The sequence below is a fragment of the Bos grunniens genome, chromosome 11, assembly GCF_055505025.1.
Source record: "Bos grunniens cultivar Pamir isolate PY7600 chromosome 11, Bosgru_T2T1.0, whole genome shotgun sequence".
Taxonomy (NCBI): domain Eukaryota; kingdom Metazoa; phylum Chordata; class Mammalia; order Artiodactyla; family Bovidae; genus Bos; species Bos grunniens.
Window position 1 is genome coordinate 96,034,200 of NC_141175.1, and position 236,542 is coordinate 96,270,741.

At 48.9% G+C, this 236,542-nt stretch overlaps 2 protein-coding genes and 1 pseudogene across 14 annotated transcripts; 1 reads left to right on the forward strand and 2 right to left on the reverse strand.

Moving 5' to 3' along the window:
• Nucleotides 1-467: 467 nt before the first annotated feature.
• Nucleotides 468-129,825, reverse strand: SFXN5 (sideroflexin 5). 10 transcript variants are annotated; one of them, XR_015137278.1, is made up of 15 exons: nucleotides 129,717-129,825; nucleotides 118,557-118,625; nucleotides 106,921-106,998; nucleotides 88,638-88,664; nucleotides 88,061-88,115; nucleotides 85,661-85,686; nucleotides 65,093-65,146; nucleotides 64,069-64,125; nucleotides 62,675-62,740; nucleotides 48,442-48,532; nucleotides 47,984-48,037; nucleotides 28,758-28,873; nucleotides 26,710-26,795; nucleotides 19,274-19,391; nucleotides 468-3,477 (listed from the first exon to the last, which is right to left on the reverse strand). XR_015137278.1 is itself a non-coding variant. In XM_086327599.1 (14 exons), exons 1-14 carry the CDS (start codon nucleotides 129,816-129,818, stop codon nucleotides 3,400-3,402), a joined length of 1,023 nt encoding a protein of 340 aa, XP_086183725.1. In that variant the 5' UTR covers nucleotides 129,819-129,825; the 3' UTR covers nucleotides 468-3,399. The 10 variants fall into 10 exon arrangements, 9 of the variants coding, with proteins under 9 accessions (XP_086183725.1, XP_086183726.1, XP_086183728.1 ...); XM_086327599.1 differs by lacking the exon at nucleotides 47,984-48,037; XM_086327600.1 differs by lacking the exons at nucleotides 47,984-48,037; nucleotides 106,921-106,998.
• Nucleotides 129,826-131,760: 1,935 nt separating this feature from the next.
• On the reverse strand, nucleotides 131,761-175,217 carry RAB11FIP5 (RAB11 family interacting protein 5). 3 transcript variants are annotated; one of them, XM_086327597.1, is made up of 6 exons: nucleotides 174,594-175,187; nucleotides 149,179-149,615; nucleotides 148,385-149,084; nucleotides 137,951-139,960; nucleotides 134,236-134,425; nucleotides 131,761-133,936 (listed from the first exon to the last, which is right to left on the reverse strand). In XM_086327597.1, exons 1-6 carry the CDS (start codon nucleotides 175,022-175,024, stop codon nucleotides 133,733-133,735), a joined length of 3,972 nt encoding a protein of 1,323 aa, XP_086183723.1. In that variant the 5' UTR covers nucleotides 175,025-175,187; the 3' UTR covers nucleotides 131,761-133,732. The 3 variants fall into 3 exon arrangements, with proteins under 3 accessions (XP_086183723.1, XP_086183722.1, XP_086183724.1); XM_086327596.1 differs by having other exon boundaries at nucleotides 137,951-139,672; nucleotides 174,594-175,186; XM_086327598.1 differs by lacking the exon at nucleotides 137,951-139,960 and having other exon boundaries at nucleotides 174,594-175,217.
• A 29,936-nt stretch (nucleotides 175,218-205,153) lies between these two features.
• Nucleotides 205,154-205,691, forward strand: LOC147363585 (low molecular weight phosphotyrosine protein phosphatase pseudogene; annotated as a pseudogene). Its single transcript, XR_015137279.1, has one exon. The product of XR_015137279.1 is annotated as a low molecular weight phosphotyrosine protein phosphatase pseudogene (transcript).
• The last annotated feature ends 30,851 nt before the right edge of the window (nucleotides 205,692-236,542 follow it).

Here is a 236,542-nt window from a genome sequence, read left to right on the forward strand (position 1 = left end):
GTACCATGCACACAATGGTACATGTCAATGCCAGGTAGCTTTCGACCCGGCGCACACCTCTCCCTCTGAAGTCCCTCCTGGCCCCCAGGCAGTCCAGAATGCATCCCCCCCGCAATGCCTCCCTCCTGTCTTCCGGCTATCAGCAGCTGAGAATCTACCAGAATCCCTTTTCTACTCATTTCCTTGCAGTGGGCCCTTAGTAGGTGCTCCATTTAGCACCCACTTTGTAAAGGGTCCCTTGGCAGAGTTTCACCTCACCCCCTCGTCCAGCTTTCTGCCCTCTCCTGCTCCTCCATCCTTCTGTCTCTCTTTCCCTATGGGCCTCCCAGCAGGCCTGACCCTCCTAGAGGATAGGTTTGCACCGTCCTCAGGGCCTTCCCACAAAATTCTCAGTCAGCTGTTGGCTGGTTGCCACTGTTTCCCCACCCCCACCCTTCCCACCCACAATTCACAAAGCCAAACCCTGATGCCTTAAATCCATCATTTATTGCCCACAGCTCAATAGTATTACAGAAATCACAGAATTTGAGAAATTTTCTGAGAAGGTTAAAAAGACACTGCAGAGTACCCTGGGAGGGAACGCAGCATGTGTGCTGGTGCCTCGCTCACTCTGACCCAGGGCTGGAAAACCACCTTGCTTCCGTGCCCCGGCCCTTCTCCTCTCAGGCCATCAGGACAGGAGACCCGCTGGCTCACAGTCAGGGATTGAAACGGGGCCGGTCGGTCATCTCGACGTCTTGGGCTTTTAATCCCTGCGCGCTCAGATTACTCTCTGGGATAGCAGCAGGGTATCCCCCAGCCTGAGGGAATGTTTGAAGTGACCAGAGGAGGGTAGGCTGGGACATCAGGGCTCAAGAGTCAGTGGCAGGCATGCCCTGTGCTATGGCACAGCTGGGCCAGGCCCTGCCCTCAGTAGGTCCTGCCTCAGCCTCCATTCCAGATATGAACCAGTCTGCCCACGAGGCCTCTTGTCCTCTGGCCTCAGCAGGGTAGAGGGTGGATGCTGACCAAAAGTTTACCCTCACGGTATTTAATGCAGCCAGACCAGGACTCAGCAGCATGGCCACCTGAATCTCTGTCACTATTACCCTGAGCTATCAGGATCCTTTGCCACCCACCCCTCACTCCCCTCTCTCCAGGAGAAACCCTCTTAGCTCACATGAAATTGCATTGGGAGCATGACCAGAAATCACCCAGGAGACAATGTAAGTAGGATATGAGATGCCGAGGCCACAGGGCTCCCAGGGTTGGGGCAGCAAGCACACAGACCGAGTTGGAAAGACCCCCGTCTCTGCCAGGGCCCAGGAGGGGATGGGAGAGGGGCTGGGGTGGGCAGTTTTGGTCCCAAGGTAAAGTGCAAAAGAACAAGACCCTGTGAGAGGTGGGGCAAGGTGAGCTTGAAGTGAGCTTTTCAAGAGAGGCCCCAGACATGCCCAGCCCCGAGTAGTTGGCACATTCCCATTACAGGGGGATTAGCTGAAACCACCTGCCCGTCCAACACTGCTCATGCCCTCCATGCTTGTCTCCGCCTTCTGCCTTTACTGATGGGCTGCTCCTTTGGAAAGTGAGGAGCCCTCAGAGCAGTATCCTGCAGAGCTAGCTGGGGGGCATCAGGGTTTGGCTGGGAGGAGAGAGAAGCAGGGGCTTCTGGGGGTACGCGGTGTCAATGCCTGTGGGAGGCCCACCTCACAACCACCCTGCCCTAAAGACAGGAAGAGCCGCCCATGGCCACACACTTTCTGCCCCGCACTTGTCCTTTCCTGCCCCTGTGTGTGTTCATCTCTGGCCACGTCTCTCTCTCAGGGTGAAGTCACCAGGGGAGCATATCAAAGGCTCCACTCCAGCTAGGGCCAGGTGAGGGATGCCTGGAGGCCAGGCTTCCTCTTTGGGCCTTTCAGACGGGGGTGTGGCAGGGGGGTTATCCTGTTCATCTTCACCGCAGGCCCTGCTTCCCTCTGCAAAGCTCCTGCAGAGCTCTCCTCTTTCTGGCCTGCCAGTGGGAGCCAGCAGCAAGGGGCCTCAGAGACCTGTGCACAGTGAGAGGCGATGGCACGGGCACGTGTGCACACGCAGGCCCAGGCAGGCACTCTGCCCCCTGCTCCAGAACTGTGAGGTGTTTGGCAAAGGTCACGTGCTCCCAGGATGTTCACATACAGAAGGGCAAGGTTCCGGTGCTGAGGCCAACCGCTGGCCATTCCGAAGGAGCCTGCCCCATTCCCAGTCCAGTGTCCACACTGGGGATGTGCCTGGACTGCCCAGCCACTGAGCAGGACGGGCAAAGATGAAGTCTAGCTGAAACAGCAGGTGGGAACGCCTCCGTACAGTCCTCTGGTTCCAGACAGAGAGTGGAGACTCAGTGAAGGGAGTACACTTGTCCAAGGTCACACAGCCCATGAGTGCCAGAGCCAGGGCCCGCTGTTCCAGGGCTGACACTCTCAGGTCGATGCCTAGAGATCTGGGCTTTGGGCATAAGACCCTCCTGCTCGGGAAATGATGAGCTGGGTAGCCGACCTGGTGGCTGGAGATGACAGCAGGCAGCCTGGCTCCAGCCCCACCCTCGGCCCCAACACCCTGCTTCCAGCCTGTGCCTGGAAGGAAGACCTTCCCACAGAGGCCAGAATGCAGGCACAGTTTCCGCCAAATACTGCTCCTTCTTAGGGCCTCCTGCCTGGAGCCGGAACCATCTCGGGTCCCACGTGGATGAGGGCTCCATGTAGGGTGACAACAGCCTAAGTGTGTCACTGGGCTTCATGCAGAGGAACTGGTTTTGCAGGAGAGGCGTGAATGCAGGCTGGCCACACTCAGAGCCAGCTGCCCAAGGAATCTTCCAGTGCCCCTTGACTTCCTGGGCCACTTCCTGAGGAACTTCCTCACAGCTGGTTCATCTGCCTGCCTCCCCTCCCCAGCCCAGGCAGCCATCGGGCCTGGCCTCAGTAGCATCTTAAATCCAGCAGCCCAGCCACCAGGACCACCAGCTCCCAGGCCTTCTCCTCTTCCCACCACCTGCTGCCTCTGGGCAGCTGTAACCAAGGCTTGATTCTGATTAAAAATAAAAAAGAAACCAAGTATAAAAGGATCCTAACCCTACCCCGTGGGCACTCTACAATTTTTCAGCTTCACACATAATTGTGCTAAGTAGAGTTTTGACAACCCCACGTAAGGCCCAGAAATGCACTTGATTATTTTTTATAGTAAATGTGTCAGAATTCTTCTCCCTTATGTTAATTCATGAATAGATTAGTCTCCCTACCACTGTGGGGGGAGTGCTCCCCCAGGTGGCCTGGGACTAGGGGTGGGGGTCAGCTTGTCTCTCCCTGCAGGTGCAGCCCACAGGACTCCTTCCTTGCCCCCAACTCCGGGCCTGGACAACGCTCTGTCCCCAGGCCGGCCGGCCACTGCTCACAGTCCCTTGTTGTACACCACTGTCCGGCTGCTCGTGGCCTGGGCGATCTCAGGCTCTAACTGGCTTGTTTCGATCTGAGGAGAGAGTGAGAGCAGAGAGGAAAGGTGAGGGGACGGGAGGGAGGGGACAAGTGGGGAGCTGGGAGCAGCGGTCAGGACCTCCTGGTGCTGCCACTTCTCCTCTGCCCCCGGCCCCCAACCAGGGCCCATGCGTGCCACCTCGTGACGCATCTTCCTCTTTTCCTGCCCTTCTGCTTAGGGGCTCACGACACCCCTTCCAGCCAAAGCTGTACCTCACCCGCTGCCAGCACGTCCATGTAGGGGAAAGTCCTACCTTCTGAGTTCTCCGTCTCCCTCATCTCCAAGGACCTCGTCCCCCAGGGATGTTCCACCCAAACTCAAATCCAAACCCCACCCTCTTGCACTCCACCATCCTCTGTCCCTCCAAGCACCCTCCTCACTCTCCTATCTGCTTTCAGACCACCGACCCCAGCCCCAGACTCTCTAGAGCTGTCTTCACATCCTCCCCCTCCAGCTGGATGTGAGAGGCCACCACTTGAGCCTCTCCAAGCTGCAAGGCCCTTCACGCCTGACTGGCAGAAGGAGCAGCTCCATCACGCATCTACCTTCTCCCCACTTGAACCTGACCACCTAGCAGAGACTGCTCAGAGTTCACTGTCCTTGACTTTGGCTTGACCCTCACAGTGGCCAGAAAATCCCCACCCTTGGGCCATATGGTTGGTCAGCTCCATCTCCCATTCTCCGCAGAGGCCGCCTAAAGCCTCCTCTGCTCTCCTCAGCCTCCCCGCCCTCAGCTTCCCACTCATCTTCCTACCTTGGAGTGAAAACAGAAGGCCTCACGAGGCACCCCTCAGCTTCTTGTCAAACCCATGACCTACCTGTGTTCTCACTCTGCTCCGGATCTGCCCTCCTGCTGCCCCACTGTGGCTATCCCTGCCCCCGGAGGACCCCACACTGGAGACCACTGCCAGATGGCCCACCCTGTTGCCCACCTTTTCAGGGACTCCTGCTCATCAGCAGAGAACCTCCCATCTGACACCCTCCATTACCCCAGGTCGTGTTCCTGCTACCACTGGGGCTCTCTCCCCCCATAACAACCTCGCTTCTTTAAGGCACTGTCCACTCCTTTAAGGGCAGCTCCAGCTCCTCACCTCCCACTGATTTCCCAGCCCACTGCAAACCTGGCTTCTGTTTCCACTCCCCTCCACAAAAGTCTTTCTCTCCAAGCTTACTGCCAGCTCCCTTTTTGTGACACCTACTGGACGCTTCTCAGGGTCTGGGGGTCCCTCTTCCCTGCGCACAGCTCCATAGGTACTTCTACTCAACCCATCTAGAACAGAACTGAATTCCTCGTCTCTTCCTCCCCGACCCCAGCTTCACACCACCGTCCAACGGTGCTCTGGCCAGGGACCGCAGGTCTTCCAGACCTCCACTCTCTTTCCCTCCCCTCACTGTCTCACCCCTTCCAGCCCCTCTTCCACCACAGCCAGGGTGAGCCTTCTCAGCAGCAAGTCCGATCATGCCTCTCTTTGTTATGAAAGGGCTCACCTGCACCACTGCCCTCAGGGACCCAGACCCTGCCTCGCTCTCGCCACCCTGTCCGTGGGATTGGAGACACAGCACACCTGCCTATCACAGTGCCTCAGATACACTGGCTTATTCACACCCCGAGTCTTTGCCTGAGCTGCCCCTCTGCCTCTTCCTCGCCTGGCCTACTCTGAATCCCTGGTCCTCCGCTCAGCTTCCAGGCCGCTGCTTCAGATATCTTCCCTCATCCAGGCTGGGTGTGGCTACCTCTCCAGCCCCACACTTGCCTCCCTCTGTACACTTGTAGCACATGATTTGAGGCTGACTGCTTGCTCCTGCTCCTCTTCCCACGGTAGATCGCAAGCTCCATGAGGCAGCGAGTGCATGCTGCTGTGCATCCTGCTCCTCAAGGCCGGGAGACAGCAGGTGTTCTCAAGTGTTGAGTCAATGAGTGGAAAGAAGAAAGGCAGAAAGTACTGGGAGGGCGGGGTCCCCTGGGAGTCCCCACAGCAGCCCGGATGTTGACCCACAGCTCTGGGGGCTGAGCCAGTGGGGATGCCGGAGCCCCTAAACCTGAGGGAGCCAGGAGGGAGGCTCCGTGAGGAGCCCCAGCCTGACCCCTGCCCTGGGTTGAATCAGGAAGCACCAGTCAGCTCAGCTGAGCCTGGTCCCAGGTACGTGCTATATATCAAGACATGGCAGCCCTGGGGAGCAGGCAGGAGGTGCCATAGCCTGGCCCAGCTTTCGGAGAACTCAGGTCTGAGGCCAGACAAGAGTCCCTGTGGACTGCAGCTGGCAGGGACCCTCTCCCTGTGGTCTCTGGTACCCCGATACACAGCCCACTTGAGAAGGCCAAAGAGGCAAGAACCAGGCTCAGGGCCCAGGCCTCGTCCCCACCCGCTCTCCTCGAACCACCTCCTCCCTGCACACCCTGCTGGCCTCCGAGTCCTCTCCGCCCCACCGGCTCCCCTCGTCCCCATGCTGCCACTGACACAATGCACAGCGCCCACGCTTAAAAATCTAAATGCTTTTGAAAATGTTTAACCTAGTTAGACAAATTAGCAAAAATTTGTGCAAAACAATTTAGGTATTTAAAATATTCAATGTTTTTAAAAAACTGGAAAACTGTTCTTAGCTTTCAGCTGCAAAAACCAACAAAATATAACATCCCAGCAATCTTACCATGAGGTGTAACATAACCCTTCGGGAAAGCTGTTAAACAGCTACTGAGGCATCCTGGGAAATAGCACTTCATTTATTCAAATGCACATATGTCAGGCTTTTGCACCATATGTCATTCCAAGCTATTTACAGTAATAATTAAATCTTAATCAACGTTTAACCTCTGTAAAATGTTTGAAGAATCCTAATCACCCTTCAGACTGCACTAATGAAGGAGAAATATATAAACATAAAAGGAAAATGATGCATAGATATCACGCTGGAAAGAACAGTAATTGCAAAATTGTATTTCTTTTAAATATAATCAGTAAATGATGTAAAGTAAGCCAAGGAGTATTTTAAGTTAAGACATCTTGGATGTCAGAGGTGTGAGCAGCTAATTTTGTTCTGCTACCCATAACAGATGTAGCATATTTTATTTTAGTGCCATTATTAGCAACTTCCCATGCCGGCTTTCACTGAAGCACTGAGTCCCGCATTAAAATCAGAGAGGCTGCTCACCACCATGGTGGAGGACCACGGGCCAGGGCCACAGCCTCCTCGGCCCGTTCCCTGGAGAGCACTGGCCCTGGTGGAGACCGAGACCTCATCCTCTCAGTGGAGCTGTCGCAGACCCAGGCTCCCCCCTCCAGCTCCCCACTGAGCTGAGGACAGCAGGTAGGAGGGAAGCAGGGGGGAGACGCAGGCAATGGGAAGGCTGCCGGGGAGGGCGGTGGTCGAGGCCCTCAACTCAGGAGCAGGCACTTGGGGACAGATGGCATCTAAGGCTTTTCCTCTCATTTCAATTCAGTCGGCTCTTAAGTAGCGGATGCTTATGGCTGCCAACGCCATACACCAGGCTGGGCACACAGAGATGGACAAGACCAGCCCGTGCCCTTGAGAAGCTTCAAGTCTAGGGGAGGAGTCAGACAGGAAAGCAGATGGGTTCCAGAGAGACAAAGTGCCATGGCAACTGGGGAGGAGTTACCACGCATTGGGGGTTACCATGCACCGATGAAAGAACAGGAAAGGAAGACTTCTCAGGGGAGGGAAGCCAGGAAGAAATGGGCGTTTTGATGAGAGAGGGCAGAAAAAGCTTGCTGGGGAAGAGAAAAGCATTAGCTGGCCAGCATGGCATGTTTGGTGTGGGCAACGGTGGACAGGTTGGAATGTGGCGGAAATGGAGGCGGAGCTGGGACAGGCAGGCCCTCGTAGGCCACTTGAAGATGTCAGCATTTTATCTGAGGGCAAAGCCATGAGGCTTCTGAGCAGGGGTGGTCCAAGATCCCCATCTTGCTGGTGGGGGTGGGATGGAGGAGTAAGTGAGGCGGCAGCTTCAGGCATCAGAGAAAGGTGCCAGGTCTTCCCTAGGATGCCGCCAGTGGGGGCTGACGGGAGGGTGTGCGGGGATCCTTTCTGAAGACAAAAGCCATAGGAGTTGATGACCAATTCCACGTGGGGGTGAGAGGGAGGTGTGGAGGATGACTGTGCACTGGATGATTCCTAATTCTAGCTCGGGAGCCGGGGTGGCTGGTGACGCCATTCTCAGAGGAGGGGAATGTGGGGGGCGGGTCAGAGTGGGGGTGTGGTAGGCTTGGGTCTCCCAGGCTGAGGAGAGGGGGAGGCAGGCAGGTCTTGGGGGTGGAGCTCTGGGCAGGGCCCTGGGCAGAAGAGTGAGCCCTGGATGTGAGAGCACAGTCGAAGCCCCGGAGTAGAGGAGCTTGCCCAGAAGAGCAGATGGCAGGGGAGGGCGCCAGGCCGAGGGAACAGGCACATTTGAGGGGTGGGTGTAGGGAACAAGCCCATGATGGTGGCCTTGGGGGTCCAGCCCAAGGAGCAGAGACAGTGACGGAGGGCACCACAGACCACAGCAGCATGGACATCAGGCAAACAGAACGGCCCCGGCGAAGACTGAGAGGCTTCAGTCTTTGGTCTTGGCACCGGGATCTGGGTGGGATCTGGTGACCCCCTAGAATCCAGGAGGACTCCTAACCCTCACTTAGCCTCTCGCTTCTATCACGGGCCAGTTCAACTGGTCATTGCTTAAGGCCTCTCCAGTTCTCTGACCATAGCTGGGGCTTGAGCCAATGCCCCAGCATCTCGTGGACTCACGGATGCTGGGACCACTGGGGGTCCTCACCACTGGGCCCAGCAGGGGAGGCCGGGGCAGGGACCTCTGTGCTACCCACCCTTTGACGATCACCTCTCTGCGGTTGGTGGTGGGGGGTGGGGTGGGCCTGAGTCTCCTCCACAGAAATCATATCCAAGGCTGTGCTGGTAAATGAATGTGATTCAGGTACTGAGGGAGGGCAGCTAACCAGCTCCAGGGCCCCGAAGTAGAGACCGGGAATGTGTTCTCTGGGGCTCCCCCTGCTTCACGTGCTATGTCAGCAGCAGAACAAATGGTGTGATGGCCACACTGGCTCACAGGTGGGTTGTGGATGGAGGGAGAGGCCAAGGCCCAGTGAGAGGAGTGAGTGTAGCAAGCAGAGGCCACTAGCATCAGCCCAGAAGACTAGAATCCCTGGGGAGGGGGCCAAGGGCAGGGGCTTGACCACAGAGAAGCTCTGAAGGGCCTCCTCTGGGGAGGTGACAAGGAGAAAGAAGGCTGGACAAGGAGTGGCCACAGGGAGAAGGGTGACCCAGTGCAGGCAGCCCAGGGGGCCTGCAGGAACCTATGGGTCCCTTCCTTCATCTGACAAACCCCTCCCCAGGTGCCTGTCCACCAGCAGCCTGGGCCTCAAGAGAAGGGATGTCTAGGATGGGGAGCCAGAGCCCTGGCTGAAGTGATCCAGCAGCACTGGCTGATGGTATCCCACCCTAGAACTGGGGGTGTCAAGAAGAAATGGGTTGCTGGGAACAGCCCCACTTTGCCTTGAGATGAGCAGTGCTGTCCTGCTCACACTCAAGGACTGCCAGGCAGAACTGCACCCTGGCTCCCACAGCCTCATCCAGATGCCCTCCCCAGCCGAGGCCCCACCCTAGTCTCCAGACCCAGCTCAGACTCTGCTCCCCTTGGAGCAGATAGCCCCAGACTTCCAGCTACATCTAAGGTCAGAGGCAGCAAGCAGGAAGCACCAGCCTCCCCAGAGTACTCCCAGGCCCACTGGCCCCGGAGCACCCTAGAGCGGCCGGATGGGCTTCCTTGGTGGCGCTGGAAGGGTTAACCCTGAGCTATTTGCCTCTGTCTCCTGGCTCATCTTGGATGGGGGGCAGAGGCAGGAATGTATGTGGGGCCACCTCTGCCTCTGCAGCCTGGGAGCACACACACCTGCAGCCCGCAGCCAGCAGATAGTTTACATATTTGAACCTGGAGCTAAGGTGCTGAGACATAAACAGGAAACTGGATCCCCAGTCTGTGCCCCATTCTCTGGGGCTTTTACCTACTACAAAGAAGTTCCTCCTCCTTGCCTTTCTTCTGGTGGCTTTTCTGCCTCCCTTTCAAAGGCACTGGGCAGGGGGTGGGGTGATACGCATGACCCTGTGACATGGCTCAAAGCTGCCTCCTGCTCCTGGTCAGGGGTCTGGGCCTCTGAGGGTCTGCAGGTGGTGGCGACATTGACACAGATCCAAAGCCCAAGCCGGCACCAACTTGTCCAATTCTGCCAAGTATGGAACCAACTTGCCCACTGGGCAGCCGCAAACCACCCTCTCTCACCAAGGCTGGGCAGATCTCAGGTCCTGCTTAGATATGCACACCCAGGCCTGAGCATCACCCTGAGCATTCTCAGAGGACAGGGGTGTTAGGCCAGGGCTGGGAGCAGCTGGGGCCTGAGCCCAGATCCCTGGGTCAGGCCTCCAGTGGTGGCGCTGGGCCCCACTGCCTTCCCAATGAATGTCAGACTCATTGATTGGACACTCAAGGCCTTCTGCCACCTTCTCCTGCCTCCTCATCCACCAACTCCTCTCCATCATGTGTTCAAGCTTTGAGGCCTAATCCGCTAAGGCTGCCTGCCACCTCCAGGAAGCCTCCTCTGATCTTCTCAGACCAAACCCACTGCTGTCGCCCCTGGTGCCCCGGGCACTTGTTTCTTCTCCATCACACCCCCAGCTACGCACTGATTCGTACTCTTACCAGCTGTGAATCCTGGGTCCGCCCCCCACGTCAGTGTGAGCCATTCAGGGTAGTTTCGGTCACCCTGTGCATAGTCAGTCCTTGATAAAAGTTGAACCAAACTGAACTCCTCAAGTCTGGGAATCTTATGTTATGTTTTCCATCCCACCCCCCAACCCCCGCCAGGCAATGTGCATCCAGGGAATGTGCAGAGCTCCCTCCCCATTTGGAGCTCCTGAGGGGCCCCCTGGTGGGCCAATCTCAGAATCCTTCTACCGCCCCCATCTTCTTCAGGTCTCAGTTTCCCCGTATGTGTGGTGGGGAGATTTTCTACTCCTGGGGCTGCAATGTGGATAATACCAAGAAATGGATGAGAGAACCCTTTGGAGGCTTAGAAAACCTGCTTAAGGAAGGCAGGACTCCATGGTTATCCCATCACCAGCCTAGGTCTTGCTTACCTGTGTCTCCTCACGGCTCACAGGACTGAGCCCTTGCTGTGGGCCAGGTACACCCGCAACACTTCACATATACTGACCCGTTTAATTGTCTCCGCAAAAGCTTTGCATAACCAAGCCTCCTTCCTTCCTGGCCTCTATTTAGATAGGTGTTCTAGAAGGTCCTGGAAAGAACTGGGGAGGGATGGCCTGAGAGGTGGCCCTGCTGACGCCTGTCACCAGGGCACGTGTGTGCATGTTCGTGCACGTGCCCGTGTGTGGGCTTGCGTGCACGCGCAGGTTTGGGGTGGGGGTGTGCAGAACAGGCAACGTGACAGGTGGCGTTGGCGTTCCTGGGCTCCGAGCGGCTTTGCCATCCCCATCCATCCCTCCTGGGGGGTCCTGTGGGCAAACTCCAAGAAAGCAGCGGGCGGGGAGGCGGCAGATTTCTGATGGCAAAAATAGCCCGCTTCAGAGTTCAATAGGGACTGATTAAAGCAGTAAAGGAGAAAAGCCCCAAACAAACATCTCCAAGCAAAGTAGGAAATGGATTCGAGATTGGAGGGGAGGAAACACCTGCTCTGGGAGATGGTCAATCTTGGTGGACCTAAGAGGGACACGATGCCTCCTAGACATCGCTCTGGTCTCGTGTCAGCCCTGGAAGAGTGGGAAAAGCAGGAAGCAATCAAGTCAAGGTGAGCCCAGATAAGCCATGCTCTGCATTAGGTGTTGCTAAATAGCACCAGTTCTTAGCCTTAGCGATACCCGGAGACAGTACTACCATCCTGGGGAGGGAGTTGGGATGCAGGAAACATGTGACCAGAGTCTACACGTGTGGGGTGAGACAGATCCTAGTGGGGCTCATCAGGGAGGACTTCCTGGAGAAGGAACCTCTTCCAGAACAGCTTGCATGCTAAGTTCAGTCGTGTCTGACTCTTTGAGACCCTATGGATAGCCCACTAGGCCCCTCTGTCCATGGGATTCTCCAGGCAAGGATACTGCAGTGGGTTGCCATGCCCTCCTCCAAGGGATCTTCCTGACCCAGGGATCGAACCCATGTCTCTTACGTCTCCTGCATTGGCAGGCAGGTCCTTTACCGTTAGTTCCACCTGGAAAGACCTGAATATGAACCTGAGCTCATTCCCAACTCTTCTCCATTCTTGGTTGGGAATTCAAAGGCTTTCTCAGAGAAAAAGAGGCAAGCTAGGAGAGACATTTATTTCTGGCAGGTCACAGCTTCCAGCCAAGCTAGTTGCTATCATTTACTTTGGGGCTAGTGATGAGGAGAGAGATGGTGGAAGCTCTGGTACCCACTGGGGGTACCCATATTTTTTCCCATACAGGGATGGTGTGCCTCTTTGTTTCTTAACTATGGAAGCTGGGAGGGGGACCTGGGAGGAGTAGGGGAGTGAGCAGGGGCATGGCTAAGCTTGACCTTCAAACACCTCATCTAGAGCATGCACGTGAGCTCTAAAAGCCAATCTCTGAGACCAGGGTGACTAGAGTGAGGACATGGGAGGCCCTGAGCTTCTGGTGCCCTGGGCCCTCCAGGGCTGAGTTAAGGAAGGGCTCGGCTGAGAGGGAGAGGGTGGGGGTTAGCAGGGCTGATGGGGGAGCTCTGAGCAGGAAGCCCTGGGGGGCTCAGATGATGTCTTTTCTTCCTGTCAAGGTGTTTGGCAGAGCCTGGAGGGGCAGAGGGGGGGTTCCCTGCTGAGGTGTCGGGGCCAACAAACCAACAATCCACAGTAGCAACCACAGGGCAACAGCCCTCGCTGCTGGTGAACCGGACTCCTGGCCCCACACAGACCCTGCGAAGCTGGTGCGGGGGAGGGACAGAGACATGCAACCCTCACTGCTGGTGAACCGGACTCCTGGCCCCACACAGGCCCTGCGAAGCTGGTGCGGGGGAGGGACAGAGACATGCAACCCTCGCTGCTGGTGAACCGGACTCCTGGCCCCACACAGGCCCTGCGAAGCTGGTGCGGGGGAGGGACAGAGACATGCAACCCTCGCTGCTGGTGAACCGGACTCCTGGCCCCACACAGACCCTGCGAAGCTGGTGCAGGGGAGAGACAGAGACATGTACACACTTGGGGAGCCCCCGGCCCTATAGAAGCAGTCCAGCCACTCTTTCCTATGCTCCCACCCCTATTGCTGCGGGGAGGGCTAAGGAGCTGAGTCAGGGTCCAGGGGCCCCAAGGCATGTTCCAAGGAAGGTTCTGCCCATTCGCCACTCAGCACCATTCACAAGCCATGCCTGGCCCCAGAGGGTGGTGCACCCACACTACCAGAGAAGCACCCTACAGTCAGCATCTGACTTAAGGTCCTACAGCCCGCCATTGGCTCTCCTGGCTCCAGTACCAGGGCCCAGTTTCATGGGTTCACTTCCAGAATCTTAATGGACAGAACCAGGAGAAAGCTTACTTCCAACCCCTCATCTTGTGGCAAAGGAAATGGAGGTCTTGGGGTGAAGCCCAAACTCACACAGAGAGTTGAGGTGGGGGGATGCCAGGCAGAGGTGAGGAGGGCATACCCAGGGCACGTGGGGCAGCCCCCAGCCTGAACTCCACCTAGGGACAGGACAGAGCCCCCAGGGGCCCCTGGACCCCCGAGCCTGACTCGTCCACAGAAAAGCCCCACCTTTTCCTGTGGACACATTTCAACCTCACCAAACCAGCTAATTATTGACAGTTGGTGAAGAGGAGATCTCACTTTTTCCTCCTGTTAAACTGCTCCTAATTAGTTCCCTGTCACCACGGCTGGCTCGCCCGCCCGCCGCTCGCCGTCGCGGTAATCCCGCTGCACAGTGTCTCATTAACCTTTTGCTCCTCTCCTGCCGCCTGCCAACAAGATGAAGACAAAAACAGATTGTCGAACAATGGCTCCGGCTTGTATGTGCTGCCCGGTTCCCCAGCCCCCCAAGCTCCCGGGGGAACTGCGGGGGGAAGAGAGGGGAATGGGGTGGGGGAGAGCCCAGAGGAATCGAGGGAGAGAGGCACAAAGAGAGACAGAGACAGAGCGGGCAGGGCCACGGGCGGGGCACTTGGCAAAGGTGCTGCCTCTTGCTGTGGGGAGACAAGAGGTTCATTAAACGGGATTGGAAGTGCTCCCAGGTGGGGAACACTGGCTGTCAGAGCGGGAGGGACGTTCATCATCCCCAGGTCAGCCAAGCCCACGGGCCCGGAGACTGGACCTTGGACATCTCCCTTGAGGGACCCTAGGCACCAGCACGTGTGTGTGTGTGTGTGTGTGTGTGTGTGTGTGTGTGTATGTGTGTCTGGGGGAGGACAGAGCTGGCCACGTTGGCCTGGAGCCCAGAGCCCCAACCTCCAGAGAGGGTAGGGCCAGAAAGGTCAAAACAAACCAGGCCCCACACGCCACAGGGCGGCCTCTGCGACTGGCACAGCCCTGGGTGAGCTCCAGCACAGCACCCTGCTTTATTTCCATCTTAGCTGCGCTGCACCTGACATTCCTTGGTTATTGGGTTTCTATCTGCCTCCCCAGAACAGAGCTCCCTGAGAGCAGGGGCTATGACACGGGCCTCCGAATTACAAGGAAAGGGGAAAGCACCCCCAATATCTGCGGCAGGGATACAGATGGGCCCATCGCTGCCTGGGCACAGCCTGGCTGAGTTGGCCTTGGCCAAGCCTTAACCTGTAGGCTCCAGGGTCCACCAGGACACAGCCCACACTCCCTGTGACAGGACCGGGGCTCAGAAGGGAGGCCAGACCTTGCTTCCCCATTCTCACACTCAAGCTCCTAAGGAAGCTTCCTACCCAAACTGCTGGCCTATAGGCCCCCATCCCCACCTGACCTCAGCTCTGGGTTGGAGAACAAAGGCAGACTTCAGAAGGTCCCTGTGAATTGGACATGGATTCCCCATGAAGGAGGAGGGCTGGGGGAACACACTGGAAAGTTCCCACTGGCAAATTAGCAAGGAGCCCTCTGGGGTCCAGACCTGTGCCTTCTCACTTGACGGTAAGGTGGGGGTGGACTGGGAGGGCTCTCGAATCCTTCTGTGAATACAGAGCCCCTCCGTTATTACCAACTCGGGGCCTTGGGCACACTGCTTATATGCCTCAGTTTCCAGTTGTAAACATGGAGTAGTACTGGTCCTGCCTTGCAGGACTGTCATGTTCTGGAATCACACTTCACCACCATATCAACCAGGGCCCTCTGCTTACTGGACCCCAGGACCCCCGGGAGGCCAGGCCTTTCTGCCCTGGGCTGTACGACTCCTTCCCCATCACGGCCCTCTCCCCGGGCTCCCAACCCCCCATCTCACAGGACAGCGGCCACCCGATGTGTCCCATCCCTTGACCGTCTCACAGAACACTGGCAAGTGACACTTTCTTTGCTGTTCTCCAGTGGCTTCCCATCCCTGAGCTCATTGCTTGGAACAGAGACAGAATCCTGACCACCACTTTGCCTCCTCAGCTGCTTTGTCCAGCTACAGTCCCGGGCTGCCAAGCCTTGTCAACCCCTGCTAGTCTCCTCCGCAGCAGCTCACTTGCAGGGAGCCCCCTCCTCCTCAAAACGGCCTTGTCCTCAGGGTCCATGAAAACGCTCATCAGGTTTCTCCCCTGGCTGCTCCTGCCCTTTTTAAGACAGCTTTTTTTCCTCCCATGGCAACCTCGACACTTCTAGGGCTTTAGTCTCCCCCATGCATCAAAGGTTCCATGTTCCCCCACCAAAATCTCTCCCCAGAGCCTGAGACTCATATATCTAACTGTCTAGGCAGCACCCCTTGATAAACAGGAGTACTCCCTTGACTTAAGGAATATTAGGAAGATTTAATACAAGGCACTCAGAGACCCCAGCCTGCTGCCTGGCCCAGTAGATGTTTAGTAAATGGTAGCTATAATTATTATCATTTGCAATTTTAATTTTAAAATTAGCACCATTTTAATAGGCAGAAACACTAGTTTGAAAAGAGTAGACAAAACTTTCCCAGCGATTGAAGAGGGGATTGAAGTTGTTTCCTCAACTTCTGGGGTTAGTGGGTTGGAAACCCCACACCAATCACTGCAGGCCAGCCATTCTAGGAACCAGTTCCTAAATTCCATCTCCAGGTCACCTAATTAATTAATTAGTGTGCCAGCGATTACTCCTATTGACAGCCTTGGTGGCTCTTGGCAAGGTTGGGTCAGCCCAAGCAAGTCCAGACTCATTGTGGCAAATCCCATTGGCTTCTGGGATGTGAGACGTGATCCCCACACAGCAGAAGCAGCACCTCGTTAGAGAGAATTAATTGGGAGGAAGAAAGAGGGAACAAGGTCCTCTCAGCCTGATGGCCTTAGTGCCACAGGTCAGAGACAGCCCTCCAAACACCCCATAATGCACAGGCCAGCCTGCATTCTGTAGGGTTGATGCAGGCGAGGAGGAGGCTCTGAAAATCATGGCCCTACCCTCCTTTCCCAGAGAAAGTTCTAGAGATCTATTACAAAATGACTACATTCTTCTCAATCTAGAGAAAGAGGCGTGGGTTGCAACGAGATGGACTTTGGTTAGACACCCAGAACTAACTTTCATGCCTGTTTGTGGCAGGCATGGGGGAAGGAAGGAGCCTGGACGTCGCTCCCTTAGACCACCTCTCGGCAGCCAGAGCTGGAGGCTGGAGTGGCTGGACTGTGGCCATTTCTCTGTTACTTGTCCCAGAGCAGCACCCTCCAAAGACCTACAGCTCTAGACTCCACCACCACAGAGAGGCCCCAGCTCCCTCCTCTCTCACTGCCCCAGGGTAGGTGAAAAGAGAGAGAAAATCCCACGAAACAAGCAGATGCAACACTTCCTGGGAGCTCTGAACTGGAAGCCGGCATCTGCGGTGTTCTCCCACATCAGTTTCTGGCTTATCTGCGACTCTGGGCTGGACCCTCAGCTTCTCTGGGCCTCCATTTCCCCCCACAGAGAGCCAGGAGGGTGCTAAACTGGATGATCTTGAAAATCCTTCCAATGGGACAGGCTCCAGTTCCCTCGTGGGCTCTCTCTGCCCTGGGTCTCTCCCCTGTGCAGAGGGGTAGAGCTGTGGGAGCTACTGGAGGCTTCTGAACACAGGGGTGCTTGCAAGCACCTGGAGCACTCAACTCGTGCCCAGAACTGCACACGCGGCCCAACTGCACAGAGATGCAGTTCGTGACCATGGGGAGTGTGGGCTCAGGCCTTCCACATGGGGATGCTGGGACCACTAAGAAGTGCCCTCCCCGCCATCTTCAGAGCTTCCAGGCAACCTGGAACCCCCAGCTCCATTTAGAGTCCCTAAGCATCGGGATATAGCTGTTCAGCTTTGGGAGTGAGCTATAAGGTTTGGAAGGGTACCCCAGCTTTGTAGCAAGGCTGGGCCCGTGGGCGTGAGGATACTGCTTTCCATCCACCTGCCTTGGGCTGGCCCCCAAGACAGGAGACCCTTCCCATTATAGCTTCCTCCTAAAACTCTGGGACTCAGTGGAGGGAAGTGACGCCAGTCCATACCCTCCTTGGGGCCTGGAGGCTGGGTCACTTCCTCCTATTTTAAGACCCTATGTCTCCAGTCCTCACAGTCTAGGTGTAACACCCAGGACCTTATTTTCACCTTCCTCAACTTCCCTGGGGGAACCTGTACCCCTCGCACTCCCTCTGGCGAGGACTGAGCAGGGTCAGTGCTGCAGCCACAGCCGCCATCTTCCCATGAGTTCAGTGGTCGTTCTTTGCCTCCATAGGTCTGCCTCTGCACCAAACCTTGCTCTTCTCACTCAGCTTGCTAGTGCTTCTTCACCCCAACCCAGCTAAGATTCTGGAGTCCTCTGCTCCTCCTGAACTCATACCAGCCTCCCAAATGGCTCACCCAGCCAGACAAAACTGGAGCTGGCCCCGTATCTCTGGGTAGATGATCCCTGGCCACCCCCACAGCCCTGAACCCTCCCCCAGCCATCCCCTCCGCTGACCCCTGGCCCTGCCCTCCAGGTTCTCTGACTTCCTTGGTCCCCGGTCTCTCCTGCTCTTCCCTCTGAAGGTCTCCAGCCTTCTCCATGGCCCTCTGACTTCCCCTTCCCACTCTCCTCCTTCCTCTGCTCAGTCTTGAGACCCCAGGAGCTATCAGAACAACTTCCTTAACCTCCCACCCCTGAACTCCACCCCAACCACATCTGCCTCCCCCTACTGAAGGGGAGAGGGGTCACCACACCGAATGAATCCTCCGAACTGCTTTCTGTGCCCTGCCTCCCCCACTTCATGGACGTGCTCTTCATCCTCCCCCTCCAATGTCCTCCTTCTCTCCTGAGGTCTTCCCTTTGCATTTGCTCAAGCTCCAGTCTCTCCCATTTGTAAACAGTGAAAATAAAGCCTCTCTTGACCCTACATCTCATTCCAGTGGTGGGACTGCTTCTCTCTTTCCCCTTGGCTTCCTTTCTCTTCTCTCTTTTGCATCCCAAGCCTCTAGACCAAGCGGTCAGCCTGCCACCCCATTTCCTCACCCCCACCCCCCGCTGAGCCCCACTGATCCCTTGGGATGGGGTTTGCCTTCATGTCCAGAGATACCAATGACACTCTTCAACCTCACAGAGCTTGACCTCACAGGAAGGTCTGCTGTCTAAGGACGCCCCCACATCTCATCCCATTTGGCTCTATCCCTACCTCCCTGGCCACTCGTCCTTGGGCAGCACACTTCTGGAGGCCTCTATTCACCACACACTCCTTGACTGGTCCTACCCACTACCCTGGCTTCCATCACTGTTTAGGCTGGGGGCCCCTGCTTCTGTCCTTCCAGCCCAGGCCTCTTTCCTGGATTCTAGACCCAAAGCCAAATCCCACAGGGCATCTCCGTTCACGTGTTCCGCAGGCTCAAGCCCCATGCACGCATCCAGCTCCACTCGCTGTCCTCCCGCATGTCAGCACCTCCGTGTCTCCATCTTGTTAAGTAGTACCTACATCTGCCTGGTAGCCGGGCGCATATCCTGCCGGTTTCTTGTCTTCCCACCACATGCAGTTCTTCGTCAAATCCGGATAAAGCTGCTTCCTAACTCTATCTTCAAGGACCCACTTTTCTCCATGCTCACTGCCAACAGCCTGGTCCAAGCCACCATCCTCTCACTGGACGCGCGCCACTGCCTCCTGAAGGCTCCTTCTCCTCTGGAGCTGCAACCCAGCCTCACCATGCAAGCACAGGGACCATTCAAAATCAGGACTCTGGCCCTGCTCTGTACAGCTCTTCTGGTAACACTTACCCTCTGTGGTGGCTTCCAGCTTCCCAGTACCACCTGACCCTAGGCCCCCTTACCAGCCCCTCATCTTCCCCCTCTCCACCAGAAATGCAGGCCTCAGTTGCCTACCTTCACACCAGGTGACTTCAGCCTATGTGTCCTCTCACCTCTTACATGCCTGGGCAGCTCTAACCCATCCTTCAGGCCCCATGAAACGCCATGTCTCTCTAGGCGCCGTTTGGGCCCCTACTGTCCCCTCCCACAGCCGAACACCTCCCGTCCTCACACTACTCACCGTTCACTTGTTATTCCTTGTGTCATCGCTGTGTTCACTGCCTGACCTCGGCTCTTTGAGGTTAGAACCTGGGCCTGTCTCATTCATGTTCTAACCCCAGTGCCTAGTTAGCCCCTTGCTAAGGAGTCAGCACTAAGTATTGGTTTATAAATGACCAAACTGCAAACCTTCCCTGTCCTGCCCTTGAGCCCCTCCCTCCACTGACCTCTGACATCTGAGGGAAGAGGCTGATGGCCAGCGGCAGGGCCAGGCCGAAGGCTGCCAGGCACACAAGGCTTTGCACAGGGAGGAGCAGCCGGGGACGCGCCTGCAGGAGAGCTGTCCTGTGGAAGAGAGTAAAGGGGGAGCCATGAGACCAGGAGACAGAGTGAGCTGGCCACTAGCCACCACGCTGGGTCCCACTGGGCCCAAGGGCCAGTGCTAGCCAGTAGTCAAATAGCAATGGAGAAATTCTGTCTTGGGGACCTTCACCCATTGGCACCCATTTCCCCAGGCCCTGCCCTGAAGAACATTGCTGGTTGAACTCTCAACCACAGCTCATAAACGAGCACTTGTGGGGGCCCCACCCCACTGTATGTCCACTGTGGAAAGAAGACCCCGAATGGGGGAGACAATAGAGGAAGCTGCCGATCCCTGCTCCTGTGTAGGGGCTGGGGGGACCCCACGGGGATACAGCAGAGGAAGACGGTCCTTGAAGGCAGCACATAACAAATCACACATTCACGCGTCACGAACACGCATACACACATGTGCATAGCCAGGAGGGGATGATCCTCTTCTGGGTATGGGAAGATTACACGCCGCCTGGTCAACTTTGACCCAAAAGCCACAGAGGAAGACAGGGACTTGCCCAAGGCCAAGGCCAAGTCTGCAGGAGGCAGGCAGGGCTGCTATCTGGACTCCTGACTCCCAGCAAGTGCTGTCACTGAGCTGCTCCGGCTCCTGCCTGTGGACCCTCTGACCACATCATCGCCAGCTAACACCCCTCTCTGCAACGAGTGTCAGGAGGGATTCTTGGACAGGAAAGGGGTATGAAAGCCTCCTCCCTCTGGGGCCAGGTCCCCAGCCCCATGACAGAACAAGCTCTCCAGACAGAGTGGGGACCATAGTGGTTGGCAGGTCCACCTTCACTGTGTTGTCCATCAGAGCATCTCGTTCTGTATAATCCACTGGGTCCTAGTGAACACCACAGGCCATCTACCTGGGGGAGGCCTGGGGTGGGATGCACCAGCAGGATGGATTATTTGCCAAGGGATGTTGGGTGGGTACTAACGCTGCCCTCAGGAAGTGTCAGCCTTCACTGGAGGAAGACCGGTTCTGTGGGAAGAAGACGGAACTGAGACTCTTGCCCTCCTCTCCTGGAGTAGGTAGGGGAGGCCCTCCTGGGGGCTGTGCCTCAGTGTGTGGGCAGGCAAATCCCACACCACCTGTAATTACCTCCAGACACAAATCCCAAGAGTGACTCTGGCTCTAAGGGGACAGCAGAATTGGGAGCAGTGGTTTTCAAACTTGGTACCCAGGCTGGGGTTAAATCGGGCTCACCTCCATGAGATCCTGATTCTGTGGGTACCACACCTGGGAACCCTCCCTGAGTCTGAAACAGGTGATCCCCAGACCACACTCTGGGACACTGTGGCCCAGAATGTGCCTGCTAAGGTACCAATAATGATCCAATTACTTGTAAGTTCTATTCAGTAAAAGACGGGGACACACTAAGTGCTCAGTGAGGGGTGTTAGTGTTGCTATTGTTACTGCCCTTGTTTCCAGCTGGAAGGAGGTAGATCCTGGTGGCTGGGCTGTCCCCCAGCCCTCCCCACTGGCCTAGACCCCACCATCTGACCAGTTGTTGAATTAAGCCTGATTGATCTACTGGGGAGGGGAATTTCCATAGGATTAAGAGCAGTGGGACAGAATGGCCCAAATCAAACTCAAACCCTTCTGGCCTTCCCTCTGCCTCAGTCCAGGGGGCTTCTTAGGTGGTGCTGAGGGAGGAAAGGAATAGGCTGAGCTAACTCCATCTTGAAAAAGAGGGAAACTCCATCTTGCACTTTCAGTGAGCTTTGGACTACGTGCCTGGTAGAGTTAGGGGAAGCACACTGACTGAAACCGCCCACCCTGACCAGGCTCTCTAGTAACCATTCACACGAATTGTTTTACGACAGGAGGTCTTGGTAAGGAATACGGAACTAATAAGCCACCACCAACCGGAAGAGTTCGGGAAAGGTCAAAAAGAGACACCGCGTGTCTGTCCACTTCCCAGAATCCCTCTTGCTAGCATCCATCTTGGCTGAGCGATGCGTGTGCCACCAGGAAGGACTCTGAATCAGAATGATTGGCCACCTGGAAACTAATCCCATCACCAAAAAACCCGAGACTGCCAGCCACTTGGCAGAGCAGTTCTCCTGGGTTCCCTTACCCTACTCCTCTCCACCCGGGTGCCCTTTCCCAATAAAATCTCTTGCTTTGTCAGCACGTGTCTCCTCGGACAATTCTTTTCCGAGTATTAGACAAGAGCCTGCTCTTGGGGCCCTGGAGGGGAGGCCCCCTCTTCCTACAACAGTAGCAATGGGGATAACATACCTATGGCCGAACTGGCCGCCTCTTTTGGCAAAGATTTCCCATTGCCAAAAAGAATGTAATAATCCCCTACGCAGTCAATCACCTTTGTAATCTTTATGGCACCAATTGGTGTAGGCCACAATGTATAACCAGCTGACCCTTCTGATTATGAATCATGGCTGTAACCTGATTGTGTCTCCCTTTAACACTTTCCAAGGTTGATTTAAGGAATTTGGGGATGTGGGCTTGAGCAGCACATTTAAGGTATATGAGGTTTTCACAAAAGTCGGTCAGGCTAAAAGGAGACTCTGCCTTGGGCCTGCTGGTGTAATAAACTGCACTCCACTATCTGCATTGTCCTTCTGAGTGAGTGTGTTTCCTGGAACGTGTGGCTACAACAGCGCCAGTGATAAAGAGCCTGCTTGCCATTTCAGGAGACATAAAAAGACTTGGGTTCAACACCTGGATTGGGAAGATCCCCTGGAGGAGGGCGTGGCAACCCACTCCACTATTCTTGCCTGGAGAATCCCATGGACAGATGAACCTGGTGGGCTACAGTCCATAGAGTTGCAAAGAATCAGACATGACTGAAGAGATTTAACATGCACAACTTCTCCAGCAGGACCAGGAGAGGCAGTGACTGGGACCTCAGGCCCTGAGGGTGGCCAGAGCAAGGGGACAGACAGGAGGGTGTGTTTTCCCTGGAGGCACTGTCCCTCCCCCAGGGTCATGGAGGGAGGTTTCCTCCCTGACAGGTGAGGGGCAGGCCATGGGTTCATTCCAGTGGGGACACTGGACAGACCAGCCCCCTCCACGTGGGGCTGTGACCTCCGCTCCTCTTTCAAGGTGGCTGGCTGAGGTCTTCACTGTACAGGCCTGGCTCCCCACCCGGGAAGGAGGCAGGCTCAGACAGCAGCCAACAGTGGGCTCTGAAGCCCCAGCCCGGGAGGGAGAGTGAACACAGCAGGACAGGGGGAGGGGTGGAGGAGAGGGAAATGGCAGGGAGGAATTGGAAAGGCAGCTGGGGGAGTTAGAATATGCAGATGGAGAGATGTGCGAATGCCTGGGAGAGAGGAAAGACCCGGATCCCAGGGACTGAGGGAGGCTGGGGAGCGGCCTCAGGAACTACCGTGGAGGGTGTGGTCTGAACCGCAACCAGCTGAGACCCGTCCTGGGAGGGCAGTGAACCCAAGGCCCCAATCGAGGGCAGGGACGCAGGGCTGGAGGAGAGAGCCCCACACCTGCCTCTGAGTTGGGGGGATCACGTGGGGGTATGGGGCTGCTCTCCCAGCCCAGAGTCCAAAACCAATTTCCTCCCCAGGACGGTGGAGCTGGAGTGTGAGCCCCGACCTGAGAGGAGGGGTAGTGGAGGGTGAGGGGAGGGTGTGCAGCTCCTCAGAGGGGTGCCCTGCTCTGGTGCTAAAGGCTTCTTGGCTTCTGACTTGAGACTCCTTTCCTTTCAGTCTCAGAGACGGGACATCTGAACATGCCCCCCACCTGTGCTATCCTAGCTGGAAACCCAGGGACCTCGTCTCTGAGAGCTCCCCCGGAGAGGAGATACTGAGGCCCGCCACACAACAGCTTGTCTCCCCATTGTTGTGCATTCCCTCAGCACTTGGAGCAGTTTTACTTTGCGCTCCATTAATTTGCAAGTAGGCTGCTTTGTAAGTGTTCTTTTGTCTTTTTTCCCTGGCGGTCCTGACTCCCTCACCCAACCAGGGCTCCCAGGGTCGAGAGTCGAGAGTCAGGCTGCCTCCCCCAACAGCCTCCTCAGCAGAGGCCCCGTCATTAGCACCCTGCATGGGAAGGCTGTGGGGTGCTCGACAGGGGGGGGCCTGCTGGGTGGTGCAAAATGCCGACCTGTAGCAGACCAGATAGTCAGGGGGGCGGTGCAATGGTTCTCCAGGTGGGAAACTGACGAGCCAGACCCGGAAGCGGAAGTGGTGACGTGGAACCCCGCCTCCAGGAGTCTCTGTTGGTGCCTGCGCAGCCCGGCCCCCACCTCTGTCTGGCAGTTCCCCCTGTATGTGAGGTTAGTTATGTCTCTGAGGGTGCAAACTGAGTCTTGCCCACCTTATATTCCTGGGGCAATCCAGACTGGACTCTTTCTCTTCCCTCAGAGACCCTCCCACGAGCTTTGAGAAAGGACCAACCAAATACAAGGCTGCCTACTAACCCACTAACCTACCTGCCTTCGGGGCTTTTTCAGGACTCAGAGCTGAGTCAGACTCGGGGTGCCCGTAGTCCAGGCTGATTCCAGGCCAGGATGTTCAGAACTGGAACAATCTCACCCCATCTCCCTTGAAGCCTCCAACTCATGGGACACTAACCACCACTCCACTTACTGCAAACCCAGTTCAGATGTCACCAACATCCATCACATACATTTTCCCTCTGCAAATTTCAGGTTCAAGATTCAGTCGCCTTGAAGACAGAAGCCCCCCTACTTCCTCTTTGCCAGGTGGGGTCCTTGTGTGCACTTGTAGTCACTGGTATTTGGGGACAGCTTCAGGTCACCAGAGAGTTATGTCTACAGGGTCAGGGGCACCAAAGCAATCACTTCCAGGACTTATTTTCGCAACTTCTAGAGGAGATTAATTTTCTTAAATCTCAGTGTTCAATATGCCATCCCCACTCAGGTACTCACTCCCACCCTGCACCTCCCCTCTTCCAGGGGAGAAAGGGATCAGCCCCATAGCTGGACACAGGGCTCCTTTTCTTCTCCTAGGCTGGGCTCTCCAAGGTCCACACAACAGGCCCAATCTTGCCCCCAAAGCCTTCCTTTCTACCAAATCCTATCTTGATCTCAGAGTTGGCTGCAGCCCCTTTCCTCTGGACCAGACCCCCCTCAAGATCACCTTGACCCTGTTCACACACTGCTGGGTCCCACCCGCAGCTGACCTGTGTGTGGGTCTCCCCCTGTATCAAAACACAAGCTTTCTGAGACCAGGTCCCCAAATTTGCTCCTCCCTTGTCTCTATATGGGGTGGATTCCAAAGACGTGATTATGTGCTGGATCCAAAAACCCAAAACGCAGTCAGTGTGGTAGGAAGAGCCCAGCTTTGCAGTCATCTTCCTGGGTCATGCTTGGCTCTGCCATTTCCTAGTGAGTGACTGTAAGCAGATGATACACAACCTCTTTTTGCCTTCCTTTACTCATCTGTAAAATAGGGATACCATACTGACCTCATTGCACTGTTGTGAAGGTTAAATGAGATCATTCATTCATTCAACAAACACTGAACATCACTATTTGCCAGGAACTATGCTAGATACTGTGCCAGGCAGAAAACAAAAGGAATTTACCCACCTCCATGGTGACTCAGATGGTAAAGAATCCTCCTGCAATGCAGGAGTCTTGGGTTAGATCCCTGGGTTGGGAAGATTCCCTGGAGAAGGGAATAGCTACCCACTCCAGTATTCTGGCCCGGAGAAATCCATGGACAGTGTAGTCCATGGGGTCACAAAGAGTTGGACATGACTGAGTAACTTTAAAAACAAAAGTGTAGATGACATTCTAGTGAAGCAGACAGATAATATACAGCTAGAAAAAGAATCTCAGATATTGGTAAGTGCTGTGAGTAAAAATAAGTCAGTGTAGCCAGGGAAGGAGTCCTGGTGGCTGTCATTTCAATGGGGTGGTCAGGGAGGGCATCTTTGAGGAGATGGCATTTAGGTAGGGACCTGGCTGAGAGAGGACTGGGATGTAACAAGTGTTTAATAAGGGTTTGATGCTAATTGTCATTTGGTTTGTGAGAATAAGAAAGTCCTCAAACTGGGGAGAAGCCCCTAACCTACGCCTTCCATGGAGTGCCACCAACCCCATCCTTGTCCTACACAGCCCCAAGCCCATCTATAGCCTTGAGGTGCCCCCTTCCAGGCTGGGCCCCCAGAGGGAGGGAGCGATCACCTCTTCACTTCTACCTGTACCAGACCTCCAGGCCTTTGCTTATCTTCCTCCCTGCACCTAGAACCATTCCCTGCTTCTTGCCATCCTCCTAGACTTGCCCTCATCTTCAGGGATCTGCCTGCTTCTTCCCTCCTCCCCTCAGCCTCTCCTCCCAGCAGCATCCCCATCTTCATCATTCAGTTTTACCCTCATTAATTAATAGAATCACTACATCACTGTTCTTATTATTGTATCTCCTCTGTGCTGTGTTGTGCTTAGTCGCTCAGTAGAGTCTGACTCTGTGACCCCATGGGCTGTGGCCTGCCAGGTTTCTCTGGTACATGGGGATTCTCCAGGCCAGAACACTGGAGTGGGTTGCCTTTCCCTTCTCCAGGGGATCTTCCCAACCCAGGGATCGAACCCAGGTCTCCCTCCTTGCAGGTGGATTCTTTACTGTCTGAGCCACCAGGGAAGCCCAAGAATACTGGAGTGGGTAGCCTATCCCTTCTCCAGGGATCTTCCCGACCCAGGAATCAAACTGGGGTCTCCTGCATTGCAGGCGGATTCTTTACCAGCTGAGCTACCAGGGAAGCCCTTACAATGGGATATCACTTGTCAATTAAAAGGAACCAACTACCATAACAATTATATTAAGCAAAATATATCTTTTGCTTATAAAAAGCAGATATGTCTTTTAGAGACACAATCATGACTCCTGACTCTTTCTTTAGAGTCAGGACAAATATGTTCTCAGAACATCCCTCTGAGGGTGGCATGAAGGTTAATACTATTATTTTATAAATGGAGAAACTGAGGCATAGTGAGGTGGAGACTTGCCTCACTGCAGATACTTGAAAGGGGTATGCTGGGTCCAAGTGTAGTCTTCCCTCCACAGTCCTCAAACGCTCTCTCTATCACTGGTCCTATGCTGTGCACTAATAGAGTGCACACACACACACACACACACACACACACACACACACCCCTAAGAAGCGCCAGCCCTGCCTTGTGCATCAGGACCTCCCTCCCAGCTCCTAGCACAGGGTCCTGAGCAGGGAGAGTCCATTAATTCTCACAAGATGATTCCAGCAGTCCTTTCAAGGAGAGTCAGAACAAACTAGGGCCCTTGCCCTGGGCCAGCAGGGCCCCCTCCCCTCCACCTCCACGATGGCCGCCGTCCTGGCCCCACTCACTTCTCCAGCATGGACATGACGATCGGGGGTAGCACCAGGATGGGCATGGGGAGGACCACTCGTGTCAGCGCTGTCTCCAGCAGGGCCTGAGGGGCAAGCAGAGGCTTGGTGAGCAGGGGCTTCTGGGGGTGGGACAGCTGCCTGGCAGCAAAGCCCGCCCTGGAGCCCCTAGGTGTGTGAACTGCTGCTAAGCACATCTGGCTGAACGGAATAATTCATGGAATTGCTCGCTAAGCTGTATTCCCCACAACAGAAAAAAGCTCTCCCTGTCTTCCCATCACAGATTCCCATCACCTGCCACGTGTGGGGGAGGGGTGGCAATACAGAGGCAGTCCCAGGAAGAGGCCTGCGCCCAGGGAGGTGCCCGAGTTGGGGGTGGGGGGTGGTGCTGCGGCTGAGAGGAAGCACATGGAGGACTCGAGATGCTCAGAAACAAAGCAGGCGCTGGAAGGACCAGAACAAACTGCTGGGACCTGCTGAGCTGCCTGAGGTTCCTTGTGCCCAGTGAGAACAGAGGTTCCGGGACTGACTTTCTTTTTTGGGCCCTTAAAGCATCTCCTGGCTCTGGAGGAGAGTCTTTCTTAGCGACAAGAGGTCAACTTTGTAGTGGGAAAGGCTTCTGCTGAGTGTCTGTGGTCCCCATAAGGGGTCTGCCTGGGGCCTGGCTCGGGGGGTTCCCTCAGGATCCCCGGGCAGTGGCGGCTGTCGAGGTATAGCTCAGTGGCATCTCTGCATCCTGATGGTCGCTGTGATGCAGGCTCCTGGCTCTCAGAGAAGGCTCAAGGAATGCTTGTAACACGTGGGTCCCTGGAGTCTTTCTCCAGAATGGCAAGGGGCCGGCAGCCTCAAGACAAGGGAAGCCCAGGGCTGCAGAAGAGTTGGGGGTCCCTGCTGTTTGGACCACGTGAAGGAGCTGTCACTACTGGCCACCCTCTCAGGAAGTCAGGAAAGAGAATAGGGCTGGATAGGAGGTTAGGGTCAGGTGGGAAGTTGAGGCTAACTCCCCTCTGATGAGGGGCCGGGGGCTGAATATTTCTCCCAGGAACCTGGGTTCTTCATCATCAGCTGCAGGAAGGCCTGGGAGAGGGTCCCTTCAGTCTCCTGAACAGGTGTAAGGATGTGTGTGTGGGGGGGGGCAGGCACCCAGAGCCTGTGCAGAAAGCAGAGGATGTGGTGTGGACGCCAGCACCCTCGAGCTCCTTGCCCCTCACAAGCCGTGCACGGACACTTACTTTCCCAGTGGGGTCAGAGGCTTATGGAGATGGCCTCGCTGACAGCGCAGTGGCGGCCCCATGTGCAAGCTGATGAGGGAGAGGGGCTGGAGCAGAGGGGACCCAGCACTCGGAGGCTAGAGCAGGACATGACACTAGGTGCCATTAGGATGAAGGCCGGAAAGCACAGGGAGATATATACACAGACTGGAATTTTTTAAAAAATTGCTAGAGTGAGTGAGGCTGGTGAAAAGTGAAAGAAGTGAAAGAGGGCCTCCTGAAACAAAATACTCTTCCCCAAACCATCTCCATGGCTTCCTGCAAGCCTGAAATCCCTTCACCTTGGCCACACTCACTCCCTGGTGACGTATCACCTGCAGAAGTGCCTGTTAGCACAGAACCACAAATCATCCACTTCCACCTGTCCTCTTCTCACCCAGGGGGATATGAAGGCCCCAGGAGCAGGGCTCTAGGTCCTGGGGAAGGGAAAGAAAGCTCCAGGGCGCGGGCGGGGCGGGGCGCGGGGGGCCTCCTCTGCCCTCACCAATTAACAGGTCAGAGAAAGCAGGTCCTAAGGGGCTGGGATAAGAGATGGGGATGCTTCCCAGGGGTGAAGAGGTTGCTGCAGAGAAGCAAGGGTGTCCAAGAGGCAGGGCTGGCGAGGGCCAGACCTGAGGCCTGTGGTTCACATGGATGGGAGTGGGGGGCAGGGGCGGGGAGGCGTGCTCAAGAGGAAAGGCAAGGGCACGGTGGACAGAAACCCCTGGGGAATGATCATGTCAAGGGAAAACTAACCAGAGCCTCCCCACCAGCCCCCTGAGCCCCCAGATGACCCACATGTCTGGCGGCGATCTTGGAGGAGCCCACGAGGTTGCCATCACTGTCCAAAACGTCAATTCCCTCCTCCAGCTCCCCGTATCGCATCAGAACCACGTTGCAGATATTGGCGCTGGCTGGAGAGAGAGAAGGGAGCAGGAGTGAGGGGGGGAGGATGGCATTCTACCTTGTGGAGAAGACCACTGGGTTCCACCCACACCAAGCAACGAAGCTTCTGAATAAATGCCGGGTCTTCCCTGGTAGCTCAGCGGGTAAAGAATCCACCTGCAATGCAGGAGACCCCGGTTCCATTCCTGGGTTGGGAGGATCCCCTGGAGAAGATCCTCTCTGGGTACCCACTCCAGTATTCATGGGCTTCCCTGATAGCTCAGATGGTAAAGAATCCGCCTGCAAGGAAGGAAACCTGGGTTCGATCCCTGGGTTGAGAAGATCCCCTGGAGGAGGGCATGACAGCCCACTCCAGTATTCTTGCCTGGGAGAATTCCCATGGACAAAGGAGCCTGGTGGGCGACAGTCCATGGGGTCACAAAGAGTCGGACACGACTGAGTGACTAAGCACGGCACTGTTCCCATAGTGGGTGGAGGCATGGCTCTGCTGCCTATCAGCCTGGTGAAGGATGTGGGGCTCTTGGGAACCTGGAAAGCAAAGGTGGAAAATAAATAACCAGTGTGAGGGGGGAGGGGAAACTGTTCAGGGCTCAGAGAGCAGCCAGTTGTCCAGGACACTGCTTTCCTCTCCTCAGGGGCAGGCCCCACCGGCAGGCAAAGTGGATGCCCATCCAGGAGGGCTCTGTGGCTTGAAGGCCAATCCCCACTGGTGCCGGACCCTCCACTGTCAGCTCCTCAGTCCCTTGGCTGCCTTTCTGGGCATCCTCTTAAAATGCCAGCTGCCCCCCACACACTTAGCCCTTTGCTCCTCAGAGTGAATCAAGCTCGCAGAGACTTGCTTCCCTGACAGCAGGTGCCAGAGCAGGCAGGAACCTCAGTGCTCACCCAGCACCTCCCCCTCATCATATGGATGGAAGATTGAGGCTCAGAGAGGGGGGTGACTTATCTGAGGCCACACAGCAAAGTGGGACAGAGCTGAAAGGCTACAGTGCCCCATCCTCTGGGTACCCAGGAGATGGACGAGTTTGGGGTGAATGGCATGCCTTCTACATGCTTGATTCAGATGGTTGGGTTTCCATGCCTCCACATCTCAGCTGAGATCATGGGGACCCAGGCTGAGGGGACGGCTCTTAGCTCCTTACTTCAGCAGAGTGTGCCGACTTTGGGGGGCCACCCATCAGCTGGCTTCTCTCCCCTGGGATTCACATGGCTAGGTCTGGGCCCAGGGCCGGGTGTGGGTGCTGACCTCGCCTGAACCCTGGTTCTGCTCCAGGATGGAAGTGGGGGGACTTGGGGATGGTGGGAGGGTGGGCAGTTGGGGGGGTGACAAATGTGGAGCCCACCTGCTTCACTCCTCCCCCCAAAGCGCCTTGCTGTGTTTAAAGTTTTAATTTTTGCTAATTAATGTCAATTAATTTTGTATAATGAGTGTTTAATTTTGGGGAGTGTGTGAGCCTGGGAGCGACTGCAGTTCTGGGCTGTGAACGCTGATTAGCATCAACACCTGCTGCTTCCTCACTCCCTCCAGTGAGGGGGGGGGCGCCAGGGTTTGGGGAACTGGAGGGCGGCAGGGCCTAGTGGGCAGGTGGAGTAGGAGGACCGCAGATGCTCCTGGTGCCCAAGCCAATGCTAGGGAGCAGAGCGGGCCAGGGCGCTTGCAGTTGGGGGACCCGGCCCTGCAGGTGAGGGGCCGCTCGAAGCCCTGAGGGTCTCTGAGCCTCCGTCTCCTGTTTCAGTAAAGCAGGGAGGTGGAATAAACAGAGGGGAAGACCGAGGTACTCTGCAGCCTTTGGAGAAGAAAAGCAGGAGACCCAATACAGTTTTGAAACGTATTTACAGCACATATGCCGTCTCCGAGTAGCTCTCGTGTTTCCACACGACACACAGTCACAGTGGGAGCCATGGGCAGACCTTGTCGGCTTCAGTCCCTGCTGTCTCCACAGCAGCCACACTCCCCTGTCTCAAACAGGGGCTCTCAACCGGGGCTGATTTTGTGAGGCATTTGGCAAAGTTGGAGACATTTTTGATGATCACGATCTGGGGCGGGGGGGGGGGGCGGGCAGGGGTTGTTACTGGCATCTCTGGGTAGACCAGAGACTAAACATCCTTCAATGCACAGGACAGCTCCCGCAGCAAAGAATTATCCAGCCCAACACGTCAGTAGAGTTGATGCTGAAAAGCCCTTGTCTTAAACACACCCAGAGACTGAGAGTCAGGCAGGTGAATCTGAGGTAAGGGAGGAGAGAATGGGAGCCTGGGTTTCAGACCAGTTGGCCTTGGGTTCCAAGCCTGGCTCTGCATCTCCTGCTCCTCACCCTTAGAGGTGAGCTCCTGATAGCCCCAGGGTCCCTCTAGGGCTTAGGGTCCAGAAGGGCCCCTGGAGAGGCCTGGGGTAGGGGCACCTGGCCTGTGTTAGTGATTTGCCCTCTAGTGGTGGCAGCGATGTACTGCAACCTATCACACCCTTGGGACAGCCAGGCCCTTAAGTACTAGGAGACCCAAGAAAACCTTTGGAGATGATATTGGGGTTTTCTGCCCTGAAAGGCATTAATCTCTGCCCTCTGAGAATACATTCTACCACCACCACCACCACCATTCCAGGAAAGGCAAGGCCACAGGAATGTGGTTCAGGGGAGGAGCAGCTGCCTAAACTCACTCTATGAACTCTGCTCCCTGCCGGCCTCCCAAGTGTGAAAATGGGGATGCGTTTAGTGTGTCCGTGAATTTCTGGGTGCTGGCTGAGCTTACAGGCTTGTCCAGGTAGGGGGAAGCCAGGGACAGCTGAGACGTGTCAAGTCCGTCTATGTGCGTGTGTGTGTGTTGACGTGCACGCGCGAGACAGACAGACAAGAGAGAGCATGGTTTGGGAGGTGATGGAGTTGCTCCAGGCTGCGGTGGCATCTCTGCTTTCTGAAATTTCTGAATATGTGATGTGGCCTCAGAAGGATAGAGGAGGTCGTTGGTTCAAACACAAAGCCACTTGAGATGAAAGATAAAGCATGAAAGGAAGTGAAAACCCAGCCTCCTCCCTGTCTGGACCCTTTTGAGAACGACAATGTGCCCCTCTCATCTCAGCTGCGAGATGGAAAAGAGAGAAATCCCTGGAAGCCACTACAGAATGATGGCAACCCCAGGCTCCTCCTGGTGAACACCAACTTTCTTACTGTCAACTCAGACAGCACGTGCCCTGTAATCCCTTCTGTTGACTCTGTACAGTGGTTAGCCATTTACTGAGCACTTGCTGTATGCACCGGTTACTAGCCATCCCTACCTCTGAGCAACGAGAATGCCAGCCTGTTTCAGTGATTCCATTGTCTCTTCCAGAGCTTTAAGTTCTACTGTATTCCTTTCAAACCCTCCCAGATCGCTCTTATCCCGCTCCTGAAAAGTTCAGCTCTAGCAGCATTGTCACTGAGACTAAACAAATGAAAAGAGAGAGAGACCAACCGTGGGCTGCGGGTCTTCTTTCTATCGTACCAGCCAGATCCATTATTGATAGTATCAGCAGGTTAATTAAGCAGTCTGTTAGTGATAATGTTAAGAAAGCTGACACATTTTCAACTCAGATTGACACCATTCAAGACTCAGGCATAACTGATGTTGGAGCAGCGATGCTGGGAGATGTCAGTGGATGAGAGAGAAAGAGAGAGAGAGAAAGCGAGAGAGACTGCTTCATGCTGATGGCGAGCTCAGTGTCAAGGCCTGAGGAAAATATGCTCTTGACTACCGCAGATGTTCTCACATCAGGCACACCACGATGCAAAATCATGCAGATTGTGAACAGCTAATGAAGTGCCCGTGTGAAAAGGACAGCGTGGGGAGGAAGAAAGAGCAGCAGACAGAAAGACAAATGTGCAAGAAGGTTCTCAAAAAGAAGACTACAGGGGAGCTTGCCCCTTGAACTAGCACCAGAACAGAGGCATAGATCAATGGAGTTAATAGTCCCGAAACACTCCCAGCTGTAGGGGAAAGGAATTTCTGTAAATGCGGTTGTTATCAACTCACAGGGCAAGGGCCATTCAAAATATGGGGTGGGCTATTTATCTGGGAAAATCAAACACCATAACTGCTCTGTTCTAAGAAGCATTTTCTCATATTTTAACAGTGCAAAAATCACAATGTGCCTTACAATGCGTGTGGCAGGGGAGACCTTACTTGCTCTTCATCACAACTGCCTGTGCATGGGCGACCTTAGCCACGTGTAGAGGCATCTGTTCATCCAAGTGTCACCTCAGCTGCCCACAGCAATCCACACAGAATTTGAACTTAAACTTAGATTCCTAATTGTTGCCTAAAACATCTTTTTAAAACTTACACTATAATAGAGCATGGACATGAAAAGTTATTGTACATGCAGAAGATCGTCTGCCAGATACCAGGCAATGCAATTAAAGGCAGCAGAAATTGCCAAACCATAGATAGCTACCCTAAAGAAATGCTTGCCCATATGCACAAAGAGACATTTACAAGGATGTTAATTATAGCACTGTTTGTAACAGCAAATAATTAGAAACAGCCTAAATGTCCACCATTAGGGAACTCACACGGGGAGATCGCCAGAACAAACTTATGTGAGCAGACTTACTGAGCATGTACAGGGTGATTTACTGAACGTAAACCACATAACTGGTACACACACGTGTCTGCATAAATTCCTGGATAATGTTCTGGAAGGGTCACACCTCACCAAGTGATCCTCTTGGAAATTAGGGATTATTGAAGGACTTCTACTTTTTTACCCTAAATTTACCTAGACTTTGCATTTTTGCAAAGAGAATGTAACCAGGCTTTTCTTTTCTAAAAGTTGAAAAGGAAATGCCAAACTTCTTAAAGTAGATCAGAAAAATTTCAAACCCCAGCAGGAGTTGGTGTGACCTATGCATGGGTCCTGTACTTAGGCATCTGTTTCAAAAACTTCCTAAAGAAGCTGATTAACTTTAAAAATATTTTTTTCCCTCAAGTAAAGAATAAAATGAAACCACAAGTATAATAAAGTAGGAGTTGAAAAAAAAAACTCAATAATCTTTTATGTGCTTTGAAATTATCCTGTTAATTTAACAGGGACTAAAAAGGGTCAAGAGTAGAGGCAGAGCTTAGAAAAAGCAGTGCTGGTCATGATGCTGCATGTAACGATCAGTGCCCAAAACAGTATTGTACAATGTGGAAAAGGCTGAGATTCAGACTCTGTGATATTGAAAAAGTGATTTGGATTGAATGTGCATTATATGCTTATTTATTCCTTCAAATGAAATATAGTCCTCTCCTCTTCGGAAAGATTGTTACATTAATGCCTCACAGCTAAGGTATCTTAGAATTAAGAAACAATGGCATTTGATACCTATTTATGAACCATATTACAAGAAATGGGAAGCTTTAAAATATATTATATATGACAAAGGACTACTGATATGAAAGGTCTAATGGAGGGTCATGGTGACTGACTCCCCATAATTAAGTATAAAATCCTTCCCTTGATCTAGGATGGGATGTGTGACCAACTTAGACAATGAGGGGTGTCTGCAGGACTTCTGGGAAAGTCCTCCTCCCACTAAAAAAGAGGTGGTGGTCAGCAGAACCTTCTGTCCTCTGGACAGTGGTGGGTTTGGATATGAAGTTTGGAATTGCGGTTGCCATCTCACAACCATGAAGGGAGTAAGCCTGAAGATGAAGCCCCTGGCAGAGCAAAGGAAAGACTGGCCTTGATGCCTGAAGGGAGACTTGAGCTCTGTAAAGTAATCATTATTATTTAAGCCGGTTTGAGTTTGAGGGTTTCTGTTACTTTCAGCCAAAAATGATCACAAAATACATAAAGAGCTTTAACAATTATTAAGAAAAAGATATAGTGATTAACAGACTCAAAGAATGAACTTTAGGTTACCAGGGTCGGGGAAGGGTTGGGGGAGAACAGATTTGGAGTTTGGAATTGACATACACAAACTACTAATAATTAAATCAGATGACCAACACGGACCTACTGTATGGCACAGGGAACTCTGCTCAATATTCTGTAATAACCAAATAAATGGGAAAAGAATTAGAAAAAGAACAGATATATGTATATATATAACAGAATCACTATGGTGTGTATCTGAAACTAACACAACATTGTCAATCAACCATATTCCAATATAAGATAAAAATTAAAGAGAAAAATACAATGATCAAACTCACTGAAAAATATTTAAGTAAAAATTCATAAAAGAAATACTTTTAAATATTTTAAAATTCAATGAATGTGGACTTACAATAGTCAAAGACTGATTTTGAATCTAAGAAAAAAATTAACCTGCAAGAGTTCTTCATCTTTGGGTGCAAGCAAAAAATAAGGGAGTTTGACTCATTGGTTTAATGGTTTACAAATAGCTTGGGCTTGTTTTCTCACTTTGTTGATGGTGTCTTCTGTCATGCAGTTTAACACACATATGTGTTTGTGTATGCTCAGTCACGCAGTCATGTCTGACTCTTTTTGACCTCATGGACTATAGCCCACCTGGTTCCTCTGTCCATGGAATTTCCCAGGCAAGAATACTGCAGTGGTTTGTCATTTCCCATTCCAGGGGATCTTCCTGATCCAGGGATCAAACCCATGTTTCTTGTGTCTCCTGAACTGGCAGGCAGACTCTTTACCACTACACCACCTGGGAAGCCCTTTAACATACACTAGATCGTCATATATGTTGCCAAATAAGCAATCCTTTCCTCTCTGGTATATACTTTTTGTATTTCCAAGAAACTCTGTCCTTACTCCAAAAATGTTCATCTACATTTCCTTCTAGAAGCCTTAACATTTTACTGTGCACATTTAGGTCTTCAATCTGTCTGCAATTTGTTGGACTGCAAGGAGATCAAACCAGTCAATCCTAAAGGAAATCCATCCTTAATATTCATTGGAAGGACTGATGCTGAAGCTGAAGCTCCAATACTTTGGATACCTCATATAACAAGCTAACTCATTGGAAAAGACCCTAATGTTGGGAAAGATTGAGGCAAAAGAAGGAAGGGGTGGAAGAGGATGAGATGGTTAGCTAGCATCACCAAATCAACAGACATGAATTTGAGCAAACTCTAGGAGACAGTGAAGGACAGGGGAGCCTGGCATGCTGCAGTCCATGGGATCCCAAAGAACAGACAAGACTTAGCAACTGAACAATAAATGAAAAGAAATCTCCTTCTCTCTCTTCTATTTGGAAACCCAAATGCCCAGTGAAGTTAGGAAAAGATTCTCAACCATACTGTGAATTGGAAAGCGCAAATTAAAATGAGAAAGATCCATTTCAGATGGATAAAATTTAGTTTTAAAAATTGATAATAGGGGGGTTCAGAATGGGGAACACATGTATACCTGTGGTGGATTCATTTTGATATATGGCAAAACCAATACAATATTGTAAAGTTAAAAAATAAAATAATAAAAAAAATTGATAATAGCAAATGTTGAAGAAGATGTAGGGAAACAAAAATCACCCTTGCAGGCAGAGTAAAAGCCAGTCTGCTCATTTGGTGCAGGTAGAGTCTTGCTCCTTGGAAGAAAAGTTATGACCAATCTAGTTCAGTTTAGTTCAGTCACTCAGTCATGTCCAAATCTTTGCGACCCCATGGACCACAGCATGCCAGGCCTCCCTGTCCATCACCAACTCCCGGAGTTTACCCAAACTCATGTCCATCGAGTCGGTGATGCCATACAACTATCTCATCCTCTGTCATCCCCTTCTCCTCCCGCCTTCAACTTCCCAGCATCAGGGTCTTTTCCAATGAGTCAGCTCTTTGCATCAGGTGGCCAAAGTATTGGAGTTTCAGCTTCAACATCAGTCCTTCCAATGAACACTCAGGACTGATCTCCTTTAGGATGGATTGGTTGGACCTTCTTGCAATCCAAGGGACTCTCAAGAGTCTTCTCCAACACCACAGTTCAAAAGCATCAATTCTTCGGTGCTCAGCTTTCTTTATAGTCCAACTCTCACATCCATACATTACTACTGGAAAAACCACAGCCTTGACTAGATGGACCTTTGTTGGCAAAGTAATGTCTCTGCTTTTGAATATGCTATCTAGGTTGGTCATAACTTTCCTTCCAAGGAGTAAGCATCTTTTAATTTCATGGCTGCAGTCACCATCTGCAGTGATTTTGGAGCCCAAAAAAATAAAGTCAGCCACTGTTTGTACTGTTTTCCCCATCTATTTGCCATGAAGTGATGGGACCAGATGCCATGATCTTAGTTTTCTGAATGTTGAGCTTTAAGCCAACTTTTTCACTCTCCTCTTTCACGTTCATCAAGAGGCTCTTCAGTTCTTCACTTTCTGCCATAAGGGTGGTATCATCTGCATATCTGAGGTTAATGATATTTCTCCCAGCAATCTTGATTCCAGCTTGTGCTTCATCCCGCCCAGCGTTTCTCATGATGTATCTGAATATAAGTTAAATAAGCAGGGTGACAATATACAGCCTTGACGTAGTCCTTTTCCTATTTGGAACCAGTCTGTTTTTCCATGTCCAGTTCTAACTGTTGCTTCCTGACCTGCACACAAGTTTCTCCTGTATAGCAAGTCAGGTGGTCTGGTGTTCCCATCTCTTTCAGAATTGTCCACAGTTTATCATGATCCCCACAGTCAAAGGCTTTGGCATAGTCAATAAAGCAGAAATAGATGTTTTTCTGGAACTCTCTTGCTTTTTTGATGATCCAACGCATGTTGGCAATTTGATCATTGGTTCCTCTGCCTTTTCTAAATCCAGCTTGAACATCTTGAAGTTCACGGTTCACATATTGCTGAAACCTGGCTTGGAGAATTTTGAGCATTACTTTGCTAGCGTGTGAGATGAGTGCAATTGTGCGGTAGTTTGAGCATTCTTTGGCATTGCCTTTCTTTGGGATTGGAATGAAAACTGACCTTTTCTAGTCCTGCGGCCATTGCTGAGTTTTCTAAATTTGCTGGCATATTGAGTGCAGCACTTTAACAGCATCACCTTTTAGGATTTGAAATAGCTCTACTGGAATTCCATCACCCCCACTAGCTTTGTTCATAGTGGTGCTTCCTAAGGCCCACTTGATTTCATATTCCAGGATGTCTGACTCTAGGTGAGTGATAACACCATCGTGATTATCTGGGTCATGAAGATCTTTTTTGTACAGTTCTTCTGTGTATTCTTGCCACCTCTTCTTAATATCTTCTGCGTCTGTTAGGTCTATACCATTTCTGTCCTTTATTGTGCCCATCTTTGCATGGAATGTTCCCTCGGTATCTCTAATTTTCTTGAAGAGATCTCTAGTCTTTCCCATTCTATTATTTTCCTCTATTTCTTTGCAATGATCACTGATGAAGGCTTTCTTATCTCTCCTTGCTATTCTTTTGGAACTCTGCATTCAAATGGGTATATCTTTCCTTCTCTCCTTTGATTTTTGACTCTCTTCTTTTCACAGCTATCTGTAAGCCCTCCTCAGACAGCCATTTTGCTTTTTTTCATTTCTTTTTATTGGGAATGGTCTTGATCCCTGTCTTCTGCACAATGTCATGAACCTCCATCCATAGTTCATCAGGCACTCTGTCTATCAGATCTAGTCCCTTAAATCTATTTGTCACTTTCATTGTATAATCATAAGGGATTTTATTTAGGTCATACCTGAATGGTCTAGTGGTTTTCCCCACTTTCGTCAATTTAAGTCTGAATTTGGCAATAAGGAGTTTATGATCTGAGTGACAGTCAGCTCCCGGTCTTGTTTTTGCTGACTGTATAGAACTTCTCCATCTTTGGCTGCAAAGAATATAATCAGTCTGATTTCGGTGTTGGCCATCTGGTGATGTCCATGTGTAGAGTCTTCTCTAGTATTGTTGGAAGAGGATGTTTGCTATGACCAGTGCATTCTCTTGGCAAAACTCTATTAGCCTTTGTCCTGCTTCATTCTGTATTCCAAGACCAAATTTGCCTGTTACTCCAGGTGTTTCTTGACTTCCTACTTTTGCATTCAAGTCCCCTATAATGAAAAGGACATTGGGTGTTAGTTCTAGAAGGCCTTGTTGGTCTTCATAGAACCGTTCAACTTCAGCTTCTTCAGCATTACTGGTCAGGGCATAGACTTGGATTACTGTGATACTGAATGGTTTGCCTTGGAAATGAACAGAGATCATGCTGTCATTTTTGAGTCTGCATCCAAGCACTGCCTTTTGGACTCTTTTGTTGACCATGATGGCTACTCCATTTCTTTTAAGGGATTCCTGCCCACAGTAGTAGATATAATGGTCATCTGAGTTAAATTCACCCATTCCAGTCCATTTTAGTTCGCTGATTCCTAGAATGTAGATGTTCACTCTTGCCATCTCCTGTTTGACCACTTCCAATTTGCCTTGATTCATGGACCTAACATTCCAGGTTCCTATGCAATATTGCTCTTTACAGCCTTGGACCTTGCTTCTATCACAGTCACATCCACAACTGGGTGGTGTTTTCACTTTGGCTCCGTCCCTTCATCCTTTCTGGAGTTATTTCTCCACTGGTCTCCAGTAGCATATTGGGCACCTACCCACCTTGGGGGGGGGTTCATCTTTCATTGTCCCATCTTTTTGCCTTTTCATACTATTCATGGGGTTCTTAAGGCAGGAACACTGAAGTGGTTTGCCATTCCCTTCTCCAGTGGACCACATTTTGTCAGAACTCTCCACCATGACCTGACCATCTTGGGTGTCTCTATATGGCATGGCTTAGTTTCATTGAATTAGACAAGGCTGTGGTCCATGTGATCAGCTTGGCTAGTTCTCTGTGACCAACCTAGACAGCATATTAAAAAGCAGAGACATTACTTTGCTGACAAAGGTCTGTCTAGTAAAAGCTGTGGTTTTTCCAGTAGTCATGTATGGATGTGAGAGTTGGACTATAAAAAAGCGGAGAGCCAAAGAATTGATGCTTTTGAACTGTGGTGTTGGAGAAGACTCTTGAGAGTCCCTTGGACTGCAAGGAGATCAAACTAGTCAATTCTAAAGGAGATCAGTCCTGAATATTCTTTGGAACAACTGTTGCTGAAGCTGAAACTCCAATACTTTGGTCATCTGATGTGAAGAACTGACTCATTGGAAAAGACCCTGATGCTGGGAAAGATTGAAGGCAGGAGGAGAAGGGGATGACAGAGGATGAGATGGTTGGATGGCATCACCGACTCAATGGACATGAGTTTGAGCAAGCTCCGTGAGTTGGTGGTGGACCGGGAAACCTGACGTGCTGCAGTTCCTAGGGTCGCAAAGAGTTGGACACGACTGAGAGACTGAAGTGAACTGAACTGAGAGATGGGCATTACCTCTGACGTGATCATTCCACTTCTCTGTACTGACCCTCGACCGCTAATTCTCAGTACTGGCTGCACAACCGAAACCAAATCGGAGGAAGGACCCAGATGTCTGCATTGCTTTTTAAAGCTCCCAAGGTGGTTGTTTGAAACCTCTGGCCTAGAGAAGCTCCTACTCGTGTGCACATGGATGCGTGTACAAGGCTGGCTGGTGCAGTGCTACATATAATAGTGAGAAACTGCAAACAGCCTGGATGTTCCCAATTAGTCTTCAGAAGCTGAGATGAATGCATATGTATTAACACAGATAAATCTCAAAACCACAACGAAGAGCCAGTTTAAAAGGGTTCAGCACAACATAATGTAAACTTAACATATAAACAATACAATTTCTGGTTTATGATACAGACACATAAGATACAGTATAAAGACACAAATGGGGAAGGTGTAAGTCAATAGCCTTCGTCAAGAAAGAAGAAGGAAAACAGAATTAAAAAAGCAGAGGGCAGAGAAAGCTTTGGGTGCATCTAATATTTTATTCTCTATTTCCTATAATATTCCATATGTTTGAAAGAATATATCACAATCTTTAAAAAAGCCACAGATGAATTATTGTGGCTATTAAAAGGATAAGTTGGAATTTTATGACTGTCATGGAAAGACATCCAAAATTGATTGTGAAGTTAAAAAGAGATTTATGACGAGTATACACAGTATGATCCTACTTATATCAAATATATATTTATATTGGCATGTTTATAGTATATAAATACAATAAACAGGCAGAGATTCCTATAATTTGAGGTATTTATTTGAATTTGGAGGGATATATACCAAACTTATCTCTGAGGAGAGAAGTGAAATTGTTTAACTTATATAATAATCAAGTATTATCAGAAAAAAAAAGAACAATTTTTATTAAAACAAAACCCAAAACACTCTAGTGGAAATCAGGAGACTTGAGCTCCAAGCTCTCCAGACTCCACTTCTTCTCTCTTCTTATTTTGCAGGTAACAAGTGCATACAGTAAACAATCCAAATCACGAAAAAGAGTAAATAATAGAAAGTAAGTCTCCTTCCAGTCCCTGACCTTTAGTTTAGTCCCCTCCCCTTAGGCAGCCACTGTAGCCATATTCTCATGTCCCTGCCAGACATGGTCTATTTACAAGCAGACATGTATGTATTGATACATCATTCCTTATGTATACACACACACTTGAATCACACCAGACTATACAGCCTTGTCTTTGGAGGAGTGGCTATCAGATGGGAGTGTGTACCCTAATACTTGCTCGATTTCGTGATACCCCTCACATTCTGCCTGTGAGGCCGGGCTGTATGGCACATGTGTGGTATATTCACGCATGCTTCAGTTGCTTCAGTCGTGTCTGACTTTTAGAGACCCCATGGACTATAGCCCGCCAGCCTCCTCTGTCCATGGGATTCTCCAGGCAAGAATACTGGAGTGGGTTGCCATGCCCTCCTCCAGGGGATCTTCCCAACCCAGGGAAGATCAAACCCAGGTTTCTTCCGTCTCCTGCATTGCAGGTGGATTCTTTACCACTGAGCCACCAAGGAAGCCCTATGGCACATATTTTCTTTTAAATAGCATGAGAATTTGGGGAGAATTTCACAACCCATACTGAAGTGTCACAAACTCAGGACTAGGAATTTCTGGGTTGAAAAATCAGCCTGTAAATATAGGTATAGGCTGACTCTGAAGTTTGGGATCTCCTAACAAAAGATTTTTGTTGACACATTCATTTTCTGAAAAGCACCCTTTTATCACAGCTCCTCCCTAGCTGACGATTGTTCAATGATCCCCCATTAATCATAAACTAAAGCTTGAACTCTCAGCTAGTATTCAGGGCCTCAAAATGCCCTTTCCCTGCCTGGCCCACCACAACCAGGCCCCCTCCTTTCACATTCATAACCCCTCCTCCGCTGTCTTGGGCTTCCCCGCCTCTTCTACGTCTGATCGTCTCTGCCTTCCGGATTCCAGGAATTAGAAGATAACTGAATTGGAAGGTCACTCATTCAACAAGCACTCTCTAAGCACCTACTATATGCCAGGTTCTAAGCAATCTGCCCACAACAGGTGACTTGGTCACACATAAGTGCCTCTCTCAGATTTTTGTACCAAGCTGATACTCAGGTGCTTCTCTATCTCAGGAGTCAGGCAGCTCATTCCACCAATAGACTGTCAGTTTTTCAGAAGATCCTGCTACTCTTTTTGTCTCCACTCCCAGTGCTATTCTGCCTGTGTAGGATCTAGAACTAAAGAGACACCCTTGTTCTGGCCACTGTCTCTAACATGCAGCTGAAGCCAGGCAGCCTCATCAGAGCCACACACCACATGTCTGTATCTGTATGTTAGTTGCTCAGTCATGTCCAGCTCTTTAAGACCCCATAGACTGTAGCCCATCAGGCTCCTCTGTCCACGGATTCTCCAGGCAAGAATACTGGAGTGGGTTGCCATTTCCTTCTCCAGGGGACTTTCCCGACCCAGGGATCAAACCCGGGTCTCCCCCATTGCAGGCAGACGCTTTACCGTCTGAGTTACTAGGGAAGCCCAACACACCACTTGGGTGGACCTGTTTCAGGCATACAGTCCACAAAATCCCCAGGCGTTATCCTAAGTACCCCAATCAAATCAAGTTCAGCACCTCCACACTTGTGCAGCTGCATTTTTTGAATAGTGAGCCTTACATCAAACCTTGTGAGATCTTTTTGGACCCTGGTAGGTGGCTCAGTGGTAAAGAATCTGCCTGCCAATGCAGGATATGCAGAAGACCTGGGTTTGATCCCTGGGTTGAGAAGATCCCCTGGAGGAGGAAATGGCAACCCACTCCAGTATTCTTGCCTGGAGAATACCATGGATAGAGGAGCCTGGTGGGCTAGAGTTTATGGGGTCTCAAAGAGTTTAACATGACTGAATGAGTGCGCACACACACACCCTTGCCCATGAATTCATAATCATTGCCAAGTTGCTATCTCCATTCCTTGTGTGTGACCCCTTGACCTCCTCTGACCAAGGCAGGTATAAAATGAGTGAGGGGACAAGGCTGAAGGCGGAGCCCTAGAACACACCACTGGGGGGCTTCCCCTTGCTTGACTCGGGCCCACTGGCCCTGTCCTCTTGGGGCCTGACACACTCCAGGGCCCCATGCCAGTTCTAGGGCCCTGATCCTGGCACCCAGCCTGGCCCGCCTCCCCACCCAGATCCAAACAAGAAAGGCTGAAGAACGTGCCCAGGGTGACCGAGTCATCCACCCTAGGCCTGCCCACTGAGTGAATGACAGTGACCGCAAAAACTTGCACGAGAAAACAAAACGTTCCAAAAAAAAATTTTTTTTAAACACAGCACAATAAATTCTAAGCAGCCACAATGCGGCTACCAATGTCATCTAAGGTGACACAATGTGGTCACCAATGTCATCAGGGTGGAGTTTCACTTCTGGGTGCCCAGTTTCAAGCCATTTTTACTAAAACGTTCATCTGCTCACTGTACAAACCCACCCAGAACGCTAGGTGCCGAGCAAAGAGCGGGGCTGGGGGTTGGTGATGAATGAGATCCAGTCCCTGTCTTGGAGAGCTCACAGTCTGATGAGGGAGGCGGACTCAAAAACAAAATGAGCAGTTCCAGGACAGACCGAGGCACATGCAGGGTGCTGCGGTGTAATCCTGACTGGGGCTCCCAGGGAGGGCTTCCTGGAGAAGGTGGTGTCTGGAGTGAGAGATGAAGGCCTGGCAGCCAAGAGAAGGCAGAGAGTGGGAAGAGCAGGCACTCTAGTCAAACAGGGCCTTGTGCAAGGGCCTGAGGCCCAGACAGAAGGGGAGTCACAAGATTTGCCACAGTGCGACAGGGTTCGAGCAAGGCCAGAGGCCACGTCCAAAAGGTGACTCAGGGCCTTGAGGCTGCCTAAGGCGGGTGGATGCAACATTAAGTATCACTGAGCCAGACAGAGGGGGGGTAAGTCACAAGGCCCAGGACACAGCGGGCACAGGTGCACCCTGCTGCCTTCCAACCACAGGGATGGAGGAGGCGATGCCCAGGGATGGACCGCAGGGCTTGGGCACACTGCCAGGGCCACGTCCTGGTGAAGGAAGAGGGCGGATTGAGCACCAGGAGAAGAGCGGGAAAATGAAGGGGGAATCAATGACAGGAAGACCCGTGGTCTGGGGTGAAGGGAAGCATAGAGACGGGGGTGGAGGTGGGGCACTCTGGGTATGAAGCAACAGAAGACCTCCCCCAAAGGCTGCCCAGACACCCCGAGCAGCAGACTCCCTGCTGAACACAGAGACTTCTTCATGGCAGTGAAATAAGCTGTGACATTTAATGTAAGGGACTGCTGCCAACAGCACACGATGAAGTGACTTTCCACAAAGGGATAATTGAGGCTCCATGCAGGAGGGTTATTCCCGTGCAAGGAGCTGACCGGCTAGTACTGAGGCTCAGGCCTCCCCCATCGGGGGCTCAGGCCCAGAGGGTGCCCTGAGCACATGACACTACCTGTCCACTGCTCCACGCGGATGCAGCCAGGCAGCCTGGGGGTGACCTTCAGAGCCGCCTACCCTGCCCCACGCCACATCCACAGAGCCGGGCACACAGGTGCACTGCCAGGTAACATCCGGGCCTCCACCTCTCAGCTCCAGGCCACAGTCCCTGCCATGCCCACTTCTCACCAGGTGGGTCTATGCCTCTTCCCTGGTGTCCTATCATGGAACTAGCACCTGCCTCTGACCCTGCCTGCCACTCCTCCAGGCTCCCACCCCAAGGACTCACAAGAAGGCTGTTTGTGGAGCCCGCCTCCCCTGGAATGGACTCTGCTCGTGGAGACTGGTGGCTGGACCTGGGGGCGGGGGTATTTTTCCGACACCTCCTCGATTGACCTTTAATTACACTGTTTGCCCAGCTCCCCAAACCATTAACTTCCACCTCACAGCAATTGCACATCAATTAATGGAGGGCCTGCTCTGAGCTCCAGCTCCTCAACACAATTAAGCGTGACAGTCCACAAATAAGAAAGAACTGAAGAATTAATTAAGGTCTAAACAAATTAATTACCAGTCCCCAATCAATTCCAATGCCAGCACACATGCTCCTGGGCTCACCGGCTTTCCTAACATCTCCACATATAAATAGAAAGTGAGATTTCCCACATGATTGCTGTTCTAGACCAGGGCACGGCGAGGCTCCGAAACCACCTTGAGGGAGAGAATTGGCTGCAGTGAGTGTCCTTGGGGCTTCCCACGTACTCAGCACACACTCACGCACACACATCAGTCACACACATGTGTGCACAGCCCTAGCTGAAAAATGAGGGGAGAACTGGTGGAGTGCTCCAGGTGGCAGAGTGCTCCAGGTGGCAGAGTGCTCCTGGTGGCAGAGTGTCTGGGGCTTGGCACACCCAGGGAAGACCTGAGGTGACTGTCACGGAGGCCCCCACGGGGAAGGGCCGAAGCTCTGGCCTGATGCCAGAGAGGGGTGGGTGCGGCATGAATCAGGCGTCCTGTGCCCAGTCTCGAACCTCTCTCCTGGGCAGCAGTGGGGCACCTCCGGACTTCAAGGTGGATCAGGACAGGGCAAAGCAGTGGAAAGAAGCAGCTGGCCCCAAGAGCTTCCTTGCTCCCCAGAGCCTGAGTCCCCAGCCCACCCAGGGGAGAGGAGGGAGGGATGTGGCCGCTGAGCACAGGGCACCTGGGCCCTCTCAGGACCCTCTCTCACCCTGAATGGGAGACCCTCTGCTGCTCCACCCTCCCACCCCCACCCTGGCAATCAGGGCTTGATTTGATCACTTTCACTTGCCTCAACCTGCTCCCCATGTGCACTGAGGGCTCCATGAGTTCTGTCTCTCCATTAGTCCGGGGGTCCAGAGGACCAACAAGCTCTGAGAAGACTTGGTGGCCAGCCGAGAGGTGGACGCCTGGAGGGCCCTAGGCCCTGTCAGTGTGCAGTGGGGCAGACAGGTACTCTGTCTGGCTGGAGGCCCCAGGGGATAAGGTGCAGGAGGCCAAGTGCAGGAACTATTCAGTGGCCTAAGGGGACCAGGGGGCTTTTAAGCCCCTAGGGGGTGAGGTGCAATGCCTGTTTACCCTGAACACTACTGTGTCCGTCTCGGCTAGGGGAGTCAGCAAATGCCATTGCAGGTGGGCCTAGGATGGGCATTGGAGGCCAGAGAGATGGAAGCCCACATGTCGGAGAGGAGAAAAGGGGCAGGGTGTGGAAGGCAGGCACACAGCCAGGACTTGGACAGCAGTCTGAGGAAGCAGGCAGAAAGGGCCCATTGCTGTTAGGATCCTGGTGAGCTAGGACCATCAGGGCTGCAGACCTCACCATGAGCACCCCGTGCAACTGGCTAGGGACGCGCAGGGCTGCAAGACCCTCTGTGACGGCTGGACCAGACTCCGCCCCAGCAATAAGATAGGAGAGGAATTGGCTGGAGCCCAAAGAGGGACAGGTCAGAAAGCCTCGGAAAAGGTCAAACCTGAGAGCAGGGGCCCTTCTCCTGAGGGAGCCCCCAGAGAGGTTAAGACCACTTCCAAGGTCACACAGCAAGATAGCTGGCGGAGCAAGGCTGCAATGGGTCCCAGTAGAGTCCCTATCTGAAGTTTGGCTCAAGGACAGATTACATCTCAGCTGAGACCAAGATCCAGTCCAGTGCAGCTGAGAGCTGCCCCCTCCTCAGGCTGCATCTGACCCCGCAGCTCAGGACGGCGAGGAACACCAGATCGGCCGCTGTGTTCACGCAATTAGGCCCCTTAACAAAGTCAGATCTAAAGAGTTATTCCATTAATGGCCCACACCAGAAATAGCTGAGAGTTCATTAAAAGTGTGGAGTTGCTATAGCAATTATCTGGGTCGGCTGAGGATCAGCCGGGTGGCTGGTCCTGGGAGTTCGTTAGCCTCCGGGCCCAGGAGGAGGTGGGGCTGCTCAACAGTGATCTCTCACCTACTCACAGGGGCTTTTCAGGTGCTTCAAAGCCCTTTCTGAAGAACAGAGCTAGTCTGCGGTCTCATCTGCTCCTCACTCAGCTCAAGGCTGTGGAAAAGTAGGTACTGGTGCCCACATCTTACAGATGGGGAAGCTGAGCCCTGGAGGTGAAGAACAGGGTTGGGACCATGAGCTTGGGTCTCACACCCTGCTCTTCAGACCGAGTCTTGGCACCAGGGAGCTCACGGGACCTCTTGCCCCTTCTGGGCGTGCCCCAGCTTTGTCCTCTGGCATCAGATGGGGGCTCGATGTTGTGGTTCAAACACTTGTTTCTCCTCTTGTACCTTCTCCCCAAATAAACTGTAGGCTTCTTAGGAGCCTGGCTGCGCTTTATGGGATCTCAGGGCCCAGACCTGGGGCATCTATTGTGAATTCATGACTCCAAAACCAGCAAAGGCTCTGCTGAAAGCAAGTGAAAACACCTACACACATACACACGCACGCACACACACACTCACACACACACACACACACACACACACACACACACCTACCCATCCCTATGATTAGAGGCCCCTGAAACATAAAGGGCTTGGAGCACCAGATTTAGTGGGAGCCTTGAAACTTCTTTTGTGTCAGGAACCCGAGGCCCCTACACCCCTCTCCAAATAATGTCTCTAAAGTTCATGCTTTACAAGCCAAACAAGTGGGATTACAAGGAGATTATATTGAAATAAATTATCAAAATATTTTTTCAATTGTGATACAGTAAATAGATGTGCTTTTAAACTACTGAATTAAAAAAAAAACAAGATCTTTAAGTGGATCTATCAACTTATAATTTGGGGTTAGTGTTAAGCACAAATGGTATTTTTAAGATCTCTGTAACAACTGTAATAGGACATGAAAATACCTGTGATTTCTACTGGGGAGAGTCACGGTCCTGCTTTCTACTGCAATTTGCTGCCTATATTCACAATGGAAGGAAATGTTACATTTCAGTTTGTTGTTTACTTGCTGAGTCATGTCCGACCCTTTTGTGACCCCCTGGACTGTAGCCCACCAGGCTCCTCTGTCTGTGGGCTTTCCCAGGCAAGAACACTGGAGTGGGTTGCCGTTTCCTTCTCTGGGGGATCTTCCCGACCCAGGGATAGAACCTACATCTCCTGCGTTGGCAGGCGGATTCTTTACCCCATCACCCTTTCTTCTACCTGCATACATTTTCCTCCAGTTGCCGAAGGCAGAACTCCCCCCACCTCAGTGTCAAGAGAGGCTTGGAGGGGCCTTCCAGCTCCCCAGAGCCCAGCAGCCCACGTGCCCAGACATCCCTGTGCACACGTGCACAGAAGCTTCTCTCTGTGCAAGGCTTACCTACGGCAGGGAATGGCACAAATCTCTGGACGAGAAGGCGGGTGGCCGGGGTGAACTTGTTGGCTTTCTGAACCAGGACATTAAGGCCCACCTTCGAAAGAGAAAACAGAGAAAGTGTGTGCTGCTGCAGCGGCCTGGGGAGGAAGGGGCAGGCAGGGGAAGAGCAGAGAGTGAGGGCCACCGTCTTGCCCTACAACTGCACCCCAGACCCACATCCTCAGCCCCACCTGAGGCTGCCGAGCCCCAGTGCGGCTCCTTAAAGCATCACTGCCCAGGCGTCCCAGTGAACTGGCCTGGGAGATAGCTACACCACACGCACGCAGGCACACAGCCTCCTTGGGGACAGGACAAGAGATGGTAGCATGGTTGCTGTCAGAAAAATATATAAGCTGGAAGTAGGTGAAGTATAGGACGCCCCTCATTCCTACTCAGCTTCTTTTTTTTAACTTTTTATTTTATACTGGAGTGTGGGTGTGTGTGTTAAATCGCTTCAGTCGTATCCGACGCTTCTCGACCCAACAGAATAGACCACCAGGCTCTTCTGCCTACGGGATTCTCCAGGCAAGCATGCTGGAGTGGATTGCCATTTCCTTCTCCAGGGGATCTTCCTGAGCCAGGGATCAAACTCGCATTTCTCGTCTCCTGCATTGGCAGGCGGGTTCTTCACCACTAGAGCAGGCTGGGAAGCACGGCTGATGAAGAAAGTTGCGTTGGTTTCAGCTGTATAGTAATGTGATTCAGTTATACATATACATGTATCTATTCTTTTTCAAATTCTTCTCCCATTCAGATTGTTATATAATATTGAGAAGAGTTCCCTGTGCTATATAGTACGACCTTGTTGGTTATCCATTTTAAATATAGCAGTGGGTACATGTCAATCTCCCAGCCCCCCAACCTTTGCCCTCCCTGCCCAGTAGCTGTCAGTTCATTCTCTAAGTCCGTGAACCTTTTCTGTCTTCCAGCGTCTTAAGCACCACATTTCTGGGGTCCCACTGTGAGCCCAGCCATAGGCCTGGCCAGACTGAGAGGGCTCAACACAGGGACACCCATAGGTGACTGGAGAGCTAAGCAGAGCCGCCCAGAGCAGGATGGGGGCTCAGTGGATATCCTGGGCTCAGTGACCACCTTCAGACTCTAGCTCCCTTCACTCAGGCCGGGGCATCTGGGCCTGCCTTGCCTTTGCCATGGGCACTCCCAACTCCAGTCCACCCCCTACACTGACCCTCATCTTCCTAGAACACAGGTTCAATCATATCCACCTCCCCATGGCCTGTGAAAGAACTGCCATCTCCATGCAGCAGTCGTGGCCTTCATAACCTCCCTTCCCACTCCTCCAGCACCCCCTTCTCTCTCTCCACGATCCAGTCGGCTGGTGACCAACACCATCTGCGTTTCCCACCTCAGAGCCTTTGCCCGTGCTGGTCCCTGTGCCCCGAACTCCCTCCTTCCTCTGCTCAGTCCCCGCCTGTCCTGTAAGGCCCACCTCTGCACTCCACCTCCCGTGTCACTGACACTGGGAGTCATTTAACCTTTGTCTGCCTCGGCTTCCTTGTCTGCAAAAAGGAATGATAACATCTGACAGCACCCAGGGCTGCTGTGAGAACGTACGCATAGTGCCTGGCATGAGCCTGGCACATAAGAGGCCTCAGTGAAAGAATCTAGGTAGGAGTGACGTCACCTCTCCCAGCAGAAAGTCACTCCCTTGCACATCACTCCCCTCATCCCCAGCACTCACTACCCTGTGAGTCTGTGAGCCTGGCGCCCCGGCCAGACTGAGGGGGAGGGACTGCGCCTTCCTCACCTTCGGATGTCTGGGCACATAATACAGGCTCAGCAAAGCAGTGGCTGAGGAATAAATGCAAGAAACCAACAAACAAGTGGATGGATGGAGAGACCAGCAACAGCTGGAGGAGGAGCATCCTGGAGAAGGGGGGATTGGGCTGGGGAGGACTCCGGTGGGAAGACAAGCATGAGCACAGACACCGGGAGACAAAAGAGGAGCCTGTGGCCTAGATGAAGGGTGTGTAGAAGCCTCTGCTCCCCCAAACTGAGGCCACAGCCAGGCCTCCCCTGGGGGCCTCCTGGCCTGACAGGACCACGGACAGCCTGCTCTCTGTCTGGTACACCCGGCGGCTCAGCAGGCCACCCTGCACCCGCAGCCCTGGCTCTGGCCTCCACCTTCTGGGTTGTCGGGGAGAGGCAGAGCCTTGGGAAGGCCTCCAGGGCATCAGGGTGGATGCCACAGCAATCAAATCAAGCCATGGCCTGGTGCAAATGGCCCAGACCAGGCTGCAACTGTAAGACCCGGGAAGAGAGCAAGTGCCAGCCCACCAGCCGTGGGCAGCCCAAGACCCCACACCAGGAGCCAGAGTGCTGCCAGGCAAACCCAGCTTGGGCTCTCAGGGGCCTGGCTTCCATTTGAAGCCTCCAGCTGGTGGTCAGAGTCCAATTCTTGTCCTCTCTGTCTGCTCAAGGAGAGGCAGGGAGACGCACGGCAGGTTGGATGCACTTAGGGGGCAGGGCAGTGCAGGTGGGTAGGCTGAGGGGATGCCAGCCCACCCTGGGCCCCGCAACCCTGCTACACAGAGGGAACTCACCAAGGCCAGGTCTCCCCACTCTCAAACAGCAAGTGACTATTTTGGTGACTCAGAAATGGTCACCCCCAAGCCCTCCAAAATACCAGGGGATATGTTCTTACAGAATGCCAGTCTAGAAGGAGGACACAGGCAGACATAAGCGATGAGTAAGAAGGAGGAAAGGGGCAAGTGGAGATACCAGGCCAAGTGCTGAGCGTATCACATGAAACATCTTACTCCAATCCCCACTGCCAGCCTTAGAGACAGGGCATGTTGCTCTTGAACGGATTCAGGGAAGTTCAGGCAGATTCAGAGAGGTGAAGTAACTTTGCTCAAAGATGTCCTAGGTAACGCTAGGACTCAAATCCACAGTCTGCTAATTCCAAAGCTTTGCTCTTGGCCACGGTGCTATTTTCTTTCCAATTGTCTTCTATCTCAGTCAGGAATGTCTGACAGGACATTTTTTTAAATGACCACAAGCCATTTCAGACTGGCTGTCTATAGCGCAAAAGCCTCCCTGAAGAGACCTGGGCTGAGGCCCAGGTGAGCGGAAGGCAGCTGCAGGTAGAGAAGACAGGGCCCCTGAGCCACCTCTTAAACCTGGCAGCTAGAAAACTGAAGGTCTGGGTTCAAAACCCTCTGCATTTGTTTGGAAAGACGCAGGGAGTGCTGGAGGAATGGGGAGCAGGAGAAGCCAGCAGGGAGCTGGAGCCCTTCCCGAGGCAGCCTTCTGGGGACAGGCCGGGCTGGCGGTGGGGGAGGGCAGGAAGGAATAGGGGCCACTGGCTGGAGCAAACACTCAGACTTGCCTGCTCCCTCAACCCTTCCCCACACTTGGCTGACCAGCTGACGGTGCTTCCCAGAGGCTAGGATTAGCACAGCTCAGAATGGTGACCCAGCCTGTCTCCCCCAGGGAGGGGGCTGGGACCAGAGAGCTTTGGTATATGTAGTTGCAAGCTCGCTAGGAACCCATGAAGTCACTCTGACCACTCATCGAGGATGGGCCTGGTGGCAAGAAGGCATGAATACAGGTGAGGCCTCGACCCAGACCTTATTGTCCCAGCAATCAGGATGGCCACAGTCTGGGAAGGAACCAGGGTGGGCTGCAGACTGGGGGTTGGGAGCCCGTCTGTTCTGGTTCCTCGGGGACCCTTTGGCCTGGAACATTTGGTAGAGCCCATTAAAATTAAAAAGCCAAGTGGCTGATGGCTCTGAATGCCAGCTCACTTTCTCTGGCATGGTGGGTCCTGTTTAAGGGAACCAGCTGGCATTAATGGCACACAACTCATCACGAACAGCAGCTAGCGATCAGAAAAATCTGAGCTAATAATCGGGTTCGGGAAAGATAATGAGATATGGAACAGTCACTGCTGAGGGTCCCCCAGGGTTTGTTTTAACAGCCTCCAGATAAACCACAAAATAGAAATTAACCAAACAGGGGCTCCATTTTGGTGGAGGGGAGCACAAATAGGATGGGGATTTTGTATAAGAATTCCCCATGGGGCCAGCCGTAGGGGGCCTGGGAGAAGCCAGAGCCCAGGACCCGTGGACAGCATGTTGGGCTGAGAGAACAGGGGACCTACCTCTCTCCAAGCTCTGCTCCCAGGAGGCTGGATTTGCCATGGGCAGCTGAGAGCGCAGGAGGGGAAGGAGGGAAGTCTGGCAAACCCCCACAGTGGAGATAAATGCTGACCGGCACCAAGAACTGGGGAGGGGTGGGAGACCCACGTCCCAAGACCTTCAGTGTCTTCGGGGAACACAGCTGATAACTGTCTCCTTGAGTAGGAGGGGCCTTCCAGGCCAACACCAGCCTAGCTTCTGCGAGGCCAGAGATGAGACACCGGATGGGATTGGAACAATGCCTGTGTCCTCCACTCCAGCCCACTGACCCCCTGCAGGATGCCTCTATCTCCATGAGCTTCAGGCACTCCACCTGCACACACAGCAAATGAGGGTCATCTTGATCTTCCTCACCCACATCCTGTCTGCTTCTCCCATTCCCAGCTCAGCTCTTCAAGCCAGAATCTTAGGGGTCTACCTGGACAGGAGCCTCTGCTACCCGACACCCAGCTCTGTCTGCTGGGTGTCTTAAGTACAGCTATTTCTCTCTCTCTCTGCTCCCACCATTTAGCTCAAACACCCATCACTTCTCCCTGGACAACTGCCCACCTCCTAACTGGGCTCCCAATTTGCACTCTTGACCCTTCTAATCCACAGCAGCCAGAGTGGAATCAACACACGTAAGTCTCTCAGTGGTTTCACTGCATTTAAGCCCCACACGGCCCTACCTGACCACCTGGCCATGCTTGCAAGGCTCCGGTAACCTCAGCCCCGCCCTGCTCCTCCAATGAGCCAGTTCCCTCCCTCCTTCTCTCCCACCTTTTCTCGCAAGCCCTGCCCTCTTTCGGCTTCCTCACTTTTCCGCTTGAACATCAGGCCCTCAGAGAGGCCTCCTCTTCACTCAGGGCTCCCCTTTTACAGCCTCTGACAAAACCTGGAGCTCTTCTTTCCACATACCTATCACAGTCCCTAAGTACATTCATTTACTTCTTAAAATGTTGGGAATCAAAGTAACACGTGTGTATTATTTAAAACAGAATTATATGGAAATATTTTTATCTGTGGACACTTTACTAAACATCCGTCTCTCCCCATAGGCCCTAAAGTGCTGGGCACAGGGCTTGTGTACACTCTTATTCTTCATGGAATTTCTGGTGCCTGATGAAATGAGTAGGTGCTTCATAAATGTTTCTAGATAAATCAAGTGACTGATTTCTGAAGCAGAGAAAAAAAAAAAAAAAGAGCCGCAAATGAGACTTGCCTTGTGCAGCCACTGCTGTCCACCTCGGCAAACACAGCTCTATGGGGCCAGGTGCACCTGCAGGTCTAAGACCACCTGAGTGGATGGTATATCCACTCTGCCAGGAGGAGGGGCTTTGAGGGGGCATGCCCCCTCCCCCAGGGATATGAAGGTTTCTGAGAAAGGGGATGCCCAACTGAGCCCTTAGGGAGGGTAGGAGGCAGCCAGGTAAGAAGGGAGGGGGACTCTGCAGGCTGCAGAAACATGAAATACCAGGTTGTCTGCAGCCAGTTCTGCAGACTAACGGCACCTGCCATAAGGGTCCAAGGCACCCTGGAGGACAATAGACGGGGCATGTCTGAAAGGAGGGATGGCATGAGGTCAGAATTTAGGATCTACTTCTGGGTGGTGGATAATAAAATAACCAAGTGGTCATACAACCAAGTATGACAGTTGGACCATAAAGAAGGCTGAGCGCTCAAGAATTGTTGCTTTTGAACTATGGTGTTGGAGAAGACTCTTGAGAGTCCCTTGGACTGCAAGATCAAATCAGTCAATTCAAAAGCAAATCAACCCTGAACATTCATTGGAAGGACTGATACTGAAGCTGAAGCTCCAATACTTTGGCCACTTGATGGGAAGGGCTGACTCATTGGAAAAGACCCTGATGTTGGGAAAGGTTGAAGGGAGGAGAAGAAGGGGATGACAGAGGATGAGACAGTTGGATGGATCACCAACTCAATGGACATGAGTTTGAGCAAGCTCTGGAAGACGGTGAAGGACAGGGAAGCCTGGCGTGCTTCAGTCCATGGGGTCGCAAAGAGTCGGACACCACTGAGTGACTGAACAACAGCAACGAAGTGGTCAGGGGTTTCTGCGGGCCCTGGTGGAGCAACGGCTGGAACAGGTCAAGGAATAGCTGAGGTACCAAAATTGCCCACCAGAGGGCGTGCATTGATTCAATAGAATAAAATCTTGATAGCAAGCAGTGGACCCTGAGCCTCTATGGAGGTCAGTTTGTCCTGCAACCCCAATCAGGCTGTTTCTTGGCAACACGTTCAGGAGCAAAGGGCCAAGGTGGCCAGGACAGAGTTGTGCACAGGTTCAAATACCAGTCAGCTCCAGCCACAGCTGTGTAGCTTCTTTGCTAGCAATAGTGACCAACAATGACCCCTGAACCATGCCCCACAGGAACCTGCTGGCCACTTGCTGGAAAACCAGTTATATCAGACCCCTTCTGTCTAGGAAGGGACAACAACTTGTCCTCCCCAGGATAGATGTGGAGCCAATATCTGCGTCAGACTTGTCCCTGCCAGCATCACCATCTGCAGGCTTCCAGAACACTTCAGATTCTGATACAGGGTCCATACAATGGGCCCTCCAACCTGGAAGCCACACAGAGTGACAGAAGAGAGGCAAGAGTCTGGTCTGGATTCCCAGGCTGTTGGTCTCCTAACTCCAACAGGCTCAGAGAAGAGTATCTGGGCCTGAGCTACACCCTGGACCACAGAGGACACCCAGAGCTATACCCTGGATCGCAGATCATACCCTAAGCTACACTCTGGACCATGAGGACATCCTGAGCTACATCCAGAGCTACACCCTGGACCTCAGAGGACACCCTGAGCTACGCCCTGGACCACAGAGGACACCCTGAGCTACACACAGGACCACAGAGGACACCCAGAGCTACACCCTGGACCTCAGAGGATACCCTGAGCTACACCCTGGACCACAGAGGACACCCAGAGCTACACACGGGACCACAGAGGTCACCCAGAGCTACACCCTGAGCTACACCCTGAGCTACACCCTGAGCTTACCCTGGACCTCAGAGGACACCCTGAGCTATACCTTGGACCTCAGAGGACACCCTGAGCTACACCCTGGACCACAGAGGACACCCTGAGCTATACCCTGGACCTCAGAGGATACCCTGAGCTACACCCTGGACCACAGAGGACACCCTGAGCTACACCCTGGACCTCAGAGGACACCCTGAGCTACACCCTGGACCACAGAGGACACCCAGAGCTACACCCTGGACCTCAGAGGACACCCTGAGCTACACCCTGGACCTCAGAGGACACCCTGAGCTACACCCTGGACGACAGAGGACACCCTGGGCTACACCATGGACCACAGAGGACACCCAGAGCTACACCCAGAGCTACACCCTGGACCACAGAGGACACCCAGAGCTACACCCTGGACCACAGAGGACACCCAGAGCCACACCCTGGACCACAGAGGACACCTAGAGTTATACCCTGAGCTATACCCTGGACCACAGAGGACACCCAGAGCTACACCCTGGACCTCAGAGGACACCCTGAGCTACACCCTGGACGACAGAGGACACCCTGGGCTACACCATGGACCACAGAGGACACCCAGAGCTACACCCAGAGCTACACCCTGGACCACAGAGGACACCCAGAGCTACACCCTGAGCTACACCCTGGACCACAGAGGACACCCAGAGCCACACCCTGGACCACAGAGGACACCTAGAGTTATACCCTGAGCTACACCCTGGACCACAGAGGACACCTAGAGTTATACCCTGAGCTACACCCTGGACCACAGAGGACACCCTGAGCTACACCCTGGACTACAGAGGACACCCTGAGCTACACCCTGGACCACAGAGGACACCCTGAGCTACACCCTGGACCACAGAGGACACCCTGAGCTTACCCTGGACCACAGAGCACACCCTGAGCTATACTCTGGACCACAGAGGACACCCTGAGCTTACCCTGGACCACAGAGCACACCCTGAGCTACACCCTGGACCACAGAGGACACCCTGAGCTATACTCTGGACCACAGAGGACACCCTGAGCTTACCCTGGACTGCAGAGCACACCCTGAGCTACACCCTGGACTGCAGAGGACACCTGGAGCTACACCCTGGACCATGAAGACACCTGAAGCCACACCCTGGACCATGAGGACACCCGGAGCTACACCCTGGACCACAGAGCACACCCTGACCTACACTCTGGACCATGAAGACACCTGAAGCTACAACCTGGACCGCAGAACACACCCTGATCTACACCCTGGACCATGAGAACACCCAGAGTTACAACCTGGACCATGAAGACACCTGAAGCTACACCCTGGACCATACAGCACACCCTGACCTACACCCTGGACCATGAGGACACCCGGAGCTACACCCTGGACCAGAGCAAACCCTGACCTACACCCTGGACCATGAAGACACCTGAAGCTACACCCGGGACCATACAGCACACCCTGACCTACACCCTGGACCATGAGGACACCCTGACCTACACCCTGGACCATGCGGACACCCTGAGCTATACCCTGAACCACAGAGGACACCAGAGCTACACTGTGGACCGCAGAGGACACCCAAAGCTACACCCTGGACCACAGAGGACATCCTGAGCTACACCTTGGACCACAGAGGACACCCAGAGCTACGCCCTGGATTACAGAGGACACTCTGACCTACACCCTGGACCATGAGGACACCCAGAGCTACACCCTGGACTGCAGAGGGCACCTGGAGCTACACCCTGGACCATGAAGACACCTGAAGCTACATCCTGGACCATGAGGACACCCGGAGCTACACCCTGGACTGCTGAAGGCACCTGCTGAGGACGCTGATGAAGACACTGAGGCACAGAAGCCAAGTCAAGGACAGACACTATTTTACTGACTAAAGCCACTTTTTCCTTCCTGCCTCCCTGTGGTGTAGGGAGGTTGGAAAAGTCAAGCTGTGCTGTTGGCTCCCCACTGGAGGACTCTTACCCTGCCCCCTGGTAGACAAGTATCTCCCAGGTGCTCTGAGACCAGAGGGGACTGCAACAAAAATTTTGAGGGGCTCTTTAAGTGTAACAAGGGGTTGCACTCTACCCGCCTGCATACTTGGTTCCTGGGCGTTCTGCAAGACTACACCTGGCTCACTCTGTGCTTGAGCTGTAGCTCAGGGTGTCCTCCATGGTCCAGGGTGTAGCTTAGGGTGTGACTTAGGAGATGCCTGGCAAGTTGAAGGCATTCCATAAGTGTTACCCACTATGATTACTTGCCAGTCTGACTACCAGGGGGGCACGGAGCTCCAGTAAGCAAGGGGAACTGGGAGGGGTGGGGCTCAGCCCAGGCACCCCCGGGATACCTCCTTGTGCCCACTGTCTAGGTTAACAATCACTGCATCCTATACAGAAGGCAATGGCACCCCACTCCAGTACTCTTGCCTGGAAAATCCCATGGACGGAGGAGCCTGGTTGGCTGCAGTCCATGGGGTCGCTAAGAGTCAGACACGACTGAGCGACTTCACTTTCACTTTTCACTTTCATGCATTGAAGGAAATGGCAACCCACCCCAGTGTTCTTGCCTGGAGAATCCCAGGGGCAGGACAGCCTGGTGGGTTGACGTCTATGGGGTCACACAGAGTCAGACATGACTGAAGTGACTTAGCAGCATACAGAAGGGACCCTCCAGGGCCCAGGCCCTTTAGGAATAGAGGTCTGCATTTCTCCAACAGGGAAAGCCTTTGACCAGCGAAGACCTGGCTGAAGGTGAAGAGTTTGAGGATCAGGCATGAAGCGACGCTCATCCTCTGGCTCTGCCATCCAGCTCCTGACTGTTCACGTGAGCCTTTAGCCTTCCTCTCTGGCCCCAAGTCCACTCTTAACCAGGACCCCGTGTCCAGACAGGTGGTCCACCTACTGCCCTGCCAACCGCTCACAACTTCCCCTCCAACCCTCTTCTGTCCACACCCTCTGCAATGCCCCAGGCCCCTGAGCCCAGGCAGGGGTTCCTGGCAGGGCTCTCCTCACGACTGACAAGGCACTCATGGTGATTCATGGCCGGCCCTTGCTGCCCCACCCCCGCCCGCTTCATCGTCCCCCCATCACCATCACTCCTTCTACGGCAGCCATGCTCATTCCAGACAGCTTCCGGAGTCTGTCCTGCTCTCCTTCTCCTGGTGCCCCTTTGGGCGCTGTGCCCTCTTTCTGGAGCACCCAGGCCTGCCCTCACCCTCCAGCCTGTCTTAAAAGAGCCAGCCCTGCCCTCGCCCTCCAGCCTGTTTTACAAGAGTCAGCCCTGCCCTCCCCTCTCCAGCCTGTCTTACAAGTCAGCCCTGCCCTCACCCTCCAGCCTGTCTTACAAGAGCCAGCCCTGCCCTCACCCTCCAGCCTGTCTTACAAGTCAGCCCTGCCCTCACCCCCCAGTCAGCCCTGCCCTCACCCTCCAGCCTGTCTTACAAGTCAGCCCTGCCCTCACCCTCTAGCCTGTCTTACAAGAGCCAGCCCTGCCCTCCCCTCCAGCCTGTCTTACAAGAGCCAGCCCTGCCCTTGCCCTCCAGCCTGTCTTATAAGAGCCAGCCCTGCCCTCACCTCTGCAGCCTGTCTTACAAGTCAGCCCTGCCCTCGCCTTCCAGCCTGTCTTATAAGAGTCAGCCCTGTGTGAATTAGGACAGGGTCCTTCCCACCAAATCACTTTTATCATAATCATGGTGACAGCACAGAATATCCTCAGCTTCTTCCCCTCGAAGCACCTTAAAGGTCACACGGGTCTGTGCCATCCCCCAGCACTGGCGAAATGCCTGGCACTCCTGCACTCCTGAAGGGAATGACTGGGTCTCCCTCCGGTAGCCAGGACTCGGTGGGGGTGACCACAGAAACGCTCAACACAAACGCCCGAACTGAAGCACAGCGAGCACTGACAGAACTTCCTTTGTTAAAAGACAGCAAACTGCTAGATTTCAAAAATAACTTAAGACGAAATTTCTTTTTTATTCCCGAGTAAGAAGACAGACATTGCCAGATCTATTTAGAGGGTTCACCAAAAGGCTGCTAACCCCCCCACTGGTGGTCCTGCCACCAGTAGGAGGCTGCAGTTAGCGGGTGCACAGTGGGGACTGATTCTTGGGGCTGCCGCCCAAGGTCAGTGGCTCTTCTGAGAGGGGAAACGGGCTGTCCAGGTCCGGAGAGAGGGCTGGACTCACAGGGCCTGGCCTTGACTCAGCAGGTCCTCAAGTCTCTGGGATCTGCCCTTGGCTTGTCAGCCCTCATCCATGCCGCCTGCTTGTAGGACTCACTTTAATTAATGCCAGAACTGGGCCAACCACTGGGGCCGTGACACTTGTTTGCAGGTCATCTCCTCCTAACAGGCTCACCCTGGGGCAGGAGGGAGAGGGGTGGATTTGTCACTAATTGAAGCAGAGATCAGTTAATGAGGCCTCGAGGCCTGGGCTTCCAAAGAACAAGGGAAAAGGAAAATAAAATAAAGCCTCTTTCTTTGGAGGTTTCATGATTTACACACACAAAAGAAAAGCAAGCAAGCTGCAAATTTTCCAAGTCAGAAACTCCACTCCATCTGCTGGAGTTAGACCCTAACTGTGCGCAGACGTCAGGCGGGGGGACAAGCTGCTGGCGGGTGGAGCGCAGAGGGGCCTCCAAAGCCAACCATGGGTCAGCAACCTAATAACAAGTGATCATGGAGCACTGCTCCGCACCCTGCTCTGTGGGGGAGAAGACACGGGGCCTGTCCCTGTCCCTGGTAAATGTGAAATCCAGCAGAATGATGAGAGGACAGGACATGGGCTGTAACTGAGTGAGTGTATGAGAAAGAGAAGTTTCTAGGACTTGGGGCTGGCATAGAGGGAACACCTCCTCCAGGGGCCCTGCAGCTAGGAGGGGAGGGGAAGGAGGGTGTCCCCAGCACAGGGACACCCCCTGGGGGCTGTGACAGCCCAGCACAAGGCCCCATCCCCTGTGAGTAAGGCCCTGGCTCTGCAAGCCTGGAGGGCCCTAAGTCCCCAGGAACTCTGCAGCTTGGGCGTCAGAACCCTCACCCCACAATCTGGGCTGGATCCGGCCCTACAAAGTTGGGATGGAATGACTGAGGGCTGCAAGGGTGGGGCAGTGAGGACTGGGGGTGCAGAGAGCCCGGAGCCCTGAGAAGAAGCCATGTCCCCATCCCTGCAGCCCCAGGCCTGCTGGAGAGGGCTGTCCCCCAGGACAGTGAGCCCCTTGCACTACAGCCCAACCCAGCCCAGGCCACTCCCCGTGTGGCTTCCTCCTCCTGGCTCCTCCCCACCTCCCCTTACATCCCCTTACATCTCAAAGAAGGAACTTGGGATTTTCAAGCCACTAAAACAGGCACAGCCATGGGCCCCGTGTATCATAAGGAGCCGGAGGAAGGTGACAGAGTCCCTTCTCCTCTCTCACAAGGTCCCCTGACCCTGACCAGCAACCCCCAGAATCAAAGATCCCAATTAGTATGACCCTCAAAGATATGAAGTCCCATGCTGGGTTGCAGGACCACCAGGGTGGGTTAGCAGCCTCTTAATGAGTGATCTAAATGGATCTGGCAATTCTGGCTTCATGCTTGGGTAAGACGTAAGGAAAAGAGAGGGATCTTGGGCATGAAGTGGGGACCCCCGCCCCGACTCCTAACAGGTATTTGGAAGTGAGCCTGGTCCACGTGGGAACAGAGTAAATGAGGCCATCTCAGTACAGCCACAAATCCCTGTTTTGGAGAACGGTGAAATAAATGGTGGTGTGTGGTATCACCACAATACCATATGGGCATCACCCATACCAGTGGGTCAGTACACGGGTGTGAACCACTACATTTATTTAAAGACTTGGGAAAGATGCTACTGTGGCTGCTGCTAAGTCGCTTCAGTAGTGTCCGACTCTGTGCGACCCCATAGACAGCAGCCCACCAGGCTCCCGAGTCCCTGGGATTCTTCAGCCAAGAACACTGGAGTGGGTTGCCATTTCCTTCTCCAATGCGTGAAAGTGAAAAGTGAAAGTGAAGTTGCTCAGTCATGTCCGACTCTTAGCGACCCCATGGACTGCAGCCTTCCAGGCTCCTCCGTCCATGGGATTTTCCAGGCAAGAGTACTGGAGTGGGGTGCCATTGCCTTCTCCAATGGGAAAGGTGGGTTTTACAAAAAGATGAGTATATGCGAATTTTTATTAAGTGTAAATGTTTTTAATTTTGCATTTCCTGATTATTTTTCTTGCCAACTACCTGTACTTATTGGGTAATGAATAAAATAATGAAGTTGTAAAGTGACTCTTACCCTCCGGAGTGGGCTATGGGAGACCACCCAGCCAGGATGGAGAGAGGACCAAAGACAGGCGCAGGGGTGGGATGAACACGCCAAGGTCTTGGGAGCCTGATCTTCACTCTGGCTCTGGCTCAGGCCCTTCGCTGGGTTACCTGCCCTCTGCCTTCAACTGGGCAGATAGTCGATCTAACATAGTCAGTCTACAAACCTCCCCTGCTTAGTACCTGCGGTATTCTCAAAGCCCTGTGGGATTCAAAATGAGTCTATTGCCCCTGTCTTGAGGAATTCACAGAATTCCAGGAGGGCTTGGACATGTGACCACATGACCAAGGCCACCAAGAGGGGACCCAGGGAACACAGGCAAAGACTAAAGAGGAGCTGACATCTGGACCAGTCTTGGGGCTGGATTGCGAGGCCCTTCACTGCTGCATCAGCCACACTGCTGAGCTTCCTTTGAGGAAGGCGGCAGGTAAACACACATCCCCCTAGAGCAGGCTTCCTGCCCCGGCGGGCCTGTCAGCCCTTCACATGGCCGACGGGCACTGCCTCCCCTCCCCTCCTGTTCTCCGGAACCTGGAGCACCAGCCTGTGCTCTCCCTCTACAAAAGCGTCGCCTTCTCTACCTGTGGTCTACTTTCCTCTGCCTGACAGCCCCCACACAGAAACCTCTGCCTCCCGCGCTGCTTGCCCAGCCCTGACCCTCAGACAAGGTCTGGCCCAAAATGCTGAGGGGACAGCCGCAGAGCAGCAGGGTGGCGTGGATGGCGCGGGGTGGGGGCTACTCACAGCAATGGAGACGGCACTGATGACGGCTCCCAGGTAGCCCTGGATGAACTTGGATGCAGGTGAAGGCTGAAAGATACAGAATTTCAGGACCCCAGGTGCCCAAAACTCCCACCCTTGCAAACGGCCTCAGCCACGAGGGACATTCCTGCCCAGTAGCCTGAGGGGCAGGAGAAAAGGAAGGCCTCTGGGAGCCAAAGGGATCCATGCCTCCCTCAGCACAGCTCCGCACATGGAAACACGGGGCAGCTATGTCCAGGGAGACGCCAAAGGGCCCACTGCTCTTCTGCCTTATTCTAGAAAAGTCCTTGGCAGACATTTGACTGGAAGTAGAAAACAGCAAGGGCCAAAATGGCTGGGGCAAGCAGATCCAATTAGGAAAGCTAAATGTTGCGAATGGGCTGTTTGGCACCCAGAGTACGTTCTCAGTGGAAATGGCTATGTTGAGGTGGCCACAGCCTGACTGGCTCTCACAGGCCTTGTCAACCACGCAGGTCTTTCAGGCCAGTAGGAGGCTGTTGCTCCATATTTCTATGGGAAAGTGGATCCCAAATTGTGACACACAAAATTAAGCGAGAGCTGAGGAGCTACGACAGCAATTCTGGAGATGTTTGGTCTAAGGTGAACGGGAGCCAGCCAAGCAGAGCTGTCCAGGTGTGGAGCATTGGAGAGAGATGTGGGCCAAAGGTTTAGATGGGAGAAGGTGGCGATGTTCCCGGAGAATCAGGCCCAGAAGTTGTTCTGTTCATCCCAGCTCATGATTCCCCTGTCACTCCCCACCAAGGCTGTAAGTGCCCAGACCCTCTCCTCCCCAGACTGAAAGTCCCCAAGGGGACCTAGACTTCTCCTCTCCTCTGGTGCCTTTGGACGGAAGTGTAGGGCACTGACACGGGGAGAGAAAGCCTTGCCAGCGGAGTCCAGGAGCCCAGCCCTTCCTCGCCAAGAGAAGGATGACTGGGCCTCTGCTGTGAGCTCATCCAGGAGTGCAGGGCACTTTAGGGGGACAAGCTAGTCCTCTCAGACCCCTCACCCTCACAGGCAGCCCTTTACAAAGCTTTGCAGCCAGCGATCTTGGGGCACCGGGGCTGCTTCCAGGCAAACTTGGAGGCAGATTTAGAGGAATTCAGTCCTCATGTGGCTGATGCTGTCCTGATCCAAGGGCTGCCCTAGAAATGTTTAGAAACCAGCGGGGCTTATCCCTTTTGCCTTCTGCACCACACTCCCACGTGATGGGCCTTCGTCATGCTAGGTGAACAGCCCCTCCCTGGTGGGGCCCCTCCGGAAGGGCTGGCAGTAAAACCCCGAGGAGCAGCCCTGATGGAGGCATGCTACGTGGCAGAGAGGAGAGGGTCACCCTGCCTGCAGCCCACCGCCAGGCGATGGTCTGCCATGCTCACCTTGGTAGCGTTGCGGTTTGCATAGTTGACACAGGCGTTGTGGCTCTGGTTCAGCCACTGAAAGGCAAGGGGAAGGGGTGGGGGAGGAGAAGTCAGGAGAGCTGTGGTCACCTCCCTGGAAGCTAGGCCTGACCCTGGGAGGCCACAGTCCTCCAGAAAGACACAGGTCTCTATTCATGGTGGCTCCATCCACCCCCCAAGGTAGTGCGACCAGCCATCCTGATTTGCCGGGATGATGCAGGTTTCAGCACCGAAAGGCCCCATTCCTGGGAGACCCCTCAGTTCCTGGCAAACTAAGACACTGGCCCCATCCCACCCAGCTGTCCATCTCAGACCAGACCCGGCCCCCTCTCCCAGGATTCTAGGGTCCACGGCCCCAGATGGGCCCACTGCCTCTGTCGCATCATCCGTTTTACACTGATGACTGGACCAAAGGTAGACACCACTCCAGAAGGGCCCTGGAGCGGCTGGCAGCCTTCGGCCCCTTTCAGAATACCGCAGCCCAGTGTCCCGCACCACCTGCAGAGCCTAGACATGGACTCTATTAGGAGTTTTTTTCCCCTTCAGGAAGACTGTGACATTTTCTCCTGAAGACTAACAGGTTTTTCTTCCTGTCCTGCTTTGCCTACACAGACACACACAGAGCTACTCTTCTGAGACAGCCACAGCCCAGACTGCCTCCAAGGGCAGAGACCAGGGGCCGCAATGCTCTTTCACCCACCTCACTACCGTAGGGCTGAGGGTGGATTACCTCCCCCATAGATTTGGATGAGGCTGATGTCAAAATGAGGCTGAGGGCCTCAGGTCACTGGCCATGGAACAAGCATCCAGGTGAAGCCAGCCCTCATCCCCTCTGGCCCAAGGGCTGCTGGGACCTGCTCAGCAGGACCGAAGTCCCGGGGTTTCTCCCAGCGGCTTCTGGGTTGGGGAGGAGTCGGAATGGGGCAACTTTCCACAAGGGGACTAGAACCAGCACTTGTTGGGTGCCCTCTCAGGAGCCTTCTGTTCGCAGGGAAACTGTTACCTGCCAGAAGACAGTGGACGCCAATGTCTGATTGGGCAAGAGAAGACCAACAACCTACGAGAGAGAAAGAAAAGGCTAAGGAAGGCAGAAGAAACCCCCTATACTTTAGCAAAGAAAAAGGACACAGTCACGAACAAAAGTGAGCTCGATCTATACAAACTGATGTGCTTGATCTGTACAAACCAGTGCCCAAAGTGAGTTGACATACAATGAAGAAACCATGGTTGCAGAATTATATGACAGCATAATCCCATTTTTATAAAGGGAAAAAAACCTCACCATATATATCATATACACAAATACACATACATATACATATCTCCAAGCATCAAAAAAATCTTTAGCACAGCACGTAGATGTCCCTGCAGGTCAGTACTTCTTCACATTCTTCTTGAGTATTTCTGTATTCTTTTTAACAACAGACATGTGTATTTTCATAATTGGTGTCCAAGGGAACAATAAAAAGAAAGGAACACACAAAACAAGCCCCTTTACTTCCTCCCAGCTAACCTGGCTTCTTCGCACCCTAGCTGTCCAACAGAATTTTTGTGAGGACTCAATAATATTCATTTCAAAGGCTTTAAAGGAGATCAGTCCTGGGTGTTCATTGGAAGGACTGATGCTAAAGCTGAAACTCCAGTACTTTGGCCATCTCATGCGAAGAGTTGACTCATTGGAAAAGACCCTGCTGCTGGGAGGGATTGGGGGTAGGAGGAGAAGGGGACGACAGAGGATGAGACGGCTGGATGGCATCAGCGACTCGATGGACATGAGTTTGGGGGAACTCCAGGAGTTGGTGATGGACAGGGAGGCCTGGCGTGCTGCGATTCATGGGGTCACAAGGAGTCAGACACGACTGAGCAACTGAACTGAACTGAACTGAAAGGGTGTGTGCTCAGTCGTGTCTGACTCTTTGAGACCCCATTGACTGTATCCCACCAAACTCCTCTGTCCATGGAATTTTCTAAGCGAGAATACTTGAGTGGATTGCCATTTCCTCCTGCAGGGGATCTTCCCAACCCAGGGATCGAACCCACATCTCCTGAATTGGCAGGCGGATTCTTTACCACTGGTCCACTTGGGAAGCTCCATATTTAAAGGCCTTAAGTGTTTTAACAACACAAGTAGGGAAATTTATATATTATCTCTGGGCCCCCATGAAGCAAAACCTACACTATATTTAGGCTATTGAATGAAACATAGATGTCTAGTAAGTATTTGTTGAATGTGTGAATGAATGAATAAATACATACATATGACCAAGTCTGGTTACATTAAATGTGGACCCATTATTCCCAAAGCCCAAATATCACCTAAGACCTAGACCCAATGACTTTATTCTTTTGGTTTATGTCCAGATTAATTGCCTGATCTTGACACTGACCACATCTTAGACTTCAAGGATTCATGTGTGTCTGTGAGATTTACCTTTTGAGTGCTTGTGTGAAAAATAACATCTACCAAGTGCTGCTGCATATGGAAAAAATGTGCACAGCCATCCACATATTGACTTATTTATTATTCCTGTAGATAAAATGGCTCTTTGGCAAGAATTTCTGTAAGGAACAAGTATAAACATTCAATTCTATGCAGTAAATCAAATTCTAGACATCCTTAGCAGCATTAGTAAATCATGTTTTAAACATTAAAATGTTTTAAAACAGTGAAATGCATACACATTTATATTTATTGGCCCATATCAGTTTGAATAAAATTATATAATGTAAAGCCATTCCATAGCACCAATGAAGGATTGTCTTATGATATTTTTCTCCCCCAAGTAAGATCCCAACTCGATTTTTCTTCACAATGACAGCTTAGGGTGTTGGAGTGAGAATCAGGGACCTGGGGTCTCAGCTTTGGCTCTATTCCGGTGTGGTCTCCAGCAGAAGGCTTGCCCCTTTGGGGTTCTAGCTTTCTTCCCTGTAGGGTGAAGAGGTGACCTTGGATTTCCTATCTCAACTTAAATTCTATTCCCAGAGTCCAAGTAGTAGGTATGAAGCCAATACAGATGGTTCCATTGTCTGTAAAAGGGAATTTTCCCACCAGTCCTGCCAAGAAGGAACCCCAGGGGACCCAGGATCTCCTCCTAGTGCCCTAGGCAGGAGCCAGACCATAACGAGGAAGCTGAGCCTAGAGAGGCCAAAGCTGGGCAGACAAGTGAGCCCACGAGTGTGTGGTATGCATGTGTGTGTGTGTGTGTGTGTGTGTGTGTACATTCTCCTACCCTGGGATGTACATGTACGTATGTGTATGTCTGCCGGCCTCCTGAAGCCCAAGGAAATAAAAGCTATTTTCCACTGTTGGGAAACACATTCCCTTAACCCACCGGTTTACATAACACAGGTGTGTTATGAACTACATTGCATTCTCCCCCTCGGTTCCCTTTGCACCCCCTGAATTGCGCTTGGGTCACCAGGACCATCATAAGATGTGGCCCATGGGACTCACTGTATTTACCAGACAGCTGTTGTCCAGGACACTCACTGTCCATTACATTGGTCCCCTTTATGAATCCTCTTGGAGGAAATTTTCTGGTTTCAGGATCAGAAATTTATACTTCTGAACATCTGGTTTGCATCTATCTCATAGACACAGGGCATCCAACTGTGTCCCTCTTTGCACTGACTGTCAAGATGTCCAGGCTGGGTCTCCACAACCCACATCTGCCAAGGAGACAGACCACACTGCATGTGTCTTGTGTGAAGCTGGACTTATACCTTTATTTTATCTTTTCTTCTCTAACTTTCCTTTTGTCTCATTTTCAACTTACTTGTTTTTTCTATGGCATGCCTTTTTTATGTGATATTGAGTTATTTTTCAGAACAAACCTGCTAAGTCACTTCAGTCGTGTCCAACTCTGTGCGACCCCATAGACGGCAGCCCACCATCAGGCTCCGCCATCCCTGGGATTCTCCAGGCAAGAACACTGGAGTGGGTTGCCATTTCCTTCTCCAATGAGTGAAAAGTGAAAAGTTAAAGTGAAGTCGCTCAGTCATGTCAGGCTCATAGCGACCCCATGGACTGCAGCCTACCAGGCTCCTCCATCCATGGGATTTTCCAGGCAAGAGTACTGGAGCGGGGTGCCATTGCCTTCTCCAGTGGCACCCCACTCCAGTACTCTTGCCTGGAAAATCCCATGGATAAACCTAAACTAAAGCAAATTAGTACCCAGTCTATGCAATACACACACACACACACACACACACACACACACACACAGTGTAACCAGTGCGGTTTTCATCTGGTTGGCCAATCTGACCAGACTCCTGTCCCAAACTCCTGCACAGGCTGGGCACCTGTGCCTTGGCACACTTTCTTAAAGAGATAAATTAATTGATTGATTTCACCAAGCGTTTTTCCTTATGTCACTTTCAAGATCTTTATTATCACTTTGGGGTCCGAACAAAATAAAGATTACTTTCTATATTCTACAAATGGGGCAACTGAGGCTTAGACAAATTCAGTGATCTGCCAGAGGCTTCAAAGCAAGCTAGAGGGAGTCAGGTCTCTTGATTTCTGGCTTGGGAGCCCCACCTCTCTAGGGCTTCCTTCTCAAAGCTCAGCTGCCTGAGTACAAGGGAAAAGTCATATTATATGCCCATTTTCGAGCATCTTCTATGCACTGAGCTCCATCAGCTTCCGGAGGAGCCTACCAGAAGAGTTGAATATATAGCATCGAACCACAATAAACACAAAGACCAAACAGGAAAATGTATGGGGATGTCTTCTATAACTCCTGGGCATGGAAATGACTAGATGGTTTAAACAGGTATTTAGATGTGTGTAAAACTGATAAGTTCTCACATCCAAGCAGGAGGTGAGGAAAAGAGAGGTCTGGTTATCTGCCAAAGGAGGTGGTAGGCTGGAGCTGAGGTGTGCATGCATGTGCTCCTGGGAGCAGGAACAGCTGAGAGATGAGCTTCATTGGAGGCGGTTTAGGCAATCAGCAGATGGGAGTCCAGGGAGGGTGAGGTGAGAAGGCAGCAGAACACCAAGCCACACTGGCCAAAGGGGACGCAAGGGAGCCATCTGAGGCCGAGGCAAGAGGAACCGGGACCCGCCTTCCAGGTTCCTACCGTGGCTGGTGGGGCCGCAAGCACGCGGTGCCAGCCTCGCTCCCTATTAGGCAACACGCAGCACCATCTGCACAATCCCAGGAGCAAGAGCAGATATTTTATAACTTCCTTTTTTCTTTTTAAGTCTAAATTAAAAATAAATGTTCCTTCAGTTCTCAGATGTATATCTCTGGTGCAACCTGCCCACATTCCCTCACGCTGCCCTTTCCAGAACACGGCAGGGGAAAGGAGGAAAGAGATGAATAGAGAGAGGGAGCCAGTCCGCCGGCTTCAATGCCAGTGGATGGCACCTCTTCCAAGACGGAGATGCTTCAGTGTGGCCGCTCAGCGGGTAGAGAGCCCAGAAAGCGGCTGGGACCAGGGAACATGAAGGAGAGCCGACAGCCAGAATTCCCAGCCTGCACCCTATCTTGTCGCAGGACCTCGGCCAAATCGCACATCCTATCTTTGCTCCCATTTATAGTTCATAACACGACTGGGGTCCCCTCCACGGCTCCCGCCCCCTGGCAGCTGTCCTCTCTGCACATCTGTCTGCCTTTGCTTCCTCTTCCCCTTGGGTGGCCGGCCACAGGCCCTCGTGACCAGTGCTCAGGCTCTGGTGGTGGGAGGAGCTGGACTCCAATTCTGGTTCTTATATGTAGTGGCTGTGTGACCATGCACAAGTAACTTGAGGTCTTTGTGCCTCTGTTTTTTCATCTGTTAAATGGGGATGGTCGTGGTACGTCTCTGGATGATCAGGAGAAGTGAGGCATGGCAAGAATCGGGCACGGTGTCTGGAACGGAGCATGTGCTGCCTCCCCGCCCCAGGTGTTAGGTGTTAGTATCGTTCCTCTCCTTCTATCTCATTCTTTTCTAGTCTTTGCTGTTCTCTCATGTCTCTGACCTGCACAGTCTACATTACACAATTGAGCAACATTTAATCCACAAAAAGTAGTGAGCTCCTGATGATAGAATCAGGGCTTTTCTCTCTGATGTTCCCCAAAGCCCTCAGCACAAAGTTGGGCCCACAGCACACACTGGAAGAATATTGCTAACTTATCATTAAGGACATTAATTCATTCTTGGCCAAGGAAAAGATCTATGATGGATTGTGACAATGACCACCATCATCCATCTCTTTCTTACTCCTTTTATTAAAGTCTGATTGCATGAGGCTGTCAGCCTTTGATGAGGGGGCAGTTTGAGTTTGGTCCCTGCATCATACCCCTGCGAGGGGAGGAATTTGTTTCCAAGCTCTTGGTATTGCTCTGGCCAATGGCATGTGGGAGGAAGTAGCAGTGTGCCAGTTCGAAACCCAGGCCTCAGAGACCTTATTTATGCTGGCCCTCTGTGCTCCTAACATTGCCAAGAGGTGACACGCCCTGACTAGTGTTCTCATTCATCCAAGGAGGATAAGATGTGAGGAGCAGAGTCCAGCCTGGTTGAGCTGACTCCCAGTTGACCCCAGACCTGCAGTGAGAAGCAAAACTGCCTCAATCAAGCCCAGTCTAGAGCAGCCAAACTCCCGGGTAACTGCAGATCCCTAAGAATGAATGCTATGGCTGCCGCTGCAATTTTGTGGATGTTTGTTACACAGTACTACAGTAGCAATAGCTGATTGATACAGGGATTACTTCATATAAAGAGCGAATATGCTGTCCTTCCTGGGGAAAATTCTGTACCTCTACTAATGCACCTGTACCACCACTAATGTCTTCCCTAGTGATGCTGCTTCCTGAGCAGCCCAGCTTGTCAACCTACTCCAACTGGTGACCATTGGCCCAGTTCTGGGGCCACCCTGGCTGGTCCAGAAAGAAGGGAAGTTTGTAACTGAGCCTCATCTCAGGACAGAATGAGGAACAGGGCCGATTGTACCCCTATGCAACTGGCTCACAAGAAAAACCACAACTTCACTTCAGCCCTCCACCTTCAGAGTGTTCTAACCTCTGCAAAGAGAGGAGGTCTCAGGGTGGGAGACAGGCACCAAATATCCCTGTCTGCTTGGCCAGAAGGGGGGCATGAACAAGTGAAGACAAGGGCAAGGCAGCAAGTCTGCGGGTCACAGTTCTGGCCACTGTGATACTGGGACTCAGAACTGAGCAGCCTCCCACCCCTTGGGCTGGCACTCGTATGAAAGTGATTCAAGTGATAAGAAAAAGAAAACTTTAAATGTATAAAAACAAATTCAAAGGGGAAACAGGGTGTGTGTCTAAACAACTGAGTGGTGAAATTTAAGTCAGGGGAGACTACAGGGTACAGAATCGTCTTGCTTGGCAGGAGAGTGGCAGAAATACTAGCCCTGCCGCCCGCCACTCCATCCTCATTTGGCTAGTCCCTCCTCACCCTCTGGGTTTCAGGTCAGTTGTCACCTCCTCCAGGAAGCCCCCTCCAGCCCTCAAGATGACATGGGTCTCCTGTCACACGCTGTCTCAGCACCCTGCCTGCCCTCTTTGCAGTATTTATCTTGGTAGTAAATATATGTTTAAAATCTGTCTTCCTTGAGAGCTTCCAGATGCTTCAGAGGGATGAGACCACATAACATTCACTTCTCAAATCCCCGGGAGTCCTCGCCGGCAAAGCAACAGTTCTTTAGCATCACACGCTTCTCCTCCACACTGATGCGTTCATTTCTAAAATGTTTCTCTTCATTTTCAAAAGACCTTGCATGGGCTCTGGTACTCAACAAATTGCCTGCTTTTTCCTTCGACTTTGTCTCCATCTTCTGATCTCTACAGCTAGTAGTCTGAAAAGTAACACTCGGACGCATTAGGGGTGCCGCTATTTAAAGCAGCCCAACCATTTCAAGAAAATATCTTTTGTCAAATGAATGTTTGTCCCTGACTGGTCCATTCCAGTGTAACTGAACCCCACCTCTCGGATGGTGTAAACTAAGCCAGAGCTGCAGTGAGAAGCAAATCAGACACCAGCCATTTTGGTGTCTGATTACAATGGCCAGGAAGAAAATTGCGGTTGGGATTGAAATGTGTGAAAAAGTGGAGTCTGGGATGAAGAGGGTTAGGAGATGTGAGAAAGGCCCTGAGACTCAGCCAAATCCTCACGTAAGTGGACCCTCCACGGTCCACCCGTCCTCCCCACGGAGAGGATGTGACTTATACCAGCACCTTTGCAGAAATGGGGTTTCTAAGTTTCCATGATCATCTGCAGCATTAAAATGAAAGGGTTCAGAGTAGATAGGGCTCCTCATGTCCCAAGAAAATATCAGGTTTGAATGTAACCTGAGACCTCTGAATTCACCGACAGGATGCTCCTGGTCTGTCCTCCTCAGCCTCCCAGCTGGATATGAGGGGTTTCAGCCTTGAGTAGCGGGACTCCCAGAATGACAGGAGAGAGGAGAGAAGGACGGCAGTGTCAGGGAGCTCAGGATCGAGGAGGGAGACATAGAGGCTGCCTGGGAGAACCTCAGGCTCGCTGCCCTGAGACATTATGGGGGCCAAGGGTAGAGGCTGGCAGCTGGAGAAATGCAGAGAGGACAGGATGGGGGCCCACACCCTGGCCCTGCCTCTCCCAGCCACAGGTGCCCAGAAAGCACAGGGCTGCATATTTCTTGAAGGAAACCTGAGGACTTAGATGCCAATTGTCAGAAGCGATCACAGTTGCTGGGGGTCTTTCTGGGAAGGTACCTGAAAAAGGGGAGCCATGAACTGCACCCGCCTTGGGAACTGCCTTGGTGCACTGGCTTAGCCGCCATGCTTATGTATAAATTGGGATCTCTTTGCCACACATCAAAGGGGGAAAAGTTTCCATCTTCAAATGTTAAGCTTAAAATAAGACACTACATGGGTGCCAGTAGATCTGTGAAATCTGCTGACTAAACTGGCACCAGCTTCTGGGAGAAAACCAGCTCGTTTCTCCTGAGCTCTGGGAGTGAGCAGGATGGGGGCAGGGTTACTCTCAGGCAAGGTGGGAGCAGCATGGGTGGGGGGTGTCAAGTCAGGGATGCTCACCTGGGAAGGAGGTAATTTGGGTATTACTTCCAGATGCATCTTAGCCAAGACACCTGCCAGCCTGACTCACCCCTTCCCTTTATCACTCAGGGACCCAGTTCCTAGCACATTCGCTGGCACCCCATTTCTATTTTGGTAAGCATTTTAGTGGTTTCTGCATGTGTATATTTCTTACCCATTCTATCAGAGCAGGGGCTTCCCTAAGGCATGGACTGGAACCTTCACTCCCCTTCAGCCCACGCCCTTACTGAGATGATCAGTGCTCGCGGGAGACAGCAGGGTCTTAGGAGAGGTGATGTGGCTGGTGGAAGCCAGGCCAGGGGTTGAAGTGCCCAGACAATCACAGTGCTCCCTCCTTACTGGGCAAGGTGGTGGCCCCAAGAAGGGAATGGGACCAATGAGTCTTCATGTTGCTTATCCACACCAAAGTGCCCAGATAGAAGGCCACAGGTTCTCCACAACCAGCGGCTCCTCCTGGGACCTGGCCTCTGGTCCAGCTGTTCTGAATCCTGGGATACAGCTACTTGGGGCTAAGAAGTGAGTCTCACCTAGGGAGGCTAGGTGAGTATTGTCATTTTGCTCCAGCTGCCACTGAGACCATCCCAGGTCACGTTGCCCATTAATCCCAATCATGTGTTCATACAGAGTGTCAGAGGCTAGGATTCCTATTCTCACATCCTACACATTTCTTTGCAGAGGGATGTTTGCTCCAGGCTGGGAGGGACTGGTCCTGGTAGGACATTCAGTGTCTACTTCAGCAGTAAAGCCTTGAGCAACACGGGAATCAGCACCACGTTCCTACAATGCCTACAAGCCCGTAGTGGCCCTGGGGTGATTGATTTGTCTTAGGAAGAGGAGAGAGAGGAAAACTATGGGCGTCCTCAATAACACTTGTGAACTAGAGAGAGTGTGGACATCCCTTGGGTTGGCTAGATTATACCAGTTGATGGCAGCCATTAATTTTGAAAGGGTCCAGTTGACCTATGAGGAATAAGCCCCAAACTCAACTTCTGTGGTTTGAGAGAGACGATACTGCCAAATGATACAGCTCTTTATTTTTAAGCATTGATGGAATATTTATTAAAAATTATTATGGAAGATCCTTGTTTGACTACCTATAGCTATTCTTCTCTTCTTTCTCACTAACAAATCCCTATAATTGGGGATTGACTATATATATCCAGCTGATTTCTAATGTAATGTAAACAAAACTGTTGTGTGACACTCTGAAGAGGACTACTTAAAGGAAAGTGACTCACATAAGAGGTACATCTTTTTAGTTCTCCCTTCTTTCTCCTCCCTGGGATGTAGATGTGATGACTGGAACTTCAGCAGCCATCCTGGGCTATGAAGTTACTGACACTAGAAGCCAGCACTGAGAATGATGTAGAAAAGCAGAAGTCTGGATTCACAATGACTGTGGGTTCTGCCTATCTCCAAAATTCTTTAATCTGAGAGGGAAATAAATTATTTTGTTTAAACTAGTATTGTTTTGAACTTTTTGTTATATACAAATGATCCTACTTCAATAATTTCAAAGTTATTTCAAAAATAAAAATATAGATCATTGTATGAAAACATATTAGACATAGCCAAGTACCTGATATACTCAGAAGCAAAGTCAGAATCCTAAAGAGTTTTTCATTAGAAGGAAAGAATGAGAATAAATAAGAATAAATTCAAAGCAATAAGTTAAAAAAAGCCAGCCATAACAAATCAAAGAGGAAAAGTGGATATTATGAAAATAAGAAATGAATAAATTAGAAAATAAAAACAGAAGAATTGATAAACACATCTAAGAGCTGATTCCTAGACACAACTCTCAAAAATCCAGTTATCTTAATAAAGGAGATGGAGGTGAGAAGTGAGGACAAGACTCAAAGCTCAATCCTAGGAAAGACCATTATATTTTAAGAATCAATATTTAAAACTTTTCTACCAAAGACACCAGAGAGTAAAGAAAGAATGGTTAGGAGAAGAGATTTGCAATATATATAATTCAAAGGGTTAATATTCAAATATATAAGGAATTGGGGAAGGAAATGGCAACCCACTCCAGTACTCTTGCCTGGAAAATCCCATGGACAGAGGAGTCTGGTAGGCTGCAGTCCATGGGGTCGTTAAGAGTCGGACAAAACGTCACTTTCACTTTTCGCTTCCATACATTGGAGAAGGAAATGGCAACCCACTCCAGTATTCTTGCCTGGAGAATCCCAGGGACGGCGGAGCCTGGTGGGCTGCCGTCTATGGGGTCTCACAGAGTTGGACATGACTGAAGCGACTTAGCAGCAGCAGCAGCATATAAGCAATACTTACAAATTAATTAGAAAAATATAGTCAATGGAAGAATGGACAAAGGATGTTAACAGCTAATTCATAATAGAAGAAATGTGAATAGTCAATAAATATATGAACAGAAGTGACATCTTTTGTTGTTCAGGGAAATTGTGCATTGCCTTTTACACAGGAAGCTCAGTTTCTGGAATGGGCCCTTAAGAAATCCTCATACTTGTACAAAAAAAGCTTTATAAGGATTTTCCCACAGCACTGTTATTTCTAATAGAAAATTATCAGAAACAATCTAAATCCATCACTATGGGAGAGAATGTTACTCAGCAGGAAAAATGGAACGAGGAGGGAAGGAAGGAAAGAGATCTTTACATAGGCAAATTGCTAAGTGTAATTAAGCTATTTGTAGATAAATAAGTATATTTTTGTATTTTTAATGGAAAAAATACAAAACAAAACAAAAATTTTAGTGATGATTCATATTTATGCAAATACCTAGGAAAAAATCCTGAAAGTTCACATTAAACTTCTCACAGAGGTTACTTCTGTGAGCAGATTTGAAGTTCAGGATTGTCAGAGGAACTTGAATATTTTTTTGCATTGTTTGAATTCTGAGTTGAGAGAACATATTCATGTATTACTTGTATAACTTTAAAAATATTCTTTAAAAAATTCTTAGTGATATTTTTGAATTCCAAAGAACATATTCATGTATTACTTGTATAATTTTATAAAATATATGGAGAAGATTTTTTTAATCCTAAGTATATTTCTGCACTCCAAAGATAAAGAGAAAAAATACCAAAAGATCCCAAAGGGAATGGGGGAGGTTTACCTATAAAGAAAAAGAGAATCAGGCCAACTATTGTTCATGTATAAGATGGAAAAAAAATCATTTCAGATATGCAAGGACTCAGAAAGTATTGCCCACACACTCTTAATATTATTCAAAAAAGTACTCTAGCCAAGCATAGAGAACACACGCACACACACACACATGCAGCCTAAATACTTGTGAAGTTTAATATAGGTGTTAAGGAAGGGTTCAAAAAGCTGGTGAGATTCCAGACTATATACAAAATCTGGGCAAGTGTATATGAATGAAATGGTATAAAACAGGGTAAGATGGTGTGCTAAAAATCTCTTCCTCTATGAGTAGGATTGGGGAGGTCCTATTTCCTATTCAGTTATTGATATTGATAAGGCAAATACAATGAAATCTCTCTATAACACATTACAGGTGAATGGTAACTAGAGAGGATCAAGATGCTCCCCTTCCAAACTACTTAAGAAACAAAAAGGACCAATAAAAATTCAGTCTAGTATAAATCAGGAAAATAAATGGAAACAGTAACAAACTTACTACTGGATGGCTGGGATAAGTGCTCACAATAACCAGTGGCAGAATAAATATGAGTAAGTTCCATTAATTATTGACGTTAAAGAGTTTCTCAAAGTGGGTTAGGAAAAAAAGTAGAATTCAGTTCAGTTTTGTCTACGAGAGACATATACACAGAAATATCACTCTACTGAAAACGTGTAGGCAACAATTTACAAGTCGAACAAACAAAAAGGGAATAGAAATATTAACATGAGATGAAGTAGAATTCAAGACAACGATATTCAAAGAAACAGATATTTCGTGTGTGTGTGTGTATGTGTACATCTGTGAGACAAAGAGAGAGGTGGGAAGGTGGAGATTATAACCTCAAGAAGATAAAAATGTCATGAACCATCCAAACCCCACTGCACTGAAATACACACAGCAGCAACCATGAGAAATGCAAGGAAATTAAACACACACAGTTATGGTGGGAGAGGTTTATAATACTTTCTCAGACTATTTCAGAATAATGTAGAAGTTTCAGGGAAACTACAAATGGATAGAGATGAGAATGATTCCTGAACATGCTGATACATATTTAAAATACATGCATAAAATGAAAGATTTCAAGTGTACAGAGAAGTCCAGAGGATAGTATAATGAACAGCCACATACTGCCAAATCTAATTATTTTGTTAAATTTTTGTGAAGATTTTCTTTTTAAAAGATGAAACATAAAAGATACAAGTGAAGCTCCTCCTGTTCAGCTAGACCCCACTGCCGCTCTCTCCAGAGGTACGTAGTATCATGAATCTGTCGCTGAGTGTTCCCGTGAATGTTTGTATGACTCCATGAAAAATATACCCATAAATATATATTATTATATATTATGTTATATATTAATATATAGTATATATAATATTGCTTTATGTATTAAAACATTACATAAATTACATCAGACAGTATTATTACTCTGCTACTTTTTTTTTCATTCATCATTGTTTTTGAGATTTATCAGTACTGACAAATGTAGCCCTGTTCATTTTTTTCTTTCCTGTATTAAGTTTTCTAAAGTATGACTAAATCATGACTTATTTTTCCATTCTCTTGTTGATGGGCACTTCAGTGGTTTCCTTTATTTTGCTGTTATAAACAGTGTTGCAAGTATTTTCTTTTCATATAGAAAGTGTTTTGTGTATGAGGTGAAATCTAACTTTATTTCTTCTCCATATAGGTAGCATCATTTGTTAAAAGGTCCATCTTTTTCTCCACTGAACTGTCAAATATCAAGACTCCATATGGGTATGGACATATTTCCAAACTTTCTATTCCACTCCAATGACCTATTTGCTTATCCCCAAACCCAAACGAAAACTCAGTTGGTAAAGAATCCACCTGCAATGCTGGAGACCCCAGTCTGATTCCTGGGTCGGGAAGATCCACTGGAGAAGGGATAGGCTTCCCACTGCAGTATTCTGGCTTGGAGAATTCCATGGATTGTATAGTCCACGGGGTTGCAAAGAGCCAGACACGACTGAGTGACTTTCACTTTCACTTTTATACTACTTCCTAGAGTGACTCTCTTGTTACCACATTCTTGAAAATTGTCTTGGCTGTTCTTGGCCTGTAGCCTGTTCATTAATTTTTAGTATCAATTTGTTAAGTTCCATGAAAAATCCTGTTATTTGGATTGGAATTATATGCAATATAATTTGAAGAAAATGAGTATCTTCATGATTACAACTACTTCTACCCAAGGTGATATATTAATCCATTTATTTAGTTGAAGGGTTCCAGTGGCCTTCAATAAAGTGCTGTAAGTTTTTCCATAAAAGTCTTGCATATCCTTTCTTGAATTCATTTTGGGTAATTTATTTTTTCTTGAATTTATTTTGGGTAACTTATCATTCTAAGTGCTATTTTAAATGTTTTTTTTTTTAATAAAAATCTAAATGTTTGCTATAGGCTTATAGGCAGACATTACTTTGCCAACAAAGGTCCGTCTAGTCAAGGCTATGGTTTTTCCAGTGGTCATGTATGGATGTGAAAGTTGGACTATATAGAAAGCTGAGCACCGAAGAATTAATGCTTTTGAACTGTGGTTGGACTTCCCTTGGACTGCAAGGAGATCCAACCAGTCCATCCTAAAGGAGATCAGTCCTGGGTATTCATTGGAAGGACTGATGCTGAAGCTGAAACTCCAATACTTTGGCCACCTGATGCAAAGAGCTGGCTCATTTGAAAAGACCCTGATGCTGGGAAAGATTGAGGGCAGGAGGAGAAGGGGACGACAGAGGATGAGATGGTTGGATGGCATCACCGACTCAATGGACATGGGTTTGGGTGGACTCCAGGAGTTGGTGATAGACGGGAGGCCTGGCGTGCTGCGATTCATGGGGTCACAAAGAGTTGGACACGACTGAGCAACTGAACTGAACAGAACTATAGGCATATAGCAATGATTTTATATATTTGTCCTACATCCAGAAATCTTATAAAATAGTAGTTCCAATAGTTTGCCTATTCTCATGAATACTTGTGTTTATTCCTTTCCAATCCTAATATTTTTCATGTCTTATTCTACTTGTTAGTCTCTTAGGAAAATGACGGATAGAAGCTCTATTGTCAAACATTCTTACTCTGTCCCAGACATTAAGATTTTACCTTTATTTGATTCATCTTTAAGAATGGTACTTGCAACAGACAACTCAATCAAATAATGGGTGGAACTCAAGAGGGAGGGAATATATGTATACTTATAGCTGATTCACATTGTTGTACAGCAGAAACCAACATAACATTGTAAAGCAATATCCTCCAATTAAAAAAAAATTAATGGGTGGAAGACTTAAACAGATATTTCTCCAAAGAAGACATACAGATGGCCAACAAACTCATGAAAAGTTGTTCAACATTGCTCATTATTAAGAAATGCAAATCAAAACTACAGTGAGGTATCACCTCACACTAGTCAGAATGGCCATCATCAAAAAAATCTACAAATAATAAATGCTGGAGAGGATGTGGAAAAAAGGGAACCTTCTTGCCCTATTGGTGAGAATATACATTGATACAGCACTATGGAAAGCTGTATGGAGCCTTACAAAACTAGGAATAAAACTACCATATGACCCAGCAATCTCACCACTGGGCGTATACCCTGAGAAAACAATAATTCAAAAAGACACCTGTGCCCTAATGTTCACAGCAGCACTATGTGTGACAGTTAGGACACGGAAACGACCTAGATGTCCATCAATAGATGAATGGATAAAGAAGCTTTTATACATTATGTTGCTGTTGTTGTTCAGTCGCTAAGTCATGTCCAACTCTTTTGTGACCCCGTGGACCGTGGCCCACCAGGCTCCTCTGTCCATGGGATTCCCCAGGCAAGAATACTGGAGTGGGTTGCCATTTCCTTCTCCAGGGCATCTTCCTAACCCGGGGAGTGAAGCCACATTTCCTGCATTGGCAGGTAGATTCTTTACTACTGAGCCACCAGGGAAGTCCCACAATGGAATGTTACTCAGTCATAAAACAGAATGAATTTGAATCAGTTAAAGTGAGGTGGATGAACCTACAGCCTATTATACAGAATGAAGAAAGTTTGAAAGAGAAAAACAAATATTGCATATTAGCGAATATACATGGAATCCAGAAAAATGGTATTGATGAACCTATTTCCAGGGCAGGAGTAGAGACACAGACATAGAGAATGAACTTGTGGACACAGTGGGGGAAGGAGACGAACTGAGACAGTAGCATTGACATATACACTCCCACGTGTGAAATAGCTCGCTGGCAGGAAGCAGCTGTCGACCACAGGGAACTCAGCTCAGTGCTGTGTGATGACCTAGAGAGCTGGGATGGGGGTAGGGTGGGAGGGAAGCTCAAAAGGGAGGGGACGTATGTATACTCAATGCTGATTCATGTACATCAGAAACCAACGCAAAATAGCAAAGCAATTATCCTCCAAATAAAAAAATGTTTTAAAGAATAGTACTTGCTATGGGGTTTGGTGGTTTTTCTCTTTTTTGACAGATATTCTATTAAGTTAATGAACTTCCCTTCTAGATCTAAATAATCTTTTTTTAATAATTATAAATGGAGTTATATTGTATCAAATGATTTTTCTGTATCTAAGTTATCATTTCTCCTTCAATTTGTTAAAGTGATAAACTACATGAATACATTCTCTAATGTTACCATTTTTGGTAAATATTATATGATATATTGTAATACATTGCTGGATTCAACTTGTTATTATTTCATTTAGACTATTTATGTATAATTTCATAAGTGATATTGGCCTAAAATTTTTCTTTCTTATATCTACTTACTTGGTATCGGTCTCAAAGTGCCTCATAAATGAACTGGGGAACATTTCCTCTTTTTTATTCTCTTTAAAGAGTTTTTTAAAGATTGAATTTGGCTATTCCTTTAGTGTATTCACCTGAAAGATCATAGGAGCCTAGTGGTAACTTCTGGTTTGTTTGTTACTTCTTTGGTGCATACATTTTAAGCAACTGATCTAATTTCTTTCTCTTTACAGGTCTTTTCAAATCCTGTATTTCATCTTGTTAGGCAGCTTTTGGTAATCTACACTTTTTTAGAAAAGTATCCATTTTTTCTAAGTCTTCAAATTTACTGCCTCAGATTGCTCAATGCATTCTGATCTTTTTTTTTTTTTCCTCTAATCTTTTTTTTTTTTTTAAACTTTACAATATTGTATTAGTTTTGCCAAATATCAAAATGAATCCACCACAGGTATACCCGAGTTCCCCATCCTGAACCCTCCTCCCTCTTCCCTCCCCTACCCTCCCTCTGGGTCGTCCCAGTGCACCAGCCCCAAGCATCCAGTACCGTGCATCGAACCTGGACTGGCGACTCGTTTCATACATGATATTATACATGTTTCAATGCTATTCTCCCAAATCTCCCCACCCTCTCCCTCTCCCACAGAGTCCATAAGACTGATCTATACATCGGTGTCTCTTTTGCAGTCTCGTACACAGGGTTATTGTTACCATCTTTCTAAATTCCATATATATGCATTAGTATACTGTATTGGTGTTTTTCTTTCTGGCTTACTTCACTCTGTATAATAGGTTCCAGATTCATCCATCTCATTAGAACTGATTCAAATGTATTCTTTTTAATGGCTGAGTAATACTCCATTGTGTATATGTACCACAGCTTTCTTATCCATTCATCTGCTGATGGGCATCTAGGTTGCTTCCATGTCCTGGCTATTATAAACAGTGCTGCAATGAACATTGGGGTACACGTGTCTCTTTCTCTTCTGGTTTCCTCAGTGTGTATGCCCAGCAGTGGGATTGCTGGATCATAAGGCAGTTCTATTTCCAGTTTTTTAAGGAATCTCCACACTGTTCTCCATAGTGGCTGTACTAGTTTGCATTCCCACCAACAGTGTAAGAGAGTTCCCTTTTCTCCACACCCTCTCCAGCATTTATTGCTTGTAGACTTTTGGATCGCAGCCATTCTGACTGGCGTGAAATGGTACCTCATAGTGGTTTTGATTTGCATTTCTCTGATAATGAGTGATGTTGAGCATCTTTTCATGTGTTTGTTAGCCATCTGTATGTCTTCTTTGGAGAAATGTCTATTTAGTTCTTTGGCCCATTTTTTGATTGGGTCATTTATTTTTGTGGAGTTGAGCTGTAGGAGTTGCTTGTATATTTTTGAGATTAGTTGTTTGTCCGTTGCTTCATTTGCTATTATTTGCATTCTGATCTTTTAAACTTCTATTATAGCTTTAATTATTCTATCTTTTAGTCCTAGTATTGTTCATTTGTATCTTCTTTCTTTTTTCTTGCTCAGTATTGCCAGAAATGACTATTTAATTACTCCTTACAGAAAAGCTACAAATTTACCCTTAATATATATTTCCAACAATATCAAAACACATATGTACAAGAGTATCTATTCTTGCGTTATTCATACTGGCAAAATAATGGGAACAATCTAAATGTCCATATGTAGGAAAATACTGGAGTGGGTAGCCATTCCCTTCTGCAGGGGATTTCCCGACCCAGGGATGGAACTCAGGGTCTCCCACGCTGCGGGCAGTTCTTTATTGTCTGAGCCACCATGGAAGCCATGTAAGAAAATAGTTGAATAAATTATGGGACTTCCACATAGCATATTGTTATGCAGCTATTTTTAAAAAAAAAAAGAATGAGGAAGATCTCTATAAACTGATATACTGTGATTTCCAAGGTATGTCATTAAGTGAAAAAAACATTAGACAAAAGGGTTATATAGTATGCTGCTGCTGCTGCTGCTAAGTCGCTTCAGTCGTGTCCAACTCTGTGAGACCCCATAGACGGCAGCCCACCAGGCTCCCCCGTCCCTGGGATTCTCCAGGCAAGAACACTGGAGTGGATTGCCATTTCCTTCTCCAATGCATGAAAGTGAAAAGTGAAAGTGAAGTCGCTCAGTCGTGTCTGACTCTTAGCAACCCCATGGACTGCAGCCAACCAGGCTCCTCGGTCCATGGGATTTTCCAGGCAAGAGTACTGGAGTGGGGTGCCATTGCCTTCTCCGATATAGTATGCTACCTTTTATAAAATAGAAAGGAAAATATATTTGCATTTGCTTATTTTTACAAAAAAAAATAGAAGCATAAGGTTATTTACTTAGAGAGGATAAGTGGGAAGGACCTCCCATGAAGGGTTAGAGAGGGAAATGGAATTGTATTATGCCTTTTTAATACAGCTAGGTGGTAAAGAGCCTGACTCCTAATGCAGGAGACATAAGAGACATAGGTTGAATCCCTGGATAGGGAAGATCCACTAGGGATGGAAATGACAACCCACTCCATTATTCTTGCCTAGAGAATCCCATGGACCAAGGAGCTGGTGGGTCACAAAAAGTTGGACGTGACTGAAACTACTTAGCACACAGCATGCAATATAGCTTTGACTTTTGAATTATGTTGATATTTTATATAGTTTCAAAAATACAATAAGAATGGGGAAACATCTGAAATTCAGTGGCAACAGAAACAAATAAACTTAACTGTATCTAAAATAAATAACATATACACACAGAAGAAAATAATTCAAGTAACTTTTGAACACAGTCCTCTAACTATATGCTCTATAGGTAGGATCTATTCCATGGACAAAAAAAGCTTCAAAGAAATCTTGAGGTTTATTTAATACATTTTGTTGGATTAATATATGTTTGAGTGGCATTAATGCAGAAATTCTGAAGTTCTTTTATTTGTATATACAAGATTTTGTAACTGAATAAATACAGTGTTGTATTCTCATTCAGGGAGAAGAAAGATTGTAGATATGGAATGGAAGGAGGGGATTAACTCTGAGATGTTGGAATTAGAATATTGGAATTAGACATAATAGTCTGAAGTCATGATTTTTAAAAAGTTGTATGTCCTAAATCTGTCTGCTAAGAGGGCCTAGAAACAGTGACACTCCAGGGACAATGAGCGCAAGCACACCTAGCTGGCTAGATTTTGGTTTCTAAATACCACTCCCCTCTGAAGGGAATCAGGCTCTTTGGAGAAATGGATGAGCCCAGGTCCAGAGCAGAGAAACTACACGATAAGTTTGGAGTATCCATACACTCTGCCAGCAAGTACTGAAGTACATATTCAAAGAATGAAAACATGTCATGTCAAATGGACAGAAAAATTGCCTTAAGGCTCTCTACTGGTCAAAGTTGGCACAATTTTTATAAAAAATTGAATAATGACCAAAGTAAATTATTATCCATGGAACACAAAAATATATACAAGACCATACTGATAATTTTAAAAAACAAGAAAGTGGGAGGTAGAAGGGAAGACTCTTATTTATAGGAGGCTATAAATTAATAAATATAGAATGATATTTATGAAATAAATAGGAAATTTTAGACTAGGTAAATATCCTGTTCCCAGTCGTTTTTCACTTAGTGGTTTTAACATCTGTTGGGCATCTTGGCCATCAGTTTAGACTAATATGAAAAAAGTTACTATACACATTTATGTATAGATTTTGTACGGACATGTGTATTCACGTCTCTTAAAGTAAATACCTAAATGTAGGATTGCTGACTCACATTGTAAGCTTATGCTTAATTTTATAAGAAACTGCGGTATCATTTTACACATACACCTGCCCTGAACCCAGCCCCGATTCTAGGATCACATCTCACACTTAGTTGTTATCTCTTTGGCCTCTTAGGTAAAATGTAAGAGAAATGAGGATGTGTGGTGAACATTATACAGCAACGAACTAGAACAAGTTAATACTACATATAACGATAAGGCTCATATACAGCTGAATGAGGTAAGCCAAGCCCCCCAAAAAAGTAAATTTATATAAGTGACTCCATTTATATAAAGTTTGATAACAGGCAAGATGAGAATACAATGAAGGAAATCAGAAAACTGGTTCCCTGTGAGGACAGTGGCTGAGAGGGGTTCATGAGAGCTTTCTGAGATGCTGATAATGCTGTTTATCTAAGTGATGTCTACTTTGTTGAGCTCACTTTGTGAAAATTTATCAAGCTGTACATTTATGACAAATGCAACCTTTCTGTATATTCGTTTTACTGCAATATAAAAAAAAATTGAATAAACTTAATCTCGATTTCAAAACTGGACAAAAATAGTGCTGATTTCTTCAGCTTTCAGAAGGCATCCTTACTTTCTGATTTCCCAAGCTCTGTAGAAAAACTTTCCTGTAATCAAACCAGCAAGTCCTAACTACTGACAATCTATGGGAAGAGGTTTGATAACACACATCAAGAGAATTAAAAAGAAATACATGCTTTCTATAATAATTCCCCTCCAGGAATTTATCCTAAATCAGTAACTCACTCAAATATTTATGAATGGTGATGTAAAGCTATACATTAAAAAATACTTTAGAAAAGAAAACCCTTTGAAGGTAATACTTACAATTGGCGTCCCAAAAGGAATGTAACCTGTAAGAGGGCAGAGAAGAGTCAAGCTGTATAATCCTTGGCCCCACCTGCCTTTCAACTGAGATGGCACAGAGACTTCTGACCTTGATCTTAGCAGTTGCCCCAAGGAAAGGGCTCAGTCAGTTAACCAGGAGGCATCTCCAGCCCCCAGACCTTCTCCCAGCTCAGCCCTCCCCAGGACAGAGGGCTCCCCGGTGTCCCCCAACCTCTTTGTCTCTGTTCCCCTCAGTTATTCTGCTCCAAAACCAGGGCCCCCACTCCTGAAGGGGGCCACCCACGGCTGGGGTGCTGGCACTCTGCATTTAGTGGTCCTCCCATGACTTCTTCCACGAGGCCTCACACCCCTGCCCACACTCCCCACAGTGTCTATGAAGGCCCTGGAATGTCCTCCACCTTCCCTCATCTTGTCTTTCTAAAACATACCCTTACTTTCTTGCCATTATGACCATTACTGGAGCCTTCGTGCCAGAGCTCTCTGAATCTCCAGGGCCCTGGCTGGACATCGACAGATCAGGAAAGGGCTTGCGTGTGGTGCAGCTGGGCACTGAGCACCATCTCATGGCTGCTCACGGCCCTGGACTATGACACGGCTCCCTCCTTTACCCACACTGCTGTAGGTGGGCATCCTCCTGTCCCAGCCTCTAGCTTCCAGCAGCCAGTCAGCTGGTGGCCGAGCAGCAGGGAAGCACACTTGCATGGGTCACTTCTAGAGCAAACATTGGTCTCCTGCGTATGCATACCAGGAGACCACTCTCCTACCCGCAGCACTGGGGAGAGGCCCAAAGACTGAGCAGAGAACTGCAGGATACAGTTGTCTCAGGTGGAGAGCCTGCTATGGCCCCGTGCAGGTACTGGGGAGCACCCATAGCCATGGCTACAAGAACCTTCGCTGCCTTGGAGTTTCTCATGGCCGAGCCAGGGTCACGGGCACTAACTGCCCTGGTTTACACAGTGACATCACATGGCTGGCTATATTCTCCCACCCTCATGAGGTCAGGCTCTCTGAGGGTGGGGACACTGACTCACCTCCTGTACTGAGAACATCCCCTGGTGGGGCTTCCCAAGGCAGCAGTCAGCAGCCCCCCAATCCACCCTGCAAGTCAGGGGTGGGGGATCCACTCAATCACCCTGGGAAATGGTGTGGAGGAGGTGTCAGCACACTGGTGTGAGACTGGCCTCTGTTTTGTGACTCTGGACAAGGACCCTAGCCTCGCAGAACTGGAGGCAGGGTAACCACGCCAGGCCCAGCCAGTGTACAGGCAAGGGCTTTCTAGGCCACTAAGCTGTACATAAGCTGTGTGTAGCTCAGTTGGTAAAGAATCTGCCTGCAATGCAGGAGGCCCTGCTTCAATTCCTGGGTCGGGAAGATGCCCTGGGAAGGGATAGGCTACTCACTCCAGTATTCTGGCCTGGAGAATTCCACGGACTGTATAGTCCATGGGGTCGCAAAGAGTTGGACAGGACTGAGAACGTTCACTTTCAAGCTGTACATAGAGCTGTCCCTCTAGTGGCCACAGGGTGGGGACTTCCTGGGGGCAGGGATCTTAGACACATTCTCCCATTGCCCCTCTGCCCTCTGGTCTCCGTGCAATGGGAATCTGCCTCCCTGTGTGTGCAGTGGTGCAAACTCAGCGTGTACATGCAGCTGCTGCTGCTGCTAAGTCACTTCAGTCGTGTCCGACTCTGTGCGACCCCATAGATGGCAGCCCACCAGGCTCCCCTGTCCCTGGGATTCTCCAGGCAAGAATCCTGGAGTGGGTTGCCATTTCCTTCTCCAATGCATGAAAGTGAAAAGTGAAAGTGAAGTCACTCAGTCGTGTCCAACTCTTCGAGACCCCATGGACTGCAGCCCACCAGGTTCCTCCATCCATGGGATTTTTCAGGCAAGAATACTGGAGTGGGGTGCCATTGCCTTCTCCGGTGTACATGCAGAGGGCAGGTTAAAGGTAGGATCAGAGACAAGGGAGTTAGACTGGGGATTCACTGCATGAAAGGGCTGAGCAGGGAGAGGGGCTTGGAAGGAAGGCACTCTGCATGCACAGGTAAGAGAGGAGTGACTCGCGGAAGGCAGGGCTGTCCTAACAAAAGTCACCCTGAAGCTGCCACTAAGTGAGCGGGGTATCAGCCTGGAGTGGGGGCCCCAGATTTACCTGTGGATGCCTCGACTCCATCCCAACTGCTCAGGCAGAAAAGACAGACAGACACATTTCAAAAGCTCCATAGGCTGGCCAGTCTTGTGCAGTTGAGCCAAAATGACCATGCAGGTGCAAGTGTGGCCATGTGTGCAACAGGATGTAACATCCGGATGCCCTTGGAGCTGTGACCCTCAACAGTGGCCCAAATTGAGAAGAACCAGAGGGTCCCGAGGGCTTACCTGACATTCTAAAAGGCATGAAGATCTTCTCATTGGTGTCCGGGTGTAGAATAGCCTGGCAAGAGCAGGGAACAGGGCACAGGGTGACAACTGGGGAGGGGGAAGGGACGTGGGAGAAGAGAGGGGGAGGAGGTGAGGGACCCCCCCCAGGGGAGACTCCAGTGGCCTGTAGCTGTAGCCCATCTTGCCTTGTGGCTGGTCAGTCCTCCCTACCATTTGGGGCAAGTAAAAACCAAACACGGGCCACAGGCGGAGCTTCCCCTCCTGACAAATGCTCAAACCGAAGGCAGGCACGGCAGACCCTCTGTCCCCCATGCCATGCACACAAGAAACACAACCAGGATTCATGAAGAGAACCCACAGGGAAGGAGCTCAGGGGGCCCAGGGAAAGGCAGGCTGACCTGAGTGCTAGTCTTCAGAGATTTAGGCCTGGGTGCAGAGCAAGAAGGAAGCGGGTGGGGTGGAGTAGAGTAGGGTGAGGTGGGGAGGACTGGGGTGGGGTGGGGTGGGGGCGGGGCAGGGCAGGGTTTCAGAGGTCAGCAGAAGGGAACAGGAAAGGAATCCAAAATGGAATTACCTGCTTGATTTTCTGTGCGCTCCAGAGCTGGAAAGGAGGAAGGGAGAAAAAGAAAGGGAAAGAAAAGAAGGAACAAAGATTAAAAGCACATATTAGTTTAAGGTCTCATAGCCCCATTTTCTAACCAGGGGCTCCATCTCAAAGGGCTTTAGAGGCTCAGGCTGTTTAGAGGTAACTACCTGCCCCTGGTTGCCCCAGCTTCCCTGGACTGGGGCAGGTGGCATCACCAGGAAGGAAGGCCAGGGATCCCAAAAGAGCAGAGCTGGGGGGACTCATCCAGACTATTTAAACCAAGGGATCTCAACTCTGACTGTGCTGTAAAACTACTTGAAGAATTCTTCCAACATGTTCCTAACACTCCCTAGTTCATTTTACGGTATAGATAGGTAAGAAGCCCTGATTTAAATGAAGATACTTTTCATTTAAGTACCTTCATTTCATTTCATTAGGTAGATACTTCAGCTGTCTCCCAGAATCACAAGAGACCGCACAGCATAATTTTTCAGAGCTAGACAGACTGCCTGGATCCCTGGATTTGCCACTTCTACCTCTGAGCCTCAACTTCCTCATCTGTAAAATGGGGATAATAGCTGGGCTCTAACATTGTTGAAGAGGCATATGAAAAGTGCCCAGAGCAGTGCTGGACACACAGTAGGTGCTTTACAAGTGCTAAATCTTATAGATATTATTATTCTTATTTTTGTTATCGTTATAAGAAGGTTGTGTACTTTCACATGAATGAGAAGGTTGTATCTTCCAGCACAGTGTGGGGACAGGCTACAGGAACAGAACAATTTGTCAATTTCTTCAAATAATAAAAAATACTGTACTTCATTGACTCTGCTGCTGCTGCTTCTAAGTTGCTTCAGTCGTGTCCGACTCTGTTCGACCCTACAGACAGCAGCCCACCAGGCTCCCGCGTCCCTGGGATTCTCCAGGCAAGAACACTGGAATGGGTTGCCATTTCCTCCTCCAATGCATGAAAGTGAAAGGTGAAAGTGAAGTCGCTCAGTTATGTTCAACTCATAGCGACCCCATGGACTGCAGCCCACCAGGCTCCTCCGTCCATGGGATTTTCCAGGCAAGAGTACTGAATGGGGTGCCATTGCCTTCTCCTCATTGACTCTAAGACATCATTTATCCTAAGATATACTAATTGTGCCACTAAGAAAGAAAATTATGGCATAATACCATGATGTCCATCAGTTAAAATATTCACCCCATTTAAGAGATGATAATATGTGATAAAATAACCTTTTGGAATCAAGAAAATATGGCAAGTAAAAATGTACACTGTAGGCAAATGAAAGGCCAGTGCATCTTTAGTGGATCAAGAAGGGTACGAGGTAAGAGGGGCGACCAGGTAAGCACTGATGTTTAAAGTTTTATAATGGAATAGCTATGCTTCATTTATATGGCAATGTCATTTGGGATATAAATTAAGCTGCAGAATGCTACTAGGTAGCAATAATAGAGTTATAAAATTGACATACAGATTGTCTGCTACTTACAATGAGGTTATGTCCCAATAAACCCATTATAAGTTGAAATTATCACTGTCAAAACTGCATTTAATATTAATACATCAAACCTACCGAACATCATAGCTTAGCCTGGCCCATCTTAAAAGGGCACAGAACGCTTACATTAGCTTACAGTTGAGCAAAATTATCTAACACAGAGGCTATTTTATAATATAGTACTGAATATCTCATGTAATTCATTGCATACTGTACTGAAAGTGAAAAATATACTGGTTGTGTGGGTACAGAATGGTTCTAAGTATATTGGTGGTTCCCCCCTTGATCTCGTGGCTGACTGGGAACTGCGGCTCACTGTCTATCCAGCATCACGAGAGGGTATCAGACCATGCATTGCTAGCTAGGAAAAGATCAATATTCACAATTCAAAGTACAGTTTCTCTGGATGCATATCATTTTCATACCATCATCAAGTCTGTAAACTGTAAGCTGAGCCATCGTAAGTCAAGAACCATCTGTATTAAAGTTTATGCTTTTACCAACAGTCGAGTCCTTAAGTCTAATTCACAGTCTAATCACTCTGATTTTAGATACATTTCAAACATATTTGATTGTCTGCTATTCCATATCCAGAAAGATTAGAGGCAGTAGATTTTTTTAAAAATTATAATTGAGGAACAGAGGGGACTAAAGAAAGAAAAACCAAATGTAGAATCACTGTTAGCCAAAGACAGTATGTGAGAGCATAACAGTCGAGAAGTAAAAAAATGATAATAGGTTGATCTTTCATTGCTCAAAGAGTGCCTTGCTGAAGTGCAACCCACCAAGTCCCAGTGCCGAACCAGGTGTGACCCCAGGCCCTGGGCACAAATTCCTGACACCCGAGGCTCTCCACCCCAAGTCAGAATCCCCTACATCCGTGTCCCCTCACCCTGTGGGGTCATGACCCAGATCCTTGGAGCAGGGTCCTGCCTTTGAGTGCCGGCCACAGCATCTCCCAGAACCATGCACACACAGCAAACCTAAGACTTGTTTGTTTGTTTGTTTGTTTGTTTATAGGAGGCGGCCGTCACCTGGCTCGCACTCCCGGAAGACTCGCGGCCCCGCGGATCGTCGGTCTCGGGGATCCCAGCGCCCGGCGGAGCGCGAGGCCGCTTGGGACCACTCAGCGAGGTGGCACCACCCCTCCGCGCGACCAGCTGTTTGTTTTTTTTAAACTAAGATGTCTTCATACAATTCTTATAAATAAAGAAAAAGATCCCCCGCCTGATGAACAGTCTGGGCTGAAAACACTGATCTAAGACATTAAAGGACAGTGTAAACAGCAGGCACTAGAACCAGCAGTCTACATTCCTGTGCCTACTGAATGTGTGACCCAGGGCAAATTGCTTTGCCTCCATGCCTCAGTTTTTCCATCAAACCATAGGTTGTTGTAAGGACGATGCTTTATGCTCCCAGCAGCAGGCATTTCCCTTTGGGTAGACAGCTAAATCTATGCTTTCCAGCCTCCCCACGGTCAGGTGGGCTCACACGACCAGATGCCAGCTGATGGGCTGTAGGTAGAAATGGAGTTCGCCATTTCCAGGCTTGGCCCCAAAGCCTCCCACAGAGGAGCCATTGGAGGACAGTGGGGCCCTAGAAGACAGGAAAGCTATAAGGTGAAAGGAGCCTGGCTCCTGGACATCGGCATGTGCTGAGTCCCTGTGTGGCACTGGACTCTGACATGAGTGAGAAACCGACCTTACTGTCTAAGGCCCCTAAATCCAGGGGGTTTTGTTACAGCACTTGGCTTACACTGACCAACACAGAAGTTCGCTGAGACATGTATACTTGGCCCATAGATCATGCTCCATAAATGTCTAACATAAAGGGGAAGTCAGTCAAATGAGCAGTATTTTTCAAAGAACTTAATTATTTCTCAATAAATTCATCTCTTTTGTTTCATTCCTACAACATGAGTAGACTACATCACACAAAGCAACTCATCTGAGAGACTAAATGACTCTGCTGTGGTTCCAGAGGCCTGGTGGCAGGACGAAGATGGAGGCCTCCTGGCCTCCAGACTCGTGTGCCCCCTGTTCTCTGGAGCAGACTGACGTCTGGCCTGGCCAGGGTGACAGCCAGACCTGAGGCATGAGAAGAGGAAGAGGACCTCGGCTGACATCACCTGAGGTCCCAGAACCTCCCTTTGCTGCTGGGCAGCAGATGCGCTTCCCCAGCACCTGTTCCTTCTCCCCCTCCCCGGGAAGACTAGCCAAGGAACACTTGCTACCCACGGCTGCATCTGAGTCCCTCAAGTTCAAGGGCTGCCTCCTCTACCCCCACCCAGCAATGGGAGACTCAGGCAGGTGCTGGCTTAGCAGCAAAGGCAGAAGTTCAGCAGGAATGTCAGCAGGTAAGCCCAGGAGGCCCGAGCTCACAGACATGTTCCCTCCCCACAATGACACCCACACACACGGTGTGGGCAGGCTAGTGCCACAGATAAGAGGCAATGGACCTGTTATCTATTTGAATCTCACAATCAGAAAACTGTTTCCATAAGACAGATGAGAAAAGCGAAGCTCAGCCACACCCAAGTTCTCACAGGTGGAGCCAGAACTTCAGGTTATGATCTGTGACTTAGATTCCTTCATTCATCTTCATGCATTCATTCACATTTAGTGAACAAGTGCTATGTGTCAAGCATCTTTCTGAGGGTATTGTACATATTAACTTATTAATCTTCTCAACAACCCTATGCAGCAGGGAGTAGTGTATCTCCCATTTTACAGATGTGGAAACTGAGGCACTGAGAGGTTCAGTGATTTGCCCAAAGTCCCACAGTAGCACTGGGATTTGAACCCAGGCCGTCTGGTTCCATAATCCCACCCAAATCCCTATGCACGCATCTCTAAATGCTGGCACACCAGTTCACACTGTTCTGTCCCTTAAGGCATCTAGTATAATCTGGAGATCTTTCCACATCAGAGCATGGAGAGCAGTCTTATTCTTCCTAACAGAAACATTGAATGAACATATAAACTTCACCCTATTCAGTTCAGTTCAGTTCAGTTGCTCAATTGTGTTCGACTCTTTGCAACCCCATGGACTGCAGCATGCCAGGCCTCCCTGTCCATCACCAACTCCCAGAGCTTGCTGAAACTCATGTCCATTGAGTCAATGACACCATCAAACCATCTCATCCTCTGTCGTCCCTTTCTCCTCCTGCCTTCAATCTTTCCCAGCATCAGGGTCTTTTCCAATGAGTCAGTTCTTTGCATCAGGTGGCCAAAGTATCGGAGCTTCAACTTCAGCATCAGTCCTTCCAATGAATATTCCTTTAGGATTGACTGGTTTGATCTCCTTGCAGTCCAAAGGACTTTCCAGAGTCTTCTCCAACATCACAGTTCAAAAACATTAATTCTTCTGTGCTTAGCTTTCTTTACGGTCCAACTCTTACATCCATACATGACTACTGGAAAAACCATAGTTTGACGATATGGACTTTTGTCAGCAAAGTAATGTCTCTGCTTTTTAATATGCTGTCTAGGTTGGTCATAGCTTTTCTTTCAATGAGCAAGCGTCTTATAATTTCATGGCTGCAGGCATCATCTGCAGTGATTTTGGAGCCCAAGAAAATAAAGTCTGTCACTGTTTCCATTGTTGCCCATCTATTTGCCATGAAATGATGGGAGCGGATGCCATGATCTTTGTTTTTGAATGTTGAGGTTTTTTTTTGTTTTTTTTTTTTTTATTAGACATTTTTTTTTCTTTTTTTTTTTCTAAATCTAATTTTATTTTATTTTTAAACTTTACATAATTGTATTAGTTTTGCCAAATATCAAAATGAATCCGCCACAGGTATACATGTGTTCCCCATCCTGAACCCTCCTCCCGCCTCCCTCCCCATACCATCCCTCTGGGTCATCCCAGTGCACTAGCCACAAGCATCCAGTATCAGGCATCGAACCTGGACTGGCATCTCGTTTCATACATGATATTTTACATGTTTCAATGCCATTCTCCCAAATCTTCCCACCCTCTCCCTCTCCCATAGAGTCCATAAGACTGTTCTATACATCAGTGTCTCTTTTGCTGTCTCGTATACAGGGTTACTGTTACCATCTTTCTAAATTCCATATATATGCGTTAGTATACTATATTGGTGTTTTTCCTTCTGGCTTACTTCACTCTGTATAATAGGCTCCAGTTTCATCCACCTCATTAGAACTGATTCAAATGTATTCTTTTTAATGGCTGAGTAATACTCCATTGTGTATATGTACCATAGCTTTCTTATCCATTCATCTGCTGATGGACATCTAGGTTGCTTCAATGTCCTGGCTATTATAAACAGTGCTGCGATGAACATTGGGGTACACGTGTCTCTTTCCCTTCTAGTTTCCACAGTGTGTATGTTGAGTTTTAAGCCAGCTTTTTCACTCTCCTTTTTCACTTTCATCAAAGGCTCTTCAGTTCCTCTTCACTTTCTGCCATAAGGTTGGTGTCATCTGCATATCTGAGGTTATTGATATTTCTCCCAGCAATCTTGATTCCAGCTTGTGCTTCATCCAGCTCAACACTTCGCATGATGTACTCTGCACATAAGTTAAATAAGCAGGGTGACAATATACAGCCTTGACATACTCCTTTCCCAATTTTGAACTAGTCCATCGTTCCATGTCTGCTTCTAGCTGTTGCTTCTTGACCTGCATACTAGACTTTTAAACTATTTCCAATCTTTCATTGTGGTAAAATATAAATAATAAAATGTACCATTTAACCATTTTTAAGTGGAAGTTCAGTGGCATTAAGTACATTCACATTGTTGTACAGCCATCACCACCATCCATCTCCAGAATTTTTTCACCTTCCTCAACTGAATCTCTGTACCCAGTGTGTACTAATTCCCAAATCCTCCTCCCCTCAGGTCCAGGGAACTACCATTCTACTCTCTTGCCTCTTTAAATTTAACCACTCTAGGTATTTCATATAAGTAGAATCATACAACATTTGTCCTTCTGTGACTGTCTCATCTTGTGCTATTATGACCCTACTCCAGTGAATGTCCCTGGAGTTACCACCATTATATCAATAATATTTAAAGGAAAAGCATGAATGCATGCAGATATCTCTGGCAGGATACAGAAGAAACTGGTCCTTACTCTAGGGAGAAGTGGGGAATTGGCAGACAGGGAAAGGGAAACATTGTGTGCTCTATTTTCTTTTGATGCCTTCAGCATTCAGTAGATTGTTCATGTGTTGGCAATTTACTCACTAAGCTGTATTCAACTCTTGTGACCCCATGAACTCTTGCGACCCCACGAACTGCAGCCTGCCAGGCTCCTCTCTCTGTCCATGGGATTCTCTAGGCAAGAATACTGGTGTGGGTTGCCATTTCCTCCTCCAGGGGATCTTCCCAACCCAGGGATCAAATTTAGGTCTCCTGCATTGCAGGCAGATTCTTTACCGATTGAGCTACGAGGGAAGCCCTTGTTCATGTGTTACCTACCCAAAAATAATTCTTAAAAATTTGAGAGTAAGCATTAGAAAAATAGACATAACATGCACAACTTTTCAGCTCTTACAGTCCTCTATGGCATAGACTGTTAATGGTCCAACAAAACCTATGTCCTTTTCTGCCATAGTAATAGAAAGGTAGAGGGCAGGTGGCTGACCTGCTGCACTACATTTCCCAGCCTCCTTTGCAGGGCAGGTGGTTGGCCTGCTGTACTACATTTCCCAGCCTCCTTTGCAATTAGGCTTATCCTTGTGACTGAGTCCCTTAGTGGCATCTGAGAGGAGGTGAGATGTGCCTTTCCCTAGCTAGCTCCTCCCAACCTATACTTTCTATCACCTGCCTGTGAGCCAGAACAACAATGTGGCTGCAGCCCAGCGTGGGCCAGGCAGAGGGAAGAACCCAAGGAGATGGTGGAGAAACATGATGGAAGGAGCCTGGGTTCCTGATTGACCCTGTGGAGCAGAGCCACCTGCCCACCTGGAACTTGAACTATGACACGGGCAAGAGATAAACATCTATCTTGTTTGAGCTGGTGTGTTTTGAGGTCATTTCATTACAGCAGTTAGTATAACCTTAACCAAAGTAACCCATCTGGGGTTTGGGGAAAGTGCTTCCCACGCTGTCAGGGAAGCCTCGCCACAGGAGAGAGGAAGGGATGAACACCGAGTCATGTTGAGGTTCTTCTCATGGCATCTGGAAGTGCTCCCACCTCAGGAGGTTTTGGGGTGAGAAGGGAGGGACAGCTCCATCTTAAATTAACTTCCTAGTCATGACCCGACCTCATTTGGGCTCATCCCATCTCCAGGCTGCACCAACAACAGTCAGGGTCACAGATCTCGGGCCTGGCTCAGCCACTAACTTGCCTGGTCTTCCTGTGCAAGTCACCTCACTCCCTAGAATTACATTGTTTTGTTTTTTTAATTAATGAGACAGGAGATGGAAGCCAGTCTCTCCAAGGTCCCTTCCCATCTAATGATGTCAATTCTGGCTTTCAGAGAGCCCAGAACAAGGACTCAGGCCTGATTTTTTGAGTCTGGGTTTTTCCCTGCGACATGCTGGGCCCATGAGTTGAATGATGGATACAGAAATGGCAGCAGATATCACCCACAAGCCAAGAGCTGGTTGATAATTTGAAGTTTAATGAGCCAACCCTGCAAACAGGTTACAAGCAAGGAAACCCTGGAATGTAAAGCACTTGATGGAGGCCAAGGAGACATGGTGGGCAGTCCATCCACACTGAGAATCTAGAACAGGGAGCCCCCTGCGTCTTCTTGTCGATCCACTGCAGCAGCTCCATTTTAAGCTACAATTCCTCAGTGTGACCTGGTCTCCTTTGAGCTCAGTCATCTCCCTCTGTGTTTCTGGCTGAACATTAAAATGCATAGCCCCAATCCCTTGGTATTTACTGGTGCAGCAACAACCAGTGTGGATATGAGACTTTCGACCTTTCTTGATTTCTCAGCTTGCAGAATGAGGACACAGAGGATGTGGGGAAACAGCCTGGGAGAAAGGTTGCTGGAACAATGCAGACGTTTGCTGATTTCAGAAATGGCCTAAATCTCAGCTGAGTTGCCATTTGACCTTATCAGGAACCCAGTGCAGAGGCCAAGCGAGGGACAGAGGGTGGGCCCCAAACATCTTCAGGGGGAGAAGCCCCTCCTTCTCAGGGCAGAGACCTCCTATGCTCAGACCTCAGATGGAGGAGTCACTGCCAAGGCCTTGTCCCCAGTCTGACTCCTTCCCCTTCCCCTCTCCTCTTTCCAAGCTGCTTCTCCAAACCTCTGAAGCAGCAACAACAGAGCCTATTTAAAACAACCTCTAGAAGGTAATTAAACAGAGCCTGAAAGGGATCCTTCTATAAGGCAGAGGATGCCTTCATGACACAATAAGAAATCTTCTTAATTCATCATTTGGGCCAATCCTATTACTTCTCACCATTAACTTTGTTGCCATGGTTACTCCCAGGTAATATGTACAAATGCAAATCTACGTGGGGCAAAAGATGGGCCAATTCTACAGATGAAAGGAGACAAATATCCCCCCTCACTCTGCTACACAACACACATGAGCAGTCATGACTTCCATGTACACACAGCTTCTCTCTATTAAGAGGCTGGAGCCTCTAGTCAAACCCTCTTTTGTGAATTGGAATTACAGATCTCCCACTTGCTAGCCATGTGACTTGGGGCAATTTACTTGGAGATGCGGGTTCAAGCCCTGGGTCAGGAAGATCCCCTGGAGAAGGAAATGGCAACCCACTCCAGTATTCTTGCCTGGGAAATCCCATAAACAGAGGAGCCTGGCGAGCTACAGTCCATGCAGTCACAAGAGTTGGACACAACTTAGGGACTAAACAACAACTTAATTTTTTGAGCCTCCATTTCCTCATTTGTAATATAGGAATATGAATACTTACTTTCATGCTTATTGTGATAATTAAAAACAATTCATTTATCCAACAAATATTTATTGAGCACATATTATGTGCTGGGCACCACTCTAGGCACTAAGAATATATCAAAAAAAAAAAAAAACAAACACGAAATCTCTGGTTTTGTGGAGCTTACATGATTGTGGAGACAAACAATAAACAAAAAAATAATAAAAAGTAAATTTGCTCATATGTGAGAAGGATGAGTGCTTCAAGAAACACGGGAAAGTAGAACAGAGTAAGGATAGGGAGAGTGTGCTGGCAGCAAGGATGGATTTTTAAAAATTTATTGTAGTGGGGTCCTCACGAAAGGAGGGGGTGAAGGATGGAGAACATTCAGGAACACGATGACATGACCAGGGTCACAGCTTCTGTCACAGTGGGGACAGAAAAGAAAAGGCTAGGCTGGAGCTGGGCTGGAAGAGGGGAGGGAGAGACACAGGCTGCATCCTCCACCCCCAGAAGCGCCTCTACTCCTTGGATCCCTTCGCTGGCATTTGGGGCTGGGTAATTCTTTGTCGTGGGCGCTGTCCTGTGCGCTGTAGGCTGGAGTTGGGCTCCCTAAAATTCCATCTCTTGTCCTGCCTCTGGTTCTAGTGGCTCCTTCTTTTGCTCCCCCAACTTTTCTTTCCCTGGACAGATTCTCAAGTAAATGATGTTTAGTAAGGGGGTCAGGGTAGTTTTCATTGAGATGGCTTTAGAGAAAATACCTGAAGGAGGAAGTAAGCCATGCAGATACCTGGTAGGAGATTTTTCTGTCCAGCAGAACAGCCAGTGCAAAGGCCCTGAGGCAGAGTGGGCCTCCCAGCCTATCTGAGGGACAGCAAGGAGGCCTGTGTGACTGACTTGGGCTGAATGAGGGAAAGAGCAGTAAGAAATAAGATCAGAGAGGAATTGGGGCTTTGCAGTTTGTGCTGAGGACTGTGGCTTTTACTCTGAGTTTTTACTATAGAGTGGTCCTTAACAGGAGGGCAGTTTTCCACCCAGGGGCCATTGGGAAATGTCTCGTTGTCATGAATTGGGAAGGAATGCCATTAGCACACGGTGGGTAGACCAGGGGTGTTGCTATACGTCCTACAGTGCACAGGGCAGCCCCCACGACAAAGAATTACCCAGCCCCAAATGCCAATCGTGCTGAGTCTGAGAAACCCTGGGGCAACAAACCCTGGAGCAGTTTCACAGGTCAGTCTGAGTGCTGTACTGGGAATGGGCAGAGGGAGCCCAGGTAGAACAGGAAGACCACCCAGGAGGCCACTGCAAGACCCAGCCTGGAGATGCTATACAGCACCCAGTACCACAAATGTAGTATCATACAAATGCTTCAGCTAATACTGATCACTTGCCTGTTTTGTGCTAATAATAAGGGTCAGCTTGTAGCTGCCCCAGAGGTGCTGGGTGCTGATCAGGATCCCAGAGGCCAGGGGTCAGGGCAAGTGGGGGGTGGGGGGCGGTGTCAGTCAAGCTTCTGATAGACAATCCTGCTGATACCCAGAGAAGATTCAGGGTGCAAGTATTTTTAACTCTCTGGTATCTTCTCTGCTATTTTCAGCAAAACCCAAACACAGCTGACCCCATTTCTGCTCTGCCAGGGGAGGAGACCAACAGGATCTCTCACATCTCAGCTGCCCTTTCGCCTTGGCAGGCTGCAGGCAGAACCCATCCTTCATGGGACCCCTGGGCAACCACTGTGCTGGGTGCTGAGTAGGCACCAAGTAAGGCGGGCTGGTTCCCAGCCTCTGGGGGTGTGGAATGATGGACCAGAACCGCTGCTCAGAAGCCGACAGTGGCTCCCTGCCCCCTCATTTCCGACCACCCCCGCCGCTCCCAAGCTGTTTTCCTTTCAGCACTTTTCCCTCCCCATATACCTGGTACAGGAGGATCCAACCACAGTTCCACTGTCCTGCTCCCGTCTTACTCCAGGACAACACAACCAGCATCTCTTCTGGGTTCCAGAAACTTTCACAATCTGGCCTGAAACTTCCCAACTTCCTCTCTCACCTTCTGTCCCTCTCTCATCACGCACTCTCTCTCCCTCTCTCTCCACTCTACTTCCCAGCCTTCGTCTGCAACTTACAGGGACGACCCTCTCATGCCTTGGGTCTCTCTACATTCTACGTCCAAATGCTTGTGTCCTCCACGAAGCCTTTCCTCAGCACCTGTGTTCTCAGGAGTCTCTCGCCGCTGAATTCCTACTACCGCAGCCTAAATCCTGCCTCTAGCCACCCCCTTAAGTGTGCGCCTGCGTGGGAGCTGGCTGCGTGAGGGCAGGAGCCTCCCAGTGCCCACCTACCACTGCACCTCTCATGTACCAGGTGCTCCACAGATGCCCACGGCCTGGCCTGACAGGGTTAACTGCACAGTGTGACTGGGGCTAAGAGACCTGCACACATGCCAAGCCCCTCTGATGGCACTTCTACCCCACCCACCCACTCTGCTTGTTAGCACACACATTCCACTCCAGAGTATTACCTTCCCTTCCAAATCTATCTTCAGACAGTGAGTGAAAAATGGGCATTAGATCTTCCAGGTCCAGTGTCCTTGTCCCACCACACATTAGTTATGTAACCTGAGATAAGTTTTGTAATCTCTCTGAGCCTCAGTTTTCTTGCCTGTAAAATGGGATCAATATAGGCATCAACCAAACAGGGCTTCTGTGAAGATTAATTGAGAGAATACATATAAAGTGCAAATATTTAGCATGGCTCCTGGCCTTTGGTGAGCTCACAGTGAGTGGTGACTCATTACCATGGGGGTCTTCCATATTGAACCCCACCCATCTCCATCCATACCAAACCATCCCAGCAAAGCCCCAGCCTACAAAAAGCACACAGCACAGCAGTCAGAAACTTAGCTGCCTGGGCTTATGTTTTCGCTCTCATCTATGGCTTTGTTGTTTAACTGATAGCTGCAATCTTTATTAGGGTTCCTAGTATATCAAATATATACCTGTCAAGCCCAAAGAGTAAATTGTACTTATTTTTATTTCACTGTTAGGACTAACTTTTCACTGGTACAGCAACCTTTCAACAAGTTAACAGTCTCTGGAGGAGATATCAGCCACCCACTAACCCAGGTCATCAGGTGTGAATAAACTCTCAATCTGCTTGTAGCCCCCTGGTGGGATATTGTAACTGGAGGGCAGATTAGGTAACAAATTAGTTCATAAGATACCCAGTGGTGCCCAGACATTGCGTCAGGCCCATAGGCATCAGCACACAGCCACAGGCTTCTGAGTCACATGCCACCAAAATGACATCAGGGGAGGCACAGAGCCCAAAAGCACACAGGCTGTCCAGACCGAGGTCAAGAACCATCCCAGCCTCTTCAGACAGCACCGGCATGACCTTTGAGCAGGGCAAGCCTGAACCAGGGATGGGGACTTTGTGAATTTCTGATCCCTGAAGCTCCCCAGATCCTGAGCTGGTATGTCACTACCTGCTCTTGCTGTGGCCGTGGAGGCTGGTGGGGGCCAGGGCTCTGTAGACAAGGTCCAGGAGGTACTGGGAGAGCTGCAGCAGAGCCCAATCCTGATGTCTGGGGAGCCAGGAGGGTGCGGGGATGGGGGCTGAGCCGTGGACTCACACTGGCCTCCAGAGGGACGCCGCAGGCATCACCAACTGGAGCCAGAACGGGGAGGAGCGGCTAGTGCAGGTCCCCCCACCCTCCCCCAGCTAGTGCAGGTCCCCCCACCCTCCCCCAGCTAGTGCAGGACCCCCCACCTTCCCCCAGCTAGTGCAGGTCCCCCCACCCTCCCCCAGCTAGTGCAGGTCCCCCCACCCTCCCCCAGCTAGTGCAGGTCCCCCCACCCTCCCCCAGCTAGTGCAGGTCCCCCCACCCTCCCCCAGCTAGTGCAGGACCCCCCACCTTCCCCCAGCTAGTGCAGGTCCCCCCACCCTCCCCCAGCTAGTGCAGGTCCCCCCACCCTCCCCCAGCTAGTGCAGGTCCCCCCACCCTCCCCCAGCTAGTGCAGGTCCCCCCACCCTCCCCCAGCTAGTGCAGGACCCCCCACCCTCCCCCAGCTAGTGCAGGTCCCCCCACCCTCCCCCAGCTAGTGCAGGTCCCCCCACCCTCCCCCAGCTAGTACAGGTCCCCCCACCCTCCCCCAGCTAGTGCAGGTCCCCCCACCCTCCCCCAGCTAGTGCAGGTCCCCCCACCCTCCCCCAGCTAGTGCAGGTCCCCCCACCTTCCCCCAGCTAGTGCAGGGTCCCCACCCTCCCCCAGCTAGTGCAGGTCCCCCCACCCTCCCCCAGCTAGTGCAGGGTCCCCACCCTCCCCCAGCTAGTGCAGGTCCCCCCACCTTCCCCCAGCTAGTGCAGGGCCCCCACCCTCCCCCAGCTAGTGCAGGACCCCCCACCCTCCCCCAGCTAGTGCAGGTCCCCCCACCCTCCCCCAGCTAGTGCAGGTCCCTCCACCCTCCCCCAGCTAGTGCAGGACCCCCCACCTTCCCCCAGCTAGTGCAGGGTCCCCCACCTTCCCCCAGCTAGTGCAGGGTCCCCCCACCCTCCCCCAGCGAGTGCAGGGTCCCCCCAACCTCCCCCAGCTAGTGCAGGACCCCCCACCTTCCCCCAGCTAGTACAGGGTCCCCCCAACCTCCCCCAGCTAGTGCAGGGTCCCCCCAACCTCCCCCAGCTAGTGCAGGACCCCCCACCTTCCTCCAGCTAGTGCAGGGTCCCCCCAACCTCCCCCAGCTAGTGCAGGGTCCCCCCAACCTCCCCCAGCTAGTGCAGGGTCCCCCCACCTTCCCCCAGCTAGTGCAGGGTCCCCCCACCCTCCGGGCTTCCCAGCTGCCTGGAGGCACATGAGAGCTTTCGGGATAGAAAACAAAGCGGGCCCAGAAAACAGGACAGGCAGCTTTAAGCTTCTGAAGGGAACAAAGAGAGGAAACATGGCCTCATTTCCCAACTCTTGAAAACTGGAAAGAGTCCCAAGAGGAAAAGCCAGGCTGGAGGGGAGCTTGGGCTGAGAGCAGACACAAGGGCAGGAAAGGCCTGGAGGCTGGACTCCTCTGGTCCATGAGGAGCTGCCAGGGTCCGAGGACCGGCCCCCCACCCTAGAGAGGGGCATGTCAGGTCACACCAGCGGGATCCTCGGTGCCACAGCCAGAGGGCAGCACTTCGCTCAGGAATAAGGACATCCGGCCCTGCCCTGTCTGCTGATGGCTGCTCCCAACCAACTCAGCAGGCAACACAGGCTCCTGAAGATAGACCTTGCGTAGCCAGCACTGCAACATCATGCGTCACTTCAGGGGCCCCACACAAGGGCATCTGGCCAAGGAGCTGCCTCTCTTGGCACCTTTGCCCCCTCTCCATGTGGCAGGCTGCTGTCCAGCACATTGGCCTGTCCCTTCCTCTAGGGGCCATCTTCCTCTAGGGGCCGTTCTCTCTGTGCTCAGGATGTTTTTCCTCCGCCCCTTCCCAGCGCCCCCTCCTCACTAATCCTTGGTCATCCCTCAGTCTCAGGTGAGAAATCTCTTCCAGACTCCCTGCTTCTGGTCAGGTGACTCCTCTGCTCTCCCACGGCATCATGTATTTTCACTGTCGTGGCCTGGATTCTGGGGTGTCCCGGGGGCAGGACCCTCCTCCAGCCTCTCCCCTGCTCTCCCCCAGCTCCTAGCACCAACACTGGCCTGGAGATGCTCCGTAAATACATAGCAAAATAAACTGGATTGGGGAGGGCTGATGGCTTAGCCACCTGGCCCAGGGAACACCCAGCCAGGGACCAGCGGGTCGCGTGGACTTTGTGCCTAAAGGTGTGAAAAGGCAGGGCGGTGCCTCACAGTCACCAACAGAACAGAAGAGACTACAGCACAGGAAAATGTGTTTCTGGATGGAAAATAAGCAGAGTTTTAGGAACTGATCCAGCAGAGAGGAGGAAACCATCCCTCAATGCCTGCAGAAGCCACACTTGAGAAGCCAGGCCATCACCCCCAGGATGCCAGCGAAGTTCAGGACTTGGAGGGCCCAGGCACCCCAGGAACAAAGGGCTAATCATAGGGCTAAACAGAGGGACTTGGTTGAAAATCTGAATTCAAAGCAGTAGGACCCCTCGGCCTTCTCCACACAGCAAGGGGGCTCTCACCACCCTCGTCTGTGTCTCCCAAACACTGGAAGGTTATCAACCTTCTAGAGAAATGGAATCCAAGTGACTCCAAACTTGGGAACACTAGCCCAGTGGAAAGAGGGAGCTGCTGCTGCTAAGTTGCTTCACTTGTGTCCGACTCTGTGCGACCCCATAGACGACAGGCCACCATGCTCCCCCGTCCCTGGGATTCTCCAGGCAAGAACACTGGAGTGGGTTGCCATTGCCTTCTCCAACGCATGAAAGTGAAAAGTGAAAGGGAAGTTGCTCAGTCGTGTCCGACTCTTAGCGACCCCATGGACTACAGCCTACCAGGCTCCTCCATCCATGGGATTTTCCAGGCAAGAGTACTGGAGTGGGGTGCCACTGCCTTCTCTGGAAAGGGGGAGCAGGTGAGGCTAAAAGCAGAGAAATCAATGAAAATCTGCAAAGTGAATACTGGGGCTTCAGCCTTGCTCCTCTAGTTGGCTTCCAGAATGCAGAGGTGAGAAGATACTGTATTTACAAAATAGGAAGAGGATCCTGCTGAAAGGACTAAAGAAAAGAAACAACCAAATAGCTCTCAGAAATTAAAATTTGTACTAGCTGAAGTTAAAAATCCGATAGACACGTTGAAAATAAACTGAAGGAAATTTCCTGTAAATCCAGACAGAAGGAAAAAGTGAAAGAATAAAAGAGAAGAAAAGGATAAGAAAATCTGAGTATCAATCTAAGATGTTGAATATTTGACTAATAGGAATTCCAGAATGAGAAGAAATTATCAAAGAAATAGTATAAGAAAAATTGCCAGAACTGAGAGACAGGAGTCTTCAGATTGAAAGAGGTCACCAGAAACCCAAAATAATAAATTTTAAAAGACATAGCATTGTGGAATTTCAGAAATAAACCATATACATAGAGAGGAGATCCTAAACATTCCCAAAGAGAGAAAACAGGTCACTTGCAAAGAATCAGGAATAAAACAGCACTGGATTTTTCAAAAGCTAGACTAGAAGCCAGAAGAGCAATGTCTTCAAAATTCTAAAGGAAAATGTTGTCAACCTAAAAATTGGAATTTTCTCCTCAGCCAAACTGTCAGTTAAAGCTGAGTACAGAATTACAATTACAAATTACATTTTTTTCAGATATAAAAGGACTCCAAATTTTCTTTCCACTTACCCTTTTTCAGGGAGCTACCAGAAGAGGTCTTCCACTGAAATGAAGGTGTACACCAAGAGGAGCTGAGGGAGCTGCGCCCCAGAATTGAAAATTTCAGGGGAAAATATGGAAGTGAAAAGGGCTTCCCTTGTAGCTCAGCTGGTACATAATCTGCCTGCCGTGCAGGAGACCTGGGTTCAATTCCTGGGTTGGGAGATCCCCTGGAGAAGGAAATGGCAACCACTCCAATATTCAGGCTCCTCTGGCCATGGGAAATCCCATGAGACTGGCTGGCTACAGTCCATGGGGTCACAGAGTTACATACAACTGAGCAAGTAAACCACCACCACCATTAAAAATATCAAAAAGCTGCTAGAAGATACAGTAAGAATTAGAGATGGTACAAAGAAAACTCTGTCAGGGAGAAAAATGAGGTAATTATTAAATCCAGATAAAACATAAAGTCAAAAAGGAGAGGAAACATAATCATATACAACAAAGTTGTAGTATTGCTCATATAATTGTCATAACGTGAATATTGAATATCCATAGACCCCAAAACTATGATAACTATTTTGGGAGGGTGATGAGGGTAGGGGAGAGAAATGTGTTTATGGAGGTAAATAATAAGAGAGATGGATCCTCAACTACCACACAAAAGAACTAGTTGAGAAATAGCAGTACAGATACGCTTAGTTTGAAATACAGATTTCTATCTGAAGAAACAGCTAACAGCATTTGCTTCTGGGGAAGAGAAATGGGAACTGGGGAGAGATGGGGCAATACACTATTTTTCCTCACAAGTGTTTTCGTGCTATTTGACTTTTTGAACTTTGAAAAAAAAAAAAAAAACTGTGAGATTAATTTTTAATAGCTTTTAAAATAAAGCTTATGAACAAAAAGAAAAACTTCAGCACATTAACCATCTGTCTCTACAATCACTAGAGCTGCCCTATACTACATCTCCCTACCTTCCCCCCAAATCAGACAAAACCATCAACTTTTCAATTAGCTCTAGTTCAAGTTTCTACATGATATTAACAAAACAGAAATTGCAGTGTCTTAGCCTAATTCCATGGAGAAGGCAATGGCACCCCACTCCAGTGTTCTTGCCTGGAGAATCCCAGGGACGGGGGAGCCTGGTGGGCTGCCGTCTATGGGGTTGCACAGGGTCGGACACGACTGAAGCAACTTAGCAGCAGCAGCAGCAGCCTAATTCCACACTGTCTCCTCCATGTTTCTCATCCTCAGTCTAAACTTCCGGATAGTGGTATGCTGGTGAGTATTTTTGAGAAAAAAGTCCTGATTTATAGTATCTATCAATTTCCATGGTGTAAATTCTCACATTGTGGCTGATTTCAAGTCATCACTGCAGTGTCACTGAATGTGGAATTGGGAAAAGATGCACATGTCAGCGCCAGCAAATTATTGCCTTAGGTTTCTCTAGTCTTAGCAGCCTCCATACTTCCCACCAGAGCAGCTTACAGGAGGGCCCTGAGTATCCCCTCCAAAACCCACAAGTCCACAGGAGATGTAGCAGCAGTAAAAGTGGATTCTGGGGGGAAGAGAAGCGGTTCTGGCTGCAGGGCAGGGATAGCGAATTTGCCACCTTCCTTCCCCGCCACCATTCCCCCACCCCACCTCCAGCAGAGTTACCTGCTCATTGGTAACCCCTGGGCGCAGGGTCCCATGCTTATAGTCTTCCAGCAGTTGCACAGCCTCTCTGAGACGTCTCTGCAGGCAAAGAAAAGGGACACTGAGGGGCACAGATCCAGGGCTCCAGCAACACTTTCCCTTGCAGGGGTGCATCAGTATTGACCCAGCACTGACCATCTTCACAGTGTGCAAGACCTGCCCTTCAGTTTATGGGACACACGCAAAACAATAAAGAGGACTATAGCCTAAACGTCCTTTCACAGGGCAATGGATAAACGTTTGCCATTTACCCAGTGTAATAATACTATACACATTATTCGGTGGTTTAAAAAGTAAAGTAGATCTCCATGGCCATATCTCCAAGGTATTTTTTTAAGTGTGAAAGAAATTGCAGAGGCGTATGATGCCATTCATTGTACCAAACAAACAACACACACAGAAAACAGTTTTTCCTATGAGAATATTTATGTGAGTAAATGTATCAAAAAAGCTCTAAAAGGAGACCCGTCAAACTAGTGACAGAGGTTACCTTGAGGTAGGAGGAAAGAGTTCAGATTTGGCAAGTGGCGTTGGAAGAAATTTTAGTCTTAATTGTAATATTGAAAGTTTTTATAAAGAGAACATATTTATGTAATACTTATATAATTTCTTCTCAACATTTGAAAAACACTAGCAGAGATTTACATACTCAAATACATATGGCTACAGTAACTGATGGGGAAAAAATAAAAGAGAATAGAATTGTATGATTTTTAAAATCTTAAAAACTAGAGACAGCAACACTGAGAGAAGGCAGTCTTTGTCCACCGAAAAGACTTGTATAAGAATATTCATCGTGGCACTCTGCAAATAGGCCCAAACTGCAAACAACTCAAATGTCAGTTGACAGACTGGGTAAGTATACGCACACAATGAAATATTACACAGCATTTAAAATGCAAACTACAGATATGTTACAATCGGATAAATCTTCTCAAGAATGGCACCCTGATATCTCTCACCCCATGTTCTTCTAGAACTTTCCCACATCCCCCATCCAGAGGTACAGTCTATGTCCCTCCACGTGATTCTCGGCAGGCCTTTGTGACTGCCTTAACAATAGAGTGTTGCCAAGGTGAGGTTGTGTGACCTCTGAGGCCAGGTCATGAAAATGCCTTGCATTTCTACCTGGCTCTCTTGGGATGGTTGCTTTCTTGAAACTTAGCCATCACATTGTAAGGAAGCCCAAGTAGCCTATGAAGCGACCCATGTGGATTAAGAACTGAGGGCCTGGCCCACAGCTCCAGCTAAGTGACCAGCTAATGGTCAGCAACAATTGGCCCTCCATGGAAGTGAGCCATCTTGAAACGGACCTTCCCCACCCCCGTCAAGCTGCCTTAGCCAAGGCTGCGAGACAAACCATCCTCTCTAAGTCCTGTCAAAACTGAAGGTCAGTGAGCAAAAGAATTACCTGTTGTTATTTCAGGCCATTAAATTTTAGGGTGATTTGTTACATGATAATAGAAGGCCAATTCACACAATGATGAGCAAAAAAGGCAGATGCAAAAAGTATATATAAATTTCAAAAACAGGTCAAACACACCTATGGTGGTAGACGTCATTATGGTATTACCTTTGTGAAGGTGGGTGGGGGTGTTGACTTGGAGAGGGCATGAGGAACCCTCTGGAATAATGGAAATGCTCAATGTTTTGATCTGACTGGTAGTTACACAGTATAAACATGTGTCAAAATCCATTAGGCCATACACTTTGGATTTATGTATTTTGCTGTATGTATGGTATATCCTTTTTTTAAAAAAAATCAATAATAAATAGACAACAGTGAGAGAAGGCAGCCTATGTCCAGGTCAGATGAGGAACGGTCATCAGGGATGCTCATGATGAGGGAAGAAACCCAGGGAAGCCACCCTGTTCCACTTTGACCAAGGGACAAAGTTGGCTAAGGATGGGAGTGCAGAGAGACCTCCACAGAAGCCCCTGGTCCAGAGGCAGGATGCAGCTCCAGGGCGGGTTGCCCCATGGGGTGTCTTCTGAGCAGGCTGACAGTGGTCGCATTGGATGGGAAAGGAACAGCCACCTCCCGCACTAAAACAGCAGGACTAACCCCAGCCCAGACAAGCCAATTGGGCTGTCAGGAGGCCAGGAGAACTTCTTACTTGGGACAGCCCGACTGCTGTAAAGTACTGCCTCTTCCCTTTCAAATATATGTCTATCAATTTCTGAATTCCAGAGTCCTTCCCCAGAATCTCTTTGCTTTCAAAGTAGAGACAACTTTGAGTTGGTGTTTTTTCCAGGTGTAATCCACTCTGTTTAGAAAAAATGTCAGAAAAATCGAAAGCACTCACAAAAATGTTGTAATCACCTGTAAACATACCACAGAGATAACCACTGCAAAAGTTATTATTTTCCTTCTAGACTTAATACATTTGCTTTCATGTTGGTTGATTGCTCTAACTTGCTTAAGTTCAACAGAAAGTGAGCAGTTCAGTATTTGAGGCCAGAGTTTAGTTAGACCCTTGCTAACTAGTCTCTGCAACTGCCCCCCAAATCCTCCTGGTGATACGACAAGCTGCCCGCTCCAAGCCTGCTTCCTGCCAGCCTCAGCCTTGGCCCCACAATAAGTGCTCTACTTTCCACCCTGAATGGTGAATGACCCCGTGTTCTCATTATGTTCCCACTCCAGGGATTCAGTTCCTCTAACAACCTGGCCAGATTCCATCTCATTCCACACAGTCATCAAAGGGAGGCCTCTTGCCACAGGATTAAGTTCCAAAGAGCCCTGATCTTGGCGCTCATTGAGAAAGAACCAAATCCAAAGCTTCCGGAGATAGGCCTGCTAATGCAGGACTGGGACAAGCTAGCATGTGCTTGTCTGCCTCTGGGCCTTGCTAAGCCTCAGCTTGGCCTCCTAGCTCAGAGACTGAGGGATAGCGCTCCCAGCGCCTCTGTGGGACAGGAAAGGCCTCGGGCCTTGCCTTGAGAGGTCCCTGAGGGCTGGCTGTTCTGGGAGCTGGACTTCTCACAGCAGAGAAGGGAGCCATTTTCAGGGAGCCTTGAGGGATAGGAGGAGAGTCTCTCTGCTTGAAGTCCTCCTCTCACCCCGATGCATTACACACTTGACAGAAAAGCCCTGGGCACTTGAAGGATGGGGAAAGCAGGAGGCCAGTGGCAGGGTGAAATTTGCAGGAAGTCTTTTCAGTCAGGAACAAACAGGCAGCTACGCCCTGAATGCTAAGATGGTGAGGGGCCCAGCCGGCCTGGAGACAAGGCTGCAGGCCCTATTCTGGAGCCCTGGGCTTGGGGATGGACAGCCCAGGTTGCTGCTTCCCAGGCTCCATCACCTGCCTGCCAGAAACTGTCGCAGCAAGACTCTCTTCTTGTATCTGATGGGCATGATCTCCAGAAAGTCTCTCTGGAGACAGGCATCTGGGAGGTCTGCTCCAGGGCAGAGAATTTGAACAGAGGTCCCGCCCCGAAGCCCCAGGGGGAGGAAGGAAGCCAAAGGGCAGTCCTGCAGTGTTAGGGTGGTGGCAGAGCGGGCAGGAGACCCTGGCAGACAGGAATGAGGATGTTGGAACACAGGACGGAAAGGCACAAAATGGGAAGATGAGGAAAGTCATCAGAAGCAAAGCTAATCTCTTTGGAGGGAAGAGGTATACCTTAGCCAACCCCCAAACTAAATGCACACAGTATAATCCATGCCTGGCTAGGGAGCATGTCTAAATGATTTGAATATTTTATTTATTATAATGTTTAATATGTTAAGATATACAATGGGCGTGACAGCAGTGGGCCAGGAGGTGAGGATTACCCAGAAACATTTCACCCCTACTTGTGATAAAGGCCACCCACTTTTCCTGCAGGCCCTCACCCCTGATCTTTCCTATACCACCCCACCACCCTGGGTTGTCTGTCCCCACCCATGTCCATCCTTCAAGGCACAGGGCCATATTAAGGAATCTTCCAGAAAAGTTCCCTCTGCCCTCTGAACACTCAGAGAGCATTTGGTTTGCACCTCTTTGAGGTCCATGGTCACTCACCACCACGTGCCCCTGTTACCTGTCAGAGACTGCAGGGTGCAGGGAGCAGAAGACTGCTGTAGGTTATGTTGGCTGAAACGCAGGGCACTCCTACCCCAGTCCATCACCAACACGGGGCCACACATAATGAGCACTGATAAATATGAGGCTGCTGGGAGGAGAGGTGAAGGGTATAATCAGGGTTAGGGACCAGGCTCCAAAGCAGCAGGCCAGAGGCCCTTGAGAGGTATGCTGGTTCTACGGAATCGTGGGATTCCAAGAGACCATGCCCTGTTCACACAGGATGTGGATGACAGTACCCCTCTGTGAGTGTCTACTGAACCACGTGGACATTCCTTTCTCTGAGATAGCTGGGGTCCGAGCAGGAAGGGCATTTCAATGCCCAGGGTCACAGAGTGGGTGGGTGTCATCTAGGAATCTCAAGTCCCTGCATTCCCAGCTCTGGGCCATTTCCATGAGACATGAGCATGGAAGAGCCTCCTGTCCTCCAGATGGTCAGTAATTGAAAGAGGGGTGGTCTCCCAGAGAAACCATAGAAATGCTTGCATCCTGAAAAGCCGATGTCAATGGTGGCCAGGTACCCCACATAAGAAAGGGAAGGGCCTTCTTTATTCTCATTCAAAGGCAAGCCCAGTTGCTGCTGCGTGTTTAGCAAAAGTGGGTACAATTGAAACCTGGACATTTCAGGCAATCAAAATTTGGGAGTCCCACTTAAAATAGGGGGTGGGGGAGAAGGGAGGAAGGGAAGGAGAGAAGGAGAGAGAGGAAGAGGGAGAAAGGAAGGAAGGAAGGAAAAGAAAGAGAAAGGAAAAAGAAGCGTCAATGGTCAGGGTGAAAATGAATGTGGGGAGCGGGGTTGGTGTGCATGAGGGAACGGAGCTGGCGGTAGGGACGGGGGCAAGGCCTGCCTTGATCGCTCAGTATCCAATTGCTCTCACCTGGGCCAGTCTTGAATCAGCCAAAGGCAGGGCTGTGCATTCTTACCTTGCCTGCCACATCTTCAACCATTCCTTTCTGGATCCCGGATGGTGGGATTTGGGGGCCAAGGCTTTGTGCAGGCAGAGTCTCAAGCCCTTCTCTCATCCTCCCTTGGCCTTCCTAAGCCCTTCTTGTTCCTTCCCAGCAATCCTGGGACCCACAGGGTTATCTGTGCTGAGACTGTTTCCTAGCTCAACCACAAGCTACCTCTGGGAGGCCCAAGAGAAGGGGAAACCAGGCACACGTTTCCCTGTGGCCAACCTCTGGCCACCTTCAGGACACTGAATGTGAGTTAATTCTGACAGCATGACAGGTGGTATAGCCCTTTAGAAAGTAAATCTGTCCAGCTATGCCTAAGAACTTTAAAAACAATCGTGGTCTACATCCTGGATACCCTACTTTTGGGAATATTTTTCTAAAAGAATAAATTTATCAGAAATGAAAAATAATTTGCCTAAAACTATTTTTGGCAGGAAAGAAAAAGGTAGGAAACAACCTATCTGTTAGACCTAAAAGCCTAACAGAGATGGATATTTATACTAAAAGACTTGACTTCCTAAAATTATAAAGACTTGGAAATAAATGAAAAAAGCAAATAAAAAGTCTATGTTCAATGTAATAAGCATGACAAAAATGTATACAGATGGGCAAAAATCTGAAGTGTGTAAGGGTACTGAAATTTGGAAATTTTAAAATTTAAAATTAGACTACCTGATGCTGTCCAGAATGCATTTAAATGGATAGTCTTACTACTATTGACAGCATAAACTGATAGTCTTGGTACAGATTGGTACAATTTGCAGGGCAATTTGGCAATATATATCAAAAGCCTTAAAATGCCTTTCATTCAGAAATTCCACTTCTAGGAATTTACCCCAAGGAAATAAAGAGAAATATGGGGAGATATATGTACAAGGATATTTATCGCCATATTATTTATATTGGCAAAAGACTTGAAACTACCCAAATGGTCAATAGAGAAGATGATTAAGTTTTAGAATAATCACCTGATGGATTACTATGTAGTTATTAAACACACTTTGAAATAACATTTAATGACAAGGAAAAATGCTCAAGATATGCTATATGGAAAAAACAATATATATCATGTATACATATGTCACATATGATTTTAAATATATATTTACATATATATATATACACAATACATACAGAGAGAGATCTTCCTTGACTTACTATGGGGTTCATCCTATCATAAAAATGTCACTTTAAGTGAAAATATCACATCTTAGGTTGAAAATACATTTAACACACCTAACCTACTGAATATCACGGCTTAGCCTGGCCTTCCTACACGTGCTCAGAACACTAACATTAGCCTACAGTTGGGGAAAATCATCTAATGCAGAGGCTATTTTCTAATAAAATGTTGACTACCTCATGAAATTCATTGACTACTATACTGAAAGTGAAAAACAGCATAGTTGTGCGGGTGTAGAATGGTTCTAAGTGTATCGGTGGTTCCCGTGTGTGATCACGGGGCTGACTGGGACCTGTGGCTGTCGTGGCCCAGCATCGCAAGAGAGTATTGTACTGTGTGCATATCACTAGCCCAGGAGATAATCAAAATCCACAACTGGAACCATGACTCCTACTGAGCATACTTTCACACCATCATAAAGCCCATAAATCGTAGACTTAAGTCAGGGACCGTGGATATAGAGAGAGAGAGTAAGACACAGATACAGATATATATATGTACACATTATACACACCACCCTAATTTTGTACAGATACATACACTAGAATGATAATTGTGATTATTTCTTGCAGGAGAGATAATGAGCAGCTTTTATTTTCTTTTTTAGACTTTCATATGTTCCAGTATTTAGAGATTACTACCAGAATCACAAAACATCAAGAGGCACATAATGTCAATTGTTTTCATTGGTCACCTGGTTGAAGGAGTGTTCTCCAAGCTCACCACCGTAAAAGTACCTTTTCCCTTAGTAATTGCTAAGCAACATTTGGAGGCGATACTTACCTGAAAGACTAAGAATATCCTGTTTTACAACAACATTTTATTCCATGCAAATAGCATCTGTTAATGATCCTGGTTGAAATCAGTTATTTCACTGAGGACTGCTGCTGCTCCTGCTGCTAAGTCACTTCAGTCGTGTCCAACTGTGTGCGACCCCATAGACGGCAGCCCACCAGGCTCCTCTGTCCCTGGGATTCTTCAGGCAAGAACACTGGAGTGGGTTGCCATTTCCTTCTCCAATGCATGAAAGTGAAAAGTGAAAGTGAAGTCACTCAGTCGTGCCCAACTCTTAGCGACCCCATGGACTGGAGCCTACCTGGCTCCTCCGTCCATGGGGTTTTCCAGGCAAGAGTACTGGAGTGGGGTGCCATCGCCTTCTCTGTCACTGAGGACTACATAATGTTTATTTCCTTCAACATTTATTAGCTGACATTCTTCTGAGAATAAGAGCTTCCCTCTCTCATATTTTTAGTTTTACTATGGACTCATGGATTCTTTTTATTATTCAATGTATTATAATCCATTGTTTTTCTTCTTAATGTTCAAATTGTCCCAAATGTGGCTAGTGGGACTCAGCCACTTCCTGTTCCTGTGTCTCCATCATTCTAGAAACATTTTCTTACTTTCTGTAGCAATGCTCTTTGCCTCAGGTGTGGATTTGGCAAACTCTCCAAGAAGCCCTGGGTGCTTTTAGTAAGTGATGGCATTTAGGAACGAAGATCTGAGTGCCAAGTATGTCCCCTGTTACTGGGGTGTCATTGTTTCTAGGCCCTTTCAGTGATCAAAGTCAGAAAACTGAGAAATATAAATGTAAGTATATGAATGTATATGTGCATAAATCATGAGTTCACATTGATTCCTCCAATTCAAATACAACATAATGTAGTTTTTTTCTTTTCCCCTACTTCATATTTGTATCTCCCTACTCCTGCGGAGAGAACCCTGGTTCCCAATATCAGCGTAATGATTTATTCTGTCCTATGATACACCCAAAACAGTCTCAGATTACTTCACAAATACTAGTAATGAGTTTCTGCTATTTGCACTGCTTCCGTTGGTTTTCCACGTCCTTCAGAATGATCATCTGCCAAACATTCATTCTCTTAAATAATTATTGAATTCAGAATAGCAAACCCCTTTCACATTAAGTTCATGATTTAAAGTAACTCAGATGTCAGCTGGTACGGCCTTTCCTTAGAGATCTAGATCTAATTCCAGGACCCACATGAAAGGATGAAGTTAGGGCTTCTGCCAGGTCCCAGGGGTTTCCTTCCTCAGGCCCAACTGTCCACCTACAGCACTGAGAGCAGACTCCCGGCCCCTCAAGAGCCCTTTAAAGAATGAATTCTTGCAGAGACTTCAGGAACCAGGCATATTTTATGACAATACAATAGGAATGATGGTGGAAGGGACAGCACCTTTCACAGCATGCATGACCAACCTCTAAAGAGCCCCAGACACTGGCCTTTCCGTTCATCATGGTTACTTGCTCTCCTTCCCACTGTTTTCCCCTCATGTTCCTTCTTTCTCCTCCCTCTTAGGAGGATTGGAAAAGCACAACTCTTCCTCTTTTGTCAAACAGGCAACCTCCTTCCTCTCTGAAGCCTTGCTCAAGACATTCTTAGAACAAAGACAGCCTTCTTCCTAAGAGAAATTATGGTGAATAAAATTTGCTCCACCTCATTACACACACAAGGGCTGGAATCTTTTTAAAGCTTCGCCAGTTATAAATTACAAACGATAGCTGCAAAACTCTCTCAAGATGAGTCTATCCATTGACTCAGCTACTGCCCCTCAGAACTGGGTCATCAGAAGCCTCCAGATGCACAGCATCTTTCCACCGCAGGAAACTCTGGCTTCCAGAGCCACCTCTCATGTCCTCCATTCTCCTCTCACACAGGTGAGCTGGCCTGTCCAGATCTCCTCTGCCTGGGCAGCCATCACCCCACGCTCCCTCCCAGGATGCAGCCTAGGAGTGTTCCAGGACACTCTGGGAGAGAGACAGTGCTTTGTGGGCATAAGCCATGGTCTTGGGCTGAGCCCAGCAGCAGGGGAAATCTGGCCCTCCTGATAGCACCACAGTTGTCGGGGAGGGGCTCAGGTAAGAGATTCTTTCCTCTTCCTGCTCCTAATCTCCATCACTTCCAGGCAAATGGCCTTGCCAAGCTACCTGCCTGGATTGGAACTAGGGAGGGACGGAAGGGCCCACTCATGGCCCTTTTGGATTTTTTAGGGCCTAGAAGATCTTCTATGGGCAGAAAATTTCCACAAGGCAAGTAGTACTGGAAACAGTCCCCAACTGGGATGCAGTAGGAAAAGGTGTAGATCTTTTCCAGAAAGCCTATCGGCATCCTTGATGAAGAGAAGAAACAGAAATTTGAAAAATATTTTTAACTGATTGTTGCATCAGTTATTTTCTGGTCATTAAATAGTTAACAGTCTTTGACATTTCAATTAATGGTAAAAAAAAAAAAAAAAAGATAAGACTTTTAAATTTACTCACAGGGAAATAGGCAAAGGATGGCTTAGTAATGTACAAAGATGCTGAGGTCTTTCCAAATGCAAGAGTGGAAGAAAAAATGTGGCACAGGAAGATAGCAGCAACATGAAATGGTCTGGGGACGAGAGGAGTGTGGCCTAGAGAGGAGGAGCTGTGAGCCCCCAGCACAAGCGGTGTGCTGCCCAGCTGCCCCCAAAGCACCTGCCTGCTCGTGGTAACTGGGGGGGGCACTGATACACGTCCAGACCGCCCAGGACTCCCTCCACCATCTCTCAATGTGCTGCCTTCAAGTTCACCATCAGCATCTCCATCTTTTGAAATAAGCGTTTGTCTCCACCACCTCCTCCATCAAGCAGGAAGCATTTATGTTGGGATTTTTGTCACAATTCTATCTAGTTGGGCACCATTCCAGAGCTTTCAAGAAAGACACATAACCTAGGCTGGGTAAGTAGTTCCTCTAGTTTGGTGCGCCTCCAAATTTTTATGTAATCCCATTGATTACTCCTTTGGAGACTCCTGACAGGGCCCGGAAGTACAATAGCCTTGCCCTTCAGAGACACTACACCCAGAAATAAGGTCAGCCAGGTAAGTACTAGAGTCCTTCATCCTTCCTGGGCTGCAGCAGGAAATCACATATCAGGGTAATCCCCACATTTCCCATAACTGGACTGCTCTCCCAGGCACAGTGGGGATGGAGAGATGGAGATGGTTCTAGGGCCAGGTGCCCAGCAGGCCCTGTGCTTCTTTTTCTTCCCAGAGGCTCAGAGGCTCAGTGGCTTCCATCAGGGTACGTGGGGCCTGGGGTGGGGAGTTCAGGCCTTCTTCCAGCTTGGGAGAGCTCCCTAAACTTGAGTTACCTGAACAGGAATGCAAAGTGGCCAAAAATAAGTGTTCTGGAGACAAGCTTACCTGGGTTCATACCCTGGCTCCATCACTGGCCAGCACCATGTGCCTGAGACTTAACTTCTGTCTGTATGTTTCCTCATCTGGAAAATGGAACTTAAAATAGAATCTACCTCAAAGGGTTGTTTTGAGTTAATCCGACAAGCTAATACATGTAAAATGTTTATGACACTGCTTTGCTCACAGAAAGTGCTTAACAAATATTCACTACATTTTATGTGCATGCATTCCTATAAACGTTTGTAAATACAATACAAAGGATAGAAAGACACACTTCTTGGAATGGCTCAAAGAAATCTGATGGTAAATGTGACAATATCAAGGATTAGTGAGAATGTGGAGTGACTGGAACATTGGATGAGAATGTAAAATGGACAGTAATCCTCAAGCAACTTTTCGGCAGTTTCCTAAGAAGTTAAACGTATACTTACCATATGCACCGGCAACCCCAGTCCTAGTTACTCACTCAAGAGAAATGAAAGCATACATCCACACAAAGAATGCTCAGAGCAATTTTATTCAGAATAATCAGAAAATGGAAACAGCCCGTGTGTTCATCAGCAAGTGGACAGAAGAAACAAGATCTGGAACATCCTTTCAATGGAATGCTGCTCAGCAGCAAGAAGGGATGAAGTACTGACACATGCGACACAGATGAAGCTCAGAAGCACCACGTCAAGCGAAAGAAGCAGACACACAAGGCTACGCACTGTAGGACCTCACTCATACGGCGTCACAGAAACAGCAAAACAACAAGAGCAGAAAACGGTTGCGGGGGCTCAGCAGGGGCTTGGGGAGATGGATCACAAATGGTCATGAGGAGTACGGTAGGATGACAGAAATGTTCTCCATCTTCATGATGAACACTTCATTGTGGACACTTGATATGTCTGTCAAAACTCACAGGAGTGTTCACATATAAAATATAACGTATGCCTGAGTCGCAATCTTACCTATCAGAGGAGGGGAGTGAGTAGGGAGAGGGCACGAAGGATCCTTCTTGTTCTGAACCGTTTGGATTTTTGTAATGAGCACATAATCCATGTACTTGGTAATCGTTTTATTGAAGTTTGAAATAATAATAATGACATATCTACCTTGAAGGGATGTTGTGAGATCCAGACGAAATGAGATAATGATGACCTGTGGATCTTCAAAGTCACAAGGTATAAAGGCCAAGGGGCCTCCATTGAGAGTGACAGCCATGACTCACCTCAGTGACAAAGAGTGTGCGTGGGTCGATGATGTCCAAGAAGTGCCTGAAGCGACCAAAGAAGGATGTCTGGAGAAGGGGCGGGAGAGGAGAGTGGATCAGTTGCTGTACCCCTTTCTCTAGACAATGGGGAACCCACCCACAGCTCGTCCTTACTGTCAGGGTCCCACAGTCACGGGTGATGAACGCCGAGGCCTCTCGCTTCTTGGTGACCTGACGGCAGCTCTCCCAGGTCTGAGGCTTTCCAAAGTCAACTCAGAACGACCATTGAGACATGTCTGACCCAATGTCTCTTCCATGTGCCTCCCATTTTCCTCCCTCTTCTCCCAATGCCCTGAGATCAACTCCGAGCCTTTCAGCAGCTCCAAGAACCAAAAAGCATGACGGCCAGAGGGGCGGTCTGGTCCCCAGCCCTCTCCCAGTCTGCCCGGCCCACCACGGCCTTTGTGCTTTGCTTAGGACTTCAGGAGAGAGGGTCTCTCCCCAAAGTCCAGCACAGGCTCTGCTGCCAGGGAAAGCTCCCCACCGTAGAGCTCAAGCGCGGATACCCAGCTTGCAGCCCTCAGGCCTTCCTTCACCCACGCCTCAGGACAGAGGGCCAGCTCCCCATCCTTATCCCTGAGCAGGGGCCTTGGAAAAGGAGGGCATTGTGCTAAACAGGCCACGGGCATTAGAGAACAGTGAAAGGAAACCAAGCAACGCTGCTGCTGGGCCTTCTGCCCTCAGGACAGAGCCAGTTTGGCAAAGCCAAGCTCCAGGGGAGGAGAGAGGGGACCCAGCGAGGGGACAAAGGGGAAAGCTGCAAACGCTGGGGGTTCATGCCTCACTATCCTCAGGCTCCCTCCCACATCCTCCCTGGAGCCCCACAGCTCTCCAAGCCCAGCCTCCACGCCGGGAAGGAAACAGAACACACCCACTATTTTCCCTTCTCACTAGGACATCAGACCCTGCAGCCAATTTCTGCTCCTTCCCCTCCTCAAAAAAGACCGAAAATAGACCCGGGTCATCACAAGGTCTCCTAACACACCATGGCACCCTCTGCCTGGAGCAGCCTTTCCACCCCTCTCCCGGCTCCAGCCTTTCACAGATCTATCAAGCTTCCACACCATTGCTAACTAAAACAGTCGCTTCTCTAACTTCTTATACATCAGAGGCCTAAACCATCCCCCAACTTACACTCAATGCTCAATCAGAGATGTTCAGAAGTGTAGGCAGAGGTGTGTGCTGAGAACACTCACTGCTGCATTATTTATAAAGGTGAATTGTGAAAATGACGATCCATTCACAGGATGGAACAGCTCAGCCATCATGTTTAGGACAATGTTTATGCCATGCAAAAAGCCTGTGATTTGTGAACTGCATCTAAAAAGCATGATTTCAACTTAGTAGGAGATAAACAGCGAGATGGATATTAAATGGGGAGCAAGGAGACAGGGTGACACCCACTAAAACAAACCAGAGTTCCTTAGAGCAGCGGACCCCAACCTTTTTGGTACCAGAGACCTCTGGTTTCTCGTGGAAGAAATGTTTCCACAGACTGCGGGTGGGGTGGGGGGAAGGGTTCGGGATGATTCAAGCACCTTACCTTGTGCGCTTTATTTCTATTATTATGACATCAGCTCCACCTCAGAGCATCAGGCATTAGATCCCAGAGGTTGGGGACCCCTGACTTAGAGAAGTGGCTGATTCCAGGGCTGAGGTAGGGAACGAACACGATGCGACTGACACATTTTGTTGTGCTAGAAAGGAACGAAGTGCCCCTCCCCAAAATGACGGGGGCATGTCAGAAGGACCAATAAGATGCAAACGGACTCTGTGTCTCTGAGAAGTTTCCAATTGGGTTCACAGTGTATTCTGAAGGGACTGAGTCTAACCATGTGGAAACATCAGACAAACCCAAACTGAGGAGCATTCTGTAAAATAAATGGCCTTGTTCACCAAATATGCCAATGCGGTAAAGACAAAGAAAGGCTGAAAAACTGCCCCACATTAAAGGAAACTGAAGAGATAAGGCGATTGAACATAATGTGTAATTCTTGAATGAATCCTGGACTAGAGGGGGAAATGCGTTCAAGGAGATTGCTGAGACAAAGGATAAAACTGGAATAGGATCACAGATTAATAAAAGGATTGTATCCATGCTAAATTTCCTGAATAACCACACTCTGGTTATTGCTACAGACTGAATATTAGTGTCCTCTCAAAATTCATGTGTTAAAACCCTAAACGCCTAGGTGATGATATTTGGAGGTGAGGCCTTTGAGAGCTGATTATATGAGGGCAGAGCCCTCATGAATGGCATTAACAATCTTATAGAGATGCCAGAGAAACCCCTCACCCTGTTCCACCATGTAAGAACACAGTGAGCTGTCTACGACTAGGAATCAGACCCTCCCCAGACACTGTATCTACCAGTGCCTTTGTCCTGGACTTCCCAGACTTCAGTACTGGGAGAAATTAACTTCTGTTGTTTATAAAGCACCCCATCTATGCTATTTTTACTATAACAGCCCAAACTGACTAAGACAGAGATATAAGAGAATGTCCTTGTTGTTAAGGTTACAATGAAGTATTAAGGGATAGCTGAATAGAATCTACTCTCAAAAGGTTGAGAAAAAAATGATGTGTGGATACACAGGGCAGCAATAAAACCTGGAAATGCAGGTACTATTATTCTATTTACAGATTGAAGATGTTCTTAGTATCATGTGCATTTGCTATCTTGCCTGGCTTTATGGCCACCTGTAGACAAAGAGCATAGTAAAGGAAATGTGACAACTGTTGAAAGCTGGTGGACCTAAGCAAAGGGTATACGGAATTGAATTCTTCTTGCAACTTTTCTGTAAGACTGAAACTGCTTCAAAATTAAAAGTTCAAAATTACATTATTTAAAAAGCTACATGAAAATATATTAAAATGTTAAGAGAGATAGCCTCTGGGTAATAAGAATATGGTATATTTTTATTCCCATATCTTTTACATTGCTTTTTAAATGAAAAAAAAATCAGTATTATATTATGTATAATAATATAAAGAAGTAATATTCTATTTTTATAATACGTATTTAAATTAAAATAGACTGATATATTACTTGATTATAAACTGCTGAAGGCTGCGGGCTATTGGATGTTCTTTCTGTATGTGCCTTGGCTCCTAGTCAGGTGTTCCATAAATACATCAGCCCCAACACGAACGAGTGGGCTGCTGAGCAGCCAGTGCCCTGGAGGCTTCCTGGAGTGATGCAGCTGGGCTGGACCTTGAACGGAGGGTAGGATGTGAAAGGGATAAGAGTATTAGCAGTTAGCATCCCAGGGAGGGAAGAGGATCAGCAGAGGGGAGGGCCCGGAGGAGAACGGCCTAAGGGAAGTGCTTCTTGCAGATGATCCAGGAAAACATCCAGCCTCTGACTTGCCCTGTGGCCCATCACCGTTTTCATTCTGTCCCGGCCTGCTGACCCTGCTGTATCACTCTCCACCACTGCCACTGGGAGAGAGTCCTAAGTAAAGCATTTCGCTCCATAGATGCCTACCAACCCCTACGGGACTAGCTGATGGAAGACCACAGTGAACAAGCCCACAAGGAGCTGAGACCATCAAGAGAGACAAACAAGTAAAGAGATAACTATAAAACTAAGTGAGGCATCATAACGGGCACTGGGGACACAGGTTATTTCTCCCTAGTGAGTCAGGAAGCTTCCCAGAAGAGCTGGGATGGGCGGATGGATGAATTTACCGAGGAGAGAAGGGTATCAGCAGGAGCGCAAAGGCATGCAGGTTCAGGTCAGAAGCTGCACCTGGCTCCTGCAGTTTATTCAGTCATTCACCAGAAAGCTACTGGAGACCTATTGTGTGCCCAAGGCTGTGCTAGTCCTGAGCATAGAGCAAAGTTGACTGGTTGGGGGAACGAGGAATAATATAGTCATAGTAATGCCCAGATTTCTAGTCAGACACTATGCTTACTAACCAGGATGAGGAAAGCAAGAAGCGTATTGATTCAGTGGAGAGGAAGATAACAGTTCTGGGTTGGTCATGTACACTTGGGACACTTAAGAGCCTTCCAGATGTAACTTTTCAATAAACACTTACACATAAAGGTCTGAGATTCCCTTTATGTGCACACATGACAATGTCCTAACCCAATCAGCCAAAGAACCTCCTCTTGACCCACCAGGGGGAAAGTTAGGCTTCCTGACTCACGGCAACGATGGACACCACAAAGCAGAGGAACCATAAGGCATTTTGTCAAACAAGGGAGGAAAAACTGAGTTAGTGCAGAATCCTGCAGAAAGGTAGAGCAAAATTTAAATGAAACGGTACATTAACAGGCTCAAGGCAAAGCAGGGCTGTGGGGAAGAGGCCTACATAGATCTGGACTGAGAAGTAAACAGAGGGTTTTGTTTCTTAAAAACTATAAAATTCAGTTAACTATGGCATGGGATGTCCAGAAACTCCTTATTTGAAGCCCTGCCCTTGTATTGATTCTCTGAGTCAAAGACCCACCAATCAAAAGCAGGATGTTTCAATCCTCTTGCCAAGTAGAGGAGGTCATCAATACCTGGTTCTATTAATAGAAGGATTGAGCCATTAGCCATTGCAGTCACTGACTTTCAACACACCCTGAAAGGAGTCTAAGGCAGAGCACTCTGTGCTCTAGGAAGACTGGTAGAACAGCCCTTCAGAGAGTTAAGTATTTCAGGAGACACTTTTTATGAACCTGGATTCTTACATCTTCCCATTCTTAGAAAAGCACTAAACCCATTAATTAAGATATCTGTTCCTCACATATAGCAGCAACCTTCTGAGATGTGTGCTTGATTACACGTAACCCTTTTGCCAAAATCACACACATGCTGACCTCTCCCCTCTTACCTCTTCATAGCTCTCTGAGCGGCTGCCTCCCAGACTATAGTCCTCAATAGACACTGCTACTGCTGCTGCTGCTGCTAAGTCACTTCAGTCGTGTCCGACTCTGTGTGACCCCAGAGACGGCAGCCCACCAGGCTCCCTCGTCCCTGGGATTCTCCAGGCAAGAACACTGGAGTGGGTTGCCATTTCCTTCTCCAATGCATGAAAGTGAAAAGTGAAAGTGAAGTCGCTCAGTCGTATCCGACTCTTAGCGACCCCATGGACTGCAGCCTACCAGGCTCCTCTGTCCATGGGATTTTCCAGGCAAGAGTGCTGGAGTGGGGTGCCATTGCAAATAAACTCAACTCACAGTTCTTACAGGCTGCGTTTTTGTGTTTGTTTTCCTCAATATTGATCCTACTGATATAAACAGCACGTGAGTGAGTGACAGTCACTCAGTTGTGTCCAGCTCTTTGTAATCCCATGGACTGTACAGCCTGGATTTTAGACTGTAGCCTGAGAGGCTCCTCTGCCCGTGGAATTCTGCAGACAAGAGTACTGGAGTGGGTTGCCATTTTCTTCTCCATTTAAGCAGCGAAGTTCCTGGCAATCCATAACCTTGGAGAATGTGATTTCTCAGTGAGTACAAAAGAATGGCTACTCAGTGAAGGAGGCGGCTGGGGCCCCTCAGAGCTGTGTAGGCCTGGAGAGAAGTACTCTTTGTAGCTGCCATCATGTGTCTGTCTTCCCAGCCTGATGCATAACATGGCAACCTCCTCAGTCTTTATTTTCTCAACAGTTTAGTAACATGGTCTTTTTTTTTTTTTTGCCCTCCAAAATTCACTTTTTACCCCATCAGATAATCAGTGGATTTTTTTTTTCCTTCCCTTTTTCTTCAACGGAAGAGTGAGTAAAGTAATTCCTTCCCATTCCTCTCACATGAAAGGTGAGTCAGCTACTTCTCAGCAGGGGCTCGCAGCCTGCTGCTTCCTAACTCCCAGACCCGGCCCAGGAGAGCAGAGCCAGAGAGCTGCCTCGAGCAGCAGCCCAGGGCAAAGGCCTGAGAAGAGACTGACAGCGGGCTTGTATCCAGACCTCTACACAACTGCACTTCTCATCCAGACTGCTCATCTGGATGAGGAACTCATCTGGATGAGGAACTCACTGATGAGGCACTCACTGAAGCTGTAGCCCAACAGCAGATAGGCTGGACCAGCTCAGTGGTCCTCACTCGGAGGACGGAATCCCCTGGGTTTTCTAAAATCCAGGCTGTACACCCAGGGATTCGAATTCTAGTGGCCTGGGGTGGGCTCGGGGCATGAGAGTCTGTTTAAAAACCCGACCAGGTGATTACTGTGCAGCAGGGGTGAGAACCACTGGACTCGAAGGTGCTGACCGTCTCCAAGGCACAAAGAAGCCCTAGGACCAGCCCTGCGACACAGTTGCTCTCTAGCCTATAGGACGCACATGATTTAAAACATAACCACCTGCAAGGCACTTTCACTTCAGAACTTACTTCAGTAAACTATATGAGAAACTGCCCCATTGCCTCCTGACTCTCAGCCCACACAAACCTCTCCACCCTGAAGTGAAGAGTGCATTTCTGGGCCCACAAGCTGCCCGGACCCCAGAGGCAGCCCTCAACAAGCCACCTGCTCTGTTCTCATAGGCCTCGGTGGATTCGGGGCCCAGCACACACAGCATACCTATACCCCCAGGCATCTTCGCAGATAAGTGAGATTCTGAAGGAACAAGGAAGTTTAAAAATAATCATAATAAAGCAAACATTTCTGGATAGATTAAATCACAAATGGAAAGAATCATGTATGTTTTTTTCCTGTCCTGGGGCCTCAACTTGCCAAAAATGGTGTCAGCCCTAAAGGAAGAAAAGAGTGGGTTCAGGAAAGGAAATGAGTAGAAAAGAAGCAAAGGGAGCAGTCAGAACACAGAGCTCCCCCATGCACTCTGGCCATTTCACCAGGTAACATGTGGCCATGGGTAAGAGCATGGACTTGAAGTTTACAGGAACAACAGGGGGCAGAGGAGCATCTTAACTAATACCACAGAGAAGCCTTCAGCCACGTTCAGAACAGGAAAATTGTACAGGACAAACAACCCAGTTTCTTCAACAAATACTGGGTTGGCCAAAAGGTTTGCTTGCAAAACTTGAACAAACATTTTGGCCAACCCAATAGAAAGAAAGAGGGATGAACCAATAGATTAACGTATCAGTCAAATATAATGTGTGCGCTCTGTGGGTTCTGATCGAAACAAAGCAATTGTTTTTAAAACACAGTAAGGGAAATGTGAACAGTGCAATGGACTGAACGCCTGTCCCCATACTCCCAAAGTCAGCGTTGAAATCCTAACACCCACCTCCCACCTCAAGGTGATTGTTTTAAGAAGTGGTTTCTTTGGGGAAGTATTAATGTCCTTATAAAAGAAACCCCAGAAAGATCCCTCCTCCCTTCTGCCATGGGTTTCAGCTAGAAGACGCTATCTATGAACAAGAAAGTTAGCTCTCATCAGACAATGAATCTGCCGGTGCCTTGATCTTGGACTTCCAGCTTTGAGAACTGTAAAAAATAAATTTCTGTTGTTTACAAGCTACCCAATCTACAGTATTTTGTTACTGCAGTCCAAACGGACTGGTTTGATGATATTAAGAAATAATTATTTTAGGTGTGTTAATGGTATAGTGGTTATGTTAAAACTAATTTAAAAATCCCCTGATATCATATGAAAAAGAAGGCACTTCACCTCTGTGATATTCTCTCCGTAAAACCCATAACTGTCTAACCATGAGAAAAACACTAGACAAACCCCAACTGAGGGACCTTCTAAAAAATACTTGACCAGTACTTCTCAAAACTGGTCATTAATAGTCAAGGTCATTAAATAGAAGGTAAGTCTGAAAAACTGTCATAAAACAGAGGGCAGACTGAGGAGACATGACAACTAAATGCGATGTGGGATCCTAGAACAGAAGAATAACATTAGTGTAAAAAATAGTAAAATCCAACAGTCTGGAGTATAGTTAATAGTAATGCTGGTTTCTTATTCCGACAAATGTGCCACGGTAATCAGAGAAGATGACTTTAGGGGAAACGAGGTGAGGCTTATTCAGGAATCCTGCTACTCAAATTCTGCACACATGAAATGATTTCCAATGGTAAAAAGTGTATTTAGAAAAGCTAACTTAAACAGTCTTTCTGTTTTAGAGTTACCTATAGCAGGTAGAGTGAATAATGGGCTTCGCATTAAAATAATTCCCTGATTGAGGGTGGGAGGCATAGAAACGAAGCTGGCCTAACACTGGTAATTGCTGAAGTTGGGTGATGGGTACACAGGAGTTCACTGACAATTGTCCTCAATTTTGTATGTTTGAAAATTTCCCTAATAAAAAAGTTGACAATAAACAGAAAACCGCAGACTCTGGAGCCAGACTGCCTACTGAATCTGTTTCTTTGTGTGCCAGTTTTCTCACCTAGAATATATAGGGTAATTGTCTCAACCTGTCTCCCATGGTTGTCATGAAAATTAAATTGGTCAATACATGAAAAGGTTAGAACAATGCTTGGCTAGCATCATCATCTTATGGGGAGAAAGATGTTCACAGACCAAAGCCCATTGAAGCAAGCTTTCTCCACCCTCTGACACGGCTCAGAGCTCCTCCTTCCCCTGCCCCCTACAGAGAGAGATCCTTGAGGAATGAAAGCAAGAAGGGTTCTGGGGGACTCCAGGGAGTAAGGAAAGACTCTGTGCAGTCTTGCAGAAAATGGTGTTATTGGTTAGTGGATTAAGAGCAGTGTCCCTGGTGTGGGCTCTGGGACTGAACCCTGGATTATGAACCATTCAGGGTTCAACGTGCTGAACACAACCAGTGTGGTTGGAAGCAGGATTCCAGGGAATGGATGGGGGTTTGACTGGAGGGCAGCAGAGGTGGGCCATGCAGGCCTTTGGGGTCTTCAAAATAGAGGTCTTTACCTCAGAAGCAGGGAAAGCCACTGGAAGGCGTTTAAGAACATACGTGTTGAGGGAGGGTGCAGCATCGCCTGATCAGACCTGCACTGTTGGAACTCTGCCATGTGAAGAGGAAGGGATTGGAAGAGGGCCAGAGTGCAAGCAGGGAGACCTGGTAGGAAGCTTCTGCAGTGGCTCAAGAGATCAGTGAATGGCAGCTCAGTCTAGGATTCCAGCAGTGGAGACAAGTGGATCTGAGAGCTATATGAGATGAAAATCCTGTTTGTATTTAGAGGGTGAAGGAGAGGAAGTCACAGGGCTCTCTGGGTCTCTTGGAGTCAACTTGATGGCAGTTTGGGCTGCTTGCACAACCAGGGAGTCGTGTGAGAGGGGCAGAACTGGAGGAAAGGCAGGTTCCTTAACATGAACGAATATCACATGCACTGTGCTTTACACAGGGCTGGAGGAGAGCTGCTGCAAAAGCAAATAGAGCAAACACCTGCTGCCCTCGGGAGTGGTGCCAAAAAGAGGTACCAGCAACGGCTGCCTCGACAAACTAGCCTCAAGTATGCGTTTACGTCTCCAGCAGGGATAACAGCAATGGGCTCCGTCATTCGGAGCCACTAGGAGGTTCTCAAATATCTGTGTGTGACTGTCCCAGGACAGTTGCTGGAAAAAAAAATGAACCCATAAATTAATTGAGCACATTACTATGTGCTGAGCCCCAGCTCAGGGTATCATGAAGACAGGGGGAACTACAAGAGCAGCCCCTCCTCTCAGAGTGTGTTCACCAGTGTTGAGGAGGACCAGTAATCACACAGAGGAGTAGGGATATTAGAGGACCACAGGGCAGACTGCAGTAAAGGCTGACTTATGAGGATCCCACTCGGGGTAGTCAAAGAGCTGGGCAGGAAGGGGTCCCATCAGGGGATAAGGGAAAGAAGGGAGGAAGTGTTTAAAAGGAGGTGGGCCTGAGTCTTGAAGGACTAGTAGAATGTGGGGTTGGGGAGTGGGGAAGTGGTCAGCTAATGAAGGGTCACTCAAGTCCAGGCACAGGCACCCCAACAGGCCATTCGGGTGGCACCTTGCACTGGCAGGGTGACATCAGTCTCCCCTTAGATACTTGCATGCTGAGATGGTTTATTTTTCAAAGGAATTAAAGTCTTGTTTTAAAACAGTGAGGATATTTTCTCAGAAGGCTCAAAAGCGCAGCTCCTTAATTAGCAAATCTCAGTGCACCGCTTTGCTGGAACCAGTCCCTCTCCCACCAACATGATAATAACCAACCAATCAACCACCGCACCGATCTTGGTACAACTTTCTTTCTTCCTGCAAACTTCTTTCCATCCACCTCCGTGGCGTTCCCCCCGCCCCCCAACCCCAGGCAAGCCTGATTCACTTTAGCCAAGTCTCTTTGCCCCTTTTCTTAACAAAGTCCAGCAGGGACCCGGGTATGCGGTGTAGGAAAGGTCCCTCCCAGGCTCCTGCCCGGGCAATAAGTCTGAACTGCGGACTCTCTCTCCTGGGCCGAGGGAGAGGAAGAGACGCCCTGTCGTGAGGAGAGGAGGGTCCGAAGGAAAAGGACGACTGTCACCGTGCTCCGAAGAGCCATATAGGGTCGGACAGAGACGAGCGCTTCGTGGAGATCGCAGCGGGTTAGGGGGCTGGGGTAAGCTCCCGGGGACGCGGACCCTCCGAGCTCCGGGGATGACACAGCGTTTCCTCTGCACCCCCGGCTCTCCCCGCACGTCCTCACTCCATCCCCGACAGGGCACCTGCCGGCCGACTGGCTGCATCAGCGGAGGGGGCAGGGGTCGCCAGGCACCCCTCGGCAGGCGGTCCTAACCCATCCCCACTGCGGACCTTGCTTGGGGTGGAGAGCTGGGAGGGGAGCAGCTCGGAAAGAATGTGGGTCACCAACCGGGGAAAAAGTTAGAAGGCGTCTCGACCACGCCAACTTTTCACCCAGGGCCGGATTCGAACTTTCCGCTTGGAGTGGGCGGCTGCACTGCCCAAGCGACCCTGAAGAAGCAGCTTGGATCCCGGGGCTAGGATCCCCGGCCGCGGCGGGCAGTGTCCAATCACAGAGCGCCTCTGGCAGGAAGGGCTGGAGGGCGCGGGCGGCTGGGGAATGACGGCGCCGATGGCCAATAGGGAGCCAATACATCAGCCCTCGCCCACCCCACTGACCAATGGGAAAAAGGTGACTGTGGCCGAGGTCCACCAGGCAGTAGCTGCAGGCTCCCTGGTGGCCGCGGGTCGGAGAGCCTAGGGCTAAAGAGGCTTTTGGAGAGGAGTTTGCTCGCCCTCCCTGTGCCACCCACCGACCCTCAAGCCACAGCCCGGTCCTCACCTGCTGGAAGCGGGGTTTGCCCAGCTGGAAAGGCGGTGCATCGGTCGAGGCATTAGCGGCACTAGCCGCCGCCGCCGATGCTGTAGTCGCTGTATCCGCCATGGCCACTGACGCCTGCAATCTCCGGCCCTTTTAAAATGTCCCTCCTCGGCCCCCGCCACAGCTGCCTGTCCCGATTGGCCATAAGCTACCGCAGCAAGCCGAAGGCGCAAAGGGTTGTGGGGAGTGTAGTTTTTCTTGTCTCGGAGCTTGACAACCCTAGACTGCGGAGAGTTCCTATGACTCAGACTGGGTCTGGGTTCCTGCCGCTAATTTTGCAGGCGTCGGCAGTCCGAGAAGAGGGCGCGTGTACGTCTCTTAAGATCTCAGTAGGGGTCAGTCGGGCGACCCCTCGCTGGTACTGCCCCTAGAATTTTGAGTTCAACCAGTGGGCGTCGCCCCTGGAGCTGCAGCCCAGAAGGACACTACTGATATGGGCCCGACCCTTGGACCAGATGGGCAAGGACTCCAGACGTAGTAGGGAAATCTTGGAAAGCTTTTTTACGAAGAATCGCACTGCAGAATCTTCATGCAGGTCCTTCTGTCACCACACTGTCCCTTGGCTCTTGCTCTCCAGTCACCCTGATTCAGCTCCTGGAGCATTCTGGGCGCTCGTCGCCATTGACCCAGAAGATATTAACTTTTGGCCTTGGCCTAACGCAGGCTCTCTCTGGCTTCAGCCTGAATATTGCGTTTCCCGATCCTCGCCCTGCTTGGGCAAAATCTTACATGTTCCTATCAGCCAGCACTTTCCTTTCGCAGCCGTTGCATTTATAATTATTTATGGTTTTGAGTCGAAGGCAATGGCACCCCACTTCAGTGCTCTTGCCTGGAAAATTCCATGGATGGAGGAGCCTGGTGGGCTTCAGTCCACGGGGTCGCTAAGAGTCAGACACGACTAAGTGACTTCACTTTCACTTTTCACTTTCATGCGTTGGGGAAGGAAATGGCAACCCACTCCAGTGTTCTTGCCTGGAGAACCCCAGGGACGGGGGAGCCTGGTGGGGGAGCCTGCCATCTATGGGGTCGCACAGAGTTGGACATGACTGCAGCAGCAGCATGGTTTTGAGTATCTGCCTTTTCTTCTGTGGGGTCCACAGGACAGGAGTTGTGACTTTGGGATTCATTGCTAAGTCCTCAGTGCTGAGAGGGCTCAAGCAGAGACTCAAATATCCTATTGCTGTAAGAGTTAAAACAGCAGGGGCTTAAGAGCCCTGGCAGCCTTCTCTTCCTCTGGCCAACAGAAGATCTGTTCTGGGTGCAATTCCAGGGCAGGAAGAGAACTGGGATGGGGAAGGGGAGTTTCAGAAATGCTTAATAACCATCAGGTACAAGGACTTTCCCTTAAGCAAGAGTACCACCAACTGTAGAGCAAGGCGCCAGCAGGGATAATAAACACACTCATGCAGAATAGACTAGCAGATTCCCAGCTGAATTATCTGGTCAGTGAGCCAGGCTAGGGGGAGGACTATGGGAAGGACAGAGGGAGAGCTGCCTGTTTTGCCCAAGAGGGCAGCAGAAATGTTTGGTTTTGACCTTAGGAACTTCCCTCCCCACTGACCAACTTTGAGTCTCCTCAGGCTTATGGTGAAGTGCAGGGTTGGCTCATGCCTTCTGGACACTGCATTATCTGTAGCAGTCAGTTCCTCATTCATATTAAACCATAAGAAACAGACTTTGCCTAGCTGTGGAGAGTCTAGCTGGCCATGAAGAACCATTTGTATCTTGGATCTGTATCTCATCCTTCCCTACTAGACTAAGTGGCTTGAGAGTAGGAATCGAGTCTTGAAATCCCTCTGTTATTTCCCACAGTACTCAACAAGTATGGGCAACCTGGGAATGAGAAAAGACAGCCCAGCCCACTAGGCAACACTGTGCTGCTGCCCCTGAGGTCAGGGCAGGGACAGTATCATCCGAGAACCCCATCATCTTGATTAAAAGCTGCTTTCTTCCTGAAGAAGCCTCCTTCATATGCCTATCAACAGTAACACAACAGAGCCACCTACAGTATGTTAATTTTTTATTCATCATAAAGTGCTCAAAACATGAAGAACAAGCTCTTTATAAACAGGCGTTACAACTAGGAAGACAAACAGCAAAGCAGTACTGTGCCTGCTCCTGCCCACCTCACCTGCAGCTCTTGCTCCCTGCCCACCTCACCTGCAGCACTTCTCCAAGTGGTGGCCAGGAGCAGAAACAGCCACAAGAACCCTGGGCTTCAACCCAAAACTCTTTTAAAGAGACCTCTGCCCTGGGCATTTTAGAAGCCCACAACCAAGGGTGAGCAGAAGACCAGGGTCAGGACTGGGACTGAATAGTGCCCAGAGGAACATCGAGTAGAGGAGTAATCCCCCTCCTCCTGAAGTGACACCCTCGTGACCCCCCCAAAACATGACTGAAGTCTTGAGCACCCATGGACACTCTTCAGCTTTGCTGAGTGATTCTTAAGGTAGATGACATGACAAGGGCTTTCCCCTGTGTGTGGGGCTTCATCCTGGCAGAAGGAAGACATCACCAGACAGCACATCCCTTCCCGTGGCTTTCCAAGTGACCCCACAAGCCGTCTCACGAAGAAGAGGTGGCCACAGAGGAGCTCTCACGTTTTCAGCGGGCCAGAAGTATCCCCCCTTCAGCACCTCCTCACCCCACAGGGTTTGCTAAGGCAGAGTGCCCCCAGCCACCAAAGATTTCCCTGCAGATGCCATGGGGAAGCCTGTTAAGTTTTCTGCAAGCAAACCAGAGGCGGTGTCAAAGGGTAGACACTTTGTTTCAAAGTGCACTGCAGCAAAGCCAGGCAAGGACATGGGGCAGAAGGGACAGGCTAGTCAGCAGCTAGTGGATGAATGGGAGGGCAAGAAAGGCTTCTTCCTAAGTATAGGCAGGGTGGGACCTCCCACTTCCAGAATGTGGTTTTTATCCTAAGACCCTCCTCAACTGGGGAGGTGGAGATGGCAGGGAGGCTGAGGGAGCAGCAGCAGCTTGGCCAGACCCTTAGCTGGAATTAATTCTACGGGAAGGGGCAGAGCATGCAGCAGCACTGCCCTACCCTCCTTTCCCACTCCCAGGCTCCCAAGAGATCCAACCCCATGTGCTCAACAGGAGGAAAGGGGAACACCAATTAGGGGGAGAGGTCTACATCCAGAGGCTTTTGACCCCACCCACAAAAGGCACATTTTAATTGGTTTCCAAAAGTTCAAACCCTGCAGTAGCAGGGTTTTGGTATCTAGACAGGCAACGAGAACAGAGCTGGAGGCTTGATCCCCAAACATAAGCAACCCAAAGGCCGGAGGTGAGTGAGGAGGCGCTCTCCCAACTCTGGCCTCAGCTCTCCACACATTCACACATGACACTCACTCGATGCAAAAGTCAGAAGAGGAGGGTGGGGAGTGGCCTCCGTCTTCTCCCTCCATCCACGCTGCACTCGATCATGAAACAAGCAGACTCGGACATGGCAGAGAAAGGCTAGACCACGAGGCTCCCGCTCCCGGGGGAATGGATGTGAGGCTGAAGAGTAGGTACCCTGGTTGCCCACAACTCACAGATATCTGGGCAGCTTGGTCCCTGCCACAGCCCCAATAATACTAGGAGCCCTCCATAGGCTGGAGGGAGGTGTAGAGGACAAGGGTTTAGCTGTGGAAGAAATGGGGGTAATAAAGTATGTCCCAGGTACCACATCAAATTGGAGCTCACCCTGGTTTCATCTTGAGGGCTAAATTCTTTGTTCCAATTCCCTGGAGCCCCCATAGCTAAGGGGTATGAAAACAGGCAGGTGGGAAAGACCCAGAGCTCCCAAAGACACACAGGTTGTCCACAGTACTTGACGGTGCCAGTGGGAGTCCCCACGGCCCGCTTTCCAGCAGCCCCGGCTGAGGGAGGAGACAGGGGGAACAGGCTGGGGCTTAGTTCAGCAGGAGAGAGGGAGTAGCCCTGTGGGATAGCAGGTCTGCGCCAACCCTCCGGGATGGGGCTGAAGGGGGCTACTTGGGAGGAGCGGGGGGGATCTGCAGCAGCGTGGGCGAGCTCTCCATGATCCGCACCAGCAGCCGGTCGATGTAGCTCTCCAGCTCCTGCACATGCTCGTCCCGCTGGCTCAGCTCCCGCTCCCGCTGCAGAAGCAGGCCGATGAGCTCGTCGTGGGTCAGGTGGTAGTATTTGGCCGACTGGTCCAGCACACCCGAGTCCTGAGGCCAGACGGAGGGAGTGTGGGCAGAACAGCCTCAGGCCGGCCCACCCCACCCACCCACAGCCCAGTTTCCCAACCCTGGCCCTAGGAGCTGCCTCTGTCCCCAGCGCCAGGGACAGCCTAACTGGCTTCAAGGCTCTGCCCAACTGGGCAGACCTGGCTCACCAGGGGCCAGGCCTGCTTCTTGCTCCAGCCTGCCTGGCATACCTCCCCCGCCCCCAAACCTCGAGACACCTGGCATCTCTTCCGAGTACCACACATCTGGTCGGAAACCCCTGGCAGCCTGCTCGACCTCACCTTCAGCCTCTTGGCGTCCGCAGTCTGGCCAACCTGGGGGGCTGGAGCCACAGGCTGAATGCTGCCGGAGGTGACTGTCTTGAGCTTCTCCAGCCCGCTGCTCAGGGCTGTGCTCAGACTGGAGCGGGACTGCTTCCGGTCAGGGCTCCCCTCCACTGGGGCAGTGCTGAGGGGCTTCACAGGGTGGGGACTGTGAAGACAGACGGGAGATGCGTTACGGGGAGAACGAGTGGCACAAGGGAGAAGGGCCACCTTCTCCGTGGGGCCAGCAGGGCTCACCACCTGGCGGCCCCTTGCCCTGCTCTCCGCCTGCCACCACCTGACCCTCCTCCCTCCCTCAGACCCCTCCCTCTTCACGGAGACAGCCCAGGAGGTGCTACAAACTTCTCTGGACCTAATCCCAGTCTTTAGTCTTTAATCCCAGAACCCCCAACCCCGCAACTCCCTCCCTCCCTCCTCTTCTCTATTGTAACTTTTCTCTAGGGTGATGATCAATCCTCCCAGTTTCTTAATTTTCCCAGGGCGGGGAATTCCCAACAGGTAGGTCTTTTAGTGCTAGAACCGGAAAGACCAGGCAAACCTGTGGTGCTTGGTCACTGGCCCACCTCACTCTACTGGTTGCTTGCTAGCAGAATTGACACAGGCCTGAGAAACACTCCCTCGAGCTTGTCTGAGCTTGTCTTCGTCTAGCCATCCCCCTCGGTCATCTCTACCTCCTCTTCCTTCTCACCAGCCTCTCCAGAGCATGTGGACTGCATTCTCTCTGTAAGTTCCCACCTTTCATCGACTCCTCAACCCATCAGGACAGCGGCCCCCACTGGCCTGTCACAAGCGTTCCTGCTGAGGCCACGGACCCCTCAGCTCTCGCCTCACTGACCTCTCTGTGATCCTCCCCTGGCACCGCTCACTTACTCTTCCTTTGGGCTGCCCCTTCTGCCTGGTTGGAAACCCCAAACCTCTGTCTGGCTTCCAGACACCTGACATCCTTCTCAGTCTCAGCTGAGGGTCTGCCTCTCGGTTCCCGCCCCAACCCCTACACTCCATCTCCAGCCCAGACTGCACCCATGAGCTCCAGACCTATGTAGACAGTTGCAGACTGGCTTCTTCAGGGTCCACACTCATCTCCAGCCTGACTGCCCTTTCAAGTGCTCCCCGGCAGAGAGAATCAGGCACCATTAGCTTCTTATGGCTCCAATCAGAAGCCTAGGAAGCCCTCTGAACGCCCTCCTTCCACTTCAACCTTGACAAACATCAAGCTCTGCTGCCTTCTCCCACACGATCCCCTCCCTTCCAAGCCAGCACTGGGTAAGCCTTTTCCCAGCCACACCCAAGCACCCACCTCCAACCGCTGCCCCATCCCCTGTGGACGACGGTCTCCCCTCACCCTTCCACCCACCAGCTCCCTATCCAAGCGTGTGTGTACCAAGTCGCTTCAGTCGTGTCTGATTCTTTGCAACCCCATGGACCGTAGCCCACCAGGCTCCTGTGTCTGTGGGATTCTCCAGGTAAGAATACTGGAGTGGGTTCCCATGCCCTTCTCCAGGGGATCTCCCAACCCAGGGATTGGACCCAGGTCTTCTGCAGTCCTGCTTTGCAGGCAGATTCTTTACCATTGAATCTGGGAAGCCCCTATCAAAGTAAGAAAACACAATCTCCACCACAGCCGGGCCCCAGGTCTGTCCTCCGGCCCTATTCCCTCTGTCCCTCCAGCCAGAGGAAAACATGCTCTCCGTCACCTTCACGTTCTTATAAAAGCTGTTCCTCTGTCTGGAACACTGTCCCTCTGCCTGTCGGCCTGCTAACGCCTGTTCATATTTCAAGGCTGTGCAAGTCCATTTCTTCCAGGAAACCTTCCTGATCTCCCCCATGCTTACTGGGGCGACTCTCCTTGGAGATCCCCCAGCACCTGGTACCTGTCACAGGTACCCAAACTGCAAGAACTAGCCTCCAAATCAACTCATCTGTCTCTAGGGCACCTCTCAAAATTTTCACTTACTTCACAGAGGATTTGGACTATTCAATGGGAGGAAGCACAATGGCTTAGTCCAAGGCCCTGACTACACTGGAGGGAGGCCCAGCCAGCCCCAGAGAAGCCAGCTCTGGCACTCAGGACAGGGCTGCGGATTCAGTGTCAACCCAGGAGGAGAGGCAGAGAGCCCAGGCGGAGGCAGACAGTAGGGAAAAGAACACATCCAGCCCGTCCTGCCCACGGAGGCGTTCACATGAGGAGGAAGATGCAAAGGCAGCGCTCAGGCCACCGAGGGGCTGTGCCAAAGGAGGGGAGGAATACAAGTAGGGCACAGAAACACCCTGAATGGGGGCTTGGAGTCCTGAGCCCTCGGTCTGCTTGTCCGATACGTCTGGGGACCCTGGACCCCGCAGCTCTCACAGACTTCATTTCCTCATCTGAGAAATGGGGACAGCTTTACTTGGCCCATCCATGTCTTGATGTAAGGAACATGCCAAGTACAGACGTGATGCCAACTCTGAAGAGAATAAAACTTCCAGAAAGTGGTGAGTATAATTAGAAGTGGTACTGGAATGTGGCAGCGCCAGCTGAGGCTGCTGTCATCAGAGCAAGGAAGCTACAATCACCTCCTCTCTCCCACCTCTGGGATCAGCATCACCACCTCTCACCGGAACAGCAGTCGGGAGCAGCCCAGACTCCTTCCCACCCACTTCTCAGAAATCAGCACTGGCCCTCTGGGGCTTCCCTTCGGGTTCACTTTTGTCTTCTGTCTGGACTGGGAACCCCTTGGGGATACAGTAGTGTCTTTCATCTCTGTTCAGTGGCCGACATACAGTGGACACTCAAATGAATTTGGATGCCCAAAGGTATGAGCTGGTGGGCTGGGGGCCTACAGACCCAGTGCTAGAGCCTGTGCCCCCTGCTACCCACCCCTGCCTCTTCACTCAGCTCTCCCAGAGCGCCAGACTCCCTCTGAATTTTGCTGCTCCTGCTCAGTTGTACACCATTCCCCACAGTGACCTATCTCTACAGGACTCAGCTCTGGTCACCCCTCACCAGGCACCTGGTGAGGTCTCGGCCTCCTAAGTCTCCCAAACAGACCACTGCCACAGTGACCACAGCCTCACAGGCATCCACTGTCCTCTCAGCACAGTCCTAAGCACACTAGGACCACCCCGTGAAAGGCACAAATGCAAACCAATGAGCACCTACTGGAGTCAGAAAAAAACAAGCCTTTTTTCTGGGGGTCATACAGAGGGAGCATCTTAGATTTTCTTTTGTCCTCTAAAGGTATTTTGGCTCTCCTCTCTGACTCCAGTGCCAGCCCCTTCCCTCTACTCTCTGCCTTCACAACCTACTTCCCCAGGCCTGCCTGGGAGGACATGGCCCCCATCTGACAAGCTGAACTGCCCCAGCCTCCCTTGTGCTGAGAACCTAAGCTCTCATCTCTGCTCCCCTGCTGGCCTGTATCATTCTCCCCACTCCATGCCTCCCCTCTTCACCTTATCGTCATCATCCCCCAACTCCTGACTTATGGGGGGCACCTGCTGGCCCAAGGTCCCAAGAGGAAGCAGCCTCCAAGCCAGCACCATGGAAGGCTCGTGTCTCCAGAGCTCTGGGGTGAAGGAGCCCGTCACCCACCCCTGAAGGGGCTGAGGCGGGAATGTGAACACCTCAGTCCTTGGGCCGCTCTGCCCCCCCTTCACCCCCTTTCCCCCTGGAGAGCGTTTTCCGGTGGCCGCTCACCTGGCACTGGGCTGTGGATCCTCAGCTGGTCGTGTCTCCAAGGGCAGAAGCGCAAGCGGGGAGGCTGGGGTGCCTGCAGCGTGGTCCTCCCCAAGTGGGGTGGGGGGGCTCCCAGTGGGGGAGGCTGGCTCCCCAGGGGGTAGGGAGGAAGAGGTCAAGGTCCAGGCTCCAGGCAGGGGAGAACATGGAGGGCTGGGGCTCCCATGGTGGTGGCTGGCCCCGGGCGGGAGATGGGGTGGTGGCAGGGCAGGTTCTGGGGGGGTGGGCAGCTCTTCTGGACCAGAGCGGATGGAAGATTCCCTGGACCCTGGAGGGGATGTGGATGGAAGGCTGGGGGGATCTTGGCTCCCCTGAGACGTGAAGGGGTTCAAGGCATCCTCCTCTGAGAGCCTTAAGCCAGCCTGTCGGCGGCTGCCTGTCAGGAACCCAGGCCCCTCTCCTGCTGGATCCTGGCACTGGGCCTCAGGGTCTTCTCTCTTTGGAGTCCCCCACATCTGCTGAAGAGCCAAGCTCTTTGAGTAATGGGGTGTGGGGGCAGGGCCCTGAGGGCAGCTGGCAGGCACAGAGAGGCAGGGCCCGGACACCGCGGGAGGGCTGGCACCCTCTGCTAGATCTGGGCCTGGCCCACCCAGCGTGGCTCCAGAGGAATGGCTGTCAGACTCCAGCTCGGGCTTCTGGGCCTCCTCCTCCTGCTCGGCCTCCTCCTCCTGCTCGGCCTCCTCCTCCTGCTCGGCCTCCTGGGGCCCAGCGATGGGGGCACGTGGGATGACATCTTCTTCTCCCGTCTCTGACCCCCTGCGACTCAGCCCCCCCACCGCCTCCTCCTCCACCGCCTCTGCCTTCTTCTCTTCCTCCGCTGCTGCTGCCTCCTTCTCCTGGGAATCTGAAGGCGTGAAGAGACGCGGTGGCTTGGGAGGTGGTGTCTGGGGCTGCAGCCCCTGGTCCAACTCCCACTCGGGCTTGGACTCTGAGTCTGGCTCCGGGGGGGGCAGCCCCCCGCTCCTCTGGGGGCTCACAGGTTCTGGTGACCGTGGCTGCATCTGGGGAGGAGGCAGCTCATCAGATGACCCTCCCTGCAGGACCGGTGAGGTAGTCTCCGCCGCAGGAGAAACGGTGACCACATCCCATGGCCAGGAATCGTCCACTGTATCGAGCTCGTGGAAGACCTGGCTTCCACCTCGGCAGGTCTCCTGGTCCTGGTGGGCCTCAGGGAAGCTGTCTGGGCCAGGCAGCCTCTCCCACACGCTGATTACTTCTGGGGAGCTAAACAGAGACGTCGCGCTATCTGCCGGACTCTGCCCTGCTTCCCCTCCTGGGGCAGGCAACTCCCTGTCTGCTCCGGAGGCTGAGGCTCCCGGGTGCAGCTGGGCTGACGCGGGAGGCAGACAGGCCCCTTCTGACCCGAGGGGCCCTGGGTCAGCCACACTTGTGCTCGAACAGTCCAGTCCCAAGTCCGGAGGAACTCTGGGCTCCAGCCACACGCTGCTCCCACCTCTTTCTCCTCCCCCAGGGTCCCCCTGGAGCTCAGCTGCCTTCATTGTCATGGCCCCGGGGCCTGGGTCTTGCAGCCCAGTCGCCTCCAGCCCTGCTCCTGGTGGGGCCAGGATCTCACTCCTGGCCTCTGGACGCAGCCTGCTGGCAGCAAAGATGTTGAAGGTGTCGTCCCACTCAGGCAGGGCTTTCCCAGGGGAGGCCAGGGGGGTGGGGTTGGCCCTCGAGGCACTGGGGAGAGAGGGAGCAGGTGAAGGAGAGTTTAGTGCTATGTCGGCTATGAGTTCCTCGAAGAAAGGGTTGCTCTGCAGGGAGGTGAGGAACGGGTTGGTGAGACCCGAGAATCCAGATGGGGTGGCTTCGGGGATGGCGGCGGCAGCGGCAGCAGCAGGGGAGGCGGCTGCACCAAGGTTAGTGCTTAGCAGGGGAGCAGTGGGGGGGGCCGGAGCACAGGGGGAGCAGGGGTGGTGGTGAGGAAGAGCAGCCAGGCCAGATTCTACCTGAGGAGACACGTCCAGGCTGTGGGGGGAGACAAAACCGTGAGCCTCCTGGTTAATGTCAAGACTGGAGAGGCCCCTGCTGAGCCCCACGGCCTTCCCCCCACCCGCCTGGGGAAGAGGTGCCACAGTGCTACGGGCTGGGCTCAGGGATGCAGGCCCAGGGATAGAGGGAAGCCCCCGGCACGCACATGATGAGGCAGCACCCCCAGGACGAAGATGCTGGACAGAGCTCATCTGATTGATCCTCACACCAACCCCGAGGAGCAATACTCCCATTTTACAGGTGGGACGAGCCCATGCTGACAACTACTCAATGCCAGACTGCCATCTGAAGAACCAACTAGAAAGCACTTTACATCTCTTTATGGACTGAGAAAAGAAAATACCGGCTGGTTGGGAAAGGATAGACAGACCAGAGAAAAGCCAGTCGCAGGTATGTGGCTGGACAAAGTCAGGACCAAGAACCCAGCCAGTGCCTGACCTTCTGACCCCTGAAAACAGCCTGGGTCCTCCTGAGCCCTGGCAGAAATGGAAGGTGACGATGGGGCTGTTATCAGAAGCAACACAGTATCAACCAGACAGAACGTTCCGTGGTGGCCTTCTCGCTTCTGGGAGGGGTACCATAACCAGCCAAAGAGGATGAGACACTGCTGAGGATGTCTGCCACCAGGCATCCACCTAGCCCGGCACCCGGCAGGCAGCCTCTTGCCAAGGACACCGGCAGGCCAGGCTTGGAAGTGACCCTGCGAGGAGACCAAGGCTGGAACGTGGCAGCAGCAGCAACTCTAGATGTCACCAGGGGCCTCCTGGGGTCCCCCACACAGATCCCTGGCTCCCCTAGGAAATCCACTCCCTGATGATACACTTACATTAACCAAGACACTTGCTGGCCTTCAGGTGCCCCCTCTGGGGTCTCCTTGCGGGGAGCACACCCTGCACTTATGCCTTATCTATGGCATGCAGCTGACTTGAGGGGAATGGGAAGGGACAGACTCTAAAATGAGAGCTCTTGGCTTCTCTGGGACACCCCCGGGACACAGACAGAAGGCCAGAATGATACCACAGGGAAAAAGGGGGGCCTGACACCCTCATTCTCAGCAGTCCAACAATGCCTTGCAGCTCAGCCCACCTGTCAGACCCAGACCTCAGTGGCCTTGCCTGCTATTTTGAGTACCATCTTCCATCCCCACAAGCCCTAAGACCCCCAATTCCTCGATCCCTGCCAGCCCAGATGGAAACATCCTGAAGAACTCCTATACATCCGTCTTCATTCAAGCAGCTCCTTCCCACGGGGAAATGCTGGGGGCAAACTCTGAGGTCGCACAGGCCAGGCTTCAACAGTCAGCCCAAGAGGAAGGAGGGCAGGGGTAGGAGAGGCGCCTACAGAATGAAGCCCAGGAGTCTGAAGCCAGGACGCTTCCAGGGAGCCAGGGCCCAGTCGGACGAGGTCCCGGGGGGCTGGGCGGAGGCCGGGCCAGCTCATCTGCAGACACCAGGGGCAGGTGATGAGAAGGAGGCCAGTTCAACCAGCAGCACAGGAGGGCTTCCCAGACAAGCTGGAGTCTATCGGCCTAGTCTCAAAGGTGGGACACAGTCAGACCCCAACCCCTGGGCTTCTCTTAAAAATCCAGCTTCCAGAGACTCTTCTGAGCCTGTTTTTGCCCTGTAATAACTCCCGGCAGGCGGGGAGGAAAGGGTGGGGGGCGGGGCGTATAAAGTCCTGCCTTCTCCCACCTCACCAGGGCTTTCCAGAACAGCTTTGCCTCTACGGTCAAGACATATGGTCAAGACATACGGTAAAGACACTGAGAGAGGGAGGACCCTGTGCCCAGAGTTCCCTTCTCCCTCCCTCCAGAAACGTCTGCCTCAGGGGCCAGGAGAGCAAAGCCCCACCACTGCGTGGTCCAGTCCACCCCACCATCGGAGCACCAACCCTGCTGGCGGGGCTCGGCCCCAGGAGCAGGGCTGAGCGAAGCGGAGCCAGCTCTTCCCAGTGCCCTTGATGACAAGTGGACAGAGGGGTCTGACAGAAGCAGCTCCATCAAACATGAAACAGCCCCAAGCTTAACGCCACAGCCCTCAGCGCCGGCCTGGCCCCACTCACCCATGCGGTCTTGCAGCAATCTGGCGGACTGTCAGAGCCACAGGGCAGGAGAGGGCAGGGGAAGAGCTGGGAGCCCCAGGCTCGGCTGGCAACCCTCCCTCCACTGGCTCCCCAGAGGGGCACACGAACCCGTTGGTATGGCACCCGCAAATGGCTTTCCCTAGAGGAAGGAGCTCCAGGTACAAAGCCTAGCTAGCAGCCACCCCAGAGCCAGCACTTCGCTAGTTCATCCGTCCTCCCTGCCCCCATGCATCCCCCAGCTCCACACCAGCTGCAAATTCTGCAAGTTCTCACTTTACAAAGTCCCCTCCCAGGAATTCCTTTGCGGTCCAGTGGCTAGGACTCCACGCTTTCGCTGTGGAGCGCCCAGGTTCAATGTCTAGTTAGGGAACTAAGATCCCCCAAGTTGTGCAGCCTGGGCAAAAACAACAACAAAAAAAACTCCCCTCCCTACCACTGCATCTGACACTGATCAGAGACACCTTGCCGTGTGGGGCTGTCTTTGCACGGTATGCTCTGAGAACAGGGCCCACTATGCCAGCCCCGCACACTGCTGCCCTGCTCCTCCCGACCCCCACCAACCATCGAGGTTTCAACATATCCTGACTCATCTTCTCTTCCAGGACCAAAAGCTGGGGAAAGAAATCAGAAGTCCAAAGGTCTCTGCCCCTCCGGTGTGAGAGAATAAAACTTCAGGGCCTTAGTGTTGCTTCAAGAACCTTACAGCAATTGGATGAACCCAGCACTTAACATAGCAGTCGTCTGCGCACTCTGACAAGCACCCTCTTCTTAAACACAGCCGTCGCTGGGTGACTCCCTACAGCATGAGGAGGACACCCCTGTAGCTAGGGGCAAGGCTGCACTGGTGGACAGATCTTCCTTAGACTGAGACGAGCCGTGTGTCCTTGTTAGTTCCATGCACTGGTCCCAGGGGCATCAGTTCAGTTCAATTCAGTTGCTCAGTCGTGTCCAACTCTTTGTGACCCCATGAATTGCAGCACACCAGGCCTCCCTGTCTATCACCAACTCTGGGAGTTTACCCAAACTCATGTCCATCGAGTCAGTGATGCCATCCAGCCATCTCATCCTCTGTCGTCCCCTTCTCCTCCTGCCCCCAATCCCTCCCAGCATCACAGTCTTTTCCAATGAGTCAACTCTTCGCATGAGGTGGCCAAAGTACTGGAGTTTCAGCTTTAGCATCATTCCTTCCAAAGAACACCCAGGACTGATCTCCTTTAGAATGGACTGGTTGGATCTCCTTGCAGTCCAAGGGACTCTCAAGAGTCTTCTCCAACACCACAGTTCAAAAGCATCAATTCTTTGGCACTCAGCTTTCTTCACAGTCCAACTCTCACATCCATACATGACCACAGGAAAAACCATAGCCTTGACTAGATGGACCTTTGTTGGCAAAGTAATGTCTCTGCTTTTGAATATGCTATCTAGGTTGGTCATAACTTTCCTTCCAAGGAGTAAGCGTCTTTTAATTTCATGGCTGCAGTCACCATCTGCAATGATTTTGGAGCCCAGAAAAATAAAGTCTGACACTGTTTCCACTGTTTCCCCATCTATTTCCCATGAAGTGATGGGACCGGATGCCATGATCTTAGTTTTCTGAATGTTGAGCTTTAAGCCAACTTTTTCACTCTCCACTTTCACTTTCATCAAGAGGCTTTTCAGTTCCTCTTCACTTTCTGCCATAAGGGTGGCGTCATCTGCATATCTGAGGTTATTGATATTTCTCCCGGCAATCTTGATTCCAGCTTGTGCTTCTTCCAGTCCAGCGTTTCTCATGATGTACTCTGCATATAAGTTAAATAAGCAGGGTGACAATATACAGCCTTAAATACTCCTTTTCCTATTTGGAACCAGTCTGTTGTTCCATGTCCAGTTCTAACTGTTGCTTCCTGACCTGCATACAGATTTCTCAAGAGGCAGGTCAGGTGGTCTGGTATTCCCATCTCTTTCAGAATTTCCCACAGTTTATTGTGATCCACACAGTCAAAGGCTTTGGCACAGTCAATAAATCAGAAATAGATGTTTTTCTGGAACTCTCTTGCTTTTTCCACCATCCAGCAGATGTTGGCAATGTGATCTCTGGTTCCTCTGCCTTTTCTAAATCCAGCTTCAACATCTGGAAGTTCACGGTTCACGTATTGCTGAAGCCTGGCTTGGAGAATTTTGAGCATTACTTTACTAGTGTGAGATGAGTGCAACTGTGCGGTAGTTTGAGCATTCTTTGGCATTGCCTTTCTTTGGGATTGGAATGAAAACTCATCTTTTCCAGTCCTGTGGCCACTGCTGAGTTTTCCAAATTTGCTGGCATAGTGAGTGCAGCACTTTCACAGCATCATCTTTTAGGATTTGAAATAGCTCAACTGGAATTCCATCACCTCCACTAGCTTTGTTCATGGTGATGCTTCCTAAGGCCCACTTGACTTCACATTCCAGGATGTTTGGCTCTAGATAAGCGATCATCACACCATCGTGATTATCTTGGTTGTGAAGATCTTTTTTGTACAGTTCTTCTGTGTATTCTTGCCACCTCTTCTTAATATCTTCTGCTTCTGTTAGGCCCATACCATTTCTGTCCTTTATCGAGCCCATCTTTGCATGAAATGTTCCCTTGGTATCTCTAATTTTCTTGAAGAGATCTCTAGTCTTTCCCATTCTGTTGTTTTCCTGTATTTCTTTGCATTGATCGCTGAGGAAGTCTTTCTTAACTCTCCTTGCTATTCTTTGGAACTCTGCATTCAGATGCTTATATCTTTCCTTTTCTCCTTTGCTTTTCACTTCTCTTCTTTTCACAGCTATTTGTAAGGGGCATGGAGATCTACAAACGCTCTCCCCCAGACACTCCCTAAAAAGGTCAAAGCCAGCCTTTCAGGCATCCCCAGCCCAGCCCACATGCCTTCAGCCAGCACCCCCCATGACTCCACCCTGCCATCTGCCTAGCAGGTACCCTAATGTCCAGGAAATGTAACAAGACACCCTCTCCATTCATCTGGGCAGTGAGGTGACCGGGATGGGGGCAGCCTGAATGCTGCAAATGCAAAGTAGGGAGACCATAAGAGTTATCTTCCAAACCAGAATATTTTTAATATAGTAAAGGGGACTATGCCAGGAAAACAGGCACAAACAGGACTTAGGGCCTCATTACCTCTAAGTCACTGGCACACGCCTGAGTTACGTGTTTACACTACTAAGGATGCCCCTGAGACCCCGAGTTCTCTCAGTAGCCAGCGCACACTCCAGGTTCATCGAGACCTCGCTGTTCACACCTGGTGAGGGGCTGGGGCTGATGCAGAGACTGCTAAAGACCACCACAATACATATGCCTCTAGGCTGGACCATGAGTACCCTCAATTTTTTAATAAAATGTTTTTATACATCACCTGATCTGCTACTGAGCACAAAGATCCACGGTTAGTGTGAAGGGAGGAGACAGGAGCCTGAGGTGCCCTAAGAGGTCACCCTAAGAGGTCCCCCTAAGAGGATCAGAAAGGGACAGACACAGAAAGCACTTGTTTTGGCACTGGTGGGTTTTACGCGCACAGTCATGATGGTCCTAAAACACACACTAAAGTAGCCTGTGCTGCAGCCCAGGGTGAATGGCCCACAGTAGGGCTGGTAAGCAGGGCCTAATCCAATGGCCCAGATCTGAACCACCCACTCCGCCCAACACACACACACAGGCACACGCATGCGCACACACACACAAATGCTGGTACGGGCTAGTGTGGCAGTCATGGGACCTGGCAGACGAGGGGCAGGGCAGGAGGAACGGGAGGACCCCCTTCCTGGCCTCGCATACTCTGGCTCCTTCTCCAACAGCAACAGCTTTTCTCTGCACACCAAGCACAGCACAGCCCGCCTCCGGCCTCTCCTGGGGCTCAGTGCCGTGTGGGAGCACTAGAGGGCGCCGCTGCCCTGCCTAGTGAGGAACACCCAGCACTCCTCAATGGTAGCCCTGGGGCAGAGGCACCCAAACCTCTGGGTCTGCAGACAGGCTCCCCTGGGGGTCTCGCAGCTATTTTCAGTCACTCCAGTTCTAGGTGTCCAACTTATGGCTTCCTGCCACAAGTTCTTCCTGCTCACCTCTTATTCTCTGCTCAAAAGCCCCAAGCCCTCTGAGCAGACACCAAAGGTGGTTTCTCCCAGACCAGCGCCCCCGCTCCGAGGCACACTGGGCCAGGGTGACACTGACAAGGCTCAAAGTCCAGGTCACTCTACTCCAAGAACATTCCCTCCCCTGCCTGGACACCAGGCCGCAGAGCCTGCTCTGCAGCCACTGTAAGCAAATGGGCCTCAGGGAGGGCAGGAAGCCCCATCTGCCCTCCAACCTGCAGAGGGTGAGCTTGGAATTCAAGTCCAGAAGGACAAAAACCTCAGCTTCCTTATGTTCACGAGTCATCCAACTTCTCTTGCCTCTGAAAGGCCATCAGAAGACACGGAGAAACTGAAGGAAAACGGTAAGCAGCAGCAAGGACAACCCCCACATCACTCAGTCACAGCTTGCAGAGCTCTGAGCACAATGCCCGGCACTTGCCTAAGAACTGCCTTACAGAGAAACGTCCCCTCATCCCTCCTGCTCTGGAAAAGGCCCAGAGACACCCCATGGACGGCAGCACTGGCCCGTGGTCTGTGCCCCTCCCTCCACCATACCACCTACAATCTCTTAGTAGCCACAGGGCCACTGGCTCAGCCTGGGCATCTGAGAAAGGCCCACCACTCCTTCCCCTAGGCAGCAGGCAGCCAGCAGTTCCCTGGGCTCCGGTGAATAGGGCTGGGGAGCAGGAACAGAAGCTGCTCCTAAGTAGGAGACACATCACCCAGAGACTGATCCCCCCACATACTCATCTCCAAGGCTGTACGGAGAGCTGCGAGACAGTCAGGGCTCAAAGCTAAAAGGCCCTGCATCTCTCTCCCTGCTCCCCTGAGCACACTCATAACTTCACAGGGAAAGAGAAGAACCGGGACTTCAGGAGTCCACGCCTCCCTGCTGGGGCAGAGGCTTAGGGCCCTTCCCTCCACCCTACCTTTTACCCTTTACCACTGTGCCCAATCTTCCCCCTCCACCCCTGGCTCACATATCCACTGACGGGGACGGGCGGGCTTGCTGAGAGAACAGTAACAGCCACCCTTGCCACACTGGCTGAGGTTGTCGCAGAGGCACCTGTCCAGGGCTGACTCCCAGCCCTTGGAAGGGCAGGATACTTGCTCCTGGTCGAAGCCCAGAGCCCCTCCCTGAGCCCTGCTGGACAATGCAGCAACCTCCACAGGCTCAAACTCAGGAGGAGGCCAAAGGGCTAAGGTGGGGGCTAGGGGCTCTGTCCCGGGCCTAGGCTGAATAACTGCAATCTTCTCCTAGGTGGGACTCAGGATATTCAAAATAGAGCAACTACTATCAGCACACACCCTACCCCAAGACCAAGAGACACCAGAAGGGGCCAGGGCCCCAAGAGTCTCCAAAGACACGGAACACGTCACAGATTTCAGGGGAGCTGCCCACAGCCTCTGGCCAAGCCCTGGGAGCAACCAGGGATGAGTATATGGGGGAGGAGCGGGCACATCCATTACTCAACTCCTTTCTCTCAGAGAGAAGAGAGCAGAGAGCCAGCTGGAACAGCTGGTGGGAAGTCATCTAGGTTCAGACAGGGTGCTGCTGCTAAGTCACTTCAGTCATGTCTGACTCTGCGAAACCCCATAGACGGCGGCCCATCAGGCTCCACCGTCTCTGGGATTCTCCAGGCAAGAACACTGGAGTGGGTTGCCATTTCCTTCTCCAATGCATGAAAGTGAAAGTGAAAGTGAAGTCGCGTCCAACCCTCAGCAACCCCATGGACTGCAGCCTACCAGGATCCTCCATCCATGGGATTTTCCAGGCAAGAATACTGGAGTGGGGTGCCACTGCCTTCTCCGTCACACAGGGTGGGGAAGCCTCAAGTGAGTCCTCAGTCCTCGCCTCTCTACCTGGCAAAGCTTCATGACCTTGAGGCCAGCAGGCAAGAGGTAGAGGTTGGGAAGCAAAGAATCCCAACAAATGGCCTTTCCCGCTTTTGTCCTCTTCCTCCCCCTCCTCAGAGGATAGGTGTGCCAACTCAGGAAGTGAGGCCCACGGGATCCCCAGAGTGCCGTGCCCTTCAACTCACCTGTGTCCATGTGCAGACAACAAGCCTTGGCTTAGGGAGACAGGGTTCCCCCGCTCAACCATGCAAAGCCAGAGCCCCAGCAGCCTGCCCCAGGGCCCCAGTTGCTCCATCCTCCCTGCCCCGGGGTTCAGTGCAGACACCCCAGCATCTTTCCCGGGGACCAAAGCTGGTCTTGCCAAGGACATACCTGGGTTTCTGGGATGGCTCCTTGGCTTCTCTCAAGCCAAACCAGCTACTTTTGGCCTTTTCCTCCCCACTGGACGAGTGGTGGGGGGAGGCTCCCAGAGTGGGGCTCCCCTTCTCCCCCAGAGAGCCTCGGCGCCCCATCTCGCTCCGACTCAGCCCCTGGTGGTGATGGTGGAAAAGGCCCATCCGGGGCTTCCGCTCGTCCTTCCGGGCTCCCTCCTTCTCCACCGCAGCCTCAGAGGAGGCCACCATGGGGGTGGTGACCTGCACCGGCCTCCCCTCCGAGGGCCGGGCCCCCTCCTCCTCTCCAGAGCGGCGGGCCCCCACGGCCAACACTCTGGGCTGTGAGCTCAGCTCCTCCTGTCCAGGCACTGCCTCGGAGCTGCTGGGGCGGTGGCTACCTCGGGCCCAGGAGTCATCCGCAGACCGCGGCCCCTCCTCGGAGGGCCGGGAAGAGCCAGCGTGCAGGGAGCTGGAGGGTGGAAACGGGCCCGAGATGGAACTGCGGTGCCGTGGGGGCGCCGGGGGCTCCTCGTTGTATATGTGGCTCCCGTTGACACAGAGAGAGGAGCGCGAGGCCCCATCGAGGTGGCCCTGAAGGTCAAGAAGGGCCCGGGGAGGCGCTGCCCGCATCTGGCTGGCCTCGTCACTGTAGGTCCGTTTGTGGGTGAGCAACTTGGGGGACTGTGCAGAGTCCCGGCCTGGAAGGGAAGCACACGTTGGGTGAGATGCCTGCTCCCCCCCGGCCTTCCCTACAGCCGAGGGGACAGCCCGCCCTCCACTGCCCTCGCTCACCCCCTTCTGAAGACAGCCAGCTGCTGCGGCTGGGCGAGCGGGTGAGGAGCTCGGCGCCGGGGCCCTGGTAGGCCAGGCTCCCGCTGGCCGAGGACAGAGTGCTGTCCGAGCCCAGCGAGGTGTTGGACTGGGTCAGCGAGGACTTCCGCAGCTTGTTTCGGAGGAAGAAGCCTTTGGCTTTGCCCATCTTGCCCAGGCTGCCCAGCTCGGGGTCCTCCAGGGCACTGCTGGGGAGGATGGCAGAGGCAGATTCCAGGTCAAACTTCTTCTTGCCCTTCATCTTGTCCTTAATCTTACTGAAGGGGGACCGCGGCTTGTCCTTCACAGACAGGTCGAACATGCTGGCGCTGAGGTTGTTGCGCGTGAACTGGATGGTCACCTGGATCTCCCCGCGCTCCTTCTCCTTCTTGCCCGCCTTCGAGTGCAGCTTGTACCACCTATGAGGAAGAAGAGGGTGTCAGGGCTCCGGTCACAGGGACCTCCCAGAGCCCCTCCCTGCCCTGAGGGTCATGACAGCCACTGCTACAGCCTCCCACAGGCCTGGGAGGAACCCTGACAACCCCAGGCCCCAAGTACAGGCACAACTACCCGCATTTCCCCATCTACATCATCTCCTCTGACTGGTCGTAGCCCAAGCTCTGCTGTGAGCCACCAGTGAGTCCTGGAAAGAACAGCTCTCCCCGAAGCCCAGGGCCAGGAATGCTAGTGCACGAACACACACACACACACACACACACACACACCTCTCACGCCCTCACTTACTCACCCAAAGCCCTGCCAGGCACACTTCTGCAAGATGGAGAAGCAGACAAGACGGCATAAAGAGGCCTTAAGCAAGAGACCCAGGGAAGGAAAGCGCACACCTCATCTGGAAGCAACCACCATGTGCTACAAAGGAATGGGGAGGGTATGTTCTCACCTCCCCTCCATGCACAGCTCACAACAGGCCTGGGATTTTACAGATCAGGAGGTCAAAGCTCCACAGTGAGGTAACTCAGCCAAGAACAAGCAGCCAGGAAGAGACTGTACTTATCAATAATGTACTGCTCCTGGCTCAATCAATCATAAATGTACCACACTAATGTTAATACAGATGTTACTAACAGAGGATACTACAGCAGGAGCAGGGAGGGGGTATATACGGGAGCTCTGTGCACTTTCCACTCGTTTTTCTGTATACCTAAAACTACTCTAACAATAAACTCTTAATTAAAAAAAGCAGACAGAGTGAGCACAGTGAGAACGTGAGCAAGAAGCCATGAAAGAAATAATACAAGGAAGTTCTCCCGAAGGCCGTGAGCGCCAGCACAGATGCACTCACCAGCATTCAGCACAGCAAGCAAAGAAAGACCTAGTGATGGGGATCACTGAGGTTTCAGAGCCCCAGGTATGAAAAGGAGCCTAGAGGCCCCCACAGAGGGGAGACAGGTCCATAGAACGCATTCAGAAATCAGAGCAGCATCAGGTCCTCGTTAGCAACACTGGACACCATATGGAGCCATGCCTTTGCAGTTCTGAGGGAAAAACTCACCAGAATTCTAGACCCAGCCAGTCAAGTTTTATTCCATAATAAAGTCCAGTGGAGGGCTCAAAGAGCCTCAGAGTATACACACACCACACACACATACCCCCCATAGCACACACAAACACTACACATGTACCCCACCGCACACGCCTCAGTCCCTGCTGTGGTGGTCATCTCCCACCTAACATCTGCTCACCCCACAGCATGAGCTCCTTGAGCTTCTCGTGGACAGAAGGGGTGGGAGATCTTTTGTATGAAAGCCCCTATATATGCAAATGTCCAGATTAAGTCACTGCAAGGAATTGGTGGTGTTGGTGGTTTAAACCTTGTAACTTAAAAAAAAAAAGTCTACCCAGGGGCATTTCCAGTTGGATCCCTTTGGAAGCATCCATCATGACTAACCTCTAGGGTGCCCATCATGGGCTCTGCACCTGGCCTCTTCTTGGTGACCACTGGGTAGCCTAAGTAAAGTGAGCCCTGGCTGTTGGTTTTCCCTCCCAAACCTCAGAGACCACCCCCTGGGAAGGCTCACTCAGGACACAGCACAAGCAAGGAGGGCAGAGGGCAGTGCTCAGAGCAGGGGTGTATGTGTTTCTCTGCTCTCAGATGAGCAGGGGTAGGGAAGAAAGATGGGGGAGGCAAGGCGAGGAGCAGAGAAGGGAGCTCACAGACAGACCGATGGGATGTGTGTGAGGAAGGTCTGGGGGCACGAGGAGACAGTTACTAGAAAGACAAAACAGCGAGCACCAATATCCTCACCCCCGGCCTTCTTAACCCAACATCCACCCTGGGCCTGACCCTTTAAGTTGTCCAAGGGCAAGTCAACTTGCTCAAAGCTGGACTAGACCTCATTTAGTACAAAAAGATTCTGGGAGGTGGGGCAATGAGAAGTATTAATATATGGACTCCAGCCACAAAGCCACCAATCCCTGAGTGACGGGAATCAGCAAGCACAGACATCCGTCTCTGGGGCTGAGGTCAGAGGCCCTGAGCCCTAGCCGGTCACGCACCACACACCATGGCATTAACAGTGGTTTTCTCTGGGGGCGAGGCTGCAGGGCACTATCACTTCCCACTGTCTATTTTTGTTCTGTGTGAATTTTTTATAAGGGCCATATATTACCATCATAATAGGAAACAGAGGAAAGAAAGCCCCATCCTTTCTTACGCCCTCAGCTGCCTGAGACAGGTGGGCTCCTCGCCGCTCCATCCAGCCCCTCAGTCACCGAGGATGTGTTGCCAGCCCAGCCTGGGGCTCGGGTCCTTGGGCCCAAGGATCCTTGTCCCTGCCTTTCCCAACCTCCACCCCATAAGGCCACTTTTGCTGCTCCTGCTCTTCCCGAGGGAATCTGGGGTTCTTCCTCTGTACCTGCTTTTCAGGGAGACAGCAGTGAAAAGAAGGCTTTCTTTGCCATTTTCTGGCTGTCACCCTCCCCATCTGGAGCAGAGTGAGGATGGCTGGGACCCGCCTCTGGCGCCTCAGTCACTGTCGCCATCTGTCTCCCTACAGGTCACGGGCAGGGCTGGTTGGACCCTGCCAGGTACTTGGAGCAGGCCTTCTCCCAGGAGTGTGACCCGCACAGGTTGTGCACAACGGCAAGGCCACCAGCCAACCGCTCCTGGACAAAGCCCTGTCACTCTCATCCACAGGTGAGACCTGGCCGGAACCAATCAGGACTTGACCACGGCCTGAGCACACACCCAGATGTTGGCTCACAAGACAGATTTGATCTTCAGAGTTCTGCTGCTGCAGTACCCTAACCTGCATGCATCAGTGTGGGGTTTCTTTATACCTACTCATACCAAGATACAACCTAAAACCCACTAAATTAGTAAGGCCAGGCCTAGAAAATATTCCCCATTGGCTCAGTGGGTAAAGAATCTGCCTGCAATGCAGGAGACGTGAGTTCAATCCCTGGGTCAGGAAGATAACCCTGGAGAAGGGAATGGCAGCCCACTTCAGTATTCTTGCCTGAAAAACCCGATGGATAGAGGAGCCTGGCAGGCTACAGTTCATGGTGCCACAAAGAGTCAGACACGACTGAGCGACTAAGGAGCAGCAGGCAGCAACAGGCCTAGAAAATCTATGATTTAAGGTGGAAGGGAGTCTGTCCTTGGGTGACTGAATTCACCAGACCCAGTGTGAAAACCACAGCAGGCCGGTCCCCTGCCTACTCGACACGCTTCACGGATCAGAGACCAACTCTCCCTCCACCTGGGTGCCTCATCAACGACACTCAACTGGGGGACTTCCCTGGTGGCCCAGCAGCTCAGACTCCTCCCAACACAGGGGCCCAGGGTCACCCGCCCGGTCAGGGCACTAGCTCCCACATGCCACAGCTAAAGACCCCAAGCGCTGCAACTAAGACCTGGTGCAACCACATAAATAAATTTTTGAAAAGGAACACTCAATTGGTTCCCAGAAGAAACCCACGTCTCTCCCCTGCCCAGCCAAGGCTTCCCTTCCAAAGTCCGCTGAACCTGCTTCTTCTGAGAGAACTGACCCTAGACATGCTCATCCCTCCCCCACCTCCCCTCCCCCGACTGGGGACAAGTTACTGAAGGAATCCAGACATGGGGGAGGGGCGGGCATCATTAAGTGCTTTCTGTGAATAAAGAGTTCCAAAATGAACAAGGCCTCTGTTCCACAAAGTGACTTCTAAAATGGGACTCACTAGCTCAGGAGGAAGGACAGTGATTCTGACCCAATACGGTTTCCCTGACACCCGCTCAGCCCTCAAAGCCTGGATTCATTGGCCCCTGTGGCATGTAAATCACCAATCTGCACATCCTTCCCTGTAGGAGCCTAACTGTTCCACCTACGTGGCACCCGCCTCAACTCCTGCACCGTCCGAGCACCTAAACTTTCCAAAGCCTGGACAGCAAGTGCTCAGGAAACAAGGGTTTTGACAATGATCATTATCTGGGACTTATCCTAGGTATGACTGCAGCCAAGGCATGCTCCATCAGGAAAAAAATAGGAAGAGACAATTCCTTGCATGTAAGAGGTATGGGACTTCCCTGGTGGCTCAGATGGTAAAGAATGCACCTGCCATGCAGGTTTTGACCCGGATTTGATCCCTGGATTGGGAAAGCCCCTGGAGAAGGAAATGACTACCCACTCCAGTATTCTTGCCTGGAGAATATCATGGACAGAGGAGCCTGGTGGGCTACAGACTATGGGGTTGCAAAGAGGTGGACACGACTGAGCGACTTTCACTTTCACTTCAAGAGGTATGCACCGCTATAGACACTGCTCTTCAGGAGTGACATACAACAGAGCTTCTCAAGTATTAATACAAAAGGATCACTGAGTCTAGTTAAAATGCAGATTCTGATGCGATGGGTGCAGATGGACCTGAGAGGCTCCATCTCTTCCCAGCTTCCAGGGGATGCCAGTGCTGCTGGCCTGTGGACCATACCTGAGAGGCAGGACAAGTGACTTGTGCTAAAGACTCCGCAGAGCTAGACTTACTGCATGCTCAGTGTGTGCCGAACTCTGTATCTCCTTTATTACCCACACAGTCCAGGAGATGAGATCCACCATCCCCATTCTGTGGATGAGGAAACCAAGTTACACAAAAGGTTTGTGACTTGCCCAGGATCAAATAGCTAGTAAGTGATACAGTCAGTCCTTGAACATGAAGCTGCCTAACTCCCAGTCCACATTCTTAACCTTCCAGGAGCAGCTTTTCTCATTAAGCTGGACATCCTGAGAGGACAGAAGCTGGAAAAGGTCTGGAGTACCTGACAGAGGCCCAAAGAGGCATGGAGGTGGGATATGGAGACCAGAACCCCCTTCAAAGGGTTGGCACAATCCTAGGAGGATGGAGCCCGAAGGTCACTAAGGGAACCACAGGCGTCTGTCCTGTCCCCAGACCATTAAAAGCATGCCTGGGAGCAGCCCAGCCTCCTCTAGCAGCCATCAGCATTCAGACTTCAGGGGTGGGGGGAGGGGGTAGCGGGAGGAGATGCAGAACTACAGAAAACCTCTACAAGGGCCCTGGCTCAGTCACCATACCTCCCCCTCAGCCTCACTCTGTCTGACAAAATTCAGCAGGCCGAGTATGAACTTAGGACTCAGCCCTCAGCTTCCTACCCTGCTGGACCCCTCCCCACCCTCTGCGGGGGTGCAGAGGACAAAGGTGGGATGAAGGAGGGTGGTAGCTGCCTCACCTGTTACCAAGATTCTGGCTTAGCTATTGCTACGAGCGGGGCTCCCAGGCCTACCATGCCCAGCTCTCCACCCATTTCTCAGTAAACAGAGCTGGGCTGACAGCTACCAGATAGCAAAACTGGAAAAGCCACCACCCCGGGAAAGCAGACCTACAGCAGATGTCAAACACACACATGTAAGCGCCTGGTTGGCTTCTTAGGATCCCCAAGGGCGGTGGGGTCCTTGCCAGCCACAGGGCCAGGCACACCTGACTTGTCTCCAATTCTTACTGAAACCAAGTCCACCTGCCGACCTTTTCCAGCTCTGTCCTCTCAGGATGTCCAGAGGCCCAATGTGTGCCTTCAGCCTGATGACAAGCACCGCCCACTGAAGGTTAAGAACGTGGACTTGGAGTTAGGTGTCCTCGTGTCCTAGTTCTCTTTTATGATTTATCTCTTGATTCAAAACTTTATTCCTTTCCTTGTCCCACCCCTGTCCCCCGAGGATTGAGGAGTATCAAAGAAAAAGGGAAACTGTAACCAAGGAGGACTCTGTGGGGCATTCCAGGACACACAAGCCCCTCCATGTCCTGTTTCTTGCTTGCAGGGAACAAAGGGCTTCAGTATCCTAGACCTTCCCTGAGTTCCACAGAGCAGACTCAAGTAGTTAATGATTAGAAGAGTGGAGCCACAGGACTTCAGGGGTGCCTCCAGGAGGCTGATGCCTATCTTCGAGGTGCTCTGCAGAAGCTAAGGCCCCTCCGCCACCTGGCAGAGGGTGGTGACTACTTATTGACCACAACAAGCAGGAACCAGAAAGCTGATGACTGAGGCTCCCCAAACAACATCCTGTTACCTCATCACCGACTGACCAGAAGAAGGTCCAGAGCTAACTCCTAACAGTCTTTACAAACCTTTGCCTGAAAGCCAACGGGGAGTTCAGGCCTTTTGAGCACGAGCTGCCTGTTCATCTTACTGCCACCCTGCAGATAAACACTGTTCTTTACTTCACCACTACCCAGTGTCAGGAGATTGGCTCTGCTGCATGTCAGACGGGCAGACCTGAGTTCAGTTCAGTAACACTATCAGTCCAGAGTTCAGCTTATGACCCAAATAATGGTGCCCCTTCCTAAGCATCCACTCCTCATTTATTTCAAATCCCAAACCAGGAACCATCCTTGTCTCTTTTTCCCCGTCACACCCTACATCTAAATTTTGAACTCTATGAACCGACTACATCTAGATTTCAACCCCTCTCATCACTGGCAGCCTACAGTACAGTCCACCACAAACCCCTGCTGAATATCACAATTCCCTGCTCACCTGCCTCCCTGCCATCCAAGCTTCCTGCAGCATGTGGGTGAACTTGGAGTGCATCCCACACTGCTCCTCAGCATGGCAGAAAGGACTCATCTTTTGGGTCCCGGCTCCTCTGATCCTCTGCATATCTCATCCCACACTGCTCTTCACTGTGTTCCCACCTCCAGGCCACTGCTCTTGCTTTTCCCTCTGCCTGAGACACAGGCCCAGATCTGCACTTACTCACTCACAACAGGTCCCCATTCGTCTGAACTTTCTCAGTTTTCCTTGAGTACCCCAACTACAACTGCTCCTTAACTCTGTTCTATTTCTTCAGCATACTAACACCACCTGACAGAGGGGTGTGTGTGTGTGTGTGTGCACGTGTATCCCACACAGTGAAACAACAGAATGGGAAAGACTAGAGATCTCTTCAAGAAAATGAGAGCTACCAAGGGAACATTTCATGCAAAGATGGGTACAAAAAAGGGCAGAAATGGCAAGGACCTAACAGAAGCAGAAGAGATTAAGAAGAGGTGGCAAGAATACACAGAACTGTGCAAAAAAGGTCTTAATGACCTGGATAACCACAATGGTGTGGTCACTCACTAGCAGCCAGACAGGGCAGTGTGAAGTCAAGTGGGCCTTAGGAAGCACACTACAATCAAAGCTACTGGAGGTGATGGGATTCCAGCTGAGCTACTTCAAATCCTAAAAGATGATGCTGTTAAAGTGCTCCACTCAATATGTCAGCAAACTTGGAAAACTCAGCAATGGTCACAGGACTGGAAAAGGTCAGTTCTCATTCCAATCTCAAAGAAGGGCAATGCCAAAGAATGTTCAAACTACCACACAATTGCGCTCATTTCACATGCTAGGCTTCAACAGTATGCAAACCAAGAACGTCCAGATGTACAGGTTGGATTTAGAAAAGGCACAGAACCAAAGATCAAGCTGTCAACATCTGTTAGATCCTATTAAAAGCAAGAGAATTCCAGAAAAACATCTACTTCTGCTTCATTGACTACGCTAAAGCCTTTGACTGTGTGGATCACAACAAACTGTGGAAAATTCTTCAAGAGATGGGAATACAAGACCACCTTACCTGCCTCCTGAGAAATCTGAACGCAGGTCAAGGAGCAACAGTTTGAGCTGGACATGGAACAACAGACTGGTTCCAAATTGGGAAAGGAGTACGTCAAGGCTGCATATTGTCACCCTGCTTATTTAACTTACATGCAGACTACATCATGTGAAAAGCCGGGCTGGATGAAATGCAAGCTGGAATCAAGAATAGCGGGAGAAACATTAATAACCTCAGATACGCAGATGATACCATTCTAATAGCAGGAAGTTAAGAGGAACTAAAGAGCCTCTTGATGAAGGTGAAAGAGGAGACTGAAAGAGCTGGTTTAAGACGCAACATTCAGGCTGATTCATGTCAACGTATGGCAAAAACCACCACAATGTTGTAAAGTGTTTTGCTGCCAATTAAAATAAATAAAATTTTTAAAAAAGACTCAACATTCAAAAAACTAACATCATGGTACCTGGTCCCATCACTTCATGGTAAATTGATGAGGAAAAAATGGAAACAAATGACAGATTTTCTCTTCTTGGACTCCCAAATCACCGCAGCCATGAAATTAAAAGGTGCTTGCTCCTCGGAAGAAAGGCTGTGACAAACCTAGACAGCATATTAAAAAGCAGAAACATCACTTTGCTGACAAAGGTCCATCTAGTCAAAGCTATGGTTTTTCCAGTAGTCATGTATGGATGTGAGAGTTGGACCATAAAGAAGGCTGAGCACCGAAGAATTGATGCTTTTGAACTGTGGTGCTGGAGAAGACTCTTGAGAGTCCCTTGGACTGCAAGGAGATCCAACCAGTAAACCCTAAAGGAGATCAACACTGAATATTCATTGGAAGGACTGACGCTGGAGCTGAAGCTCCAATACTTTGGCCATCTGATGTGTAGAGCCGACTCATTGGAAAAGACCCTGATGTTGAGAAAGATTGAGGAGAAGAGGAGAAGGGGGTGACAGAGCTTGAGATGGATGGTTGGATGATACCACGGATTCAATGGATATGAGTTTGAGCAAACTCCAGGAGACACTAAGGACAGGGAAGCCTGGCATGCTGCAATTCATGGGGTCACAAAGAGTCGGACATGATTTAGCGACTGAACAATACACTGCTGTGTAATGTCTGTCTTTCCCTGCTCTACAGGCAGGAACTTTATTCTGCTCATCTGTGTGTCACCAGGTTTGAAAGAGTGGATATTCAAGTATCTTTTCAATTAACTAACAAATTAATCTATGAAATAACTTAGGAACTTGTTTGTCCCTGTTCACAACTGACCTATATGTAATGTTTATATCACCACAAACCCACAAGTCTTAATCATGAGACCAGAAGCTCCCAGAGCAAAGAGGGTACCCCCTGTTCCCAGAAAGAGCCTCCTGAGGTGGGAGCCACATGCCAGGCTTCAGGGGACAGACAGTTCCAAAAGGATGCCTTCTTTAACCGTGAAGGCCTCATCCCCAATCCCTGAGCTAAGAATTCCATCAACTTCCCTAAGAGAATACACCCATCAGCTCTGGTAAGTGCCCATTTCCTGAATGGAGGTCAGGCGTTGACCCCATGCTAGCCCGTCACTAGGGCAATAATCTTAGCATCAACAACTACACCTCTCATTTAGCATCTACTGTGGGCAGGCACTGTACTAAGCACTCAACACAGCAAATTAGATCCAAATAATACCCTTAAAAGCCCTGTGACGCAGGTGTGGGAGGCCGACCTTGAAAGTGGCTACCAGCCTGGACTCTGGAGCCTGGCTGCCTGGTCTAAGCCCCAGATCACCATATAACCAGCTGCGTGACAGAGAGTGGGTTCCCCTATCTCTCTATGCCTTTTCATACTTATCTATAAAATGAGGGTAATGGATGTTGGCTGCCTTCACAAGACCACGCTGACAATTAAACAGATTACACGTGAAGCACTCAGAACAGGGTCTGGCACACGGGAAGCGCCACCCAAGTGTTAGCTCACATGTTTTGCAGATGCAAGCACCAGAACAGAGAGAAGTCCACAGGGTTACGGCACACGCTTCTTTTTTGTAAATAGAGGAACCAGGAATCTCAGGCTCCTTGTCTCCAGAGCAGCTGACCCTGATCACTGCACTAGACTGCCTCCCTCCCCAAGTACAGCACACACACACACCTGGACCCAGAAACCCCCATGTTCCTTCCCAACCAAGGAGTTTCTCTAAAGCAGGGGTATGTGTTAGATAGGAGCATTACATCTCTATTTCCCCTCATCTCTAACTGAAATTTGGCACTTTTTTCAATTATGAATTTTTGCAAATCTTTGTAGAGCAGCAGTACCTGTGAACACGCCACCAAGGGAAACCGGGCATTTTCATACCACGTGACAGCTGCAGCAGGCGTTGCCAAGTCTCGTCTACACGCATCGCCTCTATCACTGCTTTGAACTTTAAAGCTACAGGCTTCTACTGCCATCCGAAAGTAGAGGACTCCTACTTTTTATGCTGAAACGGCATACAGTGAAAAAGCAACTACCTTAGAACACATCTTGCTACTGCTGCTAAGTCACTTCAGTTCTGTTCGACTCTGTGCAACCCCATAGACGGCAGCCCACCAGGCCCCTCCGTCCCTGGGATTCTCCAGGCAAGAACACTGGAGTGGGTTGCCATTTCCTTCTCCAATGCATGAAAGTGAAAAGTGAAAGTGAAGTCACTCAGTCGTGTCCGACTCTTAGCAACCCCATGGACTGCAGCCCACCAGGCTCCTCTGTCCCTGGGATTTTCCAGGCAAGAGTACTGGAGTGGGGTGCCATCGCCTTCTCCACATCTTGCTAACAGAGGCACAAAATAATAAAGCACACTTAGAGATAGAGCTCAAAGCTAAAGCGAGGGCTCTGTGGAAGATGCTGAGTGTAGTTCCCAGAGGAGGAGCTGGACGATGCTCCTCTCACTGCTCGGGTTGTGCTGCCTCTACAGGGCTTGCTGCAAAGCACATACTGAGCACGTCTTCCCCTTCCTGTCCCAATGCACGGCTCCCAGGCTGAGATCCCAAATGAGAGGACAGACACCTCATGTCCCATTGGGTACAAGAGAGCCTTGCTGGTAAGGGGCAAGGAACCAGCCAAAGGCTCTGCAGCTCCTGAGCGTCTCGCCACAGTGCCCAGTCCTCCAACACCCAGCAAGGCAGTGAAGGCGACTCCAGACAAACAAAAGCAGCCAGGTGCACCTGCTGCCTCAGGGGCAGGCTGCTCCCAGAGGTTTTCCTCGTGTCCCCAACACCACATCTCCAACTTTCCCAGGCTGGTCCTCACCTGAGCCTTACCTGCCTACTTATCTGCAGCTTCTGCAGCTTCTCTCTTCTGGCCGTAGCCACCAACTTCAGAGACAGGCCTACCTCAGGCTAGGGAACAGCTACCACCATGCTGGGGATGAGGGGCCTGCAAAGCTGACAGCTGTAGGAATGAACTGTGCCCCAAGATAAATGAAGCTGAGAGGCCCTGAGAAGACAGCTGTGCTGCCCGCTGTTCTGGCTGAAGAATCTCCTAAAAGAACCACCAATGTGAAGGAAAGATATACTGATCCAGTTGTCCTTTCCAGGGCTTACTCTCCCCACTGAGCCTCCCCAGGGAGTCAGTACAAGTGGGGGCTACAGAGCTCCAGAGAGGAGAAGACTGCAACTCAAAAAGCAGATGTTGGGGGAAACTCTAGGAGAAGACACCAAGATACCTGTTCATAACATTCTGATGAGCATAACAATCTGCCCCAAATCCCTATTCTAGGCCAGCAGCCATCAGTCACTTCAAGCAACACTGTATTGATTAAATCTCTTGCTTTGAAAAGGCCTGAGGGCTTCCTGGTGGCTCAAACAGTAAAGAATCTGCCTGCAATGCAGGAAAACCGGGTTTGATCCCTGAGTCAGGAGGATGCCCTGGAGAAGGAAATGGCTACCCACTCCAGTGTTCTTGCCTGGAGAATTCCATGGATAGAGGAGGCTGGACATCTACAGTCCACAGGGTCGTGAAGAATTGGACCAACTGAGTGACTCAATAACAACAGCTGAAAAGGCCTGAAGCCTTCAGAGACCATTCACCTTGTCTGCCTTTCTCCAGGCTCACAAAGTCCTACAATTTCTCTTTGGCAGGAAACCATCATGTAAGTGACTGTTGTCATCACACTATTATGGATTTCTAAATTGGAAGTCAACCACAAACTGAAAAACAATGGCAAAGAATTGCCATTCCTGATGTTCCTGTGTAGAATGACCAAACAATCACAGGGAAAACGAAAACGCTTCCTTATGCCAGATTCCTGCTAATAAAGAAAAAAAACAACTAGAGTCCTAGGCAGCAATCATTAATGGATACTAAAATCCATTGGGAGAAAGGCTGAATGGATAACTCCACGGTAGCTGGGTCAGCTAACAGTCCAGAACCCACTGCTTAATCTCAGCCCCACTGAAGTGGAGATGGAGCCGGTGTGCCTGCCGAGGCCATGCAGCAGAGTCAGCCTCCTCGGGCAGAGGAACTCCTGCAAGAGGCAGGGTCTAGGGAGCAGGACTTTCAGACCTAGCAACTAGCCCTCAGGGGCTGCAAAATTAGGGTGAAGGACATCAAAGGGGAAGCCATCAGCCACAGTGCGGATGCTCTCAAGGACAAGTGACTCAGCTCCTCCCTCAGGTAAGGGAGGAGGGGACTGTTGCCCTGGGAGACCTAACAACTAGGCCCCGGCTGGGAGGGAGCCCCGTTTGGATCCTGATTCAACAAACCACTCATAAACAGGGGTCCTGATATCAGGGCAATTTGAATATGGACTGGATACTGACTGGATGATTAAGGAACTGCTGATTTTTTTTATCTGTTAACAAGCGTCATGGTGATGTTTTTTGAAAAGCACCAGCATCTGTTGGAAATGGCTGGAAACACATACTGACTCAGCTATATTCTCCTTCAGTCCCACTTGAGACTAACGGGGCCTTTCTGTTAGATCCCTGTGGAGGCGAGGGTAGCCTTGGGCCAGGACACAGGTTTTCTTCTCCCTGTCCTGTGACTGCGCCCTGCTCCTGGTTGCATACCTGAGCCTTGTGCTATCTACACATCTCCATAGCCTCAGCACAGGGCATGGCACGTGAGATCCTGACAGCCCATCCTGACACCCACAAAGTCTCAGAGGCATAGGGAACTTGCCCATCTAACCAGAGGAGCCCTCAGCCAGGCTCAGAATATTTCCGAAGTATTTGCCAAAGTTAAAAAAAAAAGGGGGGGGTGTCCTTGAGAAGCTTACATCATAGTAGGGAAATAAGACAGCCACATAAATAAAGGAAGAAAGTGATTAACACCACAAAAACGTACAAATAAAATGCACAGATAGGCTAAATGAAAGAATATTTCAGGAGAAGTGGTAAAGGACCTGATAAAAGAAATTTTCACATATTGAGATACAGGAAGTCATTCTGGCTTATACCTGAGAAAACCTGACTCTTATACTCACTAAAATAGCCTGTTTGTGGCCTATCAAACATACACTGTTGTTGCCGTTCAGCTGCCAAGTCGTGTCTGACTCTGTGATCCCATGAACTGTAGCATGCCAGGCTTCCCTGTCCTTCACTATCTCCTGGAGTTTGCTCAAACTCATGTCCATTGAGTCCGTGATGCCATCCAACCATCTCATCCTCTGATGCCCCCTTCTCCTCTTGCCCTCAATCTTTCCCAGCATCAGGGTCTTTTCTAATGAGTCTCTTCGCATCAAGTGGCCAAAGTATTGGAGCTTAAGCTCCAGCATCAGTCCTTCCAGTGAATATTCAGGGTTGATTTCCTTTAGGATTGACTGGTTTGATCTCCTTGCAGTCCAAGGGACTCTCAAGAGTCTTCTCCAACACTACAGTTTGAAAGCATCCATTTTTCGGCACTCAGCCTTCTCTGTGGTCCAACTCCCATCTGTACGTGACTACTAGAAAAACCGTAGCTTTGACTGTATGGACCTTTGTCAGCAAAGTGACTGTCTCTGCTTTTTAATATGCTAGTCTAGGGCTGTCATAGCTTTTCTTCCAAGGAGCAAGCGTCTATTAATTGTGTTGCTGCAGTCGCCACATGCAGTGATTTCAGAACCCAAAAAAATAAAATGTCACTGTTTCCACATTTTTCCCCACCTATTTGCCATGAGGTTACAAACATACATTGGACATCTGCTTTAATTATTAGAGAAAAGACACTAACAAAAGGTAAAGCATGCCCGTGTTAAAAATAAAGATTAAATACTTCTCTTCTTGGGACACCAATGCTCATAAATTCTCATAAGTGAAAGTCACTCAGTACTGTCCAACTCTTTGTGACCTCGCGAACTATCCAGTCCATGGAATTCTCCAGGCAAGAATACTGGAGAGGGTAGCCACTCCCCTCTCCAGGGAACCCAATGCTGGTCCCCCTTTAACGATAAGATTCCCTTCCCAGGTGCAAGGCCATGCTGACTTGCTGTGTGCATGCTTATGGGTGGATGGGTGGAGATCTTGACATGTATCCCTGACTTGTTTCATGTTCTTTGTTCTGACAAGATATATAAACTTGTGCTGGAAACCATGCTTCTCCAGAGCAGTTTCTCTAGAGTAATCTGGGAAGTGGGTGTCCAGGCTAATCCTCAGTTTGGCTCAAACGAAATTCTTTCCTATTTTTATAATAGGCTGTTTATTATTTTCATTGACAGATGCCAACACTCATACTGGGTCTTGAATGATGGGTCAGGAGGCAAGGAGGCAGGTGCAGAGACACTCCAGGTGGGAGGAACGGAATATCCAGGTGCTGAGGGCTGGAGAAGTGAAGATGGACAGAAAGGTGCTTTGGAGCAGATAGAGGAGACTGCCCCAAACATCATGCTAAAGAGCTGCAGCTTTCCTCTGGGCCTGGAAGAGCACTACAGGGTAGGAAACAAGGATAAGACCTATGGCCGCTGGGCTCTAGGAAGAGCACAGGGCAACAGGGAAAGGGGCAGGCAAGAGGTGAGGCCGCAGAGCCAGCCACAGAGCTGAACCCAGGACAGGCCCCACAGCCAGGCTGACGCAGGCAATTCCCTGTGCCTTAGCAGTTATTTCTCATCATAAATTAATACACTGGCATTCTGGCTTATAAAAAAGCTGAAGCAGCTAAGTCTGCAGGAGATGTTAAAAAAAAACTGCTTAACTAGGACAGGAGCAATGGGGAGGGGAAGGAGTGGCACTCCTGGGCACAGCAGAGCCACTCCACCTGTGCTGTCACTGCTTACTGACAGCACGGAATGTTACTCACCTTTCACCCCCACAACCCAGGGACTGGGCCTGCTCTAACACACGCTGGATAGACGAGATGGCGTTGACAGGGCTTAGCTTCAGTCCCAGAAATAGGCTGGGAAAACTAATTATTTTAGGAACTTCCCTGGTGGTCCAGTGATGAAGAATCCGCCTTCCAGTGCAGGGGATGCAGCTTTGATCCCTGGTCAGGGAACGAAGATCCCACAGGCCACAGGGCAGCTAAGCCCATGTGCCAAAACTCAGAGCCCACGTGCCCTGGAACCTGTGCACCACACTAGCGAGAAGCCCACATGCTGCAACTAAGACCCAATGCAGCCAAAAAGTAAATAAATTTTCTAAAAAATAAAATATTTATTAAAAAAATATTTTAAAGGAATAGTGGAAAAACCTCAGTTCAGTTCAGTCGCTCAGTCGTGTCCAACTCTTTGCGACCCCATGAATCGTAGCACACCAGGCCTCCCTGTCCAACACCACCTCCTGAAGTTCACTCAAACTCACGTCCATCGAGTCAGTGATGCCATCCAGCCATCTCATCCTCTGTCATCCCCTTCTCCTCCTGCCCCCAATCCCTCCCAGCATCACAGTCTTTTCCAATGAGTCAACTCTTCGCATGAGGTGGCCAAAATACTGGAGTTTCAGCTTTAGCATCATTCCTTCCAAAGAACACCCAGGACTGATCTTTAGAATGGACTGGTTGGATCTCCTTGCAGTACAAGGGACTGTCAAGAGTCTTCTCCAACACCACAGTTCAAAAGAATCAATTCTTCGGTGCTCAGCTTTCTTCACAGTCCAACTCTCACATTCATACATGACTACTGGAAAAACCATAGCCTTGACTAGACGGACCTTTGTTGGCAAAGTAATGTCCCTGTTTTTGAATATGCTATCTAGGTTGGTCATAACTTTCCTTCCAAGGAGCAAGCGTCTTTTAACTTCATGGCTGCAGTGATTTTGGAGCCCAAAAAAATAAAGTCTGACACTGTTTCCACTGTTTCCCCATCTATTTCCCATGAAGTGATGGGACCGGATGCCATGATCTTAGTTTTCTGAATGTTGAGCTTTAAGCCAACTTGTTCACTCTCCTCTTTCACTTTGATCAAGAGGCTTTTTAGTTCCTCTTCACTTTCTGCCATAAGGGTGGTGTCATCTGCATATCTGAGGTGATTGATATTTCTCCCGGCAATCTTGATTCCAGTTTGTGCTTCTTCCAGCCCAGCGTTTCTCATGATGTATTCTGCAGAGAAGTTAAATAAGCAGGGTGACGATATACAGCCTTGATGTACTCCTTTTCCTATTTGGAACCAGTCTGTTGTTCCATGTCCAGTTCTAACTGTTGCTTCCTGACCTGCATATAGGTCTCTCAAGAGGCAGGTCAGGTGGTCTGGGATTCCCATCTCTTTCAGAATTTTCCACAGTTTATTGTGATCCACACAGTCAAAGGCTTTGGCATAGTCAATAAAGCAGAAATAGATGTTTTTCTGGAATTCTCTTGCTTTTTCCATGATCCAGCGGATGTTGGCAATTTGATCTCTGATTCCTCTGCCTTTTCTAAAACCAGCTTGAACATCTGGAAGTTCACGGTTCACGTGAGGAAAATCCTCAGTGAGCTGTAAGACAGGAGACCCAGGTTCTAGTCCTGGATCTGACTTACAAAGTGGCTTTCAACCACCCGCTTCACCTCTGTAAAAGAGGGATGATAAAATAAGCCAGTGAAGACGGGGAGAAATACCAACTCAAACTGTGTAACTCAGAGTTTGAAGAGCTGGCTGGAAAAGCTTTCCCCAGAGGCTCCTCCATCTAGATGCCTTCGCTTCTCCCCAGATCTCCGGCCGGCCGACCTCCTCACACACCAGCAGATAGGATGCAGGGAGAAGGCCAATCCCTTACGGCTCTCAATGCTCACAACCTAAGCCTGCCTTTGATTTGGTATCAAAGGTAAAAACTGCAAGCCAGACTCAACTGCAGGAGAGGACAGTGCCCCTTTATCAGGCCAGAGATTCTTACCACCTACTCTGGCTCTGGGCAACAGTCCTCAGAGCCCAGAACTGTCATTTCATTAGCTGCCCCTGCCTCCGTGGGCATGGGCTGCTTGGGCTCGCCTCAGCCCAGTCAGGCTCAGCCTCCCCCCTGCCTAGGCACAAACTTCTCGAGCAGTCCGCACCCCTCCTCCTGCCGTAGGCTCCAGAGGTCAGTCGCTGTCAGCTTGCCTCAGGCAGAGGCCAGGGACCCATGCCTACTTGGAGACACGTCTAACCACACAGCAACAGGAAGTATGGACAGTTGAAAGCATGATGTATGGGAAAAGCACTGGGCTTGGGGGTCAGAAATCTGGCTGCCACTAATGAGCTGTGTGACCTTGAATAGGTCATCCCACTCCTCAGACCCCAGTCTCAACATCAGTAAAAATGGGGGTCAGCCTGCCTGCCCTCAGGGAAGAAGGAAATGAGGTGATGCTGGGAAAGCACTCTGAGAAGTAGGCCAACCCACACATAAAGATTTGGATTTACTGTCGGGACCTTTTATGGGCTGTCGTCAGCCCTATGGGAGGAAGGTGGCCCAGGACCAAAGAGCGATGACCCTGCCCAGGAGAAAGGAGAACCAGCGAGATGACCCTCCCAGGGGACTCTCTGGGAGACAAGGGATAAGGAAGAAATTCTACTTACCCACACTCCCCTCCCCGGTGCTCCTAACCCAATATTCACCCCGAACCAGAGTCCTGAGTTCCAGAGGATAAAACTAAGTATGGCCGTCCCCCTGCTAGGGTCTCGGTTCAGACACAATAGGTGGCGTGCTCAGTCCTTCAGTCATGTCCGACTCTTTGCATGGCTCCTCTGTCCATGGGATTTTTCAGGTTCCTCTGTCCATGGGATTTTTCAGGCAAACTACTGGAGTGGGTCTCAGTTTCCTCCTCCAGGCAATGTTCCAGACCCAGCGTCTCCTGTGTCTCCTGCATTGCAGGCAGACTCTACCTGCTGAGCCACTGGGAAAGCACCACAACAGGTGGACACAAGCAGTAACATCCCTCTGTGGGGAAGCCAGGCTGACAGTAGGTATAGAACCGTGTGCATGAAGAAAGCTGCGTTTGTGCAAACACAATGTGAGGGGGAGAAGAAATCTATAATGCATTGGCTTTTAAAAGTAGATGAGATCTGGTAATGCTGGCTGCCTCCAGAGAAAGGAGCTAGATGACTCAAGGTCAGGGCAAGGAAAATTTTTCACAGTGTAACCTCTGTATCTTTAGAATTTTTAGACCAGTAAACTACTCAAAAATAAATGTGAAAGAAAGCCAGGCTGTTTTGCTGAGAGAAGCACATAGCTAAACTAACTCAGCTCCCCTCCACTCCCTTTCCTGGCCCAGCCCATCACACTTCCCTTCCCTTCCAGAGGGGCAGTCTCCCTCCCAACTCACCCAGCCCCTATCACACCTCATCTGTCATTCAAGGCTCTACCTCCTACACACGGTCCACCCTGATCACACCAACCCTGGTGAGTTGGTCCTTCTTTTGATCCTTTCTCTCATACTTTTTATATACTGCTTTTTGGTTAATTACCCTTCCTGTATTAAGTCTTGCCTCAAACATATTTTTGCCTTCCTAGGGAAAGGGCTATAAATTTTCTTTCTCATGTTTCCTCCAAAGCCCTAACCTTGGCACAGTGGTTGCCCAGTAATTACTTACTAGATGTTGAACAAAAGAAAGAAAGAAAAAAGCAAACCACCGCATGACTGTAGGAAGAGGAACCAGATGGCTCGGAGGGTTCCGTCACAGTCAAACAAGCATGTCATTTTTTTGGGAAAGGTCAGGAAGTCTTGTATCTGGTGATGATATCCCAAGCCCAGCTATACTGTACAAGTCAACGAGAGCAAATCTCCCTGGGGTGGGGGGTGGGGGTGTCTGGGGGCGAGGCAGAGCTTTCCAGCCCCTCCCTCACTCGTATGAGATAGTGTAGTGGCAGTGATACCCTCTTCCCCAAACGACCAGGCAACACCCCCATCTCCTGAGAAAGATATGACTAGACACGGAGCTGCAGACTAAATGCACTTATCCCAGCCAGTCAAGGCCTCACACAGGAGAAGCATGGAAGGTCATGCTTCCAGAGCCTCCAAGCCTGACTACAGAGATGGACTTTGGGGAGGAGAGATGAACCCTAAGGAGGGCAGCTGCTGAACACCAGGTTCCGTGCAAAGCTGAATGCTGGGAGACATGAGGGAAGACTCAGACGGATGGTGCAGCATGGTGCTGAAGAGCACAGAATCTGGAGCCAGACTGTCTGGGTACAAGCCTGACGGCCGTGTACTAGGTACCTTTAGAAAAGTCACTTCACCTCTCTGCGTCTCAGTTTCCTCACTTGTTAAACACAGTAACAATAGCTACACCTCAAGAGGTTGTTATAAGCTGATGGAAGACAAATCCTCAGGACAGCGTCAGCACCTAAGCAGGACATAATCAGTGATACACTAGACAAATGAGGCAATGACATTTCTCCAAAAACGAGTGCTACGTGCGGTCTGTATGGGAACTCAGAGCAAGTTGGGTGGCAAACGGGATCCCTGATGGCCAGCCTGACAGGTCTGGGGTACCTCCTCCTCCAGGAGGCCGTCCCTGACCACAGCTGAGCCCAGGGATTCTGTCTGCTCTGAAATCTCCAGTGTTTCCTGGCTAGACCCCAAAATACAGCACCTGGCCATGGCCCTTCCTCCAAATGTGGGGTCTATCCTCCTAATAAGACTGCACTCTCTGAACATGCAGGCTGGGGTGTCCATGTGCTCCCCTCCTTTCAACTCCCTGCCCAGCCGGTGGCCTCCCCTGGCCTCTGCCCAGGCAGAAAGGCCTGTGGATTAGACTGTTCCTCAGCGTCTCAGAGAAGTCCCAAGGCCCCCTTCCCTATCCCAGTGGAAATGTCCCCATCTCCCTAAAACCCCTCTGGCACTTCCACAGAAACCTTGGGATGCACTCAGGGCCCCAAGTGCCATCTCTTCTTTACCCCAAATCCTTCAGCCCTTCAAGCTGCCAGGGCCTAAGAGAAACCACAGAGCCCCACCCTTCCTAATTGCTACATAGCTGAGAGCCTGCCACTTGCCCTCCCAGCCTCCATTTCCACATGTCTAAGCACTCTCACAGCTCTGACATTAGAAGTCCACTGTCAAGGTCAGTGTTTCCATTTCCCACCCCTGGGGTCAACTGAAGGTCAAGGTGGCCCCTGACAACACCCCTCCTCCCCAACACCACCAGCACTATCTCCTGGGAGCTAAACTAGCTTATTATGCTCACTGAGGAGCCCTGGGCCCAGCCCCACAGGCCAGCTCAGTCAGAACAAAGCCATCAGACTCCTCCTTGACAGAAGTGCCAGGTGCAGAAAGGACCCACTCCATGGACTTATCCCTATTACTTGGCCATGAGAAAGGGCAAGGCTTCTTCATGACCACACCAGTTTGCAGAAGACAGCCCTGAGCAGGAAAAAAAATAAGGTACAGACTCCCAGAGAACACACAGAGCTCCTGTCATTGTGTTAATCTTCTGTCCCTGCGCAGGGTGGGAATGGCAGGGGAAACACCTGGACGAGGCCAGATGAGCCTTTCAGTGTCGCTGTTGCTGGCGAGTATGTCACAGCACCGGGGCGGCAGCAATAAAGAGAGCAGGCAGCCCCATCAGAAGAAAGGCACAGCCCTCAAGGTCGCCCGTATGGAGCTCTGCTGAGTCGCGTCTGTCCCCGGCTGCCAGCAGGGAGGGGAGGACAGGGCCAGCTGCGGAGGGAAGGGAAGCTGCTGTGCTTGCCAGTCTGACGGGAGAGTCACTTCCACCCCTCCCCACACCCCCAGACGCTGCTGCTCAAGCAACCCCAAATAAAAACTGCCCCATAACTCAGGGAATGCAGCCTCCCCAAGTCCTAACTACTGCTTTTAAGAACAGCCACACCCTTCCCAGCAGCCAAGCAGACTTCCCCAGTGGCCAGGTCTGAGGCTGGAGCAGGAGCCAGGGCCAAGGACCCTCATTGCCTCAGCTGCTTCCAGAGGAGCAGTCACAGCTGGAAACCAGTGGGGATGAGGCTGTGGGTCCTGCACCATCTGTCTACAAGAGGAACATGCAGTCCATCAGGAGGCTAGGGGACAGGTGGAAGCCCTCAAAGACCATGTCACCTTAGACCAGCAGGCTACACTGGCTTCAGGTGCCTCTCCCAGTGCCCAAAACCCTCCTCGAGGAGGTTTCAGGCCACCATCGCCAGCCAGGCAGAAGGCTCAGGTCTCCAACCTAAGTCCTCCACAGCCACAGGCCCCCCTGAGGCCCTCATAAGATCAATGAGACAGGTCTAACCAGGGCTGATGGAGCCACTTAGAGGGCCACAGCTGCAGCCTGTCCATGGTCCCATTTTAACCCAAATCGAGGCCACAGATGTGGCGTTTCCAAGGAGCCAGACTGTAACCCTCTGTCCAACAGGCCCAGGAAGGGGGTTCTTTTAAGGAAGGGACCATTTTTCTGCACACAAGTACCCACTGGGGAGTATCACGGATGGCACTGAGGTACAAACCAGAAAGGACACATCTAAAGAAGCTAAAGCAGGAACTTCCTGCAAGTCCAGTGGTTAGGACTTGGTGCTTTTCACTGCAGGGGCCTGGGTTCGACCCCTTGTTGGAGAACTAAGATCCTGCAAGCTGCTTGGAGTGGCCAAAGAAGAGGCATCTCTTGGGATTTTCAGACCCACAGTGAACCATGAATGGTTTTACTGAAGGGAAAGGGTTATAGTTAGTTTGTTTCGACAATTTTCTTTTTAATCAACTGGAAGCCTCCGGTGAAATCCCTCACCTCAAATAGCATCCCACTGACAAAGCAGCTTCGGGGACTGTTGAGGTATCTAGTACCCTTGCCCTCATCATCATTACTATCATTACACAAGGAGGGCCCTGGGAATAACCCAACACGAACATCTTGAAAGCTTGCTATGTCTCTAGGACAATAATAAGACTTTTAGAGACACCACTGTATTTAACTTGTACAATTCTATGACTGTTATCACATATGACCTTTTCAGAATTGAAGAAACAGGTTAAGTAACTTGCCTGCTAATAAGTGATAGAACTGGGAAATCCCAGTTTTCATGTTGCTGCTGCCCTGCCAAGAAAGATGGCTGCAGAGATCTAAGGCTGATCTGAGAGTGGCTCTAGAACTGCAAAGGGCTCCCAAGACTAGCCCAATTCTCAAAACTCCAGCAGCAAAGAGAATGGTGGAGGGCTGGGAAGGGCCAGGTCATTTCATCAGGAGCTCTCATACTTCTGTGAGTACCCTGCCACCACAGTGCTGGGGCTTCCCCAGGTGCTAAAGTGAAAGAAAGTGAAGTTGCTCAGTCATGTCCAACTCTTTGCGACCCCATGGGCTGTAGCCTACCAGGCTCCTCTGTCCATGGGATTTTCCAGGCAATAGTCCTGGAGTGGACTGCCATTTCCTTCTCCAGGGCATCTTCCCAACCCAGGGATCAAACCCAGGTCTCCCGCATTGTAGACAGACGCTTTACCGTCTGAGCCACCAGGGAAGTCAACACTTCCAAGGTGCTAAGTTCTGTATTATCTCCTCCTGTCACATGAGAGGCTCCTCTAAGACAGGGGACATCTCCCAGATCATAGCTACCAGGCTACCAAAACCTCTCTCCACCATCACTGCTGTTCACTGACCACCAAACACGTCCAGGAACTAGGTGCTCATTTCATCTCTTATATCAACCCTGTCAAGATATGAATTAGCCCATTTTACAGATGAAAATACTGAGGCACCAAGAGTTTACTTGACTGGCCACAAGGTGGCAGGTTTGGGAAGGGAATCTGCAACTCCACAGGCCCCTCCTCTTAAGCTTGAGACTGCTTTTCCCTAGTCAAGTGCTGTCTGGGCAACCCAGGGCCATCTGCTCTCCTTAAGAGCACCACAGCTGGTTCCTGGAGTTCTTTGCCACCATTATCCAGAGCTGAGGAGGGCACACCCCAATCCTCTCCCCACTGGAAAATGTGCAGACTCACTGTCTTAGCAGTTCACGCCAAGGTGCTCCAGGAAAGGCCATGAAGAGTGGCCATTAGAGCCAGTGGTGGAAGGTGCAAACTAGAGCGGGGGTAGCAGCCCTCACCCTCTGTCAATGGGCATGCTGTTTGGTCCCATAAACTAAAAGATTGGGCTGATTTCACAGGCATTTCTGCTGCCCATAAGTCCCCTCCTCCTGCCCCCTCCAAGTTCTATAAATAACTTAGGTCAATGCATCACAGGAAAGGCAGCCAGGTGGGTGTGGAAAGATCCTGTGGAAAAGATGACTTCTCTAAAGTAAATTAAAGCTCCCACTGAGACCAAGGGGTAGTAAGTCCAGTTCTCCAAGAGGGACTGTCCTTGGCTGAAAACAGGTGCATGCGGGCCGAAAGACAGGGACAGCTCAGTTAAGACCCAGAGGCCAAGAAGAAAGCAAGAGCAGGAACTGAAAAAAATCAAAGCCCCTCCCCAACCCCCTCTACCCCCCGCAAGTCACTGACCTCACAGAAGCCCCTCCCCACAAGCCTAGAGACGTTGTGTCTGTGCTCTTAGTCACCCCTCTAGGATTCAACAGCCCCCTCTCCTCAGCCCGGGATGTGTTATCTACCAGTCTGGTCAGATTAGCTGAGAGGTGGAGATTGAAGGACCAGGAAAGAAAGGGGTGGAATTAATTTGGGGGCAGGAGCCTCTCCAGGAAAAGAAAGGGCTAAGAGAGCCAAAGAAGAGCTTTCTGCCCCACCCCACCCCCTTGGGCTCCCTGAGCCAGGCTGGGGGGAGAGGACAGAAAAGGGGAGGGAAAAAACAAAAGGAGGGCCAAACTATACCACATGATCCCACAGCCAGCAACCAAACAGCAAGTCAGGAGGGAAGGCGAGGCCAGGGGAGGGAGAGAGGGAGCTAGGTCACAGCCTTCCCCAAACCCGCCCTGTGCTAACTGGTTTCCCACCAAAGCCACAACGAGCCATGAAGCCCTTCTGTACCCGTGTTTTTAAAGCGTTCAAGGTCAGATCTTTTCTGTCCAAATCCTGCTTTCATCTGGGTCTGTACCAGGCTCAATCCTTCTCCAGCAAGCCTTCCTAGATTGACTCAGTTGGATGCCATTTCACTTGGGCAAACCTTTCCAGCACCTGTCCCAACCCCTTACCCTCCTCATCCAGGAGCCATGGGACCCCTGACCCCCAAACCCTTACACTCCCCATCCAGGGGTCATGGGACCTATGGGTGGCATCACCCCAGTTAACTAAGTGAGAGACCCACGGCTGGTTGTCAGGCCTGGAGACAGGCTTCCAGATCCTGCCCAAGCCCAAAACAGGAAATGAGGCTCCAAGTCTGAAGCCTTGATCTTAACACAGGGAAAGTTAAATGCTGCCAAAATAAATGATTAAAGAAAAAAATAATAACTCATTGGCCTTTCTAGGTATAAGCGACTGGGAGACCATCTCCTGCTATGCCTTAAGCACATGCTGCCTCCACCTCAGGCAGGACACCTGAAGCCTACCTAACTAATGCGTTTCCTTCTTAGAGGTCCTCCTGTTTCCTGATCAGGGACACTGAAGAGGAGGTTTTGGGGCGTCCCTAAGCAGCAGAGGGCATCCGAGTGCCAGGAAGCAGCAGATGCCCTCTACAGCCTCTAGATCTGGTGTGGCGCCTCCGTTCAATCGCTGCCCTCCTCTCACAGGGCGAGGCAGCGCCTCTCCACTTCCCTGCGGGCCTGGTGTGGAACAGGCGTCCGCAGGCAGTTACCCTCCCCTTCGAAGAAAGTGGGGCAGGCCCAGAGGCCCCAGGAATGGGCCCCAGATTTTCCTTCTTGAGGTTCCCACAGCCCAAGAGTCTCTGGATCCCACTCCTAACTTCACTTGACAATCTACTCCTAACAGTAGACCACCATTCTCAACCCCCCAGGCCTCCCAAAGATCTGCCAGCAACCAAACACAGCCCAGAGCACACTTGGGGGCCGGAAGGAGACCCTATATGTGAAGAACCAACTTGTCGATTTACGCCCTTGAGTGCCAGGCAAAAGGGCGCACCGCCCGGGCCAAGGTGTGGGGTCCTGCGTCCCCCAGCCCCGCCCCGCGAGGCCTTTAACCGTTTCCGCTCCCCCGCGCCCGGCACTCACTGAGTGTGCTGGGCGCGGCCTGCGCCGAAGACCTCATCCAGCGCCACCGTGGCCTGGCCCAGGAATTTGTCGACGCCGATGAGCGAACGGTGCATGGTGGTGAGCACCAGCTGGCAGGCGGCGGCTGAGCCCGCGGCCCAGGGCGCCGGGCCCGCATCGGCCTCCTGCGCCCGTAGCAGGCCGTCCAGGGCGCCGGGCGGCAGCTCGAAGGAGCACTCCTCGCGCCACTCGGGACATCCTGGCGTCTTCTCCACCACCGACGTGCTGTACTTCTCGCGGCCCACCTGGATCACCGTGTAAGCGTCGCTGGTGCTGCCCGCGCCAGAGCTCTTGCCCCGCAGCCCGCGGGCCCGCAGCACCGTCACCTGGACGTGCGTGGGTAGCCAGCGGGAGGGCCCCGCCGCCGGCTCGGCACCCCGCACCAGGGCCATAGTGGGTGAAGCGGCGGCGAGCGAGGCCTGGCCGAACCAGGACCGCAGACACCCGGACCAAGTAAGAAACTGGACAGCGGCGGAGGGTGGCCAGGAGCCGGCTCGGAGCGCCGCCGCAGCTGCGGGTTGGGCCGGGCCGGGCTGGGCCGAGCCGGCCGCCGCCTCCCCGCCTCCCCGGCCGCCGGCCGCGCCGCGACGTCAGCGCCCCGCCTCCCGCCCCGCCCCGCGGCCGGCGACCCGCGACTAGCGACCGGGACCCGAACCCGCGCGATAGTGCGGCAGAGCCGGGGGAAGGTGCCAGCCACGCCCTCGCCCCGGCCGCCGCAGACCAACCGGGAGCTAGAGGTCAGCCGGGTGCCGCGCGGGCCGTGGGCGGGGCGCGCGGCCTCCGCAGAGGAGGGGGCGGGGCTCCCGCGTCGGTACCGCCCCCAACTGGGGGCGCCCGGGAAACCCTGCCTCGCTTGGGGGCCGCGCCGCACCCTCGGCCTGGTCTGAAATGCCCGCTCCGCGCCTCCCGGCCAATCCCAAGCCTTCTTTCAAGACGTCCCTGCTCCGGAAAGCCCTCGCCCTAAAACTGCCCCGCCCCACCCCTCCCCTGGATGGCCATCTCCTTTGCGCTGGCAAGTGGGAGCCATGCGCACCCGGCTGCCCCCTTGGTATCTCCTCTAGCCTGCCCTTGCCGGGAAAGTTCCCCGCGTGAAACCAGAGGCGATTCACGCTACGCCGCGTGATGGTCCCGGGTCAGCGACCCGAAAGCGGGTGAGCTGCCGCTGTCTCCCACTTCTACGCGCGGGAGGGACCAAGTATGAACCCGGCGAGGGAGTCCAAGGAGCTCGCGGTCACCGGCCACTGCGTCGGAGAGCAGAAATGAATAAATGAGTAACCACATCAATATTTAAGTGTTCACTCGGACCGCTGGGGCTCATGCGTCCTGAGTTGGGGAAAATTATAGGCTCTGGTGGAGGTTTTAAACAATTCCTTATATCCATTAAGAGCCTACTCTGTGCAAAGCCCTTGGTATTACTTGCATGCTTGGTTTATTATTGATAATGACAACAGTGGTTAATAATTGCAGATGCTAAATTTCAGCCAGTGCTGGCCCATATGTTTTACATGCGTTACCTCATTTTGTCCTCAAAGCAGCCCTGTGGGGTGAGTATGGTTTTTAATCCTTATTTTCAGGAAGATAAAATTGCAGCTTAGAGAGGTTAACCTGCCATGATTCATAACTGGAAGAAGTGGGATGTGAATCCACACTGATGACTCCAAAGTCGTTTTTGTTGTTTTTGTTTTAGAGCCTGTATTAAAAATCGTATTTTAAAAAATATATATGAAACACAGAGCTTAAAAAAAATCAAATAGGACAGAAATGCTTATGATGAAAAGCAAAATATTTCCTTCCCACCCCTCATTCCAGGGTTAATTTTGGGCCTGGTGGTTACCTCCCCATCTCTACATGCTTACATAGTTTATCTAGATTTATCAGGACTGGTCACTATCTATTGTCTTCCTATGACAGATAATGATTTAGCTCCTGCCCACTTTTCTCTCTCAATCTTATGTATTGTAGTTATGCTTTTGCTGTTGTTGTTGTTCTTCTATTGGATACTTTGATAGTGAAGTGAAGTGAAAGTCACTCAGTTGTGTCCGACTCTTTGTGACCCCATGGACTGTAGCCCACCAGGCTCCTCTGTCCATGGGCTTCTCCAGGCAAGAATACTGGAGTGGGTTGCCATTTCCTTCTCCAAGGGATCTTCCCAACCCAGCGATCTAACCCAGGTCTCCTGCATTGCAGACTTTGATAGTGGAAACCTTTATTTCTTCTCGGGGAGACTTCACAGTACTTCTTGATGTTTTATGCTGTGAAAGAAGGATGCCAGAATCCCCAGTTTTCCAGGCCATGTCCTCTACCAGGAATATGGTTGTATTCCAGGTACATGAGACCCATGGGAGCATATTATGCACCAGGGCTCCATCCTTCTACCTCACCTATGATCAAAATGGGGTGAAGGAGTGCACTCTGAGCCCCGCAGCCCAGCATCCCTGTGGACAGCACCTAGCTTTGGAGACAGCCACCTCTGCCTATGGATCGTGGCTCTCTGCCACTTAACAACAGTAAGACCTGAAGGTTAAGCCAGCTCTCTAACCTCTCTCAGCCTTGTTTCCTGATCTACAAAATGGGAATAATGATTCCTACTTTAAGCAGTTGCTGAGATTACATGATAGAGACCATCACAAATGATCTCAAAGCATCTGAACATCATATATAGCTTCTTTCTGATTATAAAATTTATTTGGAAAATACAGAAAAATATAAAGAAGGAAATAAAAAATAGATTAAGATCTCACTGTTCAGAAATAAGCACTGTTAACAACTTGTTGAATTTCCAGTCTTTACAGTATATGTTGTTTTATATGCATTACAGTTGTGAGGGAATTACAGTATAATGGTTAAACCTGGGTGCTCTCGAGTCCTTGTTCTACCAATTGCTCTATGTGTACTTTTTCATTTTCCTTTGAAGACAACCCTTTAAAGCAAATGCTATTGCTACCTTTGGGCTTCCCGGGTGGCTCAGCAGCAAAGACTCCAACTGCAATTCAGGAGATGTGGGTTCAATCCCTGGATTGGGAAAATCCCCTGGAGAAGGTCATGGCAACCTACTCCAGTATTCTTGCCTGGGAAATCCCATGGACAGAGGAGAGTGGCAGGCTACAACCCATGGGGTTGCAAAGAGTCGGATACGACTTGGCGGCTAAACAGCAGCAACAAATTGCTACTTCATCTTCATGGTTGAGGAAGCTAAAGCAAGAAAAGCTTGGATGATTTTCCCCAAGTTTGTAACCAGAAAATTGCAGACTGGACTTGGGCTCAGGTCCAAGTGACTCTACTGCCTGTGGTACTCTGCCCTTAAACTAGCTTAGTTTGTTGGTCGTCTAAGCCTACTATATCATCTGAAGTCAGTAAAGCAGGAAGTGTTGTCATACCCATTTTACAGATGAAGAAATTGAGGTATAAAAAAAGGTTAAACAGGCTTACCCAAGGTTAAGAGTCAGGATGAAGCCACACTTTAAGAATGAACTCCCCAGGGCTTTGCAAATGAAGGTATCTTTGCCAAGGCATGACTAGCATATGCTTGTCATTGTCCTTTAATGGCTCCGTTTCATGGGTTTTTCTTAGCTCTCCAACGTGACGGGACTGGCTCTGTCCACCCACTTCCCTCCCCCTCCCCCATGGAGTAGTAAGGCTCCAGGAAAGGGCAAAAGAGAACAAGATGGGCTACTCCCTCCTTCCTCCTGCCCTGGCCCTCATAATTTGGCAAGCTCAGGCTTCCTGCTAGCCTGGGATTGCAGCTGCAAGAGGGCAGTGAAGTCAGGAAGGTCTCCACTGCAGGGCACTTGGCCCTAAGAGAAAGGGTGGGCTCTACTAGCTGTTTGCAGTTGAGAAAAGAGCAGAAACTCTGAAAACATTGAGGTCTTGGCCACCTAGAGGTGTTTTCTGGTCTAGGAGGTGAGATCACCCAACTGCAGTCTGATGTGAGGGTTAAAGAGAGAACCCTCCTGCTTCCTCTTCTTCCCCAGGGCTGGGTGTGTTCTCTGCCTTCCTGGGCCTCTCTAGTCCATTTGGGACAGTTCTTGCTCTGAAACAGTGGTCCTTCTATGTAATTTCCACTCATTGCTTCCCTGTGCAATATCATAACGCTTCCATGCAGGCACTATAAAAATGCATCTGCCTGGCTCTGCAAGCTACATTTCCCCCTGTCCTTCACCTCTCCCTCCCACGGCTATTTTAAAGGGCCTTTACTATAATTGACTTCCCTGGTGGCTCAGGGTAAAGCGTCTGTCTACAATGTGGAAGACCCGGGTTCGATCCCTGGGTGGGGAAGATCTCCTGGAGGAGGAAATGGCAACCCACTCCAGTATTCTTGCGTGGAAAATCCCATAGACGGAGGAACCTGGTAGGCTACAGTCCATGGGGTCGCAAAGAGTTGGACACGATGAGCGACTTCACTTTCACTTTACTGTAATAGAGTTGCCCAGCCTGGATTTAAATCCTGGTGCCACCACTTACTAGCAGTATAAGCTTGGGCAAAATACTGAACCTCAGAATCTCAGTCTCCACATTATACCATGGGCCTAATAATATATCTAATAATTCATAAGATTAGTATGAGAGCTATCTCAACATACCCTAAGCAGTGATGAGTAACACCTTAGAAATCTCTGCTGAAAGCTAAAGGTAGTACCTTCTTGTTCCCTTTGCAGTTCTTTGATTGCCAGTGAGATTGAACATTTTTTTCAGTTATTACTCATCTGTATTTCCCCTTTTAATAAGTTTATTTTTGAATTGTCTCTTTTCTATGCCCATTTTTCTTTGAAGCCTTAACTTACTAATTTATATTAACCCTGTCTATGTTAGGAATAATAATACTTTGCCTTTTTTATTTATCGCAAATATGTTTTGACATACATTATGGAGTCAAATCCTTGAATTTCTTCTAATATTTCAAGCATACGTTCTTCCACACTCATAGGTCCAATAATATCCATTCATATTTTTTCTAGTTTTTAAATTGTTTGGCTTTTTATTTGTTCCTTCATTCTCTTTAATTTCTTCTAGAAACTATTTTGATGAATGACTTGAGGTGAAAATCTAACTCTGTCTCCCCCAAAAGCTATCCAAGTTCCCCAATACTTACTAAAAAACCCTATCCCTTTGCCATTGGTTTTCTTGTTCTTATATATACAGAGTCTGAACTTTTTACTCTAATCCACTGACATTTATATCTTTCTGTCAGTGCTGTTCCATTTTGATTATTGTTGTCTTATAAATGCTTTACTATAGCAGAAGGGAAAATCTTCACTCGTTTCTCTTTTTATAGCTGCTCTCAGCTGTGTATTCATCCACATGAGCTCTAATTCTTTTTGGAATTATAAGAGAAATTGTTATGAGAAAAATTGACATCTTTTAAAACAATAGCCATACTCCTGACTTCTATTTTAACATTGTGCTGGAGGTTCTAGCTAGGGCAATTAGGCAAGAAAACAAAATAAAACTAGATTGGAAAGGAAGAGTAAAACTATCTATTTACAGATTAGATGACCTTGTAAACAGAAAACCATAAGAAACAATTAGAACTAATAAATGGGTACAGGATACAAGATCAGTATATTCAAGTCAACTATTTCTACATACTAGCAATGAACATTTTTTAATAAAATTAAAATAATTCCATTTATGAGTATCAAAAAGAATAAAATGCTTAGAAACAAATAGGACATAACAAAAAGAAGTGTAAGATTTACACACTGTAAACTACAAAACATCACTGAACGAAATTAACAAAGACCTAATTAAAAGACATCTCATGTTCATAAATTGGAAGACTTAATATTGTTAAGATGCCAGTACACCCCAAGTTGGTCTGCAGATTCAACACATTCCCCATCAATATCCCAGCTGCTGTTTTTGCAGAAATTGACAAGCTGATCCAGGAAATCATATGGAAACTCGAGGGACCCAGAATAGCTAAACAAATTTTGGAAACAAAAAACAAAGTTGGAGGACTAACATGTCCCGATTTCAAACTTACTACAAATCAAGACAATAAGATACTGGCATAAGGATAGACATAGATCAGTGGAATAGAATTGAGATTCCAAAAATACACCCTTATATTCATGGCCGACTGATTTTTCAGAAAAGGTTCCAAGACCATTTCCTGGAGAAAGAATAGTCTTTTCAACAAATGGTGTTAGGACAGCTGGATATTTGCATGCAAAAGAATTAAGTTGGACCCCTTCCCTACACCATACACAAAAGTTAATCTAAAATAGATCATAGACCTAAATGTAAGCACTAAACCTATAAAACTTTTAGAAGAAATATTCATGACCTTGGGTTAGGCAAAGCCTTCTTAGATACAACACCACAAGCACAAACAACCAAAGAAAAGAACAGATAAACTACACTTCATCAAAATTAAAAACTCTTGTCCTTTGAAGAACATCATCAAGAAAGTAAAAGGACAACGAATGGGTTGAGAGAAGATATTTTTAAATCATAATATATGATAAGGTACTGCTGCTGCTGCTGCTGCTAAGTCGCTTCAGTCGTGTCCGACTCTGTGCGACCCCGTAGACGGCAGCCCACCAGGCTCCCCCGTCCCTGGGATTCTCCAGGCAAGAACACTGGAGTGGGTTGCCATGTCCTTCTCCAATGCATGAAAGTGAAAAGTGAAAGCGAAGTCACTCAGTCATGTCCGACCCTCGTCGACCCCATGGACTGCAGCCTACCAGGCTCCTCCATCCATGGGATTCTCCAGGCAAGAGTACTGGAGTGGGGTGCCATCGATAAGGTACTAGTATCCAGAATATTTTGGAGAAGGAAATAGCAACCCACTCCAGTATTCTTTTTTTTTTAATATATATATATAAAATTTTATTTATTTATTTGGCTGTGCTGGGTCTTCATTGCTCCATGAGCTTTTCTCTAGTTGTGGTCAACAGGGGGTTACTTTCTGGTTGTGGTGTGCAGGCTTCTCATTGCGATGGGAAGCTTCTCATGGCTTCTGTTGCAGAGCACAGGCTCTGAGGTTCAGTAGTTGAGGCTCCTGGGCTCTAGAGCACAGGCTCAGTAGTTGTGGCTCATGGGCTTAGCTGCTCTGCAGCATGTGGGATCTTTTCGGACCAGGGATCAAACCAGTGTCCCCTGCATTGGAAGGTGGATTCTCCACCACTGAGCCACCAGGGAAGCCTCACACTCCAGTATTCTTGCCTGGAGAATCCCGTGGATAGAGGAGCATAGTGGGTTGCAGTCCATAGGGTCATACAGAATCGGACACGACTAAAATGACTTAGCATGCACACCCATACAGAATATTTAAAGAACTCTTACAGTTCAACAATAAAGACAAATAACCCAGTTTTAAAATGGGCAAATGATTTGAAAAGATATATCCCTAAAGAAGATTTGCAAATAGCTAATACATACGTGAAAAGATATCAAAATATTAGCCATTAAGGAGATATAAATCAAAACCACAATGAAAAATTTCCTTGATGGTCCAGCGGTTAAGAATCTGCCTGCCAAAACAGGAAACACAGGTTCAATCCCTGGACAGGGAAGATTCCGCATGACTCAGGAGAACTAAGCCCATGTGCCACAACTATTGAGCCTGTGCCCCAGACCCATGAGCCGCAACTCCTGAGCCCACATGCCGCAGTTATTGAAGCTCCCACACCCTAGACCCTGTGCCCCACAACAAGAACAGCCACCGCAATAAGCCAGCACTGCAGCTAGAGACAGCCCGTGCGCAGCACTGAAGACCCAGCACAGCCAAAAATTAATTAATTAACTATAGGTCCCCTAAAAGCTTAAAAAACCCACACTGAAGTACCACTTGACTCCCTCTAGAATGGGTATATTTTAAAAAGACAGATGATAATGAGCGTTGTCAGGATGTGGAGACCCTGGAACCCTCATACATTGCTGGTAGGAGTATAAAATGGTACAGCTGCTTTGGAAAACAGTTTGGCAGTTAAATTGTTAAACATGGGAGCTACCATATCACCTAGCAATTTCACTCCTAGAAATATACCCGAGAAGTGAAAACATGCGTCTTACATAAAAAGTGTGCATGAATATTCATCCCCAGATTCCTACCCCAAACCTCCAAACCTATCACCACCTGCATTCTTCCTTTCTCAGAGAAATAGGTGTTCCTGTGTGCTTAATGTTCCTCTTTTTGCCTCGGAATAATCCAGGGTTCCATCTCTTCCTTCATTTGTTTATTTCATATCCACTGGCTCCTTCATCTCATCATATAACGCATGCTCAAGTCACTCCTAATAAACACAAGAGAAAACAACAAATCCCTCTATCAGTCTGTACCACGTCCTTTCTGTCAGGCTTCCTGAAGATGATTTACCGTTATCTCCTTCTTCCCCCTTCCTACCCTGAACCACCGCAGCCTGGCTCTCCAAGCTCCCACCCCATCTATGATTGCAGCATCCCAGGACTCTCCTTCAATCCTTTTGTTACTTGACCTCTCTCTGGCATTTGGTAGTTAACCATTCCCGTCTCCAAACTCCCTTAACCCCACTTTCTGCCTCTGGGCCTGTTTTTACACTTTTGCTCCTGCCTCTCCCTCCACTCACTACTAGGTCTACTGCAGAGGCTTCTCTTCCTTCCTCCATTTCTTTTTATTTGTTTATTTTTGGCTTTGCTGAGCTTTCGTTGCCATGAGGGCTTTTCTCTAGAGACGAGCAGGGGCTACTGTCTAGGTACGGTGCGCAGGTTTCTCATTGTGGCGGCTTCTCTTGTTGTGGTGCATGAGTTCTAGGGAACACAGACTTCAGTAAGTGCAGCTCATGGACTCTAGAGCTCAGGCTCAATAGCTGTGGCACACAGGCTTAGTTGCCTCACAGCATGCGGGATCTTAGTTCCCTGTCCAGGGACCAAACCCACATCCTTTGCAGGGCAGGGGATTCTTAACCCCAGATCACCAAGGGGATTCATAACGGCTAGACCACTAGGGATGTCCCTTTCCCCCATTTCTTAACGTGAGTTTATTTCCCAGCTCTCTTCTCTTTCCAGTCCTCAGACTCTCCCTGGGATTCACTTCCTCCCACATGGTTTTATCCACCCTGTATTTGTCCCCAGCTCCCATAGTTCTGCTTCCACGCCAGTCCTCTTTCCTGAGCCCTGAACCCACCCTTGTGAATGCTGCGAACATCCCCCAAATACCTCTCACTCAACAATGTTGTTTGTATTCATTTTCTAGGGCTGCTGCTGCTGGGTGGCTTAAACAACACAAATTGATTTTTCTCAGTTCTGGAAGCTAGAAGTCCAAGGTCAAGTTGTTGGCAAATTTGGCTTCTTCTGAGGCCTTGCTGCTTGGCTTGCTGGTGGTGGTCTTCTTGCTTCCTCCTCGAGTGGTTTTCCCCTCGCCCAGGTGTTGTCCCTGTCCTAATCTTCTCTTCTTATAAAGGATACCAGTCCTGCTGGATTCAGTTCAGTTCAGCCGCTCAGTCATGGCCAACTCTTTGTGACCCCATTGACTGTGGCACACCAGGCTTCCCTGTCCATCACCAACTCTCAGAGCTTGCTTAAACTCATGTCCATCAAGTTGGTGATGCCATCCAGCCATCTCATCCTCTGTCGTCCCCTTCTCTTTCTGCCTTCAATCTTCCCCAGCATCAGGGTCTTTTCCACTGAGTCAGTTCTTCGCATCAGGTGGCCAAACTGTTGGAGCTTCAACTTCAGCATGAATATTCAACTTGAATGAATACTGAATATGCAACTTCAACTTCCAATGAATATTCAGGACTGATTTCCTTTAGGATTGATTGATTTGATCTCCTTGCAGTCCGGGGGACTCTCAACAATCTTCTCCAACACCACAGCCTTCTTCACAGTCCAACTCTCACATCCATACATGACTACTGGAAAAACCATAGCTTTGACTAGATGGACCTTTGTCAGCAAAGTAATGTCTCTGCATTTTAATATGCTATCATAGCTTTTCTTCCATGGAGCAAGCATCTTTTAATTTCATGGCTGCAGTCACCATCTGCAGTGATTTTGGAGCCCAAGAAAATAAAGTCTGTCACTGTTTCCATTGTTTCCCCATCTATCTGCCATGAAATGATGGGACTGGATGCCATGATCTTAGTTTTTTGCATGTTGAGTTTTAAGCTAGCTTTTTTACTCTCCTCTTTCACTTTCATCAAAAGGCTCTTTAGTCCCTCTTCACTTTCTGCCATAAGCGTGGTGTCATCTGCATATCTGAGGTTATTGATATTTCTCCCGGCAATCTTGATTCCAGCTTGTGCTCATCCTACTGGATTAAGGCCCATTAATATAACCATATTTTACCTTAATTACCTCTTCAAATGGAGAAGGAAATGGCAACCCACTCCAGTACTCTTGCCTGGAAAATCACATGGACGGAGGAGCCTGGTAGGCCCTGGTAGTCCATGGGGTTGCAAAGAGTCAGACATGACTGAGCGACTTCACTTCACTCACTTCATACTTTATCACTGGAGAAGGAAATGGCAACCCACTCCAATATTCTTGCCTGGAGAATCCCATGGACAGGGGAGCCTGGCGGGCCATGGTCCATAGGGTCACAGAGAGTCGGACACGACTGAAGTGACTGAGCAAGGCAAGGACCTCTTCAAAGGCACTGTCTCCAAATACAGTCACAATATGAGGTACTGGGGGTTAGGACAAAGGAATTGGCGGGAGGAGCAGGGGGATGTCGAAATTTAGCCCATAACAAAGTTAAAAGTTGAACTCATCATCTCCCCACCATCGCCACCAACTCCATCTGTGTAATCCCTCTCTTGGTGAATCTCTCAAGGCCCTCGCCAGGAACCTAGAGGGTGTAGTATCCTCTCTAAGGGTGAAACTAAACAGAGGTGTTCCCACAAGACCTGGAAGCCACATAGGGTGTCTGCCTCCTGCCTGCTTACTCGATACCATATTGGAAGAAACTGCCAGAGACTACTAGTATTGTGTCAGACAAGGACTCAGGAGCCGACTTGAGGGGCTTTCACTGGCCCGAAGTGCAACAAATAGGGCATCAAAGGGATAATAAATCAATGCATTGAAATACATAAAATATATTTAATGATCTCATAATGATTTGTCATCATTAGAAGATACTAAGGAACTTCTTTGGAGGTTCTGGTAGGAGAGCACAGCTACTAATTTACCCTTAACCAAAAAAACCATCCTGGGGGAAGGTCATCCTCTCTGACTTGAGCATGCAGCTTCAGGAAACACATACACAGAACTGTAAGGGAGGAACAGGACACCCACCAACCCAGCCACATCGGCCAAATCAACCCTGGCAATCAGTGGGGTGACAGGATGTCAGAGGAGCCAACACTTTATGTTTTAAAACTGCTAAATAAAGGGGGAAAAGCCTCCCTTCTATATGAACTGCAACATGAGGTAACAGAATAGTAGAGGAGGAGAATATATTTTTTATTAGAATGAAACGAATTTTTTTGTGTTCCCACAAATGAATGAAGGAGGAATGACTGAAGTGGAAGATCACCATCTGGCAGCCTGGAAAGAATGAGTATATTAGGCAGTGATTGTCCGTGGCTATTGACATCTCACCAAAAAATAGATGACCTGTAATTATGCACCTCCTGATGGAAGAACCATACCACCACTTATGAGGCAGTCTTGCCCCCAAAATCCAGCCAGAACCTGCTCATGCCTGTAGATCCAACTACAAATTTACAGGAAACTTACATGGGACAGAAAAAAATGCTGAACAACAACTCAGGGACATAACCAGTAAAATCCAAACTGTGGGAAATTACAGGACAATTTTTTTCAAAAAAATAAATTGCAAGGAAAAAAGAGCTAGAGGAAGAACCCAGAAACTTGAAAAATACATTTTTAAAAAACGAGTAAATACCGCCCTCTCCCATAGCAGTGAGTACATCCAGCACCCAGATTGTGGTTTCTAAATACCATTCACTGATGAAAAAGAACCAAGATCCTTGGAGAAATGGCTGACTCTAGGACTAGGGCAGGGATAATACGAGATGGGCTTGTATGGTTTTGTAATGCCAGAAAACAAGGAAGTCCTCAGGAAGAAAAGAGGGGAGGGATAGTGTCAAAAGAGTACAGCCACCAACCTGAAGGAACTCCCAGTGACCAGAGCTGGAGTAATTTGAGCAATAAAATATATCAGTAGTGTTGGATTATAACCCATAAACCTAAAGTTATATGAATTAATGATTGAATAAGTAAATAAGAGAAAATTCTTCTTTATGGAAGAATTTTTTTTTATGTATTTATTTTTGGCTTTTCTGGGTCTTCATTACTATACTTAGGCTTTTTCTCTAGTTGCAACAAGTGGAGGCTACTCTCTATTTGCATGGCCTAGGCTTCCCTTTGCAGTGGCTTCTCTTGTTGCTGAGCACAGGCTCTAGGGCACAAGAGCTTCAGTAGTTGCAGCTCAAAGGCTAGAGGACAGGATCAGTAGTTGTAGAACAAGGGCTTAGTTGCAGCAGGTGGAAACTTGCAAGACCAGGGATTGAACCTGTGTCCCCTGCATTGGCAAGCAGATTCTTAACCACTGGACCACAAAGGAAGTCCAAGAATTCTAACAGATACTGCTTCTCCAAGAAGCGGAATGTAATTTACCTCTCCTTGAGTGTGACTGGACTCAGAGACTCACCTTCAAAGAATAGAGTATGAAAATTAGAAATTTTGCAGTGGCGAAACCTGACAGACACCACCTTAATCAAGTGATCTAGATTAACATCGGTTCAGTTCAGTTCAGTTCAGTCGCTCAGTCATGTCCGACTCTTTGCAACCCCATGAACCACAGCATGCCAGGCCTCCCTGTCCATCACCAACTCCCAGAATCTACCCAAATCCATGTCCATTGGGTGGGTGATGCCATCCAACCATCTCATCCTCTGTCGGCCCCTTCTCCTCCTGCCCTCAATCTTTCCCAGCATTAGGGTCTTTTCAAATGAGTCAGCTCTTCACGTCAGGTGGCCAAAGTATTGGAGTTTCAACTTCAACATCAGTCCTTCCAATGAACACCCAGGACTGATCTCATTTAGGATGGATTGGTTGGATCTCCTTGCAGTCCAAGGGACTTTCAAGAGTCTTCTCCAACACCACGGTTCAAAAGCATTAATTCTTTGACGCTCAGCTTCTTTATAGTCCCACTCTGACATCCATACATGACCACAGGAAGAACCATAGCCTTGACTAGACGGACCGTTGTTGATAAAGTACTGTCTCTACTTTTCAATACGCTGTCTAGGTTGGTCATAACTTTCCTTCTAAGGAGCAAGCATCTTTTAATTTCATGGCTGCAGTCACCATCTACAGTGATTTTGGAGCCCCCCTAAAAAAAGTCTGACACTGTTTCCACTGTTTCCCCATCTATTTGCCATGAAGTGATGGGACCAGATGCCATGATCTTAGTTTTCTGAATGTTGAGCTTTAAGCCAACTTTTTCACTCTCCTTTTTCACTTTCATCACTAGTGATAAATCCTATTGATTAGCATACGTACAGTGCAATAAGGGCATTTCACCTCTGTGCCTTTATGTTATAAAAACTCATAGCCCTCCTGCCCTGTAGGTGAGAATGTAAACTGCTATAGCCACTATGGAGAACAGTATGGAGGTTCCTTGAAAAATTAAAAATAGAGCTACCATATGATCCAAGAATCCCACTCCTGTGCATATATCTAGAGAATACCATAATTCAACAATACTTGCATGCCAATATTCATTGAAGCACTATTTACAATAACCAGAACATGGAAGCAACCAAATGTCCATCAACAAAGGAATGGATAAAAAAGATAGGTACATATATTAGTGGAATATTACTCAGCTATTAGAAAGGTCAAAATAATGTCATTTGCAGCAACCTGGATGGACCTAGAGATTGTCATACTGAGTGAAGGAAGTCAGATGAAGACAAGGGTCATATAATATTGCTTATGTGTGGAATCTAATTTTAAAAGGCTATGAATGAACTTATATACAAAACAGAGTTACATGTATGCAAAATAAACTTATGGTTACCAGGGGCAAAGATGGGGCAGGGAAGGATAAATTGAAAGGCTGGGATTTACACATACATACTACCATATATAAGATAGACAGCTAATAAGAACCTATGGTATAGAACAGGAAAGAAAAAGAAAGAAAGTGAAGTCGCTCAGTCGTGTCCAACTCTGCAACCTCATGGACTGTAGCCTGTCAGGCTCCTCCGTCCATGGGATTTTCCAGACAAGAATGGGTGGGTTGCCATTTCCTTCTCCAGGGGATCCAGATCCAGGAATCAAACCCCAGTTTCCAGCACTGCAGGCAGACTCTTTATCATCTGAGCCACCAGGGAAGCCCATAGAACAGGAAGCTCTACTGAATACTCTGTAATGGCCTATTTGGAAAAAGAATCTGAAAAAAAAGAATGGGTATATGTATACATATAACAGATTCTCTTTGCTGTACATCTGAAACTAACACAACATTGTAAATCAACAATATTCCAATTTTTAAAAAAAAATAAAAACTCACAGCTGCTTTCTAGCAAGAGAAAAACAACAGACAAATACAAATTGAGGGACATGCTTCAGAATATCTGAGCAGTACCCTTCCCAAGTGTCAAGGTCATGATAATCATCAGAGACGGGAGGAAACTTAGGAGACATGTCCTTCCTTGAGGGGACCTAAACTGTGCACATCCTTGTCTAATTCATCCCCCAAGTGTGATCCCTAAACACTAGGTTTTAGTTTTACCTGTTATTTTGAAGAAATTGCCTTTTAAAAATTATTTTTATTGAGATATAGTCGATTTATAAGATTAAATAAATTTCAGGTGTATAGCATAGTGATTCACAATTTTTAAAGTTTATACTCCATTTATAGTTATCGTAAAATACTGGCTATATTCCCTGTGCTGTACAATATATCTTTGTAGCTTATTTTATACACTGCAGTTTGTACCTCTTAATCCTCTACTCCTATCTTGCCCCTCCCCCTTCCCTTTCCTCTCTGGTAACCACTAGCTTGATCTCTGTATCTGTAAATGTTTCTTTTTTGTTATATTCACTGGTATGCTGTATTTTTAGATTCCACATATAAGTTATAACATACACTATTTGTCTCCCTCTGTCTGACATTTCACTAAGCGTGATATCCTTTACGTCTATCCATGTTTTTGCAAATGGCAAGTTTTCATTCTTCTTTAGGGCTGAATAATATTCCATTGTGTGTGTGTGTGTGTGTATGTATAATCAATTTAGTCGTGTCTGATGCTTTGCTGCCTTATGGACTGTAACCTACCAGGCTCCTCTGTCGATGGGATTCTTCAGGCAAGAATACTGGAGTGGGTTGCTATGCCTTCCTTCTTCTTCTTGACTCAGGAATCAAACCTGTGTCTCCTGCACTGCAGGCAGATTCTTTACTCCTGAGCCACCAGGGAAGCACCATATTGTTATACATTCATCTGTTATTGAACCCTTAGGTTGCTTCCATATCTTGGCCATTGTAAATATGCTGCTATGAACATTGAGGGGTTCATATATCTTTTCAAATTAATGTTTTTATTTTCTTCAGATATATAGCAAGGAGTAGAATTGCTGGATTAGGGTAGTTCTGTTTTCAGTTTTTTTAGGAACCTCCATACTGTTTTCCACAGTGGCTGCACCAATTTACATTCTCACCAATAGTGTACAAAGGTTGCCTTTGCCCCAGATTCTTACAAACATTTATTTTTGTGCTCTTTCTGATGATAGCCTTTCTGACAGGTGATATCTCCTTGTGGCTTTGATTTGCGTTTCCCTGTGATAATATTGTGCATCCTCTCATGTGGCTGTTGGTCATCTGTATATCTTCTTTGGAGAAATGTTCAGGTCTTCTGCTCAGTTTTTAATCGGGTTGTTTGCTGTTTTTGATGTTGAGTTGTATGATCTGCTCGTGTATTTTGTATATTAACCCCTTATCAGTCATATCATTTGCAAATATTTCCTCCCATTTAGTAGGTTATCTTTTTGTTTTGTTGATGGTTTCCTTTGCTGTGCAGAATGTTTTAATTAGGTCCCATTTATTTATTTTTGTTTTTAGTTCTTTTAGACACAGTCAAAAAGAATATTGCTATAATTTATGTCAAAAAATATTCTGCCTATGTTTTCTTTTAGTTTTATGGTTTCCTGCCTTACATTTATGTTTTCAATCCATTTTGAGTTTTTCTTACATATGATGTGAGAAGATGGATTAATTTCATTCTTTTGTATGTATTTGTACCATTTTCCCAGCACCACTTATTGAAAAGACTAACTTTTTTCCATGTATAGTCTAGCCTCCTTTGTTGTAGATTAACTGACCATAATTGCATGAATTTATCTCTGGGCTCTCCGTTCTGTTCCACTGATCTACACACACAATGGTGTGTGTTCCAGTACCATACTGTTTTGATTATTGTAGCTTTGTAGTGCAGTCTGAGGGAAAAGAGACCTCTTATTCTATTTTAGAAAATATTACAAAATCATTGTTATGTGAAGACATTGTCAAATGAAACCAAAAAACAATAGGAGAAAAGTATTCTTAAAGTATGTGAGTTGGTTAGCTTTTTGAATTACATTGTTTTCTGGATTGCAGGATGTTTTCGGAATTTGTCAGCTTAAACTTTTTTTTTCAATTTTGGGGGCAATTTTAAGTTTACAGAAAAGTTGCAAACATAATATAGAGAGTTCCCATTTATCCTTAACCCAGCTTCCATTAATGTTAACATTTTATAGGTACATTGACCAAACTAAGAAACCAACATTTGGTATAGTATCGTTAACTAGACTACAGACTTGAGAGTTCACCAGTTTTTCCATTAACATCACTTTTTCTGTTCAAGATCCAACCCAGGATCCCACATTGCCTTTGGTCATCATGTCTCTGTAGCTTCCTCCCATCTGTGATGTTTGTGTGTACGTGTGCTGAGTCACTGCAGTCATGTCCAACTCTTTGCGACCCTATGAACCATAGCCTTCCAGGCTCCTCTGTCCATGGGATTCTCCAGGCAAGAATACTGGAGTGGGTTGCCATCCCCTTCTCTAGGGGATCTTCCTGACCCGGGAATTGAACCCACGTCTCTTGCGTCTTCTGCCTTGACGTGCAGGTTCTTTACCACTAGCACCACCCGGGAAACCCTCTGTGATGTTTCAGTTCAGTTCAGTTCAGTTCAGTCACTCAGTCGTGTCCAACTCTTTGTGACCCCATGAATTGCAGCACGCCAGGCCTACTTGATAGCAATTCATTAAATGATACATATGCTCTATATGATTTTCTTAATTTTATGTTATATTTAACAATAACAAGTTAAAATCAAAAACAAAAAATTACAGTAACTTCTCATTGCTCTTAGAATAATGGCAGCTAGCCTCAGCCTGGCCAGTGAAGCCCAAATGACTTTGTGCCAGCCTATCTCTGCCTGATTCATAGTGGCCTAGTCAAGCAGGCCCCCTTTCTGTCTCTCATATTTTACCTGCTCCTTCCTGCCACAGGGGCTTTGCACCTGCCATTCCTCTACCTGGCACACTCTTCCCTCCTCTTTGCCAAGGTAACTCCTGCTCCTCTGTTGCTATCATTTCAGCATCCTTTTACAGTCTAGCCTTGACTGGCCTCCCTAGCTGGGTAGACTCTCCTTGCCACAGGCTCTCATTGCTTCCACAGTGCTGGACTGGTTTGAGTGGCTATTTGTTTCTGTCTGTCTCTCTGCTAGACCATAAGCTACATGAAAGTAGGGACCGCATCTGACAGTAGGGACCACCTCTATCAGCTTCCTCCACAGTGCCTGGCAGGTAGGAGATGCTCAACACCATTTGTTGATTTCAGAGATGAATGAAAATCATAAAACATGCTTAAAAGGTAGGGGAGGAAGGGAGAGAGGAGGAGGGAATTACCGCAGTGTTTATAGCTTATTCATTTTTCATGGAGATGGGGATGGAAAATCATTAGATACTGATTGTATATGAAGTTGCCATTAAAAACTTCTTAGGAGCATGGATCCTGGTAAGTCAGAAGATAACCCTTTTGTTTCTGCTGCTCACCTGAATGGGTTCTGGATGAAAAAAACTGGTTCATGAGCTCCTCAAGGAGAGGCTAGAGAATCTGACTTGCTGTGCAGAGTGCGAATTTCAAGTTTCCCACAGCCACAAAGCAATCCACGAGGGAGGGGCAGGCAGAATAGATCGGAAGGAAGAACAGACAGCAGAATCAGCAAAATTGCAAGAGGCATATGCTTTTAAGCCCGACTTTTGTTATTAATTTCTAATTTTAGTGCATTATGGGCAGATAACATGGTCTATATTATATTGATTCTGTGAAATTTATTATAGTTTCTTTTATGGCCAATTTAAATGTTCTTCTGGCTCAAAAAGAATGTGAATTATTTGTCCAGTGTGGGGTTCTTTTATATCTAATTGATCAAATTTATTAACTGTATTGTTTATATCTTCATTGGTGGTTTATGGTTTAGTCGCTAAGTTGTGTCTGACTCTTTGCAACCCCATGGACTGTAGCCCACCAGGCTCCTCTGTCCATGGGATTTTCCAGGCAAGAATACTGAGTGGGTTGCTGTTGCCTTCTCAGGAAAGAATATCTTCATTATCTCTATTTAAGTTTTGTCTTGCTCTCTTGGTGTCTAGGTTTCTAAGAAGACTGACTTTGGAGTTACACATGCTTAAGGATATTTCTCTGTAAGTAAAAATATAAAGACTAATTTATAAAAATTATACCTTTTTCAAATTATGGAGGTTGGGGAGAAACAACAAAGAAAACACAGACCAGAAAGCAAATGAGGGAAAATGAGAGTATTAAAAACCAATCTGAATCTGTAAAAGATGACACAACTAAATCTATCTGGTTAACAATAACTGAATGGGATAAACTTGCAAACTAAAAGAAAATATTGTCAGATATAATTTAAAAAAAAATAAATGAAAATATATGCTATCAATAAAGATAGCCTAAAATAAAACTGCTCAAGGAGTTTGAAAGTAAAAGAACTAAACAGTGGGTTTTAAAAAAACTTGACAAATTGATTCTTAAGTATATTCAAAAGAGTAAATTCAGAGAGTAACAAATATTTGTTGAATGCCTACTGGGTACCAGGCATGTGTTTTAAAGCTTCAATAATTAAAACAACGGGGGTAGAGCCAAAAGTAGACCAACAGAGTCAGCAGGAACAGAACAGGAAGTCTGGAAATACCCTTACATGTGCATAAGAATTTAATCTATGATAAAGATGATAGCTCAAATGCATAAGGAAAGGACAACTTTACTTCCTACTTGTAAAGAATAAACAGCCATAAATATTCAATATAAACTTAAGAGTTTCAGCTTAAAAAAAGGTATCAGATAGACTAAAGATCTAAACATTAAAAATCCCACTTAAGTAATAGAATAAAATTTAGAAGTTTACTTTTCATATTTGGAGTTCCATCTCAACTGCTCAGAGAATTTGAATAAACAGTTCACAAGGGAAATGTAAAGGCCAGTTAAACATGGAGAAAACAAAGCTTAACCTCACCGGTAGCTTAAAATGATAAATCAGTATGACAGCGATACCCAGTGGGGTCAGGGGGCAAAAGGACACCTTTGGGGTATGAACTGCTGCTGCTGCTGCTGCTAAGTCACTTCAGTCGTGTCTGACTCTGTGCGACCCCATAGACGGCAGCCCACCAGGCTCCCCCGTCCCTGGGATTCTCCAGGCAAGAACACTGGAGTGGGTTGCCATTTCCTTCTCCAATGCATGAAAGTGAAAAGTGAAACTGAAGTCACTCAGTCGTGCCCAACTCTTAGCGACCCCATGGACTGCAGCCCACCAGGCTCCTCGGCCCATGGGATTTTCCAGGTAAAAGTACTGGAGTGGGGTGCCATTGCCTTCTCTGGGGGTATGAACTGGCAAAGCCTTTTTGGAGACCAATTCAACAGTATCTACCAGTCATTTAAAACAGGTAGTCCCTATAATCTGGTGATTGCATTTCAAGGACTTTACCCTGTGGAAATACTCACATAAGTATACAAAGAACATTGTATAAGGATGTTCATTTCTGCGTTAAAACAGCAAACTTCTTGGAGTGGAGTGTAAATATCCATTAATAGAGATGAGGTCACAGCCTATCAGAGAAAATGGCCATGAGCACTGCAGGCTGCTGAGGGAAGGGAAGCTGTAGTCTCACTGGCCCTGTGCTAGGGAAGATTTCTGGCAGAGCCTACTGGTCGGAGGTCCAGGGTCACTCAGACCTTCAGTCCCATCGGGGACGGGCTCTGGTCTCCCAGTGCCAGAGTATTTTTATGCTGCTAGACTTCAGCTTTGGTGACTGACTTATCATTGATTTTGAGAAAAACATTTAAACTCTGGGACTTTTAGTTAGAAAAGTTGTAAAGGTATATACAACATCCTATTTTAAAATAAAAAGGTTTAAAGCAGTAAGAATCTCTGCACATTTTATATTGCTGGTGATGGAGGGGGAACGTGTCTTTGTAAACGGTTCCCGTTCATTCGTGTATTGATTCAACAAATGAGGAACAGACACAGCCTCTCAAGAAGCTCCCTTCATGAGGGGAGGAACTCTTGTGAAGGAATGGATGTGTGTATGTCTGTGTGTGAATCGCTGAGTCGTGTCCGACTCTTTGCGACCCCATGGACTGTAGCCCGCCAGCTTCCTCTGTCCATGGGATTTCTTAGGCAAGAATACTGGAGTGAGTTGCCATTTCCTTCTCCAGGGGATCTTCCTGACCAAGGAATTGAACCTGGGTCTCCTGTATTGCAGGCGGATTCTTTACCACATGAGCCAGCAGGGATTCGGAATTCTCCAGGCAAGTCTACTAGAGTGGGTTCCATTCCCTTCTCCAGGGTATCTTCACAACCCAGAGATGGAATCCAGTTCTTCTGTGTTGCAGGCAGATTGTTTACCATCTGAGCCACCAGGGAATGGATACTAAATATTTAACTGCAAAAAAGATAAAACTACAAAGTTCAGTAAGCACTGTGAAGGATTACGGGAGCCTGTATTATGGGGCTTATATATAGGGGACTATGTTATAGGGAATATAGGGAGATTCATTTCAGTTGGTCAGGGATGGTTTCCCAGAGGAGATTATGTTAGGTGAGACCAGAGAAAGGAATCCCAGAACAGTTTGCATAAAAAGGAAAGGACTTGGAATTTCCCTGGCAGTCCTGTGGTTAAGACTCTAAACTTCCAACTCAGAGGGCTTGGGTTCAATCTCTGGCCTCTGGTTGGGGAACTAAAATTCCACATGTCGTGGAGCGCAGCAGAAAAATGAAAAAGAAGGGCTTGTGCAAAAGTCCAAGATAAGGAATTGCTGGGAGCATTTACGACATTAACAAAAGGCTGGTGTGGGCCACTTTAAGAATTTGGGATTTTCCACTAACGGCAATGCAAAACTGTGGATTAGGAAAATATTGCTTTTCAACAAGTGTGATTCAGACCAGGCAGTCTCCAGAGCCAATGTGTTTTGGCAAAGGTGTGGGTATATCCTGCTCAAAACAGTTACCCACAGGAAATTGGGAGGAGAGCCAGGAAGGCAGCCAGAGTATTCTAGGCCAATCTCCTCTTCAGAATGGAGACCCCAGGGGAAGAATGGATATCCCAAGGGCCCCCACTGGCAGTGCCAAAGCACAGCTGTGGGGCTGTTTCATGAGGCTTTCCATCCAGATGCGGAAAGTACGCCGAGGGTGTTCTTGGGTGGGGAAGGGATTTGGGAAACGGGTAAACTGCAGTAAGTTCTGCATATTGATGGGGGAAATTTGTACTGCCTAATTTTCCAATTTAACAATGTTCAGAGTATGAGATTTTAAAGTTTTTATGTGTTTTCAATGAATTCAAAATTTATAAAATATAAATCAAATATGTTTGAGATTGGACATTATGTTAATTTCCTATTGCCATTTACAACAAATTACCATAACATTGGTGATTTAAAATAGCACACATGTGTTCCTTTAGTGTTCTAGAGGCCAGATATCTGCAGTCAGTATTAATGGTCTAAAGTTAAAGCATCGACGACCCTGAGTTTTTCTGGAGGTTCTAAGGGAGAATCTACTTCCATTTCCAAGCTCCTGGACATGCCTGCATTCCTTAGCTCATGATCCCTTCCTCCAGCTCTTGCTTCCATTTTCACATTTCTTAACCCTGTAGTCAAATCTCCCTCGGCTTCCTTCTTATAACAGTGCTTGTGATTATATGTAGGGGCCACATACCTAGATAATCCAGAATAATTTTCCCATTTCAAGATCCTTAACAATCACATCTTCAGAGTCCCTTTTGCCATGTAAGATTATATTCACAAATTTAAAGGATTAGCATCAATATCTTTGGGGCCATTTCAACTTTTCACAGGTATATAGTTGAATACAGCCCTCAGACTTCAACCTATCTCAGATTTTTCCCTCAGCTATGATAATAAAATATCCCTAAATTATCCCAATACTCTGGTCCCTAAACCTATGATACTTTTTTAAAAACAGTTTTTCTGAGGTTCAATGTATATGCCATAAAATCCACCCATTGTAATTACATAAGTACATACACAATTATTTTTAGTAGATTTTTGGAGTTACGTAACTATCACAGCAATCCAGATTTAGAACATTTCCATCAACTCAAAAACTACCCTGTGCTTATCTGCAGTCAATCACCATTCCTAAGTCCAGCTAAGGCATCCACTAATCTACTTCTATCTGTATACATTTACCTTTTCTACTTATGAATGGGGTCATACCAGATAGTCTTCCGTGTCTAGCTTTCACTTAGTATGTTTCTGAGGTTCATCTGTGTCGTAGTGTGTATCAGTAATCAGTAGTTATTCCTTTTTATTCCTGAGTCATATTGCATTTTAAGAATAAATCACATTTGTTTATCCATTAACCTATTGATGGACATTTGGGTTATTTCCTGGTTTTGGCTCTTACAAATAAATGGCACTGTGAATATTCATATATGAGTTCTTCGTGTGGATGTATGTTTTCATTTCTTTGGATAGATACCTAGGAAGGGAGAAACTACCAAGCTGTTTTCCAAAGTGGCTGTACCGTTTTCCACTCCTATTTGGAAAGTATGAGGGATCCGGTTTCTCCACATCCTTGCTAATACTTGTATAGGATATCCTTTTCTCGTTGAATCGCTTTGGAAACTTTGCCAGAACTAAATTGACTTTACATGTGAGGGCTTATTTCAGTTCTATTCCATTGGCCTATATTTCTGTCTTAATGCCAGTACCGTGTTTTGTTGATTACTGTAATCTTGTAGTAAGTTTTGAAATCAGAAATTGTGAGTTCTCCAATTTTTTTCAAGATTGTTTTGGCTATTCTGGATCCTTTGCATTTCCATATTAATTTTAGAATTAGCGTGTCAATTTCTGCAAAAAAACAGAGCTGGGATTTTAATAAGGATTGCATTGAATTTGTAGATCAATTGGGGCAGTATTATTATATTAACAATAGTAGTTCTAAATTCCGTAGCATTTTCTATGTGCAGGGTCATGTCATCTTTGAATAAAGACAGTCTTACTTCTTTTCCAATGTGAATGGCTTTATTTTTATTTTTTACTTTTTGGCCTTCTCATACTAACTAAAACCTCCAGTACAATGTTGATTAAAAGTGGCAACAGCAGATATCCTTGCCTTGTTCCAGATCTATAGGGACGCAGTCTTTTACGATTACATATAATGTAGACTGTAAATTTTAGTTAGATACCCTTTATCACATTGAGAAAGTCCCCTTTTATTCCTAGCTTAAGAGTTTTTATGGTTATTTTTATTCCTAGCTTAAGAGTTTTTCAAATGCTTTTTCTACATTTCCAGAAATGATCATACGGTTTTTGTCCTTTATTTTATTAACATAGGATTTACCCTCATTGATTTTCAGATGTTAAACCAGCCTTGCACTCCTGGGATAAAGGTGACTTGGTTATAGTGTATAACTCTATTTAAATGTTGCTGGATTTTATTATATAATGTTAAGGATTTTTGCCAAATATGTTTATAAGGGATATTGTGTAGTTTTCATAGAATAATTGGCAACTGTCCCCTTCTTCTCTGCTTTATGAAAGAATTTATTGTTGATCAGTCGCTCAGTCGTGTCCTACTTTTTGCGACTGCATGGACTGTAGCACACCAGGCTTCCCTGTCCTTCACTATCTCCCTGAGTTTGCTCAAACTCATATCCATTGAGTCAATGATGCCATCCAACCTCTGTCATTCCCTTCTCCTCATGCCCTCAATCTTTCTCAGCATCAGGGTCTTTTCCAGTGAGTCAGCTGTTTGCATCAGGTGGCCAAAGTATTGGAGCTTCAGCTTCAGCATTAGTCCTTCCAGTGAATATCCAGGGTTGATTTCCTTTAGGATTGACTGGTTGGATCTCCTTGTTGTCCAAGGGACACTCAAGAGTCTTCTCCAGCACCACAGTTAAAAAGCATCCGTTCTTTGGCACTCAGCCTTCTTTATGGTCCAACTCTCACATCCATGATGTGACCTTACAAGAGACTGAGCCAATCTTGCCCTGAGTGTGTGGGAGTCTCCAGGAGAGGTGTGGGTTGACAGTAGCGTGCTGTGGGGGCAGCAGCACCAGCAGCAGCAGTCCTGGGAGGCGCAGAAGCCCTCTTGGAGGAGGTCGCCATTAGTCTTACCATAGAACATACAGCCCATCATAGAGACTGCAGACTCCATGACTGGGCCACCTCAGGCCAAACAACAGGGAGGGAGCACAGCCCCACCCACCAGCAGAAAATGGGATTAAAGATTTGGGAAGCCTGGCCCTGCCCACTAGAGCAAGAACCAGCTTTCCCCACAGTCAGTCCCTCCCATCAGGAAGCTTGCACAAACCTCTTATCGTCATCCATCAGAGGACAGACAGAAGAAATAAGAGCTTCAGTCCTATGGCCCCCAGAACGAAAACCACAGCCACAGAAAGCTAAGCTCACATGGATCACAGCCTTGTGTAATTCACTGAAACTGTGAGCCATGCCGTGCAGGGCCACCCAAGAGTGATGGGTCATGGTGGAGAGTTCTGACAAAATGTGGTCCACTGGAGAAGGGGGTGGCAAACCGCTTCAGCATTCTTGCCTCAAGAACCCCATGAGCAATATGAAAAGGCAGTAAGAATTTATAAAAGATAGTATTATATCATCTTTAATTATCTAAAAGAATTCACCAGTGAAATGTTCTGGGACTGAGCTTTTCTTGGTAGGAAAATTTTAAGTATGAATTCTGTCTTGCTATTAGTCTACTCAGATTTTCTATTTCTTCTTGAGTCAATTTTTATAATCTATATCATTCTAAAAATTTGTCCATTTCAACCAAGTTGTTAAATTTGTATTTTACCCCCTTATATTCCCTTACATTTGCAAAATATTCACTTTTGTTCTTTTCATTTATTTAGGGTCAGTAATGATTTTGTAATTTTTTTTTCTTTTTTTTTCTCTCTTTGTTATTCTAGCTAAAGATTTGTCAGTTCTGTTAATTTTTTCCAAAACACCAGCTTTTTGTTTTATCAGTTTTTCTCTATTATTTTTTTTCTATTTCACTTACTTACACTCTAATCTTTACTATTTTCGTCCTTTTTCTTGTTTTGGATTTAGTTGGCTCTTCTTTTTGCAGATTCTTAAAGTAGAAACTGCTTCTTTTCTAATCTAGATGTTTAAAGCTACAAATTCCCCTGTAAATACTGCTTTTACTACATCCCCAAAATTTTGGTATGTTGAATTTTCTTTTTTATTAAGTTAAAAAGATGAATAATTTTTCTTGTGATTTCTTCTTTGACTCATGGGTTATGCCTAAATGTGTTGTTTAATTTCCAAATATTTGGAGATTTCCCAAATTTCTACCTACCCTCAATCCTTAGGCTATGATTTTTCCTGTGGTCATGTATGGATGTGAGAGTTGGACTGTGAAGAAGGCTGAGCGCCGAAGAATTGATGCTTTTGAACTGTGGTGTTGGAGAAGACTCTTGAGAGTCCCTTGGACTGCAAGGAGATCCAACCAGTCCATTCTGAAGGAGATCAGCCCTGGGATTTCTTTGGAAGGAATGATGCTAAAGCTGAAACTCCAGTACTTTAGCCACCTCATGCGAAGGGTTGACTCATTGGAAAAGACTCTGATGCTGGGAGGGATTGGGGGCAGGAGGAGAAGGGGACGACAGAGGATGAGATGGCTGGATGGCATCACTGACTCAATGGACGTGAGTCTGAGTGAACTCTGGGAGTTGGTGATGGACAGGGAGGCCTGGCGTGCTGCGATTCATGGGGTCGCAAAGAGTCAGACACGACTGAGCAACTGAACTGAACTGAACTGATTATATAGAATATTAATCTGAAGTTATTATGGATGCATTTTCTATTTATTTTCATTGGTCTTAAGTTTGTGCTTGTTCTTGCTATTGTTGTCCAGACAACACAAAATTTTACCAGTGTATTTAATCACACTTACTCTATATATTTCTTGCAAAGTCTTCTGAATGTGTCTCTTCTTGTTTGTGCACTTCGTCCAAAATGTCTTAAATTTTTTATTATAAGAGTTTTCATACTTCTAAGAAAGTAAAAATGATAGTAAAATGAACATCAATATATCCCTCCCCCATAACATTTTTAAACAGTTTGCTTTATGTATTAGGTTAAACAATTCAAAATCCTTCCATTGATATTTCAGTTTGTCCTTCCTTTTCAGCTCCCCAGAGATATCTGTAATGTGGTTCTTAGTACAGCAAGCATTTTGAAACTTTGTTGCCTGAGAATTTTTTAAACGACAGTTGATTTAAAATGTTGTGTTACTTTATAGCATGGTGATTATTTTCTTTTTCAGATTATATTCCATTATAGGTTATTACAAATTATTCAATATAATTCCCAGTCCTATACAGTAAATCCGTGTTGCTTATCTATTTACGTGTAGTAGTTTGTATCTGTTAATCCTATATTCCTAATTTGTCTATCCCTCACTCCCCTCTTTGGTAACGATAACTTTGTTTTCCGTCTGTGAGTCTGTTTTGTATATAGATTCACTTGTATTACTTTTTAGATTTCAGATATAAATTGTATCATATAATATTTATCTTTATCTGTCTGACTTACTTCACTAAGCATAATATTCTCTAGGTCTGTCCATGTTGCTGCAAATGGCCATACTTCATTCTTCGTTAGGACTATTATGCCATTGTATGTATGTATGCCACATCTTCTTAAATCAGTTGTCTGTTGATAGGCACTTGGGTTGTTTCCGTGTTTGGGGTTTTGTAAATCGTGCTACTTTGAACATTGGAGCATGTGTATCTTTTCAAATTAGAGTTTATTTTTTTCCCAGATAATATGCCTAGGAGTGGGATTGCTGGATTATTTGGTAGTTTTATTTTTAGTTTTTAAGGAACCTCCATACCATTTTGCACAGTGACTATACCAATTTACAGTCCCACCAACAATGCAGGATGATTCCCTTTCCTGATATATTTTTTTCACTCTTTTCACATTTGAAAGATAGTTCAGGTCAGTCACTCAGTCATGTCCAACTCTTTGCGGCCCCATGAACCGCAGCATGCCAGGCCTCCCTATCCATCACCAACTGCCGGAGCTTACTCAAACTCATGTCCATCAAGTCGGTGATGCCATCCAACCATCTCATCCTCTGTCGTCCCCTTCTCCTCCTGCCTTCAGTCTTTCCCAGTATCAGTGTCTTTTCCAGTGAGTCAGTTCTTCACATCAGGTGGCCAAAGTATTGGAGCTTCAGCTTCAGCATCATCCTTCCAATGTATATTAAGGACTGATTTCCTTTAGGATTGACTGGTTTGATCTCCTTGCAGTCCAAGGGACTCTCAAGAGTCTTCTCCAACACCACAGTTCAAAAGCATCAATTCTTTGGCACTCAGCTTTCTTTATGGTCCAACTCTCACAACCATACATGACTACTGGACAAACCATAGCTTTGACGATATGGACCTTTGTCAGCAAAGTAATGTCTCTGCTTTTTAATACGCTGCTAGGTTGCTTATAGCTTTTCTTCCAAGGTGCAAGCATCTTTTAATTTCATGGCTGCAGTCACCATCTGCAGTGATTTTGGAGCTCAAGAAAATAAAGTCTGTCACTGTTTCTATTGTTTCCCCATCTATTTTGGCATGAAGTGATGGGAACAGATACCATGATCTTAGTTTTTTGAATGGTAAGTTTTAAGTCAGCTTTTTCACTCTCCTCTTTCACTTTCATCAAGATGCTCTTCAGATCCTCTTCCATTTCTGCGGTAAGGATGGTGCTGCTGCTAAGTCGCTTCAGTCGTGTCCGACTCTATGCGACCCCAGAGACAACAGCCCACCAGGCTCCCCCGTCCCTGGGATTCTCCAGGCAAGAACACTGGAGTGGGTTGCCATTTCCTTCTCCAGTAAGGATGGTATCATCTGCATATCTGAGATTATTGATATTTCTCCCGGCAATCTTGATTCCAGCTTGTGCTTCATCCAGCCCAGCATTTCGCATGATGTACTCTGCATGTAAGTTAAATAAGTAGGGTGAGAATATACAGCCTTGACATACACCTTTACCAATTTGGGACCAGTCCATTGTTCCATGTCTGGTTCTAACTGTTGCTTCTTGACCTGGAGGTCAAGATTTCTCAGGAGGCAGGTAAGGTGGTCTGGTATTCCCATCTCTTTAAGAATTTTGAAAGACAAGCTGGCTGTATATAAAATTATAGGTTCAAAGTTATTTTCCTTAGTACTTAAGAAACACTGCTCCATTGTCTTCTTGTGCCCAGTGTTGTAGCTGAGGGGTCTAGCATCAATCTAACACTGTTAAAATTTTCTCTTTGGTTTTGATGTGTTTTTTTCTGTTTTTGTTTTCTGTTGTTGTTATTGCGGTTTGGGCCACACTGTTTGTGGGATCCTCGTTCCCCAAACAGGGCTCTCAAAAGGGAAAGCGTGGAGTCCCAAGCACTGGACCACCAGAGAATCCCCTCTCTGGTATTTTTAAATTTTACCATCTAGTGGGCTTTCCTTTCTCTCTTTTATTTTCCACTCTATGGAAAAAAAAATGACCTTTTCAATCTGGTCATTCATTCTTTTTAAACCTGAAAAAAAAAAAAATTAGATCCTTTGTTCTTCAAATGTATTCCTCTTTTCAGTTTCATTTTCTCCTGGATTCCTGTTGCATGGGTGTGGGCATTCTACTTCTATCCTCCTTATTTCTTCAACTTAATTTTTTATCTTCTCATTCTTCAATGAGTCCTTCTTAAAGTGTTTCTCAATATGATATTCTAATCTATTTTTATCAGTTATATATCTCATTTATTGTGTTCTTTATTTCAGCTCTTACCTTTTTCATATCTAATACTTTCCTTTGATTCTTGTGTTTTCTTGTTTTTCTTTTACACTGCTAATATATCTTTTGTGTATTTATAGAACTGATTTGAAATCCTTAGTCCATCTCTACTAAAGAATACTGCTGCTTCTCTCCTACTGTTTCTGATCTTATATGTTGTGATTTTATTTTTCTTTCGGTTTAATTTTACTCTGTGAGTGTCTCAACATTTTTGGCTTGTGAACCCCTATTCCCTGGGGGTATTTACTGTTCTACCCTGTACTGCATTTGAGGGAAGGACAGAAGGCCATTCAGTGTCTGCCAGCCTATTAACTTCAAGGAGCGGACAGGGTTTCAGATCTCAGCTGGAGTACCCCAGGCATCACACAGTCACAGGTCAGCACTCCTGCTTGTTTGCATTTGGTCCCCAAACTCCCTGGGTTCTTGATTTCACTTTCTACCCTGTGCTGAAAGGAAGCTCCTCTATTGATTTGAGGGAGGGGCCAGCCTGGGAATTTGGAGAGCAAAAGATGGGGTGAGGGGTTGCTCAAAAACAGTTGTTCCCCAAGTTTATCAACTTTTGACCCTGGCAGGGCTTTATGCTGCCCTTTGTTCATCCCCATAGACACCCTGACTGGTGGTCTGAGCCACTGCATCTGCAGTTCTGCAACAAAGAATAAACAATGCTCATCCAATGCAAAGATGTGGACGAGGCAAGAGCAAAACATCAATCACTTCTCCACACCTGTGGTCACTTAATCTTTGACAACAGAGGCAAGAATATACAATGGAGAAGAGACAGTCTCTTCGGCAAGTAATGTTGGGAAAGCTGGACAGCCACATGTATATCAATGAAAATTTATTTGATTGATTTGAACAATTCCTTCAATTTAAACATTCCTTCACACCATATACAAAAATAAACTCAAAATGGCTTTAAGTCTTAAGTATATAAACATATATGTGATACCATAAAACTAGAAGAAAACAGGTAAAACATCATCTGGCATAAATTGTAGCAATATTTTTTTAGGTCAGTCTCCCAGGATGATAGAAATAAAAGCAAAAATAAACAAATGAAGCCTAATCAAACTTACAAGCTTTTGCACAGCAAAGGAAACCATAAACAAAATGAAAAGACAACCAGTGGAGCAGGAAAAAATATTTGCAAATGATGGGACCAACAAAGGCTTAATTTCCAAAGTATGCAAACTCCTCATACAACTGAGTAACGAAACAAACACCCGGAACAAAAAAATGGGCAGAAAAGCTAAACAGATGTTTCTCCAAAGAAGACAGGCAGCGCGCCCGGAAGATGGCTGAGCAGGTGACCAAGTCAGTGCTGTTCGTGTGTCTGGGTAACATCTGTCGATCACCCATCGCAGAAGCGGTTTTCAGGAATCTTGTAACTGATCAAAACATTTCAGATAATTGGAGGATAGACAGTGCAGCGACATCCACGTATGAACTAGGAAACCCTCCTGATTATCGGGGGCAGGCTTGCATGAAGAAGCATGGTATCCCCATGAGTCACGTTGCCCGGCAGGTTACCAAAGAAGACTTTGCCACTTTTGATTATATACTATGTATGGATGAGAGCAATCTGAGAGATATGAATAGAAAAAGTAATCAAGTTAAAAACTGCAGAGCGAAAATCGAACTACTCGGGAACTATGATCCACAAAAACAACTTATCATTGAAGATCCCTATTATGGCGACAACGCTGACTTTGAGGCCGTCTACCAGCAGTGCGTGCGGTGCTGCAGGGCCTTCCTGGGGAAGGTTCGCTGACCCGGCCGTCCCGCTGTGGCCCAGGCTCGTCCCCTGAGGCCGTGTGTCAAGTGTCAAGAGTGTCACCATTCGGAGCCAAGGCCGCAGCCCTCTTGTAGATGGAACTCAGTCTTTGTGTTTGGCGAAAGAGTAAATAAAAAAATCTTTGATTCAGATAGTTTATGGGTAAGAGTTCCTTAGACTAGCTAAACCTCCCACTATGCCCCAGTTACAAAAACAGTGGAACAATCGAAGTAGTGGAGCAGCACAGTAGACCATAGTGAAGTGAAGTGAGACGCCCCTCGGGAGCCTGCACTGCCCCTCCCTCTGTGGACTGGCCCTGCCCTCACCGCCTCGACGGGGCCTGGCGCCCCGCGGTGGTGAGTTGCCACTGGCTGGCAGTGCGCAAGCGCACACTCTCAGGCCAGGAAGGAGCGAGGCTCGTGGGATTCATCCTTAGCACCTTCACTCCGTCTTAGTTTGTGTCTGTGCAGTTCATTTCATGAGGAAGTCACCTTATGTGCTCCCATTTGAACCCGTTTGCCTCTGGAAATGTAGTTATATCCAGGAAAAGGGCGAGTGTGAGGGTTTATCTTATGGTCAGTTGGGGGACTGTGTCTGCTTCTACATGCGTATAATTGCCTGAATGTCAATTATAGATCACCTTGTGTGGGAAAAAGTATCAAGTTGGAAAAAGTCCTTTTATGTTGGAATGCTTAAATATTGATATATTAAGTATTTTTTGTCAGTGCCTGGTTATAGGGAAATATACATAATTTGTGCACATTTAAAATAACTGATCTAAAATTCATATGAATATATGTCAGAAAAAATTGTTCTCAAATAAACCGGGGAAATTACAAAAATACAACTGAGGTGCAAAAAAAAAAAAAAAAACAAGACATGCAAATGGCTAACAAGTACATGAAAAAATGCTCAATATCACTAATGATTGTGTGCAAGCTCAGGCTCAGTCATGTCCGACTTTTTTGCAACCCCATGGGCTGCAGCCTGCCAGACTCCTCTGTCCATGGGATTTCCCAGGCAGGAATACTAGAGTGGGTTGGATTTCCTCCTCCAGGAAATCTTCAGGATTTCTCAGGGAATCTTCAAGATTAAAGAGACCTGTCACTTAGCTATTGAAAGCCTCAATAAAGTTAAAAGACAAAAAACACAGAAGGTGATTGTAGAGAAGAAAGCATTTAAATGAAAAATTAATATCAAAATGAATTAATATCAAAAATACTTAAAAAAAACCCATGTATTTGGAAATTGAATGTCCACTTTTAAATGATGGGTATATCTAAGAAGCCACAACAAGGAAAATTAGAAAACATTTGTAACAGGATAAGAATGAAAAGAGAATTTATCAGTATTTGTTGCATGCAGCTGAAGCTGCTCAAGGCAACTGAATACAATGTGGACTCTTGAATAAGGTATGAAGACGAATAACAAACACTAGCATAAAATTTTGTGAAAAGTGAACACAGTATGTACTTTAGTTAAGAATTCAAAGCAGGTGGATTCTTAATCTCTGGACCATCAGGAAAGTCCACCTATTTATTTTATACATAGTAGTTTGTACATCTTAATCCCATAGCCCTATCTTGCCCCTCCCTTCTCCCCTCTCTCCATTGGTAACAGCTAATTTGTTCTCTTTATCTATGAGTCTGTTTCTATTTTGTTAATATTTACTCATTTGTTATATTCTGTTTCCACACTTTAATTCCACAAATTGTGCTGTAGGCTCCCCACTTCCTTCCAGGAGTGTGGCTTACTATATACTTTGAAAGGCCCTCCTGCTACAAAATTATTAGAGGTAAATAATAGTAATAATAATTACTACATAAAACATAGCATTTTTCTGAGTTCACTAGAAACAAGAAAAATTTCAAAAGAGAAAAGAAAAACAAAACAAAATACAAAGAAGCAAAAACCTTAAGCTAAGGAGAAGGAAACGGCAACCCACTCCAGTGTTCTTGCCTGGAAAAGTCCATGGACAGAGGAGCCTGGTGGGCTGCAGTCCATAAGGTTACATGACTGAGCATGCATGCATGAGGGTGCAGGGAGATGGGTTGGTAGCAATAAACTGGTAGAAGTGGGAAAAAAACAAAAAAAAGCCTTAAGCTGAAACCAGAATGGTAAATGATAGGAACTCAAGTCAATTGTCAACAGCGCCCTCCATCAATCTGCAGGACTGAAGCAGGGTGGGGACCCGAGTCTGGGGCTCAGCACCACAGTCAGGACTCTGTGAGGAAACCAAGGTTGTTCTCGCCCCTTGTGCCCAGTTTCTCCTGGAAACAAAACAAGACGCTTTCTGGAGAAAGTATCCCTAATCACCGTAAATAGAGTACCATCCAAACCATGAACAATGAGAGTCAGCAGATGTAGATTCTCAGTGAGAATGAAATTATCAGCTACATAATGGAAATGCCTATGTATGAAATGTTTAAGGAAATAAGAGATGGAATCACAGATGAGCAGGAGAAAAGAGACTATTTAAAAGGACAAAAGAGAATAGAAAAAATGAGTGCTTCTAGAAAAGAAAAATGGAATTCTTAAAGTGGGAAAACTTAGTGGATATGGAGCAAGGGCAATATCTGCATGTTGATGTGATGCAATGTACAGGACACAACCCTGTGTACAAAGTGGTCTCAACAAAATAAGAACCTAGACCTCAACAAGCCTCCGGAACTGACTGCCAGTTTACATCAACACAAGGCAAAGGAAAACTGGCCACCACACCATTAGGAAGGTCAGAGGTAAGAACAAAAACTGGGACATTCCACAAGACAACTGACCCTGTTTCTTCACCATGTCACTATCGGAAGGAAAGCAAACAAACAACAAGAAAAAAAGATAGCTCTAGACTAAAAGAAATTTAAAATACACAATTACTAAACGCAGTATGTTAATCCTAATGCAAAGAAATGAACTATGAAAAGACATTTCCAAGAAAATTAGGGAAATTTGAATATGACCTGATATTAGAGAAATTATTGTTAATTTTGTTAAGTGTGATAATGGCATTATGTCTGTGTAAGAAAAAGTGTGTATATTTTAGGGGGCTTCCCTGGTGGCTCAGATGGTAAACAGTCCACGTGCAAGGTAGGCACCTGGGTTCTATCCCTGGGTCAAGAAGATCTCCTGTAGAAGGAAACGGCAACACACTCCAGTATTCTTGCCTGGAGAATCCCATAGACAGAGGAGCCTGGTGGGCTACAATCCACGGGGTCACAAAGAGTTGGACACAACTGAGCAAAGTTGCATTAGTCTAGATTTTGTTTCCAAATACTTCATCAACAGCAAACACACACCCTCACAAGGAAAAGATGAAGCAAGTTTGACAAAATCTTGTTAATTGTTGAATCTGGGTAATAGATATATGGGAATTCATTAAAATGTTCTCCCCCAGTTTTCAGGTATGTTTGAAAAGTCAAAGTCGCTCAGTCATGTCCAACTCTTTGCGACGCCATGGACTATACAGTTCGTGGAATTTGGGCCAGAATACTGGAGTGGGTAGGCTTTCCCTTCTCCAGGAGATCTTCCCAACCCAGGGATCGAGCCTAGGTCTCCCACATTGCAGGTGGATTCTTTACCAGCTGAGCCACAAGGGAAGCCCCAGGTGTGTTTGAAATTTTCCATAATAAATGACTTCCAAGTCTCTAGAGAAGGATATTATACTTATCTTGTCAACATTTATAAAATCTCCAAAATCTTACTGTTGAAGAATGCTTTATAAATTCTATCTGAACAGTTTTATGCTTAGTCTTTCTTATTCATTTCTCACCATAATTAATACTTATAGAAGGACTTCTCTGGTGGCCCAGGGGCTAAGACTTCATGCTCCCAATGTGGGGGGAGGGTGGCGGGTTCGATCCCTATTTGGGGAACTAGATTCCACAGGCCACAACTAAAAGTTTGCAAGCTGCAGCTAAAGATCCCACAAGTAGCAAATGAGATTGAAGATCCCATGTGCCACAACTAAGACCCACTGCTAAATAAATAATAAATGTTAAAAATAACACTTGTAGAACACTGTGTAACATTCTCAAAGTGTCATCACTTTGAGATCATTGCAGTAACCTTGTGAGGTACATATTATTGTCATCATGCAAAAAAAAAAAAAAAATGCTGTTTTTTTCTTATGCAGAAGGACCAGTAAGATATCTCACCTAAATTTTCTTTTTTTTTTTTTTAACATTCCAATATGAGGTTCATTTCTAAAAACATTCATCTTTTTCCTGCCAACTTTTCATCTTAGCTGGGAGATATTTTTCCGTCTGTAAAAGTAATACATTCTTGCTGTACAAAATCTTAATGACGTACAAATATAGAAGAGGGGGGGAAAATCACACATCATCAAAATGCCCAGATGCAGCAATGACTATCACTGTAATATATTTCCTTTTACTCTTTTAAACATATGGTCTTATTAAATGCTGAATAATTATAAAAGAACATTTATTACATATGTTTAAGACATAAGGAATAGAAACACAATTTAAACATCAGTGGATCCACCACCTAGTTAGTAAGCCAGAACTTCTGAAATCTCTGCTGCCCTTCCCAGATCCCAGCCCTTTCATCCCGAATAGCATCAAGGTGTTTTCAATTTTGTTGTTTTCACTTAACTTTTCTTTATAGTTTTACCACATATGTATTAAGCAATTTCACATAGTCCAAACTGTACCCATTTCTAAGCAATATGTCGCTTCATTTAGTTTTGATTTTCTATAAATCCTATTGCGTGTATTTTTCTGTAGTTTGCTTTTTCATAGTCATGAGATTCGTTCATGTTCATTTGCGTAGCTGAATTGCATTTTTCACTGCTCTATTGTGTTGCAGGTACCACAGTCTTATCTATTTTTCTTATTCTATTTTCAATGGATCACACTTTAGTTATTTCTGTACATAATTTTTATGTAACTGAGATAAATGTGCATATGATTGATTTTTTTGCTTGAAATTGTTTAACATAATTTTGTACACTATTTTTAAAGTTTTATATATATCATGTAAATGATTTAAAAATATTCATTCTATATACATATAATAATTTACAGTGATGGAATTTAATCTTCTTTCAGTTTTACTGTCAACAATAATACTACACAGGGAACTGTATTCAATATCCTGCAATAAGCCATAATGAAAAAGAATATATATGTTTAAAAATACAAATAATACCTCAATAAAAAAGCATTTCACTGGATATGCTGAGCAATAGATTATATACAACTGAAAAGGGATACAGTGAAGAAAGAGCTGAAGAAATTACTTAAAATGCAGCAGAAATAAACAGGAAATGGAAAGTGTGAAAGACGGTTTAAGAGTCGTGGAGTATAGAATGAAAAAGCCTGTAATTTGTTTAACTGAAGTCCCAGTAGGGCATTACATAATAGCAAGACTGTAGGAGAAGCAATATATGAAGAGACAGAGGAAGAGTATTCCAGAACTGATGAAGTATATGAATCCACAGAAACAGGATGGATGTACAACATAATATCAAGTGGGATAAGTAAAAAGAAATCCACCCCTAGATGCTTGTAAGGAAACTGGAGAATACTAAAGACAAAGAAGGAATTGTAAAAAGCCACCAGAGATTTAAAATTTTTTGTTCAGCTTAAAAATCTCATAATCTTGAAATTGAATTGGAAGTATCACTATGAACTCATGACTTACTTTAAAAAAAAAAAGAAAAACTGGTATTTTCCAGCTCTGTCCTCTGAAGAAATGACAACCCAATAGCAATAAGCACCTTTAGTGACCAAGTTTTGCTCTCTGAATACCATCTCTCATAAAAACGAACCAGAGCTCCCTGGAGAAATGTCTGATTCCAGTTACAGGCCAAGAAATGTACAAGTCAAACCTAGGAGATCAATTGAGCCATAAAGAAGGAAGTTGCAAACAACTACGTTGTTCAGTCGTTAAATCATATCTGACTCTTTGCATCCCCATGGACCAGCACACCAGGCTTCCCTGTCCTTCTCCCTCTCCCAGAGTTTGCTCAAATTCATGTCCATTGAGTCGGCGATGCCATCTAACCATCTCATCCTCTGTTGCCCCCTTCTCCTCCTCCCCTCAATCTTTCCCAGAATCAAGGTTTTTTCCCAATGAGTCAGCTCTTATCAGACAGCCTAAGTGTTGGAGCTTCTGCATCAGCCTTTCCAATGAATATGCAGTGTTGATTTCCTTTAGGATTGACTCTTTTGATCTCCTTGCTGTCCAAGGGACTCTCAAGAGCCTTTACCAGCACCACAATACAAAAGCATCAGTTCTTCAGCCCTCAGCCTTCTTTACGATCCAACTCTCATCTCCGTATATAACTGCTGGAAAAACCATAGCTTTGACTGTACAGACCTTTGTTGGAAAAGCAATGTCTCTACTTTTTAATATGCCATCTAGGTTTGTCATAGCTTTTCTTCCATTAAGCAAGCATCTTTTAATTTCATAGCTGCAGTCACCATCTGCAGTGACTTTGGAGCCCAAGAAAAGAAAATCTGTCACTATTTTCATTTTTTCCCCATCTATTTGCCATGAAGTCATGGGACCAGAGGCCATGATCTTAGTTTTTTGAATGTTGAGTTATAAGCCAGCTTTTTCATGCTCCTCTTTCACCTTCATCCACAGGCTCTTTCGTTCCTCTTTACTCTCTGCCATTAGGGTGGTAGTATATGCATATCTGAGGTCGTTGATATTTCTCCCAGCAATCTTGATTCCACCTTGTGCTTCATCCAGCCCAGCATTTCAAATGATGTACTCTCCACATAAGTTAAATAAGGAGGGAGAAACAACCATCTCAGGAATTTTTAAAAGATCATAGGAGGCAACTTGAAGGGACTTTGGCTAAAGATGGGATCACTTCAGCATAAAAAACAGTATGATAATGACTGCATATTAAAGCACATGGAATACAGAAACTTACATAATTTTATAATCTCACACATACACACCCCTCACCTGTGGGCATATCAACTGCATTTTAATCAAGTACTTAATGAAGAAAAGTTTCTGATGAATAAATTCCAGCTAATAAATGGAGAAGGAATCACAGACTTGAAGGAAATCACCATTTTACACCCCCTAATTCAGTAACAGATGAATTTAAAATCAAAGTGGAACAACCAAACACAGTGTACCTCCTGGCCTGATGCACAGGGAGCTTTTCCCAAAATAATTTAACCTAAATCTAATTAAGACCTAGATATAACTGCCAATTTATGGGAAATACAGGGTCCACAGGAACAAGTGGGAGAAGGCAATGGCACCCCACTCCAGTACTCTTGCCTGGAAAATCCCATGGACGGAGGAGCCTGGTGGGCTGCGGTCCATGGGGTCTCGAAGAGTCAGACAAGACTGAGCGACTTCACTTTCACTTTTCACTTTCATGCATTGGAGAAGGAAATGGCAACCCGCTCCAGTGTTCTTGTCTGGAGAATCCCAGGGACGGGGGAGCCTGGTGGGCTGCCGTCTATGGGGTCACACAGAGTCGGACACGACTGAAGCAACTTAGCAGCAGCAGCAGAGGAACAAGTGAGATGACGCCTGAAGAAGCAATCAGACGAATTCTGTGGGAAAATCTACAGGCAAATGTTCTGTTTTTATCAACAAATAAACGGAGGTGGAGCGGGGCTAAGACCTTTATGGAACAGACCAATATGGAATTTGAACATGCCTAGCAATTAGATGACATTAAGAAATTAACATAAAAATAAAGCAAAATGTCTTCATCTATCAAAGACACAATCTGATCCATATACATAATGTGGAATTTGCTTTAAATGCTTCAGCAAAAGCAAAAAAAAATACTTCCAAGGAGGGGAGGCAGAATAGAGGAAACTTTACTGGCAAAATGTTAACTTCTGAACCTGGGTGTGGGGAATGAGGAAGTTCACTAAACTCTTCTCTCTGGGATACATTTGAAATTTTCCATAATAAAAAGTTTTCCTGGACATTCTCTGGTGGTCCAGTGCTGCTGAGTCCTGGGTTCAATCCTAGTCAGGGAACTAAGATCCCACAAGCCTTGCAGTGCAGCCAGGAAAAAGAATTTTTTTTTTCTTAAGGCAATCTGAAAGAAAAGTCTTATCACTCACAAAGAAACAACAATTAAGCGACAAAGACTGCTTAACAACAAGAGTGGGAAACAGAAGGTAGCAGAACAATATACTCAAAGGACCAAAAGCAAACAGCTGCCATGCTAGGATTACATACTCAGCAAAACTATCTTCGAAGAATGAGGTAGGAACTTCCCTGAAACTCCTGTAGTTAAGATTTCACCTTCCAATGCAGGGCTTCCATCCCTGGTCAGGGAGCTAAGATTCCACATGCCTGTGGCCAAAAAGATGAAACAAAAGTAATATTGTGACAAATTCAATAAAGACTTTAAAAATGATCCACAGCAAAAACAAAAAAAGAAGAATGAGATGAATTAGGGACATATATATATAATGATAAGGGCTTCCCTGATGGCTCAGATGGTAAAGAGTATGCCCGCAATGCAGGAGACCCAGGTTCAATCCATGGGTTGGGAAGATCCTCTGGAGAAGGGACTGACAACCCACTCCAGTATTCTTGCTTGGAGAATTCCACGGACAAAGGAGTCTGGTGCGACCATGGGGTCGCAAAGAGTCAGACACAACTGATGGACTCACACTTTCTTTCATACATGACAAAGACTAAGCTTAGCTTGAATAAACTTATACGAAGAATGTTCTTTCAGAAAGAAGGAAAATGATCCAAGAAGGAAGGTCAGAGATTTAAGAAGGAATGGTGAGCAAAGAAATTGGTAAACATGTAGGTAAACAGATATTGCCTATAAAGTGATTCTAATAGTGTCTAATTTGTGGGGTTTAAAAACATAGCTAAAATACTAGAAAACAATAGTATCTCAGAATGTGGTGTATCTCTTCACTTGTTAGCTTTTCTTCCTCTTACGTAATGCTTTAGAGTTTTCTTCATATAAAAGTTTCCCCTTATTAATTTAAATCCTCGATATAGTGTTTTTAATTTTTGTATTGTGTAAAGTATAAATAGCATAAAATTTACCATTTTAACCATTTTAAAGTGTATACATACAGTGTTTTATAGTTTTTAGTCCCTATTGGAAATGGTATCTTTTGACTTTCATGTTTTTTAATCACTTATCATTGTGTAACTGTTGATTTCTGTATGTTGATCTTGTATTGGCCACTTAATTCTCTTGTTCGTTAAAAGAGTTTTTCAGTTAATTCTCTTTTCTAGGTATATAATAGCAACATTTGTACACAATAATATTTTGATTCTTCCTTTCCAAAAAGTAGACTTTCTTTGCGTCTTCTTGTCAAGGTGGGACCTTTAGTACATGTTGAATAACAGCAATGATAATGGACATTTTTGCCTTAGTCTTAGGATTATGGGAATGCTCTTAACAATTCACCATTAAGTATGGTATTGATTTCTGGTAGTTTCCCTTCAACATGTTAAGAATATTTTTTTCCATTTTTAGCTTGCTAAAGTCTAATGAATCCTAATACAGCTGAGATCCTCAAAGATCTCAAAGATCTTCAAAGATGTGTTCCATTCAAAGATGTGTTATCTGGCCTCCAAATAGAAATCAAGAAGAAATTACTATTTACATCCTACTAAAAGAACATACATTCCAAGAGCCCCCTTTTCTTTCCTTCCTCTAATTTTCTTTTACTCTGGAGCTACTCTGGAGACCTTCACATTTCCAAACCCAAAACTTTTTAAGCCCCAATACAGTAATGCCCCCCCACCCCCGACCTCACATGGATTTTCTTTCTCTAACTTTTAAAATGTACTCTTTTTATCAGGTACTTAGTCTCTCAAGCTAGGGGCCCCACCTTCCCTCCAGCCTCTTGGTTTTGTCTCTCTCTTTCTGAATATTTATTTATTTGGGTGTCTCGTGTCTTGGTTGCGTCGTGCGGGATCTCTTGGTTGTAGTGCACAGACTCTCTAGTTGTGGCACACAGACTCCAGAGCAGACAACGACGGGCTCTGGTAGTTTTGGCGTGCAGGCTTAGTTGCTTCATGACATGTGGGAACTTAGTTCCCTGACCAGGGATCGAACTCACGCCCCCTGCATTGCAAGGCTTCACCACGCTTTACCACTGACCCACTAGGGAATTCCCTGTTTCTCTCTTCTCACTCTCTGGGCCCTGCATCGTAAAAGGTCCTGGGACCAGGCTGGCAATCGGGAAACTCATCTAAAGCGTCTCATCCCTTGCATCTATTGCATTATCCCTTGGTTATTCTACAACCTCTCTGATGTGTCCACGTCCTCTCTTCCCAGCCCTTAAATACTAAGGCTCCCCAGGCCTCTGCGTTTGGCCTGTCTCTTTCTCATGCTCCCTAGACAGTCTCGGTCACTTCAGGTCTTGCACCATTGCATACAGAACAATGACCTCAGATCTTTATGTTTGAGGTCATCTCTCCCAGCTCCAGAATTGTATATCAATCACCCAATATACATCTCCCGCGGGACGTATCTCAGGACCTCACTCCCCACAGGTTCAAATCTCACTCACTTTCCCTGACTACCACCACACTGCTGTCTCCTGTATTCTTGGCTTTTGAATGTTACACATGCGAGAAATGTGGAAGTCAGCCCACCTGTCTCTCACACTTGCTTCCCACGTTCAACAGCTTATCGGAACCTTCCTATCGCATCTCACCTGGCACACCCCTCCCGGCAAGGAGCAGAGGTGAACTGAGGGCGCCCTCTGCTGATGGTTTGAAGAAACTACAACTCCTTTGAGCACCTGCACTCCTAGAGTCGCTCTCAGGACTTGGACCGGATCGCTCCACTGAATTTGGTTGCTTTGCCCCAACCAGGAAGGCCACCCCCAGGGAGGTCTGCGAACAGTGGGGAAGTCACTCATCCTCCCCTCTTCCAGCCGCTGACCATCCAACCTGAACCCACTGCTCCACAAGGCACACCGCCCCTCTGCCCCTTCCCCTTCCCTCCTCCCACCTCTCCTGGCTCACAGCCAAGTGGAACCTCCTGGAAGCAGGAGTCCCTCGCTTTCCTTGAGCTTAGTTGGACATGCAGCCTGCTGGACCAGACTCTGGGTGTGGATGGATCTCACCTTTGAGTGTGTAGAAAGGGATTGCAGCCCTGAAGACAGATTTAAAGGCTCCACTTCCCCTTGGATGGAGGGTGGCAGCCAGGGAGGGGTGAGAAGAAGCAGTATGCCAGGTCCCACAGTTTTGTGCCTGTGGGTTGGACTTCATTCTCCTGTAGCATCTGATTAAAGTGTCCTGGGTTCACAGCTCTGCCACCTCTGAGGTGGGTCCCATAGTCTAAAGAAGGAACAAACAACAGGCAATGGAAGGTGGTGGAGGGAGACCAACAGGCCTAGTGTCATTCAGAAGGTGGGACTGACTGGGCGTGGTGGTTGATTAAAATCATTAAATGAATATTAATTGAATGTTCCTGAGTGCCGGACACTGTGTAGAACCTGAAGAAAGGGGGCAGAGAGCGGGAGGAACTCCCAGGTTCCTAGTGTGAGAATCTGAAACCAGGAAGTGGAAAGGACAGACTTGAAGGCTAAGGGAGGGAGATGATGGGTCCCGCGTGGACAGACTGAGTGGGTGGTGCGGATAAGACCTCCACATGAGAGGCCCAGCGGACGGCTGACGGGCAGGCTGGAGCTCAGGTGTGACAGCAGGGAGCTGATGGGAGCCCTGCAGCCATGGGGGTGGCTCCTGGAGACAGGGGTGCCGAGTGAGGAGACAGCCTGAGAAAGAGGCCACAGAGGACCAGGCAGACAGGTAGGGAGAAGGTGTGTGGACATGGAAACCCAGAGTGCTTCAGAAAGAGGAAGGGGCAACAGCCAGAAGTCCTAGGGTAATAAAGGTCCTGAGAGGTGGCCATTGGACTCAGCCACAAGGAGACTGAGGGGACAGCTTTGCTAGATGGGTACAGGCAGCAGGTACACTAAAGTGGACAGAGAATCTGGGAGTGACAAAGGGAGAGCTGCGCATATAGGAATTCTTGGCAAAGAAGGGTTTGTCTTAACGAGAGAAACCTGAGTGGGGTCTAGAAAGGAATCAGGGAGAGTAAGTTGAAGAAAAAGGACAAGGAGTGGTCGAATGGGTAACATAACACGGGGCCCCAAACAATTTGGCCAAAAGTAATCTGGTTTGAGATGGGATGAGATTACTTATATATCCAAAAAGAGATTGTTTAGGTTAAATAAATGTCTAACAATATGGAATTTATAGCAAAATATTCATCTAAAGATTGGTAACTCATTGGAACAAACAACATTGAACAATATAATTTTAAATGTCTCTTTTATTGTGTTTTCTTATCACAAAGAAATACACACTTATTTCAGGAAAAATCAGAAAATGCCATGAAACAAAGACACTTAAAGCACCCATAATGACACACCCAACGTTACTTATTCTGGAATTTTTTGTTTCAGTCCTTTTCTGTGCATAGATCATTACTCTGCAAAACTGGAATCGTGGTGCACATACTTAGGGTATGCATACTATTGATCTGCTGCAGAGTAAGAAACCCCAATTCTTAGTGAACTAAAACAGCAAATATTTACAGTTAATCCTCCTCGTTTGTGTATTCTGTATTTGTGAACTCACCTACTCATGAAAATTAATTTATAATCCCACAATCAATTCTCAAAGTGTTTTCATGACCATTTCTGTATATATATATGTGTGTGTGTGTGTGTGTGTGTGTGTGTGTGTGTGCTTAGGCACTCAGTTGTGTCCGGCTTTTTGCTATCTCATGGACTGTAGCCCACCAGACTCCTCTGTTCATTGGATTCTCCAGGCAAAAATACTGGAGTGGGTTGCCATTCCCTTCTCCAAGGGATCTTCCCAACCCAAGGATCAAATCCACGTCTCCTACACTGCAGGCAGATTCTTTACCATTTCAGCCCCCAGGGAAGCCCATGTATACATATACATATACATATACATACATATAAATATATATATATATATAAAACAGAGCAGCAAAATTTGAGGTCCCCTGTGGGTGCATTCCCAGCTGAGGTTGAATAAGGTTCCCTGATTCAGTTTACACACTGTAAAGAAGTATCCTTTTCTTATTCTATTTAGTGCCATACTTTTTGTATTTTTGCACTTTTCACTGGTAATTTCACTGTTTAAAATGGCCCCCTTAGCCATAAAAAGGATGTGATGTGCTTTACAGAGAAAGCATGTGTGTTAAAGAAGATTTGTTCAGATATGAGTTACAGTGCTGTTGGCTAATGAATCAACAATATATATTGTTATCCTTAAATAGAAACACACATAAAACAGGCTTATTGATCTTGATCAGTTGATAAAAATGTGACCAGAAGCTTGCAGAATCTAACTATATTTCCCATAGGAGCAATGGTTTAAATATTTCAGTGTGACTATAATTCCTGGTGACTATATAAAACATGAATAACAAGAATCAACTGAATTATCTCATAATTTCTGTAGGCCAGAAATTTGGGTACTTAGCTGGGTGACTTTGGCTCAGAGTATCTCATGAGGTTGCAGTCAAGTCGTGGGCCAGGGCTGCAGTCATCTGAAGGCGTGTCTGAGGCTGGAAGTTCTGCTTGCAGCATAGCTCCCCCACGGCTGTTGGCAGGAGGCCTCAGTTCCTCATCGTGCGGGACACTCCAGAGGGCTTGCTTGAGTGTCCTTGTGACACAGAAGCTAGATCCACTAGAGCAAAGCAAGGAGAAGGTCACATGCCTTTACACCCTGGTCTTGGAAGCTTTTCCCACTACCATCAGTTAGTCAATTAGTCCAACCCACATTCAGAGGAAGAATATCAGAGAATTTATAGGCAGCTTTAAACTACCACAACCAAATACCTCTGGGGGAAAAAAAGAACAAGATACCAATAAAATTTTTTTCCTGTGAGCATAAGAACTGGGTGGCTGGGAGAGGCGAGGAAGAATTTTACTTTGTACCCTTTGCAGATATAAAGGGTACAATGTAAAGCTATTAATCATCCAAAAAAATAAATTCATTTTAAATGTCTCTGGAATATTCTTTTTTTCATCAAACTGATTTCAGTCCACCATAGTTGTTAAAATGAGACCTCTGAGAGGGTCGGGCTGGTTGAACTGGAAGAACAGAGGATGGTAAAGAGAAGTTTGAGTAGAAAGGATTCTCTTTTTATGGCCACTATTTTGTTAAGTGGGAGGCTTTGTGGAGGAGGTAAAATTTAGCTGAGCCATAAAAGATGGGATGGATTTGACCCGGCTGAAATGAGAGGGGATGGCACTCCCAGCAAAGGAATGTGTGAGCGGAGATAGAAACGAGGGACTTAGGAGAACAGCTGGAGGTTTAGGGAGGCAGGATGGGGAGGCTGGGCCCAGCACCTGGAGGACCTTGTATGGCAAGCCTGGCATCAAGGTTCTATTTGGAGGCAGTGAAGGCTTTTGATCCAACTTATGACCCAGCTAGAGCAAGGCTTTAGGGCTATCAATCTGTGAGCCAAGTGTCAGTTGGATATGGTAAGGTCTGGAGGCCAGACACTCTGGCCCAAAACAATCTCAGTGAGTAAAGCTGTGTCGTGATGCAGTCTCACCACAGACTCTGGACTATTCAAGACCAGATCCTGGACTCACCATTTCCTAAATGTGCTGATGAATCTGAGCTTCAAAGGCAAATAGAATCTTTCTTGAAGTGTGAGGTTTCACATTCACTTAGTAATTCTTGCATTGTGCTTGGTACACAGCAAATACTCAGTAAGAATCAGGCTTTATTGTCAAGGGAAGCTTAGCCCCAGACTGACTGGTCTGGAATTAGAAGGGGAAGAATCACGGGAAGGGCGGCTCTGGGTGACTAATTAGTAGGAGGAGAGAGTGGGGGACACAATGTCCCCCAGTTTCCTGGAAGCATGCCAGCTGCATAAATAAAGCCAGGGCTGGTAGGTGAGGACCAGCTTTGGAGGGCAGTGAGATGCTGAGTCGGATTTGGGATGCCCGGCTCACAATGTGGGGCCACACTCCAGTGAAGTTGATTAGAGCTGAGAACAGAGCTCAGAACTGTGGACTTAGGAGCTGCCTAATAGCAAGTGTGGCTGAAGATGCAGGTGGGACAAGAGAGAGCCAAGGACGTCTTACTGAATGTGTGCAAGGGCCATGGGGAGGAAGCAGAAACGTGGAAGAGATCATCAGACAAGTAAGGGACCCAAGAAAGATCAGAAACCCCGAAAGGAATGTTTCAAACAGAAGGGTGCTGTCAGCAACATCACTGGCCTCTGAGAAATCGAGGAGGGTTAGAGTGAAGGGTCGGTGGTGGCCTTGGAGACCGCCCTTTCACTGGTGTGCTGGGGGCATAGGCCAAACTGCTGCAGGCCAGGCAGGAGCGGAAAAGGGCAGCAGCTGGCAGTGGGCTGTACGCTGCTCTTTTAAGAGGTCCACCTCTCAGTTATCCTGTAGTTCTGCTCAAACCAGGGCCCAGGAAGCACATAGATGTGCTCTACTTTTTGAAAGCACACCCCACGCCAAAAGACTGGCATCAGTAACTGCTTCCACTAACCCAAAGAAATTAGAAGAGGAGTTTCCCTTTGAAGTGAAAATAGCCTTCAGCATTTGTTTTGCAGTGAGCTGTTACGGAGGCAGCTCGCATCTCCAGCAGCAAGAGGGGCACACCAGGCCCGTTCCGTGGATCTACTCTCAGCATCAGCCACCACAGCTCTGAACCGTGTCTGTGAGCATCTGTGTTTTATCTCCACTTAATCTGTGCATCCGGGGAAGGCAATGGCATCCCGCCCCAGTACTCTTGCCTGGAAAATCCCATGGATGGAGGGCCCTGGTGGGCCGCAGTCCATGGGGTCGCTAAGAGTCAGACACGACTGAGCGACTTCACTTTCACTTTTCACTTTTTGCATTGGAGAAGGAAAGGTTGCTCCTGTCTGGCAACCCACTCCAGTGTTCTTGCCTGGAGAGTCCCAGGGACAGGGGAGCCTGGTGGGCTGCCGTCTATGGGGTCGCACAGAGTCGGACACGACTGAAGCGACTTAGCAGCAGCAGCAGCAGCAATCTGTGCATCTGTTAGCAAGATGTATCCTAAGGTATATGCTTCTTTGCTTTACTCCACTTCAGCTTATGAAAGGTTTCACAAGAACATTTTATTTTCAGAAAGCGGGGAAAACCTGTGCAGGATATGTATTACAATATTGTAATTCAAAAAAATCAGAAATCACCAATACAGAGTTGTTAAGGGAAGTATGGTATATCCAATACTCACAGGAAAAAATGAGACAGAGCTATATGAATTAAGAGGGTATAATCTTCAAGATCCACTGGGTAAAAAAGGCAACAAAAGCAAAATATGTGTATTATCAGATCACTATTTTTAAAAATTATGTTTTCTCTTTTATACACACACACATGTGCACGTGCACACACATGTTTTTTGGAAAAATACAGAGAAAAAGGTAATGGAGGCTGCCTGGGGTGCTAGAGGCCTGGGAAGAGATTTGCTCCCTTTAATTTTAAATAACTTACTTGTGACCCAGCAACCCCACTCTGAGGTATTTACTCAAGAGAAATGAAAACTTATGTTCTTATAGAAACCGGTCTAGCATATAGGAGCTTTATTCATTATAGCCCCAAACTAGAAACTACTCACATGTCTCTCACCTGTCACGAGTAAGCAAACTGGCACATCTATACAATGGAATGCTGCTGCTGTTGCTAAGTCGCTTCAGTCATGTCCGACTCTGTGAGACCCCATAGACGGCAGCCCACCAGGCTCCCCAGTCCCTGGGATTCTCCAGGCAAGAACACTGGAGTGGGCTGCCATTTCCTTCTCCAATGCATGGAAGTGAAAAGTGAAAGTGAAGTCACTCACTTGTGTCCGACTCTTAGCGACCCCATGGACTGCAGCCTACCAGGCTCCTCCATCCATGGGATTTTCCAGGCAAGAGTACTAGAGTGGGGTGCCATTGCCTTCCCCGACAATGGAATACTGCTCAGCCATAAGAAGGAACAAGCTATAATACACACAGTGACCTGACTGATTCTTAAAAGTGCTGTGCTGAGTGATGAAGTCAGATATAAAAGGCTACACAGTCTAGCGTTCCTTTTATGTGACATTTTTGGAAAAGGCAAGCCACCAGGAAGAACAAATGAGAGGCCGCAGGGCGTTGGGTGGAGGAGAGGCTGAGGAAAGAGGAGGCAGGAGAGAATTGGGGATAGACTGCTGTGTATCCTGATTTTGGTGGCGGTTACAGGATTCTCTATAGCGGTCAAAACCCATAAAACTACACGCCAAAAAGAGAAGTTTAAATGTATTCCAATTTAAATGCTGGGGCTAGTTCTCTGGTCCTTCTTTGTTCCACCCTGTGTTGTTTGTCTCAGTTGAGACAGTTAAAACGAACCATCATGGCCCTTTTGAAGGTAACTTCCAATACTTTTGGATGATTTCTCCGGGTTTCTAAAGATGAAGAAGTTGAAGCCGCTGGCCTCCGGGCCAGTGACGGCTGAGATGGGCCTGACTTAACCCAAGTTAAGATGGACCTGGTGTGCTGCAAGTCCACGGGGTCGCAGAGTCTGACGCGACTGAGCGACTGAACTGAACTAACCCAGGTCAGGAAAAGGGCTTTAGGGAGCCCAGGGTATTAAGGATGCTTTTTAGCACGATCAGAGAATTGAGGAGGGAGGTTGACCTGAGGACCAGAACCCTTGGAGGAGGGGAGCTTGCGCAGGAGTGCTGCACCTGGCGGAAGGGAGGCGCAGAGCGGGGGGCGGGCGGGGGGGGAGGAGCAGAGCGGGGGGGGGGGGGGGCCGGGGGGCGGGGTGAGCGGGGTGGAGGAGCAGAGCGGGGTGGAGGAGCAGAGCGGGGGGAGGAGCAGAGCGGGGGGAGGAGCAGAGCGGGCGGCGGGGCGGCGGGGCGGCGGGGCGGCGGGGATGGAGGGGGCACCTTTCCAGGCGACCTTAGGTTGGCTTCCAGGTCTGTGGGGCGTGTCTGCCTCCCGCCCCACTGGCTAGGGAAAGGGGGCGGCAGTGATGGCCAAGATAGGCCTGGCTGGGGGAGCGGAGGAGTCAGGGGTCGGCGGCCAGGCCCCCAGGCTGGGTCACGAGGGAGCTGGACTCGTGACTTATCAGCCTCATCGGCGCCTGCCACACTCCACCTCCCCTCACCCCGACCAACCGCTCCGGCCCATTGCCCCGCCCAAGGGAAAGGGTGGAAATGGACTCTGCTGGATTTCATTCATGTCTGCATTTAATTGCCCACGAAAGTACTGCTCGCCCGCGGGCGCATCTCCAGAGCGAGCAATCAGGAGGGAAAGACGGGTGGTAATAGCCCACGCTTGCTGACTGCAGGCACTGTTCTTAGGGCTTACGCCTTGTGCCTGCGTGCTCAGTCGCTCAGTGGTCCGACTCTGCGACTCCATGGATTGCAGCCTACCAGGCTCCTCTGTGCATGGAATTTTCCAGGCAAGAATACTGGGGTGCGTTGCCATTTTCTTCTCCAGGGAGCCTTCGGGGACCCAGGGATTGAACCCGCCTCTCCTGCATTGACAGGAGGATTCTTTTATCACTGAGCCACCTGCGAAGCCCTCTTAAAGCTCAGTGTGCATTAACTCATTTGATCTTTAAAACACCTTAACCTAACTTAACCTATGCCCACTTTACAGATAAGGAAACTGAGACACAAATCAGTTAAGTAATTTGTCCAAGGCCACTTTGGAACTTGGATGGGATTTGGTTCCATTCTTAAAACACTCCACAGTGTTTTGAGTTTTTTCGTTTGTTTTCTATGTAGAGGCTTGTCTCTAACGTCTTTCAATATAGGGATCTCTTGGAGGTGGGGGTGAGCGTTGGCGATGGTTCAGTTTAAAGACAAACCTCTGAGCTGGCGCTCAGGTTGGTAGTGAATGCAGCCAGCGCTGCCACCTTGTGGTCATGCCAGCAAAGAACATCCTCTCCCTGTTCCCTCCGGGACTTGAAACCAAAGTCTCCTGGCTTCCTCTCCTGACTAGCAGGACCCCTGACGACCAAGGCTTTTTTAGGAGAGCCCAGCAGCCCCGACAGTTTAGACAGTGTTTTCCAAAACTGCATTTTGGAACCCATTAATCCTTGAAATCTATTTAGAGGATCACAATCAGTATTTTTAAAGGGAAAAAAAAATTTAATAGAAAAACAGTACATGACATGTACTAAGGGCAAACATCTTTTTGTGGAATTTCTGTTTCAGATATATATACATGTGTGTACTTCGATCTCCTGGGAACCTATTTCTCACTATGACATCAGGCCAAAATGATTGAAAAATACTGATTTGAGAATCTAGATTCCCTGGGGTTAAGTATCTATTTTCTGGTAAGGGGGACCCTCCAGGACTGGAAGATGCTATGCTGGGGATGCTTAGTAACACTCTGAGTTAATTATTTAATTGGGCGAAACATCCATTAAGGAGGATTCTCACTTTCCAGACAGCCTGTGAGTAAACATGTCGAGAAGAGAAGAGTGAGGTGTTGGTGAAAGCTGCCATTCACCCTGGCTCCTCCCCTGGCCCCCATTCCCAGCTTGGGGAAGGGACCCTGTAGCGCTCTGCCCAGATGTGTCTGCAGCCTGGACCAGGACAGGCTGATCAGGCAGGTCTCAAAGGCAGACTGTGTCCCTGAGGAGGGAAGATGTGGCTTGGAGCCCTCAGCCCCTCTACCGACATGTATGGGGAATAATGTTAGAGTCAGGAAAAGTCATTCACACCAAGTAGCTCACCACAGAGGAGATTTAATTTGAGAATCCAGTTACAGGAGCACTAGAAGAGATAAAAACGGGGGAAGGTGAGGCAACTCAAAGATTAACTGTTGCCGGAATCTGCTAGAACCCCAGAGCTGGACTGTCAGGGGAGGAGGTGCTGTTGACTGGAACCTGAGCTGGAGCTGCCAGGGCAGAACTACAACTCCAAGGGGCCAACACCTGGGAGCTGGAGCCATCGGGGAGGGTGCTGGCAGAGGCTGACTGCACAGAATAGAAACCAGTGGAAGCAGAGAGAGGATAAGAAGTACTCTGGGCTTTTTCCTCCTCCCACCCTCCAGTCACCCACCAGTGCTTCACGTTCATTTAACCCAGCAGTAAACCAGTGGATAGAGCAACTTGCTGCTGCTGCTAAGTCGCTTCAGTTGTGTCTGACTCTGTGGGATCCCATAGACGGCAGCCCACCAGGCTCCCCCTGGGAAACACAGTTTGCAGGGGTCAACTCCATGCATACAGAGGAGAGCAGAGAAAGGGCAGGAGGTGAATGGAAGTGCAAACAATGACCAACACATGAAGCCCATGTGATGCTGGGTCTGCAGGTGTGAAGGGTGAGGTTTTCTTTAAGAGACAGAGGCCTGAGTAGTGTGCACTCTGGGTGTGCAGAACAAAGAGAAGGTCTGGTTTGCACCTGTGCCTGTCAAGCTTCTATATAGAAACAGAATCTCAAGGAGAGATTTAGTGCAGAGAATTAGATGTGTTCCAAATTGTTGGAAGAGCCAGAATAGTGAATTCAAGACTGAACACCCAGGAATGATTTCCAGAAGAATTCTAAACTGACCCCAGTAACACTACAGCCTCTGAGACCATCTCTTGGGCTTATCTTTTGAATGCATTCAAAACCACTGTAGCTGCAACACAGAGATCAAGAAACCAGAATGAAGCCACCGCTGACATTGTCACCGCTGTCTTTGCCTCTTGAAATCCAGAAGCTAGGAAACAGACCATGAGAAGCTGCCGTAGAAAACAAGCAAAAAACCCAGAAACAATCAGAGACGGGAAACAGCCTTCCCCTCACATCCACCTTCCAGACGTCATGGATGTAACTGATTACTGGAATCCTATTCATTTCTAGAGAACTTGAGCTGCAAGGGAGTCCGGGAAATGCAGGTTTTCATTTTCCAGCCTCTTCATCGGAAAGGAAGGTGACATGGGACACTGAGGAAGCCTGTTCTCCTTGTCCACCATCCCACTTGGGGTGGGAAACTCAGATGGAGGAAGCAGTGCAGGACCTCAGGCTGCACGGTATGATGCTATGCTATGCTAAGTCGCTTCAGTCGTGTCTGACTCTGTGCGACCCCATAGACGGCAGCCTACCAGGCTCCCCTGTCCCTGGGATTCTCCAGGCAAGAACATTGGAGTGGGTTGCCATTTCCTTCTCCAATGCATGAAAGTGAGAGGTGAAAGTGAAGTCGCTCAGTCATGTCCGACTCTTAGGGACCCCATGGACTGCAGCCTACCAGGCTCCTCCATCCATGGTACTGGGTACTAATTTGCTTTAGTTTAGGTTTATCCATGGGATTTTCCAGGCAAGAGTACTGGAGTGGGGTGCTATTGAAGGGGACTCCAAATGGTACAGACGTTCTGAGAGGGTAGCTCGCCTTACGGCCTCCCAGGTGGTATATGTATATTCACGTATACACGGGGGCCAGCTCCTGCACAGCTCATTCTATCCTCCCACCTACCTCATAAGACAGAGCTTAATGCATCCCCATTTACTCATGGAAACAGAAGCTCAGAGAGGTTAAACAGCCTGCCCAAGAGCACACACAGGAAAAGGGCAGAACAGGGCATAGAACCAGAGCTGGTTGACACCAAAGCTCTGGTTAGGTGTGAAGCGGGAGACAGAAATAAAGTAGATGGGAGATGGGAGGGGCTGAAGGAAGATCCCCCAGGTGAGGAAGCCACATGAGCAGAGGCGCTGTGGGGTCTGAGAGTGCTGGATGTGGGCAGCAGTGAGCAGGAGATCTTGTGGGGAGTGGGCATGCTGAGGGGAAGGGCGGAGGAGGGGTGGGTCCAGGCTCAGGAGGAGACTGCTGCGCACACCATGAGGGGGACTGGCTGGACAGAGAGGGAAGGGGAGCTGCAGGCTCAGCACTGCCTGGGAAAGGGGCAGGAACTGGGAGGCAGGCACTGGTGAGGAAAGAGTAGGACCAGGTTCACAGGAGGAAGCTGAGGCTCGGTGATCACCAGAGCATCAAGGCGGCCTTGCCCAGGTGTGAGCTGTTCTGTCCACCACCAAGTAAGCATTATTTCTGGGCTGGAGAACAGGCACTGCCAAGGGGAAACAGAGCCACACTGACAGCTATTCAGTAGCCGGGGGTTCCTGCCTTGTCCCCTCTGCAGCCCACCCAGGGGTAGCCCTGGCCAATTGGGACCTCCCCAGGGTCTTCGGAGCAGCACTCATCTCTTGATGGCCTCATTCATTCCTCCTCCAGAAAGCCTTCTTGCATTACCTCCACCAGGAGCTCCTGGAGCCAGGGCCAGCTCCATGGGCATATGGCCTGTGCAGCTGCCCAAGCCCCATGCTCAGAAGAAGAAGGCTCCATGCTTGGTTTAGTGCTTTACCATCACCATCTTGAAATTCTCACTAATATTTTAACATGGGACTCTGCATTTTTTTTGCTTTATTGACTACCCCAAAGCCTTTGACTATGTGGATCACAACAAACTGTGGAAAATTCTGAAAGAGATGGGAATACCAGACCACCTGACCTGCCTTCTGAGAAATCTGTATGCAGGACAAGAAGCAACAGTTAGAACTGGATGTGGAACAACAGACTAGTTCCAAGTCAGGAACGGAGTACGTCAAGGCTGCATATTGTCACCCTGCTTATTTACCTTATATGCACAGTACATCATGAGACACACTGGGCTGGAGGAAGCACAAGCTGGAATCAAGATTGCCAGGAGAAATATCAATAACCTCAGATATGTAGATGACACCACCCTCATGGCAGAAAGTGAAGAACTAAAGAGCCTCTTGATGAAAGAAAGAAGAGAGTGAAAAAATCGGCTTAAAGCTCAACATTCAGAAAACTAAGATCCTGGCATCCGGTCCCATCACTTCATGGCAAATAGATGGGAAAACAATGGAAACAGTGAGAGACTTAATTTTGGGGGGCTCCAAAATCACTGCAGATGGTGATCGCAGCCATGAAATTAAAAGACACTTGCTCCTTGGAAGAAAAGCTATGATCAACCTAGACAGCATATTAAAAAGCAGAGACGTTACTTTGCCAACAAAGGTTCTCTAGTCAAAGCTATGGTTTTTCCAGTAATCATGTATGGATGTTAGAGTTGGACTATAAAGAAAGCTCAGTGCCAAAGAATTGATGCTTTTGAACTGTGGTGTTGGAGAAGACTCTTGAGAGTCCCTTGGACTGCAAGGAGATCCAACCAGTCCATTCTAAAGGAAATCAGTCCTGAATATTCATTGGAAGGACTGATGCTGAAGCTGAAACTCCAATACTTTGGATCTGATGGGAAGAACTGACTCACTAGAAAAGACCCTGATGCTGGGAAAAATTGAAGGCAAGGGAAGAAGGGGACTACAGAGGATGAGATGGCTGGATGGCATCACTGACTCAATGCACATGAGTTTGAGTAAGCTCCAGGAGTTGGTGATGAACAGGGAAGCATGGCATGCTACAGTCCATGGGGTCGCAAAGAGTTGGACATGACTGAGCAACTGAACTGAACTGCATCTTTCAGTTTGCACTGGGCCCACAAATCATGAAGCTAGTGCTGCCTGGAATGATGAATAATCGAAGAAAGTTTTTCAGTGATTCCTGGGCATTGGGGTGGGGGCTCCCCATGGATCTTTCAGGGAGGGTGGCTGAAGGCCTGGGAAGACATTCCTCCTGTTGTTTTGGATTCCTCCCCCTCACATGCACCCAGTATATTCCTTGTAAATGTGCATGACTTTCCCATATCCTGTATCCAGCCCAGCTCCAGGCTCTGAGAAGCAGGGCCTGTATCAACTGCTCAGTGCACCTGGGCCCTCCCTCTCAGGAGTCTTCTCCAACACCACAGCTCCACAAAGAGCCATGCACACAGTGGGTGCTCCATGGGGCTTGCTGAGCCAGCGTGAAGGCAGGCCAGGAGACTGGGTGGACAGACTGACCATCTCCAAGGGGCCTCTTCTGCCGCCTGGGCAGCAGTGGAGGCGGGAGAGAAGGGAGGGAGACCAAGGGGGGTGTGTGTGTGTGTGTGTGTGTGTGTGTGTGTGTGTGTGAGACAGAGACAGAGGGAGGGAGCGGGCACATAAAGCAGAAACAAATAAAGAGTTCAAATGTGAAACGATTAAAAAATAAATCGAAGAGAGTGAGATAAGGCAGTGGAGCCTCTGCTCCCTAGTTAACATTCATTGGATTGAATAATCAGGCTTCATTATCTCAAATTGTCTGCATATTTGCCCTCAAAATGCTAATTTACAGTTGGCTGGGAGCAGTCTCGACCTATTTTGACTAAAATATTATTTCACTTTATTGAGCATTGTTCTTAGCTGTCGGGCATCTTGGTTTGCAGGGAAAGGAGGGGAAGAAATAGAAGGAGAGAGGAAAACATTTTCTATCAAAGCTCTGCCCTGCTCAAGTCTGATTATGGGTTCCCTGTTTTGTGTAGAAATGGCATTTCTAAGCCTTCAAGTAAAATTAGAGTCTTTATCATTTTCTTTTAGGGGATAGACAGTTTATCATTAATCTCAGCGAAGGAAATAGGAGAAATAATTTTTTGTTGTTTTATTGAAGGGGTGAAAAGTCTTGCTCACCACTGCCCCCCTCCCTCCTCAGTGCTGAGGCAGCCGGCTCCTGCCTCCTCCGTATTCTCCTGACATCCAAAGGTCTGGAATTCTCTGCCTCTTGCCCTTCTCTGTCCTAAAGGCCCCAGTGACCAAAGCAACGGTCGCAGGTTACTCACAAAAGCTCTGGAGTTTGGCTGGGCTTCCCCAGAATCTCAGCCTTGGAAGTCTTTCTTGAAGACCTGAGCTCCAAATTTGACTCTATGATTAGAATTAGAAAAACAAAGCTCTCCCTGGAGCTAAAGTTTGTACCCATCCTTTCAAGCCTTGGTTCACTTGTGAGGACAGTGTTCCAGACAGCGGGCCGTGGGCCCTGGGCTGGGTTTCCACTCCACCGAGCCGCACACACACTCTCCCAGCCTCCCTGCGACCGAGGGCAGGAGCTAGTGTGAACTGTCCCTGGGTCAGGCTATGGCCAGGCCAGTTCTGTCTGTGGTCAAAGTTACAGGGAAATGAACCTTAAAGTTGTCTTAGTTCAGTTCCCAGAATCAGATGACAGAACTGAGGACAGAAATCGGTAGATGGAGGTGGTGAATCCAGTCAGTGGGTCATCTTGGTGCTATTATTGTTTGGGAGGCTTCTCTCCTCTCCTCCAGCAAGCTCCTTTCTGAATGCCCTTTTTGGTCAGCCCTCTGACCTTTTTGTCATCTCTTTCCTGTCATAGCTCTTCCCTAGGAAATGAGTGGCCATTCTGGCCCTCTGGATTGCTGGTGCCTTCTGCCTTGCCTTCCTGTGAAGGTCAGCCCAGGACCTAGGAGACCGTACACCCAGGCAACAGGCCTCCAGCTATCCTGCCGCAAAGCCATCCTCCACCGGCCAGCCAGGCCTTCCCACTCCTCCAGAGCCTATGGAAGCTGTCTTCTTCTCTACCCCAGAGCAAGCGGAAGCCGCAGGTTCCCAATCCAGAGTCATGGCGGCCCTTGGGCAGGTTGCACACTGCACAGAGGCACTGGCCAGGTGGGCAAGGGCTGAAATACAGCCCCTGCTGCCTTCATTGAGTCCTGTGCTGCCCTGGCATGGAGCTGTCTCTGCCCAGAAGGATCCCAAGTGGATGAGGGCTCAGAGCTGACTCACTTCTCTGCCCCACCTGCCCTAACCCTCTGAGCTCAGCCTTCCCCCAGGGCTCCTCTCCTTCTGAATTGTCCTAAGCATGAATGTGTTGTCTGGATCGAGACCCAGACTTGACGTGTCCACACCTCTCCCCCATCCTGGGTCTGTGTGGAGCTTGGGGCCTTGCCATCTGTACTCATCAGGAGCCAAGGCCCTCAGGCACTGGCCTCTGTCCACTTACTGCAGCCAGCTGCTGTCCCTGCCTGGGTCTCCATGCCTCTGGTCACAGTAGACCAGCTTCCTGTCCCTCAGCTTCCTGACCTCCTGAGACACTGAACTTCCCAGACCCTCCTTGCATGGCTCCCTAGCCAGCCTAGGCCTAGGGACAGCATTCTCTGGCTACGCACAGGGTCACTGATTGGGGACATCGGAAGGCAATATCACCCAACAACCTATAGACACTCCAGCCATGATGCACACAGAGCAGAGATCACACACACACTTCCCAGTCAACACTGCAGACACTCCACCGACACATCCCTCCCCACAGACACCACTTACCCTCACCCTCGGCAAACACTACACACATACAGACACAAGCCAAGAGGTACCAAAAACACACCCACACTCAGCAGACACACACACCCAGCTAACACTGCCCCCCACCAACCTATGCTCATAACCGACAAAAGCCATGTATACCCTCTGCTGACAGAATACACATACACCCTCACACTTTCCCAGGCACCCACACATTCATACACAGCAGACACCACACCCACACACCCCCAACACACACTATATGCACACCCACCTGCTCACACGTGCCCTCACATTCAGTGGAGTTGGTGGCCATACACCTGGTATATGAGAAAGCTGAGGAGCCCCCACCAGGCCGCACCGAAAAGCATGAGGTGGAGACAGCTGTGCCTTCGTAATCTGCCTGATGAGATGCAGGAGGAGGAGATCCCACCGCTTCCGGGGTGCAGGGCTCAGGCTTTAGCTCAGTCCTGTCCCTGCAGACATGTGACCTGGGTCACCCTGTCCACAACCAGAAATAAAGCAATAGGAGGAACTGTCCAAAGTCTTCAGACAGGCATTAGGTCCCTGGGTATATACTGAGGGCCACCCCGGCCTGGGTGCTGCAGGGCAGATAAGGAATTCCAGGCCAGGCTTGGTCCCTGCTCTCAAGGAGTCAGCATCAAGCTGGAGAGAGAAGCAGGGCTTCGTATCAGAAGATGTAAGAACAAACACACACCAATTGTGCAAATTCACTCTCAGGTGGAAACCCTGAGGATCAAATGGGGTTTGAGGTAAATCAAGCAACCCCGGGGTGGCCACAGCAACTGGCCATGTCTACAGCGAAGAATTCATTCTTGGGAGTGAGGAAGGAGGGAGAAACAGTCATTTATTCATTCATCAGCTATTTATTTACTCAGCATCTACAGCCTACCTAGTGCTCTGAGGAAGAAGACCCCTGCCTTCTGCCACTTCTATCCCAGCTGGGAGAAAGTCAGCACCAACCTAGTCCATAGGGAGGGTGATGTCAAGGGGGTGTCAGGCTATGAGGTAATGGGCAGTGCCTGGGGCTACCCTAGGACAGGGGAGGGCTCCTAGGGCGAGAGGGCAGGCCTGGGACCAGGGCAAAGCAAGGAGACCCTCCCTCCCAGGAGCCGCCCCTGCGCCGTGCAACCTCCAGGAGAGCGCCCTTAAATCTGTGCCCTCAGTGGCACCTCCCTTGCCTCACACTCATCCCAGTTGTGTTCAAGAACACTAAAGGGAGGAGCCTAGGCAGGAGGCTCCAGTGTGCTATCAAGTCCTCCTAGTCTGATTTCTCCTCTATGTCTGTCTCCGTTTTTATCCTCCATTTCCGTAGACCCCCAGTTACTCTGGCCCCAGCCTTAGCTTTCCTTCCCTAGGCCTCAGGATGTCAGAGGAGGTACCCCGCTCCCTACCCACCCCCAACCCCCCTCACCCACCCCCCACCCCCCACACCATCAAGCCCTGCTCCTGCACAGAGAAGCCAAGCTTTGAACTGTGGACCTAGGCCCAGAGAGGTCTTAGAAGGTCAAGGTTCAATTCCCCCGCTACCCCCCCCCACCGCCGCCTGCAATGGCTGTTCTGGGAGGGGGAGGGGTGCACTGTGGGGACCTGAATGGGAGACTGGGAAGAAAGAAAGCTCACCCTAGCTAGGAACAGAGTCTGGTCCCGGTGAAGCCATCATTCGGGCCACAGTGGGTTTGTCCCCAAAGGCTCCTGTGTCACCCTCTTTCTCTCTTTTCCTGCTCTGATCTCTCTCATTAAGGACCTGTATAATACAAGTAAAGTGAAGTCGCTCAGTCGTGTCCGACTCTTTGTGACCCCATGGTCGGTAGCCTACCAGGCTCCTCGGTCCATAGGATTTTCCAGGCAAGAGTACTGGAGTGGGTTGCCATTTCCTTCTCCAGGGCATCTTCCCGACCTAGGGATGGAACCTGGGTCTTCCGCGTTGCAGGCGGACACTTTACCATCTGAGTTACCAGGGAATCCCGTATAATACAAGAGACCATGTCTGTTTCCCAGCTTGGAGCACTTGGCACTCTGCACTGCATATTCAGTGGAGAAAGACTGAACGCGGATACAGTGACGCCCAGGCCTCTCTGGCAGACTTCAGGAAGTGGGACCCTCAAAAAACTGCAGAAGCTCTGGGGCCTGGGGGGTGGTTTGGGGCACACAGGGGCCTCTCAACGCCCCCCAGCTCCATAGCTGACTCTCACAGTGTCAAGCTCAGCCAGACCCCATCCCTCACCTAACGAAGGCCAGCGCGATCTGGGGTCTCAGCCTGGCGGGCCCTGCCAAGGGTGTAGGTGTTCTCTTCCTCCCCCCACGCTCATTTCCCCCGGCAACCTCGATGCCCTTTCCAAGGACGTTCTCCGCCTTCAAGGCCGGATTGACCTCAGCAAGAGGGGCTCTAAGAACAAGGGGTGGGGGACGGGTAGGTGGGTCCCGACTGCCTCCTAGGCCCCGGGGAGAAGGTGGGGCGCCCCTCCCGGAGCCCTCCACTGCAGCGCTGATCAATGGGCCGCAGCCGGCGGACTGGGCCGGACCGAAGGATTAGGGCGGAGAAGGGCAATTACAGCCGAGCGGCCTGCACCGGCTTTCCTCCACTGCGGGGCTCAAATGCCGCATTTCGGATGCAGCGCCGCGCCGCCCTGTTTGCTCGGGGAGTGGGGGCTCCGGGGCAGGAAGCCAACTCGCAAGAGTATCGGAGATTAGGGCCCGCGGCGGCGGGGGCGGGCGCTGGACAAACACGCGGCGGCCGCCTCAATCCGCCGTCCTCTATTCCGCCCGCGGCAACGCAGGGCCGGGACGCGGGGAGGCGCCCACGCGGGCAGGGGAGGCCGCGGCCCCTACCCTGCCCGGGCCTCCGCGCTCTCCCGGGGACGCTCCGCCTGCAGGCGCTAGCTGCGGGGGCGGGGCGCAGAGCCGAGCTGCGCCTGGCGGGGAAGCGATGGATTTTTTTTTTCTTCCTTCAAATATTTATCAGTTTTGCTCCTTAATAAGCTTACACGTGGAAGACCAACTCCCTTAAAAATTGGGTTGGTACCATGGATCATGGTGGGAGAATAAGAAAAAGAAGGAGGGCATGGATAACAGGGCAGGACCTGGGTGGAGTCGGGAGGACAAGGAAGGGGAAGACGGAAGGCGAATGGAGGAAAGCCAGGCGCCGGGCCCTTCGACCCTCCTCTCTCCCCGCATCCCTGCCTCCCCATCTGCCCGGTGGGGTGAGGGCAAAGAGCTCCGGCTGGGGATGGGAAAGGAAAAAGAGGCAAAGGTGGAGGTGTGAAGACCTGGGAGCGGCGGGGCCCTGGCCGTGCGAGCGCAGGGAGCCAACAGCCCTGCGCAGACGCCCGCAGCCCCGGGCCGTGCGGCGGAGGACGGCGCCTCCTGTGTCCAGGGGCCCGCGCTGCCCGGCGCCGACCGCTGCCCTAGGTCTGAGTTCTCCGCTGCTCTGGGAAGCGAGCCTTTGATAAGCCTCCAGGAGCGCAGGAAGACATGTCCAGACTCTTAACCCAGAGCTTCCGGGACCCAAAGGCCAGAAGGACAGTCTGGGACCCCAGAACAAATTCTGGGAGCTGTAGGATTCACCCCCTGGCTTCTGCCACAGCCCCAGCTACAGTTCCTCCTGCCCTTCCACAGCCCTCAGTCCCTGCTTCTTCCTGTTGCCGGAGCAGACTGGCCATTCCTACAAACATGCCTTTGCTCAGGTTTCTGGGACGGTCCAAATCCTGACCACCCACCAAGGCACAACAAGCATCCAGTCTCTTCCTCCTGGAAGCCTTTTAGGGCTTCTCCAACTCAGAGCCTCTTCCAATTTAGCATCTGATTCCATCTCAAGACTCCTCTGTGGTGGGCCCTGGCCTTCTCTTTTCTCTTTCAAAGTCGGGCTGTATGTTCTCTTAGAACTGAGCAGTTTGGCCGTGAATAGGATCTGCCCACACCCACCCCCACCTCCAGACAGCTGGAGCTTAAAAAGTTAGTGGGCTGGCCCGGGAGGTACTTGTGCCCATGAGGGCCTTCCTCCCTTAGGAGTGACACAGGTTGTCTCCCAGGGAACCCCACCCAGTTCCTCACTCCTCTAACTGGCTCCTCTGCTCCTTCCCCCACCCCACTGATATCCCTTGGGAGGTAAGGCCACTTTGTAATCTCCCCTGTTCTTGGAATGCTTATGAAGTCCCTTCTCTGGCTGTTGACACCTCTGAACTAAACAAGCTTCGTTTTCACCCTCTCCTGAGGTCCTTAGTGAGCTGCTGGAACCTCTAGAAATGATCAGTTCAGGCAACCACCAGTTCCAAGATTTGGGAGGTTAAGCCCTCACCTCTAGAGAGGTTGTGGCTAAAACCACCAGGAAGCTGCCCTCACCATGGGTGGACATACTGACCCGACCGACTGTGCAGCCTGTGGAGGGCAATGCAGCCACTTCAGCCATTTCAAATGAGCCTCTCTTTCATCCCAGGAGTTACACAAGAATCTCTCCTGAAAAGTGCTTGCAAGGAGCACAGCACCTAGGAGGATGCTTGTCATGAGGGGAAAGAGAAAAACATCTTAAAGCCCATCAGTGGTGGGCTGCCTCAACCGTTTGCATGCTGTGCAACCGTTTGTGAAAAATTTGATGGAGGCATATATACCGACACAGCGACGTGTCCAATATATATTGAACGAAGAACAAAGCAAGTTTAAAATAGTTAAAAATACTTTGATTCAATGATTTTTTTGTAAAAATTGTTATAATAAATGTTAGTATACTTATGGGAC

Bases quoted from the DNA above. Each gene is read 5' to 3' on its own strand.
- RAB11FIP5 (XM_086327597.1), bottom strand. From the start codon at position 175,024: ATGGCCCTGGTGCGGGGTGCCGAGCCGGCGGCGGGGCCCTCCCGCTGG. The intron at 134,426-137,950 runs GTGAGCGGCCAC...CTGTCTTCACAG, and splicing joins GATCCACAGCCCAGTGCCAG to TCCCCACCCTGTGAAGCCCC. The intron at 133,937-134,235 runs GTGAGGTCGAGC...GTCTGGCCTCAG, and splicing joins CGGACGCCAAGAGGCTGAAG to GACTCGGGTGTGCTGGACCA.
- SFXN5 (XM_086327599.1), bottom strand. From the start codon at position 129,818: ATGGCGGATACAGCGACTACAGCATCGGCGGCGGCGGCTAGTGCCGCT. The intron at 48,533-62,674 runs GTGAGTAGCCCC...TCTCTTTCGAAG, and splicing joins TCAGTGCCGTCTCCATTGCT to GTGGGCCTTAATGTCCTGGT. The intron at 19,392-26,709 runs GTGAGTGGGGCC...TCTCTTCCACAG, and splicing joins GTCATGTCCATGCTGGAGAA to GACAGCTCTCCTGCAGGCGC.